Source organism: Lithobates pipiens, unplaced genomic scaffold (assembly GCF_037356315.1).
Source record: "Lithobates pipiens isolate NorthernLeopardFrog02 unplaced genomic scaffold, aLitPip1_a1.2 Scaffold_18, whole genome shotgun sequence".
Classification (NCBI taxonomy): Eukaryota; Metazoa; Chordata; class Amphibia; order Anura; family Ranidae; genus Lithobates; species Lithobates pipiens.
The window spans coordinates 465452191-465740548 of record NW_027507758.1 but is presented as its reverse complement, the minus strand read 5'-3'; the positions used below and the strand labels follow the sequence as shown (position 1 = coordinate 465740548).

At 43.9% G+C, this 288358-nt stretch overlaps 2 protein-coding genes across 2 annotated transcripts; both read right to left on the bottom strand.

The window, feature by feature from the left end:
• Positions 1–1189: 1189 nt before the first annotated feature.
• FAM124B (family with sequence similarity 124 member B) lies at positions 1190–26689 on the bottom strand. The gene is made up of 4 exons (XM_077488285.1): positions 26629–26689; positions 21485–21629; positions 9720–10445; positions 1190–1890 (listed from the first exon to the last, which is right to left on the bottom strand). Exons 3-4 carry the CDS (start codon positions 10443–10445, stop codon positions 1351–1353), a joined length of 1266 nt encoding a protein of 421 aa, XP_077344411.1. The 5' UTR covers positions 21485–21629; positions 26629–26689; the 3' UTR covers positions 1190–1350.
• A 61627-nt stretch (positions 26690–88316) lies between these two features.
• Positions 88317–238883, bottom strand: CUL3 (cullin 3). The gene is made up of 16 exons (XM_077488284.1): positions 238526–238883; positions 196712–196909; positions 164837–164950; positions 163413–163573; positions 144533–144647; positions 132506–132734; positions 124027–124172; positions 120349–120525; positions 117727–117897; positions 116168–116275; positions 115958–116082; positions 114741–114837; positions 114501–114635; positions 112003–112189; positions 93218–93363; positions 88317–88805 (listed from the first exon to the last, which is right to left on the bottom strand). Exons 1-16 carry the CDS (start codon positions 238589–238591, stop codon positions 88674–88676), a joined length of 2307 nt encoding a protein of 768 aa, XP_077344410.1. The 5' UTR covers positions 238592–238883; the 3' UTR covers positions 88317–88673.
• Positions 238884–288358: the final 49475 nt, after the last annotated feature.

Below are 288358 nucleotides of genomic sequence, written 5' to 3'. Positions count from 1 at the left end.
TTAAAGAACAGAATAACTATTAAAAAGTACCTATTTAATGAATAACTAGTGATTACATTTTTCTGCACAGATGCTCAGTTATGGGTCATGGGATATGGATAATCAGTGTACAGAGGGTAGCAGTGCAAGGTACAGGGGTTCAGCAGAGCACTGTGCAGGAGGTCAGCAGGACACAGCACAGGGGGTCATGAAGGCACAATATGGGGGGGGGGCAGCAGGGCACATTACATGGGGTTGCATAGCAAGGCACATATGGAGCACAGCAAGGTACATTACATGTGGCAAAAGTGCACATTATGAGGCATAGCAGGGCATATTACTTGGAGGTAGGCAGGCACATTATGTGGCACACAGCAGGGCACAGTATGGGGCAAACAGGAGGGCACATCTTGGGGAACAACAGGGCATATTACATGGGGATAGGAAGGCACATTATGGTGCACAGCAGGGCATATTACATGGGGGTAGAGGGCATATTATGGGGCTCAGCAGGGCAAACAGCAAGGTGCAGGGGAACACAGTAGGGTACATTGCTATAGCAGTTTCCTTCACATGTAGTGTTGCATGGGAAGCAGCTGTAATGACACCTCTTATAGTGCGCTGCTCCCTGCTGACCCCGCCTCTCCTCTTGTCCATCCCAGGTGATGTCACATACAAGTACCTGGGGTGGACAGGAAATGAAGAGCGGCCAGGGGGAAGCAGCGTGCCACGAGAGGTCTCATTATAACCACTTCCCTTGCTACACTGCATGTGTTGGCTAAGCAGTTACCTGATCTACCTGTCTGCTGCCTGTGATTGACAGAAACCCCTTGGAATTTCTCACGGAACCCCGGTTGAGAAACCCTGACCTAGAGACAACACTAAGGACTCATGGAGTGAGGTAGCGGTATAGAGGGATGACCAGGGGAAGTGCCCAGCAAAGCCTGGTCAGCGTATATTATTGCCTGAAGGTCCCAGCCTATAGCCCAGGGTCTGTAAATACCAAGCCTGTGTCCTGTATTGAACAATTAAGATATATCTTCATATCCCTTAATCTTAAAATTTTATGAAAAAGTATTTGATCAAACAAATGATTTAGTAATACTGTACATGTATATGGTTTCTATAAGTTCCTGTATATCGTCCATCATCAAAACCACTTGCTTTGCCTTAGTAAATAAACCTACAGTGCATTAAACACAATAAATGACACATTGTAACAACCTTTTAATGGACCCTTTAACAAAGGAATTTTATTCCATTAACGTGTAATTACTAATCCTTTTAACAAAATGTTCAAATGTCAATATTTCTGTTGTGTTAATGGTTTTCACTCCTGTGGAGTAAAATGGATAACACAGCAAGCTAATATCAAATAAAAAATTCCTCTCTAAGTTGCTTGCCATTGCTATGGCATCCATGAGATCTCCTCGAGTGAAGTATCTTGTTATTGATGTAAACTCTTTTGTTCTCTCTGACAGCCGGAGGGAATTTGGAGTCCCCCTCTGTTGAGGCTAAATATTTAGCGTCTTTGAAACCTGCAGCAAAGCAGAGTTTATGTTCACAAACTGGAGTATTCTGTGGATCCCTGGACATTCTGTAAACAGAGAATGTCTGATGTCTCACATTGTGAACTCTGTGTCCAGTGTCTACGTTTGTCTCAGTCTCATCTGGTCGCAGACTGGGTCTACAGCCCCTGTTGACTATGTGGCCAGTTTCTTTTTGATCAAAAGCTGTGCAAGATACTTGAAAAGGTTCTAAGTCTTTCCCTTTTGTAAGCCCAGTTTGCTTCTCTTCCTGCGTGCCTTTGGTTTGTTTAGCCAATGACAATGATTGAGCAGTGAAAGCATTTGATTGGGGCTGAAAAGCAAGTGTTCCATCACCTGGGGCCACCCAGCTGTTATCAGCGACCTATTTACAAAAAATTATGTGAAATACAGTTCTACAATCAACACATTACTTACTGTGTATATAACCATGAACTGAAATCAAATTGCATCATTGCACATTAACATGTACAGCACTTTTCACTTCATATCGACTTTTTTTTAGAAGCTACTTTAGAAGGGTGATAACACTTAAAATAGTTTCTCATTAGGTAAGTACCCAGGCTGCCCATGTGGATCTCCTTCTGAAAAACGGTAGTTGCTTGTTTGTCATACTGATCTTTTAGCCTCAGTATGGGGAGTATATGGTGTCTAGGGGTTCTGGCTTAACTTTCTGCATTTTTGTTCTGAGTAAGTAATTTTCCATATAGCTAGAGAATTAGATAAAAAGCTAGGCAACAAGCTTCTTTAACCTCTTGCTGCACATGTAAGGCATATGTGTGCCAGCAAAAAGGGTGAACTTTAATGCCCACACACCGTAGATATGCGTCTGTTGGTTAATCTGTAAATTATTAATAGCTTTATTAACCTCCCTGGTGGTATGATTATGTCAGATTTTTGATGCTGAAAGCAGTACAATTATTTTGCATGGAAATTTTATATTTTAGGCCTGTAATTCTTTGGAATAACTCACTTAAATCTGTCCAAACCAGAGTCTAATAGACATTCCAGGTATGATAAAGTTTGAAACACGAAATCATAAATTATAATATAATAATAACTATAATTATAACAAATAATAATAAAAATTATTCAATAATGTAATCAAATTAAAAACACATTTGCTCAGTTTAAGAATTGTCGCTGTTATTACTTTCAATTGTTTGATGACATATTTCCCCACAAATCACTATCGCTCATTTCTGCAAGTCATTCTAATTTATTGTTGTTGTTTTCTAGCTGGTCTAAAACCGCTTTTGACATGAAGGGACACTTTTTGGTTGCTATGGACAATCTCCAGTTTCCAGACAGAAATAACAGTATTTATAATACAAAACTGCATGCAGGCACTGGACAAACCACTAGGGACAAAAGGGAGTTGAAATGAATTAATACAGTAATGTAATCTGTAAGATTAAAGTGTACTGTATATGTATTGTGTTTTTTACTTTTTGAATTTGGCGTCGTTCTCCGTCCCCGAGCGTCGCAGCGCTCGCAGGGAATGGAGCCCGGGCACTGTGATAGATCTAATATTCATTACCTGCTGGGTTATACTTCATCTCCAGGTGAATGGACACTGGTAAACCAAAGGACTTTAGACAGGAAGTGATCCCCTATATAACCCCTCCCATACAGGAAGCACTTCACTTTTATAGCAGGCACTGAATCCTGAAAAAAAGAGGGGAAGGATCTCTGTGTCCCATGATGTACTCAAAGAAAATGATTTTACAGGTAAGTATGACGAAAAAAATCCTATTTTCTTTTTAATACATCATGGGACACAAAGTTAGGATAATATTCATCATCTGCTGGGACATCCCAGAGCAATAGCCTTGAGGGGAGGGAGAAACCCTGCCAAACTATAGCCATCAGAACTTAAATGACAGCTTGCAGTACACTGCGGCCGAAAGCCGAATCCTTAGCTGCTCGAACATCCACTTGATAAAATTTTGTGAATGTATGCACTGAAAACCAGGTAGCAGCCTTACAAATCATAGGGCACTGCCTCAAAGGAGGATATCATCCTCCCTAGAAGACTCATACAGAGCCGAATGGAAGTTTGTCTGGTGACCCTTATGTGACGCACCTGATTCTTTGGGGCACAGATACTTGCGGGTGGCAAGAATACTCCTGCTTGGACCGTATCTAGGACCAGACCTAAACACCTTAGACCTTGAGCTGGTTTCAAGGCTCAAGGCTTTTCAGTATTTATGATCCAGCCTAAGCTTTTCAAATACCACAAGAGGTCATCCAGATACCCAAGCACCAGGATCCCTTGGGCCCTTAAAAGACCCAGTACTGGTGCTAGGACCTTTGTGAACACCCGGGGAGCTGTAGCAAGCCCAAAGGGTAGAGCCACAAACAGAAAATATTGTTCCTCTACTGCAAATTGCAAGAACCTCTAATGAGACTGAAAGATAGGTACATGTAAATACGCATCAACAGAGGCTAAAAAGTCTTCCATCTGGAGCGAGGCTACAACTGAGTGGACAGACTCCATCTGAAAGAACTGAATTAGTAGACACTGGTTCAGGGCTCTTAGGTCCAAAACTGGGCCCTGTGCCCCCGTTTGGTTTTTAAACTGTAAAACAGGTTTGCTCCTTCGGATACATGAACCTGTGCAATCACTCCATGATGCACTAATTGATGTAGTGCCTGATGCAATAAGTCTTTTTGGAGGATCCAAGGGAACGCCGGATCTTAAAAACCTCTGAGGGGGAATACCCCGCAACTCCAGCTTGTAACTGTGGGATATTATTGAGGTGACCCACTCGTCCTGAATTATTGTTCTCCAAATGTCCACAAAGTGCAGCTAGCGTGGGGAGGTCTCATCAAAAGGAGGGCTTGTGGTGGGAAATTTGTTTAAGAAAGAGACTACTGCATCTACGGTGGGCATGCTCCCTTTTTTAACAAACATTTTATCTATGGGGTATTAAAATGGAAAACCTCTTAAGAGAAACAAAATCCTGTCAGGATGTTCCCAATCAGCATACACCGCCTGTTCCAGCAGGGGGTGCAGAGGAAAGCTTGTGTGGCCTGAAGAGGCCTCGGGGATCCCAAGAAGACTAGGGGGGCTCAGTCACCTCTGCTTTTTTAAGAGGCAACTTAAAGGCATAACGAACCATTTCGGTCAGAGTCAGGATGAAAGCCTCTGCAACTGGGAGGCAGACATCAATTGGATATCTTTTTGTCCAGATTGTTTTGAAGCAGACTCCTCCACCAGGTCCTCCACATAATCCTGAGCTTTTAGCTCTTCCCTATTCTAAACCCATTCCTGCTCCAAACTAGGAGGCTCCAGGGAGGGGGATCTGTCACGCTTCTTGCCAACCTGCGGGATGGAGGCAATCATGCCAGCAATCCTGTGCTCTAACCCGACTAGGGCTGAGGACAGTTCATCTTTAGCGACATAGGGTGAAGCAGCAGCGTTGACTGTAGGCACAATCCTAGATAGGCGGAGAGGCTCAGATTGCCCAGATGCCTATGGTCCTTCAGGGGTTACAACACTAGGGATAAGACTAGGTTCATCAGGACCCAATGATTACATACTGTAGGTGTGCCTTCCCTGTAGTGTTAGTTACTAGCCACAAAAAGAGAGCACCTGGGTGTATTATTAACACTTCAGAAGGGAGACCCTTTAATAGGGCTCACCAAGCCCCTATGCAACAATCCTGCTAAGCACCTTAGCCAGCCAAGCGACACTTGGTGACTCACGTGACCCGGGTAAGGAGAAATGAACCGTTGCAAGTGCCTGTTCAGAGTCTGCTCTGTGTCCCACAGCTGCCTTCTGGAAGAACCGCATTCTTGGCATATATAGCTTAAATAAGCTGGCTGTGCACCGCAACGTTCTGTGCATGCGTGCGCATGTACGTGCGTGGTCCCGGCGAATGGGCATGGCTGTATTTACATGTGACTCATGTACTGCGCATGTGCAGCCAAGCCACGTATGCCATAGCCACCAAACAAACAGCTAAGTCCAGCGGCGCTTTTGCAAATGCAGGTGTGCCATGGCTGCCAAACAACAACTGCTGAGTACAGTGGCACTCTTGGTAAACCAAGGTGAAATGGCACACCATCATGCTCCATCATACAGGTAAAAATCAGCCAGACACAAGCAAAAAAGGTACACTTTGCTAACACCCACAGCTAGCCCAAAACTCCCCCCTATGGTCACCGCACACAGGTGTCCAGCCTCTAGCTAGCTGGACTGATTGTTAAATCACTGGGACACTGGGACACCCCACAATATTAAAATAAAGGGGTTTCACTTACCCGTCCAAGCACAGGGCAGAAACTAAGAGCCCAAACTTCCCCCATCACGGCAGGTTCTTGTCACTTGAGGACCTTCAAGGACTGGGTACCCTTTTCATGTTAAGGGTCCACTCCCTTGGACCTGTACAGCACCCTGCATGAATGCCTTAGCGCTGTGGTGTCCAGGATTCCACTTCGCAGTGTCCAGTGCCCAGAGGCTGCAATACAGGCAAAACCTCTCAGGCTCTTAACTCTTCTTTGCGAGGCTTGGGTACCATTAATCTAAGCATATAAAGCCTGTGTCAAATGGATCCAATCGGTCAATCTCTTTATTCATTTAAGAACTGTTTCTGGGACTAGAAACCTGGAGCTCAAAGCTCAAACAAACCGTGCCATCCACCTTGCAGACACTGGTAAAAACTGAAGTGCTTCCTGTATGGAAGGGGTTATATAGGGGATCACTTCTTGTCAAAAGACCTTTGGTCTACCAGTGTCCATTCACCAGGAGATGAAGTATAACCCAGCAGATAATGAATATTAGCCTAACTCTGTGTCCCATGATGTATGAAAAAGAGAAACTGACCTGTTTGGAAAGCCAGTGTGAAAGGGGCTTAAAGCGGGAGTCCACCGGGACTCCGCGTTTTTTTTTTTTCTTAAAAGCCAGCAGCTACAAATACTGCAGCTGCTGACTTTTAAAATAGTGACACTTACCTGTCCAGCGCGCCCGCGATGTCGGCACCCGAAGCTGATCGCTAGGTCGTCTGTCGGGTCCTGCCGCCGCCATCTTGGGTATGGGAATCAGGAAATGGAGCCTTTCGGCTTCATTTCCCGGTTCCCTACTGCGCATGCGCGAATTGCGCTGCACAATAAGGACGCTCCCTGCTGCCTCTGGGAGCTGTGTGTTTCCCAGCAGGCAGCGGGGCACTTGCGGGAAGGGGCGGGCACTTGCGGAAAGGGGCGTAAGTTACGCCCCTTTCCGCAGAGAGCTGTCCCGGAAGTGGGTGCAGTTACCTGGATTATCCAGGTAACTGCACCCCCCTCCCCCCTGAAAGGTGCCGATTGTGGCACCGGAGGGGGGGAGGGTTCCGATGAGCGGAAGGTCCACTTTAGGGTGGACCTCCGCTTTAAGAGTAGATTTAGACATGCATCTAAATATCTTGCCTCTGAATCCCAGTCTGTGTTCAGATTGCACTTCAGAGGCTCCTGACGGGGTGAGGAGGCATAGCATCGCTGTTTTAACCCCATTTTTGCCAACAAACGTGCCGCAACCCTGTGCATTGCACGTGATAATGGGGCATTGCTACAAGTCATGTGTTTGCCTCGGGAGCGAACAAAGGCATCGCACCAGCGACATGTAGACACCCCCTCTGCTGCCTTATGCAGCTTAAGATGGTGGGGGGGGGGGGGTTGGCGGGCTGCACTTTATTTTGTTAAAATGTAAAATTTTCCTACAAAAAAGTATTAATGCCTCCTTTTAAGTAACCCTGTCACTAACAGGAGACAATTAAAGTAAACCCAGCCTGTAAAAGAGGATGATGTATATTTACCTTTGAGGTCTTAAGTTTCAGTGTTGTTGATCTTTCCTATACTTGTATAAAGAAGTGTGGATACCTGCTTCCCTACTCCACACGGTGGTTCCTTCCACCAGCCCCTGCGTCACTACACAGCATCCCCTACATGAAAAGTGGAGGTACAAGCCAGCAGGAGGAAGCTGCAGTTATTTGGCACATCAGGCTGTGTCAGATAACAGATCAACACCTGGACACAACACTTCTCACCCAATAACTCGAACAGAATACATATATATATATATATATATATATATATATATATATATATATATATATATATATATATATATATATATATATATATATCTTCATCAGGCTGGCCAAAACATTGCCCACTATGTCCACAAAGCCACCCACAAAATAGAAGCTTCTGTGATGATCTGAAATGCATTCCATTCTAAATCGGCTGTCTATCGTAATGCAAGGTAACTAGTATGAACTAACAAATTTTTTTTTCACCATTACAGCACTGATGCATGTGGCTTAGTAAGCCATGTTTCATCCAATTACATAACAAAACAACCTGTTCTATAAAGCATACAGGCTGTCCAGTACATTTAAAAATAAAACCTTACCCATCTGGCTACTACCCTGCTATTTAGAACCAAAGAAGGAACATCATAATGAAAGAGGGCCTATTATCAAAGATTCACAAATGGTCTGTAGGGTTCAATATTGAGTTGGCCACCCTTTGCAGCTATAAACAGTTTAAACTCTTCTAGGAAGGCTGTCCACAAGGTTTAGGAGTGTGTCTATGGGAATGTTTGCCCATTCTTCCAGAAGAGCACTTGTGAGGTTAGGCATTAACGTTGGACGAGAAGGCATGGATCGCAGTCTCCACTCTAATTCATCCCAAAGGTGTTCTATTGGGTTGAGGTCAGGACTCTCTGTAGGCCAGTCAAGTTCCTCCACCCCAAACCCGCTCATCCATGTCTTTATGGACCTTGCTTTGTGCACTTGGCCAAATCATTTGGTGCAGGGGGGATTAAGGTGTAGGATTGTTGGCCCTTTAGTTCCAGTAAAGGGAACTGTTAAGGTGTCAGCATAACAAGGCATTTTGGACTATTTTATGCTCCCAACTTTGTGGAAATAGTTTGGAGATGGCCCCTTCCTGTTCAAACATGACTGCACACCAGTGCACAAAGCAAGGTCCATAAAGACATGGATGAACGAGTTTGGTTTGGAGGAACTTAACTGGCCTGCCTTAACTCAACCCAATAAAACATCTTTGGGATGTATTAGAGCGGAAACTGCGAGCCAGGCTCTCTCGCCCAACAACAGTTCCTGACCTCACAAATGCTCTTCTGGAGGAATGGTCAAACATTCCCATAGACACACTCCTAAACCTTGTGAACAACCTTCCCAGAAGCTGTTGTAGCTGAAATGGGTGGGCCAACTCTATTGAACCCTGCAGACTAAGATTGAGAGGCCATTAAAGTTCATGTACATGTAAAGGCAGGTGTCACAACCCTTTTAGCAATATATTGTGGAGGAAGTTGACTGGCCTTGAGTCCTGACCTCATCCTGATAGAACACTTTTGGGATGAATTAGAGCAAGAACTGCGAGCCAGGTATTCTCTACCAACATCAGTGCCTGACCTCACAAATGTGCTTTTGGAAGAATGGTCAAACATTCCCATAGACACACTCCTAAACCTTGTGGACAACCTTTCCAGAAGTGTTGAAGTTGTTATAGCTGCAAAAGGTCGGCCAACGCAATATTAAACCCTACAGACTAATGCCGCGTACAGATGATTGGATTTTCCGACAACAAAAACTGTGGATTTTTTTCCGACGGATGTTGGCTTAAACTTGTCTTGCATACACACGGTCAAACAAATGTTGGAAAATCCGAACGCCAAGAACGTGGTGATGTACAACGCGTACGACGAGCCGAGTAAAATTAAGCTCAATAGCCAGTGTGGCTCTTCTGCTTGATGCAAGCATGCGTGGAATTTTGTGTGTTGAGATTGTCTACACACACTCGGAATTTACAACAACGGATTTTGTTGTCAGAAAATTTGAGATCCAGCTCTCAGATTTTTGTTGCCGGAAATTCCGACAGCAAATGTCCGATGGAGCCTACACACAGTCGGCGTTTCCAACAACAGGCTCACATCGAACATTTGTTGCTGGAAAATTTCCGATCGTGTGTACGCGGCATAAGACTGGCATAAATCCTGGCTTGTCAATAGCCTCAGAAGGAGTCTGGCCACATTTACAGTAAACTAGACAGCCACTTTAAAAGGTGCTTGCTTTGGCTCTACTTTGATTTATCCAGGCAGTAAGTTGTTAGGCTGAGGGGGAAGGGGAGTACACAGTATAAATGGAAAGTATATATAGCAGTTTATAAAACTGGGGGAGAGCTAATTACCAAGAGTAAGATTCGGTTGCCATCATAATCTTGGGTTTGCCATCGCGTGTCACTAATTGGCACACACGGGTAGGGCAACAAAGGAACGAGTTGTCCTATTGCTTGTATAGTAAATTGCAGAGCACAGGCATCTTTCACTTGCACGGATACCCCTGGAGGCAACTGCTTTAGTGAGAGTTGTATGGATATGTGCTTGGTAAAACGTAAAACAAAAAAGCAGAATCCAAACTTCTGGCTGGTTGCCTCCACACTCAGAATTGTTTCATAAAGCCGCACTGCATCCTCATAGTTATGACAACTACAGTACAGGGTAACTCTCAGGATCTCTGTGCCATAGTGTACCCGGCGTATTCCCCAAACTGGCGTATGCACATCCAGACAGTAAAAATCGCAATTGTGACTGAATGAACAGGATTGTCCTAGGTTAAGCTCCATATTGACGTGATCCCATGGTGGTAGCTGGAAGAAGCTTTGCAGTAGAGAGATCCTTTCTTCATTGAGGTCTTCACGGAGGAAAAGTGTCACCGAGATCCCAGGAAATTCAAACCTTCTCTTCCGATACTCATATCTTGGCACTGGAGCACCTTTCTCTGAAACCAAGAAGAGGGGAGTGTCTATATAAAGGTCTTGCAATAGTCTGTCAATTGCTTGGTGGAATATTGCAAAATCGCCTTTACTGACAAGCAAGTGAATGGTGACAGGCAGAGCAGCGTGTTGTGCATCCATCTAAAAAAAAAGGAAAAACAAAAACACTTGTATGAAACTGATCATCATACCATTCCATGATACAATAACATTGGGCCTGTTCATTTAAAAAGATGGTACGGTACTGCTATTCCTTTAAAGTGGAACCGAACTCGGGCTTACAAAAAATAGCTCGCAAGCAGATTTTTATTGCAAAAGAAACTGTGGGTTGTTTTACAAAAGGCAAACAGGCAGTTTATTTTGCAAGGGTATTTTTTTCCCCCTGAACTTAGTGAATGAGGTGAAGCTCTGCTGACTACCATTGTCCAGTCACATGCAAGAAAAAATACGTTTTTTAAAAATGTTTCTTTGCATATGATCTGGTTTTGTTCGCAAAGTGAATTTTCTCTATGCTGAGGGGAAATTCCCTGGCAAAACAGAGCCTATTTGGCTTTAGTAAATCAACTCATGTATGTCTCTTCTCCAAAACAATGTCTTAGCTGACTGCAAGCAATGTTTTTTTGTGAATTTAGACAAGTCGTTCAGCCACAGCTTTATGTACACTCCCGGCATCAGTATTTTATGCAGCACACAACACACCTCAAGGCAGTGTTATGGTGCGAGCAAGAAAATATGTCTTGGCAGCGAGCCTGTGTTATTCTATGCAGATCAGTGCAGCTGAATTGACAGGGTGTAAACAAGCTCTAATTGGTATCCAGGGGCATTTTATGCAAGCAGTGGGCCTGTGTACAGGATCATATGTTTGACCCTTATGGGTAAGAAAAATTGAGTGTGGCACACGCAGTGTGCCACAGCAATAAATGGGTATTTTTTTTTTGTGCTGAATATTGGCTGTGGCTAAAAGGGAAGCAGGGTTTAGTAATAAGTAATGCAGAGTTTAAACATCAGTAGTAAGTGAGGCAGAGGTTAGGGCTCAAAAGTAAGTGACACAGAGTTCAGAAATCAGTAGGAAAAGATGAAGAGGTCAGGGATTATTAGTAGATGATGCAGAAGTTAGGGATCAAAAGTAAGTGATGCCGAGTTCAGAGATCAGCAGGAAGCAATTCCAAGGTCAGACATCAGTAGTAAATGATGCAGAGTTTAGAGATCAGTAAGAAGTGAAGCAGAATTCAGAGATCAGTAGGAAGTGACGCAGAGGTCGGGAATCAGAAGTGATGCCACGTTCACGTCAGTAGAAAGTGATGCAGAGGTCAGAGATCAATAGGAAATGAGGCAGAGTTCAGAGATCAGTATGAAGTGAAAGAGGTCAGTGATTAGGAGGAAGTGACAGAGGTCAGTGATTAGGAGGACGTGACACAGTGGTCAGATCAGTAGGAAGTGATGCAGATCTTGGAGGAGATCAGTAGGTAGCAATGCAGACCTCAGAGATTAGTAGGAAGGGATGCAGAGATCAGTAGGAAGTGACACAGCGATCCATGATCAGTAGGTAGTAATACAGAGGTCAGCGATTAGTAGGAAGTGATGCTATGCAGCTAGCAGCTGTGGGTTAAGCTCCCCTGGGCTCCAGCACTAACATGCAGGGAGTTAACTTACGTGCAGCCAGCTTCCTTGCCCAGACAAGAAAGACAAGTAAGCGACATCTCCCCATGTTGTGCAATGTGTGAAGCCCTCCCTTGGGGCCTGTGTGCACTGCATACATTGCAACCATGGATGATACCTCACTGTTGGTAACATAATTGTAGCCACATTGATCTATTTTACACATACTGTATATCTAAAAATCCATTAAAAAGGACTATACACTTCGTTCAAGGTGAACACTGCAGGAATAACTCACTAGTAATGCACCATACTATACTTTAACCATGAAAGGCTTATGCCCCACAGACACGATCAGATTTTCTGCCAATATTTTTCCTTCAGATTTACCAAAACCATGTAGTGCGAGGGCCTGCCTGACTGCATACAAATTGAAACTCCTAAGGTTTGACCTCATATTATATGGTTTTGGTAAATCTGAAGGAAAAAGCCTTTGAGAGATCGCAGATCCGCCCATTTTCCAGGAAACACATGCAGCCTTTAAATCCCTCCTCTTCCACCATGGCTTCAGTTATTGTGTGGTCCCTGACATTCTGAAAAACAAAGCACAGAAAACCACAAACAACCATGATAGACACTTAAAACCACTTCTATGATAAAAAGGAGGGAAGTTGCGGTTGTCCTGAGAGGCTCTTAGAAATATCATCACCGGTAAGTCTAAGTCTGTCTCAAATCACCTTTCAGGACAACCTTGGAGAGGATAACAGAGAAACTTACCCTAGGGTGGGACTACTGCCTGCAGTACCTTCCTGCCGAAGTCTTGATCTGTGGTGGAGAGCAAGTCCAATCTATAATGTCAGAGAAATGTTGAGTAGTTGGACCAAGTGGCAGCCTTGCAAATTTGTTCAGGCGTAGCATTGCAATTTCAGATCAGAAAACTGCCATTGATCTCGTAGAATGAGCAGCAATACCCGAAGGGGGTATTTCTCCCTTGCTTTGTAGGCCTCCATGATTGCCCATCAAAGAAGTCTGCCAGGTGTGCTTTTGGAAGCTTTCTCCCCTTTAAGTGAGCCTGAGAAAATCATGAAGAGAGCATTTGATTTTCTGAATTCCATGGTGACTGTTAGAAAGTGTAGTAAGCACTTCCTCACATCTAATGTGTGGAAAGCTTTTTCTCCTGGGTTGGCAGGAGCTGAGGAGAAAGTGGGCCAGACTGTTTCCTGTGAATGGTGAAAAGTCGAAGAAACGGGCAGGAAAGCTTGATTCATTTGAAGGATCACCCGGTTTGAAAGAACCTTTAAAAAGGGTTCTGTGCCTGCCATGGCCTGAAGCTCGCTGACTCTTCTTGCCAACATTATGGCAACTCAAAATTCTTTTTAAGGATGCTTCCTGTAAGGGTTCAAATGGAGGTTTCATGAGACCCTGTAAAACAACTACCAACTGGGAAAAACCTTAAGGGACACTGGGCTATTTCTTGCAAGTGCCCTAAAAATCTTGAAATTAAGACCTCTCTGGATAGAGGAGTCTTCTCAAAAAAATCAAAAAAAAAAACAGAGCCGCCACCTGGGTTTTCAGGGAGAAATTCTAAGACTGACACTAAACTTTCGATCTCAAAGGCCTTTAGACGTACACCAGGAATTGAACTTATTCCAAACCTTCAGGTATATGGCCCGAGTTACCTTCTTTCTACTAGAGAGTAGGGTCTTCACTAATTTATCTGACAGTATCTTCTATTTTAGGAGGTCTTCTTCAGAAACCAAGCAGTTAGATGTAACCGATTTACTTCCAGATGATTCACAGACCCCTGCATTAACAGGTCCTTCCTGGGCAGCAGCTTCCATGGAGGTTTTGCGGCCAGGTTTATTAGTGTCGTGAAGCAGGGTCTTTTTGGCCAATAAGGAGTGACCAGGATCAGATTGGTATTTTCCTCCCTGAATTTCCTTAGGACCAGTGGTATCAGGGGAAAGGGGGGAAAGTGTAGAACAGCTGGTAATGCCACGGGTGTGCAAGAGCATCTACGCCGGTTTTCTCGGTGGAGTGAGAAAAACTTCTGTACTTTTGCGTTCTGTTGGCTGGCAAACAGATCTATTTGATACTCTTCGGAGATCATCAAGAAAACTTCTTGATTCAGATTTCTCTGCTTCCACCACTTTCCTTCTGCTTAGTAGGTCTGCCAGCAGATTCTGGAAACCTTTTAGGTGGACTGCTGACAGAGGCCACATTCTGTTCTGCCCAGGCAAGTAGCTGACTGGCTAGTTCCTCTGCTCCTTTTTTTCTTCTTCTTTCAGTACATAAGCTACTGCAGTCGTATTGTCCGAAAAGGACCTGAACCTGTTGTTCCTTTACCGCTTGTTGAAAGGCTAGTTGACCGAGAGGTGGCCTTTAGTTCCCGCCAATTTGAGGACTTTCGGGCTTCCTCTTTGGACCAAGCCTGAGAGGTTTGGTCGTCCAGTTGGGCTCCCCAACCCCAGGAACTCGTGTCTGTTGTTAGATGCTTGTCTAGTGGAAAGACTCAGGAGAGACCTCTTGCCAGGTTGGTTGAATTCCTCCACCACCAGAGCACCCGTTTTACATTTGAGGTAAGTTTGATTTGTTTCTCTAACGACTCCTGGTGTGACCATCTTTGTAAGATATTCACCTGAAGAGGTCTGCAATGAAATCTAGCCCCCTGTACAGCTGGGATCAGCCCAATGAAAAGTCCTAAGACTGCCATGGCTGATAAAACTGAAATTGAGAGATTGGTTTGAATCAGTCTCACTGCAGATTGGATCTTCTCCATCTTCTCTTGTGGCAGAAAAACTCTTTGAAGCACTGAGTTTAGCGTATAGCCCAGAAACTTCATCTCCTGCATTGGATCTAGATTAGATTTTTCTAGATTCAGGAGCCACCCTAGGTTCTTGAGGTGAGTCTGAGACACATGAAGATTTGTCAAGACTTGTTCTTTGAGTCAGCGAAAAACAGGTCTTCCAGGTATGGGATGACCAAGATACCTTTAAGCTTCAGAGGCTCCAGGACTTGCATCATTATTTTTGAAAAGATCCTGGGGGAGGATGAAAGTCTGAACGGCAGAGCTCTGAATTAGAGATGCCACACTGAAGTTCCCAGGTTGAGGGCTAGACAGAGAAAGCGTTGGGAAGCTTGAGCTATCCGGACATGTGAATAGGCGCCCCCTTAGATCTAGGGATGTCATGAGATAACAAAAGGGGGAAAACACTGCGCTCCCTATACAAATGACAAAAATTGTGATGTGACATAAAACAGCAGCTAACATACAAACAAACGAAGTCTAAATAAACAATGTAGCGCTATAATGTAAAAAATTTTACCACAAACATCAAAACTGGATATAAGTCACACCTATACCCAATAGTTAAGTAGTGAAATCAAACTTAGAAAGCCAGCACACATATCACATGTTGTGCTGCCTAGTAGAGAAAATATAAAGATGTGCTAAGGTGAACTAACAACATGAACAAAAAAAGTCCAACTATAACAGAACAATGTGAAGCATGAGTCCAGATATTCCGTTGACATGAACTATATATAGCCTTCAGTTCACAGCCAGAAATCTTGAAAAAAAAAAGGTGGATACCCTTACCGGAAGTGATGGACACAAACTACTGTATAGCAAATGTGTCATGCAGGCTTATATACGTCACACGCGATTCGTGTACGTTAGATCATGGATCACCATCAGAGTAGTCGATAGCTTCTCCGTTCGCCAGCTTCAGGGTTGGTACACCACAGGTCTCAAGGAGTTCTCCACTGCCTCTCAAAGGTTCCAGTCAGCTGCAGCGAGATGCCGAGATGCACCAGAATCTCCTGCTGTACGGAAACTGGAAGTTGTAAAGAAACTGGAAGTCGCACGGTAACCAGGAAGCCGAGCCGATAGATAGTCTAGAGCAACTTTGCTATTGAACAGATTGTGTCCACGGATCGATCTGTTTAGGATCTTTAAGTTCAAAATCAACCGATACTTTTCCGAAGTCTTTTTCACCAAGATGATGTGGGAATAGAAGCCTCGGCCTTCCTGATATTTTGGGACCTGGATAATCACCACCTGTTAAATCAGATCCTGTAGCAGGCTCTTCATTGCTTAAGCTTTTTGTTGATCCTTTGAAAGGGTCGTAACAAAATCTGCATGGGGGGGGGGCTCTGAAAACTCCAGACTGTATCCCTGGGAGATTAGGTTTTTCATGAACAGGCTTGAAGATGTTTTGTTCAATTGTAGGTGAAAGGCAGACAGACAATCTTCCCCCTACTGGGGTAAGATCGTCATTTGTTTTAAGGGGGCTGGTCTGGGGGAGATCTAAAGATAACTCCTCCTCTTCTCTTACCCCTTTGGGAGACCCAGCAGTTTTTGTGGTCTTGATCCCTACTTTTGTGGGGCTGTTGAACAGCACGAAAATTCTTTTTGATCGGTTGTTTTTTTTTGGAAGGGAAAGCCTTTTTCTTGTTGGCTGTCCTATCCAGGACTGTTTCCAGGTCTGGACCGAAAAGAAGTTCACCCGAAAAAGGTAGGCTGTATAGCTTAATCTTGGAGGCTGTGTCACCAGACCAAGTTTTTAACCAGACAGCACGTCTGGCTGAATTCACCAGCGCTGACGACCTTGCTGACATCTTAACGGATTCGGCTGATGCATCAGCCATATACGTCACTGCTTTCAGGATCAATGGGAAAGACTCCAGAAGATCTTTCCGCGATGTGCCCGCCTCTATGTGGCTCTTCAGCTTCTCTACCACGCATTATAGGTTCCTTGCGACAACCGTGGAAGCCATAATGGGTTTGAGGCTGGCCAATGTGGAATCCCAGTCTTTTTTCAAGGGGGAGTCCAGTTCTTTTATCCATTGCATCCTTCAGCACCCCCATATCTTCAAATACTAGGTCTGTGCAATGGGAAACCTGTCAGAATGTGGTATCTACCTGGGGTTTCTTATTCCATACCTCTGACTCCTTATCTTCAAAGGGAAACCTTCTCCTAAGGGTCTTTGGAAAAGGGGCCCCTTTCAGGGTCCTTCCATTCTTTCTTTACCGTCTCCGAGAGGATTCTATGGACTGGGAACACTCTGTTTAGTGTCATCTAGTCCTTGGTACATTTTATCGTAAACTGATAGTTGCACCTTTTCCTCTTGGATCTCAAGGGTAATGTAGATCTTTGACGATATTTAGTACATAGTAGAATTGTGGACAGGATAATATATATCCTTTGTCCACCCATATATACCATGCATATTGACTTATTGTTTCCCCCTAAAAATCATATGTTTGTTTTCATATATGTATATAGGGAACAAAATCTGTACGGATTATTGAGAGTAACATTGAGATTTACAATAGCAATAAATTATGTGGAGGAACAATAATAATACAACATAAGCTGTCCACAACAAGGAATGAGGGTCCTAGTATGTGATAGGTGAAGAGTGATCAAGGTAGAGTACATAAGCTCTTCAGTGGAGGGCAGGATACAATAGGAGACTAGCAATGTGAAGTGAGCTACAAGGATTAACATCATGCATATGAAACTTATAAACATATAATCATGCGATTTTGATGTTTCCGGAGCTCTCTTTGTTTTTGTGTTTTTCTTCGACCATTCATCAATTATTTTTTCTGCTTTTTTGCCATGCTGCTGTTGTGTTTGTTTGCTTCTCATTTACCTTTTCTTTTTTTTTTTCTCTTTTTTGGGTGCTATTATATCCACACATGGACCAATTAGGAACGATATCAAGAAACTTTTCTTACAGCACCCCAGACCTATATATGAATAGAGGAAACTCTTCAGTTTTTGCTTTTATCAACGATCTAGGAGTGATTGCTGTACCGTTTCTTAGTCCACGTATTTTGTTTCTTTGATTTGATACATGCATTTTTTTGTTATTGCGTTTACATAGGACACATAGGAGGTCCTTGGGTTTTGATAACTGAACACAAACATGTGCGAGTCTTTCACGCATGTGGTGTGGATAACAACACCAATTTTTAAACAGTTTGATTTTATGTCTCATGGGTTACACCCAATGTTACATGTTAATGTGGTTTTTGAAATCTAATTTTAATATGTTATTTGCAATTGGTTTGGGTTTGTGTCAATGTGATGAGTATTTTTTTTTTTACCTGTCTAGGTGAGAGCTGAGGACTAGAGGGTTCTCCAGTCACAGCTGTTCCACATTCTTTGATTGATTATTTATGCATGTGGGAGTGGCCCTTGGGATACTTTGTTTCCCACTGGCCACCACCATACATATATTCACATCTGTTTTGTCACTACGCTATGATTAAGCACCAGATTTAGGTATGAAACATGTAAGCTGCTTGCATCCCCCTCTTTTGTAGCGTATGGTTTGACTGCTGTACACTGGATTTTAACCCAATAACGGTGTTGTATCCAGGCTTATTTGTTTATACTCTGATCCCAGCAGAGCCTGCACCTGTGTGTCTATTAAGAATGTGTATCATTTGGAACCTGTACTTTGAGAGCAGCCTTTGTTTTTTTTCTCTACTCGTCTGAATCCCTAAAGGGAGGGAAGAGTACTTGCCCCCTCATCCCCTGAGTCCACAGCCTCTATTGGTCTAGATTTTGATGCCCTCAGGCTGGATGGTGAATGCTGGGGCTAAACCTGGCCTGCCGGGCTCTGGACCAGTATGGAGTTGACTGAACTCAACGAGTTCGTAAATTCCCCTACTGAAGAGAACAAATCCTTGTATTGCTGGGATGTTTCCTCTTCTACCAATTTATTAATACAGCACCTGCACATTGCCTTCTGCCATGAATCTCTGAGGGGGTTCTTGCAGGAAGGACATTTCCTCTGACTTGGTGGGTTTGAATGCTTGGATATTCCTAAAGCGTTTTCCTGTAATGAGAAAAAATGAAAAGGGCCCCCGACATAACTTTCCAACCCTTAGTGCACAACTAGACCACCGCCAGAAAGAATGAAACAGTGCCCCAAGCAGTGCAAGCTCTCCAGCAATCAACCAAGTCCAGACTGCAGGTTCCGAGTGGAGTAACCTCTGACCGTGCAGCCACAGGCTCCCTGCAGGGAGGATCCAAAAACAAACATAAGCCCATATGGACAAGAATAAAAAGGTACCACTGTACCCCTCTTACCTGGGCCTGACCGGTGCCTAGGGTGCCTGCTTCCGTCGTAGCTGTCGAACGTTCCTCCATCTTGGAGAGCGCATCAGGGTACTGAGAAGAAACCATCTGTTTTTTTTTTTTTTTTTAATTACCTAGTCCTGGCATCCTCAACGTTGGCTGGAACCGGAATTGCTGGTCGGCAGACCCGCCCCATAGTCTCTGCTTTACAGGCACTTGGAACCATTTGTGCCATGCCCACACAGGAAGCTGCATCACCGGGCATGACGTCACCTGCTGGCTGGGACCCCGAACTGACATACGGATGTGCCACTGACCAGCAGCGGCACCCGCGCAGCCACCATGGCAATGCCAGTGGACCCCGGGCACATAGACGCCGAATCCCTTCTTCAGGCCCTTGCATCCCCTAAGCTGGAGAGAACGGGGACTCTGGAACACCCCCGCCTATATTGGAGTGGGTGCTGGGATGGTCACCGCACAACAAAACACAAAAAGGTAAGCCTTCTCCCTCCTCCTTGCAGAGACCACAGCTCCCTGGTTCCAGCATGCGCTTCCACCATGGCGGTGGAAACAATAACTGAAGCCAGGGTGGAAGAGGAGGGATTTACAGGATGCATGTGTTTCCTGGAAAATGGACAGAGCTGCGCTCTCTCCAAGGTTGTCCTGAAAGGCGATTTGAGAAATTAATATTGGTTAATGTATACATTTACGTATGGTATGATGATTACATCATGCCAAGTTGTCCATGTACTGATTAAGACTGGAAAAGTTCTTGTTATAATGCACAGATTTCACAGGATCAGGAAAGGCGCTGCTTCCTTTCATTGTACTTTCGCTCCCTGTAAATATTAACAGACTGAACTGTCTGATTCTCTTCAAAACTATAGGGCTTGGTCTAATAGCTGAAAAAAGAGAAATAGTATCTATTAACCCATAGGGCATAGGTCCACAACCCATAGGTCACCACTAGTCTTAAAACTTCAACTTGATTACTTTAGGTGATGAGACAATTGTGATTTGCATTAGATTATGAAATAAACCCCAGAGGTTAAGAGACCTTTTAATCCAATTAGTCATGCTAGAGAGAAACTGACTGCTGTTCTACCCTATCACTTTGCTTCTTGATACCATCAGTGGCACTCATTTACCTAATAAAACAAAAGTGGCAGCTGCCCAAATGTATAACTTTTCACAATGCAAACAAAAATGTAGCTCTCAGCAAGTAAAAAAACAAACAAAAAACAAAACAAAACTGTCTATCAATTTGTTGAAAAAGAAAAAATCAGCGCAGTCCAACACACCCCTTTAAAAAAAGCTGCTGAACACCAAGAGTCAATCGCCAAATCCCTAAACACAATATATCAAACAGATAGTGCAGCGCTCTATCTATAACAATTTACATTAAAAACAGTTTTAGGGCCTCGGCAAGGCCCCTTTTTTATAGTGCTGTCTTTGAAGTCTCAAGTCTTTGAAAGTCTCCATATTGCAGCATATATAGCGATGAATAAATTAAAGGTGGGCATGCCTAGAGGCAGACATTTCTCCTTAAGAGTGAAGGGACACCAGATGCCCAGCAAAGCACAGCGGCAGCTGAAGGTGTGCTGTATGTCCCTGCTTCAATTCCAGCAAGCTAAACATACATGGCAACTACCTCAATTTATAACAAGCTTTTACAGTAAGGTGCATATAGGAAGGATTTTGCAAAGCAAAAAAACAAAATGTACCGTATTTCCCAACACTATTACCAACTAGCCAGCACAAAACAAAAAAGTACACTGTCTAACAATTTATTTTAAAAAAGGTGGTTGTTAGGTGCACATCACTTTCAAATGTATTTCAAAGCGGCACTGCCTAGTCAAAGCCCCTCTGTATCCCCTTCCTCGACACTAGCACTGGAACCACTGGTTGTCAGTGACAGTTGGGGTACCTGTCAGACCAACTGAAAAAGAGGCTCTGCAGCATCTTTTTCCTATCTGCAATGCAGGTACTGAACGGGAGGGGAGGGAGAGAAGGTCTTGCAGTGATAGAAGCCTCAGTTTACAGAGAGGGAAAGAATGTCCTGAGTAAGGATGAGCTCCGGTGTGTTCACACACCCCAAGTGTAGAGCCTGCCAGGAAGTTGGCACTGTGCTGCGCTAATCACAGGCAGTGAGACATTTCCCGATCTCTGCAGCCACACCTTGGGACAATGTCTCACTGCCTGTGATTAGTGCAGCACAGTGCCGACTTCCTGGCGGGCTCTGCACGTGGGGTGTGCAAACACGCTGGAGCTCATCCTTAGTCCTGAGTAATTATTAATGTTTAATATCATAACAAATTGGCCCAGTATATTCAAACCTTCACATTTCTTTTGGGGGTGTGATTAATGCATTATATATTCATAAAAACGACACTGCTTTTAAATCATTATAGGCCATCCATATACTTATAAAACGATGATGGTATTAATAGTAGTTATAGTAATATCTTCAAAAATGACACTTACCTTTCTTGATTTAATATAGCAAATACTGCATGTCTGTGCATCTTTCTTTTCCCTTCATGATTTTATTATTTCCTTGTTTTCTGTAGTTTGCTATCAGTTGTTGATTATCTCTGGATGCTTTATAAGTAAAGTAATTTCATCTGGCCTGGAAATAAGATATGTATCCACTTAAGCAATACATTTTTTGAGTTTTGTCATTGTTACTTCTAAATCCCCATTTCCCAGTTTTGAATTGTGTTAGGACAGTCATGAATAATGAGATTTTTGGTTTATATATAAAATCTTTTTCTTGGAATACACCACAGGAAAACTTCATATTCATTACAATGGCATTGTATTATGCTGCCACCTCCAGCTGATTGGGCACCAATCAAAAAAAAGACAGGAAGTCCCCACCCAGACTGTGTCCGGTGATGTTCCCCAAGAAAAGGATTTTACTGGTAAATGTAAAAATACAATTTTCTTTATTATACATCTCCTGAATGGACTCCTTTAGGACATATACCAACAAACTAAGACACAAAGAAAATCCTCCAGATACCTGCAAGTTTCAGTTTCCCTGTGCACGGGGCCTTATCTCTCAATATCCGACTAGCCCAGACCTTGAGGCTTTGACACTTCCACAGCCACAATACCTTGTTGTAAGGCTCCCCCCACCAGAGCAAAAGAGGTTTTTACTGCTTCCCGATATACTGCAGATGAAGGGCACATACAGGCAGATTAACGTACCTGTACGTTGCCCTTTAAGAGGCGGCTTTCGGGTGCGTACGCGCCACCAGGAGCTCTGTGACCGTGATCATGGGTCCCACGGACTCGATGTCCGTGTGGATACCCACGATCGTCTCATGGTGGTGAGGAAGAACGGGGAGATGGTGAGGAAGAATGGGGAGATGCAAACAAGCATCTCCACGTTCTGCCTAATGACACTGTCACTGATCACAGCTCCCTGTAATCGGGAGGGGTGATCAGTGTAGTGTCACACACAGCCCCTCCCCCCCACAGTTAAAATCACTCCCTAGGACACACTTAACCCCTACAGCGCCACCTAGTGGTTAACCCCTTCACTGCCAGTCACATTTACACAGTAATCAATGTATTTTTTTAATCGCACTGATTGCTGTATAAATGTGAATGGTCCCAAAATTGTGCCAAAAGTGTCCGATGTGTCTGCCATAATGTCGCAGTCACGATAAAAAAAAAAATCACTGATCATCACCATTACTAGAAAAGAAAATTATCAATAAAAATGCCATAAAACTATCCCCTATTTTGTAGACACTATAACTTTTGTACAAACCAATCAATAAATGCTTGAGATTTTTTTTTTTACCAAAAATATGTAGAAGAATACATATCGGCCTAAACCGAGGAATTTTATCTATTTTTGGGGATATTATAGCAAAGAGTAAAAATAATGTGCTTTTTCAAAATTGTCATAAAAACCACAGAGGTGATCAAATACCACCAAAAGAAAGCACTGTTTGTGGGAATTCTGAAGGAACCCATTTGCACACTATTATATACATGTAATTTTTTTTGGGAGCCACGTCTCACGACCATGCAATTGTCAGTTAAAGCGACGCAGCGCCGAATCGGAAAAAGTGCTCTGGTCAGGAAGGAGGTAAATTCTTCCGGGGCTGAAGTGGTTAAAGAAGGCCCGAAGATGTTTGTCCTAAACATCCTTAAACACCAGAACTTCATCAACCAGAACTGCAAAGTCTTAGTGAGCTAGTATACAGCTGAATCCACTGCAGGCATACTCCATCTCTTAGTGAACCCATTCTCCATGGAATATTGTTGATTGAATCATTTTGGTGGAACGAACACCTTTTCAGGGTGAGCACCGTCCACATATAGCACATCCTTTAAATGAGGATGTACAGGGAAGGATTAAAGATGCTGCAGCAGATGCCATAATCCAAATCCTGTAATCTTTGAGGTAGCGGACTCACAGTGCAGTAGCTTTAAGTTGGGTCTGACCACATCCACAAGAAAACCCTTAGTGGTTGTTAATGCATTTCTATAAGACTATGCCAGCCCCTCCTATTAGAGGCTGGCATAGCACACTGTGTAAGTTGTTTTGAAAAATGAGCATTGTAAATACCGAATTTCAGCTGTCTTCAGGCCGGTCACATTATTCGCGGACATTTTACAGCTCTGATGGATTGCTTCTGCTGGAGGGGCCGTGATCTCCCTCTGACGTCAGTCGAGATCACATGGTCACTCGTCTCCTCCGCAGAAGTCATCCATCAGAGCTGTTAAGCAGCCGCGAGCCACGTGACTGGCCTGAAGACAGCTGAAATTCGGTATTTAGAACTTTTTCATTTTTCAAAACAACTTACACTGTGTGCTATGCCAGCCTCTAATAGAGGGTTTTGGTTTTACAATAATAGCGTCGGGGGGGGTTTCGGCCGGGTCGGAGACAGAGGGAGATGACATGCAGGAAGGAAGGAGGGGGATGAGGGGGGAGAAAGAGGAGGGCTGAGAGCAAGCAGCGTATGATGGATGGAGGGATGCACTCTGACCACGGTGGTCATGGCTCAGCAGCCATGATTTTTGTGGTCAGTGCAGAGAGGGCATATAGGAAGTGCAAAGTTCAAGGTGTTTTTTTTTTTTTACAGTTTAGAGGGCACTGTGCTGTGTAATCTGCTTTAAGGGACCAGGATCTATATATATATTTTAAGTTTTTTGGGTCTAGGATAAAACCAAACCCTGGTATTCATCAGGAATTCTGAAGGAACCAATTTGCACACTGTTATATACATGTAAGCTATTTGGATTTGATCACAGACATATCTCCTCCATTTCTATTAAATAGTTCAGCACAATGACCGGATGAGAGTCTGTTGCTTCCCTCCAGCTGCGTCTGTGTCTCATATTGGCATTGTGTGTCCACTAAAATACTCTTTATTTTTCAGTGTAGAGTATGGACTGGCCAGGGAGAGATTACTTTGACTCAGATGGCCAGCTTGAACATGCACTGCAATGTATGTGAACCAACAATCCCTGATTTTTTTTTTTTTATGGAAAAATTGCTGGAAATATGTAAGGGTGTTTATCACTGCATAGGGTAAAAATCTGTAAGGTGAACTTACACAGGATCTCTGAGCCCCGGTATGCCCATGTCAGGAGTACGGGGCTTAGAAATCCAACCATTGGGTAGCGCCAACCAATCAGAAGTCGTGTAGCCGTAAGTCCCGGACTCCTGACACTGATGGCCTGTGCAAGTTCACCTTACAGATTTTTCTGTAAAGGTGAACTTACCCTTTAACTAGTTAGAATTAATTTAAAGTGTAATTCCACTTTTGTTGACAGAAAAAACATTCCCCCCGGGTGATCTATGTACATTGCAAGGATTATAACAACCTGTGTTGCAGATTCATACCTTTTGTTATTTTGAAGAAATCCCTGTTTGTCTGTGCCTCTGGGCTCAGTGGGTCTAATGGGAGTGGTTTCATAATTATCAGTCAGATGTGGCAGCTGGAGAGCACTAATGAGGAAATCTGCTGGGCCTGCATCCCTTTAGACGTGTTCCTATTGGAAATATCTCACCAAAAAGTACTTGTATCTTAGGCAGACTTCTGGGAAAATTGGTGAGCCAATCACACAAGCAGGAAATGTTGTTTCTGGGGAGTGGTCAGTATACATTCTGTGTACAGAACACCACCATCTAGTCATATTGCTTTGAATTTATAGAAATTTACAGCAGCTGCATATTGAAAATGAAAGGTCATTTTTAATAACATTCAATTACAAACAACTTGTATCACAATTGTACACGTTATATTATTTTTTGTTTGCTATTTTTTTTTTTTACCACGAATGTGCCCTTTAAAGCAGAGCTCCACCCAAAAGGGGATGTTGTTTACACCCTTCCCACCTCCACTGCCACATTTGGGACTTTTTTGGGGGGTACCTGGTTTTGAGGGTTTTGCGAAACTCTATTTGAAAAACCCTGGTCTATGTAATATTCTTAGCATACTTGTGCATGCAAACCTGGGCGTTTGCATGGGCATGAGAGCCCATTCATTTGAATGGGCTGCCGCACGCTCGCGAAACGCCTGCACTATTCTTGAAATCGCAACACGAACAGGAACCAAGGTTCCCAGAACAGTTGCAATTTCCAGTGCGGGCGGAGTGCTATTAGAATTAATGGCACCTGCCCACGGGTTCCATATTTCTCTGGGTGGGTGGTTGCGGCTGCTGGTATGTGTGCGGCACCACCCAAACAGATGTGAACCTAGCCTAACAAGATACATTTTAGCAAAATGTAAGTGTCAAATCAGAATATAACATTTCTGCTAACATGTATCCCGTTACAAACCAATACAAACAGAAGCTTAGCTCCCCAGGCAAAAGAGTCAGAAATTGTAAAAATACGTCCAGAGGAAAGGGTTATGTATAAATATAGGAAATTATTAGGTGACTGCATCTGGTGAATGCTAGAATATAAATATATATATATATATATATATATATATATATATATAGATCATTTGATTTATTTAGGGTTATGATATGAAAGTGGATAACTATCTAATTTGTGTATGTAACAATGTAATTATGTGTCATTCGGTGACTTGCAAAGACTTTTTGGTTGTGGATTGAAAGAAGACTATAGCGTTAGATTTCTTGCCACCATATGTTAACAAAAACAGCAGAGAGGGTTCACTGCTTGTCAGGTAAACTTTCTATAGGCTCTTTACTACAGTTGCTGATATTATATTTATTATAGAATAGTAAATATTATATGTATTTTATATAATAATAATATATATATATATATATATATATATATATATATATATATATATATATATATATATATATATTGTATAAGCAGAGAACAGTGGAGGAAATCAAACATTCCCAGTTCACTTTGTGTGATGCTGGTCTCCTTAGGTTACCTTTTGCTGTTAATTGTACCCCAAAAACTGCCACAATATTTCTAAGTAGCATAGTATGACACATTCACACCGCATTGGTACATTTCAGTTGTTAAACCTATAGGTTTCAAGGTGCCATAATAGCCACAGGTTTCCAAATCTTAGTAAGATTTAGAATCAGTTTGCATGCCTGTCCTCAGCATTAGGGATAATTATGATCTCTTATGATAGAAGAATGCAGCACAAATCATTACTGACCTGCTGTGGGTTACCGTGTTCTTGCTGATCAACTATGCAAACCTTCTGTCTTCCCAGACTGGAACAGGAACAGTCCCAACCTTTCCTCTTGTGTGCCTATTCTGGGATAAAGACCACCCTTCTGCATCATAAAGCCAGCCTTAACGTCTATTGTCACCGTAATTTATGACACAAACCACCACAGCCTTCTCACCCCTTGCTGTGCTACACTATAAAAAGGACATTTAATAGAGCTTTAAAAACAAAAGTAATAATCAGCAACTGCATTACAAAGAAAAATGTACATATTTATTGAACTGGCAGGAAAAAAAACATTGTTTGTCACATTCTTTCACATTTGCCAAGATTTTTTTTTCAATAAAATTTGTACCTTTTTTTTTTAATATACAAAAAAAAACAAAAGATACTTGTTTTTCAGCCAACAATTATATTAAAGCTGAACTTGAGTTAAAAACAACTCATTTTAATATGTTCCTTAAGATACACAAATACTGTCACTTTGTGCACACTAAATACCTTTTCAAAATCAAATAAATTACCATGTAAAAGTAATAGCATCATCATGGCGATGAACATATTCTGTGCAGAGAGCAGAGTTTTTGGAAGAACTCATCAGGCCCCATTCACTACAGGAAGCCTGCAGAAAAACTACAGGAGGGGGCAGTGACATGACCAGTCATCATACACAAGAGGAGAGCATCAGTGATTGGTCTTTTTTACAGCAAGTTCCTGCATGAAGACAGTTTCCCACTGGATTAATGTACAGATCTGGAAGAAATACACAAAGCACACCAAGATTCAAGTGCTTGCTTCTTGTATTTAAACAATGTAGACAATAAAATAAAATAAAACGGGGGTGGAGCTAGCCACGGAAGGAAATGGATGCCTGAGAGAGGAGCTCCGTAGCAGGCAGAACACAACGGCACATAGCGGGCAGCAGAGTGACAGCCGGGATCCCCGGTAAACGGCGGAACACACCCACGATACCAGAGCATGCTGTGACCATGTCTAAAAAGAAAAAGGAGAACCGGAGCCCACAGAAATTGATCTCCTATTATCCCCTGGAGCACAGCAAGATGGCAGGGGCCTGATGTCGCGCATAATGGCGAGCACACCCCAGCGTGGATCACATAACGACAATCCAGCAAAGAGAAATCTAAAAGCCCACAGTCTCCACTGCGCACTCCTACATCTGGAAGCCCAGAGAAAGCCAGGATGAGACTAGATGCCACGGATTCAAGCCACGAGGTGAGCAGGGGCTTAGAATCAGGGGAAGACACCAGAGACCTCCCAGACTCCATAGATCTCTTCCCTACCAGCAATATGCCAGTGTTGGACACCACATCAAAGGACATGTTAGTCTCTTTAAGGAGTTCACTACATGCAGATATGATGTATTGTGTACACAGATTCAGGGTGAAATTACAGGCAACAGTATCCCGGGTGGACAATATAGAAATTAAAATGGAAGAATTCCCCACCACCATTAACGATTTGGTAGATGCCTATGACACTAATGAGGATGAGATGGAGGCGGTTAAATGTAAAATTGCTGACATTGAGGACTGCTCGTGGTGTAACAATTTGAAAATCAGAGGCGTTCCCGAGTCGGTCAAGCAATCTGATCTCCGCGAGTATGTGGCGCAACTCTTTAAGTCCATCTTACCCGACTTAACAGACTTGGACAATGTAGTGGATAGAATTCACAGACTTCCAAAACCACCATACCTGTCTGACAGCATACCTAGAGACGTTATATTACGTCTCCATGCGACTCTTGGCAGCAGCGTGCAATAGGCATCAGCTCCCCTCGCAGTACCAAAATCTGCAATTCTTTGCTGATTTATCTCAATTTACCCTTCAGAAAAGGAGGAACCTCAAGACCATTTTTGAAAGCACTGAGGAACCATAAAATAACCTACAAATGGGGGTTTCCTACAAAGCTGATCATAACCAGAGAGGGGAAGGACCACGTAGGGGACTCCCTGGCTAAAGGCCTGCAATTGCTCAAAATGTGACAGATTGTACCAGAGGACCCTCCTCTCTCAAACGCCTCTAAAAGCCCTGAGCACATAAAAGAGGAATGGAACCTAGTCACCGCAAAAAATGCCCGCAGACACACCTGACTACTCTGCAGCCGAACAGAACCACACTTCCTCCTCCCTGCATAGGAGACTTCTGATAGCAGAATTGTTTTGTTCCTCTGCTTTCCTTCTCCCATCAGTGGACGTTTGGAGCTCGTTCCATTTTTTGTTTTTTTTGCAACCCCTGGAAATGTTGAGCGGCGGAAGCCGCACCTGGATCACAACGATCCTTTCTTGCTACTTGTTTGAAGTTCTAAACCTGATTTTTTTTCTTCTTTTTTTTTGTAAAACTTTTTTATTAGTTTCAGGTATAACTTAACAATCAGATGGTATTTGTTCATATCAATAACAACTTTTGTCTATACAACAAGACAGTGAAATGGTAGGCTATGTTAACCATAACAAATATAGCATAGAAAAGGTTACTCTTGGAGTTAGGATGGGTGGCTCATATGTCTATCCAAAATATATATTCTCTGCTCATGGCTCGGCCCATGTGGCTTATCTACCAGGAGAGGGAGCCTCTATAAGCAGCTCCACTGGCGGCTCCTCCCGAGGGTCGCCCAGAGCGAGGGGTGCTCTTTAGGACCTCTGTCTTGCCTCTCCCAGGCCCACGCTCCCCTCATGCCTCCCCTCCTCTCATTGTTAAACTTCAAAACACCAGTGCCATTGTTCAGGGTCCTGGCGTGCATGCAAGTGGCCTTACCACGAGCAGCCATCTTAACAGTTTGCAGAGAACCAGCATCAATTTTGCCAACGATATTAATTTGTAATAAATAACCATGAGGAAGAGGTACAAGAGTTAAAGGGGTGAAAGGAAATAAGAATACAAAGAAGTGGGGGGAGAGAGACATCAAGTGTAGTCTCTAGGATAAAATCAGGAATAGTGGGGGAGTTCAGAATTTCACCTTTTGCGCCCAGAGGACTCACCTTGCCCGCACCAGACTGTCAGCCGCCCGGTTGCAACGTAGTAAAGGAAGCAACCACCCTCAACACCATGGCACAACGTCTGCGGCCCAGGCCCCATCCTTTGTGGGGTTGGTATTAGTTAATCTCTAGTGCCCTATTGTCGTCCAGAGTTGGGTCTGCTAGTCATAGTAGGGATTCCTCCAAGCTAGAGGGGATTTGTTTGTGGACAGAGAAATAGTCGGTCCAGAGAGCCCACCGGATCGAGTCTTTATCTCTAGTGCCTTTACAGGTTTTGATCCCTTCTTCTGCCTCCCTGATCTGGTTTATCTTGTGCATCCATTCCTCTTTATTTGGTATCTGTGTTTTCTTCCAGTAGATAGGAAGAAGCCATTTAGCGGCATCTAGCAGGTGGGGTAATGCGTTCTTTTTGTAACGACTTATAGTCATGGAAGGGACGTGCAAGAGAAAGTGGACTGGAGAAAGGGGGATATCTATCCCTAGGACTTCCCTAATCTGATTCTTAATGTCTTCCCAATATGGGGTAATTATCAGGCATTCCCACCATATATGTAGCAGGGTTCCTCGTGCCTCCGCATACCTGCCAGCACAGGTCAGAGCTATTTGGGTCCACCCGTGCTAACTCTGCGGGGGCCCTTTACCAGTATGACAACAATTTCTAATTTGTTTCTTGCATTTTGGAGTCAGCTGAGCTGGAGTGTGTCATCTGGTACAGGTATGATGACATTTGAGAACTCGTAAGTTCCTGCCCCAGGTCTCTTTCCCATGCCCGTATATAGATGGGTTTGGAGGCGGAGGACCCCAACAGTTGGTATAGCTCCGATACCTTTCGTGGGATTGGTTCGTCTGCTATGAACAGGACTTTGAAAGGTGTGGGTGACGTGATATCTCTTATTGTGCTACCTCTCGCCTTGAAGAAGTGGTGTAACTGTCTATATTTCCAAAAGTTAATTTGTGGTTTTCCGGTTCTGTCTGCTAAGGAGTCATAAGGTATCAGTTTGCCGTCCCTCAATAGTTTCCCACAGCTAGCGTTCCTATTGTCGACCCACGTACCAAAGAAGTCCGCGCTTTCCCCAGGGGGAACCAAAGGAACCCCCCCAGTGGGGCTAAAGGTGACATGGGGGGGCTAGGCTTAGTGCTCGGTTGATTTTATCCCAAGTCTTAAGCATCAGGTGTTTCAGGGGGATGTGTTGTCTGATAATCCCCTGTGCTCCCTAAGGAGCCAGGGGACATATGCCAGGTTCCTCCCGGCCATGTATTTTTCCATCGTGACCCATAACTTAGATTGGTCATGAAATCGCCAGTTGAGAAGTCTCTGTAGCACTACAGCCTGATAATACCTCTGTAAGTCTGGGACCACCAGGCCACCGGAGCATTTCGGATGCCTCAGGATCCTCAGAGCTATGCAAGGTTTCTGGGAGTTCCAGATGAACTTAGTGACCATGTGGGATATGTGGGCAAAGAAGGTTTTGGGTAAGAATATAGGGAGCATTTGCATGGGCTGGCAGCGAGATCGGGGGATTTGTTAGGTGGAATAATACAACATCCGTGTATGCAGAAATCTTATGTTCCACTGTCCCTATTGTCAGGCCTGTTATGTCGGAGTTCATTCTCACTCTACGCAGCAGAGGTTCTAATGCTAGTGTGAAGAGGAGGGGTGACAGTGGGCACCCTTGTCTCGTGCCATTCCTGATCGGGAACGTGGATGAAAGAGTGCTATTTACTTTGACCTGTGCGCTAGGTTTTGTGTATAGGGCATATATCCAGTTTAACATGTTGGAGCCTAAACCCCATGTAGCGAGAACTGAACGCAGATAAGACCAATCAATGCCGATTTGCAGAAGCGCCTTAAGAAGGTGTGTGAATGCGTGGGACGTCTGTGTGATGTGTCTTGGGAGGGGTCAGGGCTAATATTAAAGTCACCGCCTAGGACTAGGGAGCCCTCTTTGAATTAAGTTGATTTGAGTTCAACAAAGGTGTATTTTATACCTGCAATGTCTTTAAGAAGACATATCACCCCAGTGGGTCTATGAGGGTATTTTCGTGTTGTAAGGGGCAGTGTTTGTGGACAGCAACTGCTGTGCCTCTGGATTTTCTGATCAGTGATGTGCTAACATACCACTGATTGTATAGGTGACTGGTTACTGATTGATGGGTGAAACGCGTCTCCTGTAGGAAAACTATCTGCGGCTTCATTTTCTTCAGTTCCCACCATAATTTGCTACGTTTGTTAGGGGAGTATAGGCCACGGACATTGTATGAAATGACCTTAACTTCTGCCATGGTATCACAGTGTATCGGGTTGACTCTGTTCCTGGCGGTGCGGGCTGTGGCAGTCTGCATAGATTCCATCTGATGGGGAGGCGAGTGAAAGTGAAGACCAGAGAAGAAGACATAGACATTAACATCAATAATCACAGTGTTAAAGTAAACTGTTGCAAAAAAAAACAACAAACTGTTGGAGATAACTGCAGGCCGAGGCCTGGGTGCGCCCCCGATATGGGGGACCCACCAGGACTGGGCCTGTTATCCCAAATGGGATCAATACTCATATAAGGGGGGTCTACGTGGGGGGGCAGCATGGAGGCAAGTACAAAAAAAGAAAAAGGGGGGAAAGGTGGGGGGTCTGCTCCACAGCCACCTCTGGAGAAGTGTTTTGGGGCACCGGGTGTCCAGGTGTGGGTACCAAAGTGGGGGGGTTTCAGGGGGTTAGGTGCCACCTATGGGGCCCAGGCTAAAGGGGACTAGGCCCCTAGGGGCAAGGTCCAAGCCCGATCAAAATGTTCCCATCGTGGGCTCTTGTCAATTCTTTTAAGCGATCTTGTTTCCACCCAAAAGCCATTACTATTGGGGGGGGGGGGCAATGTGAGTGTCTGGCTTCTGTCTCACCTGGGAGGCGGGTATCGGGGTTTCAAGTTGGTACCAGATTGTCAGATAAGGTGGTTTGGTAAAGTCAGAGTCCGGTGTGGGTCATCAGTCTCTCAGGGCCGAGGGACCAGGCGAAGAAACTCTCTTGGCGGTGGCCACTGCGTCTCCTGTTGCGTCTTTGTGGCATCTGCATTCAGGGTTGAGGGGGTCTAATGGCCGATAAACCCGCCACTGCTACATCTCCGCACCACACCGGGAAATCCACTGTGCCCAGATCCAGAACTCAAAGAAAGTGTGGGAGATCATCCTTCGTGCGTAGAGTTACTGAGCGGCCATCTTTAGTTGCTTGTAAATAAAATGGAAAACCCCAGCGATAGGGTAGGCCTGCCAGCACTGGTTTAAGGGCCCTGCATTGCAGGCGGGTGCGCCTTGAATTGTCCTGGTAAAAGAAGAGGTGTGTGCCATCAAAATCAAAAAAGGGTTTATTGCGCATCTTTTGCATGATACGCTCCTTAAGGGTGTATTTGTGCAATTTTCATACGACATCTCTGGGGTTGTCTGCGTCTTGAGAGGGTGTTCTCAGAGCTCAGCTCAGTGAGCGTGATCAATTTCAGTGGGCACTGTATTAGGAATCTCCAGTATTTCCCTGAATATCCCAACTAAAGATGGGATTATATCTTTGGGGGCTGTGGCTTCAGGCAGGCCGCGGATGCGGATGTTTGCACGCCAGCTGCGATTTTTAAAGTCATCTGTGACAACAGTGCTTCTAGCTTGTGATCCTGTGCTACACAACGCATTTGTAGTAATATGGTGGGAAGGGTTTCATCCAGCCTTTGCTCTAGTGTCTCTACCCTGTTTCCCAAGTGTGTAGTGTCCTCTTTGAGCTGAGCAATATCTTCCTTAAGATTTGTTTTCTATTTTAAGTTCTACGGTTAACCATTGCCGATACTTGCAGGCGGATATCTTCCTATATCAGAGGGAATCATTGCACCGTACCTGGAAGCCAAGAGCCTGGATGTGTAAGTGCTGTTTATGCACTTTGTACACAACTCCATACTCTACCACACTGGAATGACCATAACCTGACAATCAGTGCCAAGGGTCTAAATCACCCAGGTAAACCTAAGTCTATGTGGAAGGAGGCGGCGCAGCAGAAGTGTGACATTCTCTGTATCCAAGAAACACACTTCCGTAGCCAAGCACAGCCCAAATTCTGTAACCCCAATTTCCCCGCATCTCTTTTATGCCAATAAAGCAGCAAAAAAGAAGGGAGTACTCACGGCCATAAAAGATACGGTTGTCTTTACGCTGCATAACAAACTGTCTGACCCACAAGGAAGGTATCACATATTGGTCTGTGACATTAATCATACAAAATACACAATTGTGAATGTGTACGTGCCGAATGTGCACCAAACTCGATTCTTCCATAGTCATAAGGAAGGCCAACCATATTCGGCAGGGTTCTTTGTTGCTGTGTGGGGATTTCAACCTCCCTCCAGACCCTGCAGTAGATTCTACTACAACCGCCAACAGACACCAGGGCTCCCTACAGCCTGTACTCACCAGTCATGACCTGTATGATGCGTGGAGATATTTAAATGCCTCAGAAAGGGACTACTTTATTTTTTTTCACGAGTCACAGAGTCTACATGAGACTGGATCTTTTTCTGGTAGACAAGTGGCTATTGACCAAAATTAACACCATTACCTGGTCGGATCACGCCTTGGTGACGCTGCGGGTGGATGACGGATCATGTGTCACTCGCATTTGTATGGTGATCAAACCCACGGCTGATCCAGGCAGATTCCACCAGGACTGAACTAACAAAGGCATTAGCTGAATTTTTGGAATTTAATACAGAATTGGTAGCTGATCCCTTTGTGACTTGGAATGCTCATAAAGCATTTATACGTGGTCTGTTCATTAAACTGGGAGCGAGGGCCAGGAGACAGAGGAGACAGCAAATACAGGAACTCACCTCTAAGGCCGCGTACACACGGGCGGACTGTCCGCCCAACTAGGTTCGTCAAACAGTTTGACAAACAGTCCGTTCAAAATTAGCATGAACGGACTTGACCACACACGACGAACGAACAGTCCGCTGAAAACTTGTGCGATGACGTGAACGGCACGTACGACGGGATGAGAAATTCGGCGTCCGATACACTGCAATGCAACCTTCGCCGTGTAAATTCTTTCTGAGCATGCGCGAGACTTAGTTTGCCGAACAAGCCTACACACGAGCGGACTGTCCGCTCAAACCAAGTTTCAGCGGACAGTCTTACGGAAATTCCGAAAAACTTTGTTCGTCAGACTGTCCGCTGAAACTGTCCGCTGAAGCCCACACACGAGCGGACTGTCCACTGAAACACTGTTCAGCGGACAAAGTTGGACGAACAGTCCGCCCGTGTGTACGCGGCCTAAGATTCAGCATCTTGAGGACCAAAACAAAACTAACGCTAAAGCTAACCCTGCAACATCCCAGCAATTAACTAACCTCAGACATGATCTTAGGATACTCCTATAAGAGGATTTTGATAAGTCCTCTAGGAGGCTAAAAATGTCATACTATGCTAGTGGCAATAAAGCAGGGAAGCTGCTTATTGTCCAAATCAGAGAGTATATAGACAGAAAACCAAAATCCCATATATCATACATTTAACGCTAAATTGTATCATCCTCAGGCCATTGCCAATGCCTTTAGTACTTATTAGAGCTCATTATATAACTTGCGCCAGGATCCTAATACTGCTCAACCCACTCTCCCTATGATTTCCACATTTCTCCATACGGTCAAACTTCCGCAACTGATGGAAGAACTACTAAGTACCCTAAACGCTCCATTTACCCTGCTAGAAGTATCCCAAACCATAGACTCACGCCCCAATAATAAATTGCCTGGCGCAGATGGCTTTACAGGGGAATATTTTAAAACATTCAAAAGCATCTTAGCCCCACACCTGACTGATATTTTTAACCATGCCATCTCCTTGTCCTCTTTCCCCTCTGAAATGCTCCAAACCATGATTGCCGAAGCTGGGGAAGCATCCCAACACACCCCAAAACTTTCGCCCCATCTCATTGCTAAACAATGACTTGAAGATTTATACGAAAATTATAGCAGGTAGGCTGGTGAATCTATTACCATCTCTTATCCACCCAGACCAATCTGGATTTACTAAAGGTTGCCAAAGGGCCGATGCTACCAGGTGCCTGATTAACATAATTCATCTGGCCAATTGCACTAGAACTCCTTCTCTGCTCCTGGCTTTGGACGCATAGAAGGCGTTCGATCTAATACATTGGGAGTATCTCGCACAGGCCCTGAGGAGCTTCGGCTTTGGAGGTCAAATATATCAAGCCATCATGGCATTATACACCCAACCATCAGTCCAGGTATATGTCTCAGGATTACTCTCAACCCCATTTAAGATAACAAATGGCACCAGTCAAGGGTTTCCATTGTCTCCATTTATTTTCAATCTTCTTATGAAGCCCATGGCTGCATATATACGCCAACACCCGGACATCTCCGGCTTCACGATAAAAGGTAGAAGCTTGTTCATAATTTTAGCGCTCACCAATCTTCCCTGGCTTCAGTATATCAAGTATTGCAAAGGTTTAATTCTGTTGCATACTATACAGTTAATGAATCTAAATCATATTTACTGGGGCTGGGTCTATCCAAAGAGGTAAAGAGTAGCATCAGGAAGGAGTTTCCTTACATTTGGAAAGAATGGTATAAAATATCTGGGTATCACTCTCACCTCTCAAATAACTTACCTGGCAAAAGAAAACTACCTAAATTTCCTCCAACCCTTACACTCCCAACTGGAGAAATTAGGGAAACACTAATTATTATGGACAGGCAGACTGGCAGCATTTATTTCTCCCACAGCTATTATATTTATTCTCCTACAGCTATTATATTTATTTAGGACACTGCCCATCCCATTCCAACTCATTTTTCTTGCAGGCATAATCACTACTAAACGCATACTTGTGGAGGGGGAAAAAAAAGCACGCTATGCTTTCAGTAGGCTTATCCAGGCTAAAACAGCAGGAGGCATAGGTCACACGCACATAAAGGACTATTATGCGGCTACCATATTAGCTCAACTAAGGGGATGGTTTACCACGCACGACACCGTATTATGGGCTGAACTTGAACACCACCAGGTCATGGGGGGGTGATCTCTATAAGTACCTCATAACTAGCTGCCTATGTTCGCCCATCCCTTATACCACAGCGCCCACTATACAGGCTTCCATTGAGTCCTGGAAGTATCTCCCTAAAATCCGAAATACCCAGACCTACCTTCACACCCCTTAAATATCCAATATCAGCAATATCACTCCTGATCCTGGATATGTCCTTATCCAAGTGGGGTGTCTCTAGACCCCTTCTCTTGGAGGACTTATATGTGGGCCCAGCAGTTAAAACATTACGATCATTACAACTGGAATATTCCATTCCTCCATCAGAACTATACGAATACATCCACATATCCCACTTTCTGAAACGTAATAATGACATAACCACATCTCTACCCTGGAGACTGGCATCATACTACACGGCGAATACCACCAAAACCAAAGGTATCTCACTGATATATAACTATCTTCAGAATAAAAAAATCCTTCAGTAAAACACCCAACATCCAGGCATGGGAAAAAGACTTGGGTACGGAATACAGTGCGGGTCAGTGGGAGAAAGCACTCAGTACTACCTTTGCAACCACAAGAGGGGTCAACCTATGGGAACTGTATCAAAAATTCCTGCTGCGATAGTATCTCACTCCATACAGCCTGTCAAAATTCAACCCTGATGAACCCCCGAAATGCTGGAGGGATTGCAGAGAAGTGGGGACCCTATCACACATATTGTGGCTTTGCTCATATGTTCATACCTATTGGGCTAGCATTTTCAAAGTGATAGGACAAGTCACAGGGGTGAAGCTTAGTCCTTCCCAGGGTATGGCACTTCTCTCACTAGGGATACAAGCAACTCAACTAAAAACGATAACAATAATTTCTCATATCCTCTTAGCAGCCTGATTCTCCCCGGTCCGGCATTGGAGAGACAAATCACCTCCTAAACTAGCAGAAACACTGCAAATAATTGATACACAGGGTGCATATGAAACTCAATTTGCATTCAGTACTGGTAAATACCTGGCAATAAGTGAATTATGGAGTCCATGGAATAAGTAGTATTCACAGCACAGAAGATTACATACCTCAGATGAGTAGAACTAAGATTAACATACTGTCAGTTTATATTTAAAAACTTCAAACTGGAAACCCTTCCAGAAGTATTGGTTAACTGCTATTTGATTTATTTTTATTTTTTGGTTTTGTGCTACTTGCTTTTCTCTCTTCTTAGGTCTACTTCACTCGTTGAGAAGTACATTGAGGTCTACTATGTAATAGGCACAATTAGTCTAATCTTTCTGAAGAGATTTCCTTTAGTATTGTTAGCACCACACCACAGAATCCACACGTGTGCCTAACAGAGACCAGAATCTGGAAAGAATTAGAGAAGCTTAACATAAATAAATTACAGAGACCAGATGGCTTACATCCGAGAGTCCTTAAAGAACTCAGGTTGGTTTGACAGCTCACATAGCCAGACTGCTATTCCCCATCTTCATGGACAGCATACTGACAGGATTGGTACCAGCTGATTGGCGAAAGCCCATGTGGTACCAATATTTAATAAAGGGCAGAAATCTATTCCTGGGAACTATAGGCCTGTCAGTCTAACGCCAGTAGTTTGTAAACCATTTGGGGTGATAAGGGACCATATACAAGAATTTGCTAACGAAAACATCATCATTAGCAGTAATCGGTACGGGTTTACGAAAGGTCGCTTTTGCCAAACCAACCTATTAACATTCTACGAGGAAGTGAGCTTCAGGATTTTGCAAAAGCACACAGTCCCCCACAAACGCTTAACCTACAAGCTGAGGTCTGTAAGCATGGACCATAGGGTATGTACGTCAATAACAAGATTGATACAATCCATGATGAAATCTCCACTCTACAGGTATCTCCCCCAGTTAAGACACCATTACAACAGGTACTCTTAACACTCCCCTTATTCAAAACTGCTACTACTGACGAAGTTGCTAAACTCCTTTCTAACGCCCACCTAACCACCTGCCCCCTGGATCCTATTCCCTCTCAAACACTACGGCCGCCATCTGACTCTATCCTACACTCTCTAACTCACATCTTCAATCTCTCCCTCACCTCTGGCATTTTCCCCAATGCTCTAAAACACGCACTGGTCACCCCCATACTTAAAAAGCCATCCTTGGACCCTACCAATCTTAACAACTTACACCCTATCTCCTTGCTCCCATTTTCCTCTAAACTCCTTGAACGCCTGGTTTATGCCTACCTCATTAAAAACAACCTTGATCCCCTTCAATCTGAATTTTGCCATCAACACTCAACAGAAACTGCTCTTTTAAAACTCACAAATGACCTAGTAACTGCAAAAACCAACGGACACTATTCTGTACTCCTACTTCTGGACCTTTCAGCTGCCTTTGACATGGTTGACCACCCTCTCCTCCTCAAAAAACGTTACGCCCTTGGTCTCCGTGACTGTGCTCTTCAGTGGCTCTCATCCTACCTATCCCAATGCACCTTCAGTGTCACTTACAATTTTACTTCCTCCACTCCTCTTCCCTTCGCTGTCGGAGTCCCCCAAGGTTCTGTTGTTGGACTTCTTATTTTCAATCTACACCTCTTCCCTGGGTCAGCCTATAGCCACTCACGGCTTTCAATATCATTTCTACGCTGACACACAAATCTATCTCTCCACCCCTCAACTCACTCCATTGTTCTCCTCACGCATCACCAACTTACTAACAGACATATCTATATGGATGTCACAACACTTCCTCAAACTCAACTTGTCCAAAACCAAACTTATAATATTTCCTCCCCCACGCGCCTCTTCCCCTCACTTCTCTGTCAAGAGTAATGGCACAACCATCCACCCATCCCCACATGTCAGGGTGCTAGGTGTTATCCTGGACTCTGAACTCTCCTTTCAGCCCCACATCCAATCACTTTCCAAAGCTTGCCGCCTCAACCTCCGAAACATCTCTAAACCACGTCCCTTTCTAACCAATGAAACCACAAAGCTGATTCACTCCCTGGTTATCTCTCGCCTTGACTACTGCAACTCCCTCCTCATTGGCAGCAGCATTCATGATGGACTGAAGGGGGGATAGTCTATTTAAAGCTGAGCCAGACTCATACACCTTACAAATCGCACAGTGTCTGCTACCCCTCTCTGCCAATCCCTCCATTGGCTGCCACTTGCCAAACAAATTAAATTCAAAATACTAACACTTACTTACAAAGCCATCCACAACTCTGCCCCCAGCTACATCACTAGCTTAGTCTCAAAATACCAACCTAATCGTCCACTTCGCTCCTCCCAAGACCTCCTGCTCTCTAGCTCCCTCATCACCTCCTCCCACATCCGCCTCCAGGACTTCTCCGGAGCCTCGCCCATCCTCTGGAACTCACTACCCCAATCTGTCAGAATGTCTCCAAATGTATCCACTTTTAGGCGATCCCTGAAAACTTTCTTCAGAGAAGCCTATCCTGCCTCCATCTAACAACTGCACTATTTTCTCCATTAGCTCATCCCCCACAGCCATTACCCTTTTGTATAACTTGACCCTCCCTCCGAGATTGTAAGCTCTAATGAGCAGGGCCCTCTGATTCCCCCCGTCTTGAATTGTATTGTAATGTCTACCCTAATGTTGTAAAGCGCTGCGTAAACTGTCTGCGCTATATAAATCCTGAATAATAATAATGTACCTGGATAGAAAACTGGTTACAGGGGCGTGTTCAAAGGGTTGTGATAAAGAACATATATTCAGAATGGTCTAGAGTGGTTAGTGGGGTACCCCAGGGCTCTGTTTTGGGACCAATTCTTTTTAATTTATTTATAAATGATAGAGGATTGGATAAATAACTTGAGCTCAGTGTTTGCCGACACAAAAATATGCAGGGCAACAACACAGCAGGATATAGAAACTTTACAAGAGGACCTGAATTAATTAATGGAGTGGGATACTACATGACAAATTAAGTTTAATACTGGTAAGTGTAAGATAATGCACTTGGGGGTAAAAATATAAGTGCAAATGATTCTTTATGGGGAGAATCCCTTGGGGCTTCCAGGATGGAGAATAATCTAGGGGTTCGAGTAGAACACAGACTGAGCAATATCATGCAGTGTCAAGCTGCGGCTACCAAAGCCAGCAGAACATTAGCATGCATTAAAGGGAATTTACCAGAGCGAAGACGATTATTCTGCCACTTAAGGCCAGTTTAAGTGGCCTTACCTCATTAGCGGTAAAGCGCTGCTAGCTTTAGTGGCGATTTAACATCGTTTTAGCGGCCCTTTTCAGGCGTTAGCGGGGGTACTTTTAATCCCCCCTAGCAGCCAAAAAAGGGTTAAAAGCGTCCACAAAGCTTCGCTATTGAATCTCTTTGCAAGCGCTTTGGCAGCACTAGGCATTTTGGGAGCGGTGTATTCAAAGATCCTAAACCACCCCAAAGATGCTGCTTGCAAGCGCACTTCTCCAGTGTGAAAGCACTCAGGCTTTCACACTGGAGTGACAGGAGAGGCACTTTTCAGGCACTATTAGGCTAAAATGCCTGTAAAGCACCTCAGTGTGAAAGTGGCCTTATAAAACTCAGGTTCGGCTGCATCTGGAGTAATCCATCCATTTCTGGTCACCAATCCTCTGAAAGGATGTGCTGAAACTGGAGAGTGTCCAGAGAAGGGCAACTAAATGAACATGGGTACTGGAGGACATCAATTATGAGGAATGATTACAAGCACTAAATTTATTCTCCCTGGAGAAGAGACATGAGAGGAGACATGATTGCTATATACAAATATTGCAGCAGCGATTCCAGCTAAGTATGAAGCTTTTCAATCCCAGGGAGTGCAAAGAGGACATGGGCCACACAATGAGACATGGGGGGGGGGGGGGGGGGTCACTGTCAGGGCGGTAAGGATGTGAAACTCTCTTCCACAATCTGGGTGTCGGCAGGGAGTATGGATAGACTTGTGCATTGTACGTGCATCTTAGCGAACAATATACGGTGATATGGTAAATTGTTTCCCTACACAGGTTGAACTGGACTGTTGTCTATTCAATCTTACCTACTATGCACCTCCCCTGTTCGTCTTTCAGGACAGCCACCATAGACACAGGAAACACCGCCTTATACTGCAAGATTTAAGCCTCACCGTCCCCTCAGTTCTGGTGTTTCCTCTGGCGGGGAGACACCGCTAAGGAGCCGGGGCTGAACAGCCGGGAGGCTGAGGCCGATTGTTTCCCTAGGGGGGTGTGGGAGAGAGTCTCTATCTCTCTTCTTCCCTGCAGTCAGGTAGACTAGGGAGCCTGGAATGTACCTGGATGGCTGCATCTTGCGTGAGCCCCAGCTTTTCTTGGGGAAGCAGAGAGTCTGGAGGGGGGGGTCCACTTTCTTCTGGCCAGTGGAGGCACTGCAGGAAGTGCACTGAGGCCGCCCTGCACTTTGCAGCCAGCGATGGAGCTCTGGGAGTTGGGCCGGATGACGGGCGATGTTGTTTCCGATGGGGGGCGGCACTTACACTGGACCTGTGGCTTCGGACCACAGGATCTGAAAGTGGGCTGAGTGCAGGGCTGGTGCAGCCTTTGCTGTGGGGACAGTGCACGGAGGCAGGAGTGACCACCGATCAATTTCCGACATTTCCTGCTAAGGAGGCTTTACCAGCAGCTCCTGGAGACTCCAGCACCTGCCACTCGAAGGTAAGAGGAACCCTGGGGTGGTGTTCCCTTACCCTCTCCTGGAAGCTCTAGGGGTGCTTGCCCCCCCCCCTTGGTGATCGGGGAGAATGGGGGCATGCTTCTGGGACCCAGGTGGTGGTTGGTCCTGGGAGGGCACTCCTGGTGGTCCTCTGTGTTAAGAACTGGTGGGCATTTATGGTCATTCTCTCTTTTGGGTCTGTGTTTTAGAGCAAGGCCACGGATAAAGTCAAGTCGCCCCACAATTCCAAGAAGAAATGTCCTTCATGCAAAGCCACAATGTAGGAATCTTGGACCAAGGCACTCTGTAAGGAGTTCATTGAGGGGTGGGGCTAGTGAGGAAGCAGTCAGCGGAACAATGTATGGACCTAGCAGCGTCCGTCAAAGAGCTTTCTAGTACCTTCCAGTCTTTTAAGACACCCTTTTATAGCTTCCAGATGCTGCAGCCCCAGGTTAATCCTCCACCAGCGCAGCAGAGCATTGCACCAAGCCCAGTGGATGCTCCCTCTGTGAGCGGAGAGAGGCCAGGGGGCTCTAGAGAGGAAATTAAGGAAGAGCCGACAGGGACTCTTCAGACTCCCAAGGGGAGTCAGATGGAGAGGATGGGGAATCCACAAGAAGCTTTTGCTACAAACTTTCCTTAGAGGAAGTGGAGGAGCTCTTAGGAGCTATTCATACCACTTTAGGAATCCAGGAGGAAAAGAGGAAGTTGTCGCTCCACGACCAGATGTACAAGGGCCTAGGGGAACACAAAAAGAGTTCCCGGTCCACGACTACTTGATTAATGACATCGAGAGGTAGTGGCAAGACCCCGAAAGGTAATCTTTTTCAAGGGCTCCAAAACGCAGGCTTCCCTTTGCGGAAGAGGTGGCGCTAGTCTGGAATAAATAATCTAAGCTAGACGCAGCCTTTTCACAGGTCTCCAGGTATACTGACCTGCCCTTTGACATGGGGGGGGGGGGGGGGGGGCGCTTTCGGACCCCATGGACAAGAGGATGGATTTGCTCTTGAAAAATTCCTAGGACCTGTCACTGGGAAACCTCAAGCCCACCAGGGCGGCCACAGTGGTGGTCCGCAACATGGAATATTGTCCGACACAGATTAAGGCGCACATTGAAGCGGGAACGCCAAAATAAACGATCCTGACTTCTTTCCCCATGCTCTTTAAAGGGGTGGCGTACATTGCGGATGCCTCAGCTGAATCTGTGCACATATCCGCAAGAGCCACAGCCCTGACCAACTCAGCAAGGAGGCCCCTATGGCTTAAGACATGGCAAGGAGATAGCATACCCAACATCAAGCTCTGGGGGGGTTACACTCACTTGGGACTTGTTGTTTGGGCCAGGTTTATAGGCCGGGTAGAAGGGCAAAGGGGGGCGATCTTTCGCCCTCCTGAACAGCCCAAAAAGATCCAATGACGGATTAACCACAGTGGGAGGAAGATTGGGGGCCTTCCTCCCACAGTGGGAAATGATCACCTCCTACCAGTTTGTTTTAAGGATCATAAGAGGATACTGGCTGGAGTTTTCAAAACCTCCCCCGCTCAGACTTCTCAGTCACTGAGCTACCAAGGTGTGCAGAAAACTCGTCCGCTCTTCCAACTCCTGTAGGGAAGATAGAGGAACAGGAGGTGGTGGTACGGCTTCCAACAGGAGAGACAGGCAGAGGCTTCTATTCCCACATCTTTGTGGTCAGCAAGCCTTTGGGAACATGCAGGCTTATCCTGAAGCCTCTGAATGTCTCAGTAACCTACAGGAGGTTCCAAATGGACTCAGTCTTCTCGGTGAAGGCACTTATTCCCCAAAACTGCTTCATGGCATTGATAGATTTGAAAGATGCCTATCTGCACATCGCCATCACAGAGGGCTACCAGAAGTTACTCAGGTTGGTGGTAAAAACTGGAGAAGGGACGGTCCATCTACAGTTCAGGGCCCTCCCTTTGGCCTATGCTCTTCCCCCAACATCTTCAATGTCATGGCAGAGGTTCTGGTTTTTCTGCAGCTCAGAGGCATCTCGGTAGTCGCATACTCGGACAATCTACTCCTGTTTGCCTCTTCCCTGGAGCAGTTGTCCCAGGATCTACAGGTGGCAAGAGTCATCCTAGAAAACCTGGGGTGGCTCTTGAACCTGGAAAAATCCAACTTGGGCAGTGTTGCTGCAGGGCACCCGTTAGGTCTCAGTAAGAAAAGACATGTCAGCTTTGGGCTTACTAACATCTGCGCTCCCGGCAGTGCAGTGAGCAGGGCTGCATTTCCACCCTTTGCAACTATTCATCCGGGGGGGGGTTTGGGACCACAGTCAGGGATCCCTGGACTCCCTGATATTTGTGCTGAGTCAAGTCAAGAGGTGGTGGAGAAATCTGTCACAGGGCCTGGAGTGGGTTCTATCAGGCCTTGGCACTGAGAGCTTTTCAGAGAGAACGCCAGGGACAGCACGTGCGGGTCCACTCAGACAACTCCTCAGCGGTAGCCTATATCAACAGGCAAGGGGATACGAGGAGCAGATCCCTGTGGGTCCTGGCGGAAACCTTCCTCAAGTAGGCCCAAGCCAACATTCTATCCCCCTCTGCAGTACATTTGAAGGGGGAAAAGAACAAGGTAGCTGAGGGAGAGCGACTAGGTTTTGAACCAGGACATCTTCGCGATGGTCCCTCGGCAGTGCCATGTGTGGATCTCTTTGCTTCAAGGGAGAACAGGATTGACTCTTCTTCTCCCTGAGCAGATGGGGATGGGACGGTTGGAGTGTACGCACTGGCTCAGAGCTGGCGGTTCTCCAGGTGTTATGCCTTCCCCCCTCCTGTACTGATACCAGCCGTAGTGAGAAAATTCCAGTTGTAAAACGCAACTCAGATTCTAATTGCTCCACACTGGCCCCGGAGGTTGTGGTTCTCCATTTTGAAGGCCCTGGCTGTGGATCCTCCCTGGATTCTGCCTATCCAGAAAGATCTTCTTTCTCAGGGGCTTATCTGCTGTCCCCTGGTGGAGCGGCCTGGTTACTGAGGAAGCCTGGTTACTGAGGAAGCCTGGTTACTGAGGAAATGCTGAGGGGCAAGGAATTCTCAGATCGTTCAGTGGAGACTCTCCTAGGTTGCAGAAAAAAGGAGACGCAGGCTATCTACTTAAAGGTGTGGAGCGGCTTCAATAGCTGGTGCACAGAAAGCTCCTTCAACGTACGCAGCTCAATAGCAGTGTTGGCATTTCTGCCGTCAGGAGCAGACAAGAGGTTAGCCCTTAGCACTTTGAAATGACAGGTATTCACCTTGAGTGTATTCCTGGAAAAGCTGCTAGCAACAGATCCATGGATAGCCAGATTTTTTTAAAGCCTTAGGCTGAGACCAGTCAAACCCCCCCTCCCCATGTGGGATTTCCCCTTAGTGTTACAGGCCCTCACTGTGGAGCCATTTGAGCCCCTGGGGTCCTGTGCATTAAAATTGGTCACCCTCAAGACAATGTTTATGGTGGCGATCACTACTGCAAGGAGGGTTAGTGAACTCAAAGCCCTCTCCATTAGAGCACCTTTTTTTCAGATTATCCTGGACCGTCGTATCATTTGGCAGATCCAGGCTTTTTGCCAAATGTGGCCTTTCATTTTCATAGAGGTCAGGAAATTATTTTGCCAACCTTCTGTTCAAGTCCTGTGAGGGAACAGGAACATGAACATATCTATCTTTTTCATAAATTGGATGTTAGAAGGTTCATCCTTCAGTACTTGGATAGTACAAAAAAAAAAGTTTAGTTTCCGATTCCATTTTTGTGTTATTTTCAGGGGCTAGGAAAGGGTCCAGAGCCTCTAGGCATACAATAACCAGATGGTGGAGGTTAGCCATTATTCAGGCCGATGTGTTTGGGGGGGGTTGGAGTCCCCGGAAGGTATTAAGGCACATTCCACCAGGGCAAATGCGACTTCTAAAGCAGAGTGGGCTGGTGCTTCTCCAGAGCAGATCTGTAGAGCTGCAACGTGCCACCATCGTGAAGCACTACAGGTTGGACCTGCTATCGGCCAAAGACCAGGCCTTTGGGCGTAAAGTGCTGCAGGCAGTGGTCCCACACTAAGGGAAGGTGCTCGCTTATCTGCTATGATGGCTGTCCTGAAAGATGAACAGGGGGAAAAACTAGAGTTAGAATCTAAGAGTTAGACTTACCAGTAACTTTTCCTAGGAGTCTTCCAGGACAGCCTCTGAGACATAAGGCTCCTCCCTCCCGGGACAGGAAACACATTCACCCAAATTGTTAAAAGGAGGTCCTCCAAGCCTTCCCCTTTAGTTTCCACAAGAACCGCCAGAAGGCTCTGAAAGACATAACACACTGGCACAACATTAGTATATCCCCTTTTGCTCCAGCTATAAAACTCTGGGTGGGAAACCAGGTTGTCCTGGAAGACTCCTAGAAAAAGAGTTACTGGTAAGTCTAACTCCGGTTTTCTCTTATCGCCTTCCAGGACAGCCTCTGAGATAAGCAAGAAACTTACTCGGTTAGGGCGAGACCACTGCCTGGAGGACCTTTCTCCCAAATGCCTGATCCTTATCAGCAGCCAGGTCCAAGCGGTAATGCTTTGTGAATGTGGAGTAACTGGACCACGTCGCTGTTCTGCAGATCTCCTCCAGAGTGGCACCGGCCTTCTTTGCCCACAAAGCTGACACCACCCTAGTTGAATGTGCCTTAACTAGAGGCGCTTGCCTCCCTGCCAACCTGTATGCCTCTAAAACCGTCACCCTAATCCATCTGGCGATGGTGGATTTAGATTCCGACTTCCTGAAATCTTTGCCAATTTTTAAATAAACTAAAAGGCTATGCCTAACATCAACTAAACTGAATCTTCCTTCCTCATCACCTTCTGAGGAGTAAAATGTTGGCAGGATAATGTCTTGAGCTCTGTGAAAAGTAGAAGAAACCTTGGGGAGGAAACTAGGATCTGTTTTAAGCACGACCCTATCCTCCAAAATCAACAAAAAAGGCTCTCTAATCGAGAGCGTCTGCAACTCACTCACTCTTCTGGCTGAGGTAATTGCAATCAAAAAAGCAGTTTTAAAAAATACCCATTTAGCATCAGATTTCTCCAGAGGTTCGAAGGGACTCCTTGTAAGAGCACTAAGTACCAAGGCTAAATCCCAGGAGGGGCAGGCTCTGACCTTCACTGGCCTGGAGCTGGAGAGGGCTTTAAAGAAATTCTTTACAAAATGATCTTGGTGCAGGGGGACCTGAAGACACTTAAAGCGGCAGGCAGCCTGTACCTTCAAGGTGCTGACAGAAAGCCCCAATTCCACTCCTGCCTGTAAGAAGTCTAGCACTGCGGGAGTACCTGGATCTTCCTGCCCCTGCTCTGCCAACCAGGAATTTAACCTCTTCCACACCTTGGTGTAAATGGCCCTGGTCAGGGGTTTACGGCATTCTAAGAGAGTCTTGATGACCCTTTCTGAAAAATCCTGGGCCCTTAACAGCTGTTCCTCAGATACCACGCTGTAAGTCTGAGGGTCTCTATTTGAAGATGCCAGATAGGACCCTGTGTAACCAGATCCTCCCTCCTCGGAAGATGAATCGGAGGATATATTGCCAATCTCTTTAGGACTGCAAACCAGGTCCTTCTTGGCCAAAACGGGGCTATCAGAATGAGATCCGTTACCTGGGTCTGAAATTTCTGAAGGGCCGCCGCAACCTGCCTTACAAAGGCAAAGGAAAGGCATAGCACAGACTGAAGTGCCATGCACTGGCGAAGGCATCTATCCCTCTAGCTTGATCCTGCGCGTGCAGGGAGAAGAACTGAGCAACCTTCTTGTTGCTTTCTGAGGCGAACAAATCCACCTCTGGTAAGTTCTCACCACCTGCTCGAATGCTTCCTGGTTGAGTGACCATTCATCCTGTTTCACACACTGGCGACTGAGAAAGTCCGCCAGCTAGTTCTGAGCCCCCTTTAAATGAACCACTTACATTGACACTAGATTCATCTCGGCCCAAGCGAAAATTTCTCCTGCTATCTTCTGAAAAGCAGGGCTCCTGGTTCCCCCCCCCCCCCCACCGTTTGTTTATATAGGCAACAGCTGCATTGTCCGACCTTACTTGGAGGTGTTGTCCCCTTATTTTTTTGCTGGAAGGCTACTATCGCCCTCTGTACTGCCAGCAAATCCCTCTGATTTGAGGTCCATCTGGCTTTCATCTGAGACCAGGATCCTTGAGCCAGATGCTTTTCCAGGTGTGCGCCCCAGCCGAAAGAGCTGGCGGCGTCTGTTGTCAGCACCAGAGCTGTTGGTCTGAACCACAACAGGCCCCTGTCCAACTTGTGACTAGTTCGCCACCACCACAAGGTCCTTTTGACCTTGGTGGGTATCAGCATGGGTTGATCCAAGCCCTGTTGGCTGCCATCCCAGCAACGCAGAAGAGCCTGCAGCGGGCGCTAGTGAATCCTTGCCCAAGGGACTGCTGGAAAACAGGATGTCATTAAGCCTATCACTCTCATGACATCTCTGACCTGGGCTACCTGATTGGTCTGAAGCCGTGCTACTGCCAGCCCTACCTTCTCTATCTTCTCTGATGGGAGAAAGACCTTCCCCTCTGCAGAGGAAATTCTGTAACCCAGATACAGTACTTACTGGGTTGGGATCAACTGACTTGTCCAGATTGATCAACCAACCAAGAGAACGCAGGAAGTGTTGCGCCTCCTATAGGGAATCACTGTAATGGCCCTGACACGTAGCGGAGCTAGGGCTTCTGCCAGGACCTTTGTAAAAAAATCCTGGCAGAGGATGCTAGGCCAAACGGAAGTGCCCTGAACTGGAAGTGTAGAATTTCCAAGTTCACCCTGACTGCCAACCTGAGGAATTTTTGGAATTCCCGATGTATCGGTACATGCAAATAGGCGTCCCTGAGGTTGATTGTTGCCATAAAGCAATCGGGAAACAGGAGGTTCGTTATCGTAAAGATTGACTCCATCCTGAACCTCTTGGACCTGATGAACCTGTCCAGGGGCTTGAGATTGAGGATCAACCTGAATTTGCCTGATAGCTTTCAAACTACGAACACGTGGGAATATACCCCGTCAGTGTTCCGCATCTGGTACTCGGCTGACCTGTTGATCTAAAAAGTCTCCCAACAGCAGACTCAGAGCTTCTGCCTTCTCCCAGTCTCTGGGTAACTGTTACTAGGAAGGTATTTTTTGTTATCTCTAATATAAACAGACTTGAAGTTGCGTTGGTCCATTGTGGGAGGAAATCTCCCAACCTTCCTCCCACTGGAACACAGGAGTCACTGGGATTTTGAGGTGGTCTGAGGAGGATTGAATAGTATTCCTCCTCTGCCACGCCCCTTGTGACCCTACTAGTGTTTTTTAGGCCGACCCTCTCTCTCCTGCTGGGTTTGTTGCCTAAGCCCTCGAAAAAGACGTCTGCTCTCAGGCTTCTTCTTTTTCTCTGGAAAGGCTTTCTTTTTGTCTTGGGCCTCCTGGAGCCCAGGGCCAAAAAGATGGTCGTCTAAGAAAGGCAATCCACAAAGCCTGAGCTTTGATGCTGCATCTCCCGACCAGGCTTTCAGCCATACAGCCCTTCTTGCCGCGTTAACCAAAGTCGCAGACCTGGCCGCTAGCTTTACCGACTCTTCAGAACCATCGGCTAGGAACCCAACTGCCTTAAATAATAAGGGAAAGGATTTCAGCAGCTGTTGTCGGGACGTGCCTGCAGAAATATGAGACTGTAACTGAGTTAACCAGCATTCCAAATTTCTAGCCACACAGGTGGCTGCAAGGGCAGGTTTGAGCGAAATAGAGGAGGCATCTCAAGCCCTCTTCAACAGCACATCACCCCTTTTGTCCATTGGGTCCTTAGGGACCCTAAATCATCGAAGGCCAAATCAGTCTTTTTGGACACCTTCGCTAGCGGCGCATCCAACTTGGGAACCTTGCTCCAAGGCTGGGCCGCGTCCTTCTCGAAGGGAAATCTGTGTTTGAGACTGCCCGAAAAGAGCAGTCTCCTCTCAGGGTGCTCCCACTCCAGCAAGATTGCTTTCACTAGAGATTTGTGCACAGGGAAAACCCTAGATTTTTGAGCAGAGACCCCCCTGATACATGAGGTCATGCTTAGAAAGCTGTACGGACTCCTCTCTAATCTTTAGGGGGTCATAGATCGCTTTTAACAAATCCCCCACATCATCCAATTTCAATTTGTACCTTGACCCTCTGGAGTAATCTTCCTCTTCCTCAGAGTCAGACCCTGAGTCCACCTGAGAAGAGGCCAGCAACCTGGGCTCCCTCTCCCTATCCTCCTGACTGGGCTCAGACAGGGAGAGCAAACTTGCCGCTCTAGATAAAGGCACAGAAGGACCCTGCATCCTATCCATCATTCCTCTAAATCAGTGATTCTCAAACAGGGTTCCTCCAGAGGTTGCTAGGGGTTCCTTCAGCACTGGTCAATTTCTGTCTCTCAGATAAGTTCCCACTGACACCATTGATCTTTTTAGCTATCTGTAAGGAAGTAATTCTTCCCAATGACCACAAGTGAAAGGACCAATCTTCTCACTGACCATCACACTAATATATCATGAGTTGTAAGTTTCTAATTTTTAGCAGGGGTTCCTCGAGATCGGAGAACTATTTCAAGGGTTCCTCTGTGTTGAAAAGGTTGAGAAAGGCTGCTCTAAATGATTTGAAGGTGGATGCAATCTCGTCTTTTACTGACGAAAGGATCTTCTGACACTGTCAGAGTCATCGTTAGATAAATTGACACATTCGGGGCAAAGCGGCTTCTCCCAATTGGGCCCAAGTTTTGTCCCACAAACAGCACACTTTCTCCTTGGAGGCTGTATCTGAGATCTGTCCTGTGCTTTACCCTGAAAGCAAAAGAAAAGACCGAAAACAAATCATGAAAGCCTGTTACCAAACGTCACCACCACTGTGCTCAGGGGGAAGGAGAGAAGTGCCCAGCCCTTCACCTGTGGTTCCCCACCCAGGGAATGGCCTCGGTCACAAGGACCTTACCCCCTCCCAGAGTAAGTCATGGTCTGCCCTCACCACGCTTACCTGAGAGGTGCAGTGCCAAAAGAACCAGAGTCGACCGCCTGAACTGCTGCAGTGCCCTCCATGGCTCCTTAGTGTTGTCACAGCCTCTGCTGGATCTACACAGGCTCCAGACGCCCAACAGGCCACACACGCTGCGTCTGGAAACTGGAACCTTCGTTTCCTGGCGCCCCCTGATGATGATGCGGTTCCATCGGAAGCTGCGTCCCTTCCGTTCGTTGGAACGCAGAAGCCCCTCCTCGGATACACGTACATTTTGTAACCATACACGAAAAGGACGTCCCACATGCCACGTGGACGCCGTTCATTTTTCTGATGAAGGACAGTGACCGGTTAGTGCAACAAAAATGGAGGTAGGGGATCCGCGCTCTTCAGAGGTCCAACTCTCCCCAAGTTTATAGGCAGCAGTGTACAAGCAGCCCTCTCTTCACTTCAATAGACAGAGGGGCACTTTGGGAAGAGGCGAAAGTACTCCAGAGGCTCCCCCCAGTACAGTCCTGGAACATGGAGCTCCCCAGGTTCCTCACATTGCTTCCTTCCTCTCTGGCAGGAAACACAAAAAAACTGAAGGGGAAGGCCTGGAGGACCTCCTTTTAACCATTTGGGTGAATGTGTTTCCTGTCCCAGAGGGAGGAGCCCTATGTCTCAGAGGCTGTCCTGGAAGACAATAAGAGTTACACTTAACGGTAACATCCTTTTCCAGGACAGCATCGGTACCCACCCAAAATGTTGGCTATGCCTGAGAGCTCTTCACATAAGACTGTCTAGTAAGGATAAAGGTTAGTATGACGTATTCTTGTGTCTCCTCAGCTGGCCCGAGGTACTCTTGAAGAACTGAGGTGCCAGCGGGACGGTGAGGTGGAAATCTTGCAATATAAGGCAGTGTTTCCTGAGATGGGAGGAACCAAGGTCTCTATCGTGGCTGTCCTGAAAGACTCCTGGAAAAGGATGTTACTGTTAAGTGTAACTCGTTTTTTTTCCGTACAATTTTTGGATCGTGTGTATGGGCGTTAAGAGTATGCTCTGTTGGTCATCTTGGACACACCTCCAAAAGCATCAATTTGTTGCAGGCCATCATAACTGCATTAGGAACCTTCTGCCACTAATGAGTTGCTTAGCCCCAGGATCGCTGGCCTCAGTTCAATAACCACTAACACCATGAGTCCCTAGAGAAGTAGGATTAACATAAAAATGGGCTTTTTGAAGCCATGGTGGTCTTAGGGTCTAAATTGTTTACACCTAAAATGGCTCTAATTAAGTACTAAGACATTCTGAAAAGCATATAGTTCACAATTAACTTAATTGCAGCTAGGTAAAACATTTTTCCCCAAAAATAAAATCTCTAGTCAATATCATGCAACTGACTTTTGGTTCCAAAATGTACACAATTAGGCGTAAGAGAGGAGTCTATCCTATTGTCTGATGATGCTTTCAGTTACACAAAGCTCAATTTCTGTTCTTGCAGAAGTGTAACAGATCTCTGTTGTTGCATGAGCTTCAGAAAGTATTTTTTCTACTGTACCTTTATGGAGCCTGTATCACAGAAAAGCAGTATCGAACAGGCTTCTCTTCATGCGTTGCTGAGGACAGAGGAAGTAGTAAGATAGGATACATCCAGGGGACACAAAAGTGATATCTAGGGCATGACGTCACACTGCTTGGCAACACTGCTGCTAGCTGTTGGCTTGTGCCATGTATCACTTGGGTGACTGTAAAAAGATGCAGGAACGGGCAGACACTACTGACTAAGCAGTGAAGCATTACATTTATTTAAAAATAAAAAAAAAGGTCTAAATGTCCTAAAGTAGCAAAATAAATAGAATATTTTAAATTGTAAAATAAACTTCTGTAATCATGATTATGTTGCAAAAAATATCGCACTAATAATTCACATCACCTGGTGTGATCTGAAATTTGTCTTTATGTTAAAGGTCTTGTAAACACTTTTTTTTTTTTTTTTTTTTTTTATAAAACATGTTACTTACCTTGTTTTGCACAGAGTGGCCCCAATCCTAGACTTCTGGGGTCCCCCAATGGCGCTGGTAGCTCCTCCCCACATTGCAGAAGGTTCTCCTAAGATGAACACTCGTGCAGGCGCGCTCCAGAGTCATGCTTCTGTGTACATTCACAGGACTCGACACACACATGATCAGCAGACTGATAAAAGTAATCGGGTAGCTACACAGCTACCCAATCGCTTTCTGTGATCCTGGAACTCTTCCAAACCCCTACGCCATGTGTGCCAGGCTCTGTTGTTCCAACTGCAGACCCAGGACCCACATGGGAGTTGTTTGTCGGCCTCCCTACAAAAAACCCAGAAGCAATGTAAACAATGTCAGAAAAGATCAACAACTTGAGGTGGTTGATAAGGAACAGGTCCCCAAGGAGTAAGCTAGGACAAAGTAGGTACTTAGTAGAAATATCAATTGGGAAGGGCCTAAGCCAGGGGTGCCCAACTGCGGGCCTGCAGCACCCTCCGATGTGGCCCGCCACGTCTTGCTGAGATGGCGGGACAGCAAGCCCAGATCGTGGGTTTCCGACCCGCCATCTCTGAGCTTCAGTGTGAAGAAGCAGAGCCGATGCTTCCTGTATAGCGCTGGCTCCTTCACAGGCCGAGTGATACCAAATGTACTCCGCCTCTGACATGAAGCATCGGCTCTGCTCTCTACTGCAGCTGCATGCTTCCTGTCACACTGGTCTAGTCGGCAGCCAGCAGTACCTGTATCAGTACCAGCAGTATCAGGCAGCAGTAACAGTACCCACCAGCAGTAACAGTACTAGCCAGCAATACTAGTACCATCAGTACCCACCGGCAGTACCAGCCCTGGAGGACAGCCAGCAGCAACCATCAGCCAAAACCACCTGGGGGACAGCAGCAGCCAGCTGCAGGAATCCTGAGGAAGAAGTGAAGATTGAGGTCAGTTGAGGAGCAGGTAAACCGCTGGGCATCAGTGTGAAAGCAGCCTTAGGCCCCTTTCACGCGGTCGGTCTGATTGGGCCTGCCTGTATGTTTTTCAGGTGGACACAAACGGACTCTCCATCCACCTCTATAGAGCGGCAGATGTAAAACTGACTCGTGTGTTTACACCCGCCTATCTCCAATCCAATCTGCTTAAAAAAACAGAAGGGGGTCTGTCCCTTTCTGTCTGGGTGGATCGGAGGGCCCTTAGGGTAGAGCGGGCTGCATCCGTGTCTGCTCTACATACGCAGAGTGGACACAGACCTGCCACCCCCCCTTTACGCTCATTGTGGCCCACGACCGGTAACGAAGTTACTAAAGTGGCCCTCGCTCCTCAAAAGGTTGGGCCCCCTGGCCTAAGCCTTACACCCCTGGAACCCTAGGATCAAAGGACAAGAGCTCTGTGTCTATATAGATATAGTTTGGCCAGAAAACTAACCGCAGTAACCCTAAGCCTATTTCTGACATTTGTTAAAACCCGTGTTTTTGCTAGAAAATTACTTAGAACCCCCAAACATATATTATATATATATATATATTTCTTTGCAGAGACACTAGCAAATAAAATGGCGATTGTTGCAAATTTTCTATTAAAGTAAAGTTAGCCCAATTATTTTATTTATTATGAAAGATGATGTTACATTGAGTAAATAGATACTCAACATCTCATGCTGAGAACTCAAATTTGAGTATGGTCGCAGTGAGGGGTTATATTAGTTGCAACCCTTAAAAAAAAAAAAAAAGGATTGTAATTTGGCCCCCTGTATAACCTAAAAAACCTGGCTGATCCTGCTCTCCTCCCTGTAAACTGACCATGGTTAAGCATAGCTGCTGAGCCCGAACTGTGGTCAGTTTATGTGCCTTCCTCACCCGCAGCTCTCCTCTGTCCTTCTCTCCCCCCTCCCTCCCAGCTATGCAAGTGCTGATCTGCTCCCTTCTTGATGCTATCAAACTGCAATGAAATTCCTACTATCAGCTCTGCTATAGTAAATAATGTCTCCACTGAGTTTTTTTTTAAAACTTTGCTGTCAGATCAAGAGAGGAGAGAGGCAGCTGGTCACATGAGCATCTCTATGAAATGAGGTACACAAAGGCATTTAAAAAAATTAAAAAAACATACACTGGGAACATTATTTATAATAGTAGAGATGATTGTAAGGTTGTAATTGAGTGGCTTAAAAAACACTTTAACAGATGCTAATCAGGAAAACCCCAAATCCATAACACCCTGTAAGGACAAGAGGTGATTCTCTCGCTATAATCTAGCACAGAAGTCAGACTACTTCTCCTGATGCAGGAAGGACTCACATTTATTCTTGATGGTTAAGACAGTAGCACTTCAGTGGTGTTGAGTGCAGTCTGAACCAAGAGACCTACTTGAGGCATTATCCCATGATGTAAAGGGAACCTCCTGTCCTGGAAGACCAGAAAACAGCTCTAAAGATTTGGACAGCAATAGAAACTTCTCTGAAATGGGGAAATAGTACCCTTAGCAGCCACTTGATAAAAAGATGGTCAAACCAGGCACTACATGGTTCGTAAAAGCAGACACATTAAAAAGGGGTTGCAAAGATTAAATTATTTTATTTTTTAAACAAACATGGTACTTACCTCCTCTGTGCAAAGGTTTTGCACATAGAGGCTTTGATCCTCTTCTGGGGTCTCCCAGCTGCACTCCTCGCTGCATCGAGTGCCCCCTCAGAGACCCGCATTCCAATGGGGCACTCGTGCGGGCATGCTCCTGAGTCCTGCTGCTGCGTCCATCGACCGGGACAGCAGGACAAGGCCCTGCCCCTAATTCCTGTGTCACTGGATTTGATTGACAGCAGCGGGAGCCAATGGCTGCTGCTGCCATCAATCTATCCGAGGACCCGAGACAGCAGCTGAGCTCATTCTCGTCGCTGAAAAATATCTAGAAAAACGCATTTCAAAAAAGTTATCAATTGATTTGCAGTTTAATGAGTGAAATAAGTATTTAATCCCCTATCAGCAAGATTTCTGGCTCCCATGTTTTATACACACACACATACATACATAGATAGATATATATAGAAATAAATATCTATCTATCTCTTAAAGGAATTGCTCCTAATCTCAGTTTGTTACCTGTATAAAAGACACCTGTCCACAGAAGCAATCAGATTCCAATCTCTCCACCATGACTAAGACCAAAGAGCTGTCCAAGGATGTCGGGGACAAGATTGTAGACCTACAGAACATAGAAATGGGCTACAAGACCATCACCAAGCAGCTTGGGGAGAGGGTAACAGTTGGTGCGATTATTCGCAAATGGAAGAAACACAACATAACTGTCAATCTCCGTGTCTGGGGCTCCATGTAAGATCTCACCTGGTGGAGTTTCAATGATCATGAGAACGGTGAGGAATCAGCCCAGAACTACACAGGGGAATCCGGTCAATGATCAAGGCAGCTGGGACCATAGTCACCTAGAAAACAATTGGTAATACTACATCATGAAGAACTGAAATCCTGAAATTCCTTTTCTGTGGCGGTTCCTTTTATGCTCCCGTTGCACTCCTTGGTTAACAGTACCTCAGCTCCCTTGCCAGACAACTTGAGCAGCACTTTTGTTGCAATCTCACCACTTCATATTTAGCTCAGATGCAAGTACCCAAGGGGGGGAGGGGGGAAGCACTCTACTTCCTTTGGTTAGTATTCATCTTTGTCAGGCACCCTGGCTAGATTGTTTTATACACTATTTTCTATATGTGTTTTTTTCACAGATATTCAATGCATTTTGCCCTGAAGAGTGGGTTAAATCCAGGAAACTCATAGGGCTTACTTGATGCATCTCATTTCCATTGAATGGTTTAACATATTTCAGATATACAGATTTTATCTTTATACAGTTTGAGGAATTCCTTGTCATCTAGGATGACTTCTATACATCCTACAATGTATTATCTTGATGCAGCGGTCATATATTTATTATACAATGTATCCTGTATTGCAGTTGCCAGTTTTTTTTTTTTACATATAATGTTTGTTACATGTTGTCAATATGGACACAAACCTATGAATGGATTTTTCAAACCTGTTTTGTAATCATTATTTAGCAATAAACATTGTGTTTTTAGACTGACTGACTTTTTTTTTGCTGCACATACCTCAAATAAAGTCGCATTTTATTTTTGTTTCTAGTGAAATCCTGCAGAGCCTGCAAGGTCCCCCTGCTCAAGAAAGCACACGGACAGGCCTGTCTGAAGTTTCCTAATGAACATCTGAATGATTAATGCCAGAACTGGGTGAAAGTGTTTTGGTCAGACGAGACTAAAATCAACCTATTTGACAAACTCAACGCGCTGTGTTTGAAGAATGTGGAATGCTGCCTATGACCCCAAGAACACCATCTCCACCATCAAACATGGAGGTGGAAACAACTGGGGGGGAGGGGGGGGTGTTTTTCTGCTAAGGGCACAGGACAACTTGCCCGAATCATAATGACAATGGACGGAGCCATGTATCATCAATTCTTGGATAAGAACTTCCTTCCCTCAGCCAGGGCACTGAAAATGGGTCGTGGATGGGTATTCCAGCACAACAACAATGACCCAAAACACACAGCCAAGGCAACAAAGGAGTGGCTCATGAAGAAGCATATTAGGGTCCTGGAGTGGCCTAGCCAGTTTCCAGACCTTAATCCCATAGAAAAAAGGACAAAGAGGAGTGAGACAATCACTCCTGAGATGTGTGCAAACCTGGTGGCCAACTACAAGAAACATCTGACCTCTGATTGCCAACAAGGGCTTTGCCACCAAGTACTAAGTCATGTTTTGCGATCAGGTCAAATACTTATTTCACTCATTAAAATGCAAATCAATTTATAACTATCATTTTTTGAAATGCGTTTTTTTCAGGATTGTGTTATTCTGTCACTCACTGTTAAAGTAAACCTACCATTAAAATTATAGACTGATCATTTCTTTGCCAGTGGGCAAACATAGAAAATCAGCAGGGGATAAAATACATTTTCCCCTCACTGTAAAACTTAATGAGGCCAGATGCCTTCAGGTGGATGTTGTCCAGCAGGATTTGTAATATCCTACAATTGGGATGCCAGGAAAAGGTACTAGACTGAAAAAATAAAAAAATAAAATAAAAATGCTCCTCAACAGAGACCCTACCTTCAAAGCCGCACCAAAAACTGTGGTAACAAATGCAACAGTGCTTTAACTTGAAGGTACTGCGTTTTTGACCAAAAAAAAAGGAAAAAAAAAAAAAAAGGAAAAATTTGCAACTATACAGTCGCCTCCAAAACTTTGCGGAAAAAAAAAAGGCATCAGCCAATACACTGACATCTACCTTGTAGAACTTTGTCGCTTAAGTGTGTAAGGCGGCGACCTGGTCGTCTGTCCACACATTTACAGACGCTTGCTGTCAGAAGGCCCAAGACGTTCGATTGCCCTTGTGGAGTGGGCAGTGACCGGAAAGGGGGGGCCCTGCCCCTTCAAGGCGTAGGCTTGTACTACAATCTGCCTGATCCACCTGGAAATGGTGGCCGAGACCGCCATGCCTTTCTTTGGACCAGCCACCGAAACAAACAGTGAGTCTGACTTCCGGAAGGGAGCCGTGGCAGACAAATATACCTTCAGAGCCCGAACGATGTCCAGAGCATGAAGGGCCACCTCCTTAGGATGTGTCGGTTTAGGACACAGACGTGGTAACACAATGTCCTCATTGATGTGAAATGCCGAGATCACCTTCGGCAAAAAAGACGGTTGAGGACGGAACACCACCTTATCCTTGTGGATAACCAGATAGGGCGATTTGTAGGACAAGGCTGCCAGTTCCGAAACCCTCCTGGCCGATGTGATGGCCACTAGAAAGACTACTTTATGGGACAGAGTCAACAGGGGAATCTCTCTGATATTTTCAAATGGTGGTTTTTGAAGCGCCGATAACACCAGGTTTAGATCCCACGGGGGTAGAGGTGGACGCACCGAAGGAACTACATGTCACACCCCTTGGACAAAAATACTAACTAGAGAGTGACACTCCAGGGGTCGCTGAAAAAAAAAAAAAAAAAAAAAAAAAAAAAAAAAAAAAAGACAGCCAAAGCTGATATTTGTCCTTTAATGGTGCTTAATGCCAGTTTCTGGTCCACTCCTTGCTTAAGAAACAGCAAGATCTTGGATATAGAAAGAGTGTGGATGCCATCTTTTATCCTCACACATGGAGATATAGGCCTTCCAGGTACAACGATATCTTAGAGAAGATTTCCGTGCTCTCAACATAGTTGGGATCACCGAGTCCGACAGACCCCAGTTCCTCAACACTTTGCTCTCAATAGCCATGCCGTTAAAGCCAGCGATGGTAAAGCAGGATGGAGAATCAGACCTCAAGTCAGAAGGTCCTCTCGCAACGGCAGTCGCCAGGGAGCGTCTGCCACCAGGCACACTAGGTCTGCGTACCAAGGACGCTGAGGCCAATCTGGGGCAATCAGTATTACTGGGATCCCCTCGGCTACCACTCTGCGAAGCAGACGTGGTGATAGTTTTAGTGGAGGAAAGGCGTAGATCAACTGGTACTGATCCCACTGATCTCTTGTCCTGGAAACGAATCTCAGCACCTTCCGACTGAGACAGGAGGCCAGAAGATCCATGTCTGGTGAGCCCTATCGCAGGCACAGAAGCCTGAACACCTCTGGATGCAACGCCCATTCTCCTGGGTCCAGCATCTGACGACGACTTAGATAGTCTGCCTGCCAGTTCTCCACTCCCGGGATGTAAATGGCCGACAGGGCCGGTGTTCTGCCTAATACAGTCCGGCCATCATTTGCTGTCCGCTCCGTACTGCGCATGCGCAGTACGGAGCAGCCGAAGCTTCGGAAAAAGTCCGAAGTTGAACGGCGCCTGCGCCGTGAGTGGAGGCGGTAGCCCCACTATCCAAGCGGACATAGGGTTAAGAATTTTAGAGGGCCCCTCGCGGGCGAGCTTCGCTCGCCACGCTTCGGGCTCGGCCTCGCTCCGCTCGGCTCTTTTTTATTCTAACTCTATGTCCACTTGGATAGTGGGGATAGAACCTGGACTCACGGCGCAGGCGCCGTTCGTCCTCGGCAATTTTCGGAATCTGTGTTCCTGTGTACTGCGCATGCGCAGTACGCAGGGGACAGCTTCTGATGGGGGACTGTATTTTACAAGACACCGGTACATGTCGCTCTGCCCACCGAAGTATGTGAGCGACCTCCTGTGCGACGGCTGAGCTTCTTGCTCCTCCTTGGTGATTGACGTATGCCACTGCAGTGGCGTTGTCTGACTGGATCCTGATCGGACGCCCTTGCAGACTCATCGACCATGTGGAGAGGCATAGCCTGATCACTCTCAGTTCGAGCAGATTGATCGGCAACTTGGATTCCTCTGTCGACCAGAGGCCCTGAGTCGACTGAACTCCCATCACTCCATCAACGGCTGGCGTCCGTTGTGATAACCGTCCATTTCAGAGGTAGGAACGACTTCCCGGATTGAAACACCGGGGACCTCAGCCACCAGATCAGGGAATCCCTGACTAACTGGCTCACCTGAATCTGCCGATCCAGGGACAACGGAGATTTGTCCCACTTTGTCAAAATCTGCTTCTGCAGGACTCTGGTGTGGAACTGGGCATATGGTACTGCCTCGAAGGAGGCCACCATGAGTCCCAGGACTTGCATGCAGAAGCAAAGCGACGACCACTTGCGGTTCATCAACAGTTTTACTGCGGCTCTGAGAGTCTGCAGTTTGTCTGAAGGGAGATTCTTGCAGGGTCTGCATGGTGATCGCCACATCCTCATTTAACTCTGAGGCAGAAGAAGCTCTCATGAGGAGATAGTCTAGGTAACCCACGATCGTGATCCCGCGTTGCCGTAGTAACACCAACACAGGAGCCAATACCTTGGTAAAGACTCGGGGGGGCTGATGTCAGACCAAAAGGGAGAGCCACAAACTGGTAGTGGGCTTCCCCAACTGCAAATCGCAGAAACTTTGATGCCGGAGGCATATGGGTATGTGCAGGTACGTGTCCTGGATGTTTAAGGATGCCGGGGAGTCCCCTTGATGGAGTGCAGCGACTACTGAGCGAACTGATTATATTAGGAACCTCTGCACTTTTACAAAGTGGTTGAGGGCCTTTAGATCCAAGATTGGATGTACCTCTTCCTTCTTGGGAACTACAAACAGGTTTGAACAGAATCCCTGCAAACATTCCGATTCCGGAACAGGTACAATTGCCCTGCGAATCAGCGGGTTCCTTACAGCCCCAAAGAGGGCCTCCCGGCGAGCCGGGAGTACAGGTATTCTGGAGGGGAAGAATCTGTTTTGCGGCCAAGAAAGGAACTATCTTTTAGCCGTAGGAAATCAGATTGCAGACCCATTGGTCGGACAGTCGGGAGGACCACCGGGCTGCAAACTCCCAAAGGCGATCCCCCACCCGAGTTATGGGTGGGGGGCAAACCTTCATGCGGTAGCACTTTTGTTCACAGGCTTGTTAGGTTTGCGGTTCCAGGGACCTTTGTCCTTCCGTGGTCGTCTTGTCAGGCTGGGGACATTTGACCGAAGCTCCGGGCGGACGAAAAAGCCGCTTGCGAGCGGAAAATGAGGGCCCTTGCCGACGGTGTGGCTCCTTAGCCTTCCTGGCCTGTGGGAGTAGTGTACTCTTACCACCTGTGGCATTCTTAATAATGTCATCCAAAGAGGCTCCAAAGAGCCAGTCGCCAAGGAAGGGAAGATCCGTCAGGGCTTTTTTGGATGCCTGGTCAGCCAAGCAGCATTTTAACCAAATCAGGCACCTCAGCACCACTGCTGACACTGAAGCCCTGGATAACAGAGGGAGAGTATCCAGGGCCACATCACAAACGTACTTCAGGCCTTGCACTAGTTGGTCTGCTAGTTCCATGCAGACAGGAGAAGCCTGTTCTCCCAATTTGTGGTGCAATAGTTTTGCCCACTCCGTGTGTGCAACACAAGTGCGGATGCCAGTACTGGTCGCATGTTTGACCCCATAACCATAAACAAGGAACAAGCCACTGCCTCGGCCTTCCTGTTCGTGGGATCCTTAAATGCAGGAGTCCCCTCTACCGGGATCGTGGATACTTTAACCTGGATACTGGGGGGTCCACGACCGGAGGAGCCGACCACTTTTTGAGAAGGCTCTCCTCAAAGTGGTAACACACCATGTATTTGGGGACTGAAAAGGTCAGTTGCGGTCGACCCAATTCCTTGTAAATGAACTTGTCAAAATAAGACAGATACGGGAACACCTTAGGTTAACGGGTTGGCTTACAGCACCCAAATGGGATAGCTACATCAGCAGAGGGATCTGCTGGCTCCTGAATCTTCAGGGTATTACGCACAGCTGTGATAAGTGCTTCAACAAGCGTTGTCATGCACGGACTCGGACGGGGACTCATCCTAGCTGTCCGATCGATCCTGGTCAGCATCATCTGAAACAGAGCAGGGGTCACCAGCCTCAGAAGAGCCCGAGTCTGCGTCAGAGATCTCCCCAGAGCACCTTTGCACCCACGCACTGCCTCCATCCTAGCAACAAACGAATTGAGGACTGCCGCCAAAGCAGGCGAACCGGTTGCAATTGCCTGGATTTCGGGGGAAGAAACACCAGTCCTTACTGCTGCTGGGGGGGGGGGGGGCTCTTTCCCGCAGGAATCACCACCCTACCAGGTTCTGCGTTGTCCAGCAAGTAGTGCCTGTGTTCTCTGTCAGCTCCCAGGTGCAGAGGAATCCGCTCTGTGTCATTCAAAGCTTCTTCTAATGGCACTGAAATCGCTCTGCAATGTGCTCAGGCTCAAAGAAAATGTCCGCCAATCGTCCTGTATAAGGACATAGGGCACTGGGAAAATGTCCGCTGGAATACAGGACCAAATATGTCTAGAGAATGCTGAAAAACGTGCCCAGGCTTCTATAAAATGGCCGCCAGTGTCCAGTATAAGGACAAACCACAGGGAAAATGGCCGCCGAGACATAGGAGAGTATGCTTTCCCTTGCCCATACCCAAGATGGCCGCTGACACTGAAAAACCATGAGGGACAGAGCTAGAAAATGGCGGTGATCAGCGCTGCATGAGATCACAGACACAGCCTCACAGGCACCTCCAGGGAGATAAACACAACTCAGAACACAGCCAGCCAGCGCAGGCCCCCCCAGGTGAGAGGCCCCCCCCCCCGGAGAGCCCCTGCATATGACACACACACCGCTCAGCAGCCACATACAGCATTCCCCACAGGGTGGGGGTGGGGAAGATGGGGACAGGGAGAGAAGAGAGGGACCCCCGAATCGACCTCCCAGGGAATGGCAAGCTGCTCAGCCCCGAGGGAGGGAGAGCTGTACTTACCAGTCCTGAAGGGAGACATTCAATCACAGACCCACTCTCCAATCAGTACGGGGTGGCTGTTGGCCTTGGCACACTGACGCAGACATCAGTAGCTCCGTCATATGTGTGCCCCGGAGTATAAAAGCTCACCAACCACCTCTGGAGCTGAGGTATGTCATGGCCGGCCTAGCGCGCTGGCCGGACTGGGCAGACTACAAAGATAAGGGTATCCAGCCTGTCACCCAGCCAGCTGTTGATAGCAGATCACAGGATCTTTCATCTTGTGCAAAAAGCCAAGAAAAGCCAAGCTTCTGCAGAAAAAACACGGACTGATGGGCCCGTCAGGCAGGCTGAGGGGTTGCTACCTGCTGTGTCAGTCGGTGAATATAAGAATTTTTTTTCCTCAGTTTAGGGCGATACGTATTCCTCGAAATATTTTTGTTAAAAAAAAATAAAAAATAAAACACAATAAGAGATTGATTGGTTTGCGCAAAAGTTAAAGCGTTTATAAATTAGGGGATAGTTTTATGGCATTTTTATAATTTTTTTTTTTAATGGCGGTAATCTGCGATTTTTATCGTGACTGCAACATTATGGCGGACACATCGGACATTGCCACATTTTTGGGACCATTGTCATTTATACAGCAATCAGTGCTATACAAATGCCCTAATTCCTGTGTAAATTAAACTGGCAGTGAAGGGGTTAACCAGGAGGGAGTGTAGGGGTTAAGTGTGTCCTAGGGGCGTGTTGCTAACTGTGGGTGTGTGGCTGTGTTGTGCACATCTCTGCTCCAACCACAAGGAGCAGAGATCAGCGTCACTTGTTGCTAGGCAGAAGGGAGGGTGCTTGTTTACTATAGCATCCCCCCGTTCTTCCTCTCCACGAGGCGATCACAGGTATCCCCGAGGAGATAGAGTCCGCGGGACCCGCAACCCTACTCGCTCACTTCCCGCAGGCGCACGCCCCGCCGCCTCTTAAAGGGCGACGTACAGGTACACGATTCTGCCTTTACGTGCCCTTCTGTCAACTTATATCGGCGTGAGGTGGTCAGGAAGCCGCTAACCACTTAAAGGACCAGGCCTCTTTCTCAGACTGTATACATGTTTAAAACTTTTTTTTTTTGCTAGAAAATTACTTATAAAAAAAAACAATATATAATGTTTGGGGGTTCTAACACTCGAGAATAAAATGGCGGTCATTGCAATACTGTTTTTTCACACTGTATTTGTGCACACTTTTTTGGAAAAATTTCACTTTTTTGAATAAAACATATATATATATATATATATATATACACACACACACACACACACTGTAAATTATTTTTTTCAATAGTGTGAAAAATAATGTTACGCCGAGTAAATTGATACCCAACATGTCATGCTTCAAAATTGGAACCGCTCGTGGAATGGTGTCAAACTTTTACCCTCAAAAACCTCCATAAGAGACATTTAAAAAATTCTACAGGTTGCATGTTTTGCGTTACAGAGGCGGTCTATGGCTAGAATTATTGTTTGCGCTCTACCGATGGCGGCGATACCTCACATTTGTGGTTTGACTGCCGTTTTCATATGCGGACGCTACTCACATATGCGTTCGCTTCTGTGCGCGAGCTAGTTGGAAAGGGGTGTTTAAAAAAAAAAAAAATTCTTATTTATTTTACTTGATTTTATTTATTTTTACAGTTTTAAAAAAAAATCCAAAAAAAATAAAAAATAAATCTGCATCACGTTGCTTCCTATTACAAGGAATGTAAACATCCCTTGTAATATAAAAAAGCATGACAGGTCCTCTTAAATATGAGATCTGAGGTCAAAAAGTCCTCAGATCTCATATTTGGACTTAAATGCAATAGAAAAATCATTTGAAAAAAATGTTCCTTTAAGGAGGTATGGGCGGAAGTGACGTTTTGACATTGCTTCCGCCCTCCTATGGTATAGAGACGTGCGGGGGCCATCTTAGCCTCACTCGTCTCCATACCCAGCAGTGTGCAGGACCCAATTGCCTCCGCCGCTAAAGACAGCTCTGGTAAGTGGCGGAGGGCACGGGAGAGGGGGTGGCACCTCTCCCGCCACCGATAATGGTGATCTTACGGCGAACCCGCCACGGAGACCACCATTATCGTAAACACCACTGCCTCCTGTAAAGATGGATATCTCGGTTGTGGCAGCAGCTGCTGCCATTACCGAGAAATCCCTTTTCAAAGTGCCGACATATATGTACAGGAGGAGGCCGGTAAGTGGTTAAAGACACACAAGTCTATTTCTTTGACAAATTGTTACAATGTTTATAACTTAAGTTCTACTGCTAAAGAATGTTGTAATTCTTGGCAGACTACCCATTTTTTTCTTCCTTTCTTTTGATGGCTGTGGCTTCAGAAGAGCAGAGAATTCTTTGCATAGAAAGAAACAAGATTGCAACGGGGGAAAAAAAAATTGCAATACCGATTCTTCATGATTAAAAAAAAATGATAAAAATCATTGAAAAAAAAAAAAAAAAAAATGGCATGGGTCCCCGTCCCCCCCTCCAAGGCACTTTGGGTCATGTAAGAATATTAAGAGGAACCCTGCACCAATAAAAAAAATAAATAAAAAAAACGTGCCTCCCCCCAAAATCCATTCCAGACCCTCATCCGAGCATGCACCCCCTCCTGAACCATATCAGGCCACATGCCCTCAACAAAGGGAGGGTGTTTTGGAGTCTCTTCCAAAATATCTGAGCCCATGTTGATGGGGACAATGGCTTCATCCCCACAACCTTTGCCCAGTGGTTGCGGGGGTCTGCAGGCAGGGGGCTTATCAATCTGGAAGCCCCCTTTAACAAGGGAACCCCCAGATCCTACCCCCCATGTGAATGTGTATTGGGTACATTGTACCCCTACACATATACAAAAAAAGTGTCAAGACTCAAAATGACAGTACACAGTTTGGGACAAATCTTTTTTTTTTTTTTTATAAAGTCCCATGATGTTCATTCATCTTCGATCACAGCGCCGACGACATGAGAGAAAAACAAAATGTAAAAAAAACTCTGCTTCGATGGAAGGCTCCCACCTACTGCAGGCTTTTCTCTTTGACAGCCCTTCTATAGCTGAGGGCGGCGCCTCCCAGTGGCATAATTGGGTGGCCCCGCTTTTTCCATTTTTTTTTCTCAGTCCATCGGTGCTGTGATCGAAGATGAATGGATATAGCAGGACATTTTTATTTAATAAAGGAATTGTCCCAAACCGTTCCGTCACTTTTACACTTTTTGGTGAATGAGTAGGGGTACCATGTACCCGATATCCATTCACATGGGGGGGGCAGGGAACTGGGGGTCCCCTTGTTAAAGGGGGCTTCTAGTTTCCAATAAGCCCCCCACCCGCAGACCCCCAAAACCACCAGGCAAGGGTTGTGGGGAAGAGGCCCTTGTCCCTATCAACATGGGGACAAGGTGTTTGAGTACCCCAACAACCATACCAGGCATGTGGCCTGGTATGGTTCAGGAGGGGGGGATCTGGTCCCCACCCTTTTCCTGCAGCCTGCCAGGTTGCATGCTTGGATAAGGGTTTGGTATGGATTTTTTTTGTTGGGGGGGGAGAGAGTCACCATTATTATTATTCAAGATTTATATAGCGCCAACAGTTCGCGCAGCGCTTTAAAATAGGAGGGCAGACAGTACACTTACAATACAAATCAATACAGGAGGGATCAGAGGGCCCTGCTCGTTAGCTTACAATCTAGAAGGGTTTTATGTAGCCAAGGACAAGAAAAAAATAAATAAAAAATCTCAGCAGAGATTGTCCCTAAATTAAATTATATTATATTATAATATATATATATATATATATATATATATATATATATATATATATATATATATATATATATATATATATATATATATATATATATATATATATTTATTTATATTTATTATAAATACATATACAAATTCTGAACAGATATAGCGTAAATACAGTGCCTTAAAGTAAAATGACAAAGTGATGGACAGTGCAAATAACTAAACTATATCAAATGTGTAATCCAAAATACATCATAAAATAAATTATGAAACACATAATATAGTGCTAAACATACTTACCAAAACAGTGTTGCGCTTCCTAAGTAACTCCCAATAAATCCTTAAATAAGAATATGTGATTAAAGGGGTTGTAAAGGTAAATGTTTTTTCACCTTAATGCATTCTATGCATTAAGGTGAAAAAACATCTGACAGTCCCAGCACCCCCAGCCCCCCCCCGTTTTACTTACCTGACCCCTCAAAAGTCCCGCGCTCGTCCCCCGACGTCCTTTCCACCGTTCAGCCTGGCAGCTGATTGGCTGGAGTGGATGGATGGAAAGCAGAGCAGCCATTGGCTTGCGCTGCTGTCCATCACATCCACTGACGCGGAGCGCCAGGGGCGGGGCCGTGTGATACAGCGAGCGGCTATAGCCGCCGGCTGTATCACGGGAGCGCGCCCGCAGATGCTTCTCACCATGCGAGCTCCCTCGCATGAACGTGAGAAGCACCTGCAGGAGGAAGCCAAGACAGCCGCCGAGGGACCCCAGAAGACTAGGTTCGGGGCCACTCTGTGCAAAACGAGCTGCACAGTGGAGGTAGGTATAACATGTTTGTTATTTAAAAAAAAAAAAAAAATAATAAATTCACTTTACAATCCCTTTAACTTGCAATATAGCAAGATACCGAGTGCACAAATATTCATGTTCCCTGACTGGGAATAGTGAAAAATACACAATGAAATAGGATTTTTGTACTCGCCGTAAAATCCTTTCCTCTGAGTTCATTGACGGAGCTCCTTTAAATCTTGACCGTAGGGTTATCATGCCACCTTCAGGAGAGGACTAGGCAGAACATGTAACATGTAAAAACAGCAAGACTGCATAGCTCTGCCCAGGGGGCAGTTCGCCTGGCTATAACCCCTCAGCCTGCTTCCTGCAGCTCAGTACATCAACAAGCAGTACAACGTAAAATAGGAGGGTGGGTGCTGTGTCCGTCAATGAACTCAGAGAAAAGGATTTTACGTTGAGTACAAAAATCCTATTTTCTCTTTCGTTCATTGACGAACACAGCTCCTTTCAATTTTTACCATAGGGACGTCCCCAAGCAGTGTCAAAACGAGGGTTGGAAACAGCAAAACAACTTCACCCACAACCAGAGGAATGCCTAAATGGAGGAGTTGCCATCTGAAAAATGGCCGCACCAGAACTTTCGGCCAACATCGAAATCGAAATGCGTTTATAACAAATTGTAAAAAAAAAAAAAAAAAAAGTGTAAGTTGCAATTTTACACTGCCACCTGCAAAACTTTGCGGCCAAACAAGCATCCGAAGATGCACTTACAGCAACTCTGTAGAATGTTGTGAAAGTGTGAACGGATGACCAAGTCACCACCTTACACACCTGGGAGACAGACGCTTGATATATCGGAAAGCCCAGGAGGTCCCAATTGCCCTGGTGGAATGGGCCGTGACAGGAAAAGGGGGCACCTGCCCTTTCAAGGCGTAGGCCTGGACCACGATCTGTCTGATCCACCAGGAAATGGTGGTCGACAAGACCGCCAGACCTTTTTCAGACCAGTCACCGAAACAGAGTCTGACTTCCAGAAGGGAGCCGTAGCAGACAGATATACCCTCAGAGCCCGTACCACATCCAGGGAATGTAGGGCAACTTCCTTTGGATGTTTCAGCTTAGGACAAAAGGGATGGTAATACAATGTCCTCATTGAGATGGAATGCGGAAATCACCTTTGGCAGAAAAGAGGGTTGCGGATGTAGCACCGCCTTAGCCTTGTGGATAACCAGATAGGGCGACTTGCAGGACAAGGCCGCAAATTCAGAAACCCTCCAGGCAGATGTAATAGCCACTAGAAAGTCAAGGGAATCTCCCTGATGTTCTCAAACTATGGTTTCTGTTTGCGTTGGTAAAAAAAAAAAAAAAAAAAAAAAAAAAAAACAGCCAAGGCTGATATCTGTCCCTTGATGGTGCTTAAGGCAAGTTTCTGATCTACTCCTCGCTGTAAAAACAGCAGGATTTTGGAAACCGAATAAGTGCGCGGATGCCACCCAATCTCCTCACACATGGAGATGTAGGCCCTCCACGTACGATGGTAAAGCTTCCAAGAAGCAGCTTTCCGCACCCTCAGCATAGTGGAAATTACCGAGTCAGACAGACCTCGGTCCTTTTGCACCTGGTTTTCAACAGCTATGCCGTTAAAACCAGCGACGGTAAAGCAGGATGGCGTATTGGACCTTGTGATGGAGGGTCTTCTCGCATCGGCAACCACCAAGGAACATCTGCCACCAGGCGTACTAGGTTGGCGTACCAGGGACGCCAAGGCCAATCAGTATTACTGGAACCCCCTCGGCCTCCACTCTGCATAGCAGACGTGGCAACAGTTTGAGTGGGGGAAAGGCATAAATCAGTCGATACTGCCCCCATGGAGCCACCAACACGCCTGATGCGTCCGCTCAGGGGTCCTCAGTAAGCGCGTACGACACGAAGGCCATGGCCAGTACAGGTCGTAATGCTGACCCCACTACTGTAAACCTGGACCAACCACTGCCTCGGCTCTCCTGTTAGGGTCCTTGAATGCAGGAGTCCCTTCTACCGGAATAGTGGTTACTTTATTCAACCTGGATACCGGGGGTCAACGACCGGAGGAGCCATCCATTTTTTTTTTTTTTTTTTTAAGGAGGCTCTCCTCAAAGGGGTAACGCGTCGCCATTAGTCTTGGGACTGAAAAGGCCCATTGTGTGCTACCCCATTCCTTGTAGATGATTACCAAAATAAGTCAAATACTGAAACACCTTAGGTGCACGGGTCAGTTTATCGGACACCTCAGCAGAAGAACCAGCTGCATCCTGTATCTTCAGGGTATCCCACACAGCGGTGATAAGTGCTCCTACTAGCGCTTTTCCCTGCGCTGACCCGGACACAGAATCATACTTACTGTCCGAATGCATCCTTTGACACATCAGAACAGGGGCCGCCAGTCACCGCGAGTCTAAATCAAAGCTTTCCCTAGAGGATGTGGGGCAGGGGGCGTTATTTTAACCCCCTTGTGCCCACACACCACCTTCACCCTGGTAACGAACGTTTCCAGGACCGCCAACAAAGCGTCCATGGCACTGCATTGTTTGCAGGTTGCAATTACAGGGATGTCTGGGGAAAAGGTGCTAGCTTCTGATGCCATGCTGACCCACCTCGCCTGCCACACTTGGGGCAAGGTACACAATCCCACCCTCCTAGCTGCTCACAGACTGAGGGGCCCAACCCCAGGACTCAACACCCTGACCTGACCGAGCGCTGCTTGCAGTGTTCTGTCTAGTCACAGGTGCCCAGAGTGAAAAACCGCGCTGTTCTGAGGTAAAACTACCCAGCACTGGAAGTAAAACCGCATTGGGGCTTCAAGAAAATGGCTGCCGGCCGTTTTTGTGTGTGTGTGTGTGTGTGTGTGTGTGTGTGTGTATATATATATATATATATATATATATATATATATATATAAATGCATAAAAACAACAAGATGCATCCTGAGCCCGCACTGCTTAAGTGCCGAGTAACATTTTAATGAGGAAATAAACCGTTTTGATATACAGAGAGCACTAGATTTTGCCTTCTCTATTCCCATGTGCACCAGACCCCATTGAGGGAATTTGTACTGGCTGGTATCCATCCAATCAGCTGGACGCAGCACGGAAGGAATAGGAGTTCCATGACCAGCTGATCCGTTTGTATCCCAGAGGGATTCTGCTTTTTCTGACCTTCTAGTGTAACAGTGGTCAGAGCATGAGGTGAGCGGCTAGGATAATGAGGTGGAGGAGAGCACTTGCATTTACAATATTTATGCACTGGTGGTGTGGTGCGTTTGTGTGCAGAAGACTCATTTTTATTCTATTTTTTGAGTGTGTGGACTTAATCTTTTTTTATTGTTCACTATTCCCACTGAGGGAACACGTATATTTCATTATTGTGTATTTTTAACTATTCCCAGTGAGGGAACATGAATATTTGATTGTGCACTCAGTATCTTGCTATATTTCAAGTTAATCACATTCTTATTTAAGGATTTATTGGGAGTTATTTAGGAAGCACAACACTGTTTTGTTATGTATATTGTATATGTGAAGTAAACGCATTTTCTGCGTGTGCAGCGGCCAGGTGGGGGGGGGGGGGTATTTTTTTCATTGTTTTTTGGTATATCACCTACCACACAAATCACTATTTAACAATTAAGGTCATTATTTGTGCTGATAGAAATTTGTTATACTGCTAAACATACTTAACCACTTACAAGGTATGGTCCAAGCTATTTTGTTTTCCAAAACCAATTAAAACAAATTAACTGAATAATTATTTTGCAGAAAGATCTTCACAGAGGTTCCAGGAACAGCCAGGTGCAGACTGACAACTCATGGGGCCCGGGGCTTACAGGTGGCCGCAATGCCAGGAGTAAGTAACATACAAAACAACATATAGAGTACAGCAGTCAGGATGAGTACCACGCTCACATCAGTCCTACCTTACACCAAAGTCCTAACATTCTCCCTATACATCACAGTCCACAGAGTCCTACCTTATGGCAGAGCCCCCCCAGTGTGTCACCTTGTATCAGTGTCCCCTTACAAACACCTTTGCACCTTAGTGCTTGGTGTGGCAGGCAGCTGGCAGGAAAAGGACTTTAAATTAGAAAAAAAAAAAAAAAAATCCATTTGTTGCAGCCTCTGAACTGCGCAAGTGAGTCTTAGCCCTTGTACACACGGTCGGCGATTCCGACGGAATGTGTCCGATCGGACAGTTTTGTCGGATATTCCGACTGTGTGGTCTACATCGGACTGTTTCCGTCGGAGTATACTCCGATGGGCCAAGTTTTCCAACTTGTTGGTAAAATTTTCCAACAAAATGCTCCGATCGGACATACTCCGATCATGTGTAGAGAATTCCGATTGGACAAAGTGCCACGCATGCTCAGATCAAATTCCTACACCAAAGCTATTGGCTACTAGCGTGAACGTAGCCCCGTCGTAACAAAATAACGTCATCACGTCTGATTTTTCGACAACTTTGTCCAGAGGCGGACTGACCATTCGGTCACTCGGTCACGGACCGAGGGCCTGGCCACTAGGGGGCCCCATCAAGGTTGTCAGCCATAATAAAAACCAGGGACAGTATGTAAAAAAGCTGTGTTTTTTTTACTTCTGTCCCTGAAATATCCCTTACCGACATACTTTTAATGTAAAAATCCAGAGATTGTAGTTGCCCCGCCTCTCCACTGCCTCCTCAGCCAATGGGAAAAGAGTGTACCCGCCCCCTTCTACAGCGCGGCTTATTTGATATGAGCAGGAGATCCCGACAGCTGGAGGAGAGAAGAAGAAGGAGGAGGGCACAGCCTGCAGCCTGATAGAAGGTAAGATAACTGAGCTGAATGTATTATGAGTGGTTTACCCTTGTCAGCAAGGGGGAGGCTGTGTTTGCTCAAGCAGGGCTCTTCCTGTTTCTGAAGCAGTTAGATCGTTTGTCTGAGGAGAAGTGAACTGCTTCTGGAGGAAGTACATGTGCTGAATGTCTCCCCCCAATCTCTGCTACACCTCCCTACTCAGTACCTGCTCTACGACAGCACATGTGCAGTTCAGAGCCTGCAACATGTGGCTTTATTTTTTTTTTTTTTTAAAGGCCTTGCCCACCAGCTGCCTACCTCACCAAGCACCAAGATGCAAAGGTGTGTGTGTGTGTGTGTGTAAGGGGATATTCATGGAAGGTGGCACTCTGGGGACTCTGCCGTAGGGCATGTCAAAAGTGTCCAATCTGTCTGCCATAATGTCGCAGTCCTGCCGTCATTACTAGTAAAAAAAAAAAAAAAAAATTATGATAAAAATGCCATAAATCTATCCCCTATTTTGTAGACACTATAACTTTTGCGCAAACCAATCAATATACGTTTATTGTGATTTTATTTTTTTAACAAAAATATGTAGAAGAGTACATATTGGCCTAAACTGTGGGAAAAAAATGTATATGTGTGTGTGTATATCTATCTATCTTACTTTTTTTTATAGTATAAAGTAAAAAATATTGCTTTTTAAAAAAGATTGTCTGTCTGCCTTTTTTCGTTTATAAAAAAAACTAAAAATGCCACAAAAGAAAGCTCTATTTGTGGGAACAAAAGGACAATTTTGTTTGGGTACAACCTCGCACGACTGCGCAATTGTCAGCTAAAGCGACGCAGTGCCGAATCGCAAAAAGTGCTCTGATCAGGGAGGGGGTAAATACTTCTGGGGCTGAAGTGGTTAAGACTCTCCCATTGACCATGCCCATTGTTCGCCTGGTTCACTATGCATGCCACAGATCATCATCTCCCTGGTAGGGGTCCCAGTGCAGTATTTTGCCCAGGGGCCCATGATGTTAAGGTGGCACTGCCCATGAGAGGCTCGTGGTGCCTTTACTGGGTCACCAGCTATAGGTCTCCTGCCACCCTGCATGTCACCGAGCTTGGTGCCCCTCCTCTAAAAAAAAAAAAAAAAAAAAAAAAAAGGCTGCCACGTGGCGGCCATCTGTAAGCCATGATCTCTTATTGCCCGGGGGCCCCATAAGTTGTCAGTCCGCCCCTGACTTTGTCCGACCGTGTGTATGCAACAGCTTCAGACAAAATCCGACGGATTTGGTTGTCGGAATCTCCGACCGTGTGTTCAAGGGCTAAGAGCCAGCGAAATAGTGAACTGCTGTGGTTGGCCTCAGATCTGGCAGTGGGGCATGTGAATAAAATCCATACTTGATGTGTGCCAAATCACAGCACAGGCACGCACCCAGATCTGCCCCGCTGCCTGATCCGAGGCCAGGCTCAGCAGTTCACCATTCAGCTGCCTCCGAATGGCTGTGGATTTTTCACAGGCATAGGATTGTTAGATCGACTTCTGTTTAGCGGCAGTAAGCACAAATGAAATATACAGTATACATACACACACACACAATTGCCGCAATTGCCGCTAATGTGCACTATCAAATGCTGCTAGTGTGCCCATCAATTGCCGCTACTGTGCCCCAAATATTGCCAGTGTGCCCATCAATTGCTGCTAATGTGCATCGCCCGGCACTTACCTGTCTCGGATCGGGTCAGTGGCAATGTCCTGCACGCTCCTCGATGGCTTCTTCCATCCTCTGTCAGGCATCCAATCACAGTGCCTGACTTCAGCCAATCAGGTAACAGACCCCCAAGCACCTGATTGCTAACATTGAACTGCCTCTCAGCCAAAGTTTGCTTTGCTAACGCACACACACACACACACACAGCAGAATGAACAGTGAACGCTCAGCCTAAGGCTCTAATCGGGTGCTTCCCAAAAACACACCCGCTGCTTTAATTCAGGTGACCGGCACCCGAATAGGGGGTGTCAACGGAGACCATAGATAGATTCATGCAATGCATGAATCTATGGTGATAGAGAGGTGCCAGGAGAGAGGGGGCAGCACCCCTTATGGACGCACCATATACATACACACACATATATATATATATATATATATATATATATATGAGTTGTGCAATTAAAAAAAACAAAAAACACTTGATTCACGATTTGAATCGAGGGTTTTTTTTTTTTTTATTAACACCGCGCCAGTGTCCCATCATATAAGGTCCCCCATCACACATCGCATGCGCAGTACACAGCAACACAGATTACGAAAATAGCCGAAGACGAACGGCGCCTGCGCCGCGAGTCCAGGTTCTAGCCCCACCATCCAAGTGGACAGAGTAGGAATAAAAAAGCTGAGCGCAGCGAGGCCGAGCCCGAAGCGTGGCGAGCAAGGCTCACCCGTGAGGGGCCGTCTAATTTTCCCAACCCTATGTCCGCTTGGATGGTGGGGCTACCACCTCCACTCACGGTGCAGGCGCCGTTCAGCTTCGGAGATTTTCCGAAGCTTCTTCTGCCCCGTACTGCGCATGCGGACGCTATATGATGGCTGGACTGAATATGCCAGAACACCGGTCCCGAGTTGCTGCGGGCAGTTTTTAGGCGAGGCCACAGCTTCAGCCTAGTCTGCGGACTAGACCGAAGCCGTGGCTTCGTCTGAAAAAATCCTGCCCACAGCACCTCGGGACCAGCGCGGTGGTGAAAAAAAAAAATAATTTGCTTAAATTTTGAATTGATTTGACCTCTGAACTTGATTCAAGACTTAAATCGATTTTTTTTCCCCAGCCCTAAAATATAATATATAAAAGACAAGACAGGATAGTATCTAGTCTCATCTGCCTGGTTCCTCTAGCTTCCCTTTCTCCCCTATCTAGTCTGTGAACTTCAGCATTGTAAAGCTTCTGTCAGCCTTCCTGTGTATATGCATAAATGACTGCACTCAATTGCTCTATTTTTATTCCTTTTTACACCTCTGAACGCATTGCTGCACAAATCTTTACTGATCCATGTTTATTGATCCATTTTTTTTGCACTATTAAGTTCTAGCACTTGGCACTTTATTTTATAGTGGAACTTTATCTTTAGCACACGTGCACTTTGATCTCATATATATGTTGTGAAGAATTACTATTTGGCCATTTTTTTGTGTTATTTTAATTAGGGATGCACCGAAATTTCGGCCGCCGAAACATATCGGCCGAAAATGCCCTTTTCGGCAATTTGCCGAAAGGAAAAAACGGCCGATAATGGAGCCGAAAACGGGGCGGGGCCTGGGCGGAACTCGTCCCCCACCCCGCCCCTGGTACCTCCCATGATGGGGGTGAATAGCACAGGACTGGTGCAGCCAGCGATGCCCCTCTGCAGTGAAGAGAGCCGTCTGGTTGAATAGAGCGCCGGGATCATCACAGCTTTAATTTCAATAGCTGTGTGTTCCCCCGTCACGCGCCGTCACACACAGCCCCTTCCCCTTGTCCGGGGAACTTTGAAAGACAGATCACCCGTCCAGATTGGACGGGTGATCTGTCTATCAAAGTGCCTGGACAAGGGGGAGGGGCTGTGTGTGACGGCGCGCGACGGGGAACACACAGCTATTGAAATTAAAGCTGTGATGTTCCCGGCGCTCTATTCAACCAGACGGCTCTCTTCACTGCAGAGGGGCATCGCTGTCTGCATCACAGGGGGCAACACACACTGGCTGCATCACAGGGGGCAACACACACTGGCTGCATCACAGGGGGCAACACACACTGGCTGCATCACAGGGGGCAACACACACTGGCTGCACTTATCTCTTTTATCAGGTCGCCAGTCTCTGACCACCTCCTGTACCGTGTCGCCAGTCTCTGACCACCTCCTGTACCGTGTCGCCAGTCTCTGACCACCGCCTGTACCGTGTCGCCAGTCTCTGACCACCGCCTGTACCGTGTCGCCAGTCTCTGACCACCGCCTGTACCGTGTCGCCAGTCTCTGACCACCGCCTGTACCGTGTCGCCAGTCTCTGACCACCGCCTGTACCGTGTCGCCAGTCTCTGACCACCGCCTGTACCGTGTCGCCAGTCTCTGACCACCGCCTGTACCGTGTCGCCAGTCTCTGACCACCGCCTGTACCGTGTCGCCAGTCTCTGACCACCGCCTGTACCGTGTCGCCAGCCTCTGACCACCTGCTGTACCATGTCCCCAGTCTCTGACCACCTCCTGTACCATGTCCCCAGTCTCTGACCACCTCCTGTACCATGTCCCCAGTCTCTGACCATCTCCTGTATAAAAATATTTTTTGAAAACAGTCATTTTCGGTATCGGTGCTGTTTCGGTATTGGTTTCGGTTTTCGGCCTAGTGTATTTTTCATTTTCGGTATCGACACCAAAAAACCCATTCGGTGCACCCCTAATTTTAATTGAGCTGAGCACATTTTATATAGTGGATTATTATTGATTATTTAATGGCAACTTACTCTCCAGCACTTATTAACTAACTCCCCTCACATTTATTACTTATTTCCATAATTCCCCCCACCTCCCCTCCCTCTCCCCCATAGCCTTATACGGTGCAGCACTACCACACATATGCACATTTATTCCAATAGGGTAGGAGTTTACCCTTATCCAGTGCATGCAGCAGTATTCCATCTCCCTTTGTATTGTTCCCGTCTGGCCAGCGCAGGGGTACCATACACATTAAATTACAATAAATATAGCTATAGTCAAATCGATTCATCAAGGTCTTTGAAATTTACACATAAACAGCTGCTTGGTCCCCATGACTGCAGGAAATAGAAAGGCCAATCTTTGTTGCAAAACTAAAGGCAGAAAAGGAAGCAACAACCGAATGGGTGATGTAGGATCGAATTCCAAATATTCTGAATTCTGCACATTTAACAGTGAAGACTCAGCTAGCACAGTCAATCATCTTTAAAAATTGAATTAAGCTACAGACATTGCAGCTTTATTCTATAAGGCAATCTGCTTTGTACAATATGCTTGAAATAACTGCAGTATTTTTTTTTTTACATGTAAGTGGTAGAACATTCGCTTTGTGCCCACAGCAGCTGCATCCACACAGAGAGCCATGGGCACATTCCTGCTCAGTCCATATTGTACTTTTATGATACTCTGCACGCATAGAAGTGATGAAAGGTCAATTTCCCTTGCACAACAAAGCAACATGAAGTCATCAAGTGCCCATCCATGCTCTCAATCTATATTCCTATATATAGAATCAATGTTTATACCTCATTCATGAGAGCTCTGGATCTTAAATGAGCCTATATGGTTATTTCTTAACAATTACATTTGAACCCAGCAGAGTGCACAATCCTCTTCCAAAACAGTCGTACGTACCCTGGAAGTTACGATGATCACTAAGCACAAGCCCGAATATAAAGTAATTTAAGACCAGTACTTGAAATTACACATTCATTGAGCAGATGCATACACATATACACTAAGCATCAGACAATATTTTATAATGTGTAATAAATGCATACAATTCATTTTTGTAATGTTCTGTCAATGATCTTCAAGTTGTAACTACAATCATTAAATTTTAAACTTAATGTACGCTAATGCCTCATGACTAAAAAAAAAAAAAAAAAAAAATTTATATATATATATATATATATATATATATATATATATATATATATATATATATATATATATATATAAATATATATATATAAATATAAATATATATATATATATATAAATATATATATATATATATAAATATATATATATATATATAAATATATATATAAATATATATATAAATATAAATATATATATAAATATATATATATATATATATAAATATATATATATATAAATATATATATATATATAAATATATATATATATATAAATATATATATATAAATATATATAAATATATATATATATAAATATATATATAAATATATATATATAAATATATATATATAAATATATATATATAAATATATATATAAATATATATATATATATATATATATATATATATATATATATATATATATATATATATATATATATATATATATATATATATATATATATATATATATATATATATATATATATATATATATATATATATATATATATATATATATATATATATATATATATATATATATATACCTAGCTACATACTAGGGTCAATTTACTAAAACTGGAGGGTGCAAAATCTGGTGCAGCTCTGCATAGAAACCAATCAGCTTACAGGTTTTCTTTTTCAACGCTTAACTGAACAAGCCAAAGTTGGAAGCTGACTGGCTACCATGCACAGGATTTTTTAGTACAGTTTTCATGTTGTCAAAATCTGGGAAGTGAGGAAATGAGTTAGCCAGTACAAACTGCAAATGTGGGTGCACCACTTCTCTAAATGGGAGCCAAAATTATATGTGTGTGGGTGTATGTGTATAATTTTTTTGGATTTTGGCAATTTTAGATGCTGTACACCTTTATCAGTGTACTACTGACTGGCATGCAGGTCAGTCAATTTAGGGGTATGTTTGAAGGATACATGTAGGACTGGCATTAAGAACCACGCTTCCCCATGTTCTCCTTATCAATTTCCAAAATAATATATCCAGACCTCTGGGCTGTAGAAGCGGCATTTTGTTAAACACAGCTACATGACCTCAGCCAGCATGCTTTTCAATTTACAGCATATGCTCCCTTTGTTTTCACAGGTTGGAATAGATTTTGTCTCCCTGAAAGTGGCAAGTTACACAGGAATCCATTCATTACAGCCCAGGAGACGGCATGGTGCAAGCACTAATCTGAATGTTATGTTAGCCGTGCAATGTGTGTGGCTTTATATAACAGAAATAAAAATGAATTATTTACATCTCATTTAAGAGTACAGCAGAGTTGCATCATTAGTGGTCAATTAATGAGAAAATCGCTGATTGAGGGCAGAATTTGCATCTCTGGAGTACGGCAAGCGTAGAGGTAAATTTGCGATAAAATGTGCACCATGCATACAAAGTACTCCCCGCAGATCCATGGTGGCTTACTTCTACTACAATGCAACTCCAAAAGTTGTTTTGAAGCTTTAGAAATCTACAGCCTTCGTTAAAATACCCACAGTGATTCCATCTTGAATGCCCTTTGTCAAAGTTATTCCTCTTACGGGATGACAACCGTTTCCCAAGTGTGTTTTGCTGTGCACCCCTGATGGAGACTAGAACGCTGCATTCACACACATTGTGCACAGTTATTAAAGTTATTGTAAACAATCACCTTTTAAAAACAATCCATTCACTTTAAAATAGAAATAAAAAATAATTGTGTAGCGATATAAAAAAAAAACACATAAAAAATACCCATTTTCATCATTTGATCACATTCCATCTGTTCTCAGCTGCATAAGAACTGGGGGGGGGGGGGGGGGGAGCAGCAGTACACTGAGCCTCCCAGTGAATGACTGTGCAGCAGGGAACGTCAGAACAAGTCTGAAGATTGAAGGAGAGTACACAGTTCCCAGCATAGCTAGAGAACTGACCACAGTGTGTTCTCCTGCTTAGTGTGGTCAGTGTTTAATAGGAAAGCAGAGGGACTGGCAGGAAAACCAAGGATTTCACACAAAGGAAAAAATACAAATAGAACAGGAAACTTTTTCATACAAGTACATGGTACAACAGGCACATAAGGAAAATAAAGTGTTAGGGCAATAAACACTTTAAAAATCCACCCCAGAGGAATGTTCTGCATCAGACAATGAAGTGTAAAGGTTGTAGACAGGAAGTGGCTGAAAAAGTACAGCAAAGGCAGTTTTATGTAAATAAATGGTGTTTGGCACACAGGTCTTTACAAACTACATGTCATCCAGTCAGGGGTTAGCCTACCGGTCTTTAGATGACATCAGTATTCTTTGGGCTTTAAAAAAAAAAAAAAACACACAACACAATTACCAGGTAATTTTTCAAATAAAAATGGTTTTGCCCTAGAGTGGCTATACTCACTCCCCTGTATCTTTTGAGAGAGCCATGTCGTCACTCAGGCTGCACTTCAAGCATGGGATGCCCCCCACCCAAAATTGGTAGTTTACAGAAGGAGAACATTTGTGATTTCAGTTTTATAAAGTGGCAAACTGCATTTCTGGTAAACAGGTATTTTCTTTACTTGCTAAAATAAAAGTGAAAAATAAAAAAAACCCAGCCACATCTAAGTACTTTTTTGCTCTTTAGTTTAAATATCATTTAACTGTGGACAAGGGCAAACCACATCAGACGGACAACATGACTACAAGAAAAGATTAAAGGTTTCTTAGTTTGACACAAGATTGACACAAGATTAACGCACTGTTTGAGAATACATAAAAAGGTAGAGTTACAGTGACTGCCCAGACCAAACATATGGTGTACTTTGAAGGAGCCCTGCACTGAGATATTTAGGAACATAAAGTATTATATACACACACACACAGTATATTATGCTCAATTTCTGGCTTCCTCCGAATTTGCCCAACCATCATGCTAATTCAATGGCTTCTATACACTTAAAAGAGAAATCCCTGCAGTCGAATCTCCAAAATGCACCCGGTCAGGGGGGGGGGGGGGGGGACGTTTCGAGGCATTGAAATTGGTCGGCATCGACCAATCAGAACCTGTGTAGCCCATCCTGTCAGCGGGGAAGACAACACATGAATGCCAAGGAGATTTCTAAGCCCGGACCCTTGAGGTGGCTATATATCGGGGCTCAGAACAGGAGAACACGGCACAACAGGTCAGCGGAACCGGGGGGGGGGGGGGTGGGGAGGTTCTACATAAGTTCATCTTACAGATTTTTCTGTAAAGGTGAACTTACACTTTAACCAGAAAAAAGAACTGAAAGAGTAATTAGGGCTAGGGACAGAAAGGCAACTAGAAATTTCTGGGGCAGATTAGCAAAAGCAGCCTACATATCTCTCAGTGTAAGGTTTCCTTAAAGTTCTCTTTTCACATAATAAAAAAAGATAAGACCAGCATGCAAGTCAGATTGAACAAAAAAACCTATGCCAAGTTACAAAATCCATTGTCACTCAACAGTCATACATGATAAAATGCACTGCTACACAATAAAGTTTAATTTATTCTATTTTGGTTTGAAGGCTCAGTCTTATTTATGCATAAATAAAATGTAAAGTTATTATACATTAAATAGTACAAATAACCCCTTCAGAGAATTAAAGGAAAGTATTATCTACTCTAAAATCGTTTTACACTACATCAGAGGGGGGGGGGGGGGGGGAGAAGTAAGATTTCTTTTTACCTGCCAGGCTATATAAAATTCCACAAACTGCAAAATGACGACAGTTGCACATGTTAAGCCCTACTGCCAATGAATTTGCATTGCACTGTAAACATGGCTTAGTTAAAACCCTGTTTATTGCAAACTTGCAGGTTTTCATCACTGTAAATATACAGCATAAAATGGCCATAAAAAAAAAAAAAAAAACACAAAACAAGTTAAATGATTTTCACAAATGCAAACACTGCAATGTGGGAATATTATCTTTTTGGTAACAGTGGCAAAAGCAATACATGATTGCCCATGGTATATTCCTAAATTATGAATAAATACCAACTTGCAAAAAACAAACAAATGCTTACTACAGGATATTTACATTTGACATTACCATGCATATAAACAAGATATATAAACCGAAATTAAACCATAAGATGAGATGTCTGCATCAAGTATGCTGGAGCATACAGGAAGCTTTACATAGAAGTGATGAGTGACTGGCAATACAAAGGCCCCACTTTAAAGTTGAATTCCAGGCACAAAAGAAACCTTAGCTATTTGTAGTAGATTAAAGTGGATGTAAACCCAAAATCTTATTATTTTAAAATTAAGGCTTGCACAGTATCAGATTTCATGTCATCTGTGCCCAGTCTTGCCATGAAGAGTTAATCCAGCTCTGAGCAGTCCTCTTATCTTTTTCAGCAAGATAAAAAGGGTCAGACAGAATTAGGAGTCAATGTCTCCCCCTTATTGTGAGCAACAGGTGATTTACATATCTCAAGCAGGAGCCTGAGACACATTCTGTACACTTCAGATCCCCTCCTCCTTTCTTCTCCAGCTCCCCCAGGATTGGCTGCTCCACACCTCAGCATGACTGGGAATGCTGAAGTCATGCAGTGACTTTTCTGGGTTTTGACTAGATGTTTGTGATCATTGTAGAAGTTCAGTGTAAGAAATACACAGGAGAAAATGCATGTTGACAAGGGGAGTGTAGAGGTGGGCGGGGAGTCTGGCATCATGGCCTCATCCAAACTCCGGACAACAGACCCACCCACAGAATCTGCAGTTTTTCAGGTCTCATAACAGAGAGAGGGGAGACATTTGACAGGTAAGGATACATGCAGAAGGTTATATATAACTATGGCAGTAGCTTAGAAAGGATGAGAGTGGGTTTACATTCACTTTAATCTTCCTTGTTTAGTGCACCTCTAGTTTTTACCTCCCCCTTTTTAACCACTCATTCAATTCGTGAATCTGTAGCCAGCCACCATTTTCCTAGCCCCTGCAAAGAGACAATGAATTTTGGAACCCCAGGTAAGCGACATGGAGGTCCAGTGAATTTTGCAGACCCTTTCTGTTGTGCCTGAAACTCTGCTTGAAGTGTACACAGTGGTATAAACAGTATAGGAAAGCATGTTCAGGGTTTTCGCAAGAAGCAGCTGCTTTTTTTATGGTGATTGGTCACATTTTCAGGAGTTCACAGGTTTTTCTAAAATGTTTAAACAAAATAACATACTGAGTGACTACAATAAATATGAAGGGGCCAATAAACAGTTAAAGACCAAGATGACTTTAATTGGATGAACACCAACCGGATGATTCATTCACTGGCCACGTATATTTTCATAGTCCTATTAGCAAAATCTCCCAACTAGTGTGCAGTCCTACCACCATTCCATTAAACAATAAAGGATACCTATACTGCGGGAAACTTGAAGAGCGCAATTTCTGCTGTCCTAAAAATGATTGTTGCCTGCAGCCAATATAATACAGAGTGGGTCTGAATTAAGAATGCTTGATTTGAATAAGTTCAATAATAATTAAATAAGAATGTACTAAAACAGGGGTGTCCAACCTTTTGACCTTCCTAGGCCAGAAGAAGAGGTAATAAACGTCCAGTGTGCAGGAGGCCTAAGGATAGCTGATGAGCAGAAAAAGTCTGAGCACAAGTTTACGATTATGCATGCAGATAATGTACCCGAGAACACTGCATTTTTTTTAAAATATTTTTTATTATAGAACTAATAGGGCAACATAAAACTAGTGCATTATTTGACACTGTTTTTGATAAACCAACACATCAGAATCTGGTTGGATGGATGTAACAGCAATTCTACAAAGGTGCTCATATTTTGGCTCTAAATTTTGCCCTTAGTGTGCTTCAGCCTTGAAAATAGTTGCTCAGAAATACAGGTGCTGCCAAAAACTGATGACATTAATAAGGCGTGATTGCGAAGAGTGGGATATTTTTCTTGAAGATAAAAACTTATAAAAAGTCCAGTAAGTCCCTAGTCACCAGTGCGATTTGTCATGCATGTTCATAGTTCCTATTGTCCGCAATGAAAGCAGTCAAATCTGTGTGATGCCAACTACATCAAAGTCGTTACGATTTTGTAAATAGTTTTTCCACTGCTTTTTGCAACCTCAGGTGTGACTTGCATGGACATCTTTGCATGAAGTTACACAAATGTCTTCCAAGTCATGCCTGAAGTCACACTAACATGCAACTTTGAAATCATAAGGCTTCACATGAAGTTGGGTTCAGTGTGACTGAAGACACCCCGTGACATTTTTCATCAGCCGCATGTATTTGCCCAGTGTAAAAAACACACATTTTTACTACCCCACCCCCCCCTATACAAAAATTTTTTTTTAACCACATGCCGACTGGCTCATGCTGTTATACATGAGCAGAATGGCAAGGCAGCGCAAAATGTATGGGTATGTTGTTACCTTTAAGAGCTGCCGGAGATGCCCACAGCACAGTATGGGACCTAATGCGCATGGCTGGCGGGCACGAGAGCCAGCCCAGGGATTTGTGTGTAAACACAAATCCCTGTTCTGTCAGGGGAGAGGAGACATAATTTGTTCCTAGTAAGTAGGAACAGTGATTTGTTTCCTCCCCCAGTCAGAGTCCTAGCCCCATACAGTTAAAAAACACCAACTAGAGAACACATTAAACCCCTTGATCTCCCCCTGGTGTTAACACCTTCCCTACCAGTGACATTTATACAGTAATCAGTGCATTTTTATAGCACTGAGCGCTGTATAAGTGTCAATGGTCCCAAAAATGTGTCAAAAGTGTCCGATCTGTCAGCCGCAATGTCAGCAAGTAATGCTAAAAGTCTCAGATCCTTGCCATTACTAGTAAAAAATAAAAAGCAATAAAAATGCCAGAAATCTTTCCCATAGTTTGTAGATGCAAACCAATCAATATATACGCCTATTGTGATTTTTTTTACCAAAAATATGTAGAAGAGTATATATTGGCCTAAACAGATGAAGAAATTTGATTTTTCTAAAAACATTTTTGGGGGTATTATAGCAGAAAGTAAAACTTTATTTTTTTAAATTGTTGCTCTTTTTTGGTTTATAGCGCAAAAAAAAAAAAAAATCAGAGGTGATCAAATGCTACCAAAAGAAAGCTATTTGTGTGGGGAAAAAAAAAAAAAGGACAAATTTTGTTTGGGTAGTGTTGCACAACCGCACAATTGTCAGTTAAAGCAACGAGGTGCCAAATTGTAAAAAGTGCTCTGGTCAGGAAGGGGGTAAAAGTTTGCGATTTTGTGTTGGGCCGCAGGCTGGACACCCCTGTACTAAACCCAAAGAATGAGTAAGACAGTCATGAAACTAGTATTTTCATTTGGGAAGATGAGCAATGGCAGGCAGTACACATTTCCTAAAAAGCAAGCCTGACATCAATTTTGAACTTTGTGCTGAGAGATGCAAAGCCTGCCACTAACATCCTTAACATCTGAAAGGCTAGTTTCCCAGTTGTCATACTGATCTAATGGCTTCATATGTCCAGACTCCCTACAATGGGAAAAAATGCAAATTCAGTGTTTCCAACTTCACAGTCTGCATGCATACACCAGAATAAGTGCTAAATCCAAATGCTCAGTACACCTGCAAAGCCACCAATACTGCCAGAAGGTCAATAATGACTGCTTCAATATTTCTCTTGACAGAGATGTAATAAAAGTCCAATTTTATGATATGATTGTCTACAGATATACATGTGATTTCAAACGGGTCATGGTGAACAAGCTCCTGCTTCAGCACATATCCTGAAAAGCAATTATTGATCACAAAAACAAGTGATTCCAAATACTGTATAATGTTATAAGATTTGAAGCTCACGTGATTATGTCCAGTTGACTACAAGTTATAATAAATATAAAATAAATATGTTTCCTATAAGGAACTAATTCCTCAGGAGGTACAGTTAAAATCACACTTTTTTTTTTACACAATCAATGGAATCTGGTAAAGCTGAGTTTTTATATCATTCTTAATACAATAGCTAGTGCGAGGGAACTATTACCTTAGAGTGTAAAGTTTTGTAATTCATTTTGCCAACAAATCGTTTTTCCTCTATACCAGGGGTGCCCAACCTTTTGAGGAGCGAGGGCCACTTAAGCGACTTGGTAACTGGTCATGGAGCGGGCGGATCACAGGCTTGTGTCCACACTGCATATGCAGAGCAGACACGGCCCACTCTACTCTACAGGCCATTCGATCCGCCCAGATGGAAGGGGACACATTCCCTTCTGTTTTTTTTTTAGTGGGTCGGATTGGAGGTAGGTGGGGTCTAAACTGATACAAGTTTGTTTACATCTGCCGCTCTACAGAGATGAATGGAAGGTCGGACAGATTGAGTGAAAGAGGCCTAAAAGGCTGCGGTTTACCCACACTGTGGGTGCAGTGCATCTGTGGCTTTTCTGTGGGTTAGATGCACTTTGCCAAAGACTTCTATCATATCCAGCAGCTGTGGGTCACTTCCTAAAAGTGCACCAAACCTGCAGGTAATGACTGATGTCTATGGCCCAATGCAGGTAACCCACAGGTGCACTGCACCTGTGGATCAGTTTGAAAGTAGCCCAGTAACCACTGCAGAACAGATATGCCCAAATATACACTGATTTTAGCAATAAACTTACCTTAAATAACGGTCTTCCATTCAGGTATCGCCGGCTGTTGCTATCCCAGGCAGAGTGCATTTGGTATCGCTCTGCCTTTGCCAGGAGCCAGCACTATACAAGAAGCATTATGTGCCTCTGCTCTGAAGTCGCTTGCTTTCTCTACCTCTGGCTTCAATCACAACACTGATGCTTTAGGACGGCAATCCTGATCTGTGCTTGCCAACCAGCCATCCCAGAATAGGAGGTCACAGGCCCCATCAGAAGTCTCCGTGGGTCACTGGTTGGACACCCCTGCTCTATACCACAGATTCTACATGTTCAAGCCTCATCAACAGTGCATATTTGGTTTATTCTGGTTACACACGAGCAGACTAATCAACAGCTAGAGCTCAGTGTAAAGAAATAAAACATGCTCAGATGGCAGGTCCTAATGAAGTTTAGAACCTATGGTTATCTGCAGAAGACTAAATACCCTCAGTGCATTTTTGTGATTGCTCCATCACCAGCAGCATCACAAGAGACAGGAAATGTGGCAGCCAGCAAATTTTAAAATGCCTACTGGGGAATAAAAAAAGAAATATCATACAAGAAGGTAATAATTTACAAAGCTGATTTTACTACCCTGTCTTACAAAATCTCCATATTTTGGCAAATATGGAGAACAAAGGAACTGGGTCAACTCAAGGGAAAAATTGGATCACCAGCAAGATACAGACAACCCTATTGCCCACCAAGTACTGAAACCTTTTTAGCCTTCAAGCACACTGTAGCACCGAAAGACTGTGACCTTTGCAAACCGCACAATAAGAGCATACAAACGAAAGTCATGTGGCTGTTTCCATAACCTGCGTACACTTAGGAGAGAATATATTACTATATCTTGCTTCTTTAGGTCAAAGCCACCCCATGCATCTGGCTTAGCCAATTTTATCTGCAAGTATCAAATAAGACAGTAACCCACATCCAAAATTATTGCAATGACATTCCCCGTGTTAATAAAAATTAACTTTTTTTTATACCTTTAAGAAGAACTGCAACCTATGAGAAATAATCTCATTTAAAATATATTTATATAAAAAAAGTTGACAAAAAAAAAAAAGGACATAAACAGACTTACACCACCACTAACTTTTGGGGGGAGGGAATAAAATCCCCACAATTTTATTAACGCGATTTGAATTTCCTAAATTAGTTTTTTATTATTTTCTCTTTTTTTGGTGTTCGTTCTTTCCATACAGTAATCGAGAGAAAGAAAATTCTGGGTGTTAACAATTCCACAAAGGAACTGTATAAATGATATCTACAAAGGCCCCCCGAGGGAAATTGGATGTTGAAAATTCTTGTAGGCGTGTTGTGCATGTTCTAGAACACGTACTGTAATTTAATAGATGGAGTTCGTAACCGTGTAATGATTTAAAAGAACTTCCCAGTCCATGCGAAGGGGTATGAAGTCCAAGAGTAATTTCATTTGCAAAACGCATTTTATGCTACGTAAGTGTACACTTTGCGATCTTCAGGTGTTCGTGCTAAATATTCCCGTTCAATAAGTCCTTCAATGCGCTTTTTAATAACAACTGGGCTTGGAAGGAATCTGGCCTTCAGCTGCTGTGTTACCTAAAAGAAAAAAAAAATCCAAATCAAAACCATAATGGAAGTCATTTACTTTGCAAAAGATGACTGTTGCATATTAGTCTACTAGTAACAAAAGTAATGTACATGACACGTTATCTGCACTAACAGTTCATTGAACAGGACAGACTTTCAGGAGATCAGCTGCTTGGACTGGAAGAATAAATTAGATCTCTTGTAAGCTTGTCCCGAAAAATTAACTACACTCGAAACTTCAAAGTATCACGTACATTACTCAGTTTTTGCTTTCTTTAGGAAGTTAAACATTCAACAAATTTGTTGGTAAGTTTACAGCTTATTGAAACAATGCTTCATTCCTCCCAAAATTTGATGAAATGAAAACCATCTGTCCCATGTATACATGCATGTCTTTGGTAGGTCAGTGAAAAGAAAAGCGTGAAGAGAGATAAATTATTGCTATTCTACAAAGTTATTCTAAAATGGCCTGGACAGATTTGGTGGTACCCCTAGAAGAGATAATAGGTGGATTGTAGTGAGAGTTTTCTGTACTTATTACCACGTCTTAAATCTTGTAACTAGTCAGCTATTTAATGAAAAAAAGTAGTCACTCTGCTGTTTGGTATCATTGTGTGCACCACACTGAGCATGGATAAGAATAAGCTAAGGAGATAGTTGTCTGAGAAGATCAGAAAAGAAAGGATACAAGCTGAACTCAAAAAACAAAGTACAGCAATGCTTGATCACACCATCAGTGAGCTCAAAGGAAGTTGACCCAGGGGGATTGCACTGTCGGAAGAAAAAGTAAAATGCCAGCATGGAATTTGGCAAAATGGTTACTGAAAAACCACAGCTTCAGGGGAGGCAAAAGTCAAGTTGGGTGGCACGGAACATCAAGTTCACAGCACAAAAAAAAAAAAAAAAAAAAGGCGGCTTTCAAATAAAAGAACATTTTGCTTACTTTACAAAACATGGTAGAGGCTTGGTTATGTTTTGCAGCCTCTTTGATGCATCTAGCATGGGGTACAGGGCACAACAACATTTTAAGACCATCAAGGAATTCTGGATCAAAATATACTGTCCATTTTCAAAAAGTTGTGTCAGACGCTGGTCATGGGTCCTCCAATAGAATAATGGCCCATAACACAGATAAGAGACTCAAAGAATAGCAAAGAAAAGTCCCGTAAAAAAGCTACAGAAATTACTTCTTCTGCAGTGATTTTCTTTAAATGCTTTGCAAAAAAAAAAATATTGGGGTCCCATCAATTCTGTCCATGCCATTTTCTTTAACATTTTCAGGGTCTGATTTTCATTAAATTATGAAAAAATGATGGACACAAAATTAGTTCAGTCAGTTTTAAAGTGACATTTAGTGGTTTTCTTAAATTAAAAACAAACATACTTTTTAATGCATAGAATATATTAGGGTGAAAAACCTTAAAGGCTTTGGAACCAAGTTATTTTTTTTTTTTTAAATGTGCTAGTTCCTTTTTTCGGAAGGTTCATCCATGTCCAAGCATGCAATAAATGTCCATAAAAACTATTTCAAGGTCTTTCACAGCTGAGATCTTGTTTCTATTGCCATTTTCGTTACCACTGGTTTGAGCCGTACTATTTTTGCAGTATAGTGAGGGGAAAAATGTATCTGATGCCTGCTGATTTTGTAGGTTTGCACACGGACAAAGAAATCAGTCTAGAATTTTAATGGTAGGTTTATTTTAACAGTGAGATGGAACAAAAATATCCAGAAAAAGACATTTAAAAAAAGTGATGAATTTATTTGCATTTTAATGAGTGAAATAAGTATTTGACCCCCTCGCAAAACATTGCTTAGTACTTGGCGGCAAATCCCTTGTTGGCAATCACAGAGGTCAGTTGTTTCTTGTAGTTGGCCATCATGTTTGCACACATCTCAGGAAGGATTTTGTCCCACTCCTCTTTGCAGATCCTCTACAAGTTACTAAGGTTTCAAGGCCGATGTTTGGCAACTCCAACCTTCAGCTCCTTCCATATATTTTATATGTGGTTAAATGTCTAGAGACTGGCTAGGCCACTCCAGGACTTTAATGTGCTTCTTCTTGAGCCACTTCTTTGTTGCCTTGGCAATGTATTTTAGGTCATTGTCATACTGGAATACCCATCCACAGCAATTTTCAATGCCCTGGCTGAGGGAAGGAGGTCCTTACCCAAGATTTGAGAGTACATGGCCCCACCCATCGTCCCTTTTACATGGCGAAGTTGTCCTGTCCCCTTAGTAGAAAAACACTCCCAAAACGTTTCCACCTCCATGTTTGACGGTGGGGGATGGTGTTCTTGGGGTCATGGGCAACATTCTTCCTCCAAATACGGCGAGTTTAGTCTCATCTGACCACTTTCACCCAGTTCTCCTCTGAATCATTCAGGTGTTCATTAGCAAACTTCAGATGGGCCCGTACATGTGCTTCCTTGAGCAGGGGGGACCCCTGTGGGCACTGCAGGACTTCATGGCGTAGTATTACCAATTATTTTCTTGGTGACTATGGTCCCAGCTGCCTTGAGATCATTGACAAGATTCTCCTGTGTAGTTCTGGGACGATTCCTCACCGTTCTCATGACCACTGAAACTCCATGAGGCCAGATCTTGCATGGAGCACCATACAGAGGGAGATTGACAGTTTTGTGTTTCTTTAATTTACGAATAATCACGCCAACTGTTGCCACCCTCTCACCAAGGTGCTTGGCAATGGTCTTGTAGCCCATTCCAGCCTTGTGTAGGTCTACAATCTTTTCCCTAACATCCTTGGACAGCTCTTTGGGATTGGAATCTGATTAATTGCTTCTGTGTACAGGTGTCTTATGCAGGTAAAAAGCTGAGATTAGGAGCACTCAATTAAAGAGTGCTCCTAATCTCAGATGGTTACCTGCAGAGAGAACACCAGGGAACCAGACATCTTGCTGATTGATGGGGGATAAAATACTTTTCACTCATTAAAATGCAAATCAATGAATAACTTTTTTGAAAGGAGTTTTTATGGATTTGTTTTTATTCTGTCTCGTTAAAATAAACCAGCCATTCAAATTATAGACTAATTCTTGGTCAGTGGGCAAATTTATAAAATCCGCAGGGGATCAAATATTTTTGTTTACTGTATATTAGTATGTAAATGCAAGACTTTCAAATGTTTTCACGCAGATCACACTAATCTAACATGCAGTGTCTTGGTCTTAATTTTCATTAAATTTAGTTCTACACTGTTCAAGTATGAATTTCAGAAGAGAATGAGTAAATAGAGCTTCACATGGATCATAAGCAACCAACAGCGGATTCGTACTGTAAAGAATCAACTCTTTAAATGGAAGGAATCAAAGGTATAGGAATAGCTGCGGCCAGGAAGCCCAATACAGATGAATGGCAGGCTGACAGCGGCCGCATCAGTCCACATGTCATCATACATTGAGTGATTACCTGTGGTTAAGAACAGATAATCGGCGCTCAACACAGAAAGACTGCATTCAGAGACAATTTTCCTTGTGAATGCAGTGGAAAAGTTTAAACGCCTTCAAGTAGCAGAGCTATGTAATGGTTATAAAAGCAGCCCTGAACTTAAAAAAAAAAAATTAAGAAGTACCCTGAAAATTTACCTCCTTGAATTCTTTCTGGGGAAAAAAGCCCTGCTAAAGCAGTGCATTAGCTGGTATGCGAGTGTGCCTAGGCACTCTTGTACCTACAATCTCATAGCTGTAGGTCTGCTGTCTCTGAATGCTAGTCTCATGACAGGATGAGATTTGTGGGATCAGAAGCAACTGAGTGCTGTACACTGGAAACACAGCCTGAATAAGAGGCGTCTATATGCGGCTTCAGCCCAGGCTCCTCCCACGCCAGGCTGCTCCCAGGCCATGCCCCTCTGACACACTTCCCCTCACCCACAGGGCTTCTTCATAGATGTGGGAGTACAATACGGACGCCCATCTTTATGCCTCATAAGCCGCCTCAACAATAGACAAAACAGCTGCACTCCCACCTCCATCACTAAGCCCTGTAGGTGCAAAACACAGAAGATCGGGCTGAAGGCAAATCTTACCTCCTTGTATTTGGGCTGTTTCGTCAGCATGTGACGCTCCATCAGTTGCTTCTGGGTACATTTACCTGGAGCCAGGATGAGCTTTTTGGATGCCTGCATCCGCTAGCTGTGAGACATTGGCAAACCCTATAGCAGCCTTTCGAGTGGCATTACAAATTTTCTTATACAGGTCACAGTGAAATTTAGTGATGCAAATTTCTCGCTGCTCACGGGTCTCTTTGTTGGAGTTTCTGACGAGAGCAGCAACTCTTTGCCTGTCATTTTAGCACAAAGTTCTGTTCCTCTTTATAGGGAACAAAGGGCTGTGATATGGGTTTTTAATATGTACACAGTACAAATGAGAATTCGTAAATATAAAAAAAGGTTATTCAACATTACCTCTGCTACTAATACGTTGTGCTGCATTTTCTTTCTAGATTTCATAATCCGGACTATAGCAGCTTCTATCTCATGCTTTCTGTCGTCATCAACCTTCTTCTGGGTCTCCTTTCTTTCAGGGTCTGATTCACCTTGTTTGGCAGCCACTGCAAAAGTAGATTATACATCAGTCTCAGTTAAATGGCAAGGAATAAAATTACCTAATGACCATTTAGAAAGTTTAAGTTCAATAGCCAAATCACATTTCAAATGTGTAGCCAAATAAAGGTACAGTGTAGATTTTTAAAAAACATCCAGTTTCCAACAGGTTTGCATTACTAATGTTTAATATTTCTTTCCCTTGCACCATCACATGCTATGAAGGTCTGGAGTCTAATATTTACATGTGGCATGAAGTAGGTTTCTTACATTCTTTCCCTAGTCCTTTTATACACAGAAAGCCTTTTAAAGTCAAAACCTAAAAAACACAACAGTGAAACACAAAATGCCATAGCAGCTCCATTGCCACTGTTTTTTCAGCAGGAAACTAGTGAATACATACACATTTTAATGGACATGTTTTAAAGTGATGTAGTGCTCCCTTTTACCACTAGAGGAACAAAAACAAATTGCAAAGCTCAAATCATATTACTTACAGACCGTGCAGACCATTTAGCATAATCAATTTATGAGAAATAAAAATCATTTTTAAAATGATTATATCAAATATTTTGCTGAAGGCAAACCAATGAAACAGAGGGCGGTATCTGATACCTTTACCCACATATGGATATGTAAAACAGAAAAAAAAAAAAAAAAAACAGTGCAAAAAGAATTATCGTGAAGACCCCTTTCACACTGGGACGGGGTCGGCATACCGCCGTATTTGCAGAGGTAATCAGCCGCTAGTGGGGTGCTTTTAACTCCCGATAACAGCCAAAAAAGGGTTAAAACCACACGCAAAGCGCCGCTGCAGGAGTGCTTTGCCGGCGGTATAGCCACACTGCCCCATTGATTTCAATGGGCAGGAGCAGTGGAGGAGCGGTATACACACACCACTCCAAAGATGCTGCTAGCAGGACTTTACCATCCTGCCAGCGCACCGCTCCAGTGTGAAAGGGGTCGAAGTAAAATAATTATAGATTTTAAATTCAAATAACTTTTACAGGAGGGTAATCTTTTACTCCTACAGTAACTGTAAAGAAGAAAAATCCTGCTGGCTTATATTTAATGAGGCAGGCATTTTAATGGTTAGGGAAATTGTCATTCTAATCCTGATTACACTACTTTGAGAGTCACTGGCCATTAAAAAGCAGATAGCCAAGTAAAACCTGTTAATGTGGTTGTAAACCCTTTACATATACCCATTTTGAAGTGACTATTCTCAGGTGATAAAGAGATCATCCTCCATAAAATGCACCTACTTATCTGAAGTCTTCTCTTCATCTGCTCAAAGTGCATCATTTATAAAGCTGTCTGAGCCATAACAAAACAAAGGGGGCGGAGAGCTGAAGTTACACTTTGCAGAGCTCAGCGAGAGCAGTTTTGAGAACTGACTGGACGGGACAACCCACAGGGACAGAACTGAGGCCGTCAATCAGCTAGAGGTCCCTCTCCTGTCAACAAAGCTTGTCAGAGGTTAGTCATGCCAACAGGAACAAAGCACATAGAAAGGACACTTTGCTCTTAATTTAGACAATTACACACTATAGAGGATATGCTTTGTTCATATTTCATGCCCCAGGCTTAAAACCACTTTAAGGTTTTTTTTTTTTGCATACTTTCTCTGGGTCAATTACTTTTTACAAGCAGCCCGGTCATCCTCCCCCATATCAGAAATTATCAGGCAGTGTCGAAGTTGTGTGTGTATGTATGTATGTATGTATGTATGTATGTATGTATGTATGTATGTATGTATGTATGTATATATATATATATATATATATATATATATATATATATATATATATATATATATATATATATATATATATATATATATATATATATATATATATATATATATATATATATATTCTCAGCTTTAAAGAGGAAATAAACTCTCCCACTCTGATGCTTCTTTTCATTTAGTCCATTATAATACGTTATACTCAAACTATAGCTACTGTAATCCAGCCCAAATCGGATTTGATTAGTGTTTAAAGAAACTTTAAAAAACTTGTTTCCAGGGGTTAGGCAGCGCCATCTTAAGTATTGTTTTCAGAGTCCACAGTGGAGTGCATTTCCGCCCATAGATTGAGCACTTCCTGTACTGTTAACCAAGCCTCCTTCTCAATCCAACGTTTCTATGGCAACCCTGCTTCCCTGTTCATAGCTGACTTGTTTTATTTCATAGTATTTACTTGTGCCTATTGTCTAATGTTTGCCTTTGTCACTCTTATCAGCTTCAGCTGATAGACTTCAGTAATGGCTAGGTTTACACTGCATGTGATGTCACACGGTCACATGGTGTGTAGGAGGAAGCGCTGAATGATTCTGCAGCCTCCTGGGATATCAGTGGTGTGCCGTAGGAAGTCCTGATAACAGATGGACAAGTAGTGTGCCTTAATCAGGGGAGATCTGGGCATGCTCAGTGATGTCATTCTAAAGAACAAGGGGATTACAACAATACTAAGCAAATAAGGAGATATCTACAAGCAGTGTTCATTAGGGTTTTTTATGCTGATTTACATGCGACAAAGTTGTGGGGGAGAGTTTACAACCACTCCTATCCTTTACATCCAAGAACTCCTAAAACCCCTATCCTTTACATCCAAGGAAGCTGCCCTTTTAGCCTCTGATCTGCAGATGCCATAGTGCTGCATATACAATCAGTTCTAACACCAGCCATTTGATGGCTTGACTGCTAGGTTGGGCCAACATAAGCACACCATTAACAGTAACATTCAAAGCATGCCCTGAATCTATTTTGTGAAAACAGTGAAAAAGGTGGGGTTAGAGCACTTTTATTCAGCCTCAACTTAAATTGCATTTCTATTATGTTTTGGTTGTAGTTCAGAAGAGTGCACACAGGGAGTAATATTACTGTAAGCTGAGCCAATTGACACATGCAGTACCCATGCACCCAAACCCTCATCAGCAACCAGTCATTCCATGCAACAAGTTGATGTCACACCTCAAACCAACTGAACTCCAAATGAAGGACTGGAGGTCTTGCATAATTTGTTAGTAGCCAATTGTTTTGTGTCTGCTGACAGACCTAAACACTTCTATAAGAAAATACAGGGAAATACAATTTCAATGCTAATGGAAAAAACCCTGATAGAGTAGGTGGAGCTCACACTGGACATTAACCACTTGCTTACTGGGCACTTAAACCCCCCTCAGTCCCAGACCAATTTTCAGCGCTGATGCACTTTGAGTGACAATTACGCGGTCATACAACACTGTACCCAAATGAAATTTTTATCATTTTTTTCCCACAAATAGAGCTTTCTTTTGGTGGTATTTAGTTACAGCTCGGAGTTTTATTTTTTGCTAAACAAACAAAAAAAGATGCAAAAAAAAAAAAAAAAAAAAAATCATGTTTTAATAGTTTGTTATAAAATTTTGCAAACGGGTCATTTTTCTCCTTCATTGAAGTGCGCTGATTAGGCGGCACTGATAGGCTGCATTGGTGGGCACTGATGGGCTGCATTGGTGGGCACTGATGGGCTGCACTGGTGGGCACTGATGGGCATAGTTAAGGCGGCACTAATAGGCACAGATAAGGCGGCACTGATGGGCAAAGATAAGATGGCACGGATGGGTGGCACGGATAAGTGGCACGGATGGGCACTGATAGGTACCACAGATAGATGGGACTGATGGGCACTGATAGGTGGCACTGCTGGGCAGCACTGCTGGGCACTGATGGGCGGCACTGCTGGGCACTGATGGGCGGCACTGCTGGGCACTGATGGGCGGCACTGGGGTGCAGCACCTTTGAGGCAGATTTTGGGTGGCACTGCTGGGTGGCACTGTGGGTGGCACTGTGGGCACTGCTGGGTGGCACTGTGGGCACTGCTGGGTGGCACTGTGGGCACTTACTTTATTTTAGGATGGCACTGCGGGTGGCAGGTGGGCACTGGCAGGGGGCAGGTGTCCGCTTGAATTGCTGGCCGTGATCGGGACTGATGTCCCGAACACGGCCGCCGGCGATCGGCTTTTTTTTTTCTCCTCGCGCTGTCAGCGCGAGGAGGAATACTAGCCGATTACCGGCTCCGTTTTATCACATGATCAGCTGTCATTGGCTGACAGCTGATCACGTGATAAGGGGTCGGGATCGACCCCTTACACGGATCGGTGATCAGGCGAGTCTCACGGACTCGCCGATCACAGAGCGCGCCGCGCGCGCCCCTCAGGGGGCACGCAGGCCGCTCGTAACCGGGACGACGTCAATAGACGTAGTCCCGGCAATCTAGGTCCGCGCTAATGCCGTCATTCGGCAATAGCGCGGATCCCAAGTGGTTAAACTAATTCCACAAACTTTCAGAATAAGGCTCTTGTTTCAAGCATGCCAAAGAGGGGAATAATACCTTAAAGTAGAACTGTGGCCTCTCATGGCTCAAAAAAATGATGCAGTACTTAAAAAAAAAAGGTACATATGCACATAATTTCTTCTAGCCCACCTGCAAAGTCTCAATACCGGTTGAGCCTGTCAGTGAAGTCCACTTAATGCAGCTTGCTCTGATGGTGTGACAAGGAGGCTACACTGCTCCAGAATTCAGAGAAAATTTGCCTCTCATTCAAGGCTAAATTCACCTTCATAAGAAACCAATGCACATTTATTTTTTTTGCAAAAAAAAAAAAAAAAAGTGCATGTATTTTTCCCTGCAGGAGCCTGGAAAGCATTGCACCTGGGATCAGTAAATCACGAGTGTAGGGTGTAATGCGGGCTCCTGCAGACACGTCTCCTGGCCTTCAGCCCATAACTTTGTAGGGGCTCTGTTTGAAAGCCTTGAGGACATGACAGACTATAAAAGTATTCATCAGCACACCCACAGCTGCCATGGTGGAAGATGGTATTTGTAGATTATTCATTCACAGGAATCTGAATGAATGAAACAGATGTGTGGGTGGTGCCTCACACAGCCAGCTGTTTTTAAAAAGTGACAGTGGGTGCAGGCAGAACCCTCCATGCTGACAGGAGCAGGAGCTGGAATAGGTTACATGTTTTACCCTAAGCCCTCTTTCACAGACGATTTCAGACGATTTAGTGCTAGAAATAGTGCTTTAAGGTGCCTGAAAACCGCCTCCTGTTAATTTCAGTACGACATTTTACACTGGGGCAGTGCGCTTGTGGGACATTAGTAAAAGTCGTGCAAGCAGCATCTTTGGGGCAATTAGGGAGCATGCCCTACCCAATGAAAAGAATGGCAAACGCTTCCAAAGCACCTGAAAAGTGTTTCGGAAGCACCACAACACTGGAACTTTTAACCCCTTCTTTGACCTCTAGCGGGGGGGGGGGGGGGGGGGTGAGGGGTGGGGGTAAAAGCACCCAGCTAGAGGCCAAAAAGCGTTTAAACAGCGCTAAAAAGTGCCGCTAAAACAAGCAGCGCTTTAATGCTACAGCGGCCCCAGTGTGAAAGGGGTCTAAATATGGGTGGAATGTGTAACACGTTCCAAATGCGAACTTATCCTTTCAGGTTGTGTCTGCTTGCACTACATTGATATGAATAAATAATGTTGCAGGGAATCTGGCTATCAGCGTTGTCACTTCTGCAGCACAAGCCACTTGGCTCACTGCTTTCTAGAATGACAGTACTGCTCATAGACAGCTATGAGGAAAGATTTGAGGAACTGAATTTATTCACTCTTGAGAAGAGGGGATTAAGGTGGGATATGATCACCATGTATAAATATTTAAGGGGTCCATAAAGTGAACTTGGTGTTGAGTTATTCACTTTAAGGCCAACACTGAGGACAAGGTGTACTACTTCAAGGCGACTTGTACCCATAGAATTCAATGGAAGTCACCTCCAAGTTGGATCTCCATCTATATTGAGGTGACTTTACAGGAAAAGAAATTACAGTACCTGCCCGCGAGAATGTGTTTCCAGCTCGATCCCATGGCGCTGGTTCTCAGGGACAGGGTACTGTGCATCTGGTGCTGGTTGCAATAGGAAAAAAAACACCCATTTTCCTACTGCAGTGAGCCCGAGAAAGAAGCAACAATGTCGCCTCTCTAATTAAAAAAAAACAAAAACAAACGGCATGGGTTCCCCTTCAAGGGAATACCAGGTCCTTAGGTCTGGTATGGATTAAGGGGAAGAAACTGCGTGGGGGGTCCCAAAATCCAAAATCCATACCAGACCCTTATCCGAGCACACAGCCCGGCCTGTCAGGAAAGAGGGTGGGGATGAGCAAGCGCAACCCCGCCCCCCCCCCGAATCATAGCAGGCCGCATGCCCTTAACATGGAGGGGTGGGTGCTTTGGGGAAGGGGGTGCCCTGCGGCCCCCACACCCCAAAGCACCTTGTCCCCATTTTGAGGAGGACAAGGACCCCTTCCCAACAACCCTGGCCCTTGGTTGTCGGGGTCTGCGGGAGGTGAGCTTATCGGAATATGGGAGCCCTCTTTAATAAGGGGGCCCCCAGATCCCGCCCCCCCCACCCTATGTGAATGAGTAAGGGCTCTCCGCTATCTTGCCAGCATTGGCCCGGTCGCCTCCACAGTCTTCTTCCCTCTTCCGATGTTGACCCGACGCTCTCCCCCGCTGTAATGCTGTGTGTGAGGTGCGCAACCACTTATATAGGCATGGGGCGTGGTTACCGTGTGATGTCCCCCGGTGACCCTGCCCCTTATGACGCCACAGTCCCAATGGGTCATAATGGGTGGGGGTCAACGGGTGACATCACCCGGTGACCACGCCCCATGCCTATATAAGTGGTTGCGCACCTCGCACACAGCATTACAGCAGGAGAGAGCGTCGTGTCAACATCAGAAAAAGAGAAGAGGGAAGAAGACGACAGAAAAGACTGGGCCAATGCTAGCAAAAGAGCAGAAGATAGCAGAGGAGCCTGGCAGAAGAACCGGAGACCGAAAGAAGAGGCTTGAGAGAGCGGAGAAGTCGGAAGAGACCCCCGGAGCTGCCTAATAAATTACTTTAAAAACCTGTCTAGTGTGTTTTTTTTATTGACACCATTTCCACCAGGTGAATGGGTAGGGCTATGATGTACCCTATACTCATTCTCATAGGGTGGGGGCCGGAATCTGGGGGCCCCCTTATTAAAGGGGGCTCCCAGATTCCGATAAGCCCCTGGCCCCCGATAACCAACAGCCAGGGTTGTCGGGAAGGGACCCTTAACATGGGGACAAGGTGTTTTGGGGTGGCGCCCCCCTTCAGCCAAAGCACCCCCCCCATTGAGGGCATGCAGCCTGGTACAGTTCAGGAGGGGGGGGGGGGTTGCTCGCTCATTCGCACCCCCTTTCCTGACCAGCCCAGCTGCGTGCTCGGATAAGGCTCTGGCATGGATTTTGGGGGAACCCCTGTCGGTTTTTTTAATTTAATCTATACCAGACCTAAGGGCCTGGTATGCTGTTGGAGGGGAACCCATGGCGATAGGGAGCTGATTATTCTGTGAGCGGCCACAGCCAGTTGCCTGGTGGCGACTTGAAGTAGTGTTGTAAGTTGCCCAAAGTCACCTTGTAAAGTCGTGCTGTAAGTCTTGTTGCCCCAGTGTGAATTGACACTTATAGGCAAGGTTGATCCAGGGAAAATCCAATTGCCTCTTTGCTACAGCAGGGGGATAAAATTCCTTCCCGTTCCCAAAGTGGATCCTGCTTTTCTGGGTTTTTTTTTGCCTTCCTCTGGATCAACTGTGGGTATAGGATTGGGTATATGGAATTGTATGAATTTTTTTTTTATGGTTGAACTAGATGGACTTGTGTCTTTTTTCAACCTGACTACCTATGTAACCACGTATGGAACATGAGATTTCATGTATTCAAACATTAACCGTAATCAAGCATTAACTGTGTTTATAAGGAGGCCAAATATATATATATATATATATATATATATACACATACATACACACTAATATATATATATATATATATATATATATATATATATATATATATATATATATATATATATATATATATATATATACATATACATATATACACATACATACACATATATATATATATATATATATATATATACACACACACATATACACACACACACCCCACCTAAACACATTGCGGGAAAGGTAAGCCATCCACTCCATTAAAATATTAGTAATGACAGACTTGGCTACGTATTACGCTCATTAACCACTTCCTGACCAGCCACCGCGGTTTTACTGCGGCAGAATGGCATGGGTATGCAAAGCGACATTAGGCACACGCACCCACTAAGTGGCCGCAACGATCGGATTCGTTCAAGAACCGATCAGTCTTCAGGACAAGGCCAATGATTTCCAGCCTGGACCTGCTGATTGGTCCTGATGAATGAAATCCAAGTGATGTCATGTCTCCTCATGGAATTCTTTTCCGTTCCAGAGAGGAGAGAGGACATCCAAAACATGAGTTGCACAAACACTACACTGAGTACACATAGGCACACATTTCTCCCCCCCCCCTTTCCCCCCCAGTTAACCCATTCACTCCCTGTCACAGTGTCACCCAATGCAGTGTTGATATTTTTCTTTGATCACTGTACTGGTGTCATTTGTGACATAAATCAGCATTAAAAGGTACTTAGTAGTAGCTCCAGATAGGTCTAGGGACCCCCCTAATAAAGGTTTAACCCCTTTATCTTCCCATCACCAGTGATCACCGTATTAGTGTCACAGTGACAATGGTTAGTTGGTTATTTATTTATTTTTTTATAGTGTCAGGGCTCAAGCCATATATTACTTAAATAAAGGTTTAACCCCCTGATCACCCAGCAGATGATATCAGTTAGGTTTTAGCATCAATTATGGTCTGAGTCTCTCCAGGCAGCGTCAGATTAGTGCCAGTAGCGCCAACACCCACACACCATATACCTCCCTTAGTAGTATAGTGGCTGAACTGATCAATATCTGATATCTATACTAGCATCCCCAAGTGTTTAGGGTTGAAAAAACAGTGTTAGTGGGATCTGCCAAGATACCTGCTAGCACCAGCGTTTAGCCCCTACGCCCAGCCCACCCAAGTGCAGTAACAATCGATCACAGTCACTTATAAAACACTAAACACATAACGGCAGCATTCGCAGAGTCAGGCCTGATCCCTGGAAACGCTAACAGTTTTTTTTTTTTAATAGCATTGTAAGCAGTCACTGACAGTCAGGAGCTCTTTTTCCTGTGAGTCGCACTACTGTACCAGTAAATTTAGAGGCCAAAATGTCCAGTCAAAGGTACACTAGTGAAGAAGCCATCACGTTTCTGAGCAAGACAGATGAGTGAAGAGGAAGTGACCCATCTGTCAGATTCAGGCTCAAAATACAAACCTGTAGACAGCAGCGACACCCTGACAGATAGCTCTGACGACGTAGTAGAGGTTCCTGCCAAGGTCAGGCGTACCCGACCCAGTTCTTCTGCTGTTGAGGTGCAAGAACTGCAGGGCTCTCAGTACTAGTGCCGCTCATCCTTCTGGTGAACTGGTAAGCATCAGTGGCCTAGTACATCCCGGTCATACATCCAGCACTGCAGTAACACATGGTGATGTGACAAGTCCCATAAATGCAGTTCAAGCTGGTGAGGTGGCTAGCACAACTAGTGTCCCGCTGCCACCAAGAAGACAAGGACAGACCCATTAAGCCCATAGTTCCCTTCCTGCTGCATTTGCCAATCCGAATTGGCAGCCCACCACTTGTGCAGCACCCGTACTTCCCCCATTCACTGGCCAATCCAGAATTCAAGTGGAAACAGTTGATTTTACATCACTTGATTTTTATTCACTGTTTTTCACAGAAGATCTCTATAGATCTATTGTGGACCAAAGCAATTTGTATTCAGCCCCTCTTAAACCACTTCAACCAGCAGCTTGCAGCCTTGTTTACTCCCAATCACATTGTCTGCGTTGATGAGTACCCGATTAAGTTTTCTAGCTGCTTGCCAGTCAAACAGTATCTTCCCAACAAGCGTGCCAGATATGTGATCACGATGTATAAGCAAGAGCAACAGGCTAAACATATAGTTTAATGGTTTACAAGCAAAGAGATAGTTGCATAGAGCTGGAGAACTGCCCAGACTACATAAGGAGTGCTGGTAAGATTGTGTGGGACTTGGTGCCACCCTTATTCGGAAAGGGGTACCACTTGTATGTGGACAATTATTACAAAAGTGTGCAATTTTTTAGTCACTCGTTTGATCATGGAATTGGCGTATGTGGCACTGTGCGATCTAATCGCCGGGGCTTAGCCAGTGGCTTGTAGATTCCAGTCTTAGGCTGGGGGAGAGAGCCTGCTTGAGATGTAATAATTTGCTCACTGTGAAGTGTAGAGATAATAGGACTTTTATAACAGCGTTTGAAAAAAGAAAGAAAAAACTGCGCTAAGGTGAATTATAAAATATAAGGAATAATCCCAAAGAACTGGGTTCAGCTGCAGCTTAACTCTATCACATAATTACAAAAACAAAACAGGAAAAAAAAAAGCTGCGCTAAAGTGCACTATATAATAAGGCAAAAGCCTACTATGTGGATATAAGTAGTGTAACAATACATACGATTCAACCAATGGATGAAAAAAATATACCAAAATACATAAACAAATATAAAAACTTTCTGTCCTACCCTCAGGTGGGCAGGAAAAAACTTCAGTGAAGAGTGATACAAACAACGTTTTTAAATTAATATAATGAATAAAACACCCCGTGAAACACAAAAAAAGTCTCTGAAAAAATACACAGAAAAAAAGTCCTGCTGTGACTAATTAAACGAAATCCTCCATAGATAAACAGTGTTCAATCCACCACCAAATGTCTGAATTCACGACCCCCCACCACAGAGGGTCACAATGAGCATTTAGGTATGTGATCGTTCCTCACTCCAAGGGAATCCTTTATTAATCGTTTGAATCACCGCTTTCAGGTATAAAAGGCTGGATACATTTTCACAGAATACCCCTCATACGTTTGGAAGGTTCAAAATATGCACCATGGAAAAGAGATAAAGCTCCGATAGTGTAAAACCTTTTCTTGTTAAAATCCAAAAAATATAAAACACTTACAATGTGATTGGAATTTCTGAGCAGTTAACTCTTGTTCAGAGTCCAGGAAGGACGGGTTTATCCGTGTGTGTCCGGCCAGCGCAACGGACTTAAGGCTCAGAAATTCCAAGAAAAGGTTTTACACTATTGGAGCTTTATCTCTTTTCCATGGTGCATATTTTGAACCTTCCAAACGTATGAGGGGTATTCTGTGAAAATGTATCCAGCCTTTTATACCCGAAAGTGATGATTCAAACGATTAATAAAGGATTCCCTTGGAGTGAGGAACGATCACATACCTAAATGCTCATTGTGACCCTCTGTGGTGGGGGGGTCATGAATTTCTGGTAAGACGTGAATTCAGACATTTCATGGTGGATTGGACACTGTTCATCTATGGAGGATTTCGTTTAATTGGTCACAGCAGGACTTTTTTTCTGTGTATTTATTATTTCAGAGACTTTGTGTTTCACGGGGTGTTTTATTCATTATATTAATTTAAAAACGTTGTTTGTATCACTCTTCACTGAAGTGGTTTCCTGCCCACCTGAGGGTAGGACAGAAAGTTTTTATATTATTTGTTTATGTATTTTGGTATATTTTTTTCATCCATTGGTTGGGGATATTATAGAATCATATGTATTGTTACACTACTTATATCCACATAGTAGGCTTTTGCCTTATTATATAGTGCACTTTAGTGCAGCTTATGTCTTTTTCCTGTTTTATAACAGCGTACCTGTAAAATCCTTTGTTGGAGTAGATTGCGGGACACAGAGCCATAGTAGTTACACAACAAAAGTAGGGCACCATGAGACTAGAGGACATCTACTGCTGCCTGCAGCACACTACGCCCAAAGGTGATAATCTCATGCCTTTTTACATCCACCTGATAGAACCTGGTATATGTATGGATTGAAGATCAAATTGCGGCCTTGCAGATTTGAGCCATGGCAGCTTGATGATGCACTGCCCACAAAGCACTAACAGCCCTAGTGGAATACGCTGTGATTTGAAAAGGTGGAATACTTGCCAAATGTATTTAGAAATAGTAGATTTTGATGCTGCCTGTCCTCTTTTAGGACCTTCAGGCAACACAAACAAAACATCAGTTTTTCGAATCTGAGCAGTCTCCTTCAAGTAAGACTGACTGCTCTCACCACATCCAGAGAATGTAGTGACTTCTTTTCCGCAGAACAGGAATCTGGAAAAAATGAAGGTAGAATCCTGGTTTAGATGAAAACCTGACACTACCGTTGGTAGAATGTTAGGACGACGCAATACTACCTTATCCTTGTAATTAAATATGGCTCTTTACAAGAAAGAGCAGCCAACTCCGATACCCTTCCTGCAGAAGATATGGCTACCAGAAAAATTAGTTTCCTTGTCAAAAGGGAATATGCTGCATCAGCTCAAAAGGCTGTTTCTGCAATGCCGACAGAACGAAATACCAAGGGTTCAGGGGTGACCTAAAAGAAGGATTAAGCCACGTAAGCCCCTGAATAAAGCTACGAACCAAAGAACGCGAAAGCAAGTGGTCAGTGAAATAATACCGATAAGGCAGAGACCTGGCCTTTGATCGTACTCAAGGCCAGCTTCATTTCTAACCCAATCTACAGAGAGTCAAGGATTCTACCTATTACATACTTCCTGGGGTGCCAACCTCTGGATTCACACCAGGAGACATATGCCTTCCAGACTCTATAATATACAATTCTGGCTTCCTTGCATTAATCAAGGTAGATACCACTGAACCTGACAGTCCACATTTCTACAGAATGTGGGTTTCAATAGCCAAACCGCTAAATTTAGCGTTTGTAAGGTAGGATGGAATACTGAACCTTGCGAGAGAAGTTCTGGACGTGGTGGTAGGGTTCATGGGCCCCTACCGCCATCCTTATGATTTCTGCATACCAAGATCTTCTGAGTCACAAGAATCACCAACTTCCCTTCCTGCTTGACCCTGTGAAGAAGCCATGGAAGCAACAGAATAGGAGCGAATGCATAAATTAGTGAGAACTGATTCCACAGGAATATTTTCGTTCTGTCCTCCCATCATGCAGTCACGACGGTCCAAATTCCTACAGTGACTGGTGTTGGGGAGAAACACCCACCTGTGTCCACGAATATAACCTTCATATGGGAGGGGTGGACCTCAATGACCAGTTGTTGAAGCCATACCCAATTACCCGTAAGGCCAGACGCTGGTATAAAAAAAGTGTCTGTATACTTACTCCAATTGGCTCTGCTGAATGCTTATGTGCTATACAAAGCTTCAGTACAACTGGATCCTTCCTTAAATTCCAGGAAAAGATCACAGCCCTTCTATTTCCAGATGGCCCTGTGGCCCAACTTCCTAATCCAAATGCAGTGAGGTGGCTGCATGGGAGGCATTTTCCGCATGTCCTCCCTGGTACCCCTACCCAGAGAATTTCCCAAATGAAGACGACGTGTCTGTAGAAAGCACGGCTATAGGCGTGCCACATGCTTTTATTGTCCCTCCTGACCAACCTAGTCTTTGCATTGGTGACAGATTTGAACGCTACCACACACTAGTGGAGTATTAGTGAAGGGTACAGCATTGCAGTCCTAGGCACACTTACACAGGGTCTCAAAAGATGAGATGGCCATCACATTTTGAGAGACCCTAATCTGGAACATTTACAGTTTATCTAAAAGTGCAAAAAAAAAAAAAAAAGCCAAAAATTGTTCTGGTTTTATTTTTCTTCTCCGTTGTTCTCTCTTATGTTTGCTCTCTATTCTGTCTATTGTTCTCTCTATTGTTACTGTATTTTAGAAGTGTAATGTTTTATTTTGATTATGTTTTATTGTATTTGCTTTACTGTAATGTTACTTTTGTTTATTGTTTTATTGTTAACCATCATTTGCTTAGCAGGTACGCCATTCAGCTGCAGCGGGGGTTTATTTATTCTGAGAGTAACAGAGTTTGCTCCCACGATACATAAAGATGTGACTCCAGCTCTTTAGGAGGTGATTTCATATGGGCAGGTGTGGAGGAGCGATTTGCTCCTAACATTAGGGGCAGATTGCCCCCATGCTTTCGGCATATAATTTTAAGGCTGTTCAAAACCTCAAGCTGTTTTTATCGAGTTAACGTTTTATCGTTATCACCGTTTGCTCTTCAGGTACGCCATTCAGCTGCAGCACTGATTTATTTATCTTGACAGCAACAGTGTTTGCTCTCATGATACGAAAATCAGTGACTCCAGCGCTGTAGGAGGCGATTTCACCACCACCAGTTAAAAAAATGGTGCATGTATGTCCATCATTAGAATTGGGTGGATGAAGGGTGTTATCCTAATGGTGGGCATACACACCGATCCATCCCTTTTTTTGTTCAGCCCACAGGCTGCATGAAAGACTGGAAACGAGGCTAGTGTCCTATTTTTCTGCTTTTACATCTAAGTGCACTAGACATTGAGCAGATCAAAATGTGAGTGCTTTTAAGTTTTTTTTTTTTTTTTTTTATAAATCTGGAGGTTTTATGCATGTTACACAATGATGGTTCCCGCTGTGTTCCTTTGAGTATCTTGTATCCCCTTTAGGAAAAGTGGATAAATGAAGGGTTGAGGCCACTTGAGTTGTCATCTTTGAGAATCTATCTGCATTAGAACCTGCAGCCCTTTCATATGTTGGTCCCAACATAAAAAGTGCAAAAGCACTTATTACCGATGTATAGTATACAGTGCCTTGCGAAAGTATTCGGCCCCCTTGAACTTTTCAACCTTTTGCCACATTTCAGGCTTCAAACAAAGATATAAAATTTTAATTTTTTGTGAAGAATCACCAACAAGTGGGACATAATTGTGAAGTGGAACGAAATCTATTGAATACTTTAAACTTTTTTAGCAAATAAACTGAAAAGTGGTGCGTGCAAAATTATCCGGCCCCTTTACTTTCAGTGCAGCAAACTCACTCCAGAAGTTCAGCAAGGATCTCTGAATGATCCAATGTTGTCCTAAATGACTGATGGTGATAAATAGAATCCACCTGTGTGTAATCAAGTCTCTGTATAAATGCACCTGCTCTGTGATAGTCTCAGGGTTCTGTTGAAAGCGCAGAGAGCATCATGAAGACCAAGGAACACACCAGGCAGGTCCGTAATACTGTTGAGGAAAAGTTTAAAGCCGGATTTGGATACAAAAGGATTTCCTAAGCTTTAAACATCCCAAGGAGCACTGTGCAAGCAATCATTTTGAAATGGAAGGAGTATCAGACCACTGCAAATCTACCAAGACCTGACCGTCCCTCTAAACTTTGAGCCCAGACAAGAAGACTGATCAGAGATGCAGCCAAGAGGCCCATGATCACTCTGGATGAACTGCAGAGAACTACAGCTGAGGTGGGAGAGTCTGTCCATAGGACAACAATCAGTCGTACACTGCACAAATCTGGCCTTTATGGAAGAGTGGCAAGAAGAAAGCCATTTCTCAAAGATATCCATAAAAAGTCTCGTCTAAAGTTTGCCACAAGCCACCTGGGAGACACACCAAACATGTGGAAGAAGGTGCTCTGGTCAGATGAAACCAAAATCCAACTTTTTGCCCACAATGCAAAACGATATGTTTGGCGTAAAAGCAACACAGCTCATCACCCTCAACACACCATCCCCACTGTCAAACATGGTGGTGGCAGCATCATGGTTTGGGCCTGCTTTTCTTCAGCAGGGACAGTGAAGATGGTTAAAATTGAGGGGAAGATGGATGCAGCCAAATACAGGACCATTCTGGATGAAAACCTGTTGGAGTCTGCAAAAGACCTGAAACTGGGACGGAGATTTATCTTCCAACAAGACAATGATCCCAAACATACAGCAAAATCTACAAAGGAATGGTTCACAAATAAACGTATCCAGGTGTTAGAATGGCCAAGTCAAAGTCCAGACCTGAATCCAATCGAGAATCTGCGGAAAGAGCTGAAAACTGCTGTTCACAAACGCTCTCCATCCAACCTCACTGAGCTCAAGCTGTTTTGCAAGGAAGAATGGGCAAGAATTTCAGTCTCTCGATGTGCAAAACTGATAGAGACATACCCCAAGCGACTTGCAGCTGTAATCGCAGCAAAAGGTGGCTCTACAAAGTATTAACGCAAGGGGGCTGAATAATTTTGCACACCCCACTTTTTATTTTTTTTATTAGTTAAAAAAAGTTTCAAAAATCCAATAGATTTTGTTCCACTTCACAATTGTGTCCCACTTGTTGGTGATTCTTCACAAAAAATAAACATTTTATATCTTTATATTTGAAGCCTGAAATGTGGCAAAAGGTTGAAAAGTTCAAGGGGGCCGAATACTTTCGCAAGGCACTGTAGTTCTAGGGATGGAGGTGATCTGCTAGATATACTGGTGGAGTCATCACAAGGGTGTCTGCACATTATTCACTTGCACTTAAAAGGAAGATTGCATGTTTTGGACAGCCATTTATACACTGCTCAAAAATTTTTAAAGGAACACTTTGAAAACACATCAGATATCAATGGGGAAAAATATCATGATGAATATCTATACTGATATGGACTGGGTTTAAATGGGCTGACTTTAACCACTTTCAGACCGGACCATTTTGCTGGTCAAAGACCAGACCACTTTTTGCGATTCGGCACTGCGTCGCTTTAACTGACAATTGCGCGGTCGTGCGACGTGGCTCCCAAACAAAATTGACGTCCTTTTTTTCCCGCACAAATAGAGCTTTCTTTTGGTGGTATTTGATCACCCCTGCGGTTTTTAATTTTTTGCGCTATAAACAAAAATAGAGCGACAATTTTGAAAAAAAAACACATTTTTTACTTTTTGTTATAATAAATATCCCCCAAAAATATATAAAAAACATTTTTTTCCCTCAGTTTAGGTCGATACGTATTCTTCTACATATTTTTGGTAAAAAAAAAAAAAAAAAAAAAATCGCAATAATTGATTGATTGGTTTGCGCAAAAGTTATAGCGTTTACAAAATAGGGATAGTTTTGTAGCATTTTTTAAAAAAATTTTTTATTATTTGTTTTTTACTAGTAATGGCGGCGATAAGCGATTTTTATTGCGACTGCGACATTGTGGGGGACCCATCGGACATTTTTGACACATTTTTGGGACCATTGTCATTTATACAGTAATCACTGCTATATAAATGCAGTGATTCCTGTGTAAATGACACTGGCAGTGAAGGGGTTAACCAGTGGGTGGCAGTGTAGGGGTTAAGTGTTCCTAGGGGTGTGTTACTAACTGTGGGGGGGTTGGGCTTTCATTTAGTGAACACTGATCTCTGCTCCAATCACATGGAGCAGAGATCAGCGTCACTAGTTGCTAGGCAGAATGGAGAAATGCTGTTTACAACGGCATTTCTTCATTCAGCCGCTCCGTGAGACGATCGCGGGTATGCCCGCGGCGATCGAGTCCGCGGGTCCCGCGACCGGCCTCACGGGGGTCCCGACCAGCTCCCGATGGCAGGGCGGCAAATTTAAAGGGACGTACATGTACGCCCATTTGCCTGCCCGTGCCATTCTGTCGACGTACATCGGCGTGCGCTGGTTGGCAAGTGGTTAAAGACACCCCGAAAATCTAAGTGAAAAAATTATGCAGCATGCAAGTCCATCGTGCTGAAATTTTATTGCAGAAACTCAAAATGGTACTCTTTAGTTTATAAGGCCCCCGCGCGCTTGTATGCATGCCTGACAACGTCAGGGCATGCTCCTAATGAGAAAACAGATGTTATCTTGGGGTATTTTCTCCCAGATATGAACCAGCGCATCACTGTGCTCCTGAACAGACCAAGGTGCAACATGGCAGTGTCGGATGGACTGGAACATAATGTTCCAGAGGTGTTCTATTGGATTTAGGTCAGGCGAGCATGGGGGCCATTCAATGGGATCAATTCCTTCATCCTCCAGGGACTGGCTGCATACTCTTGCCACATGAGACCGGGGATTGTCCTATTCCAGCAGAAACCTAGGACCCCATTGCAACAGCGTAAGGTGAAGAGATTTTATCCCGATACCAAATAGTAATCAGGGTGCCATTGTCTAGCCTGTAGAGACATGTGTGTCCGTGGATAAGCCTTGCCAGACTATCAATGACCCACAACCAAACCGGTCATACTGAACGATGTTACAAGCAGCATAACATTCTCCATGGCTCCTCCAGACCCTTTCACTTCTGTCACATGTGCTCAGGGTGAACCTGCTCATCTGTGAAAAGTACAGGGCACTAGAGGCGGTCCTGCCAATTCTGGCGTTTAATGGAAAATGCCAATTGAGCTGCACAGTGCTGGGCAGTGAGCACAGGACCCACTAGAGGAAGTCCGGCCCTGTGCTCACTGCCCGGCAAGTACTACACTCCTACTCGGGACGTCTCTGAATTTGGTTATTGGAGGGAGAGATAGATATATATACATCTATTTTGCCTATATTTAGGTTGTCAAACTTTTTTGGTAACATTACATTTTTCTTTTAAGACTGGAAACGACTGACACTGAAGGACACAGATGGAAGTTGGATTTTAACCAGCGGCAGAGTTTTGGCTCTTTGAAGTACTATTACATCCATCAGATAGTACTGCCAGACAGACAAGATAAAAGATACCTCTCCAATGACCATAATTGCTAAATGAGATGAAACAAACATGTTCTTTTAGGTTTACCCACCTGTTTGGATTTTAACTCTATGCAATTTGGAAGTGAATTGATCATTTACAGTGAACACGTGACCACATTCTATTTCTTTTGATTTGGGCTCCTTTGTGAGGACTCTCTGAGTAGGCTTTCCACAGGCAAGAGACTGCAGTGCTCTCACCAGCTCTCGTTCTGGGATATCTGTCTCTTGCTGGATTTCCTGTACAGAAAAGACATTTACAGATTCTGTGAGGAGATGAAACACATGCATTCATAAACTATGATAAACTTAATTCAACAATGTCAGTCCATTAACACCAAGTCTTTTAAGCAGATTAGCAATTAACAATATTTCCCATTTTTCCACTTTACAGAAAGCCAGTATTCGGACAATTTGGTAACGTAAAAAGCAGCTTTTTTTTTGCTAAAGAAAGTTTTAGAACCCCTAAAAAAAAAATATATATATATATATATATATATATATATATATATATACACACACACACACACACACACACACACACACACATATATACACACACACTTTATTTTTATTTTTTTTAGCAGAGGCCCTAGAGAAGAAAATGGAGGTTATTGCAATTTTCTTAGGTTTAGGCTGTGCTTTAACATTTTCTTTACAAGTTACCAGTTTTGAGTTACAGAGGTTGTCTAGTGCTAGAAATATTGTTGATCTCGCTCTGACGTTCGTGGCAATACCTCATGTATGTGGTGCGAACATTTCCATACGTTGGTGGGACCTACATAAGCATTCACCACTGCGCATGAGCAAGGGGGGGATGGGGGGCCTTTGAAGTTTTCTTTATTAAAATTATATTTTTACACTGTCCGTTTTTTATCACTTTTATTCCTATCACAAGGAATGTAAACATCCCTTGTGATAGAAATAAGGCATGACCAGTCCTCTTTATGGAAGAGATCTGGGGTTACGATGCCCCCACAACTATATTCTACAATAGAAAATGGCTTAAAAAAAAAAAAAAAATGGCCTTGTTTACATCGCCGTAAACTGGAAGTGATGTCATGACATCGTTCCCGGCCTCCTAAGTCATATGAGCGGAGGCCATCTTTCCTCTGCTGATCTCTATGGCCAGCCGTCACAACTGCCAGACCAGTTCTCTGGCTTCCCGATGAGCCAGATAAGCCTGAGAACCAATGGAAAGTGGGGGGTCCACCCAACCATGATGGTTCTAACAGTGATCCAGCAGCTAATCAGCCGCTCCAATCCCTTATCAGAAAGAGTGGAGGCTGCAGAAAATTTTAATACAGGAGTTATAGCATCTAGCTGCAGCCATAGCTTGGGTATTAAAATGCAAAGTAATGTCATTTTCCCAGTTAAGCGGTCAGCAAGTAGTTCAATAGACCCTGTTAGCTTGTCTATTCAGGCAGTGACAGATCCTCTTTAAAGCCTACTTCTCAATCCAGTTATGCTCCAATTTGCAGTACTTTACTAGCACAAAATACAACACATCAAGCTTACAGCGCTAATGTCACGTTGTTCAGGATTAGCAATATATGACCCATAGAGAGGTTTCATGCTACCTTGTGCCTGGTTCTCAATAGGTGTGATTCCAGATGCAACTTAATCGCATAGAATTGCATGACAATGGAAATTTTTCTAAAGGTGCCTGTTCACATCAATGTAGCACAGAACACATTTGGAAAAGGGCCCTGTGCTACTCTGGTGCGATTATAGCGCAATTCTGGTCCCACAGAATATGTAAACCAAATCCAAAATGAAACTAGGTCGCAGTACACAATTGCACTGAAAAATCAGATCAAATCACAGCCACAGTAGTGTGAGCCTAGCCTTATACCCAAAAGTATTGGGTATATTTTAGTGGCTGCAATGGAAAACACCATTAGGTAAACATTTTAAACGTGAGTATTACTGAATTTGCTATATAGAGAATCTGTCACTGTCTAAAATAAAAAAAAGTAGCATGACGGCTTTAAAAAAAAAAAAATTGCAAATTCAAGTCTATAAAGCCCAGTTACACAGAACTGGGAATTAAGCATTCAAGGAGACAAATATTTATGCGTTTCATTCATGTCATCTTGCTACTTTTAATATTTTCCACGCTCTAATTTTGCTATAAAAAGACTGTTTGCATACAGAAGTAATGACTCATCTGTGTCTCAAACCTTATCAGGTAGTCTTGATTGAACAAAGTAAGGCTTCTCTGGCCAGGAGAAGGGATTCTCGCATGAACACTGTTGATGGGGGAAATCGAGCAAATTTCTTACCTGCAACCCGTGGTTGCAGGAAAGAAATTTGCTCGGTATATGGCCGGCCTTAAGTAACTTATGAAAATCAAATAGTAGATAACCTATGGAGCTCAATAAGTAGAATTCTAAATCAACTTTAGTTTTCAGTTGCAACCCAAAAAAACAAAACAACCGCAGAAGTCCAAGTAGTAAGTAGATATGCACAGAACTCTTGCAGTCAACTTATTTGTAAGTAAAAGACAAGAAAAAATACAATGGGGGTAAAAAAATATTTCATTCCCTACCTCAAAAGTGTACTTTTCTCGGTTGTTGAAGAGTATTAATATGGTCATCTGGAAGGTTGAGACTTGCAGTATGTGTTTTCGTGTGTTGGAACCAGTAACTTGAGCGCCTCCTACACCGACCTCTGAGCCATCCTCCTGAAAAGAAAATGCACACAACCATGCACATTAACGAACTAGGATTTATTATGTGGGGCATCTTCTAGGATACCATTTTCTCTATATTCAAATCTTTCTACTAACCTTTTTCACAGGTCCATAAAAAGTGGCATTAAGATCTGCAGAACCCATGTGGTGTTGCAATGTCAGCTGCCGTCCACTGTGTTTAGCAAGATAAAACCTTTAATCAAAGCAAACGCAATATTTTAATTACTTACACCAATAAATGAGCAAGGGCTCACATATTGTGGGAAATTGCAGCAGAACAGATGTTAAAAGATCTCTGCTAAGCCTCAAATGGCTTCATAACATGAACAATTTAGAACATCTTTAACTGGTTCTGGGCAGTCCTTGTGTTTTTAAAAGCAAAAAAAACTGCGTATAGAGCATTAGCTCCCTTAGAGCCACACCTTCTAAGCACAACATTAATGCAAATAAAAAAAATCTCACATTATCCAGTGGACAATTCTTGTTGCTATCAAACAGCATATAGTGGGACTATAAGCTGTTTGAGGGGTTATGCACTGCATTTTCAAACTAGCTTCTGTTTCTAGGACACTAGTATAGATTTCTCAGCACTCAGGTAAAGACATCCACTTTTTATAAATTTTAGTGCACACAAGTATTGAGTAAATAAATACTGAATATGTCTAGCCTCAAAACTTCATGTGCTGCAAAATATTACAGTATCCCAATTATCAGGAAGTAAATTTTACAGCTTTATTAGTTTAGCATTAATGTAAATGAGGGACCTAGAATTCTTGCTTTCCCTTTGCCACTTAGAGCACTTTGACGACATGTAGCAAATTAAACTCATGTATGCACTCTACAGAGACAAATACGCAGGGCGAAGGGGCACTTTCAATATTTTTTTACATTTTTTCACTTTATTTTACGCACATAACTTTATTGCTATCACTAGGGGGCGAACAAGACCCACGAGTCCTGTAAAAGTGGTTCGGCAGCTCTACAGCTCACCCATATTAGTTTTAGCTCTGGGTCCTGCAGCATAACACAGAAACCAGCTCACAGCTACTACTGCAGCTATGAGCTTGTCTTAAAAACTTTGCAGACTTTGGACATACCAGACAGACACAGAAAGGAAGTTTCTGGACAGCATCCCACATATACGAGGATAAACTCAGGGCTGTTCTACACTATATTAGGAATACTGAGAAAATGGAGTGTAAAAGAGCAAGTTAAAACACAAAATTGTCACAGAAAACATGTATAATTGCTTAAAACCAGAGGAATGTCAGTTTTCAGGCAGAATATTCTGCTTTTAGAATGTCTTATTTTACCTTCTAAATACTTCAAATGCATGCCTGGCAGAAGGTGGGATGTTGCACTTCGGTGTAGCAGACTGTGTGGGCCAGTAGCCAGTCGTAAGAACTCTGACTGTGAGATCTACCCCTCCTAAGGAGACCTGAAACAAGGCAAAAGCACCAATAAGAATGTCACCACACACAGGGAAGATGAAGGCATGTTGAGTAATCACGGACATTTCATACCCCTGTTGTCTGCAGATGTTGCCTGAATTCATCCATAGTAGTGTTGGAAATACTCATGTCTCTGAACATGCCTTCTAATTTTGAAGTGAATTGGCAGCCACACTCGGTCTGAAAGGAAACAAACAAAAAAAAAAAAAAAGGTTCTAAACATGGATACTTGAGTAGAACATACTTTTAAAAAGGGTGTAAAGGCTCATGCACATCACCGGAACAGATGGGGTCAGGTAAGGGGGGGGGCGGAGGATCTCTGGGGGCAGCAGCAGAAAAGAAGGTTTTTGCATTAAGGTGAAAAACCATGGGACTTCCCTTCTAAAGCCAACCCAAGCCTAAGCTTTTTTTTTTTCCTGGTTTTAAACAATGTTGGAAAGGGTTGGGAGGCTCTGGTTACAATCTTGTCCCCCCTTGGGGAATGGTTACGTTCAGCTCCTGTCTCAGTAAAACAGACACAGAATCTGAAAAGCAAACTGCTTCTGCTGTGCTCTCTCTTTAAAAAAAATAAAATAAAAAATACCCACAGCAGTATACATGTAGTTTGTAAAAATATAGGATTTTTAAAACAGCTTACCAGTAAAACCCTTTTTTTCTTGGAGTACATCACGGGACACAGAGCACCATAGTAATTATGTGGGTATAAGGCACCTTCAGGTGATGGACACTGGTATACCCAATACAGGAAGTTCACTCCCTATATAACCCCTCCTCCTACCAGGAGTACCTCCGTTTTTGTATCAAAGCAATATACCTAAACCCCAGAAAAGAGGGGAGGGACCTCTGTGTCCCGTGATAGAAATATATATGGAAGGCAATCATTTTACTATTTTGTGTGCCACATCCAAAAATTGTAAACCAAGAATTAGAACACCCCTAGTGGTGGACTTTTTAGGCATGTACAATAAGTATCAAGTATATAAAAGGTACAAAAGGAGATTTTTTATTGAAATGGTATTATAAGAAAAACATAAAACAGGGAATGCATAAGTACATTAGTAATCTATATACATACTAATCATGCATGACCAAAAAGATCTGGGACCCGGGGGTCAAGCCCTGCAAGGTGAGGCGTTACAGGCAAAACCTTGTGCTTTGTATACGAGGCCTTGGCCTCAGTGGCACTTTCGATGGATCCGGTCTATGGGGGCTGATTAAATCCAGCAAGGATCCTCCAGTGGAGCTCTTCAGAGCACATCTTCACTCATGACCAACACCTTAGACACTGGTGAAAAAACTGAATTACTCCTGGTAGGAGGAGGGGTTATATAGGGCATGAACTTCCTGTATTGGGTATACCAGTGTCCATCACTTGAAGGTGTCTATATAACCACATAGTGATTACTATGGTGCTCTGTGTCCCGTGATGTATGATAAAGAAAACAAAGTTTGTGGCCCCATGAATAATAAGTGACCAATACCATACCACGCATTCACTGTCAAACTAAAATCTGTACTTGCGAAGCAAAAAAAAAAGGCAGACAAGAAGCCTTCTGATTGGAATTGCAATACTCAATGTCCTTCAAACATGGTGGCATAGAGAAGAAAGAAAAAGAGAAGAGAAGAGTCACCTTTAATTTGGATATCATATTTTTTTCAGAGTCATCAGACACACTCTTGTTGGTAAGTAGTCGTCTAGCCAAATGCTGCTTGTAGTAACGTTCAAACACATCTTTTTCTTGCATGAATCTAAAAAGGACCATTGCCTTGTCAAGTATGGATTCCACCTCCTGTTCTGTGAGCTTTAAAAAAGAAAAAAATCACTTAATGTTAGACAACTTTAAAGACACTACACTATTAATAGCATTAAAAACCCTTAAAAGTGCTGCTGTACATTAAAGCATCTTTCACATTGCAGGTGTTCATACTCAATAATATTGCCTCAGCTGTGCCCAACGGGAAAATGACCTAGGGGCACTGTTCCAGCTTACTAGAATAAAGGATCTATTGCTTCTCCTCTCATTAGGAGCTGTTAGTTTTGTCACAGCTTCAAAAAAAATCTTACCCAACATTTACAGCTCAATTCCTGTCCCCTGCACCAAATAAAGACGGAAGCCAATATGACCAGACACATGTACCGTATTTATCGGGGTATAACACGCACCGGCGTATAACACGCACCCCAAGTTTAGGAGGGAAGTTTAAGGAAAAAAAAAATTACATTTAAATGCCCGTCAATGCAGCCTTAGTGTGCATCTGCAGCCTTGTCCATCATTGCAGAATGATCAGTGTCATTTGCAGCTTGCCCAGCGCTGTTTGCAGCCTTGCAGAGTGTCATTTGCAGCTTGCCAGTGTCATTTCCAGCTCGCCCAGCGCCGTTTGCAGCCTTGCCCATGTTTAAATATCCTGCCCCGAGACAGACCGAGCGAGCGCCGCCGAAAAAGACCGAGCCGTCTGCTCGGCTCCGCTCGCAGTCCCGCCCCCCTGCTGTTTCTGGAGCGAGCGCTGCCGAAAAAGACCGAGCCGACTGTGTATTCGGCTTGGCTCGTAGTCACGCCCAGTATGGGCAGGACTGCGAGTAGAGCACACAGTACAGTCGGTTCGGTCTTTTTAGGCAGCGCTCGCTCCAGAAACAGCAGGGAGGCGGGACTTCGAGCGGAGCCGAGCAGACGGCTCGGTCTTTTTCGGCGGCGCTCGGTCTTTTAGACTCACAGACAGTGGGGATCGGCGTATAACCACGCACCCACGACTTTCCCCCGATTTTAAGGGGGAAAAAGTGTGTGTTATACGCAGATAAATACGGTAAGTCACTGGTGCCATCAATCGCATAAACCCACATTCATTTATAGAGAGATACTGAGGAAATATTCATTTTCATTCCCCACATAGCAAACTTGAGCTGGCCATACACTGATGCAAAATTATCAGGTTCAGCAAGCACAGGCTAAATCTTGATCAGTATGTTGCTGTCCCTGTAGGGTGTTCGGCCCTTTTCACATGGGCGATCCGATCAGCTCCAGTAGTCAGTTTTTCAGGTGGACTTGATCGGATGGTTCATGTATCCCATTAGACTGGAGGGTGTGAAAGCGACTTGTGTCCATTTACACCTGCCTAATGCCAATCTGATCCATGCCAAAAAAACAAAAAAACAAACACACACACACACAAAAAAAAAAGGATCTGTTCCCCTCTTCTTGACAGATCGGATCATAGGACAGTCAGGTATAAATGGACAGCTGATCTGTTTACACCAGACTGCCCAAAGAGCAGAAGAGACAGTGTCAGTGTCCACTCTGCAGAAACTGAGCAGACACAGACCTGACAGCTACCCGCTCTGCAGGGGGATCAATGGACAGATCCGCTGCTGAGTAAAGCGGATTCTCCCCCGTGTAAAAGATGCCTAAAGCCCCGTACACATGATACTAAAATTGTATGAAAAGTACCACTTTGGAAACGATCGTACGATAATCGGATTGTTAGTACAGAGCTGTCGAGAGACAATCATGACAGTTCAACCGATATTATCTGATTGGAAATGCACAAAAAAATTTTTTGTACAACGCCAGATGGTACGATTTTTGTCTAATCAGTATTGCAGTCATTCGAAAATGCAATACAAATGCATAACAGAATATATCACTTCCAAATCTGTCGCACAATACTTTTTGTGACGCAAGTAAACTCTTCAGGTTTGATCCTAGATTAGAAGAAAAGGCTGGACAGCTGCACTCCTATGCAATTTCTTTATTCAAGTGCCGGATACAAAGATGAACTACAGGTATCAGCTTACATGTTTCACACCAAGGTCGGGTGCTTACTCATAGCTTAGGTGTGAAACATGCAAGCTGATAACTGTAGTTCACCTTTGTATCTGGTACTTGAATAAAGAAAATGCATAGGAGTCCGGCCGTCCAGCCTTCTTTTCTTCTAAGTATCTGTATGCATACAGGGCTCGCACCCTCCACATGGGGTAGAGGCTTTTTGGAGCAGTAGGGTAAGAGAAACTGCCTTAGAGCAATGTACATATTTGATCTGAGATTAGCATACAAAAAAATAAATAAATAAAACTGGACGATCATTCATCCGATAATCTCATCGTGTGTACCAGGCATAGTTCACCTTTTCAAACGCTAACGCTTTAAACTTAGCGGACTCATGAGCTCCACTAGTAAGTGGAGTAGTTAAAACACCACTTGCCCACTCAGAACAGATAGTGGAAAAAAGAAAAAAAATGCATTGCCAGGACAACTTACTCCTTTAACTCCTTTTTTGAGTTTGTCATCAATAAATAAAGAAAGGTACTCAGGGGATCTGGAGTTCAGATTGAGGAAGTACTCAAAATCACCAGCAATAGTTTGCTTGAAAAGACGGTCATTACTAAATGACTCCTGAAGAAACCTGTCAAATCTACTCTTCAGGTCTAGGAGGCCCTGTAAATAAGAAAAGACCAACATTAAGATGTTACATCAAATAAATCATCTTCTGCCAATATGCAGTATAGCACATTTAAACTTCCCCAATTATACAAGGATTAGGAAAGTTACAGAAAAGTACTTTTAAGTAGCTACTCTACCCAAGATCAGAGACTCCTAAATATATGTCAAAGATGGCATTGAACTAATTGGGTATTTATCGGTTTTGCTTCCGTGTCAGATTTTAAATGGATTGCAAAACACGGTGACGTGTAAATTCATGTTGCTTGGGAATCATGCACATAAATAATGACATCCAAATACTTTTTTTGGTGGAGATTTTCTATGATCATAGACAGATGATTCTGGCCAAACAAAAAGTTCACTTTAACCACTTGCCGACCTGCCCCCACAGTTGTACTGCGGAATAGCAAAGCTGGGCGAGGCAACGTTATGCAACGTTGCTTCTCCCTGTGGCCACTAGGGGCGCGCATGCCCCCTGCTTGCCCACAGAGCCGATGTGAGTGCCCAGGGGTCTCTGAGGGGAGAACTGACAGATCGTCTGTTCATACAAAGTATGAACAGCAATCTGCTCCCCTACACAGTCCCCTTTCCCCGTCAGTTAGAACAAACACTAGGGAACACATTAACCCCCTCGATCGCCCCCTAGTGGTTAACCCCTTCACTGCCAGTAACATTTTTATGGTAATCAATGAATTTTTATAGCACTGATCGCTGTAAAACTGCTAATAGTCCCAAAAATGTGTCAAAATTGTCCGTGTCCGCCATGTCGCAGTCCAAAAAAAAAAAAAAATAAATAAATAAAAAAAAACGCAGATCGCCGCCATTACTAGTAAAAAAAAAAAGCCATAAAAACTATCCCCTATTTTGTAGATGCTAACTTTTGCGCAAACCAATCAATACACGCTTATTGCAATTTTTTTACCGTCAATATGTAGAATAGGTGAACAAAATGAGCTGCGCTAAAAACAAATAATTAAAAATTAAAAATTAATCAAACACCTAAAACCTAATCAAAACCTATACCAATAAACGTGAAAAACAATATTGAATTGACAAAAAATGTGATTAGTAAATAGTATACATGAATACTATCATATCATCATAGAGTGAATAAAGTGTATACTAGATCTAAAATGAAATTAGTATAAATAATATAGAAAAAACCCCACAATAATTAATGTAAATTGAAACAAAAAATAATAATGTGTGCTAAATCTAAACGAAATTTTACACTCACATACGTAAAGAAAAAACGATCACATAAAAAACGAGCCGGCCGGACTCGTGTGCCGCCCGCACTTCCTGGTTGGGCGTAGAACGCGGAGACGTCAGAACGGCGTTCTGACGTCTCCGCGTTCTACGCCCAACCAGGAAGTGCGGGCGGCACACGAGTCCGGCCGGCTCGTTTTTTATGTGATCGTTTTTTCTTTACGTATGTGAGTGTAAAATTTTTTTTAAATTCTACTTTATTAAACCAAGTGGTTTTACGCTATGCGAGTGTCTTTGATCTTTTATATATGATCCACGATACCCTCGTTTCCTGATTGGAGGCTTCGTACTGGAGATAGAGACAGCGTGGTGTCAGCAATCTACGACACCTTCGTTCCCCGATTGGAGCCTTCGTATTGGAGATGTAGATGGTGGGATGCCTGTGACGGTTCACCCAGAAACCTCTGTGCTGTTGCCTTACTGATCTCACTAACACTGGGATCTAAAGCTCTGGTAAGCGGCCCCTCTTCTCACTGGTGTAGGATTGTTTTGAATATTTTCTATATACACGCATTTGTGGATATTTTTGCACCCTAATATCAAGTTTGAAGAATCAATAATATTTTTGGACTAAAAAAATTTAATTTTTTTATTTTTTTTTTTCTTCATCCCATATGAACTTTTTATGGTTTTTGAATATTATTTTTGTTAATTTTATTCGTTTAGATTTAGCACACATTATTATTTTTTGTTTCAATTTACATTAATTATTGTGGGGTTTTTTCTATATTATTTATACTAATTTCATTTTAGATCTAGTATACACTTTATTCACTCTATGATGATATGATAGTATTCATGTATACTATTTACTAATCACATTTTTTGTCAATTCAATATTGTTTTTCACGTTTATTGGTATAGGTTTTGATTAGGTTTTAGGTGTTTGATTAATTTTTAATTATTTGTTTTTAGCGCAGCTCATTTTGTTCACCTATTTAGTTTGATATCGGAGTATTACGATTAGGGTTGCTGCTTATAGGTTGCTTTCTTTTGTTGTTTGAGTAGCGCGGTTTACCCTTTGTACCGAATATGTAGAATACACATCGGTCATATATTTTTGGGGGATATTTATTATTGCAAGAAGTTTAAAAAATTGTCACAGTTTATAGTGCAAAAAAAAAAAAAAAACCACAGAGGTGTTTAAATACCACCAAAAGAAAGCTCTATTTGTGGGAAAAAAGGACAATTTTGTTTGGGTGCAACGTGTCACGGCCGCGCAATTGTTAAAGCAGCGCTGAATCGGAAAAAGTGCTCTGGTCAGGAAGGGGGTAAATCCTCCGGGGCTGAAGTGTTTATGAAAAAAATTTGCAATTTTTTTTCTTCCCTAGGTGCCTGCAGATCATGTGCGCAATTGTCAGGCTCCTGCAGACTCTATAGCAGTCTGCTTGTACAGTCTCCAGTACAGGCAAAATGGTTACTGGAGAGCAGGAAGAATCCATGAACTACGAAAGCTCATCAGCAACCTCACATTTCATTGAGAACTACAAGTCGGGATCCTTTTATCCTTGGCTGCTGTCAAAATTGGGAGGGGGGGGGTTGGCAGTGCAGGTGGGTGGGTGGTTGCTGAACATGCCACACAAATACAGGTGTAGCATGTATGAAATGGATAAAATTTATCAAAAGACAGAGTGGTATGGTGGTTATTTTCTTTCACCTTTTGTTAGCCAGTCGTGTTAAGGTCCGGGAGAAGCGTGGTTACACGTGAAACATGTGAAGCCTAGTATCACTATTGAATCATCTTTTATGTTCCACAATTTTGTCTTTATACCAATTTTTGGATTATGGAATGTTCAAGAGACGTCTTTCTTATTACCAAGTGTATTATGGTTGACTATAATGACCGTCTATGGTTTTTAATGTTATGTTACATATTTTTTCTGATATACTTGTGAATAAAATTATTTTTTAACCAATTATTTGTGATTGTGCCTATAAAGTCCATAGTCCTTCTCGTTTTTTTCTATTTAAAACAGGTGTAGCATGTAACATGTTCATAAAATGTGAACATATCCTTTAACAAATCCTGTTTACAGATTCCTATTCACATCTTTTTGTTGAGGCCATTTCTAGACTTTGCAGTTTGTATATTTAACTGAAAAACAACAGTACATAAAAAGCAACAATCACCATTTTATTCTCTAGGGGTGTATATACACATATACACATACACACAAACAAATGACAGAAAAAGGCTTAAGCATGAAATGGTTAAAGAAGTCCTACCTGGATATAATCAACCGGATTCTTTCCTTCCCCTTCTTCAGAAACCAGGGCTTTCCCCTGTTCTCGAAGGTATAAACTCATACATTCACACATTGTCTTGAGACCATTTGGAACCCTACTGAATAACTTGTACATACAGGCCAAATCTAAGAAAAATTAAAAATAAAGTGATTTAAAAAAAAAAAAATAATAATTCAAAAACAACATTTACTTAATGCTACCCAACTGAAGAGTGAACCTCCCAAGTCACAAACTGTAAAAAAAAAAAAAAAAAAAAAAAACAGTAATACTGCTAAAGAACAGGTACAAATCTTATTTCCAATAAAACTTTACATACCTCTGTGGAGATTCTTTATTCCAAGTCCAGGCTGTAAGTAGGGCCTCTACCTGTTGATACAAGCCTTTACTCTACAAGCCAATCCCAATCAAATCAGTCTGTCACTTACATTAGTGGCCAAAAATATGCACACTAGAAAAACGCAGGGTATGTAATATCAAGTGACTGATTTACTCCAAAAGCACAGAAACTCTGGTTTCCTACTCACAATCGGGGCCTAGGGGAACTGTATTGCGATCACATGATTGCTGGGATAGCCTCTGATTGGCCATCACAGTGATCATTAATTCTGTAGCCCACCAATGTTGTTCCATTTTTGTGAATATTTGAAGTGTGCGTAGAGCAGTGCACATGATGACTGCAACATTTAATTGCTCGTTCCAAACGATCCTGGGGGGGGGGGGGGCGGGGGGGGGGGGGGGGGGGGTGGGGGTAAAGTAGGGGATCTGAGCTCAGAGAATGCAGAAAAAATAAAAATAAAGACTGGCCAGGAAATAGTCCAATCCAAAACTTGCTTTAAAAAATCTGGTAAAGATCAAGAAACAAAATGACAACTAGGATCCATATTAAAATGCTGGCATCAAATTGCTACACTAAAATAACTTTAACCACTTTCAGACCGGACCATTTTGCTGGTAAATGACCAGAGGTCTTTTTACACTTTGGCACTGCGCTGCTTTAACTGGTAATTGCGCGGTCATGCAATGTTGTACCCAAACAAAATTTGCGTCCTTTTCTTCCCACAAATAGAGCTTTCTTTTGATGGTATTTGATTGCCTCTGCGATTTTTATTTTTTGCGATATAAACGTAAAAAGACCGCAAATTTTGAAAAAAAATGATATTTTCTACTTTTTGTTATTAGAAAAATCCAATAAACTCAATTTTAGTCATACATTTAGGCCAAAATGTATTCAGCCACATGTCTTTGGTAAAAAAAAAGTCAATAATTGTATATTTATTGGTTTGCGCAAAAGTTGTCACATCTACAAACTAAGGTACGTTTTCTGGAATTTACGCAGCTTTTAGTTTACGACTGCCTATCTCATTTCTTGAGGTGCTAAAATGGCAGGGCAGTACAAAACCCCCCCAAATGACCCCATTTTGGAAAGTAGACCCCCTAAGGAAACTGATAAGAGGCATGTTGAGCCCATTGAATATTTAATTTTTTTGCCTCAAGCGATTGAATAATGACAAAAAAAAATTTTTTTTTTTTTTTTTACACAAAGTTGTCACTAAATGATATATTGCTCACACATGCTATGGGCGTATGTGAAATGACACCCCAAAATAAATTCTGCTGCTTCTCCTGAGTACGGGGATACCACATATGTGGGACTTTTTGGGAGCCTAGCCGCGTACGGGGCCCCGAAAACCAAGCACCGCCTTCAGGCTTTCTAAGGGCGTAAATTTTTGAGTTCACTTCTCACTACCTATTACAGTTTTGAAGGCCATAAAATGCCAAGATGGCACAAAACCCCCACAAATGACCCCATTTTAGAAAGTAGACACCCCAAGCTATTTGCTGAGAGGCATGTTGAGTTCATGGAATATTTTATATTTTGCCACAAGTTGCGGGAAAATTACAAACTTTTTTTTTTTTTTTTTTTTTTTAACAAAGTTGTCACTAAATGATATATTGCTCATGCATGCCATGGGCATATGTGAAATGACACCCCAAAATAAATTCTGCTGCTTCTCCTGAGTACGGGGATACCACATATGTGGGACTTTTTGGGAGCCTAGCCGCGTACGGGGCCCCGAAAACCAAGCACCGCCTTCAGGCTTTCTAAGGGCGTAAATTTTTGAGTTCACTTCTCACTACCTATTACAGTTTTGAAGGCCATAAAATGCCAAGATGGCACAAAACCCCCACAAATGACCCCATTTTAGAAAGTAGACACCCCAAGCTATTTGCTGAGAGGCATGTTGAGTCCATGGAATATTTTATATTTTGCCACAAGTTGCGGGAAAATGACAAACTTTTTTTTTTTTTTTTTTTTTTCACAAAGTTGTCACTAAATGATATATTGCTCACGCATGCCATGGGCATATGTGAAATGACACCCCAAAATAAATTCTGCTGCTTCTCCTGAGTACGGGGATACCACATATGTGGGACTTTTTGGGAGCCTAGCCGCGTACGGGGCCCCAAAAACCAAGCACCGCCTTCAGGCTTTCTAAGGGCGTTACAGTTTTGAAGGCCATAAAATGCCAAGATGGCACAAACCCCCCCCCAAATGACCCCATTTTAGAAAGTAGACACCCCTAAATTTAGGGGTACACTAGTGAGACTAGGTAATAAATGGCGGGTGCCCTGAAACTATAAAAAAATAACTAACCAACCAGCGTCACCTGTAACAGTTATATGGTGATCACTGGTGAAAGGGTTAACTAGGGGGCAATTAGGGGGCTTTATGCGGTAGTATATGGGGGTCCCTGGCGCTATAAAAAGCTGCAGCGAACCTAAATACCTACCTGCCTAACTAGCGTCACCTGTGACACTAATACAGCGATCAGAAAAACGATCGCTTATTAGGCTGGGTTCACACTGGAGCGATGCGGGAACGCCACGAATGCGCGGCGGGTTCCCGCATCGCATGCCTCCCGGCGGCAGTTCACACTGCCCTATGCGAACTGCTGGGAGTGTCAGTGAAATGTTACTGACACCCCCAGATCAGTTCGCATATCGCAGTGCGATCTGCAAACTCGGATCGCATGGTGTGAACACCCATGCGATCCGATTCTGCTGCGGGCCAAAAAAAGGGTCCCGTGCGAATTTGCGGCGGGTGTGGCGAATGGCTGAACTCGAATCGCACAGAGATCGGATGTGATTTGCACAGCAGTGCGGTGCGAATCACATCCGTTCTCATAAACCGCTGCAATGTGAACCCAGCCTTAGTGACACTGGCGACGGGGGGTGATCACGGGGTTAAACCTTTATTGGGGGGGTTAGGGGGGTACCTTAGAACTAAAGGGGGCTAACCCTAACTGCCCTAACAGTTATTAGTCACAAATGACACCCGCCGGGTGATCAGGGGGTTAAACCTTTATTAGGTAATAAATGGCGGGTGCCCTGAAACTATAAAAAAATAACTAACCAACCAGCGTCACCTGTAACAGTTATATGGTGATCACTGGTGAAAGGGTTAACTAGGGGGCAATCAGGGGGCTTTATGCGGTAGTATATGGGGGTCCCTGGCGCTATAAAAAGCTGCGGCGAACCTAAATACCTACCTGCCTAACTAGCGTCACCTGTGACACTAATACGGCGAACAGAAAAATGATCGCTTATTAGGCTGGGTTCACACTGGAGCGATGCGGAAACGCCGCGAATCCGCGGCGGGTTCCCGCATCGCATGCCTCCCGGCGGCAGTTCACACTGCCCTATGCGAACTGCTGGGAGTGTCAGTGAAATGTTACTGACACCCCCAGATCAGTTCGCATATCGCAGTGCGATCTGCAAACTCGGATCGCATGGTGTGAACACCCATGCGATCCGATTCTGCTGCGGGCCAAAAAAAGGGTCCCGTGCGAATTTGCGGCGGGTGCGGCGGGTGTGGCGGGTGCGGCGAATGGCTGAACTCGAATCGCACAGAGATCGGATGTGATTTGCACTGCAGTGCGGTGCGAATCACATTCGTTCTCATAAACCGCTGCAATGTGAACCCAGCCTTAGTGACACTGGCGACGGGGGGTGATCACGGGGTTAAACCTTTATTGGGGGGGTTAGGGGGGTACATTAGAACTAAAGGGGGCTAACTCTAACTGCCCTAACAGTTATTACAGTCACAAATGACACCAATGCAAAAAAAAAAAAAAAATGACATTGGTGTCACTGTGACTGGGGGGCAGGGGTAATTGGGGGGGGTGATCGGGGGGTAAAGGGGGGGTGTGAGTGTGCCTGGCATGTTCTACTGTGTGTGTAGAGTGTTGGTGCAACTCACTGATCCGCTCTCCTCCGTGTCGGAACGAAAAATACCGACACGGAGGAGAGAATACATCACTTCCTCTCCTGTGTTTACATTACAGGAGAGGAAGTGATGTCACCGGGGATTTCTATTCGTCGGGAGTGATCGCGAGGGGGTGGCCATGAATGAATGGCCGCCCCCTCGTCCCGGATCGCTCCCGGACGAAAACCGACCGCCGCAGGCACCGGGCGGGGGCCCGATCGGGCCCCCGACCCGCGGGAGGCAAGGGACGTACATGTATGTCCTTATGCCTGCCCGTGCCATTCTACCGACGTACATCGGCGTGCGGCGGTCGGCAACTGGTTATAAAAAAAGCACTGCATTCCATGGCAGTAAAGTGCAAAGCTGTAATCAACCTGACATTGACATTTTTGTACATACAACAAATACATCACTTCTGTTTGAACATTTGAGATATTAAAAAGTATAACACTGCATTCAGCATTTAGAATAAAAAATGATCTATAAACGCAATTAGTTTCTATACTATGGCAGAAATAAAAAAATCCTTCAGTTTTTGTGGTTAGTAATAAACCACAAAGAAAGAAGGGTGGGACCCCGGTGTCTTGTACCCAGGAAAAAATAATTACTGGTAGCACAAAAAAATAAATCTTTAATTGTACTGTACATCTCATGATACAGACTCTTCATATCCAAAAAGAAGAAAAAAAAAAAAACTGTGCTAAACCATAAATGGTGATCTACAAAGATAAGCTGCTAGCACTCAAAGTCTACAGAAAAGAAAATGATGACTAAAGTGTCAAATGACACTTTGGGTGGAAATTACATCTATACTGACCCTTGCCCTGCTGTTCATAGCAGGCAGTCCTGTATCAATTAATACCGTGTCCTTGTTTAGTTCCTGTCTTTTTCTAAAATTGTATCATTTGGAATCATGCAGGATCCATGCTTTTTTTACTATAAACCCTTTATTTATATTGAATTAGAGGCTTGAGGCACATGCTTGTGTGTTGCAATTCCGGTTCCACCATGTTGTGGACGGTTCCCGGATGTAATTTTCATCTGCGAATGGTCTATAAATACAGTTGCAATGTGGGGAGGCAAAGTTATTCCCCAGTTGAAGAGCCATACAGTCGAAACGCGTCAGTACAGCATTCTTTCGCCTCCCACATTGTGTTGTGGGAGGTGTTTTATGCATATTTTTATCTTGTGATCACTTTTTTGTATCCTGCATTAAGTTGTAGGATATCTTTACATTAAAACCATTTTTGGTTGACTTGCACCATATGGAGCCTATTTTTTTAATTCTATTCCACGTTCGGATCATGGCGATTCCCCCTGCTCCTCCTATGGCACCACCCTTCGGATACATTAGGTTTATCTGCCATCCTGTTCTACGGTCTGGAGATGTACAGTTGGAGTCATGGAACAACTACATCCAGTGGGATCATCAGGTTGTCGGTCTCAGTGCCACCCTGATGTATGGTATAAAAAAACGCATGGTTGGAGTCGCAGGATTACTGCATTCAACACCAAGAATTGAGGCGTTACGAGCTCGTTTGACCCACTGCTGTAAGGTATATGTGTCCACCACATCCGGTAAGAGTACCCAACCTCTCATTTATACCACCTTCAAGTGTATTTTGGCATCCAATCGATCTATCTGGATTTTATGTCTCAGATTTCATCTGAAGGTTGCTCCCCTTCACTGCACTTGTTTGTTTGGACACGCATGTTTATTATATAATTTTGTCAGTGTTTGAACAACACTATTGACTTAAATTTTTGTTTTTCATTTTTTTGAATATACCATTCACATGTTATAGTGTGTTTATGTTACACATTCCACTGGTCTTTGCATTGTGCTTCAGTACTATTCATGAGACATAGTGGATTTATATTTGATCTTATCTTTTTATGGGTAAGTTCTAGATGTCTCCACAGATCTAGTGACATTCTGTCTAGCGCTGCACTAATTTTTATTTCTTTATCTTCATATCCATTATGACAAAGATGTCCCAAAGCACTGAATAGGAGGAGAAGGCAACAAGCTAACTGACCCCAAACAAACTAGAACAGGTTAGAACCCTGCAAAGCTTGGTACCTAAAAGGTGGAGTCCTCAGCAGCTTGAACATCCACATTGTAAAACTTCACAAAAGGTATGAAATGAAGACCAGGTAGCAGCTTCACAAACGTGAGCTACCAAAACCTGACAAATATCCCAGAAGCACCTGGTACAATGAGCAGTCATTGAAAACAAGGGAAATCAATAGACAAAAATCAATAGATAGGAAGCCCGGGAAGCACTTCAGTATCACCCCATAGGACAGAAGCAAACTGGTAGAAATGGAACAAAAGAAGGCACCAAGTGCAGTCAGATACGGGTTTAATACATCAAAAACGGTTAAAAACACTCATAGGAATCAGCAGATAAAGAAGCTCATTCATTTCCAATACAAGGCATCCAGCAGTGGGGTCTTCTTGAAGTGACAAAATCAGAGATCTTGGGAAACAGGATCGTGTGCCAAGAAGACCTCCCTGCTGGACCTCTTGTATTGAAATTCATGAGCTTATTCCATTTTTGATGCATTAAACCCTGATCTACTTAGAAGTGCTTTCTTTTGTTATGTGAGTAAAACAGTCTCGCGTCTCCTAGGATCCTGGCTTCAACAGCCATGTCATTAAAGCAGACAACTGTAAAGAAGGATAGAAGATCGGATCCTGTGACAGGAGTTCGGGTTGACTAGAAGGGTCCATTATTTGTCCTTCGACAATGTCAGAGTCCCAAGTTCTCCTGGGACACACTAGTGTGATAAGAATCACCAGAATGCCCGTCACCCAAATGCTGAAAACCAAACGAGGTAGAAACTGCAATAATGGGAAGGCATAAACGAGTGAGAACTGGTCCATTGGCATTTACAGAGCATTCCACCACAAATGTTTGAGTATCCCTGATCCTGAGTCTGTCCAGTCTCACATTGAACCTCGACACAAGATCCACATCTGGGGTTCCCCACTGTTGGCAGAGATCTTCAGCACCACTCCCCCAATCAGTTGGTGATAGCAACTTCTGGTGCCTCTACAATGCTTTCTGTAGGCCACCACAGTGGCATTGTCAGACTGAACCCTTACATGTAAGCACTTCAGCTGCACCAACCAATGCAGCAAGGCTAATTGCTCTTAATTCCAGACTGTTGATGGGCAGTGGAGACTAAGTCACCTGGACTGCGATTGTCCAGAACTCAACCCCAGCCCAACAAGCCGTCATCCTTCGCCAGGACCCTCCAAGACAGAGGGAGGAACCTCATAGAAATCAGACCTAAATATTAAAGTCACATTGAGCCCCACAGAGCAGACTGCTCGTGAACAAGTCATCCTGTTAACCTATGAAAATTACACCCAAAGTACATAGACCAGGGCTAGCACCCTTGGCGAATACTTTGGGAGCAGTGGACAGACCAAACCGCAAATGGTCGATCATCCATTGCAAACCACGGGAACCTTTGGTGAGACTTGGTAATTGCCAAGCATTTTACATTTTAGTCAAATGCCACGTGTAGGACATCATGCAACATCCTTGAGTTTCATTGGCTATATCAGGATGATGCCTGCATCTGTAGGTATCAAAATTGTCAGCCACTTCCACAGGCAGTGAAAGGGTGTCCCCCACCACCTTTCCCAGACTCTACTGTCCAACCGAGGAGCCCAGGACCATATCGCCCAGCCTTTGGCACACTAAACAGAGGAACTGATGTGGTTCCTCTCTCTCTCTCTCTCTCTCTCTCTCTCCCTGGGAGATGAGAAACCGAAAACGACAAGGACTTCTTCACGTCCGGTTTTGTGTTTACAAGCATCTAATCAAACCGATCTCAGTTTGAGCAAAACGCTTTGGAGGCCAGAGGAGAGATCTGGGGTCTAACACACCCTAGATCTCTCCATAAAGAGAACCTGTCACAGCCCATACTATCACACGGGATGTTGTACAATCCTTGTGATAGCAATAAAGTTGATTAAAAAAAAAGAAAGATTTTTACATGTATGAGAGATGTCAGAACTGGTGTGGGTGGCAAGTGGTTAATTGTAAAGGGTTGGCTGCAATTGTAGAATCGATGGAAGCCAGCATGTCTATTTCTAGAAAACTAGAAATAGTACTGCAATCAGTCACATTACAATGGTATGAAACACAAACTTTCTAATATATGGGGGCTTACCTTCTGTCTTTCCATTCTTCAACATATGGACCAATCCCGAGTTTTCCATCTCCACAATGGTCTTCATGTGTTTGGAAATTAGCTCTCTCTCCACAACCTTCACAATTGGCTCCTCTGTGGATTTGTCTAGACAGTGCATGACTCGTTCTATCTCTTCATTTATCCTAGCCTCTACTTTCTTTATATACACTGAGGCACTGTTTTCAGCTAGAAACTTTTGGCTTTCCATCTGTGGAAAAGACATGTATAGGATATTAAAAAGTGCCGCATCAGGACACTTATGGGTCCATTTACAAAGAATGTGTTTTATAAAGTCACAAACATTCCTGCAGGCTGCACACATTTTCCCGGAATTAAAATGTTCTACATGATCATGTTACAACCAAAAAACATACATGTCTTATTGGTATTTTATGTGATAGGCCAACACAAAGTGGTACATAATTGTGAAGTGGAAGGAAAAATATCAAATTTCAAATTGTTTTACAAATATGTGAAAAGTGTGGCGTGCATTTGTATTCAGCTCCCCAAGTACTTTGTAGAACCGCCTTTTGCTGCAATTACAACTTCAAGCCTTTTTGGGTAGGTCTTCACCAACTTCGCACATCTAGCGAGTGAAATGTTTGCCCATTCCTCTTTGCAAAATAGCTCAAGCTCTGTCAGATTGGATGGAGAGCTTCTGTGAACAGCAATTTTCAAGTCTTGACACAGATTCTCAATTGGATTTAGCTTTGGCCCTTGACTGGGCCATTCTAACATGAACATGCTTTGATTTAACCATTCCATTGTAGCTCTGGCTGTATATTTAGGGTCGTTGTCCTGCTGGAAGGTGAACCTCTGCCCCAGTCTCAAATCTTTTGCAGACTCTTCAAAGATTGCCCTGTATTTTTCTCCATTCATCCTCCCATGCCTTTAGGCCAAAAAGTTACATTTTGTTCTCATCTGACCAGAGAATCTTCATCCACAAGTTTTCTGTGTCCCCCATATGGCTTCTCTCAAACTGTAAATTGGACTTTTTATGGCTTTCTTCTTGCCACTCTTCCATAAAGGCCAGATTTGTGGAGTGCATGAATAGTTATCTTTTGGACAGATTCTCGGACCTGAGCTGTGGATTTGTGCAGCTCCTCCAGCGTTAACATGGGCCTCTTGGCTGCTTCTCTGATTAATGCTCTCCTTGCCCGATTTGTCAGTTTAGGTGGAAAGACATGTCTTGGTAGGCTTGCAGTTATGCCATACTCTTTCCACTTTCTGATAATGGATTGAATAGTGCTCCGTGAGATGTTCAAAGCATGGGATAATTTTTTATAGCCCAACCCTCCTTTAAACTTTTCCACAACTTTATCCATGACCTATCTGGTGTGTTACTTGGCCTGCATGATGCGGTTTGTTCACCAAGGTTCTCTAACAAACCCATGAGGGCTTCAAAGAACAGCTGTGTTTATACAGATTACACACGGACTCCATTTACTAATTAGGCGACTTCTGAAGGCCATTGGCTCTACTAGATTTTAGTTAGTTGTGGTCCGAGTAAAGGGGCGGAATACAAATGCAAGTGACACTTTTCAGATATTTATATGTAAACAAATCTGAAAATAATTTATGATTTTCTTTCCACTTCACAATTATGTACCACTTTGTGTTGGTCTATCACATAAAATCACAATAAAATACATTCACGTTTTTGGTTGTAACATGACAAAATGTGGAAAATTTCAAGGGGTGTGAATACTTTTTCAAGGCACTTTAAATTCCTATGATCGTTACCTCTAGTGGCAAAATTGCTGTATATTTTCTCATTGCAGCGTTTCATAAAACTACATTGCATTTTGCACTATGGCCACTAGATGGAGTTGAAGCACATTTATATGTGAAAAACATGCAAAAAAACATGAGCAGAATGCACTTACAGTGACTACAAGTAGTATTCAACCCCCTGCAGATTTAGCAGGTTTGAGAAGATGCAAATAAGTTAGAGCCTTCAAACTTTAAACAAGAGCAGGATTTATTAACAGATGCATAAATCTTACAAACCAAAAAGTTATGTTGCTCAGTTAAATTTTAATAAATTTTAAACATAAAAGTGTGGGTCAATTATTATTCAACCCCTAGGTTTAATATTTTTTGGACTAACCCTTGTTTGCAATTACAGCTAATAATCGTCTTTTATAAGACCTGATCAGGCCGGCACAGGTCTCTGGAGTTATCTTGGCCCACTCCTCCATGCAGATCTTCTCCAAGTTATCTAGGTTCTTTGGGTGTCTCATGTGGACTTTAATCTTGAGCTCCTTCCACAAGTTTTCAATTGGGTTAAGGTCAGGAGACTGACTAGGCCACTGCAACACCTTGATTTTTTGCCGCTTGAACCAGGCCTTGGTTTTCTTGGCTGTGTGCTTTGGGTCGTTGTCTTGTTGGAAGATGAAATGACGACCCATCTTAAGGTCCTTGATGGAGGAGCGGAGGTTCTTGGCCAAAATCTCCAGGTAGGCCGTGCTATCCATCTTCCCATGGATGCGGACCAGATGGCCAGGCCCCTTGGCTGAGAAGCAGCCCCACAGCATGATGCTGCCACCACCATGCTTGACTGTAGGGATGGTATTCTTTGGGTCGTATGCAGTGCCATCCAGTCTCCAAACGTCACGTGTGTGGTTGGCACCAAAGATCTCGATCTTGGTCTCATCAGACCAGAGAACCTTGAACCAGTCTGTCTCAGAGTCCTCCAAGTGATCATGAGCAAACTGTAGACGAGCCTTGACATGACGCTTTGAAAGTAAAAGGTACCTTACGGGCTCGTCTGGAACGGAGACCATTGCGGTAGAGTACGTTACTTATGGTATTGACTGAAACCAATGTCCCCACTGCCATGAGATCTTCCCGGAGCTCCTTCCTTGTTGTCCTTGGGTTAGCCTTGACTCTTCGGACAAGCCTGGCCTCGGCACGGGAGGAAACTTTCAAAGGCTGTCCAGCCCGTGGAAGGCTAACAGTAGTTCCATAAGCCTTCCACTTCCGGATAATGCTCCCAACAGTGGAGACAGGTAGGCCCAACTCCTTGGAAAGGGTTTTGTACCCCTTGCCAGCCTTGTGACCCTCCACGATCTGGTCTCTGATGGCCTTGGAATGCTCCTTTTGTCTTTCCCATGTTGACCATGTACGAGTGCTGTTCACAAGTTTGGGGAGGGTCTTAAATAGTCAGAAAAGGCTGGAAAAACAGATAATTAATCCAACCATGTGAAGCTCATTGTTCTTTGTGCCTGAACTACTTCTTAATACTTTAGGGGAACCAAACAGAATTCTGTTGAATTGAGGGGTTGAATAATAATAATTGACCCTCTGAATAAACTTTTCACTATTTAAAAAAAAATTAAACAAAGAAATAACATTCTTGTTTGCTGCAGTGCATTTCACACTTCCAGGCTGATCTACAGTCCAAATGTCACAATGCCAAGTTAATTCCGAATGTGTAAACCTGCTAAATCTGCAGGGGGTTGAATACTACTTGTAGGCACTGTAAGTGTGAATGGAATGTGCTTGTGAGGAGAGTTTTTAGGCAGCAAAAATTACCTAGAAAGGTTGAGGTTGGGGGGGGGGGGGGGGGTCAGGGGTTAACATCAAGTCCTACAACATTTTCAATTTGAAAATGACATTGCATTAGTGTGAACCAAGCCTTAAAGAGGAAGTAAACCCTGATGAGTTTACTTCCCCTTTCATTCCCTGCAAAGGCAAAGCATAATGGACTACTATGCATCGCATAGTAGCCCATTATGTGTCACTTACCTGACACAGGAGCCAGCGAAGTCGCCGCTGTCCCCTGTAGTCCGCCGCATCCATCTTGTTGGTGGGGTCTCGCAGCTCCGCCGCTGTCACACGGGAGTCGATACGCGCGGCAGCTCCATTCTTGGAAATGCCGCGCTCAGTGCGCCTGCGCGCCGCTGTCTGCGGCGCATGCGCCGTAGACAGCGGTGGCCGTTTTCGGGCAAATATCTCCTAAACCATATAGGTTTAAGAGATATTGCTTGGACCTACAGGTAAGCCTTAATCTAGGCTTACCTGTAGGTCAAAGTGGTTTGTAAGGGTTTACAACCACTTTAAGGCTGGTACACGATCCAAAAATCGTCTGAAAAATACAGCTTTTGAAGCGATTGTATGATCATCTGATTGTTAGATAACAGCTTTCGATAGCCGATCATGACAGTTCATCTGATATTACTCAATCGAGCAAGCACAAAAATGTATCTTGAGCCCAGATTCACACTGAGCTGCAGGAATGAAGCCGTGCAATTTCAGCTGAACTCACACGATTTTACTCCGGCATGTCAGTCCCGAGTTCCGCCGCAATATCAGACATCTGTGCAGGTTTCTGCACAGATGTCAATGTAAATCGGAGCCTGAAATCACAAAAAAGTAGTGTAGAAACTACTTTATGAAGTCTGTGTAGTGCCGCAAATGCAATGCCACATCGATTAGGACAGTGGCATTGACGGCAATAACCGCTGATTTGACAAATCGCATGTCAAAACGATTCAGTGTGAACCAGGGCTTAACGATACCAGATCGTACGATTATCGTTTAAATCAGTAAAAATGGTCTAAAAATACAATATAAACAAATTACATCACATTGCTTAATAGTATAGTTAATAGTATAGTAACCTATTAAATTTCTTCTTAAGACTATCAAGAAAAAAAGTCATACGATCTGTCGCCGGATTTTCAGATTCTGTGTACAGGGACATTAGGCCCGCCTGTCAGTTTCTGAGCGGACCACCTGCCTGCCATCCAATCCCACAAGATCCGCTGAAAACAGAGGGATTGGATTAAAAAGGACATGCTGTCTATTTTCATCCGATCTTCCCAAAATAAAAGCAGGGCTCTAACAGATCCATCCCTGCAGTGAGCAGATGGATTTGTCATCCGCCTGGTCAGCGGGGATCAATGGAGCGATCCCCTGGTGAGCTAGTGTAGTCCACCCCTTGTGAAAAGGGCCTTAGTGCAGACATCTCCTTCAGAGAGAAGGAATAGATACATTGCATCTTTTCTTCCTCACTAGCGGAGAGATCTGTTCTGTCCTCTTCACAAACGAGAGACAACACAGGCACCAAATGCAAAATGAATGATCAGAGTTGGGATTTTTGCACTGCTGTCTTGGGTAGCTAGATGATAAAGCATATTATATTTAACTTTTTTTTCCCCATTAACTTTACTAATTTCTTCAGTTGCTTTCTGGCCTAGGCCAAAATGATGTCACACATCCCAGGAGTCTTCATGGGCTTTTTTCCTTAATCTGGATGAGGGCATGAGGGATTTTCTTAGCAAAGCGTGCATTACTGCCTGCATGCCAGATTGTTTTTAGGAAGTAAATGCTACATGAATCATGGACCCTCACGCAAGATAGCCGCAGCTAGAAATGCTAGGGGGCGTTTTTCAAAGTGATTTCTCAACAAAATAAATCAAGGAAACATGGATGGAATGGTGAGCTTGCTTTGAATATTAAAACTGAATCAAAATAGCATGCATTACTGGTTTATGGTGCTCAGATACAGTTAGGTTGCTGTAACTAGGATAGTTGGGTAGCTCCACAAATATTTTAAAGCTGGCCATAGACTGTTCGAATCTTGGCCAGTTCAGCAGGTCCTGGCCGAGATTCCAATCATGCATGGGCAGATTGACTGTACCCAAGTTGAATGATCAACTTGGGCACAACCAGCTGGTCGCAGTGGTGGAATTATAGGGGTCGCCAAGATCGCCATGGCGACCGGGCCCCCTGTACTCTTTGATGGGGGGGGGGGGGGGGGGGGCTGAGAGGAGCTCCCCGATCAGCCAAACTGTAATCGGCACTGTACAGGGAGCTCCTCACATTAGCCTAAGTGAAAGCACAGTGCTGTACTCTTTGTCTCCCCCTACAGCGCAGTACCCGGCAGGAAGCACCAAGGTAAGCGTCTGCCGATTTTTAAAAAAAATAAAACTAGCTACTGTATTTGTGTGCGTCCAAGCTCATATATGCATATGTATGTGAATGTGCTCATCAGTGGCGGTGCATCCAAAAGGGTGCACAGGTGCCACCCCCTCTATGACCAATGGATAGATTCATGCATAGCATGAATCTATCCATAGCCACCGCTGCCACCCCCATATTTAGGTGTCCGGTCCCTTTTGGGGTGCCCGGCACCTGAATTACAGCGGCTGAGGGCTTTTTGAAGCACCTGATTAGAGCCATTGGCTCTAATAGGCTTCAAAATAGGTGAACTGTGAGCGCCATGCTTGACACTCTCAGTCTACCCAGGTGTGGGTGGTTAAGAAGGAACGTGTGGAAGTGTCGCTTGACCTTGTCCCCTGCTCTCTCCTCACAGGATTTGGCGGGTAGCAGTGGGAGCCATTACCCGAGTCTCCCCTGGGAGGCCAGGAGGTGAAGGGAGTAGCCCTGGGAAGGAGAGGCTACCAGGATTGGTCTAGCAGCATGGAGGAGCCTGCAGGAGTGGAGGATCAGATGAATAAAACTGCTTTATCAAATCCCCTAGTCAGAAATAAAAACTTAACGTTTGCTATGCTGGTTCAACCCTCCTGCAAAGAAGGGAGGATCTTTTTTAGGTTTGCTAAAGTAGAGCTTTAAAAACAGGAAAAATGGTTACCAAAAACAATTAAAGCGTAACTAAAAAGGCATTTAACCGGTTCCTGACCGGCGCACGCCGATGTACGTCGGCAGAATGGCACGGGCAGGCATGTTGGTGTACAGGTATGTCCAATCTTTAATGCCGTCCTGCCATCGTCGCGTGTCGGTCGGGACCCCCGTGAGTCCGGTCGCGGGTCCCACGGACTCATTCGCCACAGGCATACCCACGATCGTCTCACGGGGCGGCTCAACGGAGAAATGCCGTTGTAAACAGAATTTCCCCGTTCTGCCTAGCAACTAGTAACGCTGATCTCTGCTCCATGTGATTGGAGCAGAGATCAGTGTTGACTAAATGAAAGCCCAGCCCCCCCACAGGTAGTAACACACCCCTAGGAACACTTAACCCCTAAACTGCCACCCACTGTTTAACCCCTTCACTGCCAGTGTCATTTACACAGGAATCACTGCATTTATATAGCAGTGATTGCTGTATAAATGACAATGGTCCCAAAAATGTCCGATGTGTCCGCCATAATGTCGCAGTCACAATAAAAAAAATATCCAAGATGAAAAAAATAAAAAATAAATTGCCCTTAGTTACACTTTGAACTTTTCTCTATATATAGGAAATACGGAATCCTCCTAAGACACTAGCCAAGAAAAATAAATAAATAAATAAATAAAACATGGGGGGGGGGGGTTACATCTTTTCATTTTTTTTTTAATAAGGTTTATTACCTTTCACAAAGATAGCCCATTGATAAAATGGTAAATGATCTAGAAGACATGACTTTACCTATCGTACATACAGTACCATGCAAAAGTATTGACCCCCTTGGCTTTTTACCCATGTTGTTAAATTACAGCCTTTAGTTCATTTTTTTATCTGAATTATATTTGATGGATCAGCACACAACAGTCCAAATTGGTGAAATAAAAATTTGAAAAAATATATACATAAAACTATTTTTCAGAAGTACAAAACTGATAATTGGCATGTGTGTATGTATTCACCCCCTTTTTATGAAGCCCAAAAGTCACATGAACGGTCATTACATATACACACCTTTTTGAAAGGCCCCAGAGGCTGCAACACCTAAGCAAGAGTCACCACTAACCAAACACTGCCACCAAGACCAAGGATCTCTCCAAACAAGTAAGGGACAATGTCAGAGTCAGGTTATAAAAATAAATAAAAAATTATAATATATATCCAAAATCTTGGATGATCCCTAGGAGCACCATTAAATCCATCATAACCAAATGGTAAGAACACAGCACAACAGCAAACCTGTCAAGAGTTGGCTGCACACCAAAACTTACGGACCGGACAAGGATGCCATTAATCAGAGATCTAAGGTAACCCTGGAGGAGCTGCAGAGTTCCACAGTAGAGACTGGAGTATCTGTACATAGGACGACAAAAAGCCGTACGCTCCATAGAGTTGGGCTTTATGGCAGAGTGGCCAGAAGAAAGCCATTACTCTCAGCAGAAAACAAAATGGCACATTTTGAATTTGCAAAAAAGGCATGTGGGAGACTCCCAAAATGTATGGAGAAAGGTGCCCTGGTCTGATGAGACTAAAAATAGGATTTTTATAATAGCTTACCTGTAAAATCCTTTTCATTCACGGGACAAAGAGCACCATAGTAATTACTATGTGGGTATAAGGCACCTTCAGGTGATGGACACTGGAATACCTAATACAGGAAGTTCACTCCCTATAGCACCCCTCCTCCTACCAGGAGTACCTCAGGTTTTTGTAGCAAAGCAATATATCTAAACCCCAGAAAGAGGGGAGGGATCTGTGTCACGTTATTTACTCCAAGAAAAGGATTAAACAGGTAAGCTGTTATAAAAATCTTATTTTCTTTATCGTACATCACAGGACACAGAGCACCATAGTAATCACTATGTGGGACATGCCATAGCAATGCTATTTGAGAGGAGGGAAAAACAACCTGTAGGGCACCCCCAGACTTGAGGACCTATACTGCTGCCTGAAGCACACTGGGCCCAAAGGAGATATCCTCATGTTTTCTTACATCCACCTGATAAAACTTGGTGAATGTATGTACTGAAGACCAAGTTGCGGCCTTACAGATCTGAGCCATGGAGGCCTGGTGACGCACTGCCCAAGAAGCACTAAACGCCCTGGTAGAGTGCACTTTGACTTGAAAAAGAGGAATCTTACCCCTTAAATCATAAGTCTGAATTATAATTTGCCAAATGCACTTAGCAACAGTGGATTTCGACGCTGCCTGTTTCTTGGAGACCCTCTGGTAGTACAAATAAGACATCAGTCTTCCGGATCTGAGCAGTCTTTAAATAGACTTTGACCATTCTCACCACATCAAGACAATGTAGCGACTTCTCTTCCCTGGAGCATGGTTTTGGGAAAAAAGCCATGGCAGGACAATATCTTGGTTCAGGTGAAAACCTGAGACCACTTTTGGCAGAAAACCTGGAGGAGGCCGCAATACCAATACCACATTATAGCAACCAAGAACATCAACTTCCTTGTCAGGAGGACTAAGGGAATATGCTGTATTGGTTCAAATGGCTGTTTTAGTAACACAAACAAAACAAAGTTCAAGTCCCAAGGGTTAAAAGGTGACCTAACTGGTGGATTAAGCCACATCACCCCTTGCATAAAATCCTGGACTAAAGAATGCGACACAAGCGGTCTTTGAAATAAGATCGATAAAGCTGAGACTTGGCCCCTTAATAGTACTCAAGTCCAATTTCATCTCTACCCCTAATTGTAGAAAGGCAAGAATTCTGCCTAGGATATACTTCCGAGGGTGCCTATATAGTTCTGGAAGCTGGCTTCCTTGCATTAATCAAGGTAGAGATAACAGACCCAGAAAGCCCACGTTTCTTCAGAATGTGGGTTTCAATAGCCAAGCCATTAAATTTAGCATTCATAAGGTAGGATGGAATATCAGCCCCTGTGATAGTAGGTCTGGCCGTAGTAGAAGGGACCATGGTTCCTCCACCGCCATCTTTACCATGCTGGTGCTGACAGAATTACCGGCTTTCTTTCCAGCTTGATCCTGCAAGGAAGTCATGGCAGCAACTTGAATAGGGGGGAATGCATAAATCAGTGAGAACTGATCCCACGGTCACCAACGCATCCATTCTGCATGCGAGTGGATCCCTTGTCATGGACACAAAGTTCACCAACTTCATGTTGAATCTGGACACCAGAAGATCTACAGCCAGAGTCCCCCATCTTTGGCAAACAGCTCGAAAAATGTCATGGTGAAGGGAATAACTGCTGGCGACCCAAGTAGTCCGCCTGTCAATTCTCTACTCCTGGAATGAAGACTGCTGATAGACACGGAGCATTCCTTTCTGCCCAAGTTACAATATGGTTCACCTCTCTCTGACCCTTGGTGATTGATATAGGCCACAGCTGTGGATCCTGACAGGACAATCCCGTAACCTAAAAGTCCAGGCCTTCAGAGCCAGACGCACGGCCCGAATCACTAGGATGTTCATGGGCAAGGCTCTTTTGGTTCTTGACCACTGTCCCCAGTGGTGTGGAGGCATGACTGGAGTTGCCAATGCCTGGAGGTGGAATTTTTGGTACCATTTGTGAGGTCTTTGTGGTGTCTTTTTTGACAGACATAGTCCTAAGCACAAAAAGCAGAGGTACTAAACTGTTTAAAATGCAGTAATTGCTGAACAATAGTCTGACAGTATAATGTCGCTATACAAGTTCAGTCTAGCGCTGGGAAAAAAGTCCTTTACATATTAGGAATGCCTTTGCAGTCCTCACGCGCCCCACCGCTCCTGTGTCCCAAGTGTAGCCAGGCTTGCTTCTCTCACTATCAGCCGAGGAGATCGTGCGCCAGTTGATTTCTTAAGCCTGCGCTAGGGTCGTGCATCCTTGTGGACTCCACGTCCTATACACGGCACAGCGCCGGGGGGTGGGGGGGTGCCTAGATACCCACATAGTGATTACTATGGTGCTCTGTGTCGTGATGTACGATAAAGAAATTCAATTTTGGCCATCAAAGAAAACGCTGTCTGACGCAAATCCAACACATCACCAAAGAACACCATCAGAACACCATCAGAACACAGTGAAACACGGTGGTGGCAGAATCACGCTGTGGGGATGTTATTCAGCAGTTGGGATTGGGAAAATGGTCAGAGTTGCTAGGACGGGGGATCACCATCCAGCAGGACAATGACCCCAAACACACGGCTAAAGAAACACTTGAGTGGTTTAAGGGGAAACATGTAAATAGTCAAAGCACAGACCTCAATCCAATTGAAAATCTGTGATCAGACAAAGATTGCTGTTCACAAGCGCAGACCATCCAACTTGAAGGAGCTGGAGCAGTTTTTCAAGGAGGAATGGGCAAAAATCCCAGTGGTAAGATGTGGCAAACTCAGACTTATTCAAAAGCGACTTGGAGCTGTGAGGGCTGCAAAAGGTGGCTCTACAAAGTATTGACTTTAGGGGGGTGAATAGTTATGCACATTGACTTTTCCTGTTATTTTGTCCTATTTGTTTGCTTCACAAAAAAAAAAAAAAAATGTATTCAAAGTTGTGGGCATGTTCTGTAAATTAAATGATGCAAATCCTCAAACAATCCATGTTAATTCCAGGTTGTGAGGCAACAAAACACGAGAAATGCCAAGGGGGTGAATACTTTTGCAAAGTACTGTAGACATAATTCAACAAAAACTATAGGTTTGGTGTTATTTTTTTTATGCCAAACTGTCATTTCAGAAGTCACTTTTGCAGGAGGTTGTGTGTGAGTTAACTAGGTTATCAGAATAAAAGAAAATTCAGACAGTGTTTGACTTTGGATTAAAGTATAAATAACCTGAACAAAAATCAATCTCATCAGTCATCCCAGCTGTGTAACCTGAATTACTGGACACCATATTCCTATGTAATGGACAGGAGGAAAGGTGGAGGTTTTTGTTGCCCAAATCTCGGGGGCATCCTAGAGTGACAACATTGAGCTCCACTGAACAGTACAGCAAGTAAGGAGTTGTCATCTAAAAACAGGAAGGGTGTTACTGACAGGATCACTAAAAAAAAAATAAGGCTTAATTCACAGGGGCACATAGACCCAAGTCCCTGTGCAGGGGGTTGTGTTTATGTGCCTGACAAATGATAAACAATAATGTAGATGCGTGTAGGCAGCCTATCAAAATTAACGACAGACAGAGATGCAGAAATGTGCAAATCTTCCCACAAACACCAGAGCAGTTGTAAGTGCTGACATGTACAGGAAGACCTTTACACAGCCATTGCCTATTTTATATTGTCATCCATTTCGACAGTCAAACTGCACCTGTCATTTCTCAGGCACATTAACACAACTCTCTGCACTGAGTTATAGGATTGGCCAGCCGTTTTTTAAAACCTGACAGCAGTGCAGACACTGAATCATTCACCTGGAAGAACTCTGCAGACATCTCTAAAAATGGGGCTTCAAAATCTTCTTCGTAGACAGACCTTCCTTCCAGCCCAAGGATCATAAGCATCTGACAGGCATTTCTAATTGCACCTCTGCCAAGAAATAGAGTAAAGTGATTAGAAAACAGAAATTATCTTTACTAAATATTTAAGTGAGATCCTATAACCAGACCATACACACACACACATATATATATATATATATATACATATACATATATACATATATATACACACACACATATACATACATACACACACACACACTTTTTAAATGCCCAGCCATGGGTCGGGACCACGCCACTGGCAGCACGCTCCTGACCCGGTGCTGAGCTCCGTCACCGTGGGACCAGCGGACCCGATCGCCGCTGGTGTCCCACGATCGGGTCACAGAGCTGAAGAACGAGGAGAGGCTGTGTAAACAAACCTCTCCCCCTGCTTCCTACTGAGCCTGTCACCGATCGTCTGTTTCCTGATATAGGGAAAGACGATCAGTGACGTCACATGCAAGGCCACGCCCCCTACAATTAAAAAGAAAAAAAAACATAATGTCATACATAACACCTACATTGGCCCCTAGTGGTTACCTCCTTCACTGCCATTTACACAGGAATCAGTGCATTTAAATAGCACTGATTGCTGTATAAATGACAATGGTCCCAAAAATGTGTACAAAATGTCTGTGTCCGCCATAATGTCGCAGTCACAAAAAAAAAAAAAAAAAAATTATAAAAATGCTATAAAACTATTTTGTAAACGCTATAACTTTTGCGCAAACCAATCAATCGAAGTATCAAAGTAATTCCGATTTTTTTTTACCAAAAATATGTAGAAGAATACGTAACGGGCCTAAGCGGAGGAAAAAAAAAATTTTTTTTTATATATTTTTTGGGGATATTTATTATAGCAAAAAGTAAAAAATATAGAACTTTTTTCAAAATTGTCGCTCCATTTTTGTTTATAGTGCAAAAAATAAAAACCGCAGAGGTGATCAAATACCACCAAAAGAAAGTTCTATTTGTGGGGAAAAAAAAAAAAAAGACGCCAATTTCATTTGGGAGCCACGTTACACGACCGCGCAATTGTCAGTTAAAACAACGCAGTGCTGAATCACAAAAAGGGGCCTGGGCCTTTGGCTGCAAATTGGACCAGGGCTTAAGTGGTTAAAGCAATACTAAAACTTTAATTTACATTATCCCTTCTCTTTATAGTGTCTTGAAAGTATTCACACCCATTCAAATTTTCCACATTCTGTCATGGCTCAATTAAAAATGTACATTTTATTGGCATTTTACGTCCTAGACCAACACAAAAAGGTGCACATAATTGTGAAGTGGAAGGAAAATGATAAATTGTTTTTAAAATGTTTTACAAATATCTGAAAAGTGTGGGGGGCATTTTGTATTCAGCCCCCTTTACTTTGATACCCTTAAATAAAATCTAGTGGAACCAATTGCCTTCAGAAGTCACCTAATTAGCAAATAGAGTCCACCTGTGTAACTAAATCTCAGTAAAAATACAGCTGTTCTGTGAAACCCTCAGAGGTTTGTTAGAGAACCTTAGTGAACAAACAATATAATGAAGGCCAAGGAACACACCAGACAGGTCAAGGAAAAAAGTTGGATATGATAGAAATGCAGTCTGGATGGGTTACACATGCTTTTCTGCATGCGCGTTTTAATGCAGTCCAGTGCATTTTTCCCCCATCTTTTTCTTAACCTTAAGGGCCAGTTCCACCACATGCAGTCCAGTGTGTTTTTGCATCAAAAACGCATGGAAAGTAGGTTATATGGTTTTCAATAACATAGTTCACACCAGTGCAGTGTTCAGGGCTTTTCAGTTCTAGGGGGAAAAAAAAAAAAAAAAAAGTAGAACATGCTGCATTTTTTCTGCACTGGAACACAGTAAAATGCATCAAAAATGCACTGGACCCTAGAATAGTGAGGAAAAAAAAAACACCTGGAATGCATATGGAAACGCATCAAAAACGCACTAAAAATGCGCATGCAGAAACGTGAACTGATCTGGAGTATGTTTGTGGTGTGAAGTCGCCCTAAATAAGGACGTGTGTGTTCCAGTACAGTCTAGTGCAGGAAAAATGTGACATGTTCTACTTTTTTTTCTGGAGCTGGAACTGCAAGCATTGGTGTGAACTATGCCACTGTAAATCGAACCTACTTTCTATGCCAGGCACGTCCAAAGTCCGGCCCACAGGTAATTGAGGCCCACAGCCCGATTTCACGTGGCCCCACAGGTACCGATATAGATAAATGTATATCTCTCTCTATCTACACAGGTGGTCCCCTAGTTACAAATATCCGACTTGCAAACAACTACTTACAAATGGAGGGAGACGACAGGAAGCGAGAGGAAATCTACTCTTTGGAAGGGAAATTCACTCCTGACAGGATCACAAGATATAGAGATGATAGAGATAGAAAATATAGATATATAGAATATATCTTCTATACCTATATATCCAAACATGCCCAAGCTCATCTCTTCACTATACAAAACCACAATGGAAAGAGAATTCTTGTTGGGCAGTGTATTAGTGCTCGGACAAACACACGAAGACCAAATTTTGATGGTTCAAAAAAATGTCAAGCAAAATGGTCGGCTCTCTCACATGTTCACTTCTTCAAATTAGGCCCTCTTTGTAAACACCCCACACGCGACACCCCACGTCTTAATGGGCAACATACAGGTATATTAATATGCCTGTACATGCCAGGGGTTAAAGAAAATAGGATTTTTATAACGGCTTACCTGTAAAATGCTTTTCTTTTGAAGTACATCATGGGACACAGAGCCATCATAATAATCATGTGCGTTATAGGCCACCTTCAGGTGCTGGACACTGGCACACCCTATACAAGAAGTTGTCTCCCTATATGACCCTTCTCATACCAGGAGTACCCGGTTTTGTAGCAAAGTAATACACATGTATACTAGAAAGAGGGGCAGGACCTGTGTGCCCCATGATGCACTTCAAAAGAAAAGGATTTTACAGGTAAGCGGTAAAAAAAAAATCCTATTTTCTTTAACCTCTGGCACATACAGGCATATTAACATACCTGTTCATTGCCCTTTAACCACTTTCAGACCGGACCATTTTGCTGGTAAATGACCAGAGGTCTTTTTACACTTTGGCACTGCGCTGCTTTAACTGGTAATTGCGCGGTCATGCAATGTTGTACCCAAACAAAATTTGCGTCCTTTTCTTCCCACAAATAGAGCTTTCTTTTGATGGTATTTGATTGCCTCTGCGATTTTTATTTTTTGCGATATAAACGTAAAAAGACCGCAAATTTTGAAAAAAAATGATATTTTCTACTTTTTGTTATTAGAAAAATCCAATAAACTCAATTTTAGTCATACATTTAGGCCAAAATGTATTCAGCCACATGTCTTTGGTAAAAAAAAAGTCAATAATTGTATATTTATTGGTTTGCGCAAAAGTTGTCACATCTACAAACTAAGGTACGTTTTCTGGAATTTACGCAGCTTTTAGTTTACGACTGCCTATCTCATTTCTTGAGGTGCTAAAATGGCAGGGCAGTACAAAACCCCCCCAAATGACCCCATTTTGGAAAGTAGACCCCCTAAGGAAATTGATAAGAGGCATGTTGAGCCCATTGAATATTTTATTTTTTTGCCTCAAGCGATTGAATAATGACAAAAAAAAAAATTTTTTTTTTTTTTTACACAAAGTTGTCACTAAATGATATATTGCTCACACATGCTATGGGCGTATGTGAAATGACACCCCAAAATAAATTCTGCTGCTTCTCCTGAGTATGGGGATACCACATATGTGGGACTTTTTGGGAGCCTAGCCGCGTACGGGGCCCCGAAAACCAAGCACCGCCTTCAGGCTTTCTAAGGGCGTAAATTTTTGAGTTCACTTCTCACTACCTATTACAGTTTTGAAGGCCATAAAATGCCAAGATGGCACAAAACCCCCACAAATGACCCCATTTTAGAAAGTAGACACCCCAAGCTATTTGCTGAGAGGCATGTTGAGTTCATGGAATATTTTATATTTTGCCACAAGTTGCGGGAAAATTACAAACTTTTTTTTTTTTTTTTTTTTTTAACAAAGTTGTCACTAAATGATATATTGCTCATGCATGCCATGGGCATATGTGAAATGACACCCCAAAATAAATTCTGCTGCTTCTCCTGAGTACGGGGATACCACATATGTGGGACTTTTTGGGAGCCTAGCCGCGTACGGGGCCCTGAAAACCAAGCACCGCCTTCAGGCTTTCTAAGGGCGTAATTTTTTGATTTCACTCCTCACTACCTATTACAGTTTTGAAGGCCATAAAATGCCAAGATGGCACAAAACCCCCACAAATGACCCCATTTTAGAAAGTAGACACCCCAAGCTATTTGCTGAGAGGCATGTTGAGTCCATGGAATATTTTATATTTTGCCACAAGTTGCGGGAAAATTACAAACTTTTTTTTTTTTTTTTTTTTTTTTCACAAAGTTGTCACTAAATGATATATTGCTCACGCATGCCATGGGCATATGTGAAATGACACCCCAAAATAAATTCTGCTGCTTCTCCTGAGTATGGGGATACCACATATGTGGGACTTTTTGGGAGCCTAGCCGCGTACGGGGCCCCGAAAACCAAGCACCGCCTTCAGGCTTTCTAAGGGCGTTACAGTTTTGAAGGCCATAAAATGCCAAGATGGCACAAACCCCCCCCAAATGACCCCATTTTGGAAAGTAGACACCCCTAAATTTAGGGGTACACTAGTGAGACTAGGTAATAAATGGCGGGTGCCCTGAAACTATAAAAAAATAACTAACCAACCAGCATCACCTGTAACAGTTATATGGTGATCACTGGTGAAAGGGTTAACTAGGGGGCAATTAGGGGGCTTTATGCGGTAGTATATGGGGGTCCCTGGCGCTATAAAAAGCTGCAGCGAACCTAAATACCTACCTGCCTAACTAGCGTCACCTGTGACACTAATACAGCGATCAGAAAAACGATCGCTTATTAGGCTGGGTTCACACTGGAGCGATGCGGGAACGCCACGAATGCGCGGCGGGTTCCCGCATCGCATGCCTCCCGGCGGCAGTTCACACTGCCCTATGCGAACTGCTGGGAGTGTCAGTGAAATGTTACTGACACCCCCAGATCAGTTCGCATATCGCAGTGCGATCTGCAAACTCGGATCGCATGGTGTGAACACCCATGCGATCCGATTCTGCTGCGGGCCAAAAAAAGGGTCCCGTGCGAATTTGCGGCGGGTGCGGCGGGTGCGGCGAATGGCTGAACTCGAATCGCACAGAGATCGGATGTGATTTGCACTGCAGTGCGGTGCGAATCACATCCGTTCTCATAAACCGCTGCAATGTGAACCCAGCCTTAGTGACACTGGCGACGGGGGGTGATCACGGGGTTAAACCTTTATTGGGGGGGTTAGGGGGGTACCTTAGAACTAAAGGGGGCTAACCCTAACTGCCCTAACAGTTATTAGTCACAAATGACACCCGCCGGGTGATCAGGGGGTTAAACCTTTATTAGGTAATAAATGGCGGGTGCCCTGAAACTATAAAAAAATAACTAACCAACCAGCGTCACCTGTAACAGTTATATGGTGATCACTGGTGAAAGGGTTAACTAGGGGGCAATCAGGGGGCTTTATGCGGTAGTATATGGGGGTCCCTGGCGCTATAAAAAGCTGCGGCGAACCTAAATACCTACCTGCCTAACTAGCGTCACCTGTGACACTAATACGGCGATCAGAAAAATGATCGCTTATTAGGCTGGGTTCACACTGGAGCGATGCGGAAACGCCGCGAATCCGCGGCGGGTTCCCGCATCGCATGCCTCCCGGCGGCAGTTCACACTGCCCTATGCGAACTGCTGGGAGTGTCAGTGAAATGTTACTGACACCCCCAGATCAGTTCGCATATCGCAGTGCGATCTGCAAACTCGGATCGCATGGTGTGAACACCCATGCGATCCGATTCTGCTGCGGGCCAAAAAAAGGGTCCCGTGCGAATTTGCGGCGGGTGCGGCGGGTGTGGCGGGTGCGGCGGGTGCGGCGAATGGCTGAACTCGAATCGCACAGAGATCGGATGTGATTTGCACTGCAGTGCGGTGCGAATCACATTCGTTCTCATAAACCGCTGCAATGTGAACCCAGCCTTAGTGACACTGGCGACGGGGGGTGATCACGGGGTTAAACCTTTATTGGGGGGGTTAGGGGGGTACATTAGAACTAAAGGGGGCTAACTCTAACTGCCCTAACAGTTATTACAGTCACAAATGACACCAATGCAAAAAAAAAAAAAAAAAAAAAAAAAAAAAATGACATTGGTGTCACTGTGACTGGGGGGCAGGGGTAATTGGGGGGGTGATCGGGGGGTAAAGGGGGGGTGTGAGTGTGCCTGGCATGTTCTACTGTGTGTGTGAGTGTTGGTGCAACTTACTGATCCGCTCTCCTCCGTGTCGGAACGAAAAATACCGACACGGAGGAGAGAATACATCACTTCCTCTCCTGTGTTTACATTACAGGAGAGGAAGTGATGTCACCGGGGATTTCTATTCGTCGGGAGCGATCGCGAGGGGGTGGCCATGAATGAATGGCCGTCCCCTCGTCCGGGATCGCTCCCGTACGAATACCGACCGCCGCAGGCACCGGGCGGGGGCCCGATCGGGCCCCCGACCCGCGGGAGGCAAGGGACGTACATGTATGTCCTTATGCCTGCCCGTGCCATTGTACCGACGTACATCGGCGTGCGGCGGTCGGCAACTGGTTAAGATGCGGCATTGTGGGCGAGTGCCTGCTGCAAGCTCCATGGAGTGTGATCGCGGGTCCCACGGACTCCATGTCCACGGGGATACCCGAGAGTCTCACGGAGAGGAAGAAACCGGGAAATACTGATGTAAGCATTCTGGAAAATGTGAAGGTAGAATATCCTGGTTTAGATTAGAATATCCCAGTTTAAAACCTGATACTACCTTCGGTAAAATGTTAGGCTGAGGACACAATATCCTTGTGAATAATATGGCTCTTTACAAGAAAAAGCAGCCAATTCCGATACCGTTCTTGCAGCAGATATGGTTACCAGAAAAACTAGTTTCCTTGTCAAAAAGGACCAAGGGAATATGTCGTATCGGCTTAAAAAACAGGATTTTTAAAAATAATTATCCAGTTCCCGACCAGCACACGCCGATGTACATTGGCAGAATGGCACGGGCAGGCATATTGGCGTACAGGTACGTCCAATCTTTAATGCCGCCCTGCCATCGCAAGCGCGCCGCATACGGTCGTGGGTCCCACGGACTCGATCGCTGCGGGCATACTCGCGATCGTCTCACAGGGTGGCTGAACGGAGAGATGCCGTTGTAAACAGCATGCCCCCGTTCTGCCTAGCAAAGATGATCTCTGCTCCATGTGTTTGGAGCAGAGATCAGTGTTAACTAATGAAAGCCCAGCCCACCCAACAGTTAGTAGCACACCCCTAGGAATACTTAACCCCTTCACTGCCAGTGTCATTTACACAGGAATAACCATTTATATAGCAGTGATTGCTGTATAAATGACAATGGTCCCAAAAATGTGTCAAAAATGTCCAATGTGTCCGCCATAATGTCGCAGTCACAAAAAGAAAAAAAAAAAAAAAAAAAAAGAAAAAACCCCACACACAATCGCGGATCGCCGCCATTACTAGTTTTAAAAAAAAATAAATAAAAAAGGACGTAATTTGGTTTGGGAGGCATGTCGCACGGCCGCGCAATTGTCAGTTAAAGCGGCGCAGTGCCTCTCCTGCGCTGGACGACAGCAATGCCGCGCTAAACCCCACACCCCAAATCACCTATGGCCCTTCCTTTCTTCCTTTGGGATCCCTGTTGGAAGGAAAAAATTGAGTGGGGGGGGGTTCCGTAAGCCGCAAGACTTTTTTTTTTTTAAACAAACAAATTTGCAGGGCTTCCTTCACCAAGAATGGGGGGGGGGGGGGGGAGAAAATTCGGAATGGGGGTAGTCTGTGGGGAGAGAACCCCCCCCCCCCCCAGACCTTAACAGAGGTCTGTCGCTCGGCCGGAGGAAGAAGCATCTGCCTCAAAACACAACGTGGCTCTGAAAAGCATGAGACGCGAGTACTCAGTACAGCCCCCAGTGGTGACACATAGGCATGACAGCATTAACTAAATTTAAAAGGAGACATTTCATAAGAATTTTTTTTTTTAATTCCTTAGAAAAACTCCACTTAGCTTCCCGCCGTGGTGTTTTCTGTGGTAAACCAACAGACCCACTCTTCACCCTTCACGGTGGGCTCTGTTAAACCTTCAGGAGCAGGGGAGCCAAAAACAAAAACCCACAATCCTGGGCCAGCAACAGCACCCTGCCAGTAAAAACTTTATGGCCTTAATACCAAAAGTACTGCAACCCAGGGTCCAGCTTCCCAAAGGAGAGCATTCACAGGCAAAAACCCAATTTCTTCAGATACGAGGCCTGGGTACAATTCAATACGGCCAAGATCAGACACTCTGAATGGATCTGTCTGCATAGCCAGCCCCAGTAAGGATTGCTCCAGTGGAGCACAGCACATCTTTATTCGTGACCAACACCTTAGACACTGGCAAAAAAACGGAGGGGTTATATAGGGAGTGCACTTTTAAAATGTAGGGCATGCCAGTGTCTATAAACTGAAGGTTGCCTATAACCCACATAGTAACTACTATGGCTCTGCAATACCCTGCCATTTTTTTTTTTTTTTTTTTTTATTATTATTTCAGCTTCCCAGTCTAGAGGTGAGAGAGATGTGGGGTCTTATTGACCCCATATCTCACTGTAAAGAGGACCAGTCATGCCATATTCCCATTACAAGGGATGTTTACATTCCTTGTAATAGGAATAAAAGTGATCACAAAATTTATTTTTGGGGGGGGGGGGGGGGGGGGGGAACTAAAATAAAGTAAAATGAACAATAAAAAAGAAAATAAAAAAAATTTAAAGCGCCCCTGTCCTCATGTGCTCGCATGCAGAAGTGAACGCACCCACATATGAAAACTGTGTTCAAACCACACGTGAGGCATTTCTGAAAACGTTAGAGCGAGAGCAATAATTTTGGCCCTAGATCTCCTCTAACTTAAAACAAGCAACCAGAAAATAAAAATGTAAAGCGTCGCCTATGGGGATTTTTAAGTAGCGACGTTTGGCGCCATTCCACGAGCCTGTGCAATTTTGAAGAGTTACATGTTAGGTATCTATTTACTCAGCGTAACTTCATCTTTCACATTATGCAAAAACATTGGGCTAACTTTACTGTTTTTTTTTTTTTTTTTAAGCACAAAACTTTTTTTTTTTTTGGAAAAAAAAACACGTTCGAAAAATTGCTGCGCAAATACCGTGCAGGATAAAAATTTACAATGACCACCATTGTATTCTCTAGGGTCTTTGCTAAAAAAAACATAATATTTTGGGGTTCTATGTAATTTTCTAACAAATAGATGATTTTTACATGTAGGAGAGAAATGTCAGAATTGTCCTGGGTGCTCCAGAACACCTGATGGCGCTCCCTGCATGTTGGGCCTCTGTATGTTGCCACACTGTGTAAAAGTCTCACATATGTGTTATCGCCATACTCTGGAGTAACAGCAGAATGTGTTTTGGGGTGTAATTTGTGGTATGCATATGCTGTGTGTGAGAAATAACCTGGTATTGTGGGCGAGTGCCTGCTGCAAGCTCCATGGAGTGTGATCGCGGGTCCCACGGACTCCATGTCCACGGGGATACCCGAGATAGTCTCACGGAGAGGAAGAAACCGGGAAATACTGATGTAAGCATTCTGGAAAATGTGAAGGTAGAATATCCTGGTTTAGATTAGAATATCCCAGTTTAAAACCTGATACTACCTTCGGTAAAATGTTAGGCTGAGGACACAATATCCTTGTGAATAATATGGCTCTATTGTGAAAAAAAAAAAAAAAAAAAAAAAAAAAATCAAAAAAACAAAAATCTTGATTTTGCAAAGAATTGTAGGAAAAAAATGACAAATTCAAAAAGTCATCATGCCTCTTACTAAATACCTTGGAATGTCTTCTTTCCAAAAAGGGGTAATTTGGGGGGTATTTGTACTTTTCTGGCATGTTAGGGTCTCAAGAAATGATAGGCCGTCTGTCCTTCGGGTGGGATCAATTTTCAGATATTGGCACCATAGCTTGTGGACTCTATAACTTTCACAAAGACCAAATAATATCCACCAATTTGTACTTATTTTTACCAAAGATATGCAGTAGTATAAATTTTGGCCAAAATTTATGAAGAAAAATTACTAATCTGCTAAATTTTATAACCGAAACAAGTATTTTTATTCTTTTTTTATACAGAATTTTCAGTCGTTTTTCTTTAATAGCACAAAAAATAAAAAAACCCAGCGGTGATTAAATACCACCAAAAGAAAGCTCAATTTGTGTGAAAAAAAGGCCAAAAATTTCATATGGGTACAGTGTTGCATGACTGAGTAATTGTCATTCAAAATGTGAGAGTACCAAAAGCTAAAAATTGGTCTGGTTATTAAGGGCGTTTAAGTGCCCATTGGTCAAGTGGTTAACATCAGTTGCAGCACACATTGAGGGCATGTACCCCTGTGGGCACTGCGCTGTAATGCAAGTACGTTAAAAGAACCAATACCTTTAGTGACTCTGCTGGGAAACACTTTCAGGAATAAACCTTTTGTAAAACTGTTCCACCACTTACATCATATATCAAATTATTTGCCCATGCGGGAAAAAATGACGGTAAAATGTTGAGAGTTCCGTAAAAGAATAGGAGAGCACATTTCAATCACTAAAAACGATACATCTCCAGTGGCAATCCACTTTAGGGATAGTCATGATGCAAAGCTGGCTGGACTGCAGTGCACGATTATCCATAAATTGGAGTTGTGCAACAGAGGGGACAGAGACAGGATGCTATTGCAGAAAGAGGCAAAATTGATTTTTCTTCTGAACTCTATGGCCCAAAGGGGGGTAAATAGCAGACATGTCCCTGCAATGTTTTCTATAGATGTTAGGTATATGCCTACCTCTTATGTAGATACCCGCTTTTTCAGATATATATTTTCTACATGTAATTTTGCATACTACTCTGGATTCGGTATACCTGCATACAACGAAATACATAGAAATTTCGTATGACTGAAAATCGGGAATTATTGATAACATGTGTATAAGATTGACTATCATCACTAGTTGTTTGTCTTTGCATAAACATTACCTGGTCATCTTTTAATAGCAGAGTTCATTGACAGAGGTATTCGCCATCTAAACAGAGGACATATAATGGTGGACTCGGATTTAAACTGAGAGGGCCTGTATTAGATGGAAGTGATGGACCTGATAGCTCAGTGTTTGAAACAATTCCGTCTACTTTGAACAGATCTGCACGTTTTAGTAGACTCGGATGTAGTCTGAGTGTGCATGATCTGTCCCCGATGCGCCTGACATGCTTAATTGGATGTTAAGCACGTCGGGTGGGATGTTGGCTCTGTAAATGAAACGCCCAGTCCCTCAGGGCTGGCACTCTACCCAAAACTATAGAATGTTAATGGAAAAGGTAATTTCTGATTGGACTATACTTGGACAGTTGCCTCTTCCAGGACTGCTCCCCAACCTAAAAAAGGTTGGCGTATGTTAACACTTCTCAGGTAACTGTAGGAAGGATTTTCCCCTTTGTAACCATAAACTGAGGCTCCAGCGCACCTTTGGAGTCAGACACACTGGGAAAACTAGAGCTTGAACCTTCTTGTTCCAAGCCAATAGGATAATGTTTTGCAGCAGTCTTGAATGAAAGCATAAGGAATGGCCTCGAATGAAGCCACCGTCTTTCCCAACAACCTCATGCAAGCTGAATAGAGGGATTAATCTTGCTTCGATCACCTTAATCAGTTAGTTTATGGCGATGATCTTTGCCTGGTGTATCTATGATCAGACCCAAATATTTTTAGCCTCCTCAGTTTTAAGGAAGATTTCTGTAGGTTGAGAAACCAACCTAAGTATTCCAGGTAGTTGAATGTGGTGACCACAATTTGGTCTAAGTGGGCTACCGACTGGTCTATCAAGAGTTGATCGTCTAGGTAAACTATAAATCGATATATCTTGGGCCCTTAATATGGCTAGAGAAGGGGCCAGAACCTCTAACACTCAAGGTACAATAGCTAGACCGAAAAAAGAAGCTACAAACTGAAAATGAAGATTTTCTACCTTGAAGTAGATATTACTGGTGAGCGGGGAAATTTGCCCATGGAGGTATGCAGCCTTCATGTCAATTGACGTCAAAAAGTTCTCCTCCTTGTAGGATGGAGACAACCGATTGGATTGACTCCATGCAAAAAAGCAGATATCTAGGAACCGGTTTAGATTTTTGAGACGCAGAATGGGTTTGACATCTCCATTCGGTTTTGCCATGAAAAAAAGGTTTGAATAAAACCTCAACCCCTGCTCTTTCATGGGAACTAGCATGACCACGCTTTGCCAAAGGATGGTCCAATGCTAGAAAGACTTATTTTTCTCTGGATCTTTAGGAATGTTTGATCTGAGAAAACAAGGGCACAGGAACTCTTGAAACCCAAGTTTGTACCCTAGAACTATTGAAGAAGCCACCCACCTGTCTTGATATTCTTTGCACCAGACCCTTGAGAACGGCAGAAGTCTTTCCCCTACTTGAGCGAGCGGGAGCGCCCCCCTCATAAGGAAGCTTTAGTATCTTGTTTGTAGGCTTCCTGCCCCGAGACTTCCTTTGTCCCTGGGGTTGACCCCGAGGACTATCGAGGACTGCCTGGAGGCTGATGCCCCAGGCACTGGAGAAGGAGCTTGCTTAAATACATCTTACTCCTTTTCTTAAATGGCAAAGGGGTACCTTTCCACAAGAAATTTTTAGGATGAATTATGCAAGAAAGCCCAAACAGCCGTTCACCACAAAAAGGAAAACCAGCCAGGAATTTTATTTTGGCTGATCAATTTTAGAAACCATAGTATTCTATACATATGTACCAGCCCAGCAAAAGGCGTGAGGGCCTTAAGATAGAATCTCAGTGTCTTTTTGCAAACAAATTTACTAGGAGCTTGGCTGATCCTGGGCCTCCATAGGATAAAGTGTGAAAAACTTTTTAGGAGGTAAAAAATGCTTATCTGGGTGATCCCACGCAGAATACATAAGCTTTTCCAGCAATGAATGGACAGGAAAGACATACACAGCTTTGGAGGAGGTTTTAGCGAACCCAAAACAAGAAGCGGACACTCAGTTAAGGGTAGCATAAAAAGTGGAGCGGACCAATTCAGTAAGCAATTGCACCCACAATCTCCAATTGTGAAGATGATCCTTCTGCATTTGACACCTCAGAAGAGGCGTTACCAGCCTCTTCACGGTCCCCTGAAAGAAATAATCTTCTCCTGCCCCCAGATCCTCAGCTTGAGGGTCTTTGGCTAATGGAATGGAACCTGTCACATTTTATCCCATTCTGGGATGCGATTAAAGCAGCTAACCTTTTTCCAATTCTATCATGGCTAAAGGGGGAAAAAAAAAACTTTCAGAAATAGACAGGGGCTGCAGTGTTGTAAACAGTTGCAAACATTTCATGGCCCCTGATGGTTCACTCTGACCAGTCACCCCCTCTCAGGGGAGGATGCAATTGCAGAGATGAGTTTTAGGCTTTCAGAGCTTGAAGGAGACCTTTAGCCCTTTTTTGGGGTGTTTCTACCTCCCCTTCTGACCAAAGCCCGGTGCATAAATGCAGAGGTACTACAAGAAATCACATCCACTGCTTTGAGCAATAGTCCAGCCACTATCAACGCTCAGCCTCATGCCCGAGGAGACCTGGTGACCAGCCGCCATGCAGGTCGGTGAAAAACGGAGCAGCAAAGCCGATCATTTTGGCTTCCCCCCCTTTCCAGGAAAAGGGGGGGGGGGAGAACATTGTCCGGAGTTTAGTGAAAGAAAATCCCCCCAATCTTATCGGAGGTCTAAACTGCTTGCCAGAGGAAAAGCCTGCTGCTTCTGTCACAGCGTGATCTAAGGAAGTACGACAAGGTATGTGCTCTATACAGCCCCCAGTAGTGACTCTTAGGTATGACGAGATTTACTTTTTAAAGGAGAATTCCTTCGAAACCTCCACTTACCTTTCCCGCCGCAGGGTTTTTTGTGGTAAAACCAACAGACCCAATCTTCACCTCTCACGGTGGGCTCTGTTACAAAGCCTTCAGGAACTGGGAAACCCACATTCCTGGACCCGTAATAGCACCCCACCAGTAAAAAAAAACAAACAAAAAAAAAAAAAAAAAAAAAAAAAAAACTTATGGCTGAAAACACCAAAGCACTGGATTCTGGGGTCCAGCTCTCTAAAAAGAATCGTTATGGGCTAAACCTCGTTTCTTCTAATATTACATTTACTGACAACATAAATGTGCTGTGAGCTAGAGATGCAATTCAGGCAGGGGTCAATCAAGACATGGAAATTATTTCAAGGGTTCTGAATTAAAAAAAAAGGTTGAGAAAGGCTGCTGCAAGCAGTGTATTTTTTTTGAGTGTTAAATGTTTTAGTCCAAATATTTATACAGCTGCTTGTTTGGGGGAGGAGACTATACACTAGGAAGTGCAGTTGTCAAGGTACCCTGTAACCTGGAGTCTTGAGAGGGAATATGTATATGTAGTGGGGAAGGCACCTTTGTGAATACTCTGGATGCAGAAACAAGGTTAAATAGCAGGCTGACAAATTGGATGGGTTTATCTTCTTTTGCAAAGTGCATAAAGCACCAAGGTGAGTAAAGACGCGCAAATGTGAATATGGAGATAGGAATGTCTACTGATGCCAAGTACTACCCTCATCTTAAATAAGCAATAACAGACCATGCAGATGACAGGCAAAAAAACTTATGAACAGAAAAAGTACTTGTTTAGGTATTTTAGGCACCAGGACAGCACAAATACCCTCCTCTGTGTGTTGGTATTATAATCAGGTTTGGTGTTCCTGAGCAGTCTAAAGCTGATTGACCATTAAGAAATTTTGGTTGGTTTGAGAGAAGAAAATTTATGAGGGGGGTGGGGGAGGAGTTTAAAACTATTGCTGATTGAACCCATAGGTCAGGAACATATATTTGACCCAGAGAAATGCTAAGAGACACTTCCACCAACTGTTAAAGCAGTAATAAATCTGCTTCATGTTTTCTTACCTACAGGCAAGCCTATAATGAGTAAACAAGTAAAGTCTGCAAAGAGGAACTCACAAACTGTTAGTGAAGCAGGAGAGATTAATAAGGTCTCTGACCAAGTCAATGTAAGGAGTAAGTTGTGAGGATAATGAAGATAAGATAGTGCTCAGGTGAGGAGATGGCGGGAAGGCAACGAGGTTCACTTGCGCACACGCCCTGTGGGGATTTTTGTAGTCATGGTAGGGAGCTGCGGGAGTGCCCATTTCAAATATGGCCCAGCAGGCACCCAGTACAGAAGCCCTGCAGATCTCACACAAGCATTGGTAAATGGAGAGGCAGGATTCAGGGAACATACTACTTTCAAACAGGTGCAGCCTGGCCCTGGACCTGTAAAGCACTCTGAGGCAGCCAGCTTCTTGGGTTCAGATATTACTTCTTTGACCATATCATTATATAAATTATATTTAACCACTTGCTTACTGGGCACTTAAACCCCCCTCAGTCCCAGACCAATTTTCAGCTTTCAGCGCTGATGCACTTTGAGTGAGTGACAATTGCGCGGGCATACAACACTGTACCCAAATGAAATTTTTATAATTTTTTTCCCACAAATAGAGCTTTCTTTTGGTGGTATTTAGTTACAGCTCGGAGTTTTATTTTTTGCTAAACAAACAAAAAAAGATGCAAAAAAAAAAAAAAAAAAAAAATCATGTTTTAATAGTTTGTTATAAAATTTTGCAAACGGGTCATTTTTCTCCTTCATTGAAGTGCGCTGATTAGGCGGCACTGATAGGCTGCATTGGTGGGCACTGATGGGCTGCATTGGTGGGCACTGATGGGCTGCATTGGTGGGCACTGATGGGCTGCACTGGTGGGCACTGATAGGCATAGTTAAGGCGGCACCGATGGGCACAGATAAGGCGGCACTGATGGGCAAAGATGGGCACAGATAAGATGGCACGGATGGGTGGCACGGATAAGTGGCACGGATGGGTGGCACGGATGGGCACTGATAGGTGGCACTGATGGGCGGCACTGCTGGGCACTGATGGGCGGCACTGCTGGGCACTGATGGGCGGCACTGCTGGGCGGCACTGGGGTGCAGCACCTTTGAGGCAGATTGGGTGGCACTGTGGGTGGCACTGTGGGCACTATGGGCACTGACAGGGGGCACTGACAGGGGGCACTTTTTCTTTTATTTTACTTCAGGATGGCACTGCGGGAGGCAGGTGGGCACAGGCAGGTGGCAGGTGGTCCCTTTTATTGATGGCCGTGATCGGGACTGATGTCCCGATCACGGCCGCCGGTGATCGGCTTTTTTTTTCTCTCCTCGCGCTGTCAGCGCGAGGAGGAATAATAGCCGATTACCGGCTCCGTTCTATCACATGATCAGCTGTCATTGGCTGACAGCTGATCACGTGATAAGGGGTCGGGATCGACCCCTTACACGGATCGGTGATCAGGCGAGTCTCACGGACTCGCCGATCACAGGGCGCGCAGGCCGCTCGTAACCAGGACTACGTCAATAGACGTAGTCCCGGAAATGTAGGTCCGTGCTAATGCCGTCATTTGGCAATAGCGCGGATCTGAAGTGGTTAAATAGGCACACAAATTTTAGGCAGGTGTGAAAAATGCTGTCAATTAATATTGGTTTAAAAAACAGAAGTGTTTATTTTTATTATCAATTAACAAAATTGAAAGTAAAGCAACAGAAGAGAAATTCACATCTAAATCAATATTTGGGATGACCATCCTTTTATTCAAAACAGCATGAATTCTTCCAAGTACACTTGCACACAGTTTGTGAAGGAAATCGGCAGGTAAGTTGTTTCAAACATCTTGAAGAACAAACCACAGATCTGTGGATATAGGCTGCCTCAAATCCTTCTGTCTCTTCATATAATCCCAGACAGACTATGATGAGATCAGGCTCTGTGGGGGCCAAACCATCATTTCCAGGACTCTGTTCTTTATGCTGAAGATAATTCCTAATGGCATTGGATGTATGTCTGGAGTCATTGTCCTGCTGCAGAATAAATATGGGGCCAATCACACTCCTTCCTGATGAGCCATGCATAATGTTTAATGGATGAAACCCGTTGCCTGTTTTCTCTGCTATACTTTACCGTTTTCTATTAAAAAGGAAGTCCATTTATACCAATATACTGGAGTGCCGGCTTCCCTCGCATGTATTCAGCTTTGGTGGTGCATGATAATCTCAGCCTGAGCAACTGGCCCAGAGTTTTGAAATCCAGTAGGGGTTGTAGAACTACTTCACCTGCTGGCCTCCCTGAGGATATGTTATTAAGGATAAGCATCTGTTTGCCCCTTTTCCCCGAGTGCGTCACATGGGAAGGGAAGTATTGCAACTGTGGCATGCCAATACGACCATTCACTGTCTATTGCAGCTTTGGAGCAGGGCACAAAAACGCCACTCAACCTCGTATTTTCACCTTCCCCCCAACATATGTTTAAGAGCTTAAAATGTGAAGGCTGGGTTTTTTTTGTTTTATTTATATTTATTTTAAAACAGTGATCCAGCCAGTTAACACACTATCTGTCTTAGTGTGGCTCCAACAGAGGAATAAGACACTCATGGACAGCAGCATTGTTCATCTGAGGAGCAGGTCATTTTTAGATTTGGGGTCGTTGCGAAGGTGGCAGTTTGCACTGCTATGGGCAGGGCCATTCCCATAGCAGTCCTCTACCATACTTCACATCACCTCCTCCCCTCACTGCATTCTGAGCGCAACACACTCCTAAACACTGCACTCTTGTAATACTTTGTGTGTCCACTGCGATTGGGCTCTATTTTGGGGTTAATAATGTATCATTACCCGCAGTAGATCACAAAGGCAGGAAAACACGCATGGAACATTCCTTTCTGGCATTATGTTCTGGTGTGAACCGGCCCCAACAGGACACTGCGCCGGTGAGCTTTGACTTAATCATTGTTCAAGTATATTGCCGTCTCTCTAAGGATGCCTACCCCTGTTTTAGATGAACCAGAGGATTTAGATGGGCTTCATAACAAAACAAAGCCTGACTCCACTCAAGACTATTGCTATAACACTTTAATCGGTTATAGAAATAGCTTTTTTTCCCCCCTATTGAGATAAAGGTTTTATATAAATGAATAAATGCAGACCATTCTAAGCACCCCTTCCAGTGTTAAATGGTTTGTCTCATCCCTCTGTCATTTTTGCTGGACATCATGGTCTATTAAGGGAAGCTGAAAAACAGACTTAATAGCTGGATCAACAGGTAAAGGAGGGGGGGGGGGGGGGGGGGGGGGGGAATAATGGTCACTACAGTTAAAATTTGGTAAGCTGCAGTAATACATTTTGGGTTTAATAACATTTTAACCAAATCAAAGTCTTATAGAGCGGTAAATCAGGTATAGAATTTATTTAAATTAAACATACAAAAAATAAATCAGTGCATAAAAACAAATAGTATTGCACATAAGAGTGCCACTATCCAATGTCGTGGCTTTGTTTTAGAGACTATACTTTTGTGATTGGCAATAATACTGAAATTGCTATTAACAAAACAAAGCTGAAAATGCCACTGATGGAATAATACATTATAAAAATGGAACCCAAGTAAATATTATGAAGTTTTCTATATATATTGGATTACTCTATTAAAATATAAACAGGCTATGTGCTTACCTATCTACAACTTCTCCTTTCCGCTCTCTTGCAATCATGTCCAACAATGTTTGTCGCAGGTGATCTCTTATGCAGCCATATCGTACGACTTGATCACGAAATATTATCAAGCCCAGGTTATAAACATTTTCAACATTATTTTGCTGAACATAGACTCTATCCTGAAAACAAAGTGTTAAAAAAAATAAAGAATTTCAAAAGTAAATCTAAGAACATTTGTGCAATTGATGCAAGACTACTACAGTCATGCTTTTTGTTAAAAACTATAGCACATCTCAATTCTTTCCCCCCTTTTTCATCCAAACCTTCTGGCCTATACAGTCATTTGGAAATTGAAGACCCAAACTGATAGACTACTGGGAGAAAGCCATTATTCTGTCACACAAGATTTCTGTAGCCAGCAGCATACAAGAAAAAAAAAAAAGCTAAAAATGTAAATGAGCCCAGACACTCTGCATAGATTTCCTCTCTCCCTCCCCAATACGTGCTGGCAATGTGGGAGCTCAGAGGGCATTATGCTCCATATAAGGGCTGACTGGCCCCAGTTAAGAGGTTATGGGTTTCCATTCTGAAAGTATCCTGTAAAGTCATGGGGACATTTGTCCCCAAAACCCCTCAAAATGATCTATACTACCTGGATCAATTAAAACTGCCAAACGCAACATCCTTTGCCATTTGTGATGGCTGCTAGAACCATTACTACCCGCCACTGCAAATCCCTGCATGTACGCACTATGGCTAAATGGGTACTGGAAACGGTCTCACTTATGAACCTAGAGAACTTGCGGGCCCACAGGACATGACAGGTTGGATAAACATACCAGGACCTGAGCTGCCTGGACCATGTTCTGTAACTCACAGGAATTCGGAGCCATGCTTTCCTCATGTAAAGGGCGGCACAGTGGTGTAGTGGTTAGCACTCTCACCTAGCAGTAAGAAGGGTCGCTGGTTCGAATCCCAACCATTACCTGCCTGGAGTTCGCATGTCCTCCCTGGGCCTGTGTGGGTTTCCTCCGGGTACTCCAGTTTCCTCCCACAATCCAAAGACATACAGGTAGGTTAATTTGCTTCTGTCCAAAATTGGCCCTAGTATATGATTGGGGACCTTGAATTGTGGGCTTCTTGACGGTAGGGACCGATGTGAGTGTGCAATGTACAGGGATAGGGACAATTGTAGACACTCACTCAGGTTGAACTGGAGGGACTGGTGTCTTTATTCAACCTAACTATGAAACTGAGTTGGGCATTTCAGGCCTGGGGCCTGAGGCCTGAGGGTAGGGTGGAGGGCATAGAATGCAAGAAGGTAAAAAAAACTGAGTCTTTACAATCACCAAGTCTTTCAGTGGGTGCAAAAGAAAAAAAAAATGTTCACCAGCGCAGTCATGCATACATATTCACAATGTTACAAAGACTAAAAAACTCACCATGTACATAAGGATGTCTCTAATCATAACCATGGCCGTCTGGTGGTCATTCCATGCCTGGTTAAGCGTTTGTAAAAAATTGTTATTTAAAGAATTTAACACATCTTCTCGAACCTGCAAAAACCACAAAAGAAAAAATTACAATTTGCCAATTCATAAATAGAAATGTGTTGATAAAATATAGTAAGACAAAAATAAATCTGAACAAGCATATACAGTATGGAAAATGTTATCTAGGTTAATACAGAAAATCACCTGAACGTATCATCCTCTATACAGTAAAACTTGGCATAGGAAGGGTTAGCATTGTAAGCCAGTCAGGTCAGCACAGGGCTGCCAAAGGAAGGGTCAAAATTCTTATGGAAGGGGAGAGCATACGGGCAATTTCAGATTACAAAAGCAGAGGGTGAAAAATTCCTTTTCTGAAGTGTGTCACTGTCCATGCCTTAACCGCTGCCTTGGTTGATTTTTACCTATAGGTAAGCCTATAAAGGCTTGCCTATAGGCACAGTAAATCTCTCAAACATGCACAGTTTAGGAGATATTTACTTGCGAGGCATACTGGTGCCTTTCCTTCAAAGTCCTGTGCCATGAACAGCACAGCATGCGCGGGAGTGACGTAATCGCAGCTTGCCCAATCAAAGGGCCAGAGCCGCCCGCCAAAATTGGAAGGAAGACCGAGTGAAGATGAATGCCCTGTGCACTGCCACTGCTGGAAGGCTTTGTTTTAATAAAAGTTTATGTGATGTATACTAGCACATAACTTTGTCATGCAGGTGTTTTTTTTTTTTTTTTTTTTTTTTTAAGTGCTGGCAGCTTACTACTGCTTTATTGTTTAACTGCTGTGTAGGTAAAATTGCAGTTAGTGATCTACCTGGAATGACTAATTATGTAAGGGCCATCAGGAACGTACTCCTATGAAAGTAATATTTATTGAATCAAGTACAGGCATCCCTGTTCACTTGCTATGATCGAGTTAGCAAGAGACATCAAAAGGAAGGGACTACCTAAAAATGTAGAGTTTTGCCCAGGCATGCTTCAACTTGGCACCCAACAGCATATACTCATCTTCCTGTCAATCAGCGCACCATTCTGTTCATACACTATGGGGTTGATTTACTAAAACTGGAGCATGCAAAATCTGGTACAGCTGTGCATGGTAGCCAATCAGCTTCTAACTTCAGCTTGTTAAATAAAGCTTTGACAAAAACCTGGAAGTGGACTAGTTTCTGTGCAGAGCTGCACCAACTCCTATGAAGCTAGTAAAAACTGTCAGCTATGGGTTGCCAAATTCACAGGCAACAGAAACCCAATGTAACAGTGCTGATTAAGGAGGATCATGTGACACATTGGACCAAACAGTACCAGGCATTTCCTTCAATTTCTGGCTCTATGCAGAGCAGCAAAAAAGCTTTGTTCTATACGTGCAAAGCTTAGGTTTGCTTTAAACCAAATGGAAAACAGACAGGTACCCATTCATACTTCCGCTTTGACCACCTAAGTTGTCTTGCCCCCTCCCAGCCTTCTGTAAAATATCACAGGGACCATTCACAATGCACAGTGCGGCTCGTGCATGTGCAATGGGCACCCGGCTATGAGGCCGTAAGTAGTCATAGCCCAGTGCCCACAGTTAAGACACAGGGACAAAAGATGGGCAGATGAAAACGGCTCAGGTGAGCACAGCACTGGATAGTGGGACAAACGAGTGGTTTATTAGAAGTCAGCCACTACATTTTTCGCAGCTGCTGACTTAATGTTTAAAACAGGGACTGGAACTCCTCTTTAAAAAAAAAACTGCTGCTGACTTTTACGATCCAGCGGTGTTCTTCCCGTGTTCTCCCTCAGCGACACCGGCATCTCTACTATGGGCACCCGAGCGGCGCTGCGCTTTGTGACATTTCACGTGTCCCAGAGGCCTAAGGCAACCTGAACGGAAGTGGGAGCAGGTTCCTGTAAAAATTGTGTACACGCTCCTTCCCAAAAGCTCAGTTTCACAAATGGGAGTGAGGTCTTAAAGCAGAAGTTCCACTTTAATAATAATAATAATAATAAATTTTATTTATAATGCACTTTCCATCAAAAGACCTCAAAGTGCTACATAATTACAATAAAAACAAACAAACCGCTTAATTTACAAAACATTTGCTAAAAAGAAAAGTCTTCAACCCCTTTTTAAAATTTTCAGTAGACTGAGAAACCCTCAGACTATCAGGCAAAGCATTCCACAGACGTGGGGCAGCAGCACAAAAGGCCCCATCTCCCATGATTTTGAACCTAGTTTTTGGAACCTCTAAACAATTCAAATTAGTTGAGCGAAGGGAATGCGGTAGATTTTGCAATCTAAGAAGTTCCTTAAGATAAGGTGGAGCTTGTCCACGTATGCATTGATGGACAAGAGAGACCTTATACTCAATCCTTGTAGAGACCGGCAGCCAATGAAGAGATTTTAAAATTGGAGTGATATGCTCATGCTTCCGCACTCTCATTAGGATCCTCGCTGCAGAGTTTTGAACGTATTGCAACCTCTGCATGCTCTTTCTCGGAATCCCAATGAGAAGTGCGTTGCAATAATCCAGCCTGGAGGAGACAAAGGCATGAATCAACCTTTCAGCATTGGAAAAAGAAAGGATAGGACGAAGTTTAGAGATATTACGAAGGTGGTAGAAAGAAGTCTTGCATACTTGATTTATATGAGCTTCAAAAGTGAGTTGGGAATCCATTTTTACACCAAGATTAGTGACAACAGACGAAACTTTAGGGTGGAATTCCTCTTTAAGAGTTGGAGTATTAAACCCAGATCTTACTGGAAAAATAAATTGAGGTCACGCCCAACATTTCCTTACTCTACAGGTTTTTCCTAGAGGTTTACGCAGCAATTCAAAAAGGGACAGATATGGGCACTTGAGCAGATCTTGCTTTAATGTGTCAAAATGAGGTTACCAAACCATAAAAAAAAAAAAAAAAAAACAGTGTAACGGGTTTAATGCTAGTCAAATACAGTTACCAATCAGCCTGGGCACTGGTTAATGCGTAAAAATATAATTGAGTATTTGCACACTGAAAAGGTTTTCATGAACGATCTTGCATGTTGAATGGCAGCTCCCTCTGAGAAAAGTCTACAGGGGTATTTAGCTGGAAAGAATAAAAAAAAAAAAAAAACACAGGAGGGCAGGCAATATTCTTCACGCGAGATCTGCCAACCCCCCTCCCATTATGCCTGCCATAGACATAAGCTGAGAGTCACTAGATATAGTCTTTTGAAGCAAGAACCTCATGAACATGGCCAACAGATGCTCCCTGGCATCTCTGGTGAACTAAATTCACAGCCAAGAGCCATCGGCCTGCAGCTTATTCCTCTTCTATTTTTAGTAAAACACATAAGCTCAAGTGAGCCAAGCATACTTGGTCAGGAGGACAGCCAGGACAGAAGTCATGCTCCCACAGAGTCAGATCATGAACGCACAATCAACCACACTCACATCTACGGACAGGCAAAGGATCTTGGGCTAAAGTGGTTGCAAACCCCTACATATATCCAGTGAAGTGTCTGGCCTCAGATGATATACAGAGATTAAACTAACCCTCCTACAGAGGTTGTACCTGGTTTATCCTTGGTCCTTTCATGTCTACATCTGTTCAAAGTCCAGAATTTATAAAGTTTGCCTGAGAGTTCAGAAAAAAGGGGGCAGAGAGCTGAAGTTACTCTGCAGAGCTCAGTGAGAGCAGATTGAAGGGACAGCCCCCTCCCCCTTTTACACAGCACACAAGAACAGAGCTAAGGATATCAATCAGCTGGAGGTCTTCCGGTCATCTTTTCTCTCTATATCAGGAAAATATGTGATTCATGCGGATAGAGGAACAAAGAAGCAGACAAAAAGTGACACTTGGTGCTCCCAATTGAGACAAGTACACACTATAGAGGGATATTGCTTTGCTCATATTTCATGCCTAAGGTTTACAACCACTTTAATCTAAAGTGGCCATAGTCATGAGACCAATATCACTGTCAAGGCCTTCTTTCACCCTCTGTCATCACTACTATATTATGAAATGTTGAAATTATAACTGAGCCAAGCACCATTTTGCTAGGTAAATATATATATATCTATCTATAGGTACTATTGTAGAGCTGCACGATTAATGGTTAAGGGATCGAGACGCGATTGAGGGGAGGGAGACACCCTGCCAAACAATAGCCATCAAACCTTATACGGCAGCCCGAAGTACACTACGGCCAAAAGCCGAATCCTCGGCTGCTAGAACATCCACTTGATAAAATTTTGTGAACGTAAGACCAGGTAGCAGCCTTACAAATCTGAGCCACAGGTGCCCAATAGCAAGAAGCCCAGGAGGCTACTAGACCCCTGATAGAATGAGCTCTCACGTTAAAAAGGGAGGAGCTTTACATTTCAGACCATAGACCTGAATGACCAATTGACAAATCCAATAGGCAATGGAAGCTGCCTACCCCTTCTTGGGTCCTTTTGGTAAACAAAAATAAATAAAGGAGTCTGATCCTCAGATCTACGCAGATCTAGACAAATAAACCTTGACTGTCCAGACAAAATCCAAAGAAGGCAGTCTCTTCCGTCAGATAAGCCCGAGAGGTGGGGTGAAAAAAAAAAGAAAAAAAGAAAGGAGGGGTAAAAATAATGTCCCGATTTAAATGAAAGGCTGACACCACTTTTGCCAAAAAGGATGGAGCCGGTCATAACACGACCCTTCACCACGACAGGGTTGTGTTACGACCGGTTCCATCCTTTTTGCCAAAAGTGGTGAATCAAGTATGGTCACCTGCACGAAAGGGCCGCCAACTCCAACACCCTTTTAGCCAAGGTGATGGCTACCAGGAAGGCTAGCTTGCGTGACAGCAAGTCTAATGGAATTTTCTTAATAGGCTCAAATGGTTGTTTCTGTAACACAGAAAGCACCAAGTTCAAGTCCCAAGGACACATAGGTGATTTAATGGGGGGGGCTACAAATTAGTTGCCCCCTGCATTAAGGTTCGGACCAGCGAATGGGAAGCAAAAGGCCTGTGGAAGAACACCGATAGGGCCGAAATCTGACTTTTGATTGTAGTTAAAGCCAAGCCAATTTCCACAGCTGACTGTAGAGAAAAAATAAAAAAAATAAAAAAAAAACACCTCACGGCTCTCATGGCTTTTTATTTTTTTCATTCATAGAAGTGTATTATTTCCCCAAAAAATTGCGCTTGAAAGACCACTGGGCAAATACAGTGTGACAAAATATTACAGCAATTGCCATTTTATACCCTAGGGACTCTGCTAAAATATATATAATGTTTGGGGGTTCCAAGTAATTTTCTAGCAAAAAATATTGATTTTAACTTAAGAAGTGTCAGAAAAAGATTTAGACTTTGTGGTTAAAGTTCCAGCATTTACACATTGTAAAGAAAAAATCCTGGCAAGTTTTCAACAAAAAAAGTGTATCCCTTTGATCCAAGGAAGCTTAGTTACAATGTTTCATATTAAAAACTTGGCAGACTGCCCGATGTTTTCTTTTGACAGCTGAGAGAGCAGATAAGTCTCTCCACTTGTTATATTAAAGAATCAGCAAACTCTGCAATATGGATCTTCAGAGGGGTCGAATCGAGATTGCGTTTTTTTTTTATTGTAATTGTGCAGCTCTAGTGGAATATAGGACCTTGAGACAGTAGATCGGGTGACATGGAAGCGTCTATGGTCCATCTATTGTCAGTTTCGCAATCTCTGGGAACCAGGGCCTTCTGTGTCAGGCTGGTGCCACCAGAATGATTGGAACCCCCTCTCTCCGAATCCTGCGCAACAAATGTGGAAGGAGAGGGATTGATCGGAGGGAAAGCATAAACCAGGGAGTACTGGCTCCATAGAACTACCAGAGCATCTGCTTAGATTGCCAGAGGTTCTCGTTCAGGACAAACTGCTGTAGCTTGTTCAACCTGGATGCCAGTAGGTCGACCTCTGGCCATCCCCAACGCTGGCAAATTTCCTGGAACATCCCTGGGTGTAGAGACCATTCCCCTGGGCAGACCTGCTGGCGGCTGAGATAATCTGCCTTCCTGTTCTTTACTGTAGGGATACGGAGTGCCAATAAAATCGGCACATGTCCCTCTGCCCAGGCTAGTATGTGGTTCACCTACTTCAGAGCTGACGGTAGGCACAATACCAAATAAGCCCAGCGGCTCAGATTGCTCGGAAGCCTCTGGTCCTTCAGGGCAGTGGTCATCAACCCTGTCCTCTGGGCCCACTAACAGGCCAGGTTTTATGTATTACCTTGGGGAGATGCAGACCAGAAAACTGCACTCACTGAGCAGCAAATCATACCCTGGGTACCTGGTTGTAGTATTAACACCTAAGGGTGGACCTTTAATAGGGCTCACCAAGCCCATATGGAACAATCCTGCTAAGCTCCTTTAGCCTGCAAATTAACACCTGGTGACTCATGTGACCAGGGTAAGGAGAAATTAACAGCTGCAAATACCTGGTTCAGAGCCTGCTCTGTGTCCCACAGCTGCCTTCTGGAACCACTGCATGCTTGCCATACACAGCTTAAATAAACTGGCTGTGCGCCGAAACCTTCTATGCATGCGTGCGCACGCGGTCCCGGTGAACGGACGTGGTTGTAGTGCACCCAGATAAAGGCTACGGCGCATGTGCGAATGCACGTGCGCCATGGCGAACCAAGGTGAAATGCTGCACTATCACACAGTTAAAAATAAGGCAGGCGCAAGGGGAAAAGGGGTACACACTTTGCAAACACCCACAGCTAGCCCAAAACTCCCCGTATGGTCAACGTACATTGGTGCCCAGCCTCTAGCTATCTTGACTGATCGAAACAATAACTGGGACACCCCAATAAATAAAACCATCCAGGCACAGGGCAGCTTAGAAACAAAGAGCCCAATCTTCACCCATCATGGGAAGTTCCTGTCACTTGAGGACATTCAAGGACTGGGTAACATTTTCATGTTGGGTCCACTCCCTTGGACCTGTACAGCACCCTGCAGGAATGCCTTGGTGCATGAAAGTACAGGAGAGGGGCAGAGACTGGGGACATGGTACAGGAGAGGGTCAGAGACTGGGGACATGGTACAGGAGATCAATGCAGCCTCGCCAGTGCCTGTCAGATGCAGCCAGCCAGTGTCCCCAGTGCAGCCAGCCTGTAAAGGGAAGCGAGGAGAGCCGCTGCCCGGTTGATTAGAGCTCTGGGATCACAGCTTTCATTTCAATAGTTGTGTGTTCCCCACTGTGCACCATCACATACAGACCCTCCTCTTTGTCCGGGCACTTTCATAGACAGATCACCCATTCAATCCTGGGACGGGTGATCTGTCTATCAAAGTTCCCTGGACAAGGGGGTGAGGCTGTATGTGACGGCGCGTGGCAGGGAACACAGTTATTGAAATGAAAGCTGCGATGTTCCCAGCACTCTAATCAACCAGGCGGCAGCTCTCCTGCGCTATAGGACACCCCCATGATGGGCGGCAAAGCCCTGCCCTCAGCCCAGGCCCGCCCCATTTTCAGTTCAATTATCTGTCGTTTTTCTCTTTCAGCAAATTGGCAAAAAGGCCATGTGTCACTTATGCTCGTAGAATGCCTGAAGATGCTACTTCAATGTTGGGACTTTGTATGTGGCCAAGCTGTGTAAAAGTCTTAAACATGTGGTATTGCCATACTCGGGAAGAGCAGCAGAATGTATTTTGGGGTGTAATTTGTTCTATGCATATGCGGTGTGTGAGAAATAACCTGATACTATGACAATTTAAAAAAAATTATATATACATACACACACACATTCAATTTTGCAAAGAATTGAGAGAAAAAAAAATAAAAAATAAAACTCCTCACCCTGCTACTTACTTTCTAGAAAGGGGTCATGGGGGGGGGGGGATTTCCTGACTTGTTAGTGTCTCAAGAATGAGATACACCTATTGCAGGCCTGATCAGATGTGATACATTTTTAGTGACTGGCACCATAGTTTGTAGACTATAACGTTCACAAAGACCAAATAATATACCGTATATACTCGAGTATAGGCCGACCCGAATATAAGCCGAGGCCCCCAATTTACCCCCAAAAAACTGGAAAAAATTATTGACTCGTGTATAAGCCGAGGGTGAGACATGCCTGTCCATCCCTGTGTGTCCGTCCATCCCTGTGGGTCCATCCATCCCTGTGTGTGTGTCCATGCATCCGTGTGTGTGTGTGTGTGTCCATGCATCCGTGTGTGTGTGTGTGTGTCCGCGTGTGTGTGTGTGTGTGTGTGTGTGTGTGTGTGTGTCCGCGTGTGTGTGTGTGTGTGTGTGTGTGTGTGTGTGTCCGTGCAGCCTACCTGTGTCCAGCCTGCCTGCGTCCCGTCCAGCCTGCGTCCCGTCCAGCCTGCGTCCCGTCCAGCCTGCGTCCCGTCCCGGCCCGGCCCGTCCCGGCCCGGCCCGTCCCGGCCCGGCCCGTCCCGTCCCTCCGTCCTTCAGCTCTTCGTCGGCGGCCATTCTAGGATTCAAAAGCCGCGCCTCCGTCGGTGATAGGCGGAACACTCAATTTCCCACTGACTGCTGTTCCGCCTATCGGATGTCCGTGATAGGCGGAACACTCAATTTCCCAGCAGCCTGTGTTCCGCCTATCACGGGCATCGTCTCATCCTCGTCCGTAGTACGAGGATGAGACGATGCCCGTGATAGGCGGAACACAGGCTGCTGGGAAATTCAGTGTTCCGCCTATCACAGGCGAAGGCGGAGCCGGAGGCGCGGCTTTTGAATTCTAGAATGGCCGCTGTCTGTCTGCTCGACACGCTGATCGAGCGGGCAGACAGCGATGACTCGAGTATAAGCCGAGGGGGGCACTTTCAGCCTCAAAAAAGAGGCTGAAAATCTCGGCTTATACTCGAGTATATACGGTACACAAATTTGGGTTCTTTTCACCAAATCTATGTAGCAGTATAATTTCTGGCCAAAATGTATGAATAAAAATGACTAATATGCTAAATTTTATGACAGAACCGAAGAAAAAGGATTTTTTCCCCACAAAGGTTACTTTTTTTTTTTTTTTTATTTATAGCAAAAACCCACTAGGGATTAAATGGCACCAAAAGAAAGCTCTATTTATGCGGGGGGGGGGGGGGGCTAAGCACGCAAATTTCATATGGGTGCAGTGTTGCATGACTGAGTAATTGTCAAAGTGTGAGAGTAGAGCTGCAACTACCGATTATTTTCATAATCGATTTTTCTAAGGTTAACCGATTAAAGTGTGGCGTATAATTTAGTCAATATGTAAAGTTTATTTTTATTTTTTTTTATTTTTTTTAAAGGCAATTTATTCTTAAATATCTCTATATGCAGTGGTAAATATAAATAACCAACTATATGGTTAGGGAGCAAAATATCGAATCCACTCTGAGAATGACAGACAGAAGAGATATGCCGCATACACCATTAGGAGGGGAGATATGCCGCATACACCATTAGGAGGGGAGATATGCCGCATACACCATTAGGAGGGGAGATATGCTACATATACCATTAGAGGGGAGATATGCTACATATACCATTAGAGGGGAGATATGCTACATATACTATTAGAGGAGAGATATATGGTGTATACCATTAGGAGAGATATATGGTGTATACCATTAGAGGAGAGATACTCTGTATATACTATTAGAGAAGAGATACACTGTATTTACCATTAGAGGAGAGATATAGTGTATATACTGCATATACTATTAAATGACCAATCTGGTAAACATCAGACGACTCATTAACTTTAACCTTATTTTGTTACTGGCCGATCAATTATGAAATGAATCGATTACTTTTTTCATAATCGATCAATTGTCGATTAATCGATTAGTTGTGTTCAGCCCTATGTGAGAGCACTGAGAATCAGTCTGGGCAGGAAGGGGGTGCAAGTGCCCTGTATTGAGGTGGTTACATAACAAACATGTCATACTTACCTCCACTGTGCAGCTCGGATGTATTAAAGCGGTTCTCCACCCTAAAGGGGAAGTTCCTCTCATCTGATCCCCCCTCCAGTGCCACAATCGGCACCTTTCAGGGGGGAGGGGGGGTGCAGTTACCTGGATAATCCAGGTACCTGCACCCACTTCCAGGACAGACCGCTGCAGATGGCCCCCCCCCCCCCCCGTTGTGTTCTGGGAAACACACAGTTCCCAGGACACAGCGGGGACCAGCAGAGACGCACAGACCCGCACATGCGCAGTAGGGAACCGGGCAGTGAAGCCGCAGCGTTTCACTTCCCGATTCCCTGACATAGGATGGCGGCAGGGGCAGCAGAGAGACGAGCAATCGCTCGTCATCTGCCGCCGACATCGCTGGACCCTGGGACAGGTAAGTGTCAATTTATTAAAAGTCAGCAGCTGCAATATTTTTTTTTTTTTTTTTTTTTTTTAAGGTGCAGAACCGCTTTAAGGTGAAAAAACATTTACAACCCCTTTAATTCTGCTATTAAACTGTCAACGTCATACAATAAATTAGACTGATAGACTTATATAACAACCAAGTCACTAACAGTCATATCCATTTTCTTTGTTCTGTTGTCCATACTTACAATTTTATTGTGCTTAAAATCTCTATATAGGAGTAAACAAATTTAGGAAATGAATCCAGTCAGTGTGGTTACATTTATTAATTATGCTAATTAACACACCAGAAAGCTGGAGGCACTGTTTTATATTGATTAAATAATCAATATCACTGACTTGACTGTGTAAACTGCTTGACAGGCAAGTCAAAATTTTTATTACCTTAATCATACATAACAGGACTGGTATTCCAGACATGGGATGTATTCAAGCAATACAACTGAGAGGTGGGCAACACAGCAAATCAGAACGGCTACCAGGCCCACAAGAAATGAACAAGGGTATAAACAATATTCAGAGAACATCTTGAAGCGCCTTACACCTGAAGTGCACAGTAGACTGAACCTGATAAAACATGGTGAACAGAGGACAAGCGGATAGCTTTCCAAATGTGGGATACAGAGGCTGGTTGTTGAAAAATCCAGGAGACACCAACAGCTCTGCTGAAATGGGCTCCGATGGGAAACGGGAGGAACCTTTTCCTTAAGGTCCTGAAAACATAATGACTGATCCACTTGACAATGGTGGAGGGGGATGCAGGGTGTTCTTTACAAGGAACCATAAGAGAAAAAAATCGGGGCACTGTGAAAAAGGAATAGGGTAGAATTGGCGCTATACCTTTAAATTAAATATATTTATTGTCACTAATCCTATAAAATTGCTATCGTTGTTATACAAATTGTTAAGATATTAGTGTCCATACCCTTTTGTAGGGACCTCCTGCTGAAAAAATATATATATATGTGTATATATAATAGTGTTGATTAAACAGCCCCGAATAGGTGTTTGGAAAAAAGTGAAATTACATAAAAAATGGGATACTACTGAAAAATTCTTAAATATATCTTAAGATGTTTTGAGGTACGAGCTGCCTCTACTTGGTGTACTCCCCCGAAAACAGGTGGGGCTTATTAGCATGTGAAAAAAAAGTCAGGTAGAATTGGCGCTATACCCTTAAATAAAATGTGTGTCAATGTGTGGAACTCTATTAATAAAATTATTCCTAATCCGTGCAATTGGTTAAACAGTTATACAGTTATAAACAGTTATATATCCATACCAAGCTTTCACAACCTTTATTGGTATGGATGTAGAACTGTTTAACCAATTGCATGGATTAGGAATACTTTTATTAATAGAGTTCCACAAAATAGGGGCACTCCCATGCATTAGAATATGTAGCTTTCAAGTAGCTCAAAATGGCCGCACCAATTCCAGGCAGTGACGGACATTTTCTTGTCATGGTTTGGCAAAAAACAGGGAATGGAGACTCATTGAGGTTAAGGAAGACCACCTTAGAAAAGTTGTGGATCTCAAAAACCACCTCGCCCTTGTGCAAAACAAGCAAAGACTCTTTACAAGAAAGAGCCTCTAACACAGATACAGGTCTAATAGATGTAAAGGGGCGACCAAGAAGGCAACCTTAACCACTTCCTCTCACAGCTATTCAACCCCTATGGACCAGAGCAATTTCTACAATTCTGTTCTGGACCGATTTATCTGGCGATAACTGACATTTCTTGAAATGCAACTCAACCCTGAAGGAAAAGTCCTGTTTTATGGTTGCCCCCCCCCCCCCTGCCTCCTACCTAGTTTTGAGCCTAGACAATTCAAGCGGAAGTTCGCCCCACGTCACAGGTCCCAAAGGCAGCGGGACCATTTACAACATGCAGCGCAGCTCACACATAAGTAGTGGGAAGCCAGCAGTGAAGCCACAAGGAGTTTACCTTTCCACGGTAAACATGCTGGTGATGGGGACCAGCAAAGAACCACCATGGGTGAGGACTGTGCTGGATCCCTGGACAGGTAAGTGTCCTTTTATCTAAAGTCAGCATCTACAGCAGGAATATCCATTTAGCGGAACGCCAGCTGTTGCAAAACTACAAGTCCCATCATGCCTCTGCCTCTGGGTGTCATGCTTGTGGTTGAGAGTCTTGCTATGCCTCTTGGGACTTGTAGTTCTGCAACATCTGGAGGTCCGCTAATTGCATATCCCTGATCTACAGTATTTGTAATGGCTGTTTTTTTTTTTCTTTCTAGGGCGAAGATCCTCCTCAAGATACACACGATTATTCATTAAATAGAGAGTTCTCTGCTTAAGTATGTTAAAAAAAAAGGGGGGGGGGGGAATAAAAAAATAAAACCTGGTAGTCTGCCAAGTTTCTCACCATCACTAAAGAGAAATATTGTAAGTTCTTTTAGATCAAAAAGGGATGAACTTTAGTCTGTAAATTAGCCGTTTCACCACTTCCCGCTTAAGGCTTAAGGCAGGGCTCGACAAACCCCGGTCGCCAGGTCGCATTTGCACCTAGATTTCGTGTCCTGGCGACTGGGGCAACGCTGCTGGGGTATCCTGTCTCCATTTGGACCCCGAACTCCGCCGCGCAATTCCATCGGGCCGCGGCTTTGCGGCCTTCTAAAATCTTTCGGTAGTCTGGCGCCATCTTGTGGTGGATGTAGAAATTACACCCTATTCCAATAATGCTAATTCCTAATGGAGTGAAGCTCCCCTGCCTGTTTTTTGCCCAACGGTGAGTGTGGTGGCTGGTAAATGGCTTCTCATATTATATATATATTATTAAATTTATTAATTTATTTATTTAAATTATATATATATATATATATATATATATATATATATATATATATATATATATATATATATATATATATATATATATATATATATATATATATATATATATATATATATATATATATATATATATAATTTTTTTTTTTATTTTGTAAAAAAAAAAAATTATTTTAATTAAGGAAAAAAAAATATTATTTGTAATCCTCCCTGCTTGACCCCTTTCACAAGGGCTGTCTGATCAGGTTCACCTGTTAGTTTTTCAGGCGGACCTGATCGAACCCTTAGCAGGGAAATGGCAGTAAATGAGCGGGAATATGTCGGAAATAATAGTCACATTCTTTTGTTAACCACTTCGTGCCCGCGCTATAGACGAAAGATGTCTACAGCGCGGACACCAATTGCCGGGAGGGCGTCCCTAGACATCCTCCTGTTTACTTCCCCTCTGCACGCCGCCATGGGCGCGCATCGGGGAAGTTCTGTGTTGGCCGTGTCCCTTGGATACAGCCAATCACAGATCATGCTAAATGACCAATCACAGCGGCCATTTAGCACTCGAGCGGTGTGTCCAATGAGAGGTGATCTCATATGTGGGGGGCTGGGGGCCATCTTCCCCTCACTCGTCTCCATGTCAGGCCAGGGACAGGTCCAGATCGCCGTTACGGACCTGGCTCCTAACTTTTTTAGCTGGCTCCTAGATTCCAAGCAAATTTGTCAACCCCTGGCTTAAGGCAAGTCATACGACGGCATGAGTAGGGATATCTGGATGATGCCTGTAGCTACAGGCATCATCCAGCTAGCTTTACCAGCTGACAATTCTGTGCACCATAAGAAAAATCATAGCAGTTCAGCCGCTTGCTCACACTTGCAGGAGGGGACGTTCCCACACCCCCCCCCCCCCATTGCTTCTGCAAGCTTGCCACTGCGATCGGCGGGCCAGAGAACAAAATTGTTCGCAGACAGAAGTTGAGCATAGAAATTTCTGGTGACCAGATGGTCCCCAGTCAACCCTGACCATCGGAGGCCCGGGCGTGACATGACATCCCGTCCAGGCCGGCGGAGGAAAGCAATGCTATGGACATGGCTGGAAAGGCTGAGACTGTTTATTTTTCTTTCAGCCTTTCTAGCCTGAAGGAGAGATTTGGGGTCTCCATAAAGAGTAGGGGTCACACACTATTCCTATTACAAAGGATGTTTACATTCCTTGTAATAGGAATAAAAGTGCTATTTAAAAAAAATAAATTTTTTTTTTATAAATAGCCCGTCTGCACGCACAGAAATGAATGCATATTTAACCACTTCCCACCCGGCCAATGCACATATACGGCCGGGTGGGAGCCGTCTACTCCTGATAGGACGTTCAGGAACGTCCATAAGGAGGAGCGGGATCGCGCGTGCCCGCGCAGCGGCGCTATCCTGATGCGCCCGTGTCCCCGGGACACGGCGCATCTCAGATCGGCAGGAGGGCTCTGTGATTGGCCCTCCTGATCACATGACGGCCGTGTCCAATCACGGCCGTCATGTGATGTAAACAAACAGCCGGTTGCTAGGCAATCGGCTCCTCCTCTCCTCACACAGAAGTCATCGCTGAGGAGAGGAGAGCAGATTGCTGCAGCCGGCTGATGATCAGTGAGTATGAGCTGTTTTTTACAGCTTTTTACTCACTGATCTTCAGTCTAGTGTAATACACAACACACCACACAGTGTAAACACAGTCCCCACAAATGTCCCCAAAAAATAAAAACACATGTCCCTAATAATAAAAACATGTCCCCCACATATGTCCCACTAAAATCACTTGTCCCAATGATTATGTGCACACATATGTACGTGATCACCTGCACACATATGTACATGATCATTTGCGTACATATGTCCGTGATCTCACAAACCAATTATACACTTAACGGAATTTTTTTTTACCAAAAACATGTAGCAGAATACATTTTGGCTTAAATTTATGACAAAATTTGATTTTATTGGATTTCTTTTAAAATAGAAAAAAGAAAATGTTTTTTTTCCCAAATTTCCGCTTTTTTGCGCTTATATCGCAAAAAATAAAAAACGGAGTCGTGAATAAATACCACCAAAATAAATCTCTATTTGTGCGAACAAAATGATAAAAATTTCATTTGGGTACAGTGTAGCATGACCGCGCAATTGTCACTGAAAGCGCTAGAGCGCTTGAAAATTGGGCTGGGAAGGAAGGGGGCCAAAGTGCCCTGTATTGTAGTGGTTAAGTAGCGTTCAAATCACACATGAGGCATCGCCATGTGTGTTAGAGCAAGAGCAACTATTATAGCCCAAACCTCTAACTTTAAAAAGGCAACCTGTAAATCATTGCCTATAGAGGTTTTTAAGTACCAAATTTTGGCGCCATTCTGGGGTGTGTGCAATTTTAAAAGCATGGCATGTTAGGTATCCATCTACTCTGTGTTACATCTTTTACATTATACAACAAAATTGGGCTAATTTATTTATTTATTTTTAATTCATGAATTCTCCCCCCCCCCCCCCCCCAAAAAAAACGGGTTTAAAAATATAAAAATCACTATACAAATACGGTGTGACAAAAAGTTGCAAAGACCACCATTGTATTCCCTAGGGCAGTGATCGTGAACCTTGGCACCCCAGATGTTTTGGAACTACATTTCCCATGATGCTCATGAACTTTGCGGTGTAGTTGAGCATCATGGGAAATGTAGTTCCAAAACATCTGGGGTGTCAAGGTTCGCCATCACTGACCTAGGGAGTCTGCTTAACCGCTTGCCGACCGCCTCACGCCGATATACGTCAGCAGAAGGGCTCGTAGAGGCAAACTAACGTACTTGTACGTTACCCTTTAAGGAGGTGGTCAGTGGGCGCGCTAAAAAAATATATAAAAAATATAAATAAATAAAAAATGATCGCCGCAATTACTAGTAAAAATAAAAAAATGACATAAAACTATCCCCTATTTTGTAAACGCTATAACTATTGCGCAAACCAAACGCTTATTGTAATTTTTTTTTTTTTTTAACCAAAAATATGTAGAATACGTATCGACCTAAACTGAGGGGAAAAAAAAAATATATTTATTTTGGGGCATATTATAGCAAAATGTAAATAATGGGATTTTTGTACTCAACGTAAAATCCTTTTCTCTGAAGTTCATTGACTGACAGAGCTCCTTTAATCCTTGACCTTGGGGTTATCACGCCACCTTCAGGAGAGGACTAGGCAGAACATGTAACACATGTAAAAATAGCAGGATTACACAGCACCACCCAGGGGACGGTCCCTCTGGCTATAACACCTCACCCCGCTTCCTGTAGCTCAGTTCCTCAAAAAGCAGTACAAACATAAATAGGGGTGGATGCTGTGTCCGTCGAACTACAGAGAAAAGGATTTTTCAGTGAGTACAAAAATCACATTTTCTCTTTTGTTCATTGACGGACACAGCTCCTTTAATTTTTGACCTTAGGGACGTCCCCAAGCAGTGTCAAAAAACGAGGGGTGGAAACAGGAACACATAACTTCAACCACAAAAAAAGGAAAACCTCAGGAGTTGCCATCTTAAACGGCCGCCTTAGGCATCAAAGATGCGCTTACAATAAACTTGTAACTTAAAGTGTAAATTGCAACCTTACACAGCCGCCTGCAAAACCTCGCGGCCAAAGCAAGCATCGGAAGATGATCTTGTGTCAACTTTGTAGAATTTAGTGAAAGTGTGAATGGACGACCAAGTAGCCGCCGAATGAACGAACAAACGACTTGTATAGCGCTGCAAAATACGAACTGAATCGCCTCAAGGCACTTGAGCAGACCTTACACACCTGGGAGACAGACGATTGATGTCGGAAAGCCCAGGAGGATCCAATTCCGTGACAGGAAAAGGGGGCACCTGTCCCTTTAAGGAATAGGCATGAACCACAATCTGTCTGATCCATCATCGAGAAATGGTGGACAAGACCGCCAGACCTTTTTTCGGACCAGCCACCGAGACAGAGTCAGACTTCCGGAAGGGAGCAGTAGCAGACAGATCCACCCGTAGAGCCCGACCACATCCAGGGAATGTAAGGCAACCTCTTTCGGGTGTGTCGGCTTAGGACATAAGGATGGTAACACTATGTACGCCTTTAGATGGAATGCTGAAACCACCTTTAGAAGGAAAGGGCTGTGGGCATAGCACTGCCTTATCCTTGTGGATGACCAGATGGCGGTCTTGTCATGCAAGCCTCCCTAACTCAAAAACCCTCCTGACAGATGGAATAGCCACAGACTACTTTCTAAGAGATAACAAGGGAATCTCCCTAAAGTTCTCAAAACAGTGGTTATTGAAGCGACGAGAGCACCAGATTCAGATCCCACGGAGGTAGCGGTGGGCGTTGGAAAAAAGACAGCCAAGGCTATCTGTCCCTTGATGGTGCTTATGGCAAGTTTCCGATCCACTCCTCGCTGCGAAAACAGCAGGATCCTGGAAACTGAGTATGTGCGTGGACGCCACCCCATTTCCTCACACATGGAGATGCAAGCCTTCCACGTACAATGGCAAATCTTCAAAGAGGACTTCCGTGCCCTCAGCATACTGGAAATTAGCGAGTCTGAGAGACCTCAGTCCCTTAAGTACCTGGTTTTCAACAGCCAGGCCTTTGAAACCAGCAACGATGAAGCAGGATGAAGTATCGGACCTTGCGATAGAGGGTCTTCTCGCATCGGCAACCGCCAAAGAACATCCTCCACCAGTCATACTAGGTCGGCATACTAAGGACATTGAGGTCAATCTGGGGCAATCAGAATCACCGGAATCCCCTCTATCTCCACTCTGCGCAGTAGAAGTTTCAGTGAAGGGGCATAAATCAGCCGATAATGCCCCCATGGAGCCACCAACACATCCGCCCAAAGGTCTCTTGTCCTGGACATAAACCTCTGCACCTTCCGATTAAGCAGAGAGGCCAAGATGTCCACCTCTGGTGTGCCACTCCTTAGGCAAAGGAGCTGGAATACCTCCAGATGCAACGACCATTCCCTTGGTTCCAGCTTCTGATGACTTAGGTAGTCTGCCTGCCAGTCTTCCAAGTCCGGAATATATATGGCCGACAGGGCCAGCAGGTGCCGCTCTGCCCACTGGAGGATGTGAGTGACCTCCCGTGCGGTGGCCGAGCTCCTCGTTCCTCCTTGATGGTTGACAAATGCCACTGCCGTGGAGTTGTACGACTGGATCCTGACCAGATGCCCCTGTAGCCTCCTGGACCATGTGGAGAGGAACCATCTGATCGCCCGAAGCTCAAGCACATAGAGCAGCAGTTGGGATTCTTACCGCAATCAGAGGCCCTGGGCTGACTGTACGCCCACTGATCACCGTCCAATGGAGAGGGGGGAACGATCTCCCGGACCGAAGGGCCAGAGACCTCAGCCACCAGAGATGGGAATCTCTGACTAACCGGCTCACCCGAATTTGACAATCCAGGGATAATGGAGATAGGTTCCATTTGGACAAAATCTCCTTCTGCAAGACTCTAGGTAGAAATTGAGCATACGGTACCACCTTGAAAGTGGCTACCATAATGCCCAGAACTCGCATGCAGAAGCTCAGCTATGACCACCTACGGTTCACCAACAACTTCACTGCAGCTTGAAGAGTCTGCAGCTTGTCTGAAGGGAGAAAAACTCTCGCTTCTGAGGAGTCCAACAGTAAGCCCAGGTACTCCAGGTGTTGAGTTGGCGCAAACACCGTCTTCTATAGATTCAGCACCCAACCAAACTCCCGGAGAGGCAGCATGGTGATTGCAATATCCTCCCTTAATTCAGGAGGCAGAAGCTGCTCTCAGGGAGGAGGTAGTCTAGGTAACCCACAATTGCGATCCCATACTGTCTTAACAGCGCCAGAATTGGAGCTAATACTTTGGTAAAAATTTGGGGTGCTCACGCCAGGCCAAAAAAAGGGAGAGCCACAATCTGTTAGTGCTCTTCCCCGACTGCAAATCGCAAAAACCTCTCATGCCTGAGGCATATGGGTACATGCAAGTACACATCCTGGATATCCAGGGATGCCAGGAAGTCCCCCAGATGGAGTGCAGCGACCACGCAGTGAACCGATTCCATCCTGATCCTTTGCACTTTCACAAAGCTGTTGAAGGTCTTAAAGTCCAGGATTGGACATACCCCTTCCTTTTTGGGGACTACAAACAGATTGGAGTAGAATGCCTGAAACCTTTCCAGTGCCGGTACAGGTACTATCACCCCGAACAGTAGCAGGTCCTTTACTGCCCCAAACAAGGCTTCCTGATGAGCCGGAAGTAGAGGTAGGTTGGAGGGGAAAAAAAAAATCTGTTTGGTGGACAAGAAAAAAAACTCTTACATCCCGATGAAACCAGTTTTCAGATCCATTGGTTGGAAAGTAGAGAGGTCCACCAAGCTGCAAACTACTGTAAGTGACCTCCCACCCAAGAGTCGGGCAGGGACAAAGCTTCCTGCGGTAACATTTTTGCCCGCAAAACCAGGGATGCTTTTGTCCTTCAGCAGGCGCCTTGTCGGACTGGGAATGCTTACCTGCCGACCCAGGCGGGTAAAAAAAGCAGTTTTAGAGTGGAAAAAAGAGGGCCCTTGCCTATGGCGTGGCTCCATACCCTTCCTTGACTGTGCTCTTCCCACCGGTAACATTTTTAATAATGTCATCCAGTAAAGCTCCAAAAAGCCCCTCACCTTGGAAGGGCAAATCCGTCAGTTTTTTTTTTTTTTTTTTTTTTTTTTAGATGCATTTCAGCCAAATCAGGCACCGTAGCACCACTGCTGATACTGATGCTCTAGAGAGTAAGGGGACCGTATCCAGGGCCGCATCACAGACATACTTAGGGCCATGCACCAACTGCTCTGCCAGCTCTATGCAGACTGGGAAAGACCATTGCTTCTCCAATTCATGGTGCAACAACTCTGCCCATTCAGCAAGCGTCTGAGATACAATGACCGTGGCCAGCACAGGTCGTAACACTGACCCCACTACCATAAATATGGACCGGGCCACTGCTTCTACCGGAATCATGGTTACTTTATTTAACCTGGATACCGGGGGGTCAATGACCGGAGGAGAGGTCCATTTTTTTCAGGAGGCTCTCTTCAAAGGAGTATCACACCGCCACTCTTGGGACTAAAAAAAAGGCCCGCTGCGGACTTCCCCATTACTTGTAGATGAACTTATCAAAATAAGTCAAATACGGAAACACCTTAGGCATGTGGGCCAGTTTGCGGGACCGCCACCTCAGCAGAGGTTCCTGCTGCATCCTGTATCTTTAGGGTATCCGGCACTGCAGTGATAACTGCTCCTACTAACGCTTTTTCCTGCACCAACCTGGACACGGAGTCGCTCACGGTCCGTATGGTCCTGGTGCGCATCCTCCGACATGTCAGAACAGGGGGCCGCCAGTCACAGCGGGACCCGAGTCTGAATCAGAGCTCTCCCAGAAAATGGAGGGGGGGGGTTTAACCGTCTTGCGGCCCGCACGCCGTCTCCATCCTGGCAACAAAGTCTCCAGGGCTGCTGACAAAGCATCCATAGGCACCTCATTTTTTTTTACAGGTGATTCGGTTGCAATAGCAGGATGCCTGGGGAAGATGATGTCTGATGTCATGCCGACCCTCACTCGCCTGCCACAACTTAGGGACTTAAGGCAAGGTACAAAAATCCCACCCTCCTAGCTGCTCAGAGACTGGGGGGCCCCTCCGCAGACTCATCACCCTGAATGAGTGCCTGCCGCTGATCGATCTGCTTTGGTTCAGTCACAAAGTACTCAGAGTGAAAACCATGCTGTTCTGAGGTACACAGACTGAGCACTAGAACAAGAAAATGGCCGGCCATCCTTAGCACAAAAATCACCAAGAAAATGGCTGCCGAACCTTCTAGAAAATGGTTGACAGCCCATACAATGCATAGACTACAGGAAAATGGGCGGACTCAGCAAAATGGCAGAGAGGAGACCCCCCTAGTTGACATCCCAGGGAATGCCCAGCTGCTCTATCCTGCCAAGGCAGGAGAGCCGTAGTTACCCTTCCTGTCGGGATTGCTGGATGCATTCCACCCCCAGACCCATCATCCGAGCAGTACGGGGGTGTCTGTTGGCCAAGGCACACTAACACGACAGCTATAGCCTGTCATGTGTGCCCCAGAGCATATAGCTCACCGGCCGCCTCTGGAGCAGAAGGGGCATGTCGTGGCCGACCCAGTGCGTAGCTAGGGTCTGCTCATGCTCAGGCTAGGGAGAATTCAAGGATCCATATTATCCAGCCTGTCAACCAGCTGGCTGTTGATTGTCGATCACCGGATCAAAAATTGTTGGGGAAAAAAAAAATCCAGGACGGTCCCTCAGAGAGCCAAGTCCTTCTACACTAGGCAGAAAAAAAAATTAAATAAAAAAAAACTGAGCTGCAGGAAGGGTTATAGCCAGAGTGACCGCCCCCTGGGTGGTGCTGTGTAGTCTTGCTGTTTTTACATGTTCTGCCTAGTCCTCGCCTAAAGGTGGCTTGGTAACTCTAAGGTCAAGAATTAAAAGGTGCTGTGACCGTCAATGAACGAAAAAGAAGATGCTTTTTTTCAAATTTGGACACTTTTTTTTTGCAATATAAACAAAGCAGGGGGTGATCAAATACCACCAAAAGAAAGCTCAATTTGTGGGAGAAAAAAAAAAAAATAAAAAAAAAAAAAAAAAAAAAAAATCGCAAAAAGTGCTCTGGTCAGGAAGAGGGTAAATGAAAAGGAAAAATAAATAAAGAAAGTGTGTATGTACATACACACACATTATATTTATATATATACACATATAGTGTGTGTGTGTGTGTGTGTGTGTGTGTGTGTGTGTGTGTGTGTGTGTGTGTGTGTGTGTATGTGTGTGTGTATGTATATATATACACATATACACACACACACACAAATATATATATATATATATATATATATATATATATATATATTTATATTTATATTTATATATATATATATATAATATATATATATATATATATATATATATATATATATATATATATATAATATACACATATACACACACACATATATACATACACACATATATATACATATACATACATATATATATACACATATATACATACACACACACATATACATACATACATACACACATATACATACACACACTTTTTTTTGCAGAGACCCTAGCGCAGCAATTCTCACAGAACCCTAGGTTTCCTCCAGCATGGGCAATTTCTGCCTCTCAGATAAGTTCCCACTCACACCATTGATCTTTTTTTCTATCTGTAAGGAGGCAATTCGTCCCAATGACCATGCTTCCCACTGACCATCCCAGCAATGTTTTAGGAGTTGTAGATTTATCATTTTTAGAAGGGGGTTCCCCGAGACCAGAGAACTATTTCAAGGGTTGAGAAAGGCTGCCCTAGAGAATAAAATGGTGTTTGTTCCAATATTTTATGTTGCACTGCATTGCGCAGCGGTCTTTCAAATGCCATTTTTAGCCCAATTTTTTTGTAAAATATGAAAAGATGTCACGCAAGAATTGTCATTTTCATTTTAGCCAGATCGTGCACCTCTAACACAACACAAACGCATTTTTTTGGAACATACAAGGCTTTCTTTTTGTAAATATTGTCTGGCAACAATGATTTATTTTTTGCAATCCTTTGACAAAACATACTCTTTATATAAAATACTACTGCAGATTTTATTCTTTAATTTGTCCTGTCTAAAATGACGCTAAAATTATGATTCTGACACAAAGCATTGCAAAGTTATTAGAAATAAAAACTTTTTTTTTTGCACTCTTAAAATGCAAAAAACTTAATACACGAAACTATGCATTAAAATGTGTACAAAAATTTACTGATAAGAAAAAAAAAAAAAAAAAAAAAAAGTATTAACGGTCAGCTTAACCACTTGCCGTCAGCTGTCGGGTGCATGCAGCCACCATTGCGAGTAAGGGAACCCAGCAGTGAAGCCTTACAGCTTCACGCCAGGAACCCTACTGAGCATGTGTGAGGCTCCGCTCCTCTCTCCTTCTGGGCCAGGGGAGGAGGAGGGAGCCTGGGCGATGACGTCAATATCCGTGGCTGAGGCTCCTGGAAATGGGAACAGGATACCCGTTAGACCCCTTTCACACTGGGGCATTCTTCAGGCGCTTTAGCGTTAAATAAAAAAAATAAAAGCGATTGAAAGAAGCCTCATCTGCAATCCCAATGTGAAAGCCTGGGGGCTTTAAACTAGCTGCGCTTTACCAGCGTTTCTCGAGCGCTATGCTAGTGGCCAAATGGTTAAAAGCGCCCCCAAAGAAGTGCTGCTGCCAAAAGCGCTTTTCAAGCGTTTTGCAGTTGCTTCCCATTGATTTCAATGGGAAGGTGCGCTTTAGGAGCGGTGTACTCACTGCTGCAAAGAAGCTTCTAGCAGGACTTTTTTTTGATGCCCTGCCAGCGTAGCGCCTCAGTGTGAAAGCACCTGAAAAACGCCCCAGTGTAAAAGGGGAATTAAAGACAAGTATCCTGTCCCCCTTCCCCCCTGAAAGATGCCAAATGTTGTACCGGAGGGGGGAGGAGTGCAATGAGCAGAAGTTCCACTTTTGGTTGAAACTTCGCTATAACACAATAGAAATAAAAAAAAAAAAAACACAACACAGCAGGAAATTTGTTGGAGGAGTGGAATAGAGAGTTGATTAGAGTAAACTAAAGAGTAAACTAAAATTTGAGAATGAGGATATGAGCAACTACCTGTAGAAAAGTACAGATAAGGCATTGCGAAGCAAAGGTTTCTGGAAAAAGATGTACAATGCAGAAACTTGTCCCTCAGGGCCAAACGCTAGTCAAAAATCAGACTGAAGAAAGGCCAGAATACAAGTGAGGTGTATTTCCAGTGTCACATAGAAACATAAAAGTGACAGCTGAAAACAGACCAAGTAGTTAGTTCGGGCATTTTTTTTTTTTTTTTAAATATAGGCTGATTTTTTATAAGTGGGAGGGGGTTGTTAACTTTTTTTTGTTAAAATATGGTGCGCGCGCCACCCCCTCCCCCCTGGTACCAAGCAGGCCAGTGCTTCGGTGTGGCTCCTTCCTCTTAACCTGTCACAATGGATAAAGCTGGGGTTGAGACTCAGGAGATGGATAGAGCTAGGGTTGGAATTGGGGTGGTAGATGGAGCTGGGATTGGATGGGGGGGGGGGGGGGGGGGTGAATGGAGCTGGGATGCGATCTTTGAGGGCGAGGGGAGGCTTTGCTAGGGGAGGTTGGAGAAATTGTGCTGGGGCCCAAAACAAAGCACCCCTTTGCACAACACCTAAAATAATTACTCTGTTAGCTGGCCCCCTCCTCTGCAACACCCGTGTTATTACATAACTTGGCCAGGTGCTGTAGTGCAGTGTCCCTCTTCCTCCTGGCCTGTGTACTTGAAACATCAGAGCTGAGAAGGAGGCAGCTATAGTCTTGTCTACAGTGAGTGCAGCCGGTGTCCTATCGGATAGTGCCCGCTATCGAGAAGTGACCAGGATGAACAGTGCATGCGCAGCACAACAGCTGACTTTAGGATCAGCTGTTGTGCACAGGTGCAGTCTTGCTATCACAATAGCCGACGGAAGAAATTTTTGTGCCAGATTGTGCCCCATGCTGGCGAAGCATGTTCATGTCGGTGAGGGGCGGATCAGTACATGTTGGGGACAGATTATTAAATGATTGGCAGTGCTGCAAAACTTTTTTTCATCTATTTTTCCTGGACGCTTGCGGGGCATGTTCAGCCAACTGAAGGGTGGGTTTTTCTATAAGAAAAGTGTGTGTAGCAGCACTGTCCATTTAATAATCCGTCCCTCACCGACATGAGCATGACTTGCCAGTGCGGAGCACAATCGGACACAAAAATTTCTACCATCAGATATTGTGCTAAGGTGCCATCTCAACAGCTGATCATAAAATCAGCTGTTGTGCTGCACCCTACGACACATGCCAATGACAGCTGATCACGTGATGTAAACAGAAGATAGGTAACCTTTTCCCCTTCCCATCCCATGCTGTCAGCGTGAAGGAAAAAAAGCAGATCACGGGATCTGTCAGAAAGACATTGATCCCTCACATAGAGAGCCATGGCTGCCTCATCTGTGCCGCCAAACAATGAAGGAGAAAACATTACCCGTTTTCATCATTTTACAACTATGAAACTTTTTTTTTTTTGTTTGTTTTTCCAAAACGTTGATTTTTTTTATTTTTTTGTAAAAAACCCAGTGGTGATTAAATACCACCAAAATAAAGCTCTAATTATGTGGGAAAAAAAAAAATGCTAAAAATTTAATTTGGGTACAGTGTTGCATGACCGTGTAACTGTCATTTAACCACTTGAGATCCGCGCTATAGTCAATGGACGGCTACAGCGCGGATCTCCTTTTCCGGGATTACGTCTATTGACGTAGTCCGTGTACGAGCGGCCTGCACGCCCCGAGGGGCGCGCGCAGCGCGCTCTGTGATCGGCGAGTCCATGAGACTCGCCTGATCACCGATCCGTGCAAGGGGTCGATCCCGACCCCTTATCACGTGATCAGCTGTCAGCCAATGACAGCTGATCATGTGATATAACGGAGCCGGTAATCGGCTATTATTAAAAGCCCATCACCGGCGGCCGTGATCGGGACATCAGTCCCGATCACGGCCAGCCCTGCTAGCGACCACCTGCCCCCTGCAGTGCCCCACTTATTAAAAGTGCCCCCCGTCAGTGGCACCCAGCACTGCCCACAGTGCCACCCAGCAGTGCCCACAATTTGCCTCAAAGGTGCTGCACCCCAGTGCCGCCCTATCAGAGCCCATCCATCCGTGGTACCCGTCCATCCGTGGTACCCGCCCATCCGTGGTACCCGCCCATCCGTGGTACCCACCCGTGCAGCCCACCCGTGCAGCCCACCCGTGCAGCCCATCAGTGTACCGCCTAATCAGCGCACTTCAATGAAGGAGAAAAATGACCCGTTTGCAAAATTTTATAACAAACTATTAAAACATGATTTTTTTTGTTTTGTTTTTTTTGCATCTTTTTTTGTTTGTTTAGCAAAAAATAAAACTCTGAGCTGTAATTAAATACCACCAAAAGAAAGCTCTATTTGCGGGAAAAAAATGATAAAAAATTTAATTTGGGTACAGTGTTGTATGCCCGCGCAATTGTCATTCAAAGTGCATCAGCGCTGAAAGCTGAAAATTGGTCTGGGACTGAGGGGGGTTTAAGTGCCCAGTAAGCAAGTGGTTAAAGTGTGAGCACTGAAAGCTGAAAATTCTAGGTCTAGGCAGGAAGGGGATTTAAGCGCTCAGTAAGCAAGTGGTTAAGGTAATATCCCCATGTTCATCAATATCACAGGCTTTTGTATATAAGCAACACTTAACTGTGGCAAAAATCTATTAGAATTAGAGGAGGGTGCGCTTCCTTATGCACCAAAAGGCCACTTAACTAAAACTTAACCTCGATTGTAAATTATAAAAAGGCATGTAAATGACCCTAAAAAGTATATCTATAGGGTGAGGTCAATGCATGTATATTATACACACACTACATACATACATACATACCCCAAAATGGTTTAGCGCTGAGGGAATATTAACATCTACCAAGTTTAATTGGCGAAACTCCTTGATATATGCATATAGAGACAATACGAGGGTTATCATCTCCCCTTACATTCAATGCAACGGCTCCAGGCTGTCTAGAGGATATATAAACTCAAAGTCTACTCACCAACTGGTATAAAGAGATGGGGGTACATCAGTCTCTCCTCCCATCTACTGGCCACACATAAAATGAGATGAACAGAAAGAGAAAAGTATACTAGTAAATACTGTCTTACTGAAGATGTGGGCCATCTTCTGCCTTATGAAATTATCTCTGAGATATGTGATACGGGCACACTCATCCATGTGGACACATACCACTGATGGATGAGCCCCATATAGCACCACATATAAAAGAAAAAAAAGAAGAAAAAAAAGCTTCTGTTAAATCAAGACTTAATTGCCATAAGGCATATCTCACCCACAAAAGTGAAAGGGGGGGGGGGGGAGAATAACAGGAAAAAGATTTAATCATGTGAACCTAAATGAAAGAAAAAAAAAAGTCAGAAGGTGCTCCCAAAATTCAATAAACCAAACCTAACATGTTTCACTCTTCAAATAGAGATTTGTCAGAGGAGTGAAAAAAAATAAAAAAATAAAAAAATTTAAGAAAAATCAAAGAAAGTAAATAAAATGAGCAACCAAGTATAGCCGACTGTCACAAGGTAAAAAGAAAAAAAATCTTGTTTGTAGTCCCTCTATTTATAAACTGAACAACTAAGACAGCCGCGCATTGCTAAGGGGAATCATATCACCATCTTGTAGATAAAGATCAGAACTATAAGGTAATACATACATGAACATATATAAAATTCCTTTTTATCAAAAAAAGGATCAGAAGTAAAATGTCGATTCTTTTCCTTTCCTAAATATCAATATGATCCATACAAATATTATTAAACAAGTCTATTAGACAATAAATCCAAAGATTTTTAATCATGTATGAAAGGTAGAAATGTAAAGCCTTCAATAAAGGCCAGATGGAGCTCAAGAATTAAGACAGAAGATTCATTCTGCTTCCAATTGATATTTTCCATGTCACCTATCCTTGGGCTCAATTTAAAAAAAAAAAATTCTATAGGCCAAAGTTTTAATACCTCAGCTTTACCACCATATTTTTCGCAGACATACCTAGCAATTGTTCTAGCTCTCTGTGTGCGCGCAATATAAAATTGACATGCTCCAATACTGCGCTTAAATTGAAAAATTGTTCTGAGATGCCCATTTTGTATGTGGGAAAGACCATCGATTCCCTCTGTACTTCAATTGAAGACTGGATTGTATTTTAATCATTTCTTGTTATATTGGATTAAACTATGGCCATTTCCTTTCTTTGTGCCTAAAATGCCCCCTGCATACTGAGGAAATTAACAGGAGGAACCTGAACATCTAACAAAATCTGGGCAGAAGGAACTACCTCATGTGGGATTACGCTATGGGCTGTCTTTTTTTCTTTTTTTTTATCTAAACCTCAAATACCAAGACCACGATTGTTTAAGTTCACTGGAGCTGATCAAAAGGACGTTTGAAGATCACCTATAATTCCTTCTATGCCATATACCTTACGGCAGTAAGGAGAGAGGCTTGTGCACACAGAGGCGCCACCATTAGAAGATTAGCTGGGCACAGATCGATTGCTCATGGTGGAGGGATTCACTATTTGTGTGGAACAATATTTCAGATTGTTATAGTGGAATTTGTTTCTTGTTTTATCACTCTCACTACCGGACTATATTGGTCTTAACTAGCTTTATTGCCTACTCAGTGGTGCAAGTTGGCCTTTATCACACGGTTTATTTGTTCACTTTTTCGTTCAATGTCACATTTTGTTATATCGGGTGCAAAGACCCCTTCCCCATGTCTAGGCATTGACAGCTTAGAAAAATTTGCCTGCCAATTGCCCACTCTTGAAATTTGGACTGTCGAGAAAGCTGGAATGCAAGATTCTCTTGAGGAGATCATTAGACTTGTTTTTAATTCAGGACTGTTAATCTGGTGCCCTCTTGCTGATTAATGCAGACCACTGCTGTGGCACTGACCAAATGTACCTCAGGCTGGGTTGACCTTGTAGAAGGGAGGTCTAATGTAGACATACATGATAGATATTTTCAACTACTGTGGGGACTATGTCCCTTGGACAGCAAGTAAATTGTAAACTCTGTTCCAGTCTGTAAGGTTATCATCTGTTACAATGTTTCAAGTCTCATGAGGGAACACTGCCCCCAATTCTAGGACAAGATTGAATCACCATGACAGGAAGAGTTTGTTTTACCTAACCAGACAGAAGCACTGGGCAACCCAAGGATTGGATTTGCCTAGTCCACTTCTTGACGATGCGATTAAAACTGAACAAAGGGGTCTCGATCTACTTATTGTTTTGCAGCCCATGACAAAGTTGCCTGGTTAATTGATACCTTCTCTAACTTGCAGGCTACACGTTTTGTTTCTTAAGATGCAATTTATACTGTTGGATGTTTTTAAATTCTCGGCAGCCAAGTTCCAGCTGTCTTCCATCATCTTAGCAATTTCAATAAGTTCACCTCCGCTATGTTTTGTACCTTAAATGTTTTCAATAAAAATCTATCGAAAATGAAACTGGGCAAAGGGAACTGCCTTGAAAGAGGCTACCTTAAGCCAGCCAATCTTCTCCTGCAGGAGGAAGATACTTGCCTGGGCTGTGCCCAAACTTAGAACCAGGAATTCTAGATGAGAATACTAGAGAGCAGACTGAGATAATCCAGCCAAAGATTTGAAGAAACTGGATGGTTTGCAGACAAGGCCCTGGCTGAAGAGTCCTTCAGCAAGAGGTCATCCAGGTAACTAACATAAAATTGCCCCAAGACCACATAAGAGCCAGAAGAAGAGGGGCAGCTAACAAATAGCCAGTATATAAAAGTCAGTTGTACAATTAAAAAATACATTTAAAAATTTAAAGTCCTCAAAAGTGCACAATCTGTATGGAAAGTCTTTCGACTTAGGTAGTCTTAGTAGGTTTTGGCTGTGAAGAGTCAAGTGCTGTTAGGCAACAAGCAGTGAGCAACTAGTGAGCACTGCATCAATTACACAGTTGAAAACAGCCACAGCTTGTATTTTCATGTAAAGGAGGTTCCTGGAAACTAAAAGTTCTAGAAGTGCCTATTTTTTTTTTTTAATTTGTCAGACAGTGGCAGGGAACCATACTTTGTTTTTGTAATTCTTTTGTTACATTGTACAATCATATAATCATATGCAGGAATGTAAAGCAGTAAAGTTGCATTGAAAAAGTGTTGCAACTCCCCAAAAGAAGGAGACTGAGAATTGAAATCTCACTCTGCAGAGCTTGGAGAGGAGAGCATGGACAGCTAATTGGAAGAAAGTGACACCCCTACCCCCCCCCCCCCCTCCCTTTACACAACTCACAGGAAAGAGCGGAGGCTGTCAATCAGCTGAAAACCACTCTCCCATCAACTATTTTCTCTTGGTGTCAGGAAAACGTGTCAGAAATGACTCGTGCCCATAGCAGGGGAATGAAGCAGCAGACAGAAATGTCTGAGGCTTACAGCCACTTTAACTGCTGGCTTTTCACAAAGTCAAAATTGATATATCAGTAAAAAGATGAATGCATTAGCCAATAGAAAAGATTATGAATATACTACTGTGTGCACGCGTTTTAGAAAACTAAAGATTCACGTTAACAAAAATAATAAGAACACCATCATCAACTTCTTTCTAAAAATGCCATCAGCCTAGCTGTCTCTGGGCACACTGTAGACACTCCTAATTTTAGTGATTACTGTTCAATTAATGCACTGCTTTCTGATGTTTTAAGTGGTCTGAAGCTGCCTGACTTACAATTAAATAATTATGATTCTAATTTTTTTGGAACTTTGGGAGAGTTTTCAGTTATAACCTCCTACCCTTTTTCTGCAAGATGTACTGGTATCTTTCAGAGCATAGATGGTTGCATATCCTGACTATTGCTTGTTTTAACTGTTGGCTGACAAAGGGCTCTCTTAATAGATGGTAACATCAAGAAAAAAAAATTCCCTTAAGGCTCCTTCACACGGACTTGTCCATGTACGGAGCCCGCTCTATTCAGTGGGGGGATCGCTCTGTTGATCCCCGCTGAGCAGGCAGATGACAGGTTGGTCTCTGCACACTGTGCAGGGATGTACCTGTCACAGCACTGCTCTCCCCTATGGAGGATCAGATGAAGATGGACCATAGAGACCGTCGTCACCTGATACGATGGAAAAATAGATTTTTCCTCAGTCACACTTTCGGATCGGAGTGGCTCGAATGTCAGTGGACATGTCACCGCTGACATCAGTCGATCCATAGAGGTCTATGGAGCTTCCGTTCAGGTTCGCAAAAAACACAAACACACACACACACACACACACACACACTTGAACGGATCGTTCGTGTGAAAGAGGCCATATATTAGAGAATATGTCTGCAGGGATGAGCAAGAGACAGGAATATTTTTAAATGGATGTCTTTTCACATATGAATGCAGATGTTTCCCATATATGCTTGCATGCATTTATTCAACCCACTCACCCTGAGGATACCTCCTAAACACGCTCTGGGCCCTTGCTTTTACGTCTTGCACTACAAAATGACTAGTTTATTTCTACAATCTGCTGGGCATGGCTTACTTAGCCAAGTGTAAGTAGTGATGGTATAGTTAAATACCTATATAAAACAAATGTGCCCTCACCACTAGGCAGAATGTTATGGTTTTAAGAAACTAAATTATAAAGCTTGACAAAAGCACATACTTATTGCGCTCCCTATAATTTTGGTATATCAAAATAAAAAAAATAAAAAATTTTTTTTTTTGTAAGATACTCTTGTGCTTATTGGATATACAGGCCATCCAATGTAATTGTGCACCCAATAAAAATGTTACCTAATTTTCAAGAAATGTACCAAATTCTTAAAATATCTTATGGAATTTGCAGCTACTGCAATAGAAACAAATCCTTTAGTCCGATTATGGCTCAACCATTGAGTACATCTGAGGATATAAACCCAGTTCATTCTTTGCTGGCATCCTGGCCAACCAACATGAGGACCAAAGCTTGCTCACGCTGGTCAACGGAGCAATGTTTACCTTATTTATGAGATGTTCAGTCACCACTTCTCGCAGTCCTGTATAGAGCTTCTCTCCATGCTTATGAAGCACCATAGTATATGCATTTCTATACAGTTCTTCAAAGCTCAAACCACTGTTGTTCTTGCGCTGAATTTCTTGTATTGCATTTTTTAAAAGATCCCAAATGCTGTTAACATATTTTTCATCCATAGTCATCTGAAAAAAAACAAACAAAAAAAAAAACTGATTAGAGGTCTTTTTAAAACAAATATACAGATTGGATGCAACACCTTCCCATTCCAGGAAGGTGGACCATCTTATCAATGGCCCCAGTCTTTAATTTTTCTCATGCCAAAGGCCTTATATCCCAATATTATAGCAGATGAATACCCCACTAATGCGTGAGAGAGGGCACAGGTCCAATGTCAGAAAACCAATGGAAGCTGTAGTGGCTAGCTCTCTGATCCCCTAGCAAAGATTGACCCGGCTGCAGGAATCAAAATTTCAAGTCCTGAGTCAGGATTTAAGAGTTATTCGCCATCAGTTTCCCCTTAACACGTACTCGTAAGTTATCTGAAATTACACTGTAAAATGTTTTATGCGGAAGATACAAAATTATCAACATCATAGCAGCCTATCAGTGCAGCCTCATGGGAGCAGATTCTCCTCCCAATGATTGGTAAGGAAACTGGGGATAGGAGAGCCGGCCAGATCACACAGAGGGGAACTCTGCTGTCAAAGTTCCGCTTCCTGGACAGGCTTTTATGATACACGTCACACTACTCTAATTTCCCAGCATTGGACCAGCGTGCAGTCTATCATAGGAGCCAAGACTTTGTATGACAGCGGAGTTCCCCTCTGTACGATCAGGTCTCCTCTCTCCTGCCTCTCCTTTCCACAGTTTCCTGGCCAATCACTGGGAGGAGAATCCCATTCAACCCTGCCTGCCAGCGGTGCACGACCCTCCTCTGGTGCGGCTCCACCACACGTGGCCTCAGCTAATCTAGACTTCCACTCCAATGTGGCAATTTTGAGGACTGTCAGCTGAACATAGTCCCAATATACTCCAGCAAGGCTCCACAATATGGGAATATTTATGGACCCCCTGTGTTAGATGTAAAGGACATGGATGATCTTATTCACCTCTCTATGGAGGTGCCCCAAGCAGCATCGCTAAAGGTCAGAAGTTCTGTGTACCCTTAAAGCAGAGTCCCAGTCGATTTTCAGTTTATTAAAAGCCAGCAGCTATTAAAAAAATAAAAAAGCTGCCGACTTAAAATAATAAATATAAAACAAACTCGTCTGTCCCATGGTCCAGCAATGGAATTGCATGAAGCCTCGCTTTTCTACCCCTCCTTGGCGCTGTCACTGCATCTGTGCACCCAGCTGTGACGGTTTGTGGCTTTACACCCGAGCGCTCACTGCACATGCGCAAGTTGAGCTGCACTCTCCTAGTGGCCAGGCAATCTTCTGCGATCCGTGACATGTTCCAAAAGATTGCAGAGGGAGGGGCCACCTAGGGGGAGAGGCGATGCCTAGGCGGCAAAAAGATGGGTGAAAGTGGGACAGGCAGTACTTGTCAAAAAACAGGTACCCACTCACCAACCCTCCCCCCAAAAAATAGACAGGCCAAATGTGGCATGTAAAGGGGCAAGGAGTGCTTAAAGCGGAAGTTCCGATTTTGAGTGGAACTCCGCTTTAAAAAGTGAAGTATGGATTTTTTTTTCTTTGGGGGGGGGGGGGGGGTTTACATTCATACTAACCTAGGTGCAGGATCAGACCGCCATTCACGGAACCGACACCCCGAACATCGCAGCTCTCCTGCTCTGCTCCTCTGCACTCATTGGAGCACTAGGCTGTGGAGGGGTGGGGAGTGGCCATCTCAGCGGCTCGCTGAGAGTCTGTGACTGCCATGAGTCCAGGCACCTGGTGGATCCAGACTTCCTAAGTCAGGATGACAAGCTGTCTGGACTGATTCCAGTGACATCAGCGGAGAGTGGACTTCAGACCGCTCTCTGCCGAAAACGGGTCACAGGAGTGCAAAACAAAAATTGTATTCCTGTGACCCATAGGAGAAGCCCAGCCAAACAAGCTCAGGCTGGACTTTTCCTTTAAATGTATTTCAGACTACCGTACCTCTTGACCCAAATACTGCTTGTTGAGCATCCTTGGTGATCTCATACCAGAGGAAACCACAAAAGTGCTCTCTTACAGGCCTGTAAAAGACTTCTATTGCTCTGGAAGTTGCCTGACCCTCCCTCTCACCAGCAATGGGCGACGCATATAGGGATCAATTATTTTTGAGAAATAGGTCTACCAACACAGAGGATGCCTTGGTAAATTTGAGAGACTATGGGTGCCATGGTTAAACACTCCAGGTCTTAGTTCTCGCAAACTGATCCAGATGCGGTTATTGCAGTGCCTTGTTAGATCAGTGCAATATACAAGCTTATAGTAGACTACAAGTTTGTTTGTTTTTTTATGTATTAGTCAGATGTTCAGTGAAACGCTGCAATGTCACTGGATTGCCCCAGATTGTCTAAAAGTTTAATAAAACCCCCCCTTTTTTTTTTATGAGGAAAATAAAAGAGAAGCGGAACTATTATTTCCTTGAGAGTTTAAAAGGCAAGTCAGTATATGATGCCGTCTGAGGAAAGTGACGACAGAAAAGCATCAGTGCGTTGCTACGTAGCTATCCGAGTCAGCTTATCCTCGTCCGTCCTTCCTGAGAACACCGTGGGAGCGAGAGAGGTTAGAGGGGAATGCACAACTGACATAGTATTGATGTTACATGCCCTTATATTATGCAAAAATGGAGTTTTTTGTGAGATAATTTTAAATGAATAATTGTTGTACTGGAATACGCTATGTGGAATTTATTTTATCTATTGCTTGCAATGAGCAAAATACATGATGCAGTATTTTTCTTTTATTTTTTTTTTTTTTAAAGGTAATGCGATCCCCATTAAGAAATTTTGGTTTATTTCTACCTTTATAGAAAAGATAAAATTTGTTGAATTTAAAAAGCCATTTTAAGAAGACATCATGATGCTTTTTTATTTTTTAATAAGCTGCAGCAGAGCTTGTGCCGAAATGTTACATGTCCCTTTCCTGCAGGTGTGCAAAGTGCTGTCAGCATGGTAAAAGGTTGGGGATGCATGCAATGTAACCGCTAAATAAATTTTGGCCCAAATCTCTAGATAACATTATTTTTATTCCACATGAGGCAACCAGAAACAAATGGAAAAAAAAAAGCAATAGGCAATAATGAACTTTTTTTCTTTCCTTCCCGTCAGCATTCAGCAATTTGTACTAAACAGAACAGATGGCTTGTTCCCATTCAAATGCAGTCCTCCCCAGACATCACCCTTTCCTACAATAAACTGGCACGAAACACACTGTACAAATCAGAACTGGCAGAAACATACACTGATCTCCCGCTGAATAATTGAGTATTCAAAAACTGGTCAGAATTTGGGGGGGTAGGGGGTCTGCCGGAGCCACGATACCTAGAAGGCACGCCAAGGGAACATGTCAGCTCCCTCGGTCATGTATATTGGGTGAGATGTCGAGGGCTCGTTCTAAGCTAAGTATTTCATAATGAGGTAGTATGTGGTGCATACCAGCTCATTATGCCTTTTCCCTTGGTCTGAGAAAAAAAACCCCACGTCAGCGAGTTTACTCTGCTTTAAAACCATAAGCTAGAGCGATTACTTTTCAAATCCATTTAAAAATAGTAGATTTCGATGCTGCCTGTCCTCTTTTAGGACCATCAGGTAACACAAACAAAACACATTTTTTTCAAAAACGAGCAGCCACCTTTAAGTAGACCTTGACTGCTCTCACCACATCAAGAAGATGTAGCGGTGATTTTTCTTCCATAGAACAGGGTTCTGGAAAAGGTAGAACAATATCCTGGTTTAGATAAAAAAACAAAAAACACACACACCACAGACACTACCTTCGGTAGAATGTTAGGATGAGGATGCAAGATTACCTCATCCTTGTGAAAATTATTGCTTTTTACAAGAAAAAGCAGCCAACTCCGATACCCTTCTTGCAGAAGATATGGTTACCATTAAAACTAGTTTCCTTGTCAAAAGGACCAAGAGAATATGTTGTATTGGCTCAAAAAAGGCTGTTTTTGTAATGCCAACAGAACTGAATTCAAGCTTCAAGGGTTCACAGGTGACCTAACCAGGGAATTAATTCGGGTTACCCCCTGAAAAAACCTACAATCCAAAGAATGCGAAGCAAGTGGTCGAAACAATACTGATAAAGCTTAATTTCTAACTCCATCTACAGAAAGTCAAGGATTCTACCTATGACATTCCCTGGATTCATCCCAGGAGACCCATGCCTGGCCAGCTTCCTTGCATTAACCAAGGTAGATACCACTGAACTTGACAGCCCACGTTTCTTCAGAATGTGGGTCTCAATAGCCAACCCATTAAATTTAGCGTTTGTAAGGTAGGATGGAATACCGTACCTTATGAGAGAAGGTCTGGATGTGGTGTTAGGGCCCACAGGATCCCTACTGCCATCCTTATGATCTCTTCATACCAACATCTCCCGAGCCACACTGGGGACAAGAATCACCAACTTCCCTTCCTGCTTGATCCTTTGAAAAAATCGTGGATGCAGGCAGAATAGGAGGGAAATGCATAAATCAGTGAAAACTGATTCCACAGGAACACCAAGGCATCTGTTCCACATGCTAGCAGATCCTTTGTTCGACACAAAGTAGTTGATTTATTTTAACCTGGATGCAAACAGATCTACATCTGGGATCCCCCATCTTTGACAGGCAGATATTAGGGCGAAGGAACCATTCTCCTGGGAACTGCTGCTGGAAATTTTCTATTCCTAGAATCAAGGCTGCTGATAGGCAAAGTACATTGTTTTCTGCCCAAAAGAGGATATGATTCACCTCTCTCTGGGCCACACAACCTTCTTTGCCCCCTTGGTGATTGATATTGGCCATTGCTGTGGCATTGTCGGATTGGATCCCAACAGGACAATTCCATAAACTGAACATTCAGGCCCTCAGGGTATTTTGTAGGTTTCCTCCCGAAAGCCTTATTTGGTTCCTGGGGTTGACCCAGAGTATTACCTCTTGAACTTGACGGGGGAAGCCGTTGAGTGCCTGGAGGCTGATGCCCTTGGCACTGGAGAAGGAGCTTGTTTAAATTAAATACGTTTACTCCTTTTCTTAAATGGCAAAGAGGTACTTTTTCCACTAGAAAGTCTTTGGATGTATTACCGAAATCATCTCCAATCGTTTCACTGCAAAAAGGAAGACTATCCAGGAGCTTCTTGCATGGCGCTTAGCGAAAGGCATGAGGCCTGAAGGATAGACTGTCATAGCGACTATTGCAAACAAAGCTGCTAGTAGCTTGCCAGATCCTGGGCCTGCTGAACAGGATAACCTTGAACCCCTGTTTAACTGGTCTCTCAAGGATTGACCAATTACTGTCAGCGCAGGCTGAAACACTCAACCTGGCAGAGAGAAAAAAAAAAAAAGTGTTTAATAAGAATTCCAACTTTTTATCTGTTGGATACCTAAGCATTTGAGCATAGTCTGCCGGACAAGTAAAACTTTTATTCACAGAGGATATAGCAGCCTCAATTGCTGGTGTCCCCATCTTTAGTGAATTCGTTTTTTTGTTTTCCCCCCCATAGGGTAAAGTTTAAAAAAAAAAAAAAAAGGGGGGGAAAAGCTTATCTGGGTGATCCCACTCATATACAAAAAATACAAAAAGCTTTTCCAGCAATGAATGGACGGGAAATGCATGCACACCTTGAGGAGGTTTAGTAAACCCAAACCCTCAGTTAAGGGTAGCATAAATGTGGAGCGGACCATTCAGTAAGAAAATGCACCATCAATCTTACAGATTGTGAAGTTGATCTCCCCACATTTGACCCCCCAGGAGAGGGGTCAGACTCATCACGGACCCCTGAGGGAATTAATCTTTTCCCGCCCCCAGTTCCTTAGTTTGAGGGTCCTGGTCAATGGAAGGGAACCTGTCGCATTTTGTCCAACACTGGGATGTGATTAAAGCCACCAACCTTTTTTACAATCCTATCATGGCTGAGGAAAAAGACTTCTTAGTAATATAGACAGGGGCTGCAGTGTTGAAAACAGTTGGAAACATTTCATGGCACCGATGCTCACTTTAACCAGCCACCCCCTCTCAGGGGAGGATGCCATTGTAGAGATTAGTAGGCTTTCCAGAGCTTGAAGGAGACCCTTTTAGCCCTTCTTTGGAGGCGTTTCATCCCTCTTCTGACCATAGCCCAATGAAAAAAATGCAGAGGTACTACCAGAAGAAACTGCATCCACTGCTTGTGCAATAGTCCAGCAACTGCTGCTATTAACGCTCAGCCTCATGCTTTTAGTAAATGTGCTAAAGGAATGCCTGTGTCACCAACCGCTTACATGCCACAATTTGCTCGTCCTCCGACATCTGCAGCCAGCAAAAATGGAGCTTATAAATATACTCCAGCGTTGGACATTGCTGCACGCCAATGCCGAGCTAAGCCCTGCCCCTTCTGTCCCATTGCGCCCCCTACTCTTTTCAAAAGAGGGTTTTCCTTCGCGAGCACAGGCCTCCGATCCGATGTGTGTGCTTGTTGTGGTGAGAAGGAGACCTGAGACGAGCTGCCATGCAGAGGCAGTAAAAAAATAAAAATAAAAAAATAAATAAAAAAAAAAAAACACGGAGGAGTGGCATCGCCGATAGTTTTGGCTTCCCCCTATCCAGGCAGAGGAGGAGAGCTTTGTCCGGGGGGGGGGCTGTTTAGTGGGAAAAAAATCCTCCCCAATCTGGAGGGAAGCCTGCTGCTTCTGCTGACACAGTGTGATCTTTGAGGAAAGCATGACAAGATACGTGCTCTATATAGCCCCCAGTGGTGACTCAGACATGGACAACATTTACATTTTTAAAGGAGACATTTCATAAGAAAAATAAAAATAAAAATTCCTTAGAAACCCAAAATTTACCTTTCCCGCCCCGAAAGGATTTCTGTGGTAAAACCAACAGACCCAATCTTCACCCATCATGGTGGGCTCCATTACAAAACCTTCAGGAACCAGGGACCCTCGGGGAACCCACACTCCTGGACCCGTAAAATGCAGTGCCAGTAAAAACGTTATGGCTGAAAACACCAAAGCACTGGATCCCGGGGTCCAGCTCTCTAAAAAGAGAAGAGTTACAGACTAAACCTAATTTCTTCCTCCACGAGGCCCGGGTACAATTCAATTCTTCCTGAAAAGACACTTTGAATGGATCCGGCAGCATAGCTAGCCCCAGCCAGGATTGCTCCAGTGGAGCTCAGCACAGCACATGTTTACTTGTGACAAACACCTTAGACACTGGCGAAAAAAAACCGAAGTACTACCAGTAGTGGAAAGGGTTATATAGGGAGGCAACTTCCTGTTTAAGGTGTGCCAGTGTCCATCACCTGAAGGTGGCTATAACCCACATAGTATTACTATTGCTCTGTGTCCCGTAATGTACAATTAAACTATTTTTTAACATACTGTCACCACAGCATTTACAGTGTCACTACAGTGACATTATACCACTATGGACGAGATCATGTACAATGGCTGGCTGCTCTATCACCCTTATGTCAGCCACCATCTCTAATCACCACAGCACAATGTCACTGGGCCAGTGTGCCATTGAGTGTACCTCATCCCCGCCACAACGGTTACTGCATCCCTCATCACCACCACACCAGCTACAAAACGTCACCGAACAAAGCTAAGCCAGCAACTGTGTTCCCGATTGTCGAGTAATTAAGCAGCAGTTCCCCCGATCACTGCCACACCAATGCAGCGTTGCCTCTGCATAGCACCTGTAGTAACTTGAGCCATTTTATTGATAATGCTTTTGCTTGATGCCCAGAATGTTTTTTTGCCCGTTAGCTTACCAGGTCTCTGCCTGCGGCCTGAACTGACCCATTTGAACGTCCGACTGCCATGTTCCTGTGAGACACCAGTCTCAGCCATCCCTTGAACAAATGCACTCCTGGAATCACAAGAACACTTATTCTTAAAATTCTTCAACCTCCTGTACTTCCTGGCCACTGAAAATGGGATTCCTGGGGACAACCAGGTACCAGTGGGCTAGGCTTTCTTGGCTTATAGGAACTGCCACAGGTGCTCCTACTAAGGCTGAAACGATCGATAATAAATTGATAATGAAAATCGTCAACGATTTTCATTATCGATTAGTTGGTCCGCACCATGCGATCCACGGAGCAGGTTGCGGCCTTTCAGCCTAGCTCAGGAGCTGGCGGCGGCAAGCTGTGTGCCGACGTCACCCCCAGCGCGTTGTTCAGCCTGTGTCAGCCCAAGTGAAGGAATTCTGGAGGAGTCACGCTGGATGGCTTGCCTGCCCTCATTCAAAACTTTTTATGCAGGTACCACTACATTTATTACCTAATCTAACCTAATAACTAACTACTATCTATTAGATCAGTGATGGCGAACCTTGGCACTCCAGATGTTTTGGAACTACATTTCCCATGATGCTCTGGTACCTTGCATTGTAGTGGAGCATCATGGGAAATGTAGTTCCAAAACATCTGGGGTGCCAAGGTTCGCCATCACTGTATTAGATAGTAGTTAGTTATCATCTAATCCTATCTAAGCCTTTCCACTTGCTCGGCACAGCCACATTGTTGATTTAAACAAAAAAAGGTACAACACTATCTCTCCCCCCCCCAATAAAATGCAGCTTATTACAAGCATAAAAACATAGCATATCACTGACGATTTGCGCCAATAGGCATCCCGGGACTTATCACGGCGGTCTGTTTAGAGGAACTTTGATCGGTGGCGAGCTTGGCACAAATCATCAGTGATATGCTGACTATGTTTGTTTTTTGGGGGGGACTAAGAAATTTAAAAAAAGTGACATTTACAACTTCATAAACCCCACCATGCCACCAACACCTTGATGGTCTACTTTCCAAAAAGGGGTAATTTGGGGAGTATTTGTGCTGTTCTGGTATTTAAGGGCCTCAAGAAGCGAGACATCCCCACTGATTGATCAGTTTTCAAGTATTAAGTTTGTAGACTATAACTTTCCTACAGATTAAATATACACGGATTCGGGTTTTATTTATTTTTTTACCAAGGAAACGTAGCAGAATACATTCTGATTTAATCATTATGAAGAACAATTTGCAAAATTTTATAAATAGAAAACTTTTTTTGGTCAAATGTAAGTATTTGACTTGCATAGCGAAAAAAATAAAACCCAGTGGTGATTAAATATCACCAAAAGAAAGCTTGGTCTCAAAAAAAAAAAAAAAAAAAAAAAAAAAAAATTCATTTGGGTACAATGTTGCATGACTAATTGTCAAAGTGTGACAACGCTAAAAGCTGAAAAACGGCCTGGCAGAAAGTGTCTGGTCTTGAGGTGGTGAAATAATGCATCAATTACCTTTCTCATACGTTTTGATTCCAAAAACCTGTTTCTAACCAATCCCACAATGTAATGGCCTAAAGTCAGTTTCCTCCATGCCAAGGTAATTTCCTACCCTGGGGATTGGGCATTTTAACCCCAGTTATCTTCTTGGGCACCGAACCTTTCACTGCCCTGGTAAGTTCTCCTGCCTCTGGAGCCTATGAAACAGGACTCAGCCACTGGAAGTGCCGCCTCCACCAATAGGTGGTGTCTACATCATGCATGCAGGACTGGGCCAGCAACACCACGTGATTGAAACTTCAAGTAGGTAGAAGTGGGCATCTGGATAGGTTTTTGGTTACTGGGAGAATGTTGCAAATATCCTTGAGTTGGGCTTTAAATATTAAAGAGTTTGTCATTATACAAGCTCATAAGAACACAACACAAACTATGGTATAAATTTATGTAAATTAATTATTTTTATACTAGTAATAACAGTGATCAGCGACTTATAGGGGGACTGAGAGATTGCAGCAGACAGACACTGACACAAACTATTGCTCTGTGTCCCCTGATGCAAGAAAAAGAAAGATAGCTTCAGGTAATCGCAGTGTGCTATTTCACCTGCAGATACCAGCGGCAACAAGGAAAGAAAAAACAGGAAGCATATCAGAAATAGCAAGACTGTTGCAATGCAGCTAAACAAAGTTGTATGTAAAAACGCAGCTAATCGCCATGTACAAATGCAAGTGATCGCTGTGCCTGGAGTCTTGGAATTTCAAAATAACAAAACATGCTTTTAAAAGCGGCAGAACAGAGGACTTCGATTGTGGATGCCTATAGATGCAGGGATTTTAATTTTGGGGTGGACTTGCACTTTAACTTACTTTCCATTTTGCTAATTGATAAAAACTATTACAATATTTTTGAAAGTATTCTTAAAGCATTTTTTTCACACCTAAGACTTTTGCACAGTACTGTATATACATAAATGAAGTACATTAACTTTAAAGAGGTTGTATACCCGCTTGCAAAGTTGTACCTACAGGTAAGCCTAGAATAAGGCTTACTTATAGGCAAAATTAATGTCTCCCAAATCTGTATGCTTTATGAGATATTCACCCGACTTTAGAATAGGTTCCGGCACTACTTTGGTCTGACTTTGGTGCATTTTCATGTCATTCAATATCATTGAAGTCAGAATAAAGTCGGATCCTTGTCCTAACCATCGGACTTGTGACATCCAACATGGTGATTACAGCAGGAGGAAAAAGGAATTTATTTCACACTGGGATTGTTTTGATTGGTCAAAGGACAAGTCGGTATATCTTAAAGGAAGCAAAATCTTTTCCTGTTCAGTCAAGTCGGATGGAAGTAGGACCAATGTCACAGGGCAAAGTAGGATGATAGTCCTACAACAGTCTTGTCGTACCAGTGTGACCTGGCCTCTAAGGGGAGAATATATGTCCACATATCCTTGGCATATTGCAGTGTGCTAGGATATGTTAAAGTGGTTGTATGCACTAAAAAAAAAAAAAAAAAAAAAAAAAAAAAAAACACCCTGTAAGGCAAAAGGCATAATGAGCTAGTATGCACCACATACTAGCTCATTATGAAATGCTTGCCTTAGAACAAAGCGCCCGCACCGCCTCCTGGTCAACACTGAGGGGGCTGACATGTTACCTCAGAGTTTTCTTCCGGGTTCGCAGCTCCATCGCATGCTTTTGGGAGTCCTCTTTCCGGCAAGGTCCAGCAGCATCCACCGGACCTTCAGAGCACATGCGTCGCAACTTGTGTCGTACCAGTTAAGACAGCTCTCAGAGAACCATTGATTCGTACATGTCATGTGACAAATGCTCCCAAAGTCAAAGCATATGCCGCCCCAGTGTGAACCAAGCCTAAAATGTCAGCAGATGACACTTGACTCTGCTGCTTGCTCTCATTCCAGCTGGGGTTCCCTGTAGTAATCAGAAACTAAAAAAAATAAAATAAAAAAAAACTGAGGCAAAAAATGTGATCACTGTCAGCTCTGAAAAGGTGAGTATATCATTTGCAGGCTGACAGCTATATTGTGAAAGATTTAAGACTTCAGCCTGCAGAACACTGCCATCCCCTGGCTGCACTGTTGATCTGCAGTGCCATGTATTAAAGATTAGGTTTATATAAAAGTGTGTATGCACGTTTTTGCAGGTAAAAAGAAAAATTTGCATTTGTTATTTCTTTTCCGAGGAGCCTGCAGATCATTGCACCCAAGATCAGCAGATCACATGTCGGGCTTCTGCCAACTGTCAAAAAAAAAAAAAAAAAAAAAAAAAAAAACACACACACACACAACTTTCTGCCTATAGGTCCAGGAAGATCAATGAACTATAAAAGATCACTCGCCAGCACCCTCATTAAATCGGAGTTCCACCCAGAAATGGAACTTCCGCTTATTAAATTTTATACTAATATATATATATATATATATATATATATATATATATATATATATATATATATATATATATATATATATATATATATATATATATATATATATATATATATATATTTTACACACACGCGTCATGTTTGGGCATTTTTTTTATTCTAGGGTACATTACTTTTTTGTGACCGAGTAGGGGTACTATGTATGACTGTTTTGTGAATGAGTGGGAAGGGGTGGTATCTGCGGTCTCCCTTGTTGTTAAAGAGGGTTTCCAGATTCCTAAGCCCCCCCCCACCCACAGATCCCCCACATGGCCACTGGGCCAAGGGGACAAGGTGATTTGCTAGCTAGGAAGGAAGCTCAATGTTACACAGCATAGGTTGCACCCGCTGTGACAGCAGGAAAGTCTCAGTTATCACTATGAGAGCAGGGATTTGTATGCAATTCTCAGGGGTAATGAGCATGATGAGCATGGCATGCAACATACATTGTGTACTTGGAAGTTTTTCTGTGAGTTGCATGCATAAGTCCAATACTGGTAAAATGCAATGAATTGGCATAAAGCAAAATGGGAACAATGGCTGCCAAAGGCACCTCTCGCACAGGCTGCTTAGGTCTGCCTGTCAGTTTTTAAGACAGACCTGATTAGAAGCGCCATGCAAATCTCTGGTCAGATGGATTTAAACTAAGGCTTGTGAATGTTTTTATATCTCCATACCCCCAAGTCAAGCAAGGTCTTTCAGAACTAGTTATGACAGATCAGAGTAGTCCAATATAAAATGACAAGTCCATATACACCCAACAGCCTGTAGATTAAATAAAGGTCCACAACAAGTCTGAGACAATATACATTATATACTGTACAATATACCTACACTGCCAGGTTTAGCTTCTTGGTAATAAAAAAAATAAAATGTAAACAACCTGCTACCAGTGCTTCGTATACTTTTCATATTTCTGTTACGCTGTAGAAAAAGCCTAGGTCACAGTGACTCATGAGAAAAGAACTGTTACACAGAGCATAGGGCCCTTATCATACAAAGCCGATGCATGGCTGAGAAAACACGATTACTTCCATTAGGGACATCCAATAATAATAATTTCTATTATGTCGGACTACACAACACCGAAAAGATTATGGGTACCCAGCCCTCAATTATATTGCTTAAAGAGGTAGTAAAGGCTGGCTGAAAAAATAAATAATAATAATACCAATACCCTTCTACCTGCAAGAAAACATCATAATGTGCATCACATACTATCATATTAGAAAAGACTACCTAAAGACAAGGTCCTCCAGTGGCAGTCTGTCAACGCTGACAGGGCTTCCATCATCACCTGGTCTTTCTTCTAGGTTTGTGGGCTCCAAGCGTTTGAATGGCTGAGCTATGAGGATGTCACTCATGCACCTGTGACGTCACTGGCTGCAGAGACTGTGAATATCTCAAACGGTGCACATTTAGTAGATATTCTTTGTACCTACAGGTAAGCTTTATTATGCCTACCTGCAGGTACAGGTGTCCAAAAGGCATTTACTACCACATTTCACACTGGGGCGTTTTACAGGCGTTTTTTTGTGCTAAAAATAGCACCTGAAAAAAAAAAAAAGCCTGTAAACTGCCTCTTCTGCAGCCCCAGTGTGAAAGCCATATTATATATAGTGCTTTCACACTGGGGTGGTGTGCTTGCAGGACAGGGGAAGGAGGAAGAATTTTTTTAAAAAAAAATAAAAAAAAAAAAGTCCTGCAAGCAACATCTGGCCCAATCCACGCCGAGGGAGCAGACATGTTCCCTCTGCGTTTCTTCCAGTTAGCCGGAGCCACGATATCACTCCAGCGCATGCACGCAGGACATTTCTTCCCGGCAGGGTCCGGCGTTTGCCAGGCTTTCAGCCAAGAATCCCCTGTGCACATGCGCCGCTGCAGTCAGCGGCGCATTGCGAGGGGAATATAAAAAAAACCTGTACAGTTTAGATTTTTTTTTTTTTTTAACCTACAGGTAAGCCTTATTATAGGCTTTCCTGTAGGTAAAAGTCCCAAAAATTACTATACAACCGCTTTAAAATAAACCCAAAACTAGTGAGTTCTGAGAGGAGTTTTTCAGCTGTAAAAACGTCAGAAAATGACAAACGCTCAAAATCGCAGCTCAGCGTTTCATATTTTTTTTTTATCAAAAATGCCAATGTTGAAAAACTCTAAAAACAGCTATTGCAAAAACGTTTAAAAAAAATAAATAAAAATCTAAAAAAAAAATTTAAAAAAAAAAAAACTTTTATAACTTTATTTTAATGTCCAGTGTGCATGAGGCCTAAGCGTTGAGCTTAAAATAATTTTTAAATCCCTGCAAAAATGAACTCAATATAATGTAGCGTACCAGTCCCCAAATGTGGTGGCTGCTTTATTTCAGGCTAAACACATTTTTAGAAAGTACAGAATATACTGTTCGATCTTGCCAGAAAAGCAACAAAACCTCCTGTGAGCTGAAGTGAAAGCATAAACTTATCTTCATACAAGGCTATCTTTTGTAAACTACAAGTCCCCTCCCCCCATAATGGAAAAAAATAAATAAATAAAAAGACATGATTATAATCCAAGCCAGGCCAGCAGCCTGAATGACAAGCATGGCTCCTTTAAAGATACAGTAGAGTAAATCAGTGTAGCCACCCGGAGGCGGGAAATGTGTTATTCGCAGTTAAAAATAAAAGGGAAAAAAAAGTCTGAAAAATAATAATGATAATTAAGCCAGTCAAAATCTAAGGACTGGTAAGCTGCAAACGATTTAATTTGTTTTAAAGCGCAACTCCGCTTTTGTGGAGAAAAAAAATAAATAACAAATCGCATTCTCCTCTGGGTGATTGCAAGGATTTTACCAAACTTTGTTGCAGATTCCTACATTTTGTTGTTTTGCAGAAATCACGGTTTGAAAACTCCTGTGCCCATGTGCTCAGCGAGCCTAATGGGAGTGGTTTCATAATTATCAACCAGCTGCTTTAGAATCAGGGCTTTAATGAAGAGGTTGCTGGGTCTGCATCCCTTTATACTCAATTTCTGTTTGGGAGTATCTTTCCATAAGGCCCCATTCACACTTGAGCATTTTGTAGCTTGAAGCCTGAAGCTACAAAACGCTAGAGGGGAAAAAAATCCATTATACTCAATGGAGATGGTTCACATCGCCACTCCATGTCGCCTGGAGCCGAACGCCTGAACCCTTTTTTGTCGCTCGAATCGAACAGATTTGGGCGTTTTTCTTTTTAACATTGGTGAAAAATCGCGGTAAATTTTTCCTGATTTTCTGCTTGAAAACGCTACGCTCAGGTGTGAATGCAGCCTAAATGACAATTTTTGTTTCAGGGGATGCCAAAAATCTGACTTGCATCTTAAGGCCCGTACACACAGTCAGAAAATCTGAAGATAAACTTCGTCCAATGAATGATTTTCTGATCGTTAGTATGCTGCTTTTGACAGCTGATTATGAATTTTCGGTAGACAAAAACTGGGAGGTACAGACTTGAAAATACGGTTTTCTGAGGAAAAAAAATAAAAAAAAAATCTGAAGAAGAAGACTAGGCATGCTCAGAAATGAAAGAACATACAAAACAATTCAACACATTACGTCACTTATGACATTGAATTCTGTCGTCTAAATCTCTGATGGCAAGTACCCTCTTCACTCAATTTGAGACTAGCATCAAAAAACAAAACAAACCAAAAAAAAATATCCGTCCAATAAGCTGACTGTGTGTACAAGGCTTTGGTCTACACTTCTGAGAAAATTGGGGAGCCAATCACACAAGCAGGAAATGATGTTTCTGGGGGACGTTTGGTACACATTCTGTGTACAGAACACCTCCAGGTAGCCATATTGCATTGCACTTTACAGAAAATTATAGAGCTGCAGAAAGAAAAAAAAGGTAACTTAAAAACATTCAATTACAATACAACTTGTGTCGCAATTAAATAGGCTATTTTTTTGCCATTCTCCCCCCAAGAAAAAAGTGTCTTTCGCCTTTAAAGCTGATGTCAATGTCACCTTAAATAGTTTGTTTGGACAAAGCTGGTCCAAAAAAAAAAAAAAAAAATGAAGAAGAGGGCGGTATTTAAAGCGATTGTAAGTGTACATTTTTTTTGTCTATACTTACCTGCTCTGTGCAATGGAATCGCACAAAGCAGCTGCAAACTTCCTCTTTTAGGGTCCCCTTCTATCCAGTGAACCCATGGGAAGCCGCTTCCATTGACAGACAGCACGACTCAGCCCCGCCCACCACTCCCTCATCACTGGCTTTGATTGACAGCACTGGGAGCCAATGGCTCTCGATACCCCCAGAAAAGCCAGCAAGACCCGGAAGTGAGGTGAGAAAAGATCTGTAGAGGTGCATGGCGCTGGATCAAATGAGGGCTCAGGTAAGTGAAAAGGCGGGGGCATGCAAGGAATGCATTAAGGTAAACATTTTTAGACGTTACAACCACTTTAAGGAGTGCTGGAGGAAGGAAGATTGCCTAGAGAGGTGAACATCTGCTTTAAAGTGGTTGTTAACACACTATATGATGATGATCATGCCATCCATGTTATACGCCGCTATGTGCCCCAGTGGGTGTGCTGTATAAAAAACAAAAACAAAAAAAAAAACAAAAACAAACAAACAAACAAAAAATGCCCATTATACCTTATATCAGAGCATCTCCCGGTGCTCACTTGACTCCTTGGCTCTCTTCTGGAGAGGAGCAAGATCCGAGGAGTCACGTGACCACCAGAAAACACTCAAAGTAGAATCGGCATCTTTTTTTATACATACAAAGGCACTGGGACAGAGTTATATAACAGAGGGGAAGGCATGCTTATATAATAGATTTGATTGCACCAGGAGGGGAGGATCATGGTGTGGAATGGAGCTGAATGGCAGGGAGGGGGGGATAAGTCCAGCCTGAGCTTTTTAGGCTGGGCTTCTCTTATGGGTCACAGGAGTGCAATTCGTTTTGCACTCCTGTGATACGGTTTCTGCGGAGAGCGGTCTGAAGTTCGCTCTCCACTGACATCAGTTGAGTCAGCGTCTGGTTTCGCCAGCTGCCTTGATTGATGGCAGTCTCAGTGAGCCTCTGAGACGGGTGCTCCCCACCCCTCCACAGTTCAGCACTCCAATGAGCATGGAAAAGCACAGAGGAGAGACGCCGACTGACGGTCAGCAGCTCTCCTCTTGGGGAGCTCTGTTTTTTAGGGTAACAAACTAACACTTTAAACACTTGCCGACCAACTCCTGTACATCGGCACTTTGAAGATGGATGTCTCAGCAATGGCACCACCTGCTGCCACAACCGAGATATCCATCTTTTCAGGAGCCGGTCGTATCTACAATAATGGTGGTCTCAGCAGCGGATTCGCCGCAAGATCACCGTTGACCCCGCGGCTTACCAGAGCCATCGGCGGCAGCGGCGGAGGGTCCTCAGTGCCTGGGCATGGAGACGAGTGAAAAATTTCACTTCCACCCATAGCTCTTAAAAATGCACATTTTTTCAAAGTCATTTTTTCAAATGACCACATTTTTTTTTTTTTTTTTTTATTGCTGCATTTTAGACCAAATATGAGATCGGAGGACATATTGACCCCAGATCTCATTATTTAAGAGGACCTGCCATCCTTGTAATAGATAAAAGTGAGGTCTACTTTCCTTGTAATAGGAATTAGGGTGACCCAAATTTATTTTTTTCTTAAAAACAGTGAAAAAATAAATAAAAGTAAAGCGCCCCATCCCAACGAGCTTGCGCACAGAAGCAAACGCATACGTGAGTAGCGCCCGCATATGAAAACGGTGGTCAAACCACACATGTGAGGTATCGCCACAATCATTAGAGCGAGAGCAATAATTCTAGCCCTAGACCTCCTCTATCTATAACTCAAAAAAAAAAATCTACAGGTTGCATATTTTAACGTTACCTATGGAGATTTTTAAAGGGTAAATGTTTGACGGCGTTCCACAAGCGGGTGGAATTTGGAAACGTGACATGTTGGGTATCAATTTACTTGGCGTAACATTATCTTTCACAAAATAAAAATAAAAATAATAATGGGCTAACTTTACTGTCATTTTTTTATAAAAAAAAAAAAAATAAATAAAAAAAGAAGAAAGAAGAAAGAAGAAGAAAGAAGAAAGAAGAAGAAAGAAGAAAGAAGAAAGAAGAAAGAAGAAGAAAGAAGAAAGAAAGAAGAAAGAAGAAAGAAGAAAGATCTTTTCCCAAAAAATAATAAAAAAAAAAAAAGTGCGCTTGTAAGACCGCTGCGCAAATACGGTGTGAAAAAAAGTATTGCAATGACCGCCATTTTATTGTCTAGGGTGTTAGAAAAAAAATAAGTTTGGGGGTTCCAAGTAATTTTCTAGCAAACAGAATTTTTCTAAAAGACAAATCCGTGACCTTGATAGATCAAACAATGCCCTTCCGCCGAACTGTCCCTCAAACTAAAAACCCTCAGATACCAACTTAGTGAACACCTTCATAACAAATTTGACTACCATATTAAAGCGGAGGTCCACCCTAAAGTGGACCTTCCGCTCATCGGAACCCTCCCCCCCTCCGGCGCCACAATTGCCACCTTTCAGGGGGGAGGGGGGTGCAGATACCTGTACAGTACAGGTATCTGCACCCACTTCCGGGATAGCTCTCTGCGGAAAGGGGCGTAGATTACGCCCCTTTCCGCAAGTGCCCCGCTGCCTGCTGGGAAACACACAGATCCCAGAGGCAGCGGGGACCGTCCTTATTGTGCAGCGCGACTCGCGCATGCGCAGTAGGGAACCGGGAAATGAAGCCGAAAGGCTCCATTTCCTGATTCCCATACCCAAGATGGCGGCGGCAGCACCCGAGAGACGATCTAGAGATCGGCTTCGGGTGCCGACATCGCGGGCGCGCTGGACAGGTAAGTGTCACTATTTTAAAAGTCAGCAGCTGCAGTATTTGTAGCTGCTGGCTTTTAAAACAAAAAAAAAAAAAACAAAAAAAAAAAAAAAACCACGGAGTCCCGGCAGACTCCCGCTTTAAAACGACTGAAACTCCAAATATATGCCTCAGCCAACAAACCAGGAGCACTCATGGCCAAACAAATAAAGAGACAATTAGCTCAGAAGAAAAAATACAATTCCTTATAAATCCCCAGGGCAAACGCTTAACCAACCCACTAGATATAGCGAACGATTTTAGTGCCTTTTACACCAAAATATACAACCTCAAAGAATCAGACACGGTAGTCCCCCCTAAAAAGGAAAATATTGAAGCCTGTCATCCATTCACATTCCCTCTCTCCAAACTAGAATCCCCATCGACACCCTACTCCTCCACCAATATATCAGTAAAGCCATAAAAACAGCTGCCCCTACACAAAGCTCCAGGCCCAGACAGATTCCGAAATGAATACTACAAACACTTCTCTGACCTGATCACCCCCCCACGTCTGCAATACCTTTAACCAGTACGCAAACACTGGCAAGATCCCAAAAGAAGCCTTGAGGCCCTAGTAGTTACCCTACTGAAACCAGGCAAAGCCCCTGACACTCCAGCCAATTATCGCCAAATCTCACTCCTAAACATGGACACCAAACTATATGCCAAAATTTTAGCACAACACCTTTCACAGATTATCCCCCACTTAATCCACCCCGATGAGGTGGGATTTGTGCCTAGAAGACAAGCTTCTGATGGCACAAGGCGTCTCAATCTAATACAGTGGTTAGAGCACAGTCAACTGCCTTCTCTCTTCCAGTCTCTGGATGCAGAGAAGGCGTTTGACAGGGTACACTGGGTATACATGGAGGCAGCACTCTGCAAATTTGGCTTAACAGGAACGTTCCTAACAGCTATCCTGAACCTCTATTTCTCCCCCAGTGCCAGAGTCTGGACGTCAGGCATTAAATCATATCCCTTTAAAAATTACCAATGGCACAAGGCAAGGCTGCCCCCCTTGATTTTTGCCTTGGTAATGGAAACTCTCGTACACGCCATCAGAATGGCATCCTCACTAATGGGTATCAAAACTGGACCTTTATGCCGAGGAGGTCATCACTTTAACCAACCCCGAATTCACCCTTTTAGCTGCTTAAAGCGGGAGTCCACCGGGACTCCGCGTTTTTTTTTTGTTTTTTTTTTTTTTAAAGCCAGCAGCTACAAATACTGCAGCTGCTGACTTTTAAAATAGTGACACTTACCTGTCCAGCGCGCCCGCGATGTCGGCACCCGAAGCCGATCGCTAGGTCGTCTGTCAGGTCCTGCCGCCGCCATCTTGGGTATGGGAATCAGGAAATGGAGCCTTTCGGCTTCATTTCCCGATTCCCTACTGCGCGTGCGCGAATTGCGCTGCGCAATAAGGACGCTCCCCGCTGCCTCTGGGAGCTGTGTGTTTCCCAGCAGGCAGCGGGGCACTTGCGGGAAGGGGCGGGCACTTGCGGAAAGGGGCGTAAGTTACGCCCCTTTCCGCAGAGAGCTGTCCCGGAAGTGGGTGCAGTTACCTGGATTATCCAGGTAACTGCACCCCCTCCCCCCTGAAAGGTGCCGATTGTGGCACCGGAGGGGGGGGGAGGGTTCCGATGAGCGGAAGGTCCACTTTAGGGTGAATATGCTTTACCTCAATTTCTCTCTAGAAAATCAACCACAGTAAATACATTATGCTAGATCTAGATATTGACCCACAAACCAAAAAAATAAAAATCTCAGACGGATCACCCTTTATATGGTCCTCTAGTTCCTCACTCTCATACTTAGGAATTCACCTGACCTTCCAGAGAAAGACACTATTAAGAGTGAATTATGATGACCTCCAGGAAAAGCTTCTGCGCATATCCAAAGAGTTGAGCCATTGTTCTGTCTCCTGGGGAAGCAGAATTGCTCAAGCAAAAATGTATCTGCTCCCTCATATACTATATATGTTTCGCACGATGCCTCTACCCTTACTGCCCCTGCAGTTAAAGAAAATACAAGGAATAAACACATTTATATGGCAACATAAAAACCCAGGCTCAAGAAAGACAGACACTCTCCTCACCCCTGTACGCCACGGGGGTATGGGAGCTCCGAACATACATGCATGCTACAAAGCAGTAATCCTGGATCAACTCAGAGAATGGTGGTCACCCACTTCCAACAAACATGGACCCAAATTGAAGCACGGCCCTTAACATGGACACAAAACTACTGCTTACAGCGGCTCTGCATAACTTCAAGCCACATCACCGGCTCTACGGGTTTGGTCAGCAGCCACAGAACATGCCAAAGGCCTTCCCAAGTCCATCCTACATTGACCATTCATCAAAGCGACTGAACTAATATCACTGGATCTGTCCCTTACAGCCTGGTCACTTAAAGGAAAGCGACAACCTTGGGCTATTATTCTCTAGGTCTAGGATGCACCCATTCTCACACTTGCAACAACACTATGGCATCTCCCAAGACTTTCTTGTACCTCGGAATTAGATCAATACTCTCTAAAATCAATCTACAGGATAAAGACTACCTACCAGTTACTCTTAGAATTCTACGAGACCCCCATCCCTTAAGTCAAAGGAATCTCCTTGGCATACAACCCATTAACTACACCTACTACAGATCAACCATCCTAAATCATACGATTGATCTTGTCGACTTAAGCTAAGCAGTATAACAATGGACATATTAGTAAAGTCTATACCCCGCTCTTACAGGGAACAGAATGATCTTGCAAGCACTCCGAATTTCTCACACTAATTTTTAATATAGATGGTTCGCTGTTATGTTAGACTGTACTTATGCTGCGTAAAATTACGCTACTTGTCATCTTTCTGTAATGACTACATGTCATAAGGTTTTAATTCTCTGTATTTTGTTCTCTTGAAAACAATAAAACTTTTTGAAACAACCATCCTAAATCATCATTCACAGATACTCCACCCACACCCAATCTATGGTAGCAGGCCATGAGTCTGCCCCTTCACATGTCGCATTGTACTTAACATTGGGAATCAATTCAAACGCTTTCCACAAGTGGTATTTTACCCCTGCAAGGTTCTCTGCCATTTACCCCAAGACTTCACCTCAATGCTGGAGGGGATGCAATGAGGTGGAAACCTTGCGCTACGTCTGGTGGGACTGTCCCAACATCAAAAGATATTGGAAGAAAGTATCTATATTCATTTCGAACATTCACAATATCCCCTTTCCGCTACAGCCACTGTATCTTCTCCTAGGACTCAGTTCCCACCTGGCCGGGTCACATTAAACTATTGGCCTCTCATATACTAATAACCGCACGCCTTGCACAAAAATGGAAGTCGCCAAATCCACCTACGTCAGACCTTATCAACCTGCTGAACAATCACTTTAAGCTGGGAATTCTCCTTCGCCAAAGCCAATCTTCAACAAAAATTGAGCACCTTGGATCACTGATCAAAGAAGCACAGCACTCTAAACGTGTCAGTAACTATCGCATACACCCCTAGTCCATCTCTCATTTCAATTCAAGTGATATACCACACCTCATGGGACAATATGCTTCTATGCCCATATAGCTCAATGTTACTGACTTTGTTTCGTTAATAGTGTCTATATCAGGGGTGCCCAACCAGTGGCCCGGGGAACACATGTGGCCCACGACCTCCTACTCTGAGATGGTGGTTTGACAAGCCTAGATCGCAGGTTGCCAACCCACCATCCCAGAGCATCAGTGTTGTGAATGAAGCCGGTGGTAGAGAAAGCACGAAGCTGATGCTTCCTGTATAGCGCCAGCTCCTGTCACAATCAATACCAAATGCTCTCTGCCTGGGACAGCAACAGCCGGGGGAAAACTGAATGGAAGATTGATATTAAAAGGTGTGTTTGTTACTGAAATCAGTGTATATATGGGCATACCTGTTGTTCAGTGGTTACTAGGCTGCTGTTAAACTAATCCTGCACATGCGGGTTACCAGCACTGAGCCATAGACTTCTGTTATTACCTGTGGGTTTGGTGCGCTTTCAGAAAGTGCACCATCAGGATATAATAGAAGTCTAAGGTAAAGTGCAGCCAACCTGCAGGAAAGCCACAGCACGTGATGCATCAGTGTGAAAGCAGCCTTAGGACCCAATCGGACTCTCCATTCATGTCCATTTACCCCTGCTTACCTTCAATCTGATACGCAAATTTTAATATATATATATATATATATATATATATATATATATATATATATATATATATATATATATATATATATATATATATATATATATATATATATATATATATATATATATATATCCGTCCCTTCCCTCAGATTGAATTTGAGGGCCCATAGAGTAGCCTGGGCTGTGTCCATATGCGTTCTGCATATGCAGCATAGATACAGATCTGTCACCCGCCCATTACACTTATTTTGGCCTGCGACCGGTTACCAAGTTGCTTCAATGGTCCTCGCTCTTCAAAAGGTTGGGCACCCCTGGTCTATATTATCAACCAACAAGATGTGCAGCATTGTCACTGCTCACTGTTCGAATACTCCTTGCAAGTCTTCACACATTCATATTCTGATATACAAGCATTTATAACTTTGCATCCTTTGAGAAGGTAACAATTGCTACTGAGACTGTGGCCGGTTTTATTGCCTACAAGCTCACGTCAGTTAGCTCCCAAACTGAGGCGTCGGGGAACGTAGACAGTGCCGTCGCCCCACACACGGTACTAACATTAAAGTTTGCGGATCATGTTCTAATAGGACTTCTGTCATGTTACCGTAACTCATCTGATCTTACTGTAAGTTTGTTTTTATGAACAAGAAATGTCATTGATTTGTGAAAATCTCCAAAATATTGTTAAAGGGAAAAAAAAAAAAAAAAAAAAAACACACATTGAACTAAAGTCTGTAATGTAACAAAATAGGTAAAGAGTCAGGGGTGAATACTTTTGCAAGGCACTGTAATAATCACTGGGTTTTACAAAAAAAAAAAACAAAAAAAAAAAAAATTACGTTTTTTGGAAAGTAGACACCCCAAGGTGATTTTATTTATTTCCCAAATGTATTTAGGTGGTCATTATTGAGTGTGCCATTGTCCAATTGCCTTCAAAGCAGTAGAAACACCCCCCCACCCCCAAAAAAAAAAAAAATTATATTGCAACTTACCAATCCTTAAACGTGATGGTTGCATTTTTTGTTTGCCAAAGACAAAGCCCACTCTCCTCTATGGGTGTAAACTGACTGCCTGTCCATTTACAAATCGACTGCCATCCAATCCGATCCACCAGACAGATGGGGAATGGATCCATATCTGTCCAATTTTAGCAGATGTTGGCAGTAGTCAATGGACACATTTCCATTGACGCTTGCTGCTCCATAGAGATTATACTTACCAATCATACCTAGGTGGATGCAGCATCGGTCTGATGCTGCATCTGTCCACCGGTGTCTATGCACTGAGAACCGAGCCCGCCGATCGCTTGGTTCTCTCAGCCACCAGAGAGGAAAGCTGCTGACTGTCAATCAGCAGCTCTCCTGCTCTGCTCCTCCACACTCACTGGAGCGGTGGAGGGGTGGGGAGCGGCTCACTAAGAGGCTGAGACTGCCATCAGTCTAGGCACCTGGCGAATCCAGACTTCCTAAGTTGGGATAAAAGCCAAGTGTGCATGAAGCCACAAAAGATACACGTGAATTCTGGCAAATGTCTTAACAATATTTCAGCAAAAAGCCATTTCAGGCAGCCCCAGTTCTTTATCACACAAAAGACTTGCTATACACCCCATGCAGTGTTTAGGAATGGCAAAATTTTAAAAAATGCATTTGCTTATCACTACAATACTGACCCAATGGTAACAGTGGTATATAAAGAATGCATTGCAACCATATGAATGGATTGTCATTCCCCTTATAATGTGGTGTATTGCCATTCTAGAAACTGTTCAGTCATTCACTGTACCAAACTTCTTTAGGAGACACTTCAACAATCGAGGATCAAACCTACACAAGTGTTATAAACAGATGGCTTTAGAGCAATAATGTTCGTTTATCATTACTCAATAGGCAAACATTTTAAGTATTTGTACCAAGGCCTTTTCTAGTCAAAGTCTGTATAAACACGTTTTGATTATGCCTCCATTTTAACTGCAACCATTTCTACCCTTCAGCATTTGAGAATGGTCCAGGACTGCAGCTGTTACGCTCTAAGGAATTCTACATGGAGGGTCATGGAAGGTGCTGCATCTAGATGAACACTGCTAACACTACATCTAATCTGGTAACAGAATTGGAATTGCCTCATACAGTAGATTTCCTGAGAGAAAATAAAGATCACTGACAAATTTGCTGCACATGTGCAAGAAATTCATAACCCCAAACGAATTACACAAAAAACTAAGCAAAGAAATGGTTAAACTGAATACTCCCATAGGAGGTAACACTTTTTTTTTTTTTGCATTATAAATCTACAAAAGCTTCAATTATCAAGACCACAGAAGTCTAGGGGTCAAAGACCGCTATACTTGCTGTGCTGGATGTAAACAAAAACTAGTAGGTCGTGTCTGTCAGATCCAGGTAAAGATTCATCTATGGAGAGGGGGGGGGGGGGGGGGGAGAGAAATAAAAAAAAAAAAAATAAAAAAAATAAATAAAAAAAAAAAAAAAAAAAAAAAAAAATCGGAAAAGTGCACTTTGTCTTAATGCTTATGCTTTAAACCCCATTGCAAAATAAAATAAAATGAAGCAGGCATAAAAGTATAACACTTAAAAATCACCGGCATTTCAGTTTGTTTCACCGAGTAAAGTTAAAGTGATATTAAAGAGTTCTTTTTTGTGTTAAAAACAAACATGATAGACTTAACTGCTCTATGCAGTGGTTTTGCATAGAGCAGCCCATATCCTCCTCTTTTCGGGTCCCTCCAACACACCTGACCCCCCCCCCCCTTCGAGGGCCTCCACAGCTACTGGGGGAACCCGAGTACAGCTGTAGTTCTGTGTGTCCAGACATGGAGCCCCCGTCCCCCCCTCTCTGGCTTACTGACTGATTGACAGCAGTAGGAGCCAATGGCATGTCGCTGCTGTCTCAGCCAATCAGAAGGGAGAGTCCTGGCAACATCGATGGATCAAGATGGGCTCAGATAAGTATTAGGGTGGCTGCTGCACACAGAAAGCCTACCTTAAAAAGGGGTTGTAAAGGCTTGCGTTTTTTCATCTTAATGCATCCTATGCATTAAGATGAAAAAACACCTGTCAGTGACCGCCCCCGCCCCCCCCTTTTTTACTTAGCTAAACCCTCAAAATTGTCCCACGGGGACATGCTCTCTCTGCCTGGGGTTCTTGGCTCTTGATTGGATAGATTGCTAGCAACACAGCAATTGGCTCCCACTGCTGACAATCAAATCCAATGACAGGCGCCGGGCCCAAGTCATACATTCAGCCTCTATGGATGCCGAATGCAGGAGTGCGCCCGCAAGGTAACCCCCCCACCCCCCGCAAGAGCCACTGAGGGACCCCAGAAGACAACGAGCTGCACAGTGGAGGCAAGTATGATGATATGTTATTTTTACAAAAAAAAAAAAAAACCTTTAGGCCGGGTTCACACCGCTGCGATGCGGGAACGCCGCGAATCCGCGGCGTTTTCCCGCATCGCACACCTCCCGCCGGCAGTTCACACTGCCCTATGCGGACGGCTGGGAGTGTCAATGTTATGTTAATGACACCCCCAGATCCGTCGGCATATCGCAGTGCGATCTGCCGACTTGCACAGGAATCGGATCGCATGGTGTGAACCCCCATGCGATCCGATTCTGTTGAATCCCAAAAAAGGGTCCCGTGCGAGTTTGCTGCAGGAGCGCTGCGAATTCAGCCATACTATCTGTATGGCTGAAATCGCATCGCTACGGAGATCGGATGTGATTTGCTGTGCGAATCACATCCGGATCTCCCCCCGCAGCGGTGTGAACCGGGCCTTAGTGTCACTTTAATGCCTAGAACTCACGAAGATAAAAACCTTTAGCCTTTACAAACACTTTAACTTATCAGGTACAAAATGGCTGGGTCACTTTGGTGTCAGATATGTCAAAGTTCAAGCTGAAATTCAAACAGGACAGGATTCATACTGTAATCAAGGCAATTGCAAACGTTGTAAATGTCAGTCATTTTTAGAGCTTGTTTTTGATACATAAACATGACCTCTAACCATTTAAGGCCCCTTTCACACAGGCGTTCCGTAGGTCTGTTTCATCCATCGACTGGCAAAAAAAAAAAAAAAAAAAAAAAAAAAAAAAAAAAAAAAAACACGGACATACAGGTATCTCTATGGGATAGCAGACCTTAGCGGAAGATCATCCGCTGACATACGTCTCTGCTAAGCTCAGTTTTTTTTATGACATAAGCAAACCCTATTTTTTCTTCCGTATAAAAATAAAATAAATAACACAGAATGGACGAAAAACGGACGATCCGCTGACATCTGTTTTTAACCACTTTACGCAAAACAATGTGCCCATACGTAGCTGCCATAACCCCGGTATTTTCAGGAATGCCGTGCATTTCTCTTTAAGACAAAAGTGGTTTCCATGGCAGATTTGCCACAAGATCACTTATCGGCAGCAAGAGAGGTGTCCACGCCCCTTCTACTGCGCTCTGGTCGTCTCCGCCACTTACCGGACATGCCGGTAGCGAAGGAGACGATCGTGTCATCTCCCGTGGATGCCTGGCTGCCAACTAAGGGGAAGATGGTGCCTGCACGGCACCATGGCATGGGAGGGCGGAAGCTCCAACAGGAGAATTTTTTATTTTTTTTCTCAAGTGACTAATTTTTTTTATTGCATCTTTAGTGCAAATATGAGATCTGAGGTACTTTTGACCACTGTCATGCTTCTTTTCTATTACAAGGGATGTTTACATCCCTTGTAATAGAGATAAAATTAACCCAAAGGTTCCCCCCCCCCCTTTAAAAAAAAAGTGTCAAAATAAAAAATTAAGGTATAGCTGCGATTTTTAAGGGTAAATGTTTGTCACCATTCTACGAGGTGCAATTTTGAAGCATGACATGTTGGGTATCAATTTACTCGGCGTAACATTATCTTTCAAAATATAGAAGAGAAAAAAAAAAAGATCGGGCTAACTTGGTTTTATTTTTTAAATTCACAAGAGTGAGTTACACCCCCCCTCCTCAAAAAAAAGTGCGCTTGTAAGACCGCTGCGCAAATACGGTGTGGCAAAAAAATATTGCAACTACTGCGCGTATATATATATATATAACATTTTCTATAAAAAAAAAAATGGATTTTAACTTGTAAACAAGTGTAAAAAAGAGGTTCGGGGCTGAAGTGGTTAAACCCCCACCCCCCCCCCCATTAAACACACTGTATATAGCCGATTGTCAAGGAGGGGGGACCCAGAAGCCAGCCGACGTGTCCCTAACAAGTGATGGAGTCATCAGCTGTCAAAAAACAAAAGAAAATAACACAAACTGCAAAATAAACGGCATGGACTCCCCGGTCCATACCAGGCCCTTCGGGTCTAGTATGGATTCAGTGGGGACCTCCCATTCCCCCCCAAATTAAAAAAATATATATTAAAAAAAAAAAAAAAAAAACGGCATGAGGACCCCCACCAAGATTCATACCATACCCTTATACAAGCATGCAGCCTGGCAGGTCAGAAAAGGGAGGGGACAAACCGAACCATACTAGGTTGCATGCCCTCAACACGGGGGTGGTGCATTGGGGTGTTGATGGGGACAAGGGCCTGTTCCCAATAAACCTGGCCGGTGGTTGCCGGGGTCTGCGGGAGGGGGCAAGATCCCAGCCCCCCCCCACTGTGCAAATGGGTATCAGGTACATACTACCCCCTACCCATTCACCAAAAAGGCAATGAAATGTAATAAAAGGAAGATATAAAAAAAAAAATGTATAAACACCCCAAGAGCAGGTTTTTGACAATTCCTTTATTAATAGCTCTGTCTTCTCCTGGTGCCGACCTCTCTGCTGTCGTCTCTTCCCGTAGCCATCAGATAACTTCACCTGGAGAGCCCACCCACTGTGATGTCACAAGGGCAGGCTCTCCAGGTGATGTCATCGGATAGCCACACAACATGGCTATATAACAGATGCCAGACAGACAGTGGACGACAACACAACCGAGGAAGACAGCAACAGAATAACAGCGGCTTTTTAATTTTTGTTTAGTGGGTAACCGGCAGCAGGAGAAGACATCGCTATTAATAAAAGCAGTTGTCAAAAACCTGCTTCCCCCCCCCCCTGCCTTTTTGGTGAATGGGTAGGGGTAGTATGTATCAGATACCCACATAGGTGGGGCCCACAGACCCTGACAACAACCAGCCAGGGTTGTTGGGAAGAGGCCCTTTGTCCCCATCAACATGGAGCAAGGCGATTTGGGGTGGGGAGTGCAGAGCCCCCCCCCCCCCCCAACACAAAGCATCCACTCTCTTGAGGGCATTTCTGCATGGTATGGTTCAAGGGGGGGGGGGGGGGGGGGTGCCCGCTTGTCCTCTCCTTTCCTGACCCGCCAGGCTGCATGCTCGGATAAGGGTCTGGTATGGATTTTGGGAGAGGGCCCCATGCCTTTTTTTAGCATAGGGGTGTCCCCTCCAAATTCATACTAGAACCGAAGGGCCTTGTATGGATCTGGGGGGACCCCACGCTGACTCATCGGTTGTTAAGGACACTGCGCCCAGCTTCCTGGCCTCCTCCTTAGCAACCAGCTGAATAGGGTTTGAAGTTCAGTCACTTTTTTTATTTTTTTTTAGAACAAAAAAACACCCAACCACAAAGCCTGTCTGAATCCAGGCTAAAAAAGGGAAACTACTCATTTTTATTTTTTTAAGTTGACACATCTAACATAGGTTTTTCTACTAGGACACAAAAATCTTAGGTGTCACAAAATGATTGTAAAAGTTTTTGTTTTCTTTTTTAAATACCAGATACAGAGCAGCCCCTAAAAAAAAAAAACCTTTGCTGGGGTCCCCCCCTCCTCTTCTGTGGGGAGGGAGAGGGAGAGGGAGAGGGAGAGGGAGAGGTACGTATATGGGGGGCTAGAAGTAGCTGAAAGTTTGAGATTTTGTGGTTTTAAAGGATTAAAATGGATGAAAACCCTGTCCTATAACCAGTGATGTGGACAGCCCCAGAAGACACACAGGAGATGAAATAAATCCTCCAAAACATAAGTTTTACATGTATATCTGCTGTCTTTCCCTTTCTATACTCTTTAGAAAGTGTACGCCTTACAAATGTTTCCTCCTGTTTCAGCAGTGGGAAGGAAGCCTGGTCATACACTGTGCGACAGGTGACTAGAGGAAAGGTAAACCACCCCCCCCCCCACATAGGCAGAGGAACAAGGAAACTTGCAGAGCTGTGCTGTGAATAGACCAGCTCTCTGCTAATTTATAGCACCCTTCCCAACACAGATTTTAAGCTGCTTTTATCTTGTGTCGGAGAGCATGTCAGAAGCCATCATGCTGATAACAGAAGAATGAAGCAGCAGAAAGACACATGACTTAGTGCTTTGGAGAGAGATAATTAAACACTACAGATACATGTGCCCAGGTCAGATTTCAGGAATGGTGTTTACATTCACTGCATTTTCCACATTAAAGCAGAGTTCTACCCAAAAGTGGAACTTCCGCTCATTGTACTCTACCCCCCTCTGATGCCACATTTGGCACCTTTCGGGGCGTGGTAGAGGATACCCGTCTTTCACAGGTATCCTGTGCCCACTTCCGGGAGACTCAGGCACAGATATATTTGTGTCACCGCTTGAGCTCCCTCCTCCTTCCCTGGCTGCCGGGCCAACAGAAGAGAGGAGCGGAGCGCAGTAGGGTTCCTGGCGTGAAGGCTATGTGGTCATTTTCCCTTACTCGCAATGGAGAAGGCAGCACCCAACATCGCTGGACTCCAGGACAGGCAAGAGCCTGATTATTAAAAGTCAGCAGCTGCAGTATATGCAGCTGCTGGCGGACGTCTGCTTTAAAAAAGGTGTATATAAAAAATAAAAATAAAAAGCCCCCCCCCCACACACACCTTCAAAAAGGAGACATCCAGCCTGAGCTTGTTTGGCTGGTTTTCTCCTATGGGTCACAGGAGTGCAATTCATTTTGCACTCCTGTGAACCGTTTTCAGCAGAGAGCAGTCTGAAGTCCGCTCTCCGCCAATGTCACTGGAATCAGTTCAGGCAGCACGTCATCACAACAAAGTCTGGATCCGCCAGGTGTATGGACTGATGCTCACCTCAGCCTCTCAGCGAGCTGCTGAGAGCCCGAGATGGCCGCTCCCCACAGCTCAGTGCTCCAATGAGTGTGGAGGGGCAAAGAGGAGAGCTACTGATTGACAGACACCAGCTCTCCGCTCTGGGATCTGAGAAACGAGCCATCGGCAGGGTTAAGTTGCCCGGTTCTCAGTAAAGAGGCGCTGGGGGACAGGTGCAGCATCAGACCAATGAATAGAAAACAGAATAGACAAACTAAAGCAAAAAAATTCTTGCAGAGGAAAAGCAAAAGAACAATTAGGGGTAGATTTACTAAAACTGGAGCACTCAGAATCTGGTGCCGCTGTGCATGGTAGCCAGCTTCTAACTTTAGCTTGTTCAATTAAGTATTGCCAATAAAACCTAGAAGCAGATTGCTTTCTATGCAGAGCTGCACCAGATTTTGCACGCTCCAGTTTTAGTAAATCACCCTCAGAGTTTCCTCAGTAAGAGTGATCAGAGAACAACCACATATGTCCACAAGTCTCCATGACTCACGATGATGGCCATGGCAGAGGTGGTTTGGGCTCAACTCCATTCCACAGAGCTGCAACATTTACTGCGGAATTGGGACCGGTGGCAAGGTTGTCTTGAATCAACAGTTCTAGTAGAGATTTCTCAGTCCCTCCTGGGATGGGGGGGCATTTTCTCACAAAAACGGTCATCTGGGCTCAGAATCCCCCATACAAAATAACTATAGACACCAGAGCCCAAATACAGGTGAATCTCAAAAAAATAAAAATAAATAGAAAAAGATCAAAAAGTTAAAATTTTAGTGATTCAATTCAAAATATTGAAACTAATATAGATTCATTTACACACAGAGTATTGGTCTTATGTAATATTCCAAATTTTCTGAGATACAAAATTCTGCGATCTCACTAGCAATACACCATAATCAAAATTAAAAGAAAAGGAATGCTTGAAATATATCAGCGTATGTAATGAATCTATAGAATATACGAGTTCCACTTTTTGAACTGAAATACTGAATTAAAATGATCTTTTTGGAGACGCACCTGTAGATTGCATATCCCTGCTGTAGGCCATTGGCGGACCTCCAGCTGTTGCAAAACGATAAAGTCCCATCATGCCTCTGTCTGAGTGTCATGGGTGTGGCTGTCAGAATCTTGTTATGCCTCATGGGACTTATAGTCCTGCAACAGCTGGGAGGTCCGCTAATTGCATATCCCTGGCATTTGGGTGGTAAAAAACATGGGATCCTCAAACCAGCCAACTTCAGAGAACTTCTAGCCATCGGGAAAGCTTTGATTGCCTTCAAAGAAAGAACAGGTTGTGGGGTCTTCAGACAATGCAACCACCGCTGCATATATCAACAAATTGAGTTATTCCATAACTGGACCTTTGTGCTGAAAGCAAAAGCAGAAACAAGAAAGTGGAAAAGTACAAGCACACAAGCAAAGCTTCAATCAAGGGTGACCTTAGACAGCAGAATTTAGTAGCACAGGCAGTGGGAGGGTTACGTATTCAACATCTTAAACTTTACTAGCTGTACAAGCTAAAATATCACAAGGTTTCAATCTTTATGGACCTGTCTGACTTCTATATTAAACAGATTTTTTTTATTTAAAGTAAAAAATAAAAAAAAATAAAGGATTGTTTAGCAGGTTGCCTAAAGTATTCAGAATTTATACAGTCAATAGAGTTGCTAAAGGGAATCTCTCCGATTGAGCAAAAGTAGTAGCCACCTTAGGCTTCATTCACAGAGGGCGTAGTATATCATACAACCTTGTTTACCTGCACAGAGTGCTTGAGGCATCCCTATCGATGTGAATTGACTCAGAAGTTGCCTGGAAACAGCCGTTATGTCCCAATATGACATCCTTGTGGGTGGGTGCATGCAGCTGAGCATCCACAAAATCACCTTGTCTACATTCGGGGACAAGCATCCACAAAGAGGTTATATTGGGACACGGCGGCTGTGTCCAGGCAGCTTCTGAATCACAATTGACATCATTGGGACTGCCTGCATAGGGATGTATGTACACATGCGCATTCCTGTGTGGGTAAACACTGCCCTGCATTGGTGTACAGTATAGCATGCCATTGTGTGAACACGGCCTTATTGTATCCAGCATGAATACTTTTTGAACTACTAAACTAAAACAAGCACGTGGCCAATGTGTTCATAACTTCTCATCTGCATACTTGTTCTGGGTCACTGAATCAATCAGTATATGAGCAGCACAACAGCCAAAAAACTAGCATTTCCAGGAGAGGTCAGCAATGACAGCCTACATATTTGTACCAGTACAAGTGTCCTTTTAGGCTGCCATATGCCATTTCAAGCAAAATCCATCAATACAGTATGTGATTTCAGAATGATTTGACGGTTTTGAAAACACAAGGCGCCCAAAATCATTCACAAGAAAACGTTAAATATTTTTTGTTTTACAAACCATTTTTATTGAGAAAACGTATAAATATTTATCATACAGATCGGTGAACAATAGACAAGCTGTACAGAGTCGGTGGACTGCCTCTGGTCCTGAAAGGACTGTTCAACTCTTTAAGTAAGGTATCTTTAGTAAATAGTCATTTTAGTTCAACTGAAAGGGATTTCCCCAATTTTCACACGAATGCTTGCTGTACAATATATTTAAAATCATATTTGGAGGATAGATTAGTAAAAATTCAATTAGCTAGAACTAGCAATAGATTTTTAGATTTCTGAACAGGCTGAACAAGACCAAAAAATAAAAAAAGTCTATAGATGCTAAAAATCATGGATGGAGAAACCTCCACTGCCAGCTATTAAATCCCAACAGTGACTGCATCCAATAAGAAGTCATTGATGTTTGGCCATATTACAACCTGTGTCCATTTTTTGATCGACTTTTTTGAGCCAGGGGGTGTCAACAGGGCCATCCATGGCTTACATTTCAGACACAATAAGAGCCACATATGGCCAACTTTACTGTATGTCAGATGGGTTGTGTTGGATAGATTGGACTTCTACAGCAACAAAAACCTGGCTAAGTTTTACCCAAACTCCAACATTAACCAAGAAACGTTGTTTGGCATTCTTCCACTTCAAAGTAGTCAAACTGATATCTTCCATTTTTTGTTTTATCATAAGCTTTTATAGAAGGGTACAAAACATTCAGGTATAACAAGAAGGGGTTTAAACCCTTCCCTAAATGTGTCCAAAAACGTATAGAAATCCTAATGTGCCTAAAGCAAACAAAAAAAGAAGTATGGAAGAATTAGAATGTCAGGTTTTGTTTTAATCTGTGTCCCATTAGTGGAGATTGACTCCGCTGTTTGTATTGATGACCATAGTCAAAGAAAACGAAAATGTGGGGAAATCTAAAATGCTAGGGCTGTTCCCAAAACAAAAAAAAAAAAAAAAAAAGGAAATCTTTCAATAAGGATACCTTGATTGGGGAAGCTCTTTTAACCGCTTAAGGACTGCCTCCTGCACATATACGTCAGCAGAATGGCACGGCTGGGCACAATCACGTGCCTGTACGTGGCTTTTTAAGTGCGCCGATCCTGATTACGAGACCCGATCCTGAGCTCCGTGACCGTGGCCCCGGACCCGATCGCCGCTGGTGTCCCACCGGGTCACAGAGCTGAAGAACGAGGAGAGGTAAGCGTAAACAAACCTCTCCCTGTGCTTCCTACTGTGGTTGTCACCGATCGTCTGTTCCCCGTTATAGGGAAAGACATTCAGTGACATCACATCATGCCAGGCCACGCCCACCTACTGTTAAAAAAGTTTTAAATGTTTATTGTGTGACTATTAGAAAAACAATATTCCTGAGACTGATAAAAAAAAAAAAAAAAAAAATTTACTTCTGAGCACATTATTGTATTAACTTGTATTGTTTTGTCTTAACTAACTCCATAGTAAGTTGTAGAATGATTAGGTTTAACTAAATATGATAGTCTAAGAATGTACAGGAAACATGAATATCAAAATAAAGTACCATTGCGTACCATAACAACGTTATTTATGTTTCCTCAGCCAATAGAAGCATAGAGGTGGTATTCTTGTAGGGTATGAGGAGGAGGGAGACATTATTCTTTTGTGAGACTTACTGCAGCTTTTGTACTGTAAGCATGTCTCCCTTTTGTGGGCCACATCAGAAATAAATTGTTTGCGTCTCAATACATCTGGAGTTTTGACTGATCACAAGAGAAGATTCCGAACACCTACTATATATATATATATATATATATATATATATATATATATATATATATATATATATATATATCTCACCGCCATTACTAGTTAAAAAAATATATATTTATAAAAATGCTATAAAACTATCCCCTCTTTTGTAAACGCTATAACTTTTGCGCAAATCAATCGCTAATTGCAATTTTTATTTTTTTACCAAAAATATGTAGAAGAATACGTATCGGCCTAAACTGAGGGAAAAAATAATGTTTTTTTATATATTTTTTGGAGATATTATAGTAAAAAGTAAAAAATATTGAATTGTTTTCCAAAATTTCACTCTATTTTTGTTTATAGCGCAAAAAATAAAAAACCACAGAGGTGATCAAATACCACCAAAAGAAAGCTCTATTTGTGGGGAAAAAAAAAACTACGCAGTGCCGAAACGCAAAAAGGGGCCTGGTTCTTTTGGCTGCAAATTGGTCCGGGGCTTAAGTGGTTAAAGTGGTTGTAAACCCACTAAAAACAAAAAATAAATAAAATAAAACCTGCAAGACAAAAAAGGAAAAACAAGAGTTACTTCTGGGTATCGCAGGATCTGGCGCTGCGATTGGCCGAAGCCTTGATGTCACTCCCGTGCATGCGCTCTGGACCCGCCGGTAATAAGAACGCGCTATTGCGTCAGTGACGATGATTTCGGCACATGCTGATACAGGGGATATCTCCTAAACTATGTAGGTTTAGGAGATACCCACGGTAGTTACAAGTAAGCCTATAATAAGTCTTGCCTGTAACAAAAAGTGGTTGTAAAGTGTTTACAACCACTTTAAAAGGGTTATTCCTCTCACCTTGAGGGTGGATTCACATCTATGCAATTTGGATGCCGATTTCCCCGTATCCCATTTACATAGCAGGAGAATGTGACCGGCTCTCTATGGAGTCAATTCACATATATCCAGGGTGGCCGTGCAACACACTTCACTGTGCATCTTTCGCTCTGTTTCAGGGCGGAATTCAGGCAAAAGAGTCCGCCCTGCTTCGCCCCTGAAACAGAACAGGGACGCACAGCATTCCTGTGTGATATGCAGCCAGTTCCGGTGTGAACCAAGCCTGAAAGTGAGGGGAAATCAAACAGTTCAGAGTGATTCCCCAGAATAAGAAGGGCAATTTTCAGTTGGAGACACTTGTTTGAAAACAACTGTAACAGGGGAATTTCCCCTACTTTGAAAGATTTCTTCTCACTTCCTGTGGTGTCTCTGGTACAGAGAGGAAGTCCAGGGAAATAAACTGGCAAGGATTTTAATCCTTCCCTACTTTGTCCAAAAAAATATCTTGTTGTATCTAAAGCCACTTTTTTTTCTCTTTCTTAATATTGCAGTAGGGAAGGGTTTTCATTGCCGTTTGTATGCCAGCTGGAGAGGTGCACACTCTGTCCTGGAGGCCACTGTCACAGAAAAGTGGGGGAAATTCAAAATATTGTGTTACCTTGCCCAGAGAGTAGAGGGGAAGGCTTCCAAAAGTGATATTTGTTCCGAGACTATCCTTTCCTCTGGAGATATTCTCTTTACACACACACACACACACACACACACACACACACTTTCTGTTGTCCTGATATTGGGAAGAAAAGCAGAATCTCCTCAAAACAGCAAAAACTCAGGGTTTTTTTTTTTTGTTTTTTAAATAATAATCCCTTCTACCCGAAGTAAAGAAAGGTTTGGCTCTAGAGATACTTCAAGAACCAGTTACTGTTTTATTGAACACCTTCAGTATTTGGTGCTTGTAAGAACCATCTCCTGGCTGGACTCTCTCGTTTCCTGTTCTAGGAACAACACTTGACATTTTGGATGTTCCCTGTCTCTTTTTTATTGGCATTGGCCACCAGTATAATCAGGATAGGGCGATTCTCCCTTAAAAAAAAAAAAAGGGACACAGACAGAGGGTCTAGTCCTCTTAACCCTTATTAACCACTTGACCGCTGAAAGAGTTATCCCCTTCATTACCAGGTCATTTTTTGTGATACGGCACTGCAATACTTTAACTGACAATTGTGCGGTCATGTGACCATGTATCCAAATAACATATGTCCTCTCCCCCCCCAGAGCTTTATTTTGGCACCTCTGTTTATTTTTGGTGCTAAAACACAAAAATAAAAAAAGTTACACATTTTTTTATTTTCTGCTATAAAACCCATAAAATGATATACACATACACACACATATATACAGGTCAATGTGTATTCTGCTAGATATTTTTAATAACAAAAATCCCAATAAGCATATATCGATTGGTTTGCGCAAAAGTTATAGCATCAAACTATGGGATATTTTTATTTTATTTTTCACTAGTAATGGCGGCGATTATCGGCCTATAGTAGGACTGCGACATTTGTACACTGACACTTTTTGGGGACCAGTGACACTAATACAATGATTGCTAAAAATATGCACTGTCACTGAACTGACACTGGCTGGGAAAGGGTTAACCTCAGTGGCAATCAAAGGGTTAACTGGGTGCCTAACCAGTGCTTTACTACACTGTGGGAGGTGCTTTTACTAGGGGAAGACATGGATCCCAGTCCCTGCTTTGCAGAGACACAAGATCCATGTCTTCCCTTCTGTCAGAACGGCTACTTGCCTTGTTTACATACACGCAGACTGCTATTCTGTCTCTCTGCAGGTGCTGGTGGACATTGAACCGATAGGCTCCCGCTGTGGGTAATCACAGCAGGCATGATCTGGAAATGTCGGATCACATCTATATACAATGTATACATTATCCGGTACAGAGGTACCACCCCATAGAATAAAAAACTGCTATAGGGCGGACCTTAAGTGGTTAAGGAAAACAAATTTTGGTCTTGGATAAACATTCAGCTTTGACAGTAGAGGAAGTTTACAACCCCTGCCTGGTTATTCTTTTTTTTTTTTTTTTGCACAAAGTAAGCGGGGAACCTCCCAAAATTAGAGGAATTCCTATCTTAGACAAGTTTAACCATAGGAAGACTTCACCCTTCTGATGACAACACACACTGGATGGCACCCCACTTTTACTTCCTGTAACAACGGTCACCAGTACAAACAGCAGTGTGAATCTCTCCCACAGTATGAAATAAAAACCTGATAGAGGATCTAACCTTTTATCGATTGGATTTAGATACACTTTCAAATTTAGGTTTTGGAAACAGCAAATTCTTTCTAGTTTATTTTGAGCTGTGTTCTATTGGTGTGGCTTCCTGTCCCAAAAACACAAAAGGACATTAGAGGAAATCTTGCAAAAAAATAAAATAAATGGTCCCTTTATACAAGGCGTACATATGGTAACATGGGCCTCTCTTAGATTTTATTGTTCTGGTGATAGCTTCAATATTTTTGCATTTCCTTTTTTGAAGACAATGGCCACCAGTACAGAGGGTGACTTTCTGCTAAAAAGACACAGACGTAACTGATAGAGGGTCTAACCCTTCTTTACCCCAATGAAGAAAAACAAATACTTTGGTCTTGGACATTAAAATGGTTGTAAATCCTTACATATATCCAGTGAAGTGACTGGCTTCAGGCGTTATACAGAGATGAAACAAATTCTACATAGGTTGTCCCTGTTTATATGCAGCCCTCTCTTCTCTACATCCAACGTGCAGAATTTATAAAGCTTGTCTGATGCATCAACATAAAGAGGGCAGAGAACTGAAAATGACACTCTGGAGAACTCAGTGAGGAGAGCCGATTGGAGGGAAAAGACACATCCCCTCCACACAGCTGAGGCTGTCAGTCTCCTGGAGGTCCCTCCTGTCAGAAGTGACTCAGGCAGATAGCAGAGGTGACACTTAAAGCTGAGTTCCAGCCAGAAATGGAACTTATGCTGATCAGATTTCCCCCCCCCCCGCCCCCTCCGTTGTCACATTTGGCACCTTTCAGGGGGAGGGGTCTAAAACAGGTATTTGCTCCAACTTCAGGCAAGCTACGCCATCTACACGCCCTCCTCCATCTCTTCCGATGTCTTCTGGGAGACACACAGGTCCCAGAAGACAGCAGGAATCACTCAGAACGTGCAGCATGACTCACGCATGTGCAGCAGGGAACCAGGCAGTGGAACCGCAAGGCTTCACTTACTAATACCATTACTGAAGATGCCAGCACCTCCACCCAAAGCCAAGGAATGGGTCGACTGCGGGCGCCCTGGACAGGCAAATGTCCCCATTTTAAAAAAAGTCAGAAGCTGCAGTATTCGTAGCTGCTGAATTATTATTTTTTTCCAGGTGGAACTCCGCTTTAAGCCCCTTTGACACTGATGGACCGATCTAGTCCACCTGTCAGGTTTTCAGGTGGACCCAATTGGACCATCCATTGCACTCTATTGAGTGGCAGATGTCAAGGGACATGTGTTCGCTGACACCTTCTGACATCTGATTCGATCTGGTAGAACTCCTCTTTAAGCCTTTATTACATTTTGGACACAGTAGGAAAGATTAAAACCCTTTCTAGTTTCGTTTTGCTGTGTCTCGCTGTGGAGACTTCCTGTCCCAAAAACACAACAGGAAGTTAGAGGAAATATCAAAAAAAAAAAAAATGAAAGAAATTACCCTCTTTAAGTGACCCCATTAGAATATTCCCCTCATCTCTTGTTATAAAGTGTTGGATATCTCCTCACTTACATTCTCTGACAAAAATCACCAGGACATAGAGAGTCTACCCTAAGGGGACAAAGAGGTTAATTTACTAAAACTGGAGAGTTCAAAATCTGGTGCAGCTCTGCATGGCAGCCAATCAAGTTCCAGGTATTGTCATAGATTAGACAAACCGAAGTTAAAATCCGATTGGTTACTATGCACAGCTCCACCAGACTTTCAGTGCTCCAGGTTTGGTAAGTCTCCACCATTGTGACAAAAAAAAAAAAAAATAACCACATAACAGAAGGTCTAGCCCCCCCCCCCACATACACACACACACTGTAGTCGAATCTAAATAAAGTTGTTAGCACTGCCTCCTGGCAGCACTAGGGTTGTCAGTTTAAATCCCGACCACGGCACCACCTGCCTGGAGTTTGTATGTCCTCCCTGTGCAGGTTTCCTCCAGGCGCTCTGGTTTCCTCCCACACTCCAAAGACATGCTGGTAGATTACCTGGATCCTGTCTAAATTGGCCTAGGTATATGTATGAACGCGAGTTAGGGACCTTAGATTGTAAGCTGCATGGGGGCAGGGGCAGATGTGAAAAAAAAAAAAAAAATATATATATATATATATATATATATATATATATATACACACATACATACATATACATACACACACTGTGTAAAATGACAGCGCTATACAAGAACCTGAAATACTCAAAGACCGCCTTTGTGTTTGCAGTGTGTATATGGGATGTATAGCGAGAGGACCCTATGGACAGGTTCTATATACAGCCTCCTTTAGGCATGTATGGGATGTATAGTGAGATGACCCCATATACAACCTCCTTTAGGAGTGTATAGGATGTATAGGGAGATGACCCCATATACAATATCTATTTACAGCCTCCTTTAGGAGTGTATTTGATGTATAGTGTGATGACCCTATAGACAGGATCTATATATACAGCCTCCTTCAGGTGTGTATGGGATGTATAGTGAGGCGACCCCACAGACAGGATCTATATACAGCCTCCTTCAGGTGTGTATGGGATGTATAGTGAGATGACCCTATAGACAAGATCTATAGACAGGCTCCTTCAGGTGTGCATGGGATGTATAGTAAGATGACCCCAGACAGGATCTATATACAGCCTCCTTCAGGTGTGGCGTGTATGACAGGATCTATAGACAGACTCCGGTTGTTTTGGGATGTATTGTGAGATGACCCTACAGACAGGATCTATATACAGCCTCCTTTAGGAGTGTATGGGATGTTTAGTGAGGTGACCCTATAGACAGGATCTATAGACAGGCTCCTTCGGTTGTTTTGGTATGTTTAGTGAGGTGACCCTATAGACAGGATCTATAGACAGGCTCCTTTGGTTGTTTTGGTATGTTTAGTGAGGTGACCCTATAGACAGGATCTATAGACAGGCTCCTTTGGTTGTTTTGGTATGTTTAGTGAGGTGACCCTATAGACAGGATCTATAGACAGGCTCCTTTGGTTGTTTTGGTATGTTTAGTGAGGTGACCCTATAGACAGGATCTATAGACAGGCTCCTTTGGTTGTTTTGGTATGTTTAGTGAGGTGACCCTATAGACAGGATCTATAGACAGGCTCCTTCGGTTGTTTTGGGATGTATAGTAAGATGACCCTATAGACAGAATCTATAGACAGGCTCCTTTGGTTGTTTTGGTATGTTTAGTGAGGTGACCCTATAGACAGGATCTATAGACAGGCTCCTTCGGTTGTTTTGGGATGTTTAGTGAGGTGACCCTATAGACAGGATCTATAGACAGGCTCCTTCGGTTGTTTTGGGATGTATAGTGAGATGTCCCTACATACAGCCTCCAGTGTGAGGACAGATGACAGGAGTAGGGAAGAAGAGAGAGTATGGTGTGTATTGGTGGCCCCCTCCTCTCCATGCTGTCATTGTGTTTACACACAGAGAGCCCCCTTCCTCCTCCTCTGCCTCCAGGTGATCCCCTTTCCCCGCCCCCTCCTGACTTACCGGGAAGGCCCGGATCCTCATCTTCGTGTCCTTCCTACTGCCGGTTCCTTTGCTGAGGTTCGACATGTTGGCGGCGGTCGCCCTGCCTCGGCCCCGGGGCCCCTCCTTGTCTCCCCCCGGCGTGTGTCGGTGTGAGGAGGCCCCGGGCCCGGCCTGTCAGTGAAGGACCTTCCTCCCGGGACGTCCTGCTTCCAGCCGGTCCCTCCGCCGCCGGTGTGCCTAGTCCTCTACACGCTGAGGGCTCCTCTTCCTCGGCGCTGACTAAAGCCCTCCGCTATGGCGGACAAGCAGCAGCAGCATCCCCTCTCACTCTGCTCGAGCGGCCGGTGGGAGGAGCGCGATAGTGGAGGGGGGGTAGGTTCTCGCGAGACTTACTGGCTTCCTTCCACCCCCTCCCTTCCCGCACTCTTCAGCCTGTCACAGCAGCATGGAGACGTAAAGCACAGCTGGAGCGTGAGCTATTGGGGCTCGTGCCTTCTGGAACTCTGATTGGCTGGGAGGCGGGGTCTCGTGCCCTCGGAAGCCAGCCAGCGTCTGTACGTTTACACCGTGTACTAGGCTGATGTTTCAAGCTACGCCCCCTCACCAGCTCCAGGTCTGCAACGCACCGCCATGCAGCTGTCTGTCTCGGGTCGCCTTCCTGAACATCTTTATTAGCACACGTAGAGGCAGACAAACGTGCAACTCTTCTGTAAAGGCTTAGTGCTCTGTGCTTGTAGGGGCGCTGTCTGGACCTGCTCTGTTTAAAATTAGTGTGGAAATAAAATAAGCTGGCCTGATCTTCTTCCTAGCATGCTGACACAGAATTTTCATAAGAACAGGATCTTTACCGTATTATTTAAAGGAGATCTATGGCTAAACCCCTTTTTAAATCACTTTGGATAGAGGAATTTCCATCTGTATCCTATTGGGAAGATTCCAATCATTTCCTGTCGGGTTCATGCAACAGGAAGTAAGAGGAATCAGAAAGAAAACAGTGCTTGTCAGTCCTCTATTAACCTATTACACCTTAAAGTGATTGTAAACCTCAGACATGAACTATGGACAAAGAAAACTCTCCTTACCTTTACAGCCAAGGAAGCTGCTTCTGTTTGCTCTGCAACTACCATAGTGCTACACATGTGATAGGTTATGACACCAGCCATTTGATGGTTTGACAGTTTGGTTGGGAACACAAGCAAATGTGACAGTTACCTTTCCCAGCATACCAGGAATATAACTGTTTTTTTAAACCCTTAAAGCTCATTCAGATACATGTATGAAAACCGCACAGATTTCAATTGCAGAGACATCAGTCTCATGCGAGTTTCAGTGAGTTTTTATGCGCATTGACATAGTTTTCATGGGCAGCAGCATACCTCCCGACTGTCCCTTATTTGGAGTAATGTCATTCTGTCCCTCAACTTTTTATCTATCAAAAGCTTTTTTTTTCCAGTGCTAAACCTTTCATCTGATTTCTAAATTGCTGCATTTGTAAAATTCCAAAAGCCAATATAAAGGAATAGTAGTGGTATAAAAAGCACGTGTGGTTTTAACTAATCTTGTTTTTGTAGCGGCGGGCTCCTGAAGAGCATGCGCTATATTTTTTAAAGTTAAAACTTTACCCAAACTACAGTTTGGTTTGGGTCTATTTGTCTAAATTTGACTTCTGTGTCAGTTTGACTGGACTGTGAGATGTTCAGCCTGGCCACGGGGGCATTGTCTCTGGTGGCAGGCGTGGAACTATGGTCTGGTCAGGCGCTTAAGTTACTCTCTTTTGGAGCCAGGTCAGTGGGAGTGGCCCTCTCGCTGTGCCCTCTGGGAGACGGTATTTAAAGCGGGAGTAAACCCAGTTTCAAAAAACACTTACATTCCCGGCATACCGGAATTGCTAACTTTCACATTGGTTGTACCAAACTTTCAAACCATCCAATGGTTGGTTTCATAACTGATCACATGTGCAGCATTATGGCAGTTGAAGAATCATTAAAGGCCAAGATGGCAGCTTCCTTGACTGAAAACAATAGAAGGGTTTACTTCCACTTTAAGATACGGACGTCACGTGGTTCCGGTCCAGTATGAGGTGCTGATTACATGGTCCTGGTCCTCCTGACCAGCCCCCAGGAAGGCTATGGCCTGTGGTGCAGTTCCACCCGACTAATGCCTCGGGGCTAGCCCAAAACATGGAAACGAGAGGAGGATTCTAAGGTGGTTGGGTGCCGTCTCAGGTTAGGGAGAGACCCATTGAACTTCGAGCATTCCAGGGGAGGACTCTTTAGAAGAACACCACGTACGGGGGTTTTCTTAACAAGAGCCGAAGTAACCGAGAGAATCCGGTCTTGTGGATATCGCAGAGTGCAAATAAAGAAAAAATATATTGTGCTAACCTAAAACAGGTGAAATAAAGCAGCTACACACGAATGTGACCAAATTCATATAAACAGAAAAACTACAATGTAGCGCTAAAAAGTAATAAGAATGTGAAGTGTATAACACTAAAAAAAGGAAGTCCAAATCTCAAATTAATAAATGAGTCTTTGAAGTTCGTGAAGTACAAATATGAAACTCAAATGTGATAATTCACACAGAGTGTAAACCAAAAAGTTAGAATGTGATGTGTCACACAAAGTACAAACCAAGAAATAGTCCCGGACACGCTTCACTTCAGTGACATCAAAGTAGAAAAAAATGGGTACTCTTACCGGAACAACTGGACCAGTGCGTGAACACTAGGTCATGCAGGCATATATAGATGGAACTCCGATGAGACCACACCAGTCTATCCGCCACTGGAAGGACTGTAGATCCTCAGGCCAGCAAGGGAACGATCCACATCACCACGGAAGCTCGAATCCTCCTCAGAACCACTGGACCAGTGCGTGAACACTAGGTCGTACAAGGAAAAATAAATGGAACCTTATGAGACCACACCAGTAGGGATCCTCAGACCAACAAGGGAATCTGCATCACCACGGAAGCTCCAATCCTCCTCTCCAGAAATCAAAAAATGAAATGACAAAAGAGGGCAATTCCGGCCAGTGGTTGGGCGGTATATGGAGCCAAACTCGTGATAGGGGTCATATGCAAAATAAAAAAGAAGAAAAACAGCTTCCCATAGTGTAGGTTGAAAAAATAAACAAATAGCTGTTTATTGGCATAAAACCAGCATAAACAAAACAATAAAAATAGAATATAAAATAAAAACGTGATCACATGTTAAAAAGCAATACAGGGATCATGATAACCTCACCCTACATGTTTCATCCAATAGGACTTCAACAGGGGAATCTGTTGAAGTCCTATTGGATGAAACGCGTAGGGATAGGTTATCATGTTCCCTGTATTGCTTTTTACCATGTGATCACGTTTTTATTTTATGTTCTATTTTTTATTGTTTTGTTTATGCCGGTTTTATGCCAATAAACAGCTATTTGTTTATTTTTTCAAGTAAGTAATGACTTATTTTTGCTGTGCATTAAGGTGAAAAAACTTCTAACAGTGACTGGCCCCCCAACCCCCGACCACCCCCCCCCACCCCCCCCCCCCTCCGTTTTACTCACCTGAGCCCTTCGATCCCTCGGCAACGACACGCTCTAGCTCTCTGCCCGGGAGTTCTCGGCTCTTGATTGGACAGATTAATAGCAGCGCAGCCATTGGCTCCCGCTGCTGTCAATCAAGTCCAATGATGCGGGTGCCATGGGGCGGGGCCAAGTCTGGCATTCTGTGTCTATAGACGCAAATGCTGGACTCGGGAATGCACCTGCAAGGTAACCCCCCCGGGAGAGCGCTTCTCCCAGGGGGTTAACCAATGCAAGGAGGAGCCGCAGGAGTCTCCCGGGGCCCCCAGAAGACAATGATTGGGGCCACACTGTGCAAAACAAACTGCACAGTAGAGGTAAGTATGATATGTTTGTTTAAAAAAAAAACAGGGGTTTACAAACCCTTTAAGGGGTCCAAATGTCACATGGATTTTTTACCTTCTTCTGCTTGATTCTTAAACTATGTTTTTGGTTATGTAGTGTAGTTAGCACCTTTGTATATGAGTTCTCAAAGGGTGTACTGAGAGTCACTGCAATTAAATGCTTACAAGGCTTCTAAGGACTACCCATATAATATCTCAATGACTAATGTACAGGCAGCCCATGAAGTCTATGCAGCTGACTACTAGCAGAGTCACAATAATCTTCTCAGCTGGCTGGTATAGAAGTGATGTATACATAGATCAGTTATCTGTTGGTCTGCCCCTAGGTGGAAGGCTCTGAACTCAAGTCTGATGTTTTTTTTTTATTTAATTCTTGTTGTTGAGAGGAAGCATGGTGAGCATTTTAGCTATACATTTAGTTCCATTCATAACTGCTTAAACACGATAGAGCAGGTGGCTTTATAGCATTTTATTATGAGAATTTTCAGAACATTTTTGTGTCAAGTTTGTAGCAAATTTTAGTAGCCTTAACGATTGTAGACATAGGTGTGTGCAGCCTATTGCATTAGGGTGTTCATCTCAAAGCTCAAACTCAGGTGTGTGTGTGTGTGTGTGTGTGTGTGTGTGTGTGTGTGTGTGTGTGTGTGTGTATGTGTGTGTATGTGTGTGTATGTATATACAGTATCTCACAAAAGTGAGTACACCCCTCACATTTTTGTAAATATTTTATTCCATCTTTTCATGTGACAACACTGAAGAAATGTTGCTACAATGTAAAGTAGTGAGTGTACAGCTTGTATAACAGTGTACATTTGCTGTCCCCTCAAAATAACTAAACACACAGCCAATAATGTCTATACCGCTGGCAACAAAAGTGAGTACACCTCTAAGTGAATTTGTCCAAACTGTGCCCTTTTAGCCATTTCCCCTTCCCGGAGACTTGTTAATGTTACAAGGTCTCAGGTGTGAATGGGGAGAAGGTGTGTTAAATTTGGTGTTATCGCTCTCACTCTCTCATACTGGTCACTGGAAGTTCAAAATGGTACTACATGGCAAAGAACTCCCTGAAAAAAATAATTGTTGCTCTACATAAAGATGGCCAGCTCAGTTTCAGGGTCTTGGCAATCTTCTTATAGCCTAGGCCAGTGATGGCGAATCTTGGCACCCCAGATGTTTTGGAACTACATTTCCCAAGATGCTCATGCACTCTGCAGTGTAGTTGAGCATCATGGGTAATGTAGTTCCAAAATATCTGGGGTGCCAAGGTTCGCCATCACTGGCCTAGGCCATCTTTTTTTTTCTTTTTCTCAAAAAGTTTTATTGTTTTCATTCAAGTAAGTTTACAACAAGTTTTGAACATACATGTTGAATATGAGCAATATGAAAATGATAAGAACAGAGAGAACAAGCAGTCATGTATACAACAGTACATTTTTGTATAAAGTTGTACTTGTGTTGTGTTATTTTAGCCAACAATTTGGTTATTTTGGTTATATGTTTCTAGGCCATCTTTATGTAGAGCAACAATTTTTTTTTTCAGATTCTCAGAGAGTTCTTTGCCATGAGGAGCAACGTTGAACTTCCAGTGACCAGTATGAGAGAGTGAGAGCGATAACACCAATGTTAACACACCTGCTCCCCATTCATATCTGAGACCTTGTAACACTAACGAGTCACATGACACCGGAGAGGGAAAATTACTAATTGGGCCCAATTTGGACATTTTCACTTAGGGGTGTACTCACTTTTGTTGCCAGCGGTTTAGACATTACTGGCTGTGCGTTGAGTTATTTTGAGGGGACAGCAAATTTACACTGTTATACAAGCTGTACACTCACTACTTTACATTGTAGCAACAATTCTTCAGTGTTGTCACATGAAAAGATAGAATAAAATATTTACAAAAATGTGAGGGGTGTACTCACTTTTGTGAGATACTGAATATATATATATATATATATATATATATATATATATATATATATATATATATACACACACACATACACACAAACACACACCGTGTGCACCAATATTAGGCAAGGTGTATTTTTGAGGATTAATTTAAGTATTGAACAACTACAGTACTCTTGGTCAATCCAAAATCTTAATAAACCTCAAGCTAAATATTTTATAAAGTAAAAGTGAGGTTTTGGCTTTCTTAGGAGAATATCTATGTGTGCATAATTATTGGGCGACTATTAGTGTGCAGAATTATTATGCAAATAAATGAAAAATTAAAATTGTCCCATCTACCTTGTTTATTTTCATCTGATAGAGTGAAATAATAAAACAAACAACTTAAAATTGACAAATAAACATTTCTGACATAAAAAAAAAAAAAACGAAGTGACCAATATAGGCACTCTTCTTTTCAATAATCGTTATAAGCCTTTCATTCATGGAGTCTGTCAGTTTTCTGATCTGCTGACAATCAACTTTTTTTGCAGCAGCAACCACAGCCTCTGAGACACTGTTCAGAGAGGTGTACTGTTTTCCTTCATTGTAAATCTCCCGTTAAGGACCGGAAGGATTTGCCTTCTTAATGACCAGGCCATTTTTCTGCGATACGGCACTGCGTCACTTTAACTGAGAATTACACGGTCGTGCCACTCTGTACCCAACCAAAATTTATGTCCTTTTTTCCCACAAATAGACCTTTCTTTTGGTGGTATTTGTTCACCTCTGCGGTTTAATTTTTTTGCACTATATACAAAAAAAGAATGACAATTTTGAAAAAATAAATAAATAAATAAACAATATTTTTTACTTTTTGCTATAATAAATATTCCACAAAAAAGAAAAAAAAATCTTCATCAGTTTAGGCCAATATCCATTCTTCTATATATTTTTGGTAAAAAAAAAATCACAATATGCGTATATTGATTGGTTTGGGCAAAAGTTATAGCATCTACAAAATAAATTTATGGTAGTTTTATTATAAGTTTTTTTTGTTTTTGATCAGCGATTTCTAGCGAGACTGCGACATTGCGGCAGACATATCGGACACTTTTGACACTTGTTTAGGACCATTGACAGTTATACAGCGATCAGTGCTAAAAATAGCCACTGATTACTGTATAAATGTCACTGGCAGGGAAGGGGTTAACACTAGAGGGAGATCAAGGGGTAGTATTCCCTAGGGAGGTGTTTCTAACTGTGGGGGAAGTGTAAGGGAAGTGGAAGTGACTGGAGGAGGAGAAAGATCGCTGTTCGTAATCATTAGGAACAGCAGATCTGTTTCTCCTCCCCTGACATAACGGGAATCTGTCTGTTTACATTGACAGATCCCAGTTCTTTCTCTCTCAGGAGCGATCACGGGTGGCCGGCGGCCATCGCAGCCACTGGGCATGCACATCTGTTCCAGCGTCGCACTGCAAGCTCGCCCATGCCACATGGAGCTCTTAAAGCAGCCCAGACGTACAATGAAGGCGATTTGCCCAGGAAAACCAACCTGCCGAGGTACAACTGTGGCAGCTGGTCTTAAACTGGTTAAGAAGGATCCACAAGTTCTCAACAGGGTTTAGGTCAGATGAGGAAGGGGGTCATGTCATTATTCTTTCAGCTTTTACTGGCTAGCCACAAAGTGGATGCATGCAATAGGGCATTATCCTGCATAAATATCAAGGTCTTAAAAGAGGCAGACTTTTTCCTATATCACTGCTTGAAGAAAGTGTCTTCTAAAAACTGGCAGTAGGTTTGGGAGTTCATTTTGAGTCCATCTTCAAACCCGAAAAGGTCCAACTAGCTCATCTTTAACAATAGCAGCCCATAACAGTACCCCACCTCCACCTTGCTGGCATCTGATTTGAAGTGTAGCTCCGTGCTCGTTACTGATTCAGCCACAGTCCCATCCATCTGGTCACTCTCATCTCATCGGTCCATAAAACCTTTGAAAAATCTGTCTTCAGATATTTCCTGGCCCAGTCTTCACTAATGTGTCTTTTTCAGTAATGGTCGGGTTTCAGCCTTATACTTCTAGGCACTCTAGGTATGTTGCAGGTCTAGTACACGTCAACACTAGAGGATAATGGGCTCCTGGGCTCCTGGTAGCTTCATGTTTGATGTCTTCTCAAATCTTTGGCAGTCGGAGTCTTTTTTTCTCAACACGTTTCTTGTGACCCTTTTGACTATTTGCAAAAAAAGTTTGATGGTTCTGTGATAATGACCAATATCTTAGCAATTTCAAGAGTACTGCATCCCTCTCTGAAAGACTTTTTACAATTTTTGACTTTTCAGAGTTAGTTAAATCTCTTTTTTGTCCCATTTTGCCTGAGGAAAAGAAGCTGCCTAATAATTATGCACACCTTGATATAGAGTGTTGATCTCCTTAGGCCACACCCTTCCTCATTACACAAATACACATCACCTGATATGCTTTACTCCAATAAGCATTCAAGTTTATATAGTTTGGAGTTTGACAATATGCATAAAAATTATGATTTGGTCAAAATACTCAGTAGCCTAATAATTATGCACTATATATATATATATATATATATATATAATATATAGCAATGGACAGTAGAGCAGTGGACGATTTCAGTAGGGCAGAGGATGGTGTCACTAGAGCAGTGGATGGTGTCAGTAGGGCAGAGTTTGGTGTTAGTAGTTTATTTTTATCACATTTTTTTTTTATTATTACTTTTTTACAATTCAATTTTTTCTTATTTGACAATATTTTTTACAATCATTTTAATTTATTTTTTTATAATTTTTTAGAAGCCCTATTGGGGGGCCTAAACAGACTTCTGATGTCTCTCTTTGAAGACAGAGAAATGGACAAAGACTCCCCAGTCCCTTTTTCTGCAGCCAAGCAGCAGGGGAAATCTGCGCAGCACAGGGTGATTAAGGTGTGCCCAGGCACATCTGACACACCTTGTGTGCATGCCTATGATTATAGATCTTTTAGCAAAGGTTCCCTTACAGTGGCAGTATGATCAACCCAAACTAGAACTACACTGCATTCTGGCCAGGGAAAATCTAATTATCAAACCCCTGCAATGCCTTCAAAAAAGGAGTCAAATCTGCAACTTTTTATTTTTCCACTTTTCCTTATTGTAAAACCAACACTGTGTTACTATTATTTGCAAGGTAGTTCCTAGTTACGTTTGGTATACTGTATAATTTGTTGTAACATATGCACAGTATTGGTTAGGATGCTCATAGTTGTGTTGGGTAAATAGGTAGTTAGGGCACACTTTATTAATATGTGGGTTTGTTTATCCTTGTGAACACCATTGGTATTATTTGTATATACATTTCTGTTTAATTTGTACAACTGTGGTTCTTTCTAGATAGGTGCTCTTGCATATCATCTTATAGGGTCTATAGGTAAAAGAGAGAAATAATACATTGCTATGATTAAAGCTACACACCAAAACGCATAAGCCCTGTATTGTACTACATCTGGATTAATAAACTCACCCGTTATGGAAGATCAAGCTGCTGGTTTTCTTTTACCTATATGCTTGTTTAGGTGCTAGAATAGCATACTACAAGCCAGTGCATGACCACTCATAAGCTTGGGGAGTTACAACAGGTGTTTTCTACTATATTTAATCTTATGGGGTTTACAAGTGCAATCAATTGATATTGTTATAACAACTGTGATAGAAATATTCTTATTTGCATGTACTTGTTAGTTTATACAACAATTTCAACAGTTATTCACATTTCAGAGGGCTCCATTATGCGCTACATAGGATTTTTCATTGTTTTAGGGGTTAGGGTTTCAGCTTGTTTGGCTATACTTCTCCTGTGGATCACAGGAGTGCAGTTCGTTCTGCGCTCCTGTGACCCGTTTTCAACAGAGACGCTGTGTGCTGATGTCACAGAGTCGGTCCAAGCTTGGTGTCATCACAACCACAGTATGCGCCTAGATCCCTGAACCGACACCCGGCTCAGCCTATCAGGGAGCCGCTGAGAGCCTGAGCTGGCCAATCCCGCCGAGTCCATACCTCAGCGCTCCAGTGAGTGAGGAGGAGGCAAAGCAGAGAGCTTTGACTGACAGTCACCAGAGAACCGAGTGATCGGCGCTGTTCAATCACTCGATTCTCAGTCTTAGAGGCGCCGGGGACAGATGCAGCATCTACCTAGAGAAGTATGAATAAAAAGAAGAACTAAAAAAATACTTCTCTTTTAAATGTTGTATTTAAAAAAAACAATAAGTATGAGCATCAAATCAAAGTCTGGTGATACTGCCTGGACTAATACTTTTACTAAACCTAGATATTAATAAGCTGTTGAAAATAAGTCTCTAGTTGTAATGCCGGAGTGCCTAATCTCACAGCAGAAGACTATGTGGGAGTTTACCAGGTATTATCCTGGTTGTAAGGCCGCGTACACACGGGCGGACTGTTCGCCCAACTTTGTCCGCTGAACAGTGTTTGGGCGGACAGTCCGCTCGTGTGTGGGCTTTCAGCGGACAGTTTCAGCGGACAGTTGGACGGACAAGGTTTTTCGGAATTTCCGAAAAACTGTCCGCTGAAACCTTGTTTCAGCGAACAGCCCGCTCGTGTGTAGGCTTGTTCGTCAAACAAAGTTGCGCGCATGCTCAGAAAGGATTTTCACGCCGAAAGCTATAATGCAGTGTATAGGACGTCGTATTTTTCGTCCCGTCGTACGTGCCGTTCACGTCATCGCGCACGGTTTCAGCAAACTGTTCGTTCGTCGTGTGTGGCCATGTCCGTCCATGCTAATTTTGAGCGGACTGTTTGCCGAAACTGTTGGACGGACAAAGTTGGGCGAACAGTCCGCGCGTGTGTACGCGGCCTAACACTTAGAGGCTCTCATTTATTTCAGCTAGCAAACTCCTGTAAGATTAAAGCTAGCCATACATTATACAATTTTAGTATTCAATTTCTTTTAGATCTACCTTTAACTATGTAGTACAAGTGCCTGAGTGATTGCATACAAATTTAAAGTCTTTATGTTTGACCCCATATTATATGGTGTTGGTAAATCTAAAGGAAAACTGTACAAGAAAATTGTATAATATATGGTCAGCCTTACTCCATCCTGCTCTTGATGCATATTAGAAGAGCACTGATACCCTTTCTAGAACCTTTTCTCTAGTCTAGCCAAAATACTTTTTTAAATTAGTTTGAGCACTAGCTTTATTTAAAATATACCTGGGCAAGCCTTTAAGAATGTGCACTTTCCCCACCACTGTTCATTTTAATGATCAAATCTCTACCCATGTGAATGTGCAATATATATGTAAAGCACTGCGTAAACTGACAATGCTATATAAGTACCTGTAATAAATACCTGATGTAAATTAGAGAGAGCAGAAACGTTGTATGCCAGTAGATAGTGTTATCCTGTTTATAATTAAACAGATTATCTTGTTAGCCTCTTTGCTATCCTCCGTACATTTGATGTCTTCAAATTACAGGTCACCCACCAAAAATTCAAAGCCTTGAACCTATCCATTGCCTTTGTGTACCAAGTAGGCTCTCCAACAGTCTTTTGGCTTCCAATGGGTACCGTATTTTACTGGTTACTAACTAACAGGTGTGACTCAATATTTTAGGCAACTTATTTCCCCTTCTTTGGAATTTATATTGCCTACTGAAACTTATAACAATTGCTAATTCATAATATGCCAAGGCAAGATCACAGTGGTTAAAATGGTCCTGATTATCAAAGCTTCTGTACTATTTTTTGATGTGTGATTTAAGTGTGTTTTCATGCAGTGCATTTATGACTCATTTTACAAATGGTTACGTGCGCTTTTACATTCTTTATTTTGTGTTGCAGTTTTATGCATTAAATTAATGTAAGTTAAATGTACAGCATGGACAGTTTTACAATTGTTTTACTATTCATGTGCTGAAATGTCTTTAAAAATGTGCCACACTAAAAGACAGGTATGAGAACTGCACCATTGAAAATAGTTGAGTACAGCTTCTATGCACGTTAGTTTTTTTTAAAAATATGCCAAAATCAGGAGAAATGAATTAGCCCCTACTTATGTCAGGGATGTCACATGCAAAATTTAAGTTTGACACCCTTATACTGTTGTTACTCAAAAATCAATTATACAGATGCTCCCCATAGATAAAATGAAACATTTGAAAAATTATTTTCCCCAATCTTCCACAACACATGAGAGAAAATCATCTCCTCCAGCATGAACAGGAAACAATTTCAATGGTAGTCCTTCTGCCAGTCTGGTCATGTATTGTGTTTCCTCCATCTGGAGGAGAGGTATTTCTTGTAACCTGCCAAAAAGGATCAGCTCAGGATTCTCATCTGCAGCCCTCCATCCACCCCCATGTGCCCCACCCTCCTCAATGTTTGGACTTTCATCTATTCTTTACCTCCAGTCCCTTCCTCTTTACAGGCAGGAAGAGGTCTTGAACCACACTCTTTTCAGTGCGTAGGGAATGTTAATACTAGGAGGTGGCTTAATCCCTTGTTGGATTGCCCTGGGTTGGTGTGCTTCTCTTCTGGAGGCAGCAAGGGGACAGCCCTGCTAGGGATGCACCAGGCTGACTTCACTTGACCAACGATGTCAGGTTTGAAGTCTGGATGGGGGTAATGTCACTACCAGTGGTAATTTTATAGTCTAAAACATTTTTGTAGACAAAATTAATACTATTTTAATCTACAAAAATACGACTAAAACTAAAACAATTGAGATGACTAAAATATGACTAAAACTAAAATGGTATTTGACGTCAAAATTAACACTGGTCTGTAGTGCATGTTCAAACCTTAATACCATAAATAATACTATATTTGATTTTTCACTCCAGCAGTATATAATGAGGATTGAAATTGTAGAGAGTTCCTACTCTGGAGGCACTAAAGTTTTGCCTGCGGAAATAGGAGGATTTATGTATTATAGGTCATGTCCAGGATGAGACTGGTTGGAATAATGAATTCTGGCCCCCCAGGAACTTTGGAATCTTGGAAATCGAAGGAGCGAGAGAGTGCATCAGCTCTGGAGCTGGCAGTCCCAGGTTTGACAGTGATCATGAAGTCAAAGCAAGAGGAGACCAAGGACCAACATGTAAGTAGGTAGCTTACTGTATGTGTAGTTAGCTGCCCAGGTCAGGGGGAAGGGGTTAATGTTTTTTCCACCTTTTCCCAGAGGTGTGTTTTGGAAAGCATGAGGAACCTATGCTAAAGACTTGCTGGGACTTATGGCCCATGGTCCACTCTGGAATGTCGTTTTGCCGAAGACACCTGGAACATGGACTTTTCTGTTAGAGCACTCTCAAGTTTAGACTTTCATCTAAGAGACTTCACCTGTGCAACGAACCTGGGACAGCCACAGTTAGGTTCAGTTAGGAGCAGAATGTTATTGCATGTTATACATGTTGCCAAGTTTACAGTAAACATTGATTTAGCACTCAGAGCCTGGTCTGAAGTCATTTAACGGGGTGCATGTGAAGTCCTGGCACATTATTAGAGACATTGGGGGTTATTTACTAAAGGCAAATCCACTTTGCACTACAAGTGCACTTGGAAGTGCAGTTTATGTAGATCTGACAGGGACATGCAAGGAAAATAAAAGACAGCATTTTAGCTTGCACATGATTGGACGATAAAAATCAGCAGAGCTCCCCCTCATTTCAGATCTATCCCTCATATTTACAGCGACTGTACTTCCAAATGTACTTTCAGTGGACTTTCAAGTGCACTTGCAGTGCACTTGTAGTGCAAAGTGGATTTGCCTTTCGTAAATACAGTAACCCCCACTGAGTCCTTAACCACAATATGAGTTATATGTAACATCACTACGGCAAAGGAGGAGAAGCAGCAACCAGTTGTTGGCATAGTGACAGGTTCTCCGGTAGCGAGGAGGTTGGTGTTTGGACTCCCTCACTAGCTGTCTGTTTCTGTCAGTTGCGGGGAGTGGACTAGGGTTAAGAAGATCTATGCCTGGTCACTTGGGACAGAAAGGGAAGAGTTAAGTGAGAGCACATATGAGTTCCATGATATCTGCTTGGCGGGACCCCATTCTGTTACTGGGAGTGAGGTAACAGAGGTACACTGACTTGTGGAGTGGGCAGTTGCTCAGCCTGTCCCTCTGAACATAACACATACATCAGAAAAAGTGTGTAGGGCAAAGAATTTTGAGAAGGAACTTTGTGTCCAGGTACTGCACACATGTGGCTTATCACTGAGTTAAAAGACCACCTTAATGTTTGACTTTTCACATGACTGCCGCTCCTACCTGGTCCCCAGGCAATAGTAAGCATATCTTTGGGTAAAGTGTACCCCTACATATTCACCTGGAGAAAAAAGTGTACATAAAAAAAACACACAACACAGGTTTTTAAAGTACTTTATTAGACAGCCCCGGGGGTCTTCTTCCGTCTTTGGGGGTCTTCTCGCCAGACTCCTCCGCTATCTTCTGCGCTTTTGCTACCTCTTTTACTAGCGGATGAGCCCGGATTTCTTCTTCGCCACCGCCGTCATCTGGAGGTCTTCCTCCAACTTCGGGGGTCTTCTTCCGACTTTGGGGGTCTTGTCCCGCTCTTCGGTTATTCTTGCCTGCCTCCACTTTCTTCTTCAAGCTCTTTTACTAGCGTTGGCCCGGTCTTGTCACTGTCGCCGCCGTATTCTGCTTCTTCTTCTTCCTGCTTCTTCCGATGTTGACACGACGCTCTCTCTGGCCATAATGGCAGGGACGTGTTGTGTGGCGACTTATATAGGGATAAGGGGCGGGGTCACCGGGTGATGTCACATGGTGACCCCACCCCTTATGATGTCACAGTACCAGCATCCTCTGGTCTGCTATGGACTTTGGGGGGCCCCCACGCCATTTTTTCGGCGTAGGGGTTCCCCTTTAAATCCATACAAGGTAACGGGGCTCGCTAGGTGTCAATCTCGGTGATAGAGGCGGCGACATTGACTTCTTTCGCTAGGTCCGTCTTCCTGGAGCCACGGTCAAAATGAACGGACTTTACTCCGTGTATGGGCAAGTCCGTTCATTTCAAAAGTCAGGCACACTAGCACACAGACGGACGGATTGTCCACCGGACTGCTGAGTCCGGCGGACAATTTTAAGTCAAGACTTCTTTCTAAGTCCGCCGGACTTTTGGGAACAAAAAGTCTGATAGAGCCCACACATGGGCGGAAGTCCGCCGGATAATCCGATCATGTGTACGCGGCATTAGAGTCTGCAAAAGACTGGAGACTGGGGCGGAGGTTCACCTTCGAGAAGGACAATGACCCTAAATATACAGTCAGAGCTGCAATGGAATGGTTTAGCTCAAAGCATATTCATGTGTTAGAATGGCTCAGTTAAAGTCCAGACTTAAATCCAATTGAGAATCTGTGGCAAGACTTAAAAAGAAATCAGCAAAAAATGTCACTCTCTAGATGAGATGTGCAGCTGTAATTGCAGCGAAAGGTAGTTCTACAAAGTATTGAATAAAAAATGCACTCCACATTTTTCACATATAGTATTTGTAAAAAAAATTGAAAACCCTTTATCATTTTCCTTCCACTTGACAATTATGTGCCATTTTGTATTGGTCTATCATATAAAATCCCAATAAAATACATTTACATTTTTGATTTTAACATGACAAAATGTGAAAAATTTCAAGGGGTGTGAATACTTCTTATGGGCTATGGTTATAAGTCCTGTGTCCTGTACTGTATGAATAAGATAAACATTTTTCAGATTACATATTATTTAGTTAGTGAATATAAAATATTGCCAATGAATATTATGTAATTTCCTTTTTCATTAGTTCTCGGTTCTCCTTACTATCGGTTGCAAAAAGCTTTTTGTTTACAGATCTCTAGATAAAATTCATATACAGCTCATATAGTAAATCGGAGTAGTGACTTCTTCTCCCTCTCTCTCACTGTATTCAAGGTTTCAGCAAAAATAGCCTGCCTGACGGGAGACAACTAATACTTGTTTTATGCCCTCTGCTGGCCTAAAGGATAAGTTCACTTAAAAAAAAAAAAAAAAGTGCACATTTTTTGTAGGTAAAAAAATATGCATTTTATTTTTTTTCTTAGGAATCTTGCAGAGCATTGCACCTGCGATCAACATGCAATGCAATATCATGTTCCTGAAGACTCTCAGTACATCTGTCTGCCTATATAATACTGAACTGAGCTCCATCTCGATCCAGCGATGTGCATGAGAGCCTCAGCTCTCTGGGGATTCAATATGCAATGCAATATCATGTTCCTGAAGACTCTCAGTACATCTGTCTGCCTATATAATACTGAACTGAGCTTCATCTCGATCCAGCGATGTGCATGAGAACCTCAGCTCTCAGGGGATTCTCCCCCTTCATTGGCTGAGGCAGCAGCAGAGCAATTGTCTCCTGCTGCTGTCAATCACAGCCATCAAATCAAGTCAAACGAAGCCTCTAAACCCCTGGTATATGATGTGCAGCCCTCGGACTTCATCGGTCTGTATTTGGAACATTGATTAGGATAATAGAGTTGATCTTTAGTTTCATTTAACATGCCCCCAGTTTCATATTCTCTTCTGTAGCATATCCCCAGCCAAAAAATGTATCCTGTCCACACTCTCTGACACTTATTTCTCCTATTTGGTCTGCAGTTTCTCAAGCTTTACATACAGTGCCTTAAAAAAATATTCATACCTCTTAAAATTTTCCACATTTTGTCATGTTACAGCAAAAAATTTAAATGTATTTTATTGGGATTTTATGTGATAGACCAACACAAAGTGACACATAATTGTGAAGCGGAAGGAAAACGATAAATGGTTTTAATTTTTTTTTACAAATAAATATCTGAAAAGGGTGGCGTGCATTTGTATTCAGCCCCCTTTACTCTGATACCCCTAACTAAAATCTAGTGGAACCAATTGCCTTCAGAAGTCACCTAATTAGTAAATAGAGTCCACCTGTGTGTAATTTAATCTCATTATAAATACAACTGTTCTGTAAAGCCTTCCGAGGTTTGTTGGAGACCCTTAGTGAACAAACAGCATCATAAAAGCCAGGGAACATACTAGGCAGGTCAGGGATAAAATTGTGGGGACTACAAGAAAGACAGAAATGGAAGGCGCGCACACCTAGTGAATATAGGTGTAGTGTATATAATATGTGTAGTGAAGATAATTTAACCCTTTCATGACTAAGCCTATTTTTGGAATTTGGTGTTTACAAGTTAAAATACATATTTTTTGCTAGAAAATTACTTGGAACCCCCAAACATTATATAGATTTTTTTAGCAGAGGCTCTAGAGAATAAAACGGCGATTGTTGCAATATTTTATGTCACACGGTATTTGCGCAGTGGTGTTTTAAACGCAACTTTTTGGGAAAAGGGACACTTTCATGAATAAAAAAAAAAAAAAAACAGTAAAATTAGCCCAATTTTTTTGCGAAATGTGAAAGATAATGTTACGCCGAGTAAATAGATACCAAACATGTCACACTTTATAATTGCGCGCACTTGTAGATTGACGACAAAGTACGGTACCTAAAAATCTCAATAGGCGACGCTTTAAATTTTTTTTACGGTTACCAGGTTAGCGTTACAGAGGAGGTCTACTGCTAGAATTATTGCTCTCGCTCTGACGATCGCGGCGATACCTCACATGTGTGACTTGAACACCGTTTACGTACGCGGGCGCGACTTCCGTATGCGTTTTCTTTGCTTCGCGAGCTCGCGGGGACGGCGGGCGCTTTGAAAATTTATTTTTTATTTTTTTATTTATTTTATTTATTTTTAAATGACTAAATTGTTTAAAAAAAAAAAAAATAAATTTGATCACTTTTATTGCTGTCACAAGGAATGTAAACATCCCTTGTGACAGTAATAGGTGGTGACAGGTACTCTTTATGGAGGGATCGGGGGTCTAAAAGACCCCCCACCCCTCCTTTACACTTCAATGTATTCAGATCGCCGAAAACGGCGATTCTGAATACCGGATATTTTTTTAAAACCGGCGCCATTGGCAGCCGAGTAAACGGGAAGTGACGTCATGACGTCGCTTCCGTGTTTACGATGAGGAGACTGGAACGAAGCCGATTACGGCCCCCCCCCCCCTCCAGTCACAGAAAAAAAAAAATTTTTTTTACACAATATTGGTTTTGAATACTGGTTATTTTATGGATTATGTTTATTTGCATTATTTGTTCATAAGAGAATTATTGTCACTTTTACATAGAGCTGGACTTTATACGTATATTTTATTACAGAAAAATGATTCCCATTGAAATGAGCCCTGACTGAGGTTCGAATCCTTTCCTGCTCTATCCAATACTAAAGAAAAGGTGAGTTTTCAACCAAAATTTTAACATGTTATCCTGTGCTGCAGAACAACCTCCCTTTTTCGAGCCATATAACAGTTGCTGGCTTTGAAGAGACACTGTCACTCTGTCCATCCATGCTCGTATCCCCAGCACTCCCCTGCCACTCCTACCTCTTTTCAGCTAGTGCAAAATATCCAGTGTTTCTGTGGATGGTAAAGCATTCTACCTCCTCCCATGTGATAGTCCTCACCCCCACCAACCAATAGTTAGCCTACACCAGGGGTCGGCAACCTGCAGCCCGCCAGCGCTGAATGTCCAGCCCGTCAGTGATTAATACACAGGCACCCGGCTCGTGGACATTTTCGCTGCGGTCTTCATTGTACAGTGGGGAGCAGCCATTATCATGGGGCTGGATGGGGGTGGGAACTGCTGGAGTTAACTTTTTCATTAAACAGCAGGTGATTGGTTGTTGGGCAATCCTCGCAACCAATCACCAGCCTGTTAATGTGAAAAATTAATTTCAGCAGTTCCCGCCCCCTATCCAGCCCTGTGATGCCAATTTCTGCTCTGCTCGCTGTACACTTGTGTAAGGTAGAAGAGTTCTACCTACACAGTGTGTGTTTGTGGGGTGGGGTGCAGGGGACAGAGGACACTATAGTGGGGGGGAGGCGGGGTGCAGGGCACAGATGCAGGGGACAGAGGACGCTACAGTGGGGGGAGAGGGGTTGCAGGGGACAGAGGACACTGTTATAGGGGTACAGAGGGACCCCATTTTCCCTGGGGACAGGAACCCCATCTCCAGCCACACTTGGGTGCCAGGATGGGGGAGGGGGGGATGCAGTAAAATCCAAAGCCCCAGCCATATACTTCCTCAGGGTGAACTGGCTTTGTATTAGTGAAGCACCTTAAACTGAGGTAAACGTATACTTTTATTATTACTATGTTAGGATTTTTATTATCTTCATCTATTAGCAGGTGAATCCGGCCCTTAAGTGTAAAAAGTTTGCTCCCCCCTGGCCTACATCCTGTTACATGATTAAGGGGGGTGATAGCACTGCTTTTTTAACCTTTTCCATATATAGTGCCTTGCAAAAGTATTCACCACCCTTGGCTTTTTACATTACAGCCTTTAGTTCAATGTTTTTTTAATCTGAATTATATGTGATGGATCAGAGCACAATAGTCTAAGTTGGAGAAGTAAAATTAGAAAAATATATACTATTTTTCAGAAATAAAAAAATGATAATTGGCATGGGCATATTCGCCCCCTTTGTTATGAAGCTCATAAAAAGCTCTGGTGCAACCAATTACCTCCAGAAGTCACATAATTTGTGAAATGATGTCCACCTGTGCAATCTGTGATGAAAAAAGTGTCACATGATCTGTCATTACATATACACACCTTTTTGAAAGGCCCCAGAGGCTACAACACCTAAGCAAGAGTCACCACTAACCAAACACTGCCATGAAGGAAGGAACTCTCCAAACAAGTAAGGGACAATGTTACAAGTCAGGGTTAGGTTATAAAAAAAATATCCTAATCTTTGATAAACCCTAGGAGCACCATCAAATCCATCATAACCAAATTGAAAGAACATGGCACATCAGCAAACCTGCCAAGAGTCAGCCGCACACCAAAACTCACAGACCGGGCAAGGAGGGCATTAATCAGAGAGGCAGCACAGAGACCTAAGGCAACCCTGGGGGAGCTGCAGAGTTCCACAGCAGAGACTGTACATAGGACAACAATAACCCATACGCTCTATAGAGTTGGGCTTTATGGCCAGAAGAAAGCCATTACTTTCAGCAAAAAAACAAAATGGCACATTTTGAGTCTGCAAAAAAGCATGTGGGAGACTCCCAAAATGTAGGGAGAAAGGGGCTCTGGTCTGATGAGACTAAAATGTAACTTTTTGGCCATCAAAGAAAACGCTATGACTGGCGCAAACCCAACACATCACATCACCCAAAGAACACCATCCCCAGGACTGGGAAACTGGTCAGAAAAAGGGAAAGATGGATGGTGCTAAATGCAGGAATATTCTTGAGCAAAACCTGTACTACTCTGTGTGTGATTTGAAGCTAGGACGGAGGTTCACCTTCCAGCAGGACAATGACCCCCAAACACACTGCTAAAGCAACACTTGAGTGGTTTAAGGGGAAACATGTAAATCTGTTGGAATGCCCTAGTCAAAGCCCAGACCTCAATCCAATAGAAAATCTGTGGTCAGACTTAAAGATTGCTGTTCACAAGCGCAAACCATCCAACTTGAAGGAGCTGGAGCAGTTTTGCAAGGAAGAATGGGCAAAAATCCCAGTGGTAAAAAGTAGCAAGCACATAGAGACTTATCCAAAGCGACTTGGAGCTGTAATAGCCGCAAAGGGTGTCTCTACAAAGTATTGACTGGGGGGGGGGGGGGTGAATAGTTATGCACATTGACTTTTTCTGTTTTTTTGTCCTATTTGTTGTTTGCTTCACAATAATAAAAAAAAAAAATCTTCAAAGTTGTGGGCATGGTCTGTAAATTAAATGATGCAGATCCTCAAACAATCCATGTTAATTCCTGGTTGTGAGGCAACAAAACACGAAAGATGCCAAGGGGTGTAAATACTTTTGCAAGGCACTGTAGAGGAACCCTTCAATTAACTTATTTACTTCAAGGAACCCATGCAGTAATTATTTTAGCTTAAGCTCACAGTACATGAGTGTGATGGTCAGTCCTTACATTTGTGGTCAATGGGAAGAATTCCCCCTTTACAGATTGATATGCAGAACCCTCTAGCTAGTTTGCTAGGTGTATATAAGTTATTTGTTAAAGTAGTTAATTTTGGCTTGGCTGAGAGCCAGGTCTAGGCTAAATCAGGGTCAGGGTTCAGTGACTCAGGGAGGCTGGATTACTCATCTGAGAGCTCTTCTGGTGCCTCCCTCTGTTTCTAGAACATTGGAGAATTTTCTAGATATAGTGGGTGGAAGCTAGGAGGCGCTGTCATGCATATTTATGAGGGCCTCAGCCAATCCCCAGCAAATGGGCTGGCAGAGAGCAGACTCACCTTGTAAACGGACATAAGTCAGGGGTATTTGGTGGAAGATGGAAATGGCGTGCTGAGAAAAGCTGTTGGATGCCATCGCTTAGAAGTCAGCCAAGTGGGCTGGTGACTGTTCAGTCTGGGAGGACTGTGGAGACGTTAGCCAGGAGTGTTAGTGAAAGGGGCAGCTGCAGCCAGGCAGGTTGGCAGTGCCTGAAGAGGTGGTGCTGGGATCAGTAGCCACAGTGATGGATGCTGGAAACTGAACTTTACTACACAGCCAAGGGGCATCAGGCTCCTGTCTATAACAGGCTTTTTTTCTAAATCTGACTGAGTGTGATGTCAAATTAACTATCAGTGTGCCAGTGGAGTTCTGCAAGCAAGCGGGTGCTCGAAGAAGCAGAGTGTATTTAGACTGTATATAGGAAAAGTAGTCCCTGAAGTAGTCCCTGAAGTTGTTCTGAAGTCAAGTGAGCGTCCCATAACCTCCCATCCCTATCCAAGTTATTAACCTCAACAAAAAAACAAACAGTTATGGACTGTTAGCTGACTCTAAGCGCCTGTGGAAATTTGGTGTGCCTGGCTGTGCAGGGCGGGGACATCTCAATCTACTTGTAGCTCCTTAGGGGTGTGCTGCAGATAAAAAAAAGCTGATTGGTGTCAGTGGTTGCTCTTCAGACCTTATTGCTAAAGGAACCCACAGCAAACTTCTGGAGGAACCCTAGGGTTCCACTGAACCCTGTTGAAAAACCTTGGCTCTGACATCAGATATTTTGGTGACAATTGCAATGAAGAAAGGAGCTGCAGGGAAATCCTGGAAATGGGAGTTCACATACAGTATCTCACAAAAGTGAGTACATCCCTAAAATTTTTGTAAATATTTTATTATATCTTTTTCATGTTACAACACTGAAAAACTTTGCTGCAATTTAAAGTAGTGAGTGTACAGCTTGTATACCAGTGTAAATTGTCAGTGCTCAGACAATTTTCAAAACATCTGAGGTGCCAAGTTTCGCCATCACTGGCCTAGGCCATCTTTATGTTGAGCAACTATTCTTTTTTTCAGCTTCCAATGACCAGTATGAGAGAGTGAGAGCAATAACACCAAATTTAACACACCTGCTCCTCATTCACACCTGAGACCTTGTAACACTAACAAGTCACATGACGCCGGGGAGTGAAAATGGCTAATTTGTCCCAATTTGGACATTTTCACTAAGGGGTGTACTCACTTTTCTTGCCAGCGGTTTAGACATTAACGGCTGTGTGTTGAGTTATTTTGAGAGGACAGCAAATTTACACTGTTATACAAGCTGTACACTTACTGTCAATTCTTTATTGTTGTCACATGAAAAGAGACAATAAAATATTTACAAAAATGTGAGGGGTGTACTCACTTTTGTGAGATACTGTATGCGTGTGTGTGTTTGCTCATGCAACTTGCGGGTACAGCAGCCCATTCATTTCAATAGGCTACTGTACCAGTGAGAAACGTGGGGAAAGACATTCCCGTCCCTTTTTTCAAAAACGCACCCCACGGAACTGCATGGTGCTATGGCATCATATGGTTTCATGCACACAGGTGCAAATGTGTGGGGGTGCCCGTTTCTGTGCAAGTTAGCAACACATGCGATTATGTATGTGTTCCCGACCTGTAAATATGCAAATCTAGGCTAAGTGTGCAGGGTGGACAGTTCACAGACACTGTCACTTTTCCCTGAATGTCTCTTGGAAGTTGGAACTCCTATTTGAGCAGTATCAAACAAAACATTTGAACCCTCATAGGGTGCCCAAAATACCCTGATCTATGCCTAAATATTGCACTGGACTGTCAATTCATTGCAGGACTGGGATTGTTATGGCCACCTTAGATACAGCATGGAACCAGCACCCTATTACTTGACAGCAAGAATGATTTACAGTGTGTCTAACAAGTCAAATTCTGAAACCAAATATACCATTCCATATGTTCCTATAATGCCAAAAAATGGAATCATCTTTAATAATATTTCCTGCCTTCATTTAAATCTTACCAGGCCTACCCAGAGGCACTTCCTTTTCATAGTTCTACTTTATGAACCACACATATGCCTGGATGAAAACCCGAAGCTCTAAACAGATAAGTGTGCATTTTGAGGCTTACATTGTATTTTGCATGAAATGTACTTTTAACAGTTTACATATTGCATATTTTACATGTTACAAATTATTTAAAGGGCCTTTACAAGATATTGAGTGTCTCTAAGGTCCACCATCCTAAATCTGCAGTATATCTAATTCAGGTGTGGGACTCTCATGTAAGAGCCGGTTCACACAGGGGCGACTCAGATCCGACTTCAGGTCGCCCCTAGTCACCTCAGGTCGGACAACATTTAAAAATCAATGTAAGTGAATGAGAGCCATCTTAATGCACGCTACTGAAGTCGCTCCGACTTCAGAAGAGGTTCCTGTACTACTTCAATCCGACTTGTAGGTGACTGGTACCCATTGATTTCAATGGAGGTCGCCTCCAAGTCGGATCTCCGTCTATATGGAGGCGACTTTGACAGAATTATTAGCTCTGAAGGGGGAACTCCACAGCAAATTTATGAAAAAAATTTGGCGTGGGTTCCCCCTCCGAGAGCATACCAGGCCCTTAGGTCTGGTATGGATTCCAAGGGGAACCCCCTACGCCGAAAACGGCGTGGGGGTCCCCCCCAGATCCATACCAGACCCTTATCCGAGCACGCTACCCGGCCGGCCAGGAAAGGGGTGGGGACGAGCGAGCTCCCCCCCTCCTGAGCCGTACCAGGCCGCGTGCCCTCAACATGGGGGGGTGCCTTGGGGAAGGGGGGGCCGTGCGCCGCCCCACCCCAAAGCACCTTGTCCCCATGTTTATGAGGACAAGGGCCTCTTCCCGACAACCCTGGCCGATGGTTGTCGGGGTCTGCGGGCAGGGGGCTTATCGGAATCCGGGAGCCCCCTTTAATAAGGGGGCCCCCCCGGATACCGCCCCCCCCACCCTATGTGAATGAGTATGGGATACAATGTACCCCTACCCATTCACCTGTGAAAAAAATGTACAAAAAAACACAACACAAAAAAAATAGTTTATTGCACAGCTCCGGGGGCCATCCGTCTTCGGGAGTCTTCTCACCGGACTCCTCCACTATTTTCTGCTAGCTCTTTTGCTAGCGGAGGAGCCCGGCTTTCTTCTTCGTCGCTGCCGCCCTCTTCCGACTTCGGGGGTCTTGTCCCCCTCTTCGGTTCTTCTTGCCGGGCCACCGCTTCTTCTTCCAGCTCTTTTACTAGCGGTGGCCCGGTCTTCTGTCGCTGCCGTCGCCGCCGCCTTCCGTTCTTTTTCTGGAGATGTTGACTCAACGCTCTCTCCGGCCGCAATGCAGAGACGCGGTGCGCAGCGACTTATATAGGGACAAGGGGCGGGGTCACCGGTTGATGTCACATGGTGTCCCCGCCCCCTTACAATGTCACAGTCCCGGAGGATGCTGGGACTGTGACATTGTAAGGGGGTGGGGTCACATGTGACATCAACCGGTGACCCCACCCCTTGTCCCTATATAAGCGGTGGCCCGGCGAGAAGAACCGAAGAGGGGGACAAGACCCCCGAAGTCGGAAGAGGGCGGCGGCGACGAAGAAGAAAGCCGGGCTCCTCCGCTAGCAAAAGAGCTAGCAGAAGATTGCGGAGGAGTCCGGCGAGAAGACCCCCGAAGACGGAAGACCCCCGGAGCTGTGCAATAAACTATTTCACAGGTTAATGGGTAAGGGTACATTGTACCCCATACTCATTCACATAGGGTGGGGGGCCGGTATCTGGGGGGCCCCCTTATTAAAGGGGGCTCCCGGATTCCGATAAGCCCCCCGCCCGCAGACCCCGACAACCAACGGCCAGGGTTGTCGGGAAGAGGCCCTTGTCCTCATCAACATGGGGACAAGGTGCTTTGGGGTGGGGGGCGCACGGCACCCCCCCATGTTGAGGGCACGTGGCCTAGTACAGCTCAGGAGGGGGGGGGGCGCTCGCTCGTCCCCACCCCCTTTCCTGGCCGGCCGAGTAGCGTGCTCGGACAAGGGTCTGGTATGGATCTGGGGGGGGACCCCCACGCCGTTTTTTCAGCGTAGGGGGTTCCCCTTGGAATCCATACCAGACCTAACTGCTTGGTATGCTCTCGGAGAGGGAACCCATGCCAAATATTTTTCATAAATTTGACGTGGAGTTCCCCCTTCAGAGCTCATTCTCTGATTGGCCACTGCAAAAGTCGCCTGGCCTGGGGCGACTTAAAGTCGTGTTGTAAGTCGCCCCAGGTCGTGTCTAAGTCGTGTTTAAGTCGTCTCCAAGTTGCCTCACAAAGTCGTCCTGGAAGTCGTGTCGCCCCTGTATGAACCGAGACTAATGGTATCTATGTACTCAGCAAGCTGATATTCTAGTTTAGCTATAAAATCACTTATTAGGCATGTTTATAAGAAATATAATTACATATATTATACATTAACCACTTCAGCCCCGGAAGATTTTACCCCCTTCCTCACCAGAGCACTTTTTGCAATTTGGCACTGCGTCGCTTTAACTGACAATTGCGCGGTCGTGCGATGTTACACCAAAACAAAATTGACATCTTTTTTTCCTACAAATAGAGCTTTCTTTTGGTGGTATTTGATCACCTCTGTGTTTTTTTTTTTTTTTACTTTTTGCTATAATAAATATCCCCCAAAAAATATAAACAAAAACAAATTTTTTCTTCAGTTTAGCCCGATATGTTTTCTTCTACATATTTTTGTTTAAAAAACCTCCAAAAAAAAACGCAATAAGCATATATTGATTGGTTTGCGCAAAAAGTTATAGCGTCTACAAAATAGGGGATAGATTTATGGCATTTTCATTATTAATTATTTTTTATTAGAAATGGCAGCGATCTGTGATTTTTATCATGACTGCGACATTGCAGCGGACACATCTGACACTTTTGACACTATTTTGGGACCATTGTCATTTATACAGCGATCAGTGCTATAAAAATGCACTGATTACTGTGTAAATGACGCTGGCAGGGAAGGGGTTAAACACTAGGGGGCGATCAAGGGATTAAAGGTGTCCTAGGGAGTGATTCTAACTTTGGGGGGGCTCACTAAAACATGACAGAGATCACTGCTCCCGATGACAGGGAGCAGTGATCTCTGTTATGTTGCTAGGCAGAACAGGGAAATGCCTTGTTTACATAGGCATCTCCTTGTTCTGCTGCTCTGTGACACGTTCTGCCGCTGGATGACCCGTGGGCACGGTCATGCAGTATGTGGCGGGCATGTGCGCCCACTAGCCTGCAAATTTTGTATGTGTTCCTAATGCTAACTAAAAAAACAAAACAAAACAAAAAAACAAAGGAAACAAGCAAAAAAAATATTTTTTGTACAAACTGCTAAACAGCTTACAGCTAGACATGTGCGCCGTCAAATAAATTTGTTTCATTTCGTTCCGTTCCGTATTAGCCGTTAATTCGTATTTTGTAATTTGTGACCAAAATTCAATTTGGATTTGTATGAAATACGAATTTTGGTTAGGTTCGTTAACTTTTCGTAACAATTACGAACGTTTGTTATGATGAATTTAAAAAGCAAAAAATACCTTTCTCAATATGGCAGTCGTCGACTCATTATGAGGGGCTCCCACCATCCCTGTCCTGTGCTGACTTCCTCCTGGGACTGTACCCCTGCTGTGCTCATTATGAGGGGCTCCCACCATCCCTGTGCTGTGCTGAATTCCTCCTGGGGCTGTACCCCTGCTGTGCTCATTATGAGGGCCTCCCACCATCCCTGTTCTGAGCTCATTATGAGGGGCTCCCACCATCCCTGTGCTGACTTCTTCCTGGGGCTGTACCCCTGCTGTGCTCATTATGAGGGGCTCCCACCATCCCTGTGCTGTGCTGACTTCCTCCTGGGGCTGTACCCCTGCTGTGCTCATTATGAGGGGCTCCCACCATCCCTGTGCTGTGTTGACTTTCTGGGTTTTTAACTTCATCATAACAAATAATCGTAATTATTATGACAATAATAAAACATTATTAATGAACATTCTTGTTTTGTCTGATTCTGAATCTCCCATCGACTACCAGTACCAGTCTCCCACTCCCATATTAAAAAAGGTAATTTTCCCAACCCTCACTCAGCAGCAGAAGAAAACCTCTGATTGGTCAACAAAACACCAGTCACATTTCCGTTGTAACGGAATTTGGATCCGAAATTCGTCAACGAAATTTCGGATTTCGTATACAATGCGGAAGCATAGGAATTCTTTTTCGGATGCTTCCGAATGTACAAATTTTCGATTTGTACAAAACAAACTGCACATGTCTACTGACAGCAGCAATTTCTTAGATGGTCAAATTTGTCAAGTGAACTGTAAATTATTATTATTTTTTTTTTTTTCAAATTTTTTATTTAATACAAGGAAGACCAGGGTACATGAATCAGTACAACCAAAAGTATAGAAGACAATACAACTGCAAAATAAACAAACGGCAACATTTCTATACCCATGTATAGTGATGGCCGAACGGTTCGCCCGGCGGTCGTTTCGCGGCGAATTTCCGACTTTCGCCGTCCGCGGGTTCGAACGCCTTTTTCCGTCGTTCGCCCCGGCGGACTTACGTGTTTAATGTATACAAGAACTTTAACCTTTCGTGACACGTTTATCATGTGTTACAGGACAACCAATTGAGACATGACAGCTCATGGACACTTGGACATTCCCCCTAACCTATAAATACACCCGATCCGGTGGCCATTTTACATTCTTTCTTCTGTCACTGTAGGGAAAGGATCCTGTGTGGAGTAGGGACAGAGAAAACGCTAGCTATTTGGTACACAAAAGTTCTTTTCAGGACTGGTATAGGTGTTAGGTCAGCAGCCTGAGTTTCTTTTGTCAGTTTAGATAAAGGGACAGAGCGCTGTATGCTGCTATTTTAGGGACAGCTCAGCCAGATTAGTCTTTCTTCATCATCATCATCATCATCATCATTAGCTGTTACTATCAGGTCCACAAAAGAGCTGTTCCAGCTAATCGTTCCAGCCTACTCTTTTTTGCCAATTTGTATAGGGACAGGCAGGAAGCAGTGTGTCAGGCAGTGAGGATAATTTTAAAGACTTGCTGTTACTATTAGTTCCACAAAGGTTCTTTTCAGGACTGGTATCAGTGGTACGGTAATAGGCTTGTACACGTATAATATTCTTTCTTCCAAATATAGAAAGAATATTATACTTGACTGCTGCCCTTCTGCTGCAGTCTGCTAATCATTCACAACTCACTTGTTCCACAAAGCTCTTTATCAGGACTGGTAACTTGGTCTGTCTAGGGTGCTACGGTACATAGGCTTGGGTGCGGTACAGTCTGCTGTTCTGTAAGGACCGCTATCGGTCCACAATACATAGGGTTGCCGTGCACTACTGCTGACCGCTGCCCTATACTGCAGCAGTCCTTCAGCGGTATAGGGACTGACGCACAGTCTGCTAAACACTAATACACAACCTGCTTGGTCCACAAAAGTTCTTATAAGGACTGGTAACTTGGTATAGGGTGCTACGGTACATAGGCCTGAGTGCAGTACAGTCTGCTGTTCTGTAAGGACCGCTATCGGTCCACAATACATAGGGTTGCCGTGCACTACTGCTGACCGCTGCCCTATACTGCAGCAGTCCTTCATTGGTATAGGGACTGACGTACAGTCTGCTAATCACTAACACACAACCTGCTTGGTCCACAAAAGTTCTTATAAGGACTGGTAACTTGGTATAGGGTGCTACGGTACATAGGCCTGAGTGCAGTACAGTCTGCTGTTCTGTAAGGACCGCTATCGGTCCACAATACATAGGGTTGCCGTGCACTACTGCTGACCGCTGCCCTATACTGCAGCAGTCCTTCATTGGTATAGGGACTGACGTACAGTCTGCTAATCACTAACACACAACCTGCTTGGTCCACAAAAGTTCTTATAAGGACTGGTAACTTGGTATAGGGTGCTACGGTACATAGGCCTGAGTGCAGTACAGTCTGCTGTTCTGTAAGGACCGCTATCGGTCCACAATACATAGGGTTGCCGTGCACTACTGCTGACCGCTGCCCTATACTGCAGCAGTCCTTCATTGGTATAGGGACTGACGTACAGTCTGCTAATCACTAACACACAACCTGCTTGGTCCACAAAAGTTCTTATAAGGACTGGTAACTTGGTATAGGGTGCTACGGTACATAGGCCTGAGTGCGTTACAGTCTGCTGTTCTGTAAGGACCGCTATCGGTCCACAATACATAGGGTTGCCGTGCACTACTGCTGACCGCTGCCCTATACTGCAGCAGTCCTTCATTGGTATAGGGACTGACGTACAGTCTGCTAATCACTAACACACAACCTGCTTGGTCCACAAAAGTTCTTATAAGGACTGGTAACTTGGTATAGGGTGCTACGGTACATAGGCCTGAGTGCGTTACAGTCTGCTGTTCTGTAAGGACCGCTATCGGTCCACAATACATAGGGTTGCCGTGCACTACTGCTGACCGCTGCCCTATACTGCAGCAGTCCTTCATTGGTATAGGGACTGACGTACAGTCTGCTAATCACTAACACACAACCTGCTTGGTCCACAAAAGTTCTTATAAGGACTGGTAACTTGGTATAGGGTGCTACGGTACATAGGCCTGAGTGCGTTACAGTCTGCTGTTCTGTAAGGACCGCTATCGGTCCACAATACATAGGGTTGCCGTGCACTACTGCTGACCGCTGCCCTATACTGCAGCAGTCCTTCATTGGTATAGGGACTGACGTACAGTCTGCTAATCACTAACACACAACCTGCTTGGTCCACAAAAGTTCTTATAAGGACTGGTAACTTGGTATAGGGTGCTACGGTACATAGGCCTGAGTGCGTTACAGTCTGCTGTTCTGTAAGGACCGCTATCGGTCCACAATACATAGGGTTGCCGTGCACTACTGCTGACCGCTGCCCTATACTGCAGCAGTCCTTCAGCGGTATAGGGACTGACGCACAGTCTGCTAAACACTAACACACAACCTGCTTGGTCCACAAAAGTTTTTATAAGGACTGGTAACTTGGTATAGGGTGCTACGGTACATAGGCCTGAGTGCAGTACAGTCTGCTGTTCTGTAAGGACCGCTATCGGTCCACAATACATAGGGTTGCCGTGCACTACTGCTGACCGCTGCCCTATACTGCAGCAGTCCTTCATTGGTATAGGGACTGACGTACAGTCTGCTAATCACTAACACACAACCTGCTTGGTCCACAAAAGTTCTTATAAGGACTGGTAACTTGGTATAGGGTGCTACGGTACATAGGCCTGAGTGCGTTACAGTCTGCTGTTCTGTAAGGACCGCTATCGGTCCACAATACATAGGGTTGCCGTGCACTACTGCTGACCGCTGCCCTATACTGCAGCAGTCCTTCAGCGGTATAGGGACTGACGTACAGTCTGCTAAACACTAATACACAACCTGCTTGGTCCACAAAAGTTCTTATAAGGACTGGTAACTTGGTATAGGGTGCTACGGTACATAGGCTTGAGTGCGGTACAGTCTGCTGTTCTGTAAGGACCGCTATCGGTCCACAATAGATAGGGTTGACGTGCACCACTGCTGACCGCTCACCTATACTGCAGCAGTCCTTCAGCGGTATAGGGACTGACGTACAGTCTGCTAATCACTAACACACAACCTGCTTGTTCCACAAAAGTTCTTATAAGGACTGGTAACTTGGTATAGGGTGCTACGGTACATAGGCCTGAGTGCGTTACAGTCTGCTGTTCTGTAAGGACCGCTATCGGTCCACAATACATAGGGTTGCCGTGCACTACTGCTGACCGCTGCCCTATACTGCAGCAGTCCTTCATTGGTATAGGGACTGACGTACAGTCTGCTAATCACTAACACACAACCTGCTTGGTCCACAAAAGTTCTTATAAGGACTGGTAACTTGGTATAGGGTGCTACGGTACATAGGCCTGAGTGCGTTACAGTCTGCTGTTCTGTAAGGACCGCTATCGGTCCACAATACATAGGGTTGCCGTGCACTACTGCTGACCGCTGCCCTATACTGCAGCAGTCCTTCATTGGTATAGGGACTGACGTACAGTCTGCTAATCACTAACACACAACCTGCTTGGTCCACAAAAGTTCTTATAAGGACTGGTAACTTGGTATAGGGTGCTACGGTACATAGGCCTGAGTGCGTTACAGTCTGCTGTTCTGTAAGGACCGCTATCGGTCCACAATACATAGGGTTGCCGTGCACTACTGCTGACCGCTGCCCTATACTGCAGCAGTCCTTCATTGGTATAGGGACTGACGTACAGTCTGCTAATCACTAACACACAACCTGCTTGGTCCACAAAAGTTCTTATAAGGACTGGTAACTTGGTATAGGGTGCTACGGTACATAGGCCTGAGTGCGTTACAGTCTGCTGTTCTGTAAGGACCGCTATCGGTCCACAATACATAGGGTTGCCGTGCACTACTGCTGACCGCTGCCCTATACTGCAGCAGTCCTTCATTGGTATAGGGACTGACGTACAGTCTGCTAATCACTAACACACAACCTGCTTGGTCCACAAAAGTTCTTATAAGGACTGGTAACTTGGTATAGGGTGCTACGGTACATAGGCCTGAGTGCGTTACAGTCTGCTGTTCTGTAAGGACCGCTATCGGTCCACAATACATAGGGTTGCCGTGCACTACTGCTGACCGCTGCCCTATACTGCAGCAGTCCTTCATTGGTATAGGGACTGACGTACAGTCTGCTAATCACTAACACACAACCTGCTTGGTCCACAAAAGTTCTTATAAGGACTGGTAACTTGGTATAGGGTGCTACGGTACATAGGCCTGAGTGCGTTACAGTCTGCTGTTCTGTAAGGACCGCTATCGGTCCACAATACATAGGGTTGCCGTGCACTACTGCTGACCGCTGCCCTATACTGCAGCAGTCCTTCAGCGGTATAGGGACTGACGCACAGTCTGCTAAACACTAATACACAACCTGCTTGTTCCACAAAAGTTCTTATAAGGACTGGTAACTTGGTATAGGGTGCTACGGTACATAGGCTTGAGTGCGGTACAGTCTGCTGTTCTGTAAGGACCGCTATAGGTCCACAATAGATAGGGTTGACGTGCACCACTGCTGACCGCTCACCTATACTGCAGCAGTCCTTCAGCGGTATAGGGACTAAGAGTTTTGTCACAGGGTCATTTAAAAAATGACATGCAGAGGAAGAGGCAGGCCCTTCCGCAGGGGTGGTAGGGGTAGGGCAGGAGCAACAGGCTTGAGCCAAAGTGGGAAGTTGCAGAAGGTGCGTTCAATTACTTTAAAGGATGCACCAGACTTGGTTGAGTGGCTCGCTCAGCCTTACTCTTCTGCACCCTCCTCATCCTCTCGATCTGCACCCTCTTCTTCACTCTCTGCTATGTGCACCCCCAAAGACACTACCACCAACAACACGACCACCACCACCACCACCACATACCTTCCGCTTGAGTCACTGGAATTATTTTCCGATCCATATCAAGAGGACATTTCTGATGCGCAGCCACTCTTGGTATTGGATCAGGAAGAGGAGGTAGCAACAAGCGCTACTCAGCAGTCTGACGCCAGTACCCAGATCAGCCCAAGGAGGAGGTTGGTCCCCGGTGTTGCTGCCTACTCTACTTATAGCGGTGGGGAAGGTGACGTTGATGATGACGTGTCTAGTGATGTCACGTGGGTGCCCACAAGAGAGGAAGAGGAGGGGAGTTCAGAGGGAGATATGGACCAGCAGATAGGGAGGAGAAGCAGCAATGACTTACATTGCACAGCAGGGACAAAGCAGACTGCAAATGTATCAGGAGCGAGTCATCGACCATGTACGGTCACATCTGGCGCTCCCAGGACACCGGCACATGGCTCCGCAGTGTGGGCTTTTTTTAACGTGTCCGCTGCTGACAATAGCGTTGCCATCTGCAATCTTTGCAGTCAACGCGTTAGTCGCGGTAAGCCCAATACTCACCTAGGGACGACCGCCTTAAGAAGGCACATGAGCAGCCATCACCGAGCCCAGTGGGAGCAACGGAACACACAAAGCCACACTGCAGGCTCTCACCGTCCAGCCTCGTCTTCTACTTCTCCTTCTCCTCTCTCCTCACAATTGTCCTCCACTCCACCTTCCATCACGCCAAGCTCACATTTTTCTGCAAAAAGGCAGGCTTCCGTGGGCCTAATGTTTGAGCGTAAAAAAATGATGACGCCGGATAACCCTCTTGCCCAACGGTTGGCGGCTGGCTTGTCAGAACTCATAGCCCGCCAACTACTGCCATATAAACTGGTGGACTCGGAGGCCTTTCGCAAATTTGTGGCCATTGGAACACCACAATGGAAGGTCCCAGGAAGGAAGTATTTCTCAGAGAAGGGCATCCCAGAGCTATATGGCCATGTTCAGCGGCAAGTGAATGTATCTCTGGCACACAGTGTCGGTGCCAAGATACATCTGACCACAGACACGTGGTCTAGCAAACACGGGCAGGGAAGGTATATCAGTTTTACTGCCCACTGGGTGAACCTTCTGACGGCCGTCAAGCATGTAACCCGTGGCACCCGTGTAGATTTGGTTTTACCGCCACGGATTGCATGCAGGCCTGACTCTTCTTCTCCTCCTCCTACTCCATCCTCCTCCCTCTCCTCCTCAGCTGCCTCCTCCTTTTCCGCTGCTAGCGTCTCTTCCACTGCACCGCCCAAGCTCCCCAGAACCTATTCCACATGCCAGGTGAGACGTTGCCATGCCGTGCTGCGTCTGTTGTGCCTGGAAGCAAAGAGCCACACTGGCCCGGCACTCCTTTCAGCTTTGCGTTCACAGGCAGATGAGTGGCTAACACCGCTCAATTTGACAGTTGGTAAAGTGGTGTGTGACAACGGTGCCAATCTGCTTAGCGCATTGAAACAGGGCAAAATCACGCACGTGCCGTGCATGGCACACGTCTTAAACTTGGTCGTGCAGCGATTCCTTGTCAAATACCCTGGGGTCCAGGACATCTTGCGGCAGGCAAGGAAAATCTCGGCCCATTTCAGAAGATCTTACACGGCCATGGCTCGCCTTGCTGACATTCAGCGGCGACACCATCTGCCGGTCAGACGTCTTATTTGCGATTGCCCGACGCGATGGAACTCAACCTTCTATATGCTTGATAGGCTGCTCCAGCAGAAACGTGCAGTTAACGTCTACCTGTATGAACTCTGCGAAAGAAACGGTTCTGGGGAGCTGGGTTTTTTTTCACCGCGCCAGTGGCTGCTCATGCGCGACACATGCAGACTTCTGCGGCCATTTGAGGAGATCACCAAACTGGTCAGTCGCAGCCATGGCGCCATCAGTGACATGGTACCTTATGCCTTCTTTCTGGAGCGTGCATTGCGTCGTGTCATTGATCAGGCTGTGGAGGAGCAGGAGCGGGAAGATGAGGAAGTCGCAATGCTGGATGAATTCCCAGGGGGGGCTACTCTATCTGAGACAAGTCAACAACAGGAGTCTGATGAGGAGTCAGAGGAGGATGGTGCCGGGGCGGATGAGCAGGAGCAAGAAGAGCATGCTTTAAACCTTTCTGGGATCCCTGTTGTGCGAGGATGGGGAGAGGAGAATGAAGAGGACGACATTATCCTGGATGATGAGCAGGAGCCAGGCCACCACACCGCTTCCACTTTAGTGCAAATGGGGGCCTTCATGCTCCAGTGTTTTAATAGGGACCCCCGTATAAAAAGCATGAGGGTCAAGGACCAGTACTGGGTGGCAACGTACTTAGACCCCCGGTACAAACACAAAATGGCGGAAATGTTACCGCCGTCGCAGAGGGCTGTCAGAATGCAGCACTTCCAGGCCTTGCTTCGAGAAATGCTGCATTCTGCTTTTGCGTGCGCTGGCAGAGGAGCAATTCCCACTCCCAGAGAAGGATTTGCGGGTACCAATCCAACAGCGCCTGCAAGAAGAGGCCGGTTTGAAGATGTGTTGGTGACTTCGGATATGAGGTCATTCTTTCAGCCGACCCATCGACAGGTGTCATCCGGATCCAGCATCAGGGAACGCCTAGACCGTCAGGTGTCCGACTACATTGGGTTAACGGCCGATGTGGACGCTCTGAGGAGTGATGAACCCCTAGACTACTGGGTGGGCAGGCTTGACCTCTGGCCAGAGCTTGCCCAATTTGCAATCGAACTGTTGGCTTGCCCCTCATCCAGTGTCCTGTCCGAAAGGACGTTCAGCGCAGCAGGGGGGATTGTGACCGATAAGCGTACTCGCCTAGCTCACCACAGTGTTAACTACCTCACATTTCTAAAAATGAATGAGGCATGGATCTCGGAGGAATTCAACACATGTGATCAGTAGACCATGTATATGTCTATAAACAATTTTTGGAATCAAGCACACAGACCTTCTTAATTCATTTGGCTCACTTCCCTGACCCAAAAAAGCACACCGTACTATATGCCCCTACCCTCCTCTTTGAAGAGGTTGAGCGGTGTCATATTTCTACTGGGGCTGCTTATTATGAGGGGTTCCCACCATCCCTGTGCTGTGCTGACTTCCTCCTGGGTGTTCTTATTATGAGGGGCTCCCACCATCCCTGTGCTGTGCTGACTTCCTCCTGGGGGTTCTTATTATGAGGGGATCACACCATCCCTGTGCTGTGCTGACTTCCTCCTGGGGCTGCTTACGGTGCTGCTGTCAGCGCTGTATGTCACGGAGCTGCTGTCAGCGCTGTATGTCACGGAGCTGCTGTCAGCGCTGTATGTCACGGAGCTGCTGTCAGCGCTGTATGTCACGGAGCTGCTGTCAGCGCTGTATGTCACGGAGCTGCTGTCAGCGCTGTATGTCACGGAGCTGCTGTCAGCGCTGTATGTCACGGAGCTGCTGTCAGCGCTGTATGTCACGGAGCTGCTGTCAGCGCTGTATGTCACGGAGCTGCTGTCAGCGCTGTATGTCACGGAGCTGCTGTCAGCGCTGTATGTCACGGAGCTGCTGTCAGCGCTGTATGTCACGGAGCTGCTGTCAGCGCTGTATGTCACGGTGCTGCTGTCAGCGCTGTATGTCACGGAGCTGCTGTCAGCGCTGTATGTCACGGAGCTGCTGTCAGTGCTGTATGTCACGGAGCTGCTGTCAGCGCTGTATGTCACGGAGCTGCTGTCAGCGCTGTATGTCACGGAGCTGCTGTCAGCGCTGTATGTCACGGTGCTGCTGTCAGCGCTGTATGTCACGGAGCTGCTGTCAGCGCTGTATGTCACGGAGCTGCTGTCAGCGCTGTATGTCACGGAGCTGCTGTCAGCGCTGTATGTCACGGAGCTGCTGTCAGCGCTGTATGTCACGGAGCTGCTGTCAGCGCTGTATGTCACGGTGCTGCTGTCAGCGCTGTATGTCACGGAGCTGCTGTCAGCGCTGTATGTCACGGAGCTGCTGTCAGTGCTGTATGTCACGGAGCTGCTGTCAGCGCTGTATGTCACGGAGCTGCTGTCAGCGCTGTATGTCACGGAGCTGCTGTCAGCGCTGTATGTCACGGTGCTGCTGTCAGCGCTGTATGTCACGGAGCTGCTGTCAGCGCTGTATGTCACGGAGCTGCTGTCAGCGCTGTATGTCACGGAGCTGCTGTCAGCGCTGTATGTCACGGAGCTGCTGTCAGCGCTGTATGTCACGGAGCTGCTGTCAGCGCTGTATGTCACGGTGCTGATGTCAGTGCTCTGTATTACGGTGCTGCTGTCAGTGCTCTGTATCTCCTGCACCCTCTTGTTTGCCTACCCTGGTCCCTGACCTTCCCTCTCCTCCATTGCCTTCATTAGCTCCATAGTCCTGAATTGTCAGAACAATTTCCCAAATAAAAAAAAAATGCTTGTAGTTATCGATCCCAAATTCACCTCATACATGTATTATGCTATTGTCCAGGTGGTGGGACTACGTGCTACCCCCTAATAATTACCCCGTGGCCGCAAATTCGACCTAAAGGTTTGCGAAATTCGCCTCCCATTGAAGTCAATGGAGCCCGCGGCGAACGGTCGTTTTCGCGAACGTTTGTGTCCGTTCGCGTTTCGCGTTCGCGAAACGTCCCGTCGGAAGTTCGTCCATCACTACCCATGTAGGCATAACGCCCTTCGTTAAGGTCTCACCACTAGGGAAGTCTAAAGGGTAGGGTCAGTTTGACCCATATAGTTCCCGCGGCCGACACCGTCTCCTCCAGGGAGGTGAACAGCCCGTCCACGTGCGGGTGAGCAGCAATGTATCTGACCTTGCACACATGGTCCCTCCTTCTTTTTTATTTTTTTTGTTTTTTATTTGTAATCTCAAACTCTCCCTACAGCGGTCCTCCCAGGGATACTCAAAGACCGGAGGAGGCCCGCTGAGCAAGAGTGTAACCTAACAAAAGGGACAGGCCAGAAAAAGAGGAGGAAGGGGGGGGAAGGGAGAAGGGGGGAAAGAGGGTAGGTAAGAAGGATTCTGTAACAATATCCCGAAAGTAAATTATTATTTTTTAATTATAATGTGGTCTTTAAAACTGATAAACACAAATTCCAAACTAAACAAAAAAGCGGTCACACTTGTAGGCAGGTGCAGTCGGTTTTCTCCACTGCAGGTGGCACTCATCCACAGCGGCAGTGCAGAGGGAGAGGAAGTCCAAAAGGAACACGGTTCCTCTATTGTTTCCTGAGTCACTGGGACAGTGATCTAGTTAGATGCTAGCCGTCCATGTGACTCTGGTGGCCATCTTAGGTGTGGCAGAGTCTATTTAAGACCCGGGCTCCTGAATCTGGCGCATATTCAGTGTGTGGGCATTGTAGGGACAGGTCCCCTGTCTGTCAGGGACAGTATTAGAGAAAGGATAAAGACAGATAGGGAAAGCTTAGGTCTTCGCAACTCTCCTTGGACACTTTCCCCTTTGGATCTGGACCAGCCAGGATACGTTCCGCCCTTCGAGACAGATGCTGTCAGTTTGGCAGAAACCTGCTCCACTACATGCCGTTGGCATTAGTGTTTTCGGTTGGGCCTCCTTCCACCAAGTTTGTTGTGAACTTGTTTTCATCTACAACAATACAAGTTCTATTTTTTGCAACTGGACAGAATGTGTATTATTGCCGCCGCACCATGCGGAACCCATCCATACACACGGTTATATAAATGATTACTGAAATTAAAGCTGGTCAGATGTGGTGTGGCTGCAGTGATCCTGGTCCTACCAATAATGTGCTTTTGTCCTAGGGTGACAACATTCATGTTAGGACAGAAAGTTTGCAGAAAAATTACCTCCCCCTCCCATGTTCATAAAATTGGGTGGGGGTGAGAGTTGTAGATCACAGAGAGAACTTAGGCCTGATAACATTGTTTGAGATTTCAGGGCAGTATTGTTAGCTCACTGTAGGAAGTCAGGCGCTCACTGGATTTCTGCCAAGATTAACAAGTATTTTTTACACCCATTGAAGCGATGTAACAAAGCACAGTCAACTACATACTTAATAGACCAAAACAGAGCAAATAAAAATACATTTTATTTTTAAGATATAAAATCAGTTCAGTCACTGGTTAGAAGGACCATTTTCAAACAATAAGAACACAAGACAGTCTTCTAAAACAGTCATTTGGCTATAATTTATACCAAAACAGGTTCTCCTTGGCGTTACACCAGATACATACATTGTTTAACAGGTGTCAGTTGAATGGCAAGATTACTGCAGGGCTGGAAGCATGTTTTAAACAAAAACTTCCCGTCATTAAAGACATGCAGATGCTGGTAGAATATCACCTGACAAAGCAAGGAACATGTTTATGTGACTCAGAGTTTTCGGTTTCTCTGAACTTAATTCACTTTTGACATTACAGAGATCAGTTGGAAAAGAATTAATAAAGAACATTAATCACATCAAAACTAACAGCAAGTAGCTAGAATATGTATGCAAATAAAGTAGATTTCCACCTCAGCCTAAAGCGGTCAAGGACATGTGATGATCAACCCTGATTCAGACAATTACAGCTGGGACTGGAATAAGTCAAATATCTGTGGACAGTCAAAGCCATTAGTAGAACCTGCCAAGCTGACAGTCTAGGATGGATTTTCCTTGCTGATCACTATGCCAGCACCAGGGGAGTTTGTGCAGTACATGTATGCTCCAGACACTTGGAAAAGTGTTTAGTGTATTGGATTGTGGGCACTCAGAAATGATTTTGCTCTAGCCTTTTAGACCCCTTTCACACTGAGGGCGTTTTGCAGGCGCTATAGCGTTAGAAATAGTGCCTGCAATCCACCCTAAAAAAGCTGCACCATTGTCTGTAGCGTGAAAGCCCTGAGGGCTTTCACACTGGAGTGGTGCACTGGCAGGACGTCAGGGAAAAGTCCTGCCAGCAACTTCTTTGGAGCGGAGAAGGAGCGGTGTGTTTACCGCTCCTCCACCACTGCTCCCCATTGAAATCAATGGGGCAGCGCTGTAATACTGCCGGCAAAACGCCGCTATTGCAGCATATTGCGGACGGTTTTAACCCTTTCTCGGCCGCTAGCGGGGGGTAAAAGAGCCCCGCTAGCGTCCGAAAAGCCCCAAAAATCCAGCGGTATGGGTGGTGTGGTGTGAAAGGGGTCTTAGTCTGGGGTCCTCATTTCAGTTGATAGACATTCTGGGTCCTGGTTAGGGGCTGGGAGAAAGTGGGGAGTGGTGGAGGGGGGGGGGGGGCGGAGGGGGGGGGGGGGGTTGTGGTGGCAGACGGTGAGAGATAGTGTTTCTCAAAGAGTGAAAGAGTGCTAGCGGGTTAGGAGAAAGGGGAGTATTAGATCACAATAAATTATGTGTAATAAAATGGAATGATGCAGGGAAAAAATGTTGACAAAGCTAACTTAAATTTAATTAATACTTTGTACAAAATCCTTTGTTGGTAATGACAGCTTCAAGACACCACCTTTATGGCGTAACTAGTCACATGCATTGCTCAGGTGTGATTTTGGCCCCTTCTTCCACACAAATAGTTTTCAAATATTGAAGGTTCTGTGGGCCTCTTCTATGTACTCTGATCTTTAGTTCTTTCCATAGATTTTCTATTGGATTCAAGGCGGGTGATTGGCTGGGCCATTCTAGCAGCTTTATTTTCTTTCTTTGAAACCAATTGAGAGTTTCCTCGGCTTCGTGTTTGGGATCATTGTCTTGCTGAAATGTCCACCCTCATTTCATCTTCATCATCCTGGTAGACGGCAGTAGAATTTTATCAAGAAGGTCTTGGTACATTTTTACATTCATTCTTCTCTCAATGACACAAAGCTTGCCAGTACAGTATGATGGAAAACGGTCCTACACCAGGATGTTCCCACCTCCAAACTTCACTATTGGTATGGTGTTTTTGGGGTGATGTGCAGTGTCATTTGACCTCCAAACATGGTGTGTATTATGGCACTCAAAGAGTTCAGTTTGGGTCTCATCTGACCAGACTATATTCTCCCGGTATTTCACAGACATGTATACAGTGGGGAAAATAATTATTTGATCCTCTGAAGATTTTGTAAGTTTGCCCAATTACAAAGAAATGAAGGGTCTATCATTTTTATCATAGATGTGTTTTAAATGATAGAGAGAGAATATTAACCAAAAATCCAGAAGCAAAACTATGATACAAATGTTATAAATGGAGTTTACAGTTCAGTGAATAAAATAAGTATTTGATACTCAAGCAAAACACGACTTAGTACTTTGTGGAGAAACCCTTGTTGTCAAGCACAGAGGTAAGACATTTCTTGTAGTTGGTTACCAGGTTTGCACACATCTCAGGAGGGATTTTGGTCCACTCTTTTTTACAGATCTTCTTAAGGTTTCTTGGATGTCACTTGGCAACTCTAAGTTTCAGCTCCCTCCATAAATTTAAAGGATTAAGGTCTGGAGACTGGCTAGGCCACTCAATGACCTTAATGTGCTTCTTTATGAGCCACTCCATTGTTGCCTTGGTGGTATGTTTTGAGTCATTGCCATGCTGAAAGACCCATCCATCACCCATCTTCAGGAAAAAAAGGTTCTCATCCAAGATTTTACAATATATGGCCCCCTCTATTGGCCCCTCAATGCGCAAAGTCGGTCTGTAAAAAGCCCCAAAGCATGATGTTTCCGGCTCCGTGCTTGACTGTAGGGATGGTGTTCTTAGAGTTATAGTCAGCATTTTTCTTCCTCTAAACACGGCAAGCCCCCCCCCCCCTCAAGAAGGCACATGTACAGTTATGCCAATGGACATCTGAATGATTCAGAGAAGGATTGAGAGAAAGGGCTGTGGTCAGATAAGACCAAAATTGAGCTCTTTGGCAATAACTCATCTCGCTGTGTCTGGAGAAAGAAAAATGCTGATGGGTGCATTTTTAATGACGGTGGACCATCTTGGATACTGCATAAACATTGGGTCATAGGTGCACTCAGTGATGACTGCGTTAGATATAGGTATGGGGATATGGGCGCACTGTTCGTAATGGCTGACCACAAACCATATTGGTGGAACTCAAACACTATCTTGGAAAGGTAAAATTATTTACCCACGTAAACATTTTTACTTTTACCTTGTACTACCAAAACATTATTTATCTGTACAGAACTAATATAATGCTTAATCTGTAGTATTACTTTGACCATTAAATCTTAATTTCAGATTGAAATGAAAGAGGAAACAAACATCATTTTTCTTCCTGTATTCTTCTCTTACAATAACTATGGGATGGAATGGGATTTGGTTGTTCTCGGAATGTCTAATCAAACTGCCTGTTTTAGTTCCACAACACACAAAGTTGTCTTTTCCCAATATTTATACATCAATCTTTTGTATTAATACCGCCATAAAATTGCTGTTAATTGACGGTTTGATAACCAAAATGCGCAGTGCAAGAAGTAGGGATATACAGTAGCATCATACATTTCGTTAGAAAGCAGCAGAACACATCCTTTCATTTAGGATATATCAATTTGTGTTTTTTTTTTTATTACATAAATGAGACAATTTTCTTACATACCAGTAAATATTGTGGAAATATTCTGAAAATGAAGCATGACATTATGGAAGAAGAGTAAATGGAATCAGCTCTGTGGATTTTGTTCATTTATCAATGGTTCATTATATTTTATCAGTCCTAAGTCTATGCAGTATAGAGAGACCTCTGTTGGTCATTGGTATAATAACAGCTTGACTCATGTCCAAGCAACTCCTAGTGATGCATTCATTTTCTGCTTGTCTTGTCATTGTAATTAGCCTACGGCATAAATAAAACTCTAATTTGAACTCCTGCTTAGAGGATCAATAAGCAACAGTAGCTGGTGAGTCAGACAAACAGTATTACACAGCAAAGACAGTATAAGAGAGTGGCAGACACAGATTGCAAAAGTCTCTTGTGCAAATGAACAATTTGTGCCTCTGTCTGGTGTACACAGCTGTTCACTTTGTTTTTATTCTCTGCCACATCTTTTCAGTCATTACTGCTTTATTCCCAGCTACATCGTTCCTGGGATCGCCAGCACAAAAGCATCACTTCTGGGGAAATTTCTAACACTCAGGGATTTTTTCTTAGGTCTCAGAACAGTGCGCTGGTAGGACGCCAAAAAAAAAGTCCTGCAAGCCGCATCTTTGAGTATACACCGCTCCTAAAGCGCCCCTGCCAATTGAAATCAATCAATGCAGCAGAGCTTTGTGGGTGCATTTAACCCCCTTTCAGCCATTAGTAGGGGTTAAAAGCGCCAAAAAGGGCAGCAAAAATGAAGCGCCACTGCCGACGCCCCCAACTCCCCAGTGTGAAAGTAGCCTTAGGCCGCGTACACACGCGGGGACTGTTCGCTCAACTTTGTCCGTCAAACAGTTTCGGCAAACAGTCCGCTCAAAATTAGCATGGACGGACATGGCCACACACGAAGAACGAACAGTTTGCTGAAACCGTGCGTGATGACGTGAACGGCACGTACGACGGGACGGAAAATACAACGTCCTATACACTGCATTACAACTTTCGGCGTGTAAATCCTTTCTGAGCATGCGCGGAACTTAGTTTGACGAACAAGCCTACACACGAGGGGACTGTTCGCTGAAACCAAGTTTCAGCGGACAGTTTTTCGGAAATTCCGAAAAACCTTGTTCAGCAAACTGTTCGCTGAAACTGTCCGCTGAAAGCCCACACACGGGCGGACTGTCCGCCAAACACTGTTCAGCGGACAAAGTTGGGCGAACAGTCCCCGCGTGTGTACGCGGCCTTAGTGATTTTCTTGGGATCTGAGACCAAGAAAAGACCCCCGAAGTCGGAAGAAGACCCCCGGACGGCGGAGAAGAAGAAAGCCGGGCTCCTCCGCTAGTAAAAGAGCTAGCAAAAGAGCAGAAGATAGCGGAGGAGTCCAGCGAGAAGACCCCCGGAGCTGTGCAATAAACTATTTTAACCCTTGTGTGTTGTTTTTTTTTTTATTTTTTTCCACAGGTGAATGGTTAGAGGTATATTGTACCCCATACTCATTCACATAGGGTGGGGGGCCAGGATCCGGGGGCCCCCTTATTAAAGGGCGCTCACTGATTCCGATAAGCGCCCCACCCGCAGACCCCGACAACCAAGGGCCAGGGTTGTCGGGAAGAGGCCCTTGTCCTCATCAACATGAGGACAAGGTGCTTTGGGGTGGGGGGGCGTGCGGCCCCCCCTTCCCCAAAGCACCCCCCCATGTTGAGGCCACGCAGCCTGGTATGGTGGGGACGAGCGAGCGCCCCCCCCCACCCCCTTTCCTGACCGGCCAGGTTGCATGCTCGGATAAGGGTCTAATATGGACCTAGGGGGGGGACCTCCATGCCGTTTTTTCGGCGTAGGGCTTCCCCTTTAAGTCCATACCAGGTGACGGGGCCAGCAACGCTTCCTTCACTGGTCCCGGCTACCTGGAGCAGCGCTCAAAATGAACGGACTTTTCTCCGTGCAGGAGAAGTCTGTGCATTTCAAAAGTACGGTGGACTAGCGCACACACACGGCTGTATTGTCCGGCGGACATATTTTGGTGCAAAACTACTTTCTTAGTCCGCCGGACTTTTGGGTAAAAAAAAGTCCACCGGAGCCCACACACGGGGGGATTGTCCGGCGGACTTGAGTCCGCTGGACTTTTTCCACCGGATTGTTTGATCGTGTGTACGCAGCAGTACCTGAATTTTCCTCCTAACCCTCTGATCCTATACTAAAAGACTGTTCGTTAACTACGTTTTTGCAAATAAAAATCCCTTTAAGCGGATCTGTCGTCAGTCTCTAAAGTTTCTGGGCCATCTACCATGGGAAACCCCTAGATGCAAATCTAGGTGAAGAAGGTAACGTTAAGCCCAATCAAACCAGCAGCTCCTTCAGGGGTTAGTGCTACATATATTTATATATAATCACTTTTAATATATTATTTAGGATCTGCCATTAAAACCACTTTCCGACCGGCTCGGCTCATGTACATATACATCGGCAGTTTGAATATGGATATCTCAGTAACGGCAGCAGCTGCTGCCACAACCAAGGTAGCCATCTTTAGAGCCGGCGGTTTTGTTTACGATAATGGCAGTTTCTGCAGCGGATTCACTGCAAGATCTTTTTTTAAAAGCACCCCATCCTGACGAGCTCGCCCGCAGAAGCAAACACATATGTGAGTAGTGCCCGCTCATGAAAACGATGGTCAAACCACACGTGAGGTATCGCCGCGATCGGTAGAGCGAGAGCAATAATTCTAGCTGTCTCCTATGGAGATAAGGGTAAAAGTTTGACGCCATTCCACGAGCGGGCGCAAATTTGAAGCATGACATGTTCCCGGCCCCTTACCATATGATCAGCTGTCAACCAATGATTGGTTGACAGCTGATCACATGGTAAGGGGCCGGGAACGGCCCCTTACTCTGATTGGTGACTCAGAGATCACAGCGCGCTGACGACCTCCTGGAAATTCAGGTCTGTGGTGTGGCCATCATTCAGCTATAGTGCGGACATCAAGTGGTTATATAAAAATGTTGATCTTTGAGTCTGATGATATGTACCAGATTCAACCTCTAACAGTATATACAGTACATCTCTTCTGTCTGTTATTCTCAGAGTGGATTTCATATTTTTCTCCATAACCATATAGCTAGTTATTTATATATACCATTGAATATACTGTATATATTCAAGAATAAATGGTCTTTCTTTGTTAAACTTTACATTACATTAACGAATGTAGCACTGACCCCCGAAGGAGCTGCTGGTTTTATTTGGGCTTACCGTTACCTCACCTGCTCGCTTCTCTGTCACAGGGGTCCCGTTGGAAAGTAGCCCAAATGATGTTGAATCCGACACTTAGTCCTTTTTTTAACATTTATTTAGGATAAGCACAAAAGTCCTTTAACAGAGGGTCAAAGGATAAAGGGGGAGTTCAGTCATCTGATAATTGCAGGTTAGAGGTATTGGTCAGATCCATAGGACAAACAGCTCCACAGACTGGATCCAGCAACCATCGGATAGGCCCTTCTCACTTGACCTCGCAGCCGATGAGATGCTCAACAAAGTCTCTGTCACAGTCAATTCAACTAAGAAATCTTGAGAGTTTTGAAGAACTACCATACAGTACCAGTTTCTTTTAGCCGACCCGGCAATACTGTATGGGTGTTGATCCGGGTTGCGTCCTCTAACTGAGTTTCCAGGCTCCTCCAGAGATACCAGCCTTGCGCTCGATCCTCTACTAGAAAAGTCCTCCCCTGGATCCTCCAGTTTTCTTGGTTTCTCCCCACAGGCGAGACAGCACAGGACCACCCCTGGATCAGTAGGCCCCAATACTTTTCTGTGCCTACCCTCTCAGTTGCAGAGCCTCCGGCCAGCTGGCCCCGGAGGAGCAGGATCATGCGACACAGACCCCAGGCCAGGAGGGGCCATGAGGTTGGGATAGGGGACCCCAGAAAAAGACCACCAAAAATGACGTTGGCACCTTAAATACCCTCTCGCAGAATGCACAGCAGGGAAACCACTTCCACTGAGCTACTTCCGAGCAAGAGGTGGTATCGAATACATCCAGCGTGCTGCATTTTACCGGCAGTGACAGTGACACCTAGGGTCAAGTGGGAACCAGTGAAACCCAGCTGGACTGGTACAGAAACCAGAACTTTTTGGAAAAAGTTAGCCTGAGCCCAACTGCAGCTTCAGACAACTAAATTTGAAAAATAATAGTGTCTGCCCATTAGGAGCAGGGTGCTACACAAAATTATACAATCTTCTTTTGAGGTTTTTATCTGATTAATTGAAACAATAATCAGTCAACTAATCAATTATAAAAATAATCATTAGGTGAAACCATAGAAACTATGAATCCACTAACTTCAAACTTTGTATGGAACTGATACCTGGCATAACAAGTAAAGAAGAATTGTGCACATTCAAGAGAAGTGCAAGGGAAGTCAATGTATTATTGACTTATACTGTACTCCCAGATGAAGACCCAGAAGGTTTCTATATGAAGGAAAGAGGAGGGAAGAATACCCATCATATCCAGAAATTAGAAATAAAAAAAAAATAAGATCTGTTAGATCAGTTGTGCATAGTTTAAACTCCAGAGGGGCTGCAGCTCAGGAAACAAACAAGTACTAAGGGACAGTCCAAAAATTCCATACTGAGGGAGTAAATAGTATCGGGTGTGTCATACTTAAGAGGTGAAAACAGTATAAAAATTAAAGTTTTAAAATTAGGATACGGAAGGACATTTTGTTTAGAATCTTAAGTAGTCTAGAATGGGGAAGGTAGGAACACTAGTGCAGATGTAATAGTCAGTGTTGTAATAGAGACCTGATGCCTCAAGAAGCTCAATAATTAGGTGATGTCCATTGACCACATAGGTCAACAAATTCCTCTTGAGAGGGGTAGGTCTTAAAGTGGTACCTCAATGTATACATTTTTAGTGAAAAGGTTAACTCACCTTTTGGTCCCTGCTTTATGTGTATGGTTCAATCTCCTATGGCTCTCTACACCAAGTATAATGCTATGACAATCAAAAGAATCACAAAACAACCCTGGAGGTCATGCAACAGCATAATGCAAGCAATGGCAGTTGCTCATTGGTTAAGACTGGCCACGTGACTACACATGCCAACGAGAATTCTTTCGAGTATCCTGGATGATGAATTGGAACAAAGCAAATATTCTCATTGGTCCGCATTGATAATTTGCCGCCGTGATATGTTACTTTACGGTCTCCAGCACTGTTTTGTGAAGTTTTAAAGTGTCATACTGTTATATGGGCTGGATAGGGTGTCAGAAGATAGAGATCATATAATGTACTTACATGCAATGAAAAGATGACCTAACTCTTTAAGACAATGGTCTCCAAACTGCTGCCCTTTGCTTGCCATTATATGGCCCTTGGGGCACTATTCCTACCACTGATAGGACTATTCTGCCAACTGACATCAGCAATGAGGCACTAGTTCTCCCACTTACACCCATATTAAGGCACTATTCATCCCAATGATACCAATGATGGGGAACTATTCCTCCCCCTAACACTAAGTGTGGCGATGTTTACTCCCACTGATGCCAGCAAAATTTTCACCCCTGCTTACCATAGTCTGGCCCCCCTAAAGTCTGAAGGACAATAAACTGGCCCTTTGTTTACAAAGTTTGGAGACCCCTGCTTTAAGATATAAAAGCACCACTAGAGTTAACTAAACCTAAGATATAGAGCCCTGATAGGAAGAGAAGGGGAAGTATACCCCAATTCAAAATCCAGATGACATAGGAAAACAAAGTCTCAAGGATTCAAGGTTGGGTACCTGAATAAAGAGTTCAGTTTAAAGGCTATAGGAACTTGAGAAGTCAAACTGAAAGATATATTTAAACGTATCATCTATGTTTCAAGCATGTAGCCACACTGCCCTGGACATATGGATGGATGTAGCTGCCATGCGAGACACTGAGGTCAGCATGATGATGTGATGATCATGTGTAAACAGCTGTAAAACTTGAGGATGGTGAGTTGGGTTAGACGAATCCCTCTTAATAGATGTGATCCATTCAGGGATGGTTTCACTAGTCAATATCAGAAGAGGGCAGAGTCTCGTTTCAGTTAACTCAATCAAGGACTCTAGCTAAACAACAGTGAAGAGTAAATACATTATTCACAAGGTAATGAATTGGAGAGTCCACAAAAGATAGGGACCAATTGTCCTGGATGGTAGCAAGAACAGTATCAACCAGATTAAACATTATGCTCAGCATTCCAGAGTCTTCAAAAATCCAGTAAAATCAGATCCCATAGAAGTAGAATGTTATGGTTCTGGATCAGTCCAAAAAATCTGCAAGCTGATAGAGTCATCATTTGTGCTCAGGTGTCCTGCAAATAACTGACCAGTACACATAGGTCTGGAGATGCCATAATACAACTTATAGGACTCATACCACTTACTGGGATATCTGCATCAAAGGGAGACATACCACAAGTTGTACTACTGCTGTAAAACAGGAGAAACTGACATAGTATTAACAAGCGGTGCCAAGACAAAGGTCAACCAGTGTCCAGAGCAGACATTCAAAGGAAAAAATGTCCCTGCGTTAGTGTTACCGGAAGGAAAAAATGCCCTTGCATCAGTGGCATCTCTGAAAGAAAAACTACTCCTGTGTTAGTAGTTTCACTGAGCAAAAAGAAAAGTCCCAACATAGTTGCCGACACTGGAAGGAAAAAATGCCCCTGTATCCATGGTGTCACTGGCAGGAAAAATGTCACTGTGTTGCTTGTGTCACTGGAAGAAAAGAAAATGTCCCTGCATCCATCTGAAGAGGACAGATTTCGCAGTGGTCTCTGTCAGGCACCCATTGTGAGAAGAAGGGGTCTGCATTCTCGGCGGATGCCCACCATGCCTTCTTTCTCGCCCCCCCCCCCCCCCCCCACATTAGACTGCTGTTGGAAAGGGGGAAATGGCAGTATCCTCCCTTCCAGCAGCTATTGCAGCCCCTGCTCTATGCTCCATTCTGAATAACAGGAGTGATGGCAGCGTCGCTCCTATCATTTGGGCAGCCTAGAGGACAGGGCACCGACAAGCTTTTGTGCTAGTTCACACCAGACACAGTTCCATGTGCTTTTTTCTGCACTAAAAATGCATGCACAGTGTTTTTCAAGTATTTCAATGGCTCTAGTTCACACCATGCAGTCAGTTTCCGGTGCAGAGACTGACTGCATGGTGTGAACTAGAACCATTGAAATACATGGAAAACACTGCGCATGCATTTTGTGCATAAAAATAGCGCACGGAACTGAACAGAACTGCATCTGGTGTGAACTGGCCCTTAAGCTTTTTGCTTAACACACTTTGCCCCTCCTGCACAACCTACCCCCCCCCCCCACCCCCCTTGTCCTGGCCCTGCTCACAGGAATCCTATAATACTGTACTAATAAAGAGCAGTCAAATGTAAAGAGTACACAAGGTTAAAACAAAAAAGCAGAAATATAACTTTTGTTACCTACAACCAAATGCCAATAGCACATGGTTAATGACTGGAGGTGACCAGGTTACTGAAAGTGGTAGCAAGAACAATCTAAGATAACACTGTGTCTTTTGCAGTAGGTGTGAGGCTGGGAAGGTGCTACCTCACAGTGATCCAAAAAAGGCGGGAAACAGGGTGAGAAGAATGCGCACACAGTTGCAGCAAGTGATGCAGCACAAAAACATAGAATGCGTTATTCC

Excerpts from the sequence above, each read along its gene's own strand:
- FAM124B (XM_077488285.1), bottom strand. The coding sequence starts at position 10,445 with ATGGATGCACAACACGCTGCTCTGCCTGTCACCATTCACTTGCTTGTC. Across the intron at positions 1,891-9,719 it reads GCAACCGAATCTTACTCTTG|GTCGCTGATAACAGCTGGGT; the intron begins GTAATTAGCTCT and ends TTTTGTAAATAG.
- CUL3 (XM_077488284.1), bottom strand. The coding sequence starts at position 238,591 with ATGTCGAACCTCAGCAAAGGAACCGGCAGTAGGAAGGACACGAAGATG. Across the intron at positions 164,951-196,711 it reads CTGAACATCTCATAAATAAG|GTTCGAGAAGATGTGTTAAA; the intron begins GTAAACATTGCT and ends TGGTTTTTGCAG. Across the intron at positions 124,173-132,505 it reads GAAGAATGGAAAGACAGAAG|ATTTGGCCTGTATGTACAAG; the intron begins GTAAGCCCCCAT and ends AATTTTTCTTAG.